Below are 288,358 nucleotides of genomic sequence, written 5' to 3'. Positions count from 1 at the left end.
CACATTGGATCCAAAATTGGCTTAGTGGCAGGAGGTAGAGGGTGATGGTTGAAGGTTGTTTTTGTGACTGGAAGCCTGTGTCCAGTGGTGTACTGCAGGGACCGGTGCTGGGTCCCTTGCTGTTTGTAGTGTACATTAATAATTTAGATATGAATGTAGGAGGTATGATCAGTAAGTTCGCAGATGACACGAAAATTGGTGGAGTGGTAAATAGTGAGGAGGGAAGCCTCAGGCTACAGGACAATATAGACGGGTTGGTCAGATGGGCAGAACAGTGGCAAATGGAATTTAACCCTGAAAAGTGTGAGGTGATGCATTTTGGGAGGACTAACAAGGCAAGGGAATACACAATGAATGGTAGGACCCTAGGTAGGACAGAGGATCAGAGGGACCTTGGTGTGCATGTACATAGATCCCTGAAGGTAGCAGGACAGATAGATAAGGTTGTTAAAAAGGCATATGGGATACTTGCCTTCATTAGCCGAGGCATAGAATATAAGAGCAGGGAGGTTATGATGGAGCTGTACAAAACGCTAGTTAGGCCACAACTGGAATACTGTGTGCAGTTCTCGTCGCCACACTATAGGAAGAATGTGATAGCATTGGAGAGGGTGCAGAGGAGATTCACCAGGATGTTATCTGGGCTGGAGCGCTTCAGTTATGAAAAGAAACTGGACAGGCTGGGGTTGTTTTACTTAGAGCAGAGAAGGCTGAAGGGGGACCTGAGCTTTTTGAGCTAGCATGTAGAATGTCCGACAAGAGAGGGGGCGGTTCTGGACCTAATTCTCGGGAATGTAGCCGGGCAAGTGGTAGAAGTGTCAGTAGGAGAGCATTTTGGTGACAGTGACCATAATTTGGTGAGATTTAAGGTAGGCATGGAAAAGGACAAAGATGGACCAGAAATAAAGGTTCTAAATTGGGGGAAGGCCGATTTTAATATGATAAGGCAGGATCTAGCCAAAGTGCACTGGGATCAGCTACTTGTAGGAAAATCCTCATCAGAGCAGTGGGAGTCATTCAAAAAGGAAATAGAGAGAGTACAGCGCCAACATGTTTCCGTAAAGGTCAAGGGTGGGACCAACAAGTCCAAGGAACACTGGATGTCAAGGGATATACAAGAATGGATTAGGAATAAAGGGAGGCTCTTGGCAGATACAAAGGACTAAAAACAGTGGAAGCCCTAGAGGAGTACAGAAAGTGCAGGGGGGTACTTAAAAAAGAAATTAGGAGAGCGAAGAGGGGGCATGGAAAAACATTGGCGGGCAAAATAAAGGAAAATCCCAAGGTGTTTTATAAGTGTATTAAGGGCAAGAGGATAACCAGGGAAAGAGTAGGGCCCATTAGGGACCAAAGTGGCAATCTGTGTGTAGAGCCGGAAGATGTAGGTGAGATTTTAAATGAATATTTTGCATCTGTGTTCACTATGGAGAAGGACGATGTAGGCATAGAAATCAGGCAGGGGGATTGTGATATACTTGAACAAATTAGCATTGAGAGGGAGGCAGTACTAGCGGTTTTAGCGGGCTTAAAAGTGGATAAATCCCCCAACCCAGACGAGATGTATCCCAGGCTGCTGTGTGAGGCAAGGGAGGAGATTGCAGGGGCTCTGACATAAATTTTCTCTGGCCACAGGTGTAAAGTCTGTGAGTTGTTTAGTTAATTAATACACAGACTACCAGAGTAACTTAAAACAGGACTTTACTATTCGAAGGTCAGGGCGAATCTGCCAAATAAATCCTGACACAGCACTTATATACCGGTGTGGTCACCGTCGGTATTACAGTATACAGAAGCCAACAAAGTAGTGCCACACCTAAAATAGTTCTCTTAAAGGTGAACGGTTACATACAATGGTTTTCTTAAAGGTAGACGGATACATACACTACAATCCTCCCTTTTTAGCTTACAACATACTTAGTCCCCCATTAAACATAACATATATTCAACTTCATGTAAAACAATTCACAGGTATAATCTATGCGGGAAACAGTTTACAGATTCAGTCTCTGCGGGAACAGTTCACAGATTCAGTCACTGGTCTTGACTCGGTCCGAACAACATCTCTGTGGTGTAGCCGGTTCACATTGCTAGCGTGACTCATCCAATAGTCTTTCCCTTGACTTAACAGCTTGAACTTCCGTCCTGCTGAACCAGCAGTGCTGACTTTTACAAACAGCTGGACTGCCTTGGTAATTTTTCCTACTTGCCAACTGATTTGGCTCCCTTCGTAGGGCCCACGTACATGATCTGGTAGAAGTGATAATGATTTAGATGGTTATCACCTTCTGCTTCGTCTTTTTCTTTTCTGCTTCTTGGAGACTCTCGGGGCTCCCTTATCAGCTGCCAGCTGTAGCGCCACCATCTCCCTATGTTCCTTAGACTTTAAGTGCTTCATCCTGATTTCTGCACTTTGGGAGTTTTCATCACAAGCTGGGCAGACCACGTCCTCGTAATATTCCGTGTCACGCAGCAGGTCATGGTAATATTCGGTGTCGTCCTGAACTAGTCTAGCGAGAGGGCCTGCTACTTCTTCCTTACCCAACTGGACGTTAGCCGACTGTTGTTCCCTCCCTAGACATCTTTCCTGAAGAGACTTCTTCATGCGTTCATATTCATCCCGCTCTTCCTGGGTTTCCTGCAGATCCTTCACTAATGACCTCAGTTGTGATTTCAATACTTCCCCTTCCATCGGGGATTGATTGATCGGGCTATTCAATCCTTCTACTGGAGCAGCTGTTTCAACATTCTGTTGTTCACATAGATGTGATTCAGCGTACTTTTGGCATCCCAGTAAAATCTGTGTTGCAACCTCAGCTATTTCCATAACTTTTGAGAGCTCCGAACTCCTTCCCTTTGAAGATTGAAGCTCGTGTTCAGATTGTTCCCATTGCAGAGTCTTGTCCCTCAGCATATGAAGGAGTTGGCTGACCGTTAACTCTTCCACGGGAACACTGTGGATCATCCACCTTTTCCTCCAATGCTTTCACCTTCTTTTCCTCTTGTACTTTGGCTTTCAGCGCTCGGAGAAGTTGCGCCTTGATGCTCTCTAGCTCATGTTCAGGGGCCATTCTTACAGTCTCTGTGTTTCTTACAGTTTCCTTTTCTTCCACTGAAAGGATTCCCAGTTGAATCTGTTCTTCAAGTTGTTGAACCTCGGTCATTGCCGCCTCATATTTGTCTTGGGTTTCCTTCAATATTTTTATGAGTTCTTGGACATCTTGTCTTTCATGTTCTGCCATGTCTTTCACCTCTAATTTCTCATCTATGGATGGAACTTCTACCGATGAGTCTGTCTTGGCCTTGAGCTCATCAAGAATTTCCTGCAGCCTTTGGACTTCTTGCTCATGTTCAACCTTTAGTTGCTCATATGCTTGTACTGAAACTAGGTTTTCGGAGGTTGCTGAGTTAATCCCCTCCAGGATTGTAGCCTGGGCCTGTTCATACTGTTCCTTCAACTTCTCAAACTCTGCTTGTAAGGAGTCGTAGAGAAGAACGGGAATAAAATCCTGGCTTCCTGAAGATTCCTCTTCATTTGCTCCTTCCTGCAAATATTCTAACTCCTGAACAGCATAAGGGAGATGTGATCGGTAATTGGTCACAATGGCTCTATGATCGCTCTCTGCTTGAGCTAGCTGCTTCTGTTGTCTTTCCAGATTCTCCCATTCGGTGTCATAGAACTTTTTCATTGTTTTCATCTCTTGTTCGAGACGGTAACTCACTTGTTCTACTTGCTGTCGTAATTTGAAATAAAGTTGAGTCCGAGCTCGGTGTTCGTCAGTCATGGATATGTCCGTAAACTGAACAGACTCAGAATTCTCTGTCAAACTATGTTGTCGTTGTTCGGTGGAGTTCTGTTCTGAAACTTTGTTCTTCTCTGGAGCATAAGCCTTTATGCATGCCTTCGTTCTTCCAACCTTAGTCGGCAAGTCCATTTTAGCCTTGTCTTTCATATTTGGGTTGGTCTTATCGTCATCCGTTTCAGAATCTGAGCTGATTGTCTGCACCGAGTCCTCACTCGCTATGGCTTTTAGATAGTGCCATTCCATGTCTATTTTCTTGATCCACTCCCGTCCCAGAAGTGGTGGTCCTCCCTCAGGTAGTACGTATAAGTTCATTCTTGGGTGTTCTTTACCCCCATCTCTCACCTTGACTCTTATCTTCCCCATGGGGTATACTTTATGCCCCGTGTATGTCTGCAATACGAACTTGGTATCTCTTAAGGGTATATGTGAGAATAGCCGGTGGTAATCCCTTCGATTTATGACTGATAGAGCTGATCCAGTGTCCAACTCCATTTTCACTTGGACTCCAGCTATTTTTAGCATGACCCAGATAGTTTGTAGGTCAGCTTCCTTACTCGCATTGTGAATTCTCAGACTGCCCAGCTCCTGGCCGTTTGGGTCTGAGTCCGAATTCTGTTCGTCTGAACTCTTCTCAGCCACCTTGTGTACCTTGTTGTACTTTTCCTGTGATGGCTTCCTTTGGTTGTTGGTCTTCTTCCCTGACCGGCATACCTTAGCTATGTGACCCAGTTTGCCACATTTCCTACATTCCTGGTTCTTAAACCAGCATTGGTTCTGGTCGTGTGTTGTCTTCCCACAATGATAGCATTTTGTTGTACTCGAGGTAATTTGATCCACACTGAGTGCCACTGCCTTTAGCTGCATTTCCGCAGTTCCCTTCGCTGCGGCTTCGTGCGATGCTGCAATAAGGACAGCCCTGTCAAGTGTAAGGTCGTTCTCTTCGAGTAGTCGCTTTTGCATTCCTTCCTTTGACAACCCGCACACGAACTTGTCTCGCAATGCCTCTGTCAGATTCCCTCCAAACTGGCAGTGTTTCGCTAGTCTACGCAGTTCGACCAAGTATTCTGCGTTGCTTTCGTCTTTCCTTTGCGTTCTCGCATAGAATTTGAATCGTTCCGCCAACATCAACGGTGTGGGGTTCAAGTGATCCTTCAGAATAGTCACAATATCATCGAAAGTCTGATCCGCCGGTTTAGCTGGTGCTAGTAGATGCTTCAAGAGCCCGTATGTCTTCGCGCCCATCGAGTTTAGCAAGGTTATAGCTTTGTCATCTTCTTCTATTTTATTGGCCTCACAATAGATCTCAATGCGTTCCACATACGTGGCCCAGTCTTCTACCTCGGAATTAAAATAGTTGATGTTACCATGCTTAGGCATCTTCCTCTCTTCCTGATAACACCACGAATTATTTCTTTAAATTTTCTTTTATTTTTTTATTTTTAATTTTTTTTCCCAAGATGGCGGTTCCTGCGAAAATGGCGGTTTCCCGCGCTTATCTTCTTCCCCGCCTAATGGTGGCTTCCCGCGTTTCTTCCCTAGCGGGAGGGGTACACTTTCCCCACGGGCGACGGCCGCTGGCTTTCAGGTTCACAGCCTGCGCGTCGGCTTCAGGGCTTTCCCTTTTCTCGGCAGGGCAACCGGCGCTGGGTACACCCTGTTGATGGCGAACAGTTTCAGCCGCTGGGCTGGCTCTCGCTCGGTTCCCCTTGCTCGGGCTCTGTCTCTCTCCCGTTCGCTCGGCTCTACCGGCGCTGGGTACACCCCGTTGACGGAGAACAGTTTCAGCCGCTGGACTGGCTCTCGCTCAGTTCCCCCTTGGTCGGCTCTGCCTCTCCCGCTCACCTGGCTCCCAATCGCGCCTCCCAGCCCTCTCGCAGTCCGGTGTTTCCCTCCCCGGCTGCGGCTGAGTTTATCTCTTCCCGCGCCTACGCTCCCGGTCGCAGCGCTTCGTGGCTTCGGTCGCTGCCCGGCCTTTTTCGCTGGTCGCGGTCTAGCTGTCTCACGACGCCGTTGCGTCCCCCAGCCTGTCTGTACCGCGGCTTCCTTGCTCCACGCTGCCCCAGTCTCAGCGCCTCTGGACCCGACTTCTGTCCGGCTCCTTTCCCCCTCGACCGTGGTCGAGTGCACCGTCCTTATCCTCCGGTTATTCTTTTTACTTTCCCTTACTCACAGTCACCGTGGCCGCCTTGCTTCTCGTGCTGATCGGCTCACTCCTCACCGTGGCAGAAGGGACAGTCAGTGCCTGTTGCTGATGGAAGTCTTTGTCTCTAACTTCTTCTTCCTTTCTAGTTCTGCAGCCTCGAGTTTTCTCCCAGCAGAACGACGAGGGCGGTTGCCTCTTCTCGACGCTCGTTAACTGCTTCGGAAGTATTGTTGCCGCAGGGTACGATCGGACTCGTCGCCACTGTAAAGTCTGTGAGTTGTTTAGTTAATTAATACACAGACTACCAGAGTAACTTAAAACAGGACTTTACTATTCGAAGATCAGGGCGAATCTGCCAAATAAATCCTGACACAGCACTTATATACCGGTGTGGTCACCGTCGGTATTACAGTATACAGAAGCCAACAAAGTAGTGCCACACCTAAAATAGTTCTCTTAAAGGTGAACGGTTACATACAATGGTTTTCTTAAAGGTAGACGGATACATACACTACAACAGGGGAGATGCCAGAGGACTGGAGGACAGCTAATGTAGTACCATTATTCAAGAAGGGTAGTAGGGATAAACCAGGGAATTACAGGCCAGTGAGCCTAACAGGGAAATTATTGGAAAAATTCTGAGGGACAGAATTAGTCTCCAGTTGGAGAAGCAAGGATTAATCAAGGCTAGACAGCATGGCTTTGTCAGGGGGAGATCATGTCTAACCAGTTTGATTGAATTTTTCGAGGGGGTGACTAGGTGCGTGGGTGAGGGTAGTGCAGTTGATGTAGTCTACATGGACTTCAGTAAGGCTTTTGACAAAGTCCTGCTTGTGAGACTGATCAAGAAGGTAAGAGCCCATGGGATCCAGGGCAATTTGGCACATTGGATCCAAAATTGGCAGTGGCAGGAGGCAGAGGGTGATGGTCGAAGGTTGTTTTTGTGCCTGGAAGCCTGTGTCCAGTGGGGTACTGCAGGGATCGGTGCTGGGTCCCTTGCTGTTTGTAGTGTACATTAATGATTTAGATATGAATGTAGGAGGTATGATCAGTAAGTTCGCAGATGACACGAAAATTGGTGGAGTGGTAAATAGCGAGGAGCGAAGCCTCAGGCTACAGGACGATATAGATGGGCAAGACAGTAGCAAATGGAATTTAACCCTGAAATGTGTGAGATGATGCATTTCGGGATGTCTAATAAGGCAACGGAATACACAGTGAATGGTAGGACCCTAGGAAGGACAGAGGATCAGAGGGACCTTGGTGTGCATGTACATAGATCCCTAAAGGCAGCAGGACAGGTAGATAAGGTGGTTAAAAAGGCATATGGGATACTTGCCTTCATTAGCTGAGGCATAGAATATAAGAGCAGGGAGGTTATGATGGAGCTGTACAAAACGCTAGTTAGGCCACAGCTGGAATTGTGTGTGCAGTTCTGGTCGCCACACTATAGGAAGGATGTAATTGCATTGGAGAGGGTGCAGAGGAGATTCACCAGGATGTTACCTGGGCTGGAGCGCTTCAGTTATGAAGAGAGACTGGACAGGCTGGGGTTGTTTTCCTTGGAGCAGAGAAGGCTGAGGGGGTACCTGATTGAGGTGTACAAAATTATGAGGGGCACAGATAGGGTAGATAGAAAGGAACTTTTCCCCTTAGTAGAGGGGTCAATAACCAGGGGGCATAGTTTCAAAGTAAGGGGCAGGAGGTTTAGAGGGGATTTGAGGAAAATCTTTTTCACCCAGAGGTTGGTTGGAATCTGAAACTCAGCTGCCTGAAAGGGTGGTAGAGGCAGGAACCCTCACAACATTCAAGAAGCATTTAGATGAGCCCTTGAGAGCCATAGCATACAAGGCTACGGGCCAAGTGCTGGAAAATGGGATTAGAATAGACAGGGCTTGATGGCCGGCGCTGACACGATGGGCTGAAGGGCCTCTTTCTGTGCTGTATAACTCTATGACTCAACAACCTTCCACCAGCCATGCTGTAGCCACTGGGGTAGCACTGTGTAGGAGCACTAGAGTAGGAAAAGGAACACAAAAGACAGACAATAAGGGAATACACAATGGTGATTAGATGACATTGTTGTTTTGAATTGGAATTGATAAATTTACAAATTATGTTTGGACTGTATGTTTTGTGGTGGCTGTCATTTCAGCTTTTCCCAGAAAGATGCTGTGATATTCCATGACAGAGGGATGGTAAGGTGGGGAAGTGGTGAGCAATGGGGATCTGGGTTTTATTCATTGGAACCGAAGTCTGATGAGGCGCTCACGGACAGTCCATCCGGTATGGGGATCTGCTGCCTGCCTCCTCCCTTCCTCTGCCTCTTCCTCCTGAGGTGGTCCCAGAACCTATAGTGGCAAGGGCTGAGCTCTCATGATGGCCAATTTGAGGAGCACACAGCAGACCACCACGAAATGGGACACCCGCTCCAGTGTGTACTGGAGGGCTCCTCCCGAGCGGTCAAGGCAACCAAATTGTTGCTTTAGCACCCCGATGGTCTGCTCAGTGAGGTTTCTCATGGCAGCATGACACTCATTATATGAGTGCTTGCCACGAGTGGTGGGGTTGCGGAGGGGAGTCATCAGTCAGGTGAAGAGCGGCTAGCCCTTGTCTCAGATTAGCTGCCCTCGGGTTTGATGGGTGAGTGGAAGATTGCTGGCACATCAGACTGGAGCAGGATGAAGGCATCATGACTGCTGCCAGGATACCAGGCATTCACCACCATGATGTGCTGGGGGTGGTCACACACCAACTGCACATTAAGTAAGTGGTAGCCTTTGCGGTTGCGGAACATCTCAGGATTGATGTGCGGCGCCCGCAAAGCCACGTGTATGCAGGTGATGGTGCCCGGCACCATGGGGAAGCCCGATATCCTGGCAAAAGCCACATGCGTGCTCCTCCTGCTTCTCTCTGTTCAGAGAGAAGACAATGAAGTCCCTTCTCCTGGAGTACAGAGCCTCTGTGACCTCCCAGATGCAGCGATGGACAGTTAATTGGGAGATGTTTGCTATGGCTTCTGCTCCAGACTGGAAGGATCCGGTGGCGAAAACATTGAGGGTCCCGGTCTCCTAGAGGACCACTTGCAACCCTGTCGTTGCGCTGCTCTGAGGCTGCAGGTCTGGTTCCAGGAGGTGGCAGAGTTCTGTGACCACCTCCTTGGTGAAGCAGAGCCTCCTAATACACTGCTCCTGGTTTAGGTGCAGGTAGGAAAAGTGCTCTCAGAAGACCCTCGGTGGGTAAGGCCCCCTGCTGAGAGCCCTCCTGCTGAGAGCCTCCTCCTCCCTCCGTGAGCAGCTTGTCCTCTTTGCTGCCTCTGCTCCATCTCTCTGTCATACTCAAGCATGAGAGGGACTGCAAGTAGTGACCCCATGACTGGGAGCAAGTGGTGGGAGCAGAAGCTTTTAAATCAGAAGCAAGGCGTTCTCCACTTGCAGCACCACTCCCTGTCACGTCACCAACTTTAAATAACTGTAGAAAGCTCCAAACAGTTGCACAAACTTACACAGAGCCAGTAGAAATCAAAAAGCCAGTCAGCTCCAAGTTGTTGCTGATCCCTTTAAATAGCGCTGGTGGGAGGCCCTTCCTGCTGCTGAACGCACGTTCAGCTGTTCGTGATTTGGTGAGGGCGTTGAATGGAGCGGTGACGTAAAAAATGGCAGATCGTGCATCAAATCAGCATTGCACACTGATTGATGTCACGATCTGCCTCATTTTCATTTCTGCAGTGAGCACAGGCAACAGCAGCGCTGCCAACCTGCCCAAAATGGCAACCGTCGTGGGACCTGCCAGAAGTGGGCAGACGCGAGGCGGCCGCCATTTTTCTATCCAAACCGGCCTTAACGGCTGACGCTAAGGCACTGAATTTCACGGCCTCTATCTCATACCTCCCAACCAATTACCTACCCGTGTCACAAGGAGTGCTATGTGTTCTGTAGATTGCTGTTGTTCAAAAGTGCAGTTGATATTTGATGATGTCATGAAAGTACTGGAGTGCATTCTTTTTCACAGATGAAGCAAGACCACTCCAGCACCAATCTATAGAACACGTACCACTGGTATACCATTGTTAAAGACAGCAGCATAGATGCAACTGCAAAAACATTTCATAATGATGCATTGCACTGAACCTGCTACTGGTATACAGAAGACAGCACTATCACTGATAGTAGGCAAAATCAATAGACCAATGCACAATAAAAGGATAGAGGCATTAACAGAGGAACAGGTGACTATGGAGGCCTGTGAGCTGTTTTTACAAGTAAGAGTGTTTGGGGGAGAAATTTGATATCGCCCCGTTTGGGGCGCAATTATCGGCCGGGCGCAAAGTTTAGCGCCTAGCACTAATTATCGCCTCCAACTGAAAACTTGGCTTCTATCGCCCCTGGAGGTGATTGGAGCGATATATCAGGCGCTACACACCTCTCTTAAGGCGCTAACACCGAGGAGCGAGGCGCTACCTCAGAGCGATGGCGAAGCTCATGGGATGTCAGTCGGCAATGGAACACAGACACACTGGTGCCGGCCAGTTCTTAAAGGGGAGGGTCGATCTTGCTCTCCATCCACACCCTGCTCATTGCAGCCTTGAATCTGGGCCTGGAGAGACCTGTACATCAAATCTGCTGCAAAGAACAATGGAGAGACCCAGGGAAAGAGCTCAGAATGCAGCCCCCATGGTCTTTTCTAAATCGATGCAAGGGAGATCAAATCAAATTGAACATGCAGGGTGCTGCTCAATATCCAAACCTCCTTCACACAGCGTTGAATCTCTTCAGAAGTCTCTCTCTTAGAATGCGTGGTGCAAAAATATCGCCGACAAAAAAAGGCAGGCAGCGGTCGCCTTTAAATAGCACTCCCCCAGTTCCTTCCTGACTGCAAAACGCTCCCTTCAACCTGTCGTTACTAGCGGCAGTCAGTAAGACAGAGGGCGCCACTCAATATCCGGTCCGGGGTGCTACCGGGGTGTTGCACGCTCGACTGATGTCACGGTCTGTGGGCGCAAGGGATCGTGGCAGTAGTATTTAGCACCGCCACAAAATGTCTGGTCAATTTCGCGAGCTCCGCAAACATCGCCGCGCCCGGGTGCTAGTTGCTTTGCGCCCCATTATCGCCCTCTTGAGGTGCAAAGCAACCAAATTTTTCTCCCTTTGTGCATTATTGGGACAAGGAGAATGTTTTTGATCAACTGCACAACGTGAGTAATGAGAGACTGTCCTTTGTTATGTCATTATTCTATTAAGCGAATTCATGTCTTCCCATTCTGGAATGTCCCTGTTTACATTGCTTTCCTCATTTGTGGTGGAAATAATTCCTGCTGTCAGAAAAAGAGACATGATTACTGCCTTCAGTCTGGTACCTTTTACACCACCAGTCTACAGCTTTGTCCTTGTCCCGATGTGCTTTCTTGCTTCAGCTTTGTATACCACATAAATAATCTTTAAAGATAATACACAATCCCCCACCCCACCTCTTCAAATGTCCAAAACTGGGGGAAGTGGGTTCTACATAGATTCTAAAATGAAAATCATTTGCAAGAGACTCGGGGACAGTTAAACCAATCTTTAATAAATTACTTGAAGGGAAACACACGAATTAACTGGCATCACGACAACAGGAAATACAGCAGTTACACCAAAAGCTACATTTTTGGAAATGCTCAAGTTCAAAATCATCATCAGATGTGTTGAGCAGATCAGCATCATATAAGTTGTGATCAGAGTCCACTTAATAACTGTCATCTTACACACAGTCAGACAGAGTTTTGTCTCCTTCCCACAGAATATAATCTTCAATGGCGTGCTAAATATGGAGTATTTCTGCCATTCACAATAATTTGTGCAGCCAATGCTGGCCACGTATTCACCATCTATAGACAGTCTCCTCCAGAGTCAGGCTTTGACCTCCAGCAGTGAAAGTGTGTGCTCTATTGATTCAACAATTCCACTTCAACCACAACATAGCCTTCATCAATTTGTTCACTGCTATATCCAGTAGCTGCAACTTGACGAGATTCTTCTGAGTATCATTGGTAGATAGTTCTTTTATGTAACTCTTTTATCTGAGATAGCATTCATTTGATCAGAATGAAACTCTTTTATCAGACCGAGATGTAAAAGCTTGCAATGTCCTAATCATATCTAGCATTACGGTTTTATCCATGTTGTGTATGTAACCTGTTCCACCTTAAGAGAGCTTAAGCCTGTTCCACCTTAAGAGATGTACTACTTTCTCAGGCTGCTGTAGACGTAATACCGGGGGTGAACACACCAGTATATAAGCACTGTGCAGTAATCTTGTATTCAGTATAGTCCCTACCTCCAACCAGTAAAGACCTGTTTTTATTGTTACTCATTAGTCTGTGTCTTAATTAACTAAATAATTCACAGACTTAACACTGGCGACGAGTCAGATTCTTACCCTGCGGCAGTTATTCCACGGCGGCTTCGTCCACAGACAGGACGTTGAAGAGAGGTTTCAAACCGCACCACCCCACTGGAAGCGACAGGCATTAGGACCCTGAAGCCTCCATCAGCGACTGAAAACTGGAGGACAGAAGACATCCTGCAGCTTCTTTTTCAACCTCGGTGGTGGGTGAGCCGAGCAGCGTTGGCTGCAAAGACAGGGCTGGGGGAAGTCAGAGGTACAAGGGCGATCGCGATCGGGAGATAAGGGCCATCGATCGCAATCCCTGATAAGGGCCGCACTCGGGCTGAAAGGCGCAGCGTCGGCAGACACTGAAGGCGCGAGAGCCGCGGTGAAAAGCGCGGGCCATCGATCGCGGCGGAGATAAGGGCCGCACTCGGGGCTGAAGGGAGACGGCGTCGGGGGACGGGTGAAGACCGCCAAGCGCGGGAAAACCGCCATTTTGTGGGCGGAGGACGACGGCAAGAGCGGGAAGCCGCCATCTTTGATAACAAGTAAAGAAAATAAAATCTGAGAAATTGCAAATCTACAATGCCTAAACACGGGAATATTAGCACCTTTGATAGTGACCTCGAAGATTGGGCCATATATGTTGAAAGAGTAAAAAATTATTGTAAGGCCAATAAAATTCGTGACCAAGATAAAGCTCTAACATTATTAAATTTAATGGGTGCGAAGACATACGGGCAATTGAAACACCTGTTATCACCAGATGAACCGGCGGATAAGACGTTCGATGAGATTGTTACTGCCCTGAAAGATCATCTAAACCCCACGCCGCTGATGCTAGCGGAACGATTTAAATTTTACGACAGAAGGCAGCTACAGCATGAAAGCAATGCTGAATATTTGCTGGAATTGCGTAAATTAGCGAAATATTGCCAGTTTGGAACGGGACTGACAGATGCACTACGAGACAAATTTGTGTGTGGTTTATTTAAACAGGATACACAAAAGCGACTGCTCGAGGAGAATGAGCTGACGCTTGAGAAGGCGGTCACTATGGCAGCAGCACACGAAGCCGCAGCGAGAGGCACGGCAGTAATGCAGCTACGGTCACCGGAGCTCAGTGCACACAAATTGGGTGTGAGTTCTGGCAAATGTTATCGTTGTGGAAAGACAACGCATGATCAGAACCAGTGTTGGTTTAAAAACCAAGAATGTAGAACTTGTGGTAGGCTTGGACATATAGCTAGAGTATGCAGGTCAGGGAAGAAGACCAGCAACAAGAAGTCACCGCAAGGAAAATACGCAAAAGTACACAAGGTGGCCGAACAGGAGTCCGATTCAGATGCTAGCAGTAATGAACTGGCTGGCTTAAGCAGTATTGAACTGGCTAGCTTAAGGGTACTCAACGTTGGTAAGGGTGCAGACCTCCAGACAATTTGGGTTACTCTTCAGATAGAAGGAGTCCAAGTAAAAATGGAATTGGACACTGGATCGGCATTGTCGGTCATGAATAAGAAAGATTACAGAAGGTTATTCCAACATATTCCCCTACAGGATACGGAGATTATATTGACAACCTACACGGGGCAGAGAGTGTACCCCATCGGGACAATAAAGGTTGCAGTGGCCAACAAGGGCGAAGGAAGTCAAATAATGGACTTATATGTGCTACCGGAGGGAGGTCCACCACTACTAGGCCGGGAGTGGTTTAGAAACATAAATATGGACTGGCATTCGCTAAAAGCCATAAAGAGTGAGAACTCGGTGCAGATAATCAGCCCAGACTCTAGAACTGATGATGGTAAGACCAACCCATGTGCAAAAGACAAAGTTTCAGCACAGAATTCCACTGAGCAACAACAACATAGTTTAACAGAGAATTCTGAGTCTGTCAAGTCTACTGATATGCACATTTTTGAGGGACACTGGGCTCGAACTCAACTCCATTTCAAACTACAACAGCAATTAGAACAAATGATTCGCCGTTTTGAGCAAGAGATGAATGAAATAAAAAAGTTCTTTGTTACAGAGTGGGAGAATCTGGAAAGGCAACAGAAGCAACTGATGGAGAAAATGGAGCAGGAGCACACCAACCATCTGCGCGAGGAGGCCGAACGAATCAAAGCTGATTCAGGTTCTGAAGGTGCGTGCCATAATCTGGTGTCAGAAGAGTTAACGGTCAGCCAACTCCTTCATATGCTGAGGGACAAGACTCTGAAATGGGAAAAACTTGAACACGAGCTGCGATCTTCAAAGGAAAAGGGTTCGGAGCTCTCAAAAGTCATTGAGATGGCTGATGTGACGACACAGACTGAAACGACTGCAACAGAGCAGCCATTGGATGCCAAAAGTACGCTGACTCACGTCAATGTAGAACAACAGACCGCTGAAACAGCTGCTCCGGTAGAGGGATTGCATAGTCCGATCAATCAATCTCCAAAGGAAGTTGAAGTATTAAAATCACAAATGAGGTCACTAGTAAACGACTTGCTGAAAGCCCAGAAAAAGCTGGATGCAGAGGTACACATGAAGAAGTCTCTTCAGGAAAGATGTCTGGATTTGGAACAAGAGCTGGCTAACGTCCAGCTGGGTATGGAGGAAATAGACGACCCTCTCGCTGACCTGTCGGACGACTCCGAATATTACTATGTCCTGTCCTGCCCAACTTGTAACTTCGACTCCCACCATACAGAAATCATGGAGGAGCACCGAAAGTCTACGGAACATCGGGAGAAGGTGGCTCTACTACAAAAAAAGGAGGAAGAGAAGGAGGAACTGCGCATGCAGCTGGCAGCTGTGGCAGCTGACAATGGAGCCCAGAGAGTCTCCAAGAAGCAGAAAAGGAAAAGTAAAAACAGAAGATGACCCATCTGAACCATTATCACCTCTACCAGATCACACACGTGGTCCCTCCGAACGGAGCCAAATCAGTTCGGAAGTTCAAGCTGTTAAATCCATGAAAGGACTATTGAATGAGTAACGTGAACCGACTACACCACAGAGATTGAATCTGTGAACTGTTTTCCGCAGAGACTGAATCTGTGATATGTTACGTTAAACATGAAGTTATATATGTATATATGTTATTACGTTATGTTAAATGGGGGGGGATGACTATAAAGCTAAGAAGGGAGGAGTGTTGTGTATGTAACCTGTTCCACCTTAAGAGAGCTTAAGCCTGTTCCACCTTAAGAGATGTACTACTTTCTCAGGCTGCTGTAGACGTAATACCGGGGGTGAACACACCGGTATATAAGCACTGTGCAGTAATCTTGTATTCAGTATAGTCCCTACCTCCAACCAGTAAAGACCTGTTTTTATTGTTACTCATTAGTCTGTGTCTTAATTAACTAAATAATTCACAGACTTAACAATCCATCCATCCATCCCTCATTGCAATGGACCATGACTTTTCAGGGGATCTAGTAGGGATGTAAACTGATTTGGTACATTTTGTGCAAACTGTACATTTTTGCAACGTATTAAACGTTGATTTTGATCAGTGTTTCAAAGTGTAGAATTGTTCAAAATTGTGTTTTCTGCTTTGCTCTAATATGAATCACTGAAACTGGACAAGTTTCTCTTTGAAGTCTGTGTAATAGAAAGTTTGTTACACCACAGGAATCGTTCCACCAGCCCTTAGATGTCTATCTTTGGACAAAGACAATTCGGGTAAATTTCCTGATCCCATGCTGCCAATGGGAACTGGGCTCGAAGGGAATCAGAGAATCGGCACTATTGTGCTGTAGCCCTGTCTCTGGCGTGCACTCCCTTAAGAGCATGGCTCCATGCTGGGAGCGCATGATCAATAAATTTACCCAATAACTTTAACTCTGAGTTTGGTCAGCCTGATATCAACTCCTTTTTGCCATCTTTCATTGATCTGTACCAGCAAGCTGTTCTCTAACTTTGAAAAAACTCATCTAGACATTTATTTGTGGCATGTTCTCCAGTATTTTTTAGAACCTTTCCAAAGGCACACTTTAACTTTAATCACCAAGAACTCACACTCATTGGCTCCATTGCTAAATATAGCAGTGTGCTCAACAACCATAACCTTCTCTGCTGCAGCTGTTGCAGGGAAACATGACTGAATACATTATGCTAATAGTTCTAAAGCTGAAAGTGGTGGTGTTGGGGGGGGTGGGGGTTGTTAGGGGCTTTAATTTTTCTTTATGGGAGTGATGCGCACCAGTATATTACAACGGAAGAATAATGGAAATTAATTTATCGCAAACTGCAGCATGTCAAAGATTAAGTGACCCCCCCCCCAATAACCAATTAAGTTACTGCTTTTCACTGGGAATGTGAAAGATTTACAGCACTTTTCAACCTATGTCAGAAATTACAGAATTGTATGAATTAATGCCAAATTTACAGCATGGCAGAAAGTCAATGTCAAATAGTTTTAAAGTCAAATCAAACAAATGCTCGACAAAGGCTTTTGCACGTATGAAATATCATTGATGTTCTTTTGTTACCTTATGCAGAGAACTTCAGAACTCACATCTGCCTATGGTAATCCAGTTCAGTCTCTCTCTTACCGTGCAATGCTGTGTACCATTTGAATAAAAATAGACGTTTTATCATTGCAACTGAAGGCAAGGCCACCAATGGTGGAGTGATGAAAATTGGGGATGCGCAAGAGGCTAGAATTGGAGGGATACAGAGATAGGGAGGGGTGAGGGATGAGAATTTTAAAATTGAGGGGTTGCCGGACCTGGAGCCAATGTAGGTCAGCGAGCATAGGGGTGATGGGTAAACGGAACTTGGTGCGAGTTAGGATACGGGCAGCAGAGTTTTAGATAAGCTCAAGTTTGCAGAGGGCACAAGGTGGGAGGCTGGCCAGGAGAACATTGGAATAGTTGAGTCTAGAGGTAACATAGGCATGGATGAGGGTTTCAGCAGTAGAGGAGCTGAGGCAGGGGCAGAGCCGGGCAATGTTACAGAGGTGGAAGGAAGGGTCGGAGGCTCAGCTCAGGGTCAAATAGGATACCAAGGTTTCGAATGGTCTGGTTCAGCCTCAGATAGTGGCTAGGGAGAGGGACAGAGTCGATGGCTAAGAAACCGAGTTTGTGGTGGAGAGCGAAGACAATGGATTCGGTTTTCCCTATATTTAATTGGAGAAAATTTCTGCTCATACAATACTGGATGTCGGACAAGTAGTGTGCAAATCACAGGCAGTGGAGGGGTTGAGGGAGATGGTGGTGAGGTAGAATTGGCTGTCATCAGCGTACATGTGGAACATGATGTTGTGTTTTCAGATCATGTTGCCAAGGGACACCATGTAGATGAGAAATGTACACAAAAGTTTTTTTCTGTAAAGGCATTAATCCACTCCTGTTTCCCAGACACCCCACCTGCTTACTCAAGTAAGGTAAATGCGTTGGCAACCAAGAGTGTGTCATCTGTATGACAGAATTGGGATAATACCATATCTTGGCCATTGACAGTACCATAAATAATGTATCAATCACCACAAAGACACATACTCCTCCATATTCCATTGCACTAAACTTCTAAAAATCCAATGCATTTTTATCTATTACAAGATCACATTCTCCTAATCTCCAGTACACTACCAGAGATTACACAAATAAAACTGGCATCTACTGTGATTACCTTAATGGAGGAGAGACTTGGTTATATTAATCACCCACCATCGTTTCTGGAGATAAATATCTGCAAAGATGGTTGGAGTGTCCAAATTTTGCCTTTTCCATGTTTATACAACCTATCTTCATATTTTAACCCTTTAAGCCCTGGTATAATTCTTTTGAATCTGCTCTGCAAAGCCTCCAAGGTCGATATACCCTTCCTGAGATACGGTGCCCAGAACTGAAAGCAATACTCCAGATGGGGTCTGATCAAGGCTCTATACAACTGCAGCATTATTTCATCCCCATTGTATTCAGTACTCTTGACATAAAGGTATGTATATATGTTCAGTTGCCTAACATTGTTGTTGAGGATCTCAAATCTCTCCAATCAATATTAACATTGAGAAGCTTATCTTATACTGCCCATGCTCTTAGGAACAATAATAAAATCTACAGAAAGCCAACAGTATGGCCTAGAATAGGAACTGGGCACAGGGAACAATCCATGTGCCAGAACAGGTAGGCCCAAGGCTCACCCAATATTGGGCCTCAGGACTCAATTACATGAGACCGGTGAGCTGCAGACGACTGCTGGGCATTCCCAGGCAGCTCACTGGCAAAGAGAATTACAATTTCAGGCCACTGTGGCAGCTGCCCTTAGGTAGGTCCTGGGTGGATGGGGGGGGCGTGGGGGTGGAAGGGGAAGAAATCTGGAATGAGAGGAACGATCAGGAGATGGGGGGAAATAGATCTGGAAAGGGAGGACAGCGATTGAGAAGGAGCCGAGCAGGAACCAGCAACAGTCTTTGCTACTGCAGTGGAGCCAGGAGGAGCACTCCTGCACCTCCCGACTCCACGTTCAGGTAAATATATTTTTTTAAACTTACCTTGTTGCTGGTGGCCTCCATTGGTCCCTTTAAGGATCATTGATTAGGCCACGTGTAGATCTGGTTTTCCTAAACGCAGCCGGCCCGGCACCGGTTACATTTAAGACAGTCCAAATTTACAAAGAGGACCTCAAACAGGCATATGCCCCCTATTTGCATATGCAAAGAACCTAATGCCTGCTCCAGATGCGGGGTCTGGACGACTGTTTTTCTGCCTTTACCAATATGACGGGCAGTGCACTTCTGGTGCGCAATGAGTTTATCCACCATATTAGATGCTTAGGCGCTCGTTTCGCGCCTGAAAAACAGGCACAGTACCATCAAATTTCTAGGCCTATATCTTTCTTTTGTCCTATGTTATTCAACTGGTCTTATCAAATTTCAGAAGGATCTTTGCTGATTGATGATTCTTACAGTTCTTTGTTTGGTTGTTCAATTCCTAGTTCCAACTATTTATATCCCTTTATGATTCCTTACAAGTTTAAAATTATTCTACCTTCCACACGAGATTGATACAATGTCTTTGATGACTATCTTAGCTTTAATTCTCTGAAAGAAAATCAGAATGGATTATTTCCCTTAACCTCCAGACAGGAAAAGTAATAAATGAATTTTATTACAGAATCCAAAAAGAGCTTATTCAATTAAATCAGGTCTTAAACTGCAGGTTCCAGATTTATTAGTCATTAAATAAGTTCATTCTTCTATTAAATATTAAATAGTATTCAATTTTGGGAAAATTGAAGCCACTGTCTTCAACCCCCACCATAAACTCAGTTCCCAAACCACCGATTCCATCCTCTCCCTGGCCACTGTCTGATGCTGAAACAGACTGTTTGCAACCTTGACCTCCTATTTGACCCTGAGCTGACCTTACGACCCCATATCCTCTCCATCACCAAGACTGCCTACTTCCACCTTTTTTTAAATTCGTTTTTATGAGATGTGGGTGTCACTGGCAAGGCCAGCATTTATTGCCCATCCCTAATTGCCCTTAAGAAGGTGGTGGTGAGCCGCCTTCTTGAACCGCTGTAGTCCGTGTGGTGAAGGTACTCCCACAGTGCGGTTAGGTAGGGAGTTCCAGGATTTTGACCCAGCGACGATGAAGGATTGGCAATATACTTCTAAGTCAGGATGATGTGTGACTTGGAGGGGAACTTGGAGGTGGTGATGTTCCCGTGCATATGCTGCCCTTGTCCTTCTAGGTGGAAAAAGTCGCGGGTTTGGGAGGTGCTGCCGAAAAAGCCTTGGCGAGTTGCTGCAGTGCATCTTGTAGATGGTACACACTGCAGCCATGGTGGAGGGAGTGAATGTTTAAGGTGGTGGATGGGGTGCCAATCAAGCGGGCTGCTTTGTCCTGGATGGAGTCGAGCTTCTTGAGTGTTGTTGGAGCTGCACTCATCCAGGCAAGTGGAGAGTATTCCATCACACTCCTTACTTGTGCCTTGTAGATGGTAGAAATGCTTTGGGGAGTCAGGAGGTGAGACACTTGCCGCAGAATACCTAGCCTCTGACCTGTTCTTGTAGCCACAATATTTATGTGGCTGGTCCAGTTAGGTTTCTGGTCAATGGTGACCCCCAGGATGTTGATGGTGGGGGATTTGGTGATGGTAATGCCATTGAATGTCAAGGGGCAGTGTTTAGACTCTCGCTTGTTGGAAATAGTCATTGCCTGGCACTTCTGTGGCGCGAATGTTACCTGCCACTTATCAGCCCAAGCCTGAGTGTCGTCCAGGTCTTGTTGTATGCGGGCATGGACTGCTTCATTATCTGAGGAGTTGTGAATGGCACTGAACACACCGCAGTCATCAGCGAACATCCCCATTTCTGACCTTATGTTGGAGGGCAGGTCATTGATGAAGCAGCTGAAGATGGTTGGGCCTAGGACACTGCCCTGAGGAACTCCTGCAGCGATGTCCTGGGGCTGTGATGATTGACCTTCAATCACCATAACCATCTTCCTTTGTGCTAGGTATGACTCCAGCCAGTGGAGAGTTCCCCCCCGATTCCCATTTACTTCAGTTTTAATGGGGTTCCTTCATGCTACACTCTGTCAAATGCTGCCTTGATGTTAAGGGTCACTCTCACCTCACCTCTGCAATTCAGCTTCTTTGTCCATGCTTGGACCAAAGCTGTAATGAGGTCGGGAGCCAAGTGGTCTTGGCAGAACCCAAACTGTGCATTGGTGAGCAGGTTATTGGTGAGTAAGTGCCGCTTGATAGCACTGTCAATGACACCTTCCATCATTTTGCTGATGATTGAGAGTAGACTGATGGGGCGGTAATTGGCCGGGTTGGATTTGTCCTGCTTTTTGTGGACAGGACATAACTGAGCAGTTTTCCACATTGTTGGATAGATGCCAGTGTTATAGCTGTACTAGAATAGCTTGGCTAGAGGCGCGGCTAGTTCTGGAGCACAAGTCTTCAGCACGATAGCTGGGATGTTGTCAGGGCCCATAGCCTTTGCTGTAACCAGTGCGCTCAGCCGTTTCTTGATATCACGTGGAGTGAATCGAATTGGCTGAAGACTGGCTTCTGTGATGGTGGGCTGCAGGAGGAGGCCGATATGGATCATCCTCTCGGCACTTCTGGCCGAAGATGGTTGCAAACACTTCAGCCTTGTCTTTTGCACTCACGTGCTGGGCTCCACCATCATTGAGGATGGGGATATTCATGGAGCCTCCTCCTCCCGTTAGTTGTTTAATGGTCCAACACCATTCATGACTGGATGTGGCAGGACTGCAGAGCTTTGATCTGATCCGTTGATTGTGGGATCGTTTAGCCCTGTCTATAGCATGCTGCTTCTGCTTTTTAACATGCATGTAGTCCTGTGTTGCAGCTTCCCCAGGTTGGCGCCTCATTTTTAGGTACGCCTGGTGCTGCTCCTGGCATGCTCTTCTACACTCGCTGTTGAACCAGGGTTGGTCCCCTGGCTTGATGGTAATGGTCGAGTGAGTGATATGCTGGACCATGAGGTTACAGATTGTGGTGGAATACAATTCTGCTGCTGCTGATGGCCCACAGCGCCTCATGGATGCCCAGTTTTGAGCTGCTAGATCTGTTCTGAATCCATCCCATTTAGCACGGTGGTAGTGCCACACAACACAATGGAGGGTGTCCTCAGTGTGAAGACAGGACTTCGTCTCCACAATGACTGTGCGGTGGTCACTGCTATCAATACTGTCATGGACAGATGCATCTGCGACAGGTAGATTGGTGAGGACGAGGTCAAGTAGGTTTTTCCCTCGCGTTTGTTCTCTCACCACCTGCCGCAGGCCCAGACTGGCAACTATGTTCTTCAGGACTCGGCCAGTAGTGGTGCTACCGAGCCACTCTTGGTGATGGACATTGACGTTCCCCCACCCAGAGTACATTCTGTGCCCTTGCTACTCTCAGTGCTTCTTCTAAGTGGTGTTCAACATGGCGGAGTGCTGATTCATTAACTATGTCAGGCTGGTGCTTGACTAGTCTGTGGGACAGCTCTCCCAATTTTGGCACAAGCTCCCAGATGTTGGTGAGGAGGACTTTGCAGGGTTGACTGTGCTGGGTGTGCCGTTGCCATGTCCGTAGCCGGTGCTGAGGTCGATGCTGGGTGGTTCATCCGGTTTCATTTTTATTATTTTGTTTCGCTACGTGGTAATCAGCAGGAGGTTTCCTTGCCCATGCTTGACCTGAAGTCATGAGACTTCATGGGGTCCGGAGTCAATGTTGAGGACTCCCAGGACCACTCCTTCCCGACTGTATACCACTGTGCCACCACCCCTGGTGGGTCTGTCCTGCTGTTGGGACAGGACGTACCCAGGGATGGTGATGGAGGAGTTTGGGACATTGGCTGAAAGGTGTGATTCTGTGAGTATGACTACGTCAGGCTGTTGTTTGACTAGTTTGTGGGACAGCTCTCCCAATTTTGGCACAAGCTCCCAGATGTTGGTGAGGAGGACTTTGCAGGGTTGACTGGGCTGGGTGTGCCGTTGCCATGTCCGTAGCCGGTGCCAAGGTCGATGCCGGGTGGTCCATCCGGTTTCATTTTGATTATTTTGTTTCGTAGCGTTTGTTACAACTGAGTGGCTGGCTAGGCTATTCCAGAGGGCAATTAAGAGTCAACTACATTGTTGTGGGTCTGGTGTTTTGATGGATTTTTACGACAATCCTTTAGTTTCATGGTTACCATTACTGATACTAGCTTTTTATTCCAGATTTATTTAATTAACTGAATTTAAATTCCCCAGCTGCCATGGTGGGATTTGAACTCACGTCTCTGGATCAATAGTCCAGGCCTCTGGATCATTAGTCCAGGCCTCTGGGTTACTAGCCCAGTGACATTACCACTGCGCTACCATTCCCTCCGTAATATTGCCTGCCTCCGTCACTGCCTCAGCTCAACTGCCACTGAATCCCTCATTCATGCTTTTGTTACCTCCAGACTCGACTATTCCAACGCTCTCCTGGCCGGCCTCCCATCTTCCACCCTCCATAAACTTGAGCTCATCCAAAACTCTACTGCCCGTGTCCTGCCTCGCACCAAGTCCAGTTCACCCATCACCCTGTGCTCCTTTACCTACATTGGCTCCCAGTCCACAAACAGCTCCATTTAAAAATTCTCATCCTCATGTTCAAATTCCTCCGTGGCCTTGCCCCTCCCTAACTCTATAACCACCTCTAGCTGTAAAATCATAGGGGGAGAAATTGGGTGAGTAGCGCCACCTGTTAGCGCCTAAAGAGGCAGTCAGTGGCTGTAGCGCCACTGGCTGCGTCTCCCGCGATATTCAGTAGGGGCGCTAATGGTGGCGTTAGGCTTTTGCGCTGCGCCACCACAGATGACGTCATCGGTGTGCGCAGCACCCCATTCGTGCCCCGTTCGCGATATTTGGTAGCGACCGCCGCAGTTGCGCCGCTCGCTACCCGCGCCCGGTTCACGGGGCCTTACTGTGCCGGCAGCGGCGCAAGTTAAGGTGGAGGTGCGGGGCGGCCGCTTTTTTGGCGGCCGCCTGCCAGCACCTCCGTCCCCGGCCTCCTAACCCCCCCCACCGCGGCATTGCCGGCTGTTTCCCGAGAGCCCGGCGCTTCTCCTTGGTGCCGGGCTCATTTGCCGGCACTCGCGAGCGGGGATCGCGCTGTTGCAGGCACCTCCCCCTTAACAGTGGGAGGAAGGCCTGCAGTACCACAGCGTGCCATGCCGCAGCGTGTGGCGCTGTGGCACGTTGCGCTGCGATAATCAGTTTCAGTGCCCTACGAGGGACGTGGAGCGCCTCGAGCCTCGCCCTGTGTCCCTCGAGCGGCACTGAAACTGAATTTCTGGCGATCGGTATTACTCCGATCGCTGCGCTAAATCCTGCGCTCAGGCGACTTTTGCGCCACTTTGGCGCCCCAACCCAATTTCTAGGCCTTAGAGTCATAGAGTTATACAGCACGGAAAGAGGCCCTTCGGCCCATCATGTCCGCGCCAGCCATCAAGCCCTATCTATTCTAATCCCATTTTCCTGCACTTGATCCGTAGCCTTGTATGCTATGGCATTTCAAGTGCTCATCTAAATGCTTCTTGAATGTTGTGAGGGTTCCTGCCTCTACCACCCTTTCAGGCAGTGAGTTCCAGATTCCAACCACCCTCTGGGTAAAAAAGTTTTCCCTCAAATCCCCTCTAAACCTCTTGCCCCTTACCTTGAAACTATGCCCCCTGGTTATTGACCCCTCTACTAAGGGGAAAAGTTCCTTTCTACCTACCCTATCTATGCCTCTCATAATTTTGTACACCTCAAGCAGGTCCCCCCTCAGCCTTCTCTGCTCTAAGGAAAACAACCCCAGTCTGTCCAGTCTCTCTTCATAGCTGAAACGCTCCAGCCCAGGTAACATCCCTCTGCACCCTCTCCAATGCAATCACATCCCTCCTATTGTGTGGTGACCAGAACTGCACACAGTATTCCAGCTGTGGCCTAACTAGCGTTTGTACAGCTCCATCATAACCTCCCTGCTCTTATATTCTATGCCTCGGCTAATGAAGGCAAGTATCCCATGTGCCTTTTTAACCACCTTATCTACCTGTCCTGCTGCCTTTAGGGATCTATGTACATGCACACCAAGGTCCCTCTGATCCTCTGTCCTTCCTAGGGTCCTACCATTCATTATGTATTCCCTTGCCTTGTTAGTCCTCCCAAAGTCCTCACACTTTTCAGGGTTAAATTCAAGATTAGTCAAGCATGATTTACCTTTTATAAATCCATGTTAACTTTGTCTGATCCTGTCACTGTTTTCCAAGTGCTCTGCTATTACATCTTTTATAATGGACTCTAACATTTTCCCCACTGCCGACGTCAAGTTTACCAGTCCATAAGTCCCCGTTTTTTCTTCACCACCCTTTTTAAATAGTGTAGTTACATTAGCTATCCTCCAATCCATGGGAACTTTTCCAGAGTCTATAGAATTTTGGAAGATGGCCATCAATGCATCTACTATTTCTAGGGCAGATGAGAGGTGTTGGAAGAGGATGGTGTGGTCAACCTTATTATAGGCTGCAGACAGGTCAAGAGGAATGCAGACCATGGTCACAGGTCACAGAGGATTTCATTTGTGAGTTTGATTAGGGCCATTTTATTGCTATGGCAAGGGTGCAAATCTTAATTGGGGAGGTTCAAACATGGAGTTGTGGGAAAGATGGGTACGGATTTGGGAGGTGACAACACGTTCAAGGATTTGGAGAGGAAAGGGAGGTTTGAGATGGGACAGTAAGGTCAGAGGGGTCAAGGGTGGGTTTTTTGAGGAGGCCACCCCACCCCCCGACCACCATTTTAACTACTCTCCCACCCGGTTCATGCCAGGCAGGCAGGGATAAAATCGGGGCTGAAATATTTGAAACATGATTATAACAGCAGACTAGACTAGTGGAAGGACTGTGACAAATGACTCATCTGCTGCTGATGGTACAGAAATTTCAGGCAGTTCTTAAACAATGGGATTTTGGATGAATTTTGGTATGCCATGGAGCCATACAGACCAGAAGGATCCCATGTTCAGTCCCTAACCTGTGCTAAGTACCTGATCTCAGATGAAATGAAATAGGGGTGGCACAATTTGCCACAGTACCGCTGGGGCAGAGGTTTGGGGCTGGGCAGCACTTAAAGAAGGGGGAAAAAAATCAGCTATCAGTTATGTTCCTGAATGCTGGGAAGTGCACATGTGGGCATTGGGTGAGAGTAGACTTTGGTCCAACTGTGATGCCTCCAGCTGCTGGAATTATCTGCCAACATAATGGTGGTGGACCATTAAAAAACTAACGGGAGGAGGAGGCTCCATGAATATCCCCATCCTCAATGATAGTGGAGCCCAGCACATGAGTGCAAAAGACAAGGCTAAAGCATTTGCAACCATCTTCAGCCAGAAGTGCCAAGAGGATGATCCATCTCGGCCTCCTCCTGAGGTCACCATCATCACAGAAACCAGTCTTCAGCCAATTCGATTCACTCCACGTGATATCAAGAAACGGTTAAGCGCACTGGATACATCCCGGCTGTCGTGCTGAAGACTTGTGCTCCAGAACGAACCGTGCCTCGAGCCAAGCTGTTCCAGTACAGCAATAACACTGGCATCTCTCCGACAATGTGGAAAACTGTCCAGGTATGTCCTGTCCACAAAAAGCAGGACAAATCCAATCCGACCAATTATTGCCCCATCAGTCTACTCTCAATCATCAGCAAAGTGATGGAAGGTGCCATCGACAGTGCTATCAAGTGGCACTTACTCACCAATAACCTGCTCACTGATGCCCAGTTTAAGTTCCGCCAGGACCACTCGTGCAACGCTCGCTGGGTGCCCGATCTGCAAACTTCAGTAGCGCCCCCTGCCTTACCGCCTCGTGCCAACAGCGCCAGGGAGCGGAGGCGTGAACCAGCTGGCTGGCACCTGGTGGGGCGCTACTTAAAGGGATGTGCCCCAGCTGTCAAGGAACTTCCGTTCCAAAGGTCAGTTATGAGTGGCAGAGAGTGCAGGATGTATCTGCAGCCAAACAAAGGCAGCTTAGTCCCCAAAATGTTGTGGGCGGTCAAAGGACTTTGCATTTTATCCCATTCTGCACTCCCCGAATCATTGGGGGCTGATATGCGGACTCCAGTGACCCTCCCCTTTAATGGCTGGAAGGCGCTTTGGCCAATGCTCACTCCCGATTACACATCTCATATCTGTTATCGCTTGGAGCCTAATGCCACTCACCTACGCCATAAGAGCCCGATTTAGCGCTCCCCTGCATTCTTTGAACGCTGAGACTAAATTTATCGGGCAGCGAGATTGATTAGCGCCTGCCGCTAAATTCCAACTTCTCAAAAGTTAACGCCCAGGCTGAATTTATCTTCTGGCCGGAGTCCTGACTATTGCCACCTGATGGCAGCACCAACTCCATTTAAACATCAGCAGCCCTCTGCAAATTCTCGCAGTCTGAAGGTTTCTGAATATTCACACCACAGAATGCTCCATAAGACGAATCCCGTCCATTGCAGAATGAAGCCTTGTTTGTACACGTTGAGCATTTTGCCAAAAGTTGCAAGTTACAGCCGTCAACGTATTATTGAGATCACAAATGTAACATCTTGTTTCATGCATCTTTCTATATGGATGCGTTTCTGGACAGCCACGTGCTAAATGAATGACATTATATAAGATTTGCGCCATTTAAGCATTTCCAGCCCAGAGCCCCTTTGGGTTTCGAAGGACAATTATTGATGGATGAACGGCAAAATCTCAGACTTCGATTATTTAATCTGGCGTTTATACCGCTCTCCAAATGAATTTCTAATGAGGACAAAACGCGAAATAATTAGCGATAAAATAATTGAAACGATATTCAACTCAAGTAATTGAGTCTGTCTGGAAATAATTGCTAACTTTGGGGCACGCAGTTCTTCAATGAATCATGCAAGAAAGGTTCAGCTATGCAATTAAATGTCAGTAATTGTGCTTTCGTATTGTTACTTGACAACCGCCATTAATAATTTAAAACATCAGACAGAACATGTAGACGGGCAATGACGACTTGCAATATTACACACACGTACACTTGCATGTTTAATATGCTGCCAGCGTTGGCGCGTTTGCACAAATAAAAAGCTGGGCGATATTAAACTGTTACCTCTGCCTTTAAAACAAATCTAAGATGTAAAAGAAGATATGACTGCTCATCTTGAAGAAGAATTACATATAAGCGCTGTATCTGGTTAATCTATCCATTAGAGCAAGAATTCTGCAGTACGGAGAGATTAGGTTCAAAATCTTTTTCAGTAAAGTGGCAAATTAACATTTAAAGCCACAACGGTTAAATGTCAGAAAGAAAAACTGCTTCGCGTAAGCTGATTTTTAAAAAATTAATTTGAAATCGACAAGAAATCCAATCTGAAATTGATTGTTCTATCAGTTTCGATGCACATTTCGTAACGTTACAAGCTGTAGGCCTGATACCAAACACTGCACACATTGGAATAAGCAAAAGGAGCTGACAATGCAATCCTTTTAATATCGAAACACAGCAGTCCTCAAATGAATTTCTTACTTCTTCTTAGGCAGTCCCTCGGGAACTGAGGATGACTTGCTTCCACATTAAAAATGAGGTCTCAGGTGACTGATGAGTCCAATGTGGGACCTACAGTCTCTGTCACAGGTGGGGCAGACGGTGGTTGAAGGGGCGGGTGGGTGGGGTGCTTGGGTTGACGTGCGCTCCTTGCGCTTGGCTTCTGCTTGCTCCCGGCGAAGAGACTTGAATTTACCGCATCAATATAAAGGTAGTCACAAAAATACAAAGTACTCCGTTATTGTTCTAATTTCAGCATCATGTAGTCAAATATAATTGTTTAAAAAGTTTCCGTTTTGAGTGCAATTGGGCAGCGTCTTGGAATGTAACTTTTTTTTCAAAATTTTGCTTTAAAATTATTCCGTGATATATTTAAGAGTGGTAACCTGGTGCAGTTTGATTAATACAGCTGAAAATGGGATTATCACAAAAAAACAAGCATTTTTAACCAGTGTCTAGTCCAGCACCTGTGAGTAACCAGATTTTAAATCACTGAAAATGACTTTAAAAACTATACAGAGCCATTTACTAGTTACACTGGTGTACAGCAGTCAGTTTCTTAGTGAATTAAAAAAATATATATTCAAATGCTTTTAAAACCTATTATTGCCATTGCACCTAAAAATAAGTTTAATTTAAAGAGCCTCCTCGAAGGCCCGTGAACAGGCACAATTAACGGAGGCTCAGCATGGTGATTAATTCCATCTGGGGGCATGGCCAGTTTTGTGGGCGGGGCCAGCTTCCAGAGCAATGTTTTTTTAAACTAACGCAAAGAACTCCATTTGTGCGGGACGTAAATTCCACGATCTTTTGCGCTGGTTTGGCCAATTTCAGGCAAATTACACTGAAAAAAACAGCGTAACCTAAGGTAACTCCAGGCCCTGGTATGGTAATTGTATGCGAATTGACATAATTCCTGGGCTCTACATTATCTGATGCTGATGTGTGACACCCTATTCGTATAGTGGTTAGTGCTCTGCGCTGTGGTCACAGCAACCTCGATTCGTATCCAAGTCATGGCACAGCTTGCTTTAACTTTCAAAAGGAAATTGGATATATACATGAAGAGGGAAAAAATTGCAGGTCTATGGGGAAAGAGCAGGGGAGTAGGACTAATTGGATAGCTCTTTCAAAGAGCTGGCACAGGAACAATGGGCCAAATGGCTGTAAGGTTTTATGATTCTATCTCGGAATATGTTACTTTACACAACATCCTGGGTGGAATCAGAGAGCAAGGCATCCTACAAAGCTTTGCAGGGCAGCCGTTGAGGATATTTACCAGAGCTGATGACCAAATTGCCCAAACATTGGAATACAGCTGAATCACATTAAAGACTTGAGTTTGCCAATGAGCCCCAGTATATTTATGTTCCAATTATTTAGTTTAAATTACAATATTCTATTATTTAAGGTGTTTTTTTATAAGTTGTTAGTGTGCCAAAGGTGACTGCACGTGTTGGCATAGCATTATTCAACATGAGAACACATGTTATGCTTGGATCCACATTTTACACTCAACTGCTATGTCTGGAACAGGGATTCTGGATGATGCTGGGACGTGATTGGATACACTAGAATTCTGGGTTCTGAATGTCTGTTTTCTTTACTGCAGTCAGCTGCAGCAGAGTACCAACCAGTGACATCTTCGGTGACTGACAGTCTTGGGGAATTCCCCGTTGTGTTTGCCCATAGATATATATTGGAATCAATTAATAATTAAATACAATAAAAATGCATTGCTCGTATTAATGTTTTGCCCAACGCATTGCTACAGTATTTGAAAAAGTGATAACAATAGACAGTGCAAACCAATCCCCAACACCTTTGTAATTCGAAGCAGTGTCAAGATACGACGGTATAACGCATTGAGTAATATTGGAAAAAACATTCCAAAATGACGATCAGCCGATTTTACAAACGTTTCTTCAACGACCAGAAGGTGGCGCAAGGCCACCGTGTAAAGTTTCCTCACACCACACGTGTACACACACCGACACGCACACAAAACCTCTCAGTCATCATTCTAATAAAGGGTGCATTATTAATTTACTGGATTCCCTCACACTTTACGTACAATATTTTGTTTAGCTAGCTGTCTCCCCATCTCTTTAAATTGACCAAAATGAAGGACTGTGTAAATAACTTCGCCAAATTAACAGTTTGTCATTTCAGGCTTGTAGTGAAATGATACGGACTGGTTGGAAATAAACCCGCGTGAACGCCCATCATTTGCACTTGCGGAAGGACATTTCGTTAAATGTTTGGTCAAGGAAGAATCGAGACTTGGAGTTACACTAATGTGCTAGAAGGGTCAACATTTACTACAAACGCCTCCATTAACTCTGTTAATTATCTCTCTCCACACCCATTTAAAAATAAACCCATCGTTGGGATTTTGATTGAGGAGATAAGTGGGATCTGGAAAATTCAGTTTATGCTCGAAACTTGAAGATTTTTCCCCCCTAGCAGACAAACTCCAAAGTTTCAGAGCGCTTGGCTGCTGAATCTGATGTGACAGAGACAACAAATATTCAGCTCTCCTTGAGGAGCCTCATTGCACGCCACATATAATCAAGCAACACCAGTAAACTTGCACCTAGCATCCTTTCCCAAAATTGCCGTCGGAAGGACGGACTTTTAAACAGTAACGCTTTAAATTTAGAACACGTTGATCAAAAAAATTGGCTATTTTTTAATTTGGAAAAGCCGACAAATATGGACAGGACTGCTTTAAGCGAGGAATTCAATAACGAAATCCACATGGCGCAAGTATTCTGTTATGCAGCTAATCACGCCATTACCTCTACCTTCCCCACAAATACTTCATAGCTGTTGTTAGCCGAGAATGTGCGCTGCCGTTTTCTAGCATTAACTTGCACACGCGATCTCGGTCTGATGTTCGACCTGAACAGAATGAAGATTGCATCACGTGTATGAACACTGAGGAAACAAACGCGCCGGACAGCAGAAGACACGAGCATTTCGCGCTGAGCATCTATTTCCAGTCACCTTGTAACCCGATACAGAGGGCGAGCAGTTAGCTCTTCAATGCAGGAAATAAACCACTCTTGGGGAAAAAATATTTCATTTACTTTAAAATTCTTAATTAACTCGCTTGAATTATTATCACTGGTCTAAAGTGAGAGGCGAGACTGTGTGTGGCGTTAGCACAGCCATCTGGATCAGCCGAGAGTTGTCATTCAGTATCGCAGTGCACTGTAACTCAAGAACCGGGCAATATCACTTCTACTCTCACTATACTCCACAGAATATCATCCCTATTTTTACCTTCAGACTGTTTCTACTGCAAACCGTTCACACTACACGTTGATCACACTTACTTGACAGCTATCGCGGAGTCTCAAGTCCTGTCAAAAGTTAAAAAAAACACTTTTCGGAGTTGCTGCCAAACTTTCTGTGTCGCCTCGTCTGTTTCAGTCTGTCTCTGATTCCCAATTGAGTGGAGATGCAGACTGGACTGAGCTCACCTTGCTGGGCTCTGTGTGACTGCTGAATGTCCGTTTGTTGCTCTGGGTGTTGGCGATTTTGGTCCATAGAGGAAGAAGACACTTTTCCCACCAAGAGGAAATAGCCACGACGTCATAAACTAGTTACGCACGCCTGTCAGACCCAGAAATAATCAGTAAACTAACGAATAAAGTTTAGAAGTGCGAGAAACTATTGGCGGGAATTGTGGTGCGATATCTGATTTTCATCCAAGTCCTGACTTGTAAAATCAAGGAAGTGAATAGGTTTCTTTTCAATGTATAAATGATAGGTAAGTTCAAAAAAAGGACTTAAGTGATAGCCAGAGACAGATACACAAACGAACACAGGGGTATTTTATCAGCTCAAACGTGGTTTTGAAATGACTTCTCTTCCCCCCGCCTGTTTATTCTGAGTTGGTTCCATACACTGACAACGGGCGGGGTTGTGTGGGTCCGATGAGTAACGCAGGATACCCTGGCTGTCACAGTGTGTGGGCTGTCAGTTTTTATTCCTTATTTACCCAGGGATGTAACTGGGCTCCTATGTTTAAGAGCATGGCCGTTTAATGTAATGTTTCTACCCAAAAAAAAATTCGCCAAACATATTTCAAAAGTCAGCGCTAATAATAAGTGAGGTTTAAGGTTCAGTCAGTCTGCCCAGTAAGAGGAAATCGCTTCATATTTCAGCACAGTGCACCCTTTGAGAGAAGACTGCGACGCCTCTTACAAACGCACTTTTCATAAAATTCCCCTTTTAAGGTTTGCAATATTCTCCTATTGAGAAATAACTTGTCAAATAAGCATCCGTGCAGTAACTTCTCTCTCTACCATACGACTTTCTCAAGAAAATGAAATGAAAAATCGTCCCCCTTGGTTTATTCCCTTCCGCAACACAATGTAAGGATTTCTGCTGAACTATTTTGTGTGCCCAGCCAAATCCACGGATCCCGATTGCTGTTAATCATTCCCTGCCTGTTCCCGAGTTCCAGTGGACTGCTTGTTTTACGGAGAGCTGTCACGGTTGTGATTGCGACAAGCGGCGCTATTGTCTCAAAATAACGTGGCACCATCCCGCCAAAGCAACTTGGGCAGATTCCGTGCAGCCAATTCCAGAAAGGTCGGAGGTGTGTTATGTTTTGGTTTTAAGGACACAAACTCGCCCCAATTCATCTTTGGGAGAGGCGGCGTTCAAATATAACCCCGCCGATTCAGCTGCTCCAATATGTTTTATGTTGGCAGTGCTGGGCGTTCCCTTGCTTTCCCGATTCCAGCTGATCGAATGCTGAGCATTGGTCAACAGGAAACAGAAGGGTTGAAGTCTCGGCAGATCAGAAAGACCAAGCGCAATAACATGCTTTCACCTTAGTTTTTTCTATGATACCGTTCTGAATATTTGTAATGAAGTGATGAGTTTTTTTCTCCAGTGTTTTTTGGCGTATTTTGTAGTTTGGGGTTGGGGAGCTTTATTGGCAGAGACATCACGGTGCAGAGTGACTTAACGTTACCACTCCCCTCTCTCACAATTGTAGCCCAAATGCATCCGTCCAAATTTTTTTTTGGGGGTGCAAGATATATTTTGATCCCTTTTTAAAATATAATTTTATCTAATTTACCCCATTGGTTTAGCCCGCCTGAACTCACACCTCTTCTGCTAAGAGGCTGAGCAGACACCCCGAAATTTTCTCTGGCTGGAGAATATGAGGTGGGAGGTGCCACCCAGGGAAGACATCACTGATTATTTTCCCTCCCCACAGGAGAGGCCAGAGCCTCGGCCCGGCCGCTCTCCTTACAGGTTTGAACCTCTGTCCTCCCCTCTCACAGTGCTGAACCGGTGCTCTAAGAATCGACCCCACTAACCTGGGCGTGTCACTGCCATGTTGTTTCAGTGTGGGTGGGGGCAGTGATGTGATTAATAACTGGGCTTTGGTGTGCTAGTCGGTCGTGTAACCTCACATCCAATCCAATTATATCATTTATAATTAGGCACAACTTTTCTATGTGCAGATTTGAATACAGGACTGTTAATTAGGAAAACATGCTTAAATTGTATTTTCTTACTTTGAGCCCCTAGGGTTATAGTGATGTCTTGTGATAGTAATATTAATGATATAAATGGAACATATCATTTTCATGATATAAATGGAAGGTCCTACTTCTCCTGATGCTGTATGCAATTTATCCAACACTAGGATTTAAATCATAACTCACGAGTGACCTCATCGTGTAATGATCGGTTAACTAATCATCAAATATTTGACAAATGTCATGTTACACTTCAGGCTGCTTTCTGTAAACCAAGGGTTTCGTTTTGTTTTTAGATGCTAACTTTCATTTATTCCGCAATGCACAGAGGGTTTCCTCCAGTGGAAAGACTGATGAACAATTGGGAGAGGATTCACATGCTGTTCCTGTGCTGTTAGCACTTACAGGTGAGATCTGCAAGATGTGTCGCAATTGGAAATCACTCGTTGTATAAACGCTCATGTTACAGGAGAATAAGCTGTTGCAGAAAAACATCATGGCATTTTTGTCAAAAAAATACTGTTTTAAATTGCCTTGTATAATATTTAAAAAAACTTCTTGTGAAGCAATGACATGCAATTAAAAATGATTTGCTTCCAGAAATGTACAATATGTTACTAATGCTAATATTCTGTGTACAATCAGTGCACTGTGTATGGGATAATGTAATATGTTACAAGGCAATAATAATACAGGAGGTTTAGATGCATCATAAACCATGAAACACAAGGTAATGACAACAGAAAATGTTGGAAAAACTCAGCAGGCCAGGCAACATCCGTGGAGAGAGAAATAGAGTCAACATTTCGGGTCGAAACCCTTCCACAGAACTGAGAGAAAAGTCAGGAAATGAAACAAAAGGCGGTTTGGGGGCTGGGGAATGGGGGAGGGGATGAAAGAAGAGACATTAAAAGATATTCAAGGTGAGATGAGATAGTAATAGGATAGGTAAAGAAACAGACAATGGCTCTAGATGAAGTGTGAAATGTGCTGACAGAGTGAGAGACAGTTGTCATGTGGGAGAGAGAGAAAAAAAAGGAAAAGTCACAAACCAAAAGTGTGGATGAAAAATATAAAAATATAATAGGGGCCGAGGTTATGATCTGAAGTTGTTGAACTCAGTATTGAGTCCGGAAGACTGTAAAGTGCCTAATCGGAAGATGAGGTGCTGTTCCTCGAGTTTACGGTGAGCTTCCGTGGAAGAGGCCGCAGACGGTGAGGTCTGAGTGGGAATGGAATGGTGAATTGAAATGACCGGAAGCTCGGGGTCACCCTTACGGACTGAACGGAGGTCACCCAATCTGCATTTGGTCTCCCCAATTTAGAGGAGATCACATTGTGAGCAGCGAATACAGTATACTAGATTGCAAGAAGTACAAGTAAATTGCTGTTTCACCTGGAAGGGGTGTTTGGGGCCCTGGACAGTGGGAAGGGGGGAGGTATATGGACAGGTGTTGCATCTCCTGCACTTGCATGGGAAGGTGCCGGGCAAAGGGGAAGGGGTGCTGGGGGTGATAGAGGAGTGGACTAGGGTGTCTCGGAGGGAGCGGTCCCTATGGAATGCTGAAAGGGGAAGGGAGGGGAAGATGCGTTTGTGGTGGGATCACGTTGGAGGTGGCAGAAATGGCAGAGGATGATCTGTTGAATGTGGAGGCTGGTGGGGTGAAAGTTGAGGACAAGGGGAACCCTATTGTGGTTCCGGGAGGGAGGGGCAGGGGTGAGGGCTGAAGTGTGGGAGATAGAACGGACCCAGTCAAGGGCCGTGTCAACCACGGTAGAGGGGAATCCTCGGTTGAGGAAAAAGGAAGACATGTCGGAAGCACTGGTGTAGAAGGTGGCATCGTCGGAGCAGATGCGGCAGAGATGGAGAAACTGGGAGAATAATAGAGTCCTTACAGGAGGTGGGGTGGGAGGAAGTGTAGTCCAGGTAGCTGTGGGAGTCAGTCGGCTTGTAGTGAATGTTGGTCAATAACCTATCCCCAGAGATGGAGATGGAGAAGTCGAGGAAGGGAAGGGAAGAGTCAGAGATGGATCATGTGAAGGTGAGGGAAGGGTGGAAATTGGAGACAAAGTGAATGAAATTGTCTAGTTCAGGGCGAGAGCAGGAAATGGCACCGATACATTCATCAATGTACCGGAAAAAGAGGTGAGGGAGGGGACCCGAGTAGGACTGGAACAAAGAGTGTTCCACATATCCCACAAAAAGGCAGGCATAGCTAGGACCCATGCAGGTACCCATAGCAACACCTTTACTTTGGAGGAAATGAGTGGAGTCAAAGGAGAAGTTGTTCAATGTGAGAACAAGTTCAGCCAGACGGAGGAGGATGGTGGTGGATGGGGACTGGTTGGGCCTCTGTTCAAGGAAGAAGTGGAGCGCCCTCAGGCCATCCTGGTGGGGGATGGAGGTGTAGAGGGATTGTACGTCGATAGTGAAAAGGAGGCGGTTGGAGCCAGGAAAGTGGAAACTGTTAAAAGTGGCGGAGGGCATCAGAAGAGTTGCGGATGTAGGTGGGAAGAGACTGGACAAGGATAGCAAAGATAGAGTTGAGATAGGAAGAGATAAGTTCCATGGGGCAAGAACAGGCTGAAATGATGGGTCTACCAGGGCAGTCCTGTTTGTGGATCTTGGGAAGGAGGTAGAAGTGGGCTGTGCGGGGCTGGGGGACTATGAGGTTAGTGGCCATGGGGGGAAGATCTCCAGAGGAGATGAGGTCAGTGACAGTCTTGGAAACGGTGGCTTGATGTTCGGTAGTGGGGTCAAGGTCCAGGTGGAGGTAGGAGGAGGTGTCGGAGAGTTGGCGTTCTGTTCCGCTAGGTAGAGGTCGGTTCGCCAAACAACAACAGCACCACCTTTATCAGCAGGTTTAATGACAATGTCGGGGTTGGATCTGAGAGAATGGAGTGCTGCAAGTTCAGAAGGAGGTAGGTTGGAGTGAGTGAGGGGAGCAGAGAAATGGAGACGGCTGATGTCGCGGCGGCAGTTAGCAATGAAAAGATCTAGAGAGGGTAAGAGGCCAGAGGGAGGGGTCCAAGTAGAACGAGAATTTTGAAAGCGGGAGAAAGGGTCAGCCGTGCGAGAGGAAGTCTCCTGGCCCAAGAAGTGGGCATGGAGACGAAGGCGGCGGAAAAAGAGCTCAGCATCGTGCCGAGCTCGAAATTTATTGAGACACAAGGTCTTGGGATTCATAAATAGAGGCATTGAGTACAAAAATAGAGAAGTTATGCTGAGCCTTTATAAAATGCTGGTTAGGCCACAACTGGAGTATTGCGTCCAGTTTTGGTCACCACACTTTAGGAAGGATGAGCAGGCACTTGAGAGGGTGCAGAGGCGATTTACCAGAATGGTTCCAGGTGTTAGATCTGTGATTCTGAGAGTATGATGTTTTTCAATAACCACACGGAGGCTGTAACTTAACAATCAACAGGTATTTACTGGAGTAGGGTAGTCTCAAGACTGGGGGTACAGAGGCATGCTCACGGCTTATATACAGGTGTGGTCACTGCCGGTACTACAGTATACAGGAGCTGTAAAAGTAGTCCTCTCTTAAAGGTACATACACTACAATTCCTCCCCTTTTAGATTAGCAGTACCCATAATATTCAAATAACAATTAACACTTTAACATGTGCATTAAACAACAATAGTCCATTTATAGATTCTGTCTTTGGGGCGGCTTCCTGATCCTTTCGGGATAGCGCCTTTCCTGAGGTTCTTGTTCTTGGTGCGGAGGCGATTCTGGCCCCTTTTTGTCGGTTAGTTCATCGGTTTCCACTGCTACTGGTTCGGAGGTAGATGCTACCGGTATGTCGGGTTCATACCCAGGTACGCGAGACATGGGGTTGACTCGTTCCTGTGACGCTAAGATCTGATCGACGTGGCATCTCACAATGTTCTCCCCGACATCCACTGTGTACATTAATGGCCCCTGCCTTGTGCATATCGTTCTGGGTTGCCATTTCTCTGTTCGGTAGTCACGGGCCAAGACTGGTTGTCCTACGTTGAAGCTCCTTGTCGGCTTCTCATTGATGTGCTGGAATTGTTTATCCTCAACATTTCTTCGCACATTTGGTCTGAGCAAGTCCAGACGAGATCTCAACCTTCGGTTAAAGAACATCATGGCCTTTATCGCCTTCTTAAAGGTTTGTACGAACCTCTCAGCCAATCCATTTGTGGCTGGATGATACGGGGCGGATGTGTAATGCCTTACCCCATTCCTTCTCATAAATTTTCAAAACTCTTTGGACACAAACTGTGGTCCATTATCAGAGCAAATCTGCTCTGGCAAGCCGTTCCTGGCAAATATGGTCCGTAGGACTGCAATCGTTTTCTCTGTAGTGGTTGAGGACATTTTTATCACCTCAGGCCATTTCGAATGAGCATCCACTGCTATAAAGAACATTGAGTCCATGAATGGACCAGCGAAATCAATATGCACCCATTGCCATGGAGAGGAGGGCCACTCACATGGGTGTAGAGGGGCATGTGGTGGTGCATTTTGGACCTTCTGGCATCCTGAGCAGCTCTTGGTTAGGTGTTCGATTTGTTGATCGATTCCCGGCCACCACACATAAGCCCTAGCAAGGCTTTTCATTTTCACTCCCCTCAGATGACCTTCATGAAGCTCATTTAGCACTCTCTCCCTTAACTTGGGTGGAATCACCACTCTGGATCCACACATCACCGTCCCCTGGCATACTGACAGCTGTTCTCTTCTGGATGAGAATGCTGGCAACAGTGAGTCGCCATGTGTTGGCCATCCCCTCACCGTCAAATCATATATCCGAGACAGCGTCGGATCATTGCGGGTCTCCTCTATATTCGCGTTCGTTACTGGCAATCGTTCAATTATTGACGAATAAAATATCTCGATAGGGTCCACTGCTGGTGCTTCCTCCACAGTAGGCAGTGGCAGGCGTGATAGCCCATCAGCATTTCCATGCTGTTTCTGGGTTCCTTCACTTTGAAGCCCACACACAAACTTGTCCCTTAACGCATCTGCTAGTCCCACTCCAAACTGGCAGTGTTTCGATAGCTTGCGCAGTTCCGTTAAGTACTCAGCATTGCTTTCGTCTTTGTGTTGGTTCCTTTTCTGGAACTTAAATCGTTCTGCTATCAGCAGCGGTGTGGGGTTTAAGTGGTCCTGTAGGATTTCTACTATGCTTTCGAAATTCTTATTCACAGGCTTCTCTGGTGTTATTAGGTTTCGCAGTAACCCATAAGTTTTTGCACCCATGGAATTTAACAAAACCAGTGCTTTCCTAGCATCTGGCACTTCATTCGCCCTGCAGTACACCTCAATACGTTCCACATATGTCGCCCAATCTTCGACTTCATTGTCGAACGTAGAGATACTGCCACTCTTCGGCATCCCTGGGTGTGATTTAACTGTCAAAAATGGCGTCTCCCGCGCTTTCCCTTCTTCTCCGCAGGCACAAAATGGCGTCTCCCGCGCTTTCCTTTCTTCCCCCACTCGCCCTTCTTTTCCGCTGCGGCTTCTAAAAATGGTGTCTCCCGCGCTCTTCCTTCTTCTCTGCAGCTCAATGGCGTCTCCCGTGCTCTCCCTTCTTCTCCCCACGGACACTGTTCAGCCCTTGAGCCCTGGCTGTGCTCTGCGCGTTTTTTTTTGTGCGCCTTTCCCGTTTCCGCCGCTCGGTCCTGAACCCGGCTGCTGCTTTACCCTCTCTCCGTTTTGTTTTTCCTCGACACCGCTCGGTTTTCAACCCCCGGCTGTGCCCTGTGCGCTTCACCCTCTATCTTACCCCGTCGACGCTGCTCGGCTTTTTCTCTGCCGTCAGTCGACTCCAGCCGCCGCTGTCTGGGAAGGGTCTGCGCTGTACCTGTCGTCAGTCTGTTGCTGATCATCGTGGCTGGGGAACCAAGCCCGGCTCTCAACAGCCTCCCCTGCGATGTTCACTCTCTGCCGGACGACTGGGCGGTTGCTCATGGTCGACGCCCATGTTTCTGGCCTCGACTTTCTTCCACTGCCCTCCCGGAGCGAATCCTCGAAGGGAAATGCAGAGTTGCAGGTAGATTCGAATCGACACTCGTCGCCACTGTTAGATCCGTGATTCTGAGAGTATGATGTTTTTCAATAACCACACGGATGCTGTAACTTAACAATCAACAGGTATTTACTGGAGTAGGGTAGTCTCAAGACTGGGGGTACAGAGGCATGCTCACGGCTTATATACAGGTGTGGTCACTGCCGGTACTACAGTATACAGGAGCTGTAAAAGTAGTCCTCTCTTAAAGGTACATACACTACACCAGGGATGAGGGATCTCAGCTACAAGGACAGGTTGGAGGAGCTCGATTTGCTTTTGTAAAGTCTGTGGGTTATATGGTGAATTAATACACAGACTACAAGAGTAACTTTAACAGGACTTTACTATTCGAAGGTCAGGGCGAATCTGCCCAATAAATCCTTACACAGCACTTATATACCGGTGTGGTCACCACCGGTATTACAGTATACAGCAGCCAAGATAAAGTAGTGCAACACCTAAAATAGTTCTCTTAAAGGTAGAACGGTTACATACACTACAATCCTCCCTTTTTAGCTTACAACATACTTATTCCCCATTAAACATAACATCATAACATCTATCCAACTTCATTTAAAAACAGTTCACAGATGTAGTCTCTGCGGAAAACAGTTCACAGATGTAGTCTCTGCGGAAAACAGTTCACAGATTCAGTCTCTGCGGAAAACAGTTCACAGATTCAGTCTCTGTGGAGGCGCTTCCTGTGCTTCTTGCCTCGGTCCGGACAACGCCCCGGTGGTGTAGCAGTTTCCTGTGGTGTAGTCGGTTCACGTTGCTGGAGTGACTCATCCAATAGTCCTTCACTGGACTTAACAGCTTGAACTTCCGTCACTTCTGAATCAGCATTGTTGACTTCTAAAAGCTTGAGTACCTTGGGAAGTTTTTCTACTTCCAAACTGATTTGGCTCCATTCGGAGGGACCACGTGCGTGATCTGGTAGAGGTGATAATGGTTCAGATGGGACATCTTCTTCTGTTTCGTCTTTTCCTTTCCTGCTTCTTGGAGACTTTCTGTGCTCCGCTGCCAGCCGCATGCACAGTTCCTCCTCCTCTTTCTCCTGTTGCCTTAGCAGCGCCACCATCTCCCGGTGTTTCTTAGACTTTTTGTGATTCTTCAGGGTTTGTGCACTTCGGAAGATTTCCCCACAAGCTGGGCAGAACAGGTCATCGTTATATTCGGTGTCGTTCAACAGGACATGGTAATAATCGGTGTCGTCCTGAGCTAGGCCAGCGAGAGGGTCTTTTATTTCCTCCATGCCCAGCTGGACGTTAGCCAGCTTTTGTTCCAAGTCCCGACATCTCTCCCGAAGAGACTTCTTCATGTGTTCAGCTTCCTCCAGCTTTTTCTGGGCTTCCTGCAAGTCTTTTATTAATGACCTCATTCGTGATTTCAATGCTTCAACTTCCTTCGGAGATTGATTGATCGTACTATTCAATCCCTCTACTGGAGCAGCTGTTTCAGCATTTTGTTGTTTGACATTGACGTGAGTCAGCGTACTTTTGGCATCCAAGGGTTGCTCTGCTGCCATCTTCTCAGTCTGTGTTGCAACCTCAGATATTTCAATAACTTTTGAGAGCTCCGAACCCCTTTCCTTTGAAGATTGAAGCTCGTGTTCAAATTGTTCCCATTTCAGAGTCTTGTCCCTCAGCATATGAAGGAGTTGGCTGACCGTTAACTCTTCTGACCTCATCCATTTCCCAGTAGCTGCAGGGCTGTTTATAACCTTGCCCTGGGGCTCCTTTGCTGTTTCTACTTCGCCATCATCCGCAGCCTCCCCCATTCGAATTTCCACAAATGAATCATCCGGTGATGCTGCACCCAACTTCAGTAGGAGCTCGGAATTCATGGCGACCAACTCAGCCTTTTCTGCCTGCAATCTGCTAACAAGCGCCTTCAGTTGCTGAACATCCTGCTCCACCAGATTAGAGCACGCACCTTCAGAAACCGAATCAGCTTTGATTCGTTTGGCCTCCTTGCGCAGACGGTTTGTGTGCTCCTGCTCCCTTTTCTCCCTCAGCTGTTTCTGTTGTCTTTCCAGATTCTCCCACTCTGTGTCAAAGAACGTTTTCATTGCTTTTATCTCTTGCTCGAGACGGCAACTCAATTGTTCTAATTGCTGTTGTAATTTGAAATGGAGTTGAGTTCGAGCCCGGTGTTCCTCAGACTTGTGCATGTCTGTAAACTGGACAGACTCAGAATTCTCTGCCAAACTATGTTGTTGTTGTTCAGTGGAATTCTGTTCTGAAACTTTGTTCTCCTTTGAAGCATCAGTATTTATGCACTCCTTTGTTTTTCCAACCTTAGTCAGCAAGTCCATTTTAGACTTGTCTTTCGCACCTGGGCTGGTCTTGTCGTCATCCGTTTCAGAGTCTGAGCTGATTGTCTTCACCGAGTTCTCACTCGTTATTGCTTTTAGGTAGTGCCATTCCATGTTTATTTCCCTGATCCACTCCCGTCCCAGAAGTGGTGGACCTCCCTCAGGTAGTACATATAAGTCCATTCCTTGGTGTTCTTTGCCCCTGTCTCTCACCTGGACTTGTATCTTTTCCATGGGGTATACTTTATGCCCCGTGTATGTCTGCAATACGATCTTGGTATCTCTCAAGCGTATATGTGAGAATAGCCGGTTGTAATCCCTTCGATTTATGACTGATAGGGCTGATCCTGTGTCCAATTCCATTTTCACTTGGACTCCGGCTACTTTTAGTGTGACCCAGATAGTTTGTAGGTCAGCTTCCTTACTCACATTGTGAATTCTCAGACTACCCAGTTCCTGGCCGTTCGGGTCTGAATCCGAATTCTGTTCATCTGAACTCTTCTCAGCCACCTTGTGTACCTTGCTGTACTTTCCCTGCGGTGACTTTTTTCTGTTGTTGGTCTTCTTTCCTGACCGGCATACTTTAGCTATGTGACCAAGCTTGCCACATTTTCTACATTCCTGGTTTTTAAACCAGCATTGGTTCTGGTCGTGTGTTGTCTTCCCACAACGATAACATTTTGTTGTACCCGAAGTCATTTGATCCACGCTGAGTACCGCTGCCTTCAGCTGCATTTCCGCAGTGCCTCTCGCGGCTGCTTCGTGTGATGCTGCAATAAGGACAGCCTTGTCAAGTGTAAGATCGTTCTCTTTGAGCAGTCGCTTTTGTGTTCCTTCCTTCGACAACCCACACACGAACTTATCTCTCAATGCCTCTGTCAGATTTTCCCCAAACTGGCAGTATTTCGCTAGTCTACGCAGTTCGACCAAGTATTCCGCGTTGCTTTCCTCTTTCCGTTGCGTTCTCGCATAAAATTTGAATCGTTCTGCCAACATCAGCGGTGTGGGGTTCAAATGATCCTTCAGGACAGCAACAATATCAGCGAAAGTCTGATCCGCCGGTTTAGCTGGTGATAGAAGATGCTTCAATAGCCCGTATGTCTTCGCCCCCATTGCGTTTAATAAGGTGAGAGCTTTATCATCATCTGCTATTTTATTGGCCTCACAATATATCTCGATGCGTTCTACGTACGTGGCCCAATCTTCCACCTCAGAATCGAAGTTGTTGATGTTACCATGCTTAGGCATCTTCACTATCTTTTTGAGAACCCACAACGAATTTGTTCGTTACTTTTTTTTTCCAAAAATGGCGGTTTCCCGCGCTTGTCTTCTTCCCCGCCCACTTTCAAAATGGCGGTTTCCCGCTTCTGTCTTCTTCCCCGCCTACTGGCGGCTTCCCGCGTTTCTTCCCCTGGCGGGAGAGGTAAGCTTTCCTTCGGGCGACGACCGCTGGCTTTCGGAGTTCGCAGCCTGCGCGCCGGCTTCAGTGCGTTCCTTGTTCCCTTTTCTCGGCCGGCAACCGGCGCTGGGGACAACCCGTTGGCGGCGAACAGTTCCAGCCGCTGGGCGGAATCTCGCTCGGTCTCCCTCGCTCGGTCCCGTTCCCCCTTCACTCGGGCTCTGTCTCTCCCTCAGCGGCTTCCAATCGCGCCTCCCAGCCCTCTCGCAGCCCGGTCCTTTCCTCCCCCGGCTGCGGCTGAGTTCTCTGCGGTTTTATTTATTTTTATATCTTCCCGCGCCTTACGATCCCGGTCGCAGCGCCTCATGGCCTCGGTAGCTGCCCGGCCTTTTTCGCCAGTCGCGGTCTAGCTGTCTCATGACGCTGTTGCGTCTCCCAGCCCGCTTGTAGCCCGGTCTCTCACACCGGCTGCGTTCCCACTTGTAGCCCGGTCTCTCACACCGGCTGCGTTCCCGCTTGTACCGTGGCTTCCGTGCCCTACGCTGCCCCAGTCTCAGCGCCTCTGGGCCCGACTTCTGTCCGGCTCCTTTCCCCCGACCGTGGTCGAGTTCACCGCCCTTATCCTCCGTTTCCTTTTATTTTCCCCCTACTCACAGTCAACGTGGCCGACTTGCTTCTCTTGGCTGATCGGCTCACTGACCGCCGTGGCAGAAGGGACAATAACAGCCTGTTGCTGATGGAAGGCTTCGTGTCTGAATCCTTCCTTCTTCCTTGCTCTGCAGACTCGAGTCTTCTCTCAGCAGAACGACGAGGGCGGGTGCCTCTTCTCGACGCTCGTTAACTGCTTCGGGTGTGTCGCTGCCGCAGGGTAAGATCGAACCCGTCGCCACTGTAAAGTCTGTGGGTTATATGGTGAATTAATACACAGACTACAAGAGTAACTTTAACAGGACTTTACTATTCGAAGGTCAGGGCGAATCTGCCCAATAAATCCTTACACAGCACTTATATACCGGTGTGGTCACCACCGGTATTACAGTATACAGCAGCCAAGATAAAGTAGTGCAACACCTAAAATAGTTCTCTTAAAGGTAGAACGGTTACATACACTACAGCTTTCATTAGAGCAAAGGAGGTTGAGGGGTGATTTGATAGAGGTGTACAAGATTATGACAGGTTTGGATAGGCTAGACGGGGAAAGGCTGTTCCCACTAATTGATGGTACAAGGACTAGGGATACAGATTTAAGGTTTTGGGCAAGAGATACAGGGGGGATGTTAAGAAATGCTTTTTTACACAGCGAGTGGTGAGGACCTGAAACTCGCTGCCGACGGAATGGTGTAAGCGGACACACTCAATGTTTTCAAGGGGAGACTGGATAGGCACTTGAGGGAAATAAACTTGCAGGGCTACGGGGATAGAGCGGGGGAATGGGACTGACTGGATTGCTCTACAGAGAGCCGGCACGGACTCGATGGGCTGAATGGCCTCCTTCTGGGCCGTTATGACTCTATGTTATGACTCTATGTGGTAGATTAGTGTCATCTGAGCCCCAAAGAATTTTACTTCCTTTAAAGAGGAATTAAGGCTAGGGGAAATAATCTCTACACAAAATAACCCCTCGGTTTTGTCTTAAAATGAACAAAAATCAGCTCAATATCTCCTACCTAGTCAGAGATAGCCTCATTTGATAGGATGCCTTCAGCCTCACAGACATTTGCCATTTTGGGTTTCCACACTCTTTCTAAATTAACATAGAGTATGGGAACAGTCCATGTACAATACATTGATTCCATTGATTTCAATGGGAGCCAGTGCTTTCAAATATTATGCAGGCTAAAGTGAGGGCACCTAAACCCATAAAAGTCACAACTAGAGAGAGTAGGAAGAGCAATACTTAGCACAGGAAACCTTTCATTGTCCTTTAAAGCATGCTTCGACCCATATTTTGCTGGTGGTGAGTGTGCAGTTGGCAAACTACCACAATCAAACAATGTGATTTAAATGAAATTTGAAGACAAATAACAAAATGTATGGGAAAGAGCAGAAAAATGGGATCGAATAGTACTGGTGTGGAGCTAACAGTAGCACAGACTTAATGGGGTAAAATGGTTTATTCTGTACTTGAATTTATATATATGTCAGTGTTTACCTTGAAGAAAGGCTGATATAACAAGGTTTCAAATTATTAAAAGTTGAATTTCTGTCAATGGCAACATATTTTAGCCAAAATCAGATGATTCCAGACATACTTAAAGCACATCAATGGAACTTACCTAGAACGTTTAATAAAGTGGTAATTCATAGGCTTCGTCCAGCCCTAAATGATCTAATTATGCACTTTGTTGATCAGGCAACAAGGAATAGGGATGTTGATGTTTCTAAACATTGCAGAATAGATAAATCGTGCATTTCACGATAAAAATGATAAAAGATTATATAAAAATGGAAATTTAGAAAATAAATAAGTTAATACCATAAAACCTGTATCAGATACATAAACTTAATATGAATTTCAGAAATAAAGTTCCTACAGTATTTACATTTTTGAATCTACATACCAGTGTATCTTGCCCCTTTTGTTAAAATGAATTAACAAAATTAACAGGCTGGAATGAATACATTTATAGAACCTTGTGCAATGAATACAGTAATAATATCATTTATATATAGTGCAGTTATCTGCAAAATTCCCTGTAGTGCTGTGGAACAACACTTTGTAAAAATATAATCCAATATTCAAATGGAATTCTTCAAGAAGTCTGAGACCATGTAAATGTTATTTCAGATAGTTTTGAAGTGCAGTCTCCAGGAACCAGTGTAAAAGAGATAACATTCTGTTTTTGCCATTCAATTATAGGTTCTCAGTCAGAATTCTATTAACTTTAGGAAATCATTATTGTTGGAGTTGTGAACACGAGTATTATCCAAACTGCTGTGAATTAAAGTAAAGGACTTGCATTTGTGTAAAGCCTTTCATGACCGCAGGACATCCCAAAGCACTTTACAGACAAATAAGTTATTTTTGAAGTGGAGTCACTGATGTAATATTGGGAAATAAGGCAGCCAACTTGCACACAGTAAGATCCCACAAACAGCAATGAGATACATTACCAGACAATGGCCTAGAAATTGAGTTGCCTTAGCGCCGCTTTTGAGGCGCTAGAGGGACTAGCGCCAGAGTTATGGCCAGTTCAAAAATTCCCTGGGGCCCTAAAGCGGTGTTGCACCGGTAGCGCTGCGCGGCACCGATGACGTCATCGGTGTGCGCAGCGTCCCGGTTGCCATGCCGACGGGCCCCAGCGCCGAAATTCAGTTGCGGCCGCCTCGCCCGTGGCAGCCGCAACTAAGACTCTGGCAACAGAGTCCTACATGTCTTTGCGCCGGCGCATTAAAGGCCCCGCGGCGGCCGGCCGCTTTCCCGCCGGCCGCCTGGCCGCAGCTCCCTCCCCGGACTTCCCCCCCCCGCCCCCCGGAACAGAAGCAAGCCCGGCACTTGTCCGAGGTACCGGGCTCATTTTTAAAAAGATTTTCGCGGGCCGCGGCCGGGTGCAGGCAGCTCTTCCTTAAGGGAAGGAGGAGGCCTGCACTTCCCGAGCCTGCCGCACCGCATCGGGTGCCGCAGCGCCGGAATTGCGGCGCGAAACGGCAGTTAGCGCCGATTTACCGCCGCAAAGACCCTTCAGTAGCGCCGGCAGCCGTTTGGGCGCGGCCCTGCTGAATTTTTGGCGCGCGCAGGGGGACTTAGCGCCGGCACTAACTTCCGGCGCTAAAGCCCTGGCTAAGCCAAAACCCAATTTCTAGGCCAATCTGTTTTAGTGATGTTGGTTGAGGGATAAATATTGGCCAGGACACCAGGGAGAATTCACCTGATCTTCTTCGAATAGTGCCGTAGAATTTTTATGTCCACTTGAGAGGGAAAATGGGGCCTCGGTTAAATGTCACACCATAAAGACCTCTGACAGTGCAGCATTCCTTCAGTACTGCACTGAAGCGTCAGCCTGGATTATGTGCTTAAGTCTCCGGAGTGGGGCTTGAACCCACAACCTTCTGACTCAGCGGTGAGAGTGCTACCACAGAGCCAAGGCTTACAAGCAAAAACATGAACAACTATTAATGTTGAAATAATTGACAATTGATACAGTGTGTAGGAATATTTTTGAAGCTCTGTCCTTTCAGACAGGGGATTGGATTGGAAACAGGTCACAGAAGTAACATTAAGATAACTCTTTGTCAAACAGTAACAATAACAAGTAGAACTGACTCTGACAGCCTCACTCCAGTTTAAAATGCTGCAACTCCAGCAAAATACTTCCATAAATTTGACGTTTAACTCATCAGTTAAAAATGGATCTTGAAGCTTGAGTGTATAAAATGGGAACGTTGTGCTGTGTGTAAGGAATGTCTTCTACAGATGTGATTGAAGTCCTTTGTTGTGGCAACAAGATGTGAATATGTAGAAATGGTTCCTGCCATAGTGTTCTTAAGTGCTGTAACTTGGTGATAATGTTTATAATGGCTATTCCAGAAAATGGCATAGAATCATACAGTACAGAAGAAGGCCATTCAGCCCATCGTGCCTATGCCGGTTCTCTGAAAGTGTTACCAACTGCTCTTTCCCCATAGCCCTGCAAATTTTTCCTTTCAAGTATACATCTAATTCCCTTTTGAAAGTTACTATTGAATGGGCTAGAAATTCATTATAGCCCAGGAATAGGCAGTATCATTAGAAAAGTTGGAGAATTAGCACCAGGCGCTAATGCTTTAGACTGCACGCAAAATTCATGCTCAGTGCTCAAAAAAATGATTGGAGCACTAATTCAAGTCTTGAAGCCCAAGCTCATCAGCATTACACTCAAAGGGTGGACCAATATTGCATGCAGTCTAATTGCAAGTCATTATTGGCACAGGCTTTTCCCAGTTCTTAAAGGGGAGGTTCATTGATGCTGCAGAACCTCATTCTCAGCATTGCTGGCTGTGCAGCTGCCTCAGCAAGTAGCAGCAGATAAAGGAGAAGGAGCTGGACGACTGAAACAGCTGTACTCATGGCAGCCCCACGCTCCAGGGAGAGAGCCCGCAAGATTCAGTGATCAAGCATTGGGGGCATTGGTATTCGCTGTGGAGAGACGGAGGGCGGTACTCGACATAGCGAGTGGCAGGAGGCCCTCGCCACAAGTCTTCTGCGCCATGTGGAGGGAGGTAGCATAGCATGTCTTGGGCAGCACTCTGGGGGGTGATTTTGCCAATGGGGACGTGATGGAGGTGGGACTGCTGCTTGTTGGATTTTAGTCCCGCCTCCATCGACGTCCAGCCAATCCACGCTATTTTCCCTTGATTGACCTTATTAAGCCCATCCAGCGGGCTTAGCAGGCCAATTAAGTGAAAGCCAGTTACTGGTGACATCAGCGAGTGACATTTCATCTGTCAAGAGCTTTTGACAGATGAATTGTCATCGTTTGACAGCACTGTGAAGCTGTCAAACACTGACAGTCTCTCTTCTAAGTTGAGTCTTTACTCAACACTCAATTCGAAAGTCTTCCTGAGCAGAAAGCAGAAGGCTGATGCATTTGAGAATGCAGCAGCCATTCTGCTTTCTCTGCCGGTGAGATGAGGGACTCCTGAGACCTGAAGGGATGAAGCCTGGAGGAAGAAGCAAAGGTAAGTAAAGCTTTTAACACACTCAACACTCACCTCACACACTTACCTCTGCACACATGCACCCATCACTCACTTGCACACCAGCATCTCGGCCCCTCTGACCCTCGCAGACCCACGGCTCGCCTTGCTGACCATGGCGAGGTTCAGAGCCATTGGGAAGCCCACACTTTAGGTGGCAAAATAGGAACTATCAAAAAAAGGCAGTAAATTGGCACTAATCCCCTTCCCGCCTCGAGGAAGCGGCTCCCAGCGCGGGTTGGGTACCCGCCTCCTGGGAAGATGGCACGGAGGCAGGTTGGGGGTGGGATGGGTGCCCACCCCAAGATTCTGCCATTTTCCCGGCAGTCCCGCCTCCATACCCACCTCCCCAGGGCTGGCAAAATCACCCCCCTGGTCCCGGAGACCCACACACAGTGCTGGGAGAAATTTAATGACCTCACTCGGGTGGTCAGGATGAGTAAATGCTTCAACAAATGCTACATACCACCGCCTGAACCACAGTCTTCACACACTGACCACAGACCCAGCACTCACCCACCAACAATGGCTACCTAACAAGACTCACACCCACATCTCACACCTTGCACACAATGACAGCTATTCAGCAATGGCAGGCACATCACCCAAACACATTGCTCCACACTCACTCACACACTTTCCTTTCTCTTGCAGGCCAAGGTGGCTCACAACAGGAGGGAGCAGGAGCGCACAGGTGTGGGACAAGCCAACACCCAACCACTGTCTGAGCTTGAGAATAGAGTGCAGCAGATTATTGGGTGCCAGGTGGTGGTCGCCGGGGTCACTGGTGACGTTGCCCCCCTTGGGGACAAAAACGATATGTTCATCCCTACTCCTTCTTCTCAGATCCTACTTCCCCCTCACACCACAAGCGTTCCACACTCTCCAGCTAATCATGCTGTATGCATGCATTTCTTCCTTCCTGCCCCCTCCCCTCACCTTAACCCAGCTCTTGTGCCTTTATGCTTTCAGATAATGAGCAAGCATCTGAGCAGCCTGTCCCTGAGGGCACTGCAGAGAACGAGGGGGGAGAAGAGGAAGAGGAGGAGGAAGAACACACCACGTCACTGCATGTCTCACCCGCAGGCACCAGCTCAGATACTGGCATTACGCGTTCTTTAGAGACTAGTGTAGTAGCGGGATCTGCAATGGGTGATGCACTGGGAATGAGCGGGCTGCAGCAAGGCCAGGGGGAAAGGGTAGCTCGGGGGCCAGCTCCCCGGAGGGCGAGTTCTGCTACACAGGACTCAAATGAGGACCTCGATGGGGAGACCTTTAGAAGAAGGGTGATGGGCATGCACACGGAGATGATAGGTGCAATGACGAGGGTGCCAGCGAGCCTCTCAGTAATGATAAGGAGCATGGAGGATTCTGCCTCCAACATTGCACAAGGCTCTGCAGACACCATGGAGCCCATCATCTCCAGTCTGCAAAGGATGGTGGACTCTCAGAGAAATCGTGGCGACCCAGACCTGATGCCGTGTGTGATGGGCGATCTTCCATTGTAGCACAGATGGAAGCAACACAATGTCTTAGTGCTGTAATGCAGTCAATGCTTGGAGGCATTCAAGCTCAGACTGCTCTCAAGCAGTCTCAGCTTGATGCAACGCAAGACCTGACTGCTGCCATCGTGGCTGGGTCTACCACCGTCGACCGGGGCTTTCATGGTGTCGCAGCAGGCCAGCAATCTGTGCTCCAACAGATTGGCAGTGATGCTGAGGTGCTGCCCCCGGGGGAGTGGCAGTGGGTCAGTGGAGCAGGAACCTGCTGTCCTCTCTCAGGATGACAGCATTCCTGCTCCCACCGCTGCCACTCTGCCATTGCCCTTGTCGCTGCCTGTTATCAAGCCAGCCCAGACTGCTGCGCCCATGCTGAGGTGGTACAGCCTACAGCCGGGCCTTCCAGGCCCAGAGCTGGTCAAGGGCATCCTGCAAGGCCATCTGAAGTCTCCCGCACGGACACTCAGGAGCCTTCCACCAGCCGTGCTGCAGCCACTGGGCCAACACTTCGTAGGAGCACTAGAGTAGGCAAAGGCACAGTAACAACAGGCACTAAGGGATTGCACAAAGGGTGAATAGTTAATATTTTGGTGTAAATATGTGTTCACTGATTATTGATAAATTTATTAATTCAGTTTGGATTCTTTTGTGGTGTGTCTCATTTCAGCTTTACACTGTGATATGGCCTGCAACAGGAATGGAATGATGATGATGTGGTGAGCAACGTGGATCTGGGATTTAATTCATTCGAACCACAGTCTGATGAGGCGATCATGGACCGCCCTTCCGGAAAGCCAATTGAGTGGTTGCCTCTTCCCTCAATCCTGTTCCTCCTCCTCGTCCTCCTCGTTGTCCTTCTCATCTTCCTCTTCCTACTCATCCTCCTCCTCCTCTTCCTCTTCCTCCTCCCCCTCCTGAGGTTGTTCCGCAATCTCTGGTGGCAAGGGCTGGGCCCTCATTATGGCCAAGTTGTACAGCAGACCACCACAAAATGGGAGGCCCGCTTAGCCGAGTACTGGAGGGCTCCTCCCGAGCAGTCAAGGCAGCAAAACCATTGCTTGAGGAGGCCGATGGTCTGCTCAATGAGTTCCTGGTGGCAGCATGGCTGTCATTATATGAGTGCTGGGCAGGAATGTTGGGGTTGCGGAGGGGAGTCATGAGCCAGGTGGCGAGCGGATAGCCCTTGTCTCCGAGCAGCCACCCTCGAGCTTGACATGGTGGCTGGAAAAGTGCTGGCACACCGGTCTGACACAGGATGAAGGCATCGTGGCTGCTGCCTGTGGTCGCACACCGACTGCACATTAAGTGAGTGGTAGCCTTTGCGGTTACAGAAGATCTCAGGATTGTTATGCGGTGCCCGCAAAGCCATGTGGGTGCAGTCAATGGCACCCTGCACCATGGGGAACTTCGCTCTCCTGGCAAAGCCACATGCACACTCGTCCTGCTTCTCTCTGGTGATGGGGAAGGAAATGTAGTCCCTTCTCCTACTGTAGAGAGCCTCTGTAACCTCCCGGATGCAGTGATGGATGGCGAACTGCGAGATGTTAGCTATGTCTCCTGTTGCAGACTGGAAGGATCCGCTGGCGAAAAAATTGAGGGTGACCTTGACTGCCACTGAGAGAGCCATCGTCGCCCTAATCTGAGGCTGGAGGTCTGGTTGCAGGAGTTGGCAGAGTTCTGTGACCACCTCCTTGGTGAAATGGAGCCTTCTAATACACTGCTCCTTGCTTAATTGGAGGTAGGAGAAGTGCTCTTGGAATACCCTCGGAGGGTAAGGACTCCTGTTGAGAGCCCTGATGGCCCTCCTCCTCCCTGTGGCCACATGTTCCACTCTTTCTCCTGCCTCCGCTCCCTCTCCCCGGAGATCCTGGAGGGTGAGGTCGACTACCAGTACAGCCCCCATTAATGTAAGCCAAGTGTAGTGGTTTGATTCTTTTAAGAATAAATGTAGCTACTTTTTAGTTTTCACAACACTCCTGATACAAAATAACCTTTAAATTACTGAATTAAACTCTTGCACTGAAACTCCACTAACCTGACAGCTGCGACTCGTTACTCATGATGCCTTTAAATAACATCCCTGGAGCCGCCTTCCGGCTGCTTCATGCCAGCTCTCCCTGTTGCTGTTTGGTCGAGGTGCTAAGGTAGGTGGCAACAATCAGTTTCACAGATCGCGCAGCCAGTGCATGTTGCACACTCACTGACGTCATGATCTGCCTGGCTTTGAAGTCCCCGACGGTACCTCGCACTAGCGGCACAATGGGGTGGGGGGGGAGCTGGATTTGCTGTGCGGCGCTGGATTTGCCTTGCCCCAGCGCTACTGCATCAGTGCCCCATTACTGCCATCTGCTGGCGCTAACAGGGGGTGCTAAGGTACTGAATTTTTCTCCCAATATGTTTCCACCACCCTTTCTGGCAATGCATTCCAGACCATTACAACTTCCTGAGTAAAAAAAAAAATGTCCTCATCTCCTTCCTTGCTTTCTTGCCAATCACCTTAAATCTGTGTCCTCTGGTTACTGACCCTCTTGACAGTGGAAACAGTTTCTCCCTATTTACTCCATCAAAACTCCTCATAATTTTGAACATACAGTAGATTGACTTTCTCTTTTATAGGGTAAAGATACACTGCGCATTTTGTGTCACTGCAAACCATAGACTTCTTTACTGTGATGCAAAATATGCAGCATAATTGAAGCCAAACCAGCCTCAGTTCAATTTTGACCACTGGACATGAGACCACAATTTGGGCTTCACACGAGCAGCAGTCTAACCACTACCAGTGGAAAGGGAACACCTAAAATTACAATTTTAAAGTTTAAAAAGTTCTTGTATGGTCTGCTTTGATTGTAACAGACTAAAGAGCTGACAGAACAGTCAGCTCTTCACTAACATTAATCATTTCACTGATAGTCAAGCTGTGGTGAGTGGAGCCTTTCACACATATTTAAGTATGCATGCAAAATATTCTGCCTTCCCACAATTCAAGAGTGCTGTGCAGTTGGCAGTACTCCTGGCTCACATTGCTTCAGAGGAGGTACCAGTGTCAAACCAGTACCAAAGGTATAATGGGGTCATTAGATGCAGTATATAATTTTAGTTACTTTATTGTACATTTTCTGAGACTTTCTGATTTAGCAGTTCCTTGTGTAATAGGATAAGATGCAGAAAATCTTGACATACATCAGTTACATTTGTCAGATCACCTCCTGTAAAATGTAGCCAATGCCTGAATACAATTTCAAAAGCTAATACAATTATTAATAGAATGCTGTGCTTTATCTGTTTTAATGTTTCAATCCAGCTAGAGGGTATCTATCTATCTATGTATCTATGTATCTATCTATCTATCTATCTAGCTATCTGTCTGTCTGTCTGTCTGTCTGTCTGTCTGTCTGTCTGTCTACTCCATAGGGTCGATTCTTGGCAGCAGACAGTAAGTGGGTGGGAATACAAAATCCATCCACATTGTAATTTGGTGCAATTGTGAAGTGAGCATGGCCCTGTTTCAAACTGAGTTAAAATTGAAGGTCTCACAATACTGGTAACTGTACTCAATAACATCAAACAAGGAATTCTCCAGTTCTGACGAAGGATCATCGACCTGAAACGTTAACTCTGTTTCTCTTTCCACTGATGCTGCCTGACCTGCTGAGTATTTCTAGCATTTTCTGTTTTTATTTCAAACAAGGAATACTGTTCATTTAAAAGAGTGTAAGGAAAATTATTTTTGCTGTGAGTATAAGTTAATCCAAATACTTCATACAGCAAATCAGCTGAGCACCGTGAGCATGTGTGCCACAAAATTTGGAAAAGTTGTCAGGATCTACAGGAGTGTGTATATTTATGTTACCCATTAAAAGGCACTAGGTAGATATATGAGGTTAGATTTGATGAATTTGCACTCCCAGTATGCAGCTTCTAAGTACTGGCCTCTGTGCTTGAATTCCCAACATGCAGTCCAGGGTCGAAAGCTCCTTGCCAGGAGCACAAATTCATAAAATCTATTTTATGGTCTGTTTGCAAATTGACTGCTGATTTTGTCTAACATTGGCTGTACTTCAAAAGTACTGCCACTGGAAGCTGATTGTTTACTGGCATAAAGTCAGACCAAATATATCCCTCAACATCCTTTGAAGATATACTGAAACAAAAAGATGCATTTCCTTTATCCATATTAAATGTATAGCCAGTCTTTGACAATAGCATATGATCCTTGCCATGCAATGTGAAAGTTGCAGTCTTTTAATCCAATTGGCACCTTAGACCTCCTATTGTGCATTCCCTAACACAATATTGCCAACCCCACCACCTCAAAAATCAGGAGACAAACTCTTAAAAATCTTGAGATTTGGTATAGAAGTCATGAGTTGCTATTTTTTCCCGACCCGACCCCTCGCTGATCTTTGCTCCCGGACAGGAAGCACATTCGGCCAAAAAAACATAAGAATTAGGAGCAGGAGTAGGCCATTCAGCCCCTCGAGCCTGCTCCGCCATTCAATAAGATCATGACTGATCTTCGACCTCAACTCCACTTTCCCGCCTGATCCTCATATCTTACAGCAGTGTATCTGCATGTTTTTGCACTGATATATAAACATTTAAAAAAAAGTCAGGACAGACTTCATTACAAACTGTTAGTAAATGACTGGGGGGAAAGGATCGCATTTAATAATGAAAACAAAAAAAAACAAGCCCTGCTAAATCATAGCACTGCCTCGGTACATTGAATGACAAGGGGGTCCAATAAAGCCCTGCTTCTTGCTATTAGCTACATCCCAAATGAGCAAGTTTAAAAAAAAATTAAATTTCAACATTAATCTTTACATGCAGAAGCTGTGTGCCCTTGGCTCGAGCCTGAAAATATGCTCGCTGTGCATATAAAGTTCTGAGAACAATACCTTTCACAAGTCTACATTCCAATTTTCTGCAACAATCGATTTTCCCACGCATGCTTCCGAGGTAACTTTTTTTCTCACTCATTATTGCCAACAAGAATTGGTCACCTTGTTGACGTTAAATGCCATAAGGGGGATAAATAGAGTCACATATCTGTGAGATTTTACAAGAACCATCTTGATGTGGCTGTAAGGAGAGATAACCCCAGCCTAAGCTAGAATAGGAGCTAAAACTGATTTTAAATTTTCCAAAGGGAGCTCTGGTTATTTTTCTTTCATTTTTAACAAATCTTAGAATCAGTGACCAGGGAGATTTCAGCACCTTCTTCAGCTCTTCTCTGAATTTCAACTGGGTAGCTGCATAAATACACGTGTTTGGACAGGAACTCAAAAGCTTCAACATAGCTCCAGTTTTGGTGGCGATATATCCAGGATTTGTGCGGTCACCTCGGTAATAATTGGTGTTTGAAAGCCCAGTACTTGCAAAATTAATGACAGCTGTCAGCCACAACAGTATAAAACTGCCCGATATAGTGAAGAGTAAAATGATGGATTTCCTTTGGTTCTCCATCTTTGGATCACACTGATTCTTACTTGTGTGACCCCAGAGTCCCATGTGGGCTCTGCTGGTCACTAAAATACATCTGATTGTCAAATAATTAAATAAGGCAACTAAAGTAAAAGGAAGCCAAAGGCCCCAGGCAATGTGAAACCAGAGGTACGCTGCACCTGGAGGTGATGAAAAAAATAGCTACACTTGACAGGCAGCCCCACTATTGCGATAAATTACTGGATCGCGACACAAAAGGCCCAAGTTTAGAAATAATGGCAGACTAAACCTCAGGCAGCAGAGGGAGGCGGACCTGCGAAGGAGCAGCGGCTGTGGGTGAAAATAAAGGTCGGTGATTTTCAGGCCCAGTCGAGCAGCGGGAGCAGCGGACCTGCGAGGGAGCAGCGGCTGTGGGTGAAAATAAAGGTTGGTGATTTTCAGGCCCAGTTGAGCAGTGGCAGCAGCGGGAGTGGCGGACCTGCGAGGGAGCAGTGGCTGTGGGTGAAAATAAAGGTCAGTGATTTTCAGGCCCAGTCGAGCAGCGGCAGCAGTGGGAGTGGCGGCAGAATTTGAGAGTGATGTCACCGTACAGAAAGTGATGCCGGTGCAGGGGAAGCAGCTGATTGGGTGAGTACGGCCAGGTGAGTATTTATACTACTCTATAATTTGACAGTTAAGGTTAATAGTTTATAAAGTTTAAAAGGTCTTAATTTTGTGGTTTATAGTTGCTAAGGTCTCTGTTGTGTAGCGGGGAGTGCTAGGAAACAAGGGCCCTTGAGTATATCATTTAATTGTAGTGTAATTAGTGGTATTGATTTGATTTAATTTAATTTGAATTATTTAAAGGGTAAGTCATGGCAGGACAGCTCAACCCTGTGGCATGCTCCTCCTGCACTATGTGGGAAATCAGGGACACTTCATGTGTCCCTGACGACCATGTGTGCAATAAGTGTATCCAGCTGCAGCGACTGGCAGACCACATTGCGGCGCTGGAGCTGCGAATGGATACATACTGGAGCATTCGCGATGCTGAGGACGTCGTGGAAATCACGTTTAATCAGTTGGTCACACTGCAGGTAAAGGCTGCACAGGCAGGAAGGGAATGGGTGACCACCAGGCAGAGTAGTAGGTGCAGGCAGGTAGTGCAGGGGACCCCTGTGGCCATCCCCCTCTCAAACAGATATACTGCTTTGGATATTGTTGAGGGAGATGGCTTATCGGGGGAAGGCAGCAGCAGCCAAATTCCTGGCACCGTGGGTGGTTCTGCTGCACAGGACGGGAGGAAAAAGAATTGGAGAGCTATAGTAATAGGGGATTCTATTGTAAGGGGAATAGATAGGCGTTTCTGCGGCCGCAAACGAGACTCCAGGATGGTATGTTGCCTCCCTGGTGCAAGGGTCAAGGATGTCTTGGAGCGGCTGCGGGGCATTCTGGAGGGGGAGGGTGAACAGCCAGTTGTCATGGTGCATATAGGTACCAACGATATAGGTGAAAACTGGGATGAGGTCCTAAAAGCTGAATATAGGGAGTTAGGAGGTAAATTAAAAAATAGGACCTCAAAGGTAGTAATCTCAGGATTGCTACCAGTGTCATGTGCTAGTCAGAGTAGAAATATAAGGATATTTCAGATGAATATGTTGCTAGAGGAATGGTGCAAGGGGGAGCGATTTAAATTCCTGGGACATTGGAACCGGTTCTGGGGGAGGTGGGACCAGTACAAACTGGACGGTTTGCACCTGGGCAGGACTGGGACCGATGTCCTGGGGGAGTGTTTGCTAGTGCTGTTGGGGAGGGTTTAAACTAAAATGGCAGGGGGTTGGGAACCTGTGCAGGGAGACAGAGGAAAGGGAAACAAGGATAGAAGCAAAAGACAGGAAGGAGAAAAGCAAAGGTGGCAGTCAGAGAAATCAAGGGTTTAAATCAAACATGGCCACAATAAATAATAATTCTAAAAGTCTAAGAGTGTTAAAAAAACAAGCCTGAAGGCTTTGGGGGAAAAATTTGGTCTCGCCCCATATGGGGTGCCATTATTGGCGGTGCTCAAAGTTTAGCGCCTGGCGCTAATTATCGCCTCCGACAGCAAACTTGGCTTTTATCGCCCCTGGAGGTGATTGGAGCGCTAAATCAGGTGCTACACACCTCTCTTAAGGCGCTAAGGCCGAGGAGCGAGGCACTACTTCAGAGAGCGTGCGCAGCACAGGTGCTGTCAGTTATCGATTGAACACAGACACACTGGCGCCGGTCAGTTCTTAAAGGGGAGCCACACCCTGCTCATTGGAGCCTTGAATCTCAACCTGGGCAGACCTGTGGCTAAATCTAGCAGCCAAACACTATGGAGAGGGCCAGGGAGCGGGCACAGCGCTTCTGCGAGCGGGCCTTGGAGGCTCTGGTTGGCGCGGTGGAGCGCAGAAGATCCATTCTGTACCCAGAGAGTGGCAGGAGGCCTTTGCCACGCGAGTACAGAAGAGTGTGCAGGGAGGTAGCTCAGAGAGTCTCCTCAAACAGCATGGTGCCGAGGACCCATATCCAATGTAGGAAAAAGTTCAACGACCTCACTCGGGTCGTCAGGGTGAGTGCCTTTTTTTCAAAACCTCTCCATCCCTCCATCTCAACCTCACTTTATGGCCAGAGGTTCTTAAAAGCACCAATGCCCAACACTCATCCAACACCTATGGTGCTTTCATCAAACACACACGCACATTCCACACAGTAAGGGCTATTCAACTATGGGAGGCATTTCAGACAAGACCATGGCTGCATACAGTAAGGGCTATTCAACTATGGCAGGCATTTCAGGCAAGACCATGGCTGCAGACAGTAAGGGCTAATCAACTATGGGAGGCATTTCAGGCAAGACCATGGCTGCATACAGTAAGGGCTATTCAACCATGGGAGGCATTTCAGGCAAGACCATGGCTGCATGTTTACTCAGTAGCCATCCTTTTTCTTGCAGGCCAAGCTGTCTCATAATAGGAGACAGCAGCAACGGACCAGTGGAGGGCGGCCTCAGCTGCAACCCCTCAGCGATCTTGAGGAGCGCATCCACAGGATTGTGGCAAGCCGGGTGATTGGTCCCGTCGCCACTGGAGACGCCGACCCCGTTCTGGACAGCAATGGTAAGGTCATCACCTTTTTGTCCTCTCTCCTTCCACTTGTTCCTCACAACAGCAGCCTTTGACACTTTCAATCCAAATCACTAAATCGCTGCACTCATGCCTCCCTTGCTGCCACCCTGTCCTCACGCTAAAGCCACTCTTGTACCTCCCTGCTTTCAGATGGTGATTCACCAGGTGAGGGGACGGGCCCTCAAGCTGCCAGTGAGAGTGAAGCTGAAGGCGAGGAGGAAGAGGAAGCCAGAGCATCAGCGCCACCCTCTACCAAGGCAGCCCATGCCCACACTGGGAACACGCCTTCCCTGGAGGGGAGCAGGGGGGAATGGTCTGATGAGGGTGAAGCTTCAGAACCCAGCAGGCTGCAGCAACGCGATGGGGGTAGGAAAGCTCGGGGGCCTTCTCCTCGGAAGGAGAGTATGGCTTCGAGTCCTGCTGCACTGGATGCAGAGGAGGAGCGGGTCCTCGCTGAAATGAACGCCCAGGTGGAGCACAGGCACACTGAGCTCATGGCTGCAGTGGCAAGGGTGCCCAAATCCATTGAATCACTGGCAAGGAGTGTGGAGCACTTTGGTGTAGCACAGGCGGCTGCCACGCAAATGCTTAGTGCTGCAATGCAGTCAGTGGCTGGTCTCATGCAGACGCAGATTGAGGCCACACGAGCACTGACTGCTGCCATCCTTGCTGGTTCAGACACATTTTCCCGGGGCTCTCACCACGCTGCAGCAGGCCAGCAATCTGTGCTCCATCAGATTGCTCTGGATGCTGAAGTGCTGCCCCGTGGGAGTACCAGTGTGTCGGTCGAGCAGGGACTTGCTGTCCTCTCTCAATATGACAGCATTCCTGCTGCCACCACTGGCACTTCTCCACTGCAGTTGACACCACCTGTAGGACAGACTGCTGCTGCCCATGCAGAGTTGGTGCAGTCAGCAGCCGGGCCCTCCAGGCCCAGAGCTGGTCCAGGCCGTCCCTCAAGGGCATCTGCAGTCTCAGTTTGTGACAATCAGCAGCCTTCCCCCAGCCTTGCTCCAGCCACTGGGGTCCCATTACGGAGGAGCTGCAGGGTGGGAAGGGGGGAATTTCGCAAGGGAAGGAGATCACCCTCGAAGCGCAAAAAGTAGGAGGTGTGACAAAATGTTGTTCATTGTTTTATTGAAGGCCGAGGTTCGTGGTCAAATTTTTAAAACTGTTTTGCACATTGTCTCCAGGTTGTGAGAGCCAGTTATGTTAATGACTGCTTTTTTTTTGTTTCTTTCTATTAGTTTGTCATGCGGAAATGAGACACACAGGCCTAGAAATTCATTGTAGCCACTTTTGGGGCGTTAAAGTCGGGCGGCCGCTAAAGTTTGCGCCCGCCGCCAAATCGAGGCCACTTCTGCGATATTCATTAGCTTCGCCTTAAGAGTTTGCTCGAGCGCTAAAACTGGTGCTGGACGCCTCTCTTTAGGCGCTAAGCCGGAGGTGCTGAGCGAGAGCGCCCAGGCCGGGCGCAGCGCAGGTGCGGCCATCTCGTGATTGACAGCAGACACCCTGGCGCCGGCCAGCTCTTAAGGGGGAAGGGTCGACTTTGTCTGCTGCCACGCCCTGGATAGTGGAGCCCTCCAGCTAGGCCTGAACACTGCTGCTGGACCCAAATAGCGCCTGAAGCCATGCAGAGGGCCCGTGAACGAGCGCAGCACTTCTCAGAGCGTGATCTGAGTGTGCTGGTTGGTGGTGTGGAGAAGAGGCGCCATATTTTGTACCCGGACAATGGCAGGAAGGCGCCGCTCCGCGCCTACCGGAGAGCCTGGAGGCATGTCGCCAGCAAGGTGTCAGCCAACAGCGAGGTCCCCAGGAGCGGTGTCCAATGCCGCAAAAAGTTTAATGACCTCACGCGGATTGTCAGGGTGAGTACCCTTTCCAGTGACCTCCTCATCCTTGCATGTGCACCTCACATTATGGGCAAAGGGACCTGAAAGCCCTAATGGCCAGCCCTCATCCAGCAGCTATGGAACAGGCATGAACATCAATTGCACATTCTGCACTTAACACACTGGCCAAGCTATTCCACCATGGGAGGCAGTGCACACAAGATCAGGGTGACACACTGGCCAGGCTCTTCCACCATGGGAGGCAGTGCACACAAGATCAGGGCGACACACTGGCCAGGCTATTCCACCATGGGAGGCAGTGCACACAAGATCAGGGCGACACACTGTACTTAGAGGCCGTCCTTTCTCTTGCAGGCCAAGCTGGCCAATAACAAGAAGAGCCGCACTGCGACCGGGGGAGGCCGACCCCAGATCCAGCCACTCACTGAGCTGCAACATCGCGTGGAGCGCATCATGGGTGCCCGGGTGATTGGCCCCGTTGCATGTGGAGATGCCGACCCTGTTCTGGGCACCAATGGTAAGGACATCAACGTTTGGACCTCTCTCGTCCCACTTGCGCATCAGATCTACATCCTTTGCCACTGTCCGACCAATGCGCTGAATGCCACCACTCATGCATCCCTCGCTGACGCCCTCTCCTCACTCTAAAGCTACTCTTGTGCCTTCCTGCTTTCAGATGGTGAGGAGGAGGTCCCTGAACTTGCCAGTGACAGCCCCTCAGAGGAGGAGGAGGAGGAGGAGCAAGAGGAAGGCGGCCCATCAGGGGAACCCTCAGCCATGGCAACCCATGCCAATGTAGGGGACACGTCTTCCCTGGAGGGGAGCGTCGCGGAAGTGTCGGAGGGGAGGGGAGCTCATGGGACCTGCGGCCTGCAGAAACGCGGGAGGGGGGTGCCAGCTCGGCGGCCTTCTCCCCAGAGGGGGGAAGGGTCGGAGGGGAGTCCAATTGCTGGGCCCAGCGGCCTCCAGCAACGCATGAAGGGTCGGCCAGCTCGGCGGCCTTCTCCCCAGAGGGAGAGTCCGGCCTCCAGTCCGGAGATGGTCTTCGCCGAGGAGATGGAACGCCTCGAGGACTTGTCCGCGGACTCGGAGCGCCGGCACACGGAGCTCATGGGGGTAGTGGCACGGTTGCCTGAGGCCATCGAGTCCCTCTCTCGGAGTGTCACCGATGTCGGAGCCTCACAGGCCATCAGTTTGGCGGAATTCGGGGCAGAGCAGGCAGCGAGTCGGGCGGCATTCGGGGCAGATCAGGCAGCGAGTCGCGCGGCATTCGGGGCAGCTCAGGCAGCGAGTGGGCAGCTGATCAGTGGTGCCGTGCAGTCACTGGGTGCTCTGATGAGGTCACTGAACAGGTCAACACGGGCACTCACTGCTGCCACACTTGCTGTGTCAGCCAGGCATCGCCAGGGCACCCGGCGCGCTGCAGCAGCACAGCGGTCTGTCCCTCGGCAGATTGGTGCGCATGCTGCAGTGCTGGCCCGGGCGAGTGCCAGTGTCTCAGGTGACCAGCGAGCGCCTGCCATCCGCCAGCTTGCCCCCATTCCTCCAGCCGCCACTGCCACTCCCCCAGTGGAGCTGCCAGGAGCTGCTGCAGCGACTGATGCTGGCCAGCCACAGCTGCAGCATTCAACAGCCGCCCGCTCGACGGCCAGACCTTGACTAGGCCGACCCCCAAGGGCATCTGCCGTCACGACATGTGCCCCTCTGGAGCCTGCCCTCAGCCTTGCAGCAGCCAATGGCCTTACTTTGAGGAGGAGCAGCAGGGCGGGCAGGGGCCACACAAAGATGGCCAAGGCATCGACCTAGCGGGCCAAAAAGTTGAATGTGTGGCCAGTTGTGTTTGTTTTTTTGAGGCCGAGAATTGGATGTTTGTTTTTTGAAGGCCGAGGATGTGATGTTTGTTTTTTACGAAGGCCGAGGATGACGGCCATTTTAGTTGCACTGTTTTGTTAATCCTCTCCAGGTTGTGGGAGCGAGTAATGTGTTTGAGTGTTTTTTGGGGGTTTCGTCTGTTTTTGGTTTTCATGTGGGAGGGGCCCTGAGTTTGTACAATAAAGCATTTTATTGATTAATATTGTCCATGTTTGATCTTTGAAGTGTTTGTTGCCTTTAACCGGCTGAGGGCTTGCGGAGCGGCTGCAATCATGTTCTTTCATTGGCACAAGCCATTCCCTGACAGGGGGCCTAGAAGTGACGTTCAATAAGCCGCCGACGGGCGGCCCTTGGACCTTGTGCCTCCCTCCTGGGCTGGTACTCCTCGTCCTCCTCCTCCTCATGCTCCTCCTGCTCCTCCTCCTGAGGTGGGGGTCCAACGTGAGGTGGCAGTGCCTGAGTCCTGCGGATAGCCAGGTTGTGCAGCATGCAGCAAACGACGACGAATTGGGAGACTCGGTCCTGCGAATACTGGAGGGCTCCCCCGGAGCGATCGAGACAGCGGAACCGTTGCTTGAGGACGCTGATTGTTTGTTCTATGATGTTCCTAGTCGCTTGATGGCTCTCGTTGTATGCCTCTTCAGCAGGGGTCGTGGGCGCGTAGAGTGGGGTCATGAGCCAGGTACACAAAGGATAGCCTTTGTCCCCGATAAGCCATCCTCTTGGGGGAGGCTGTGCCTGGAACATGTCAGCCACAGTTGTCTGTCGCAGGATAAAGGCATCGTGGCTGCTGCCTGGAAAGCGGGCATTGACAGCTAGGATGCGCTGCCTGTGGTCACACACCAGCTGTACGTTGAGGGAATGGTAGCCCTTCCGGTTGCGGTAATCCTCGGCATGCTCCAGAGGTGCCCGCAAAGCCACATGCGTGCAGTCAATGGCGCCCTGCACCATGGGGAAGCCCGCTATTCTTGCAAATCCCACTGCACGCTGCTGCTGCTTGTCCAGGGTCATGGGGAAGGAGATGAATTGATGTCTCCTTGTGAAAAGGGCTTCGGTCACCTGGCGGATGCAGCAATGCACGGCGAACTGGGAGATGTTAGCGATGTCCCCAGCAGCGAATTGGAAGGAGCCGGTGGCATAGAAGTTGAGAGCCACCGTTACCTTCACTGCCACCGACAGAGACGTCCTGCGCATCAGCTGTGGCTGCAGATCTCCCTGAAGCAGCTGGCAGATGTCTGCAACCACCTCCCTTCTGAATCGCAGCCTCCTTACACACATCGCGGCAGACATGGTCAGATAGGAGGACTGCTGGCGGTATACCCTGGGTGGGTAAGGCCTCAGTTGGCAACGCCTGTTGCCCCCTCTGTGTCTAGCCAGGGCTGCCACTCTCTCACGGCGTCTGTAAGCCCTTCTGGCCTAAGGCTGAAAGTCAGCGTTGGCACCCAATGCAGCCCCCATTATATGCTGGGAAACAATGAGCTCTCAATGAAGGCAAAGATAATTGCTAAGCTCTGGCCTGAGCCAAAAATGCCTGTCCTAGTGTTGGTCCAAACCAGTAAGCTCTCCTCCTTGGTCTCTCTCCAAAAAACCGTTGCACAAGAGTGAATGCTGCAAAATGGCTGCCCTTTATAGTGCAGGGTAAGTGCCCTTTAATTAGCGCTCCCCACGGCCTGCCTCGGCTGTGTACCGTTCCACTTCACAGTCGTTCGGGCCGCCCGGCGCACAATGGGGCGGCGCGAGTGAAGTTCCGGTTCGGGGCGCACAAAGGGCGTTGCACTAGTAAATGATGTCATGATCTGCGCGCGCAGCAGGGCGCGCGCTAAGACTTTGCGCCGGCGCTAAATGTGTACTGAAGTTGGGGCGAGGCGCAGATCGCGCTGCGCCCGGGCGCTAAGCGCCTAGCGCTCGAGATCTACTCCTCCTAAGGCGCTAACGGCTGGCGCGCCCAACTGAATTTCTAGGCCACAGAGTTTGTCAAATAAAGAAGTGTAATGATTCAAAATGTACATGTTTGGTCTTTGCAATCATTGTTGCCTTGACCGGCTTAGAGGTTGCGGGATGGTTTTATTCAGGTTGTTTGAATGGCGGAAGCCATTTCCTCAGAGGGGGTCTAGAAGCGACTTGCTATGAGCCTTTGACGGACGGCCCTTCCACTTCGTACATTGTGTGCCTCCCTCCCGCCTTGGTGCTGCTGACGATCATCCTCCTCATCTTCCTCCTCCTTTTCCTCCTCCTCCTCTGCTGGTGCTCCAATGCCTGGTGGCATTGGCTGGGTCCTGAGGATTGCAAGGTTATGCAGCATGCAGCATGTGGTGTATGTAACCTGTTCCACCTTAAGAGAACTTAAGCCTGTTCCACCTTAAGAGATGTACTACTTTCTCTGGCTGCTGTATACGTAATACCGGTGGTGACCACCGGTATATAAGCACTGTGTAGTAAGATGTATTTCAGATAGTCCTGACCTCCAACCAGTAAAGACCTGTTGAACTTTAATCTTGTAGCCTGTGTGTTATTAATTACAACTAGAACACACAGACTTTACACAGCACACTACAACAAAGTGGGAGACTCGCTCAGGCGAGTACTGAAGGGTTCCTCCAGAATGGTCCAGACAGTGGAACCGTTGCTTGAGCACACCGATTGTGTGCTCAACAATGTTCCTGGTAGCTTGATGGCTCTCGTTGTATCGCAGCTCAGCAGAGGTGCTGGGCGTATGGAGTGGTGTCATCAGCCAGGTGGGCATTGACAGCGAGTGTCAGCTGTCTGTGGTCACAGACCAACTGGACATTTAAGGAATGGAAGCCTTTTCAGTTGTGGAAATCCTCGGCATTCTCTTGCGGTGCACGCAAAGCCACATGCGTGCAGTCAATGGCACCCTGCACCATGGGGAAGCCCACTATCATCGAAAAGCCTGTTGTGCATTCTTGCTGCTTGTCCAGGGTCATGGGGAAACAGATGTACTCTTGTCTCCTTTTAAAGAAGGCATTTGTTACCTGACGGATGCAGCAATGCACCGCGAACTGGGAGATATTGGCGATGTCCCCAGTAGCTGATTGAAATGAGCCGGTGGCATAAAAGTTGAGAGCCACTGTTATCTTCGCTGCCACTGACAGAGACATCCTGCTCCTCAGTTGAGGCTGCAGATCTGGCTGAAGCAGGTGGCAGAGCTCAGTGACCACCTCCTTGCTGAAGTGCAGCCTTCGCAAACACTGCTCCTCAGGCATATTAATGTAGGAGAACTGTTGGCGAAAAACCCTGGGAGGGTAAGGTCTCCTGTACAGAGGCCTGTTGGCCCTCCTCTGGCCATTATTGCCACTCTCTTTCTGCGTCTCTGCACCCTCTGAATGTGATGGAGAAGGACGACGTTCCCACCCATTGCAGCCCCCATAGTATCTAGGCAATCAAAGTTATGAAGGTCAAAAAGCAAAGTACCTGCAAAGTTATGGTCAGAAGCCAAAACTACCTCAGACAGCGTTGACTCAATGCAGAAGTATCTCTTTCTCTCTTTGTCTCTCTCAAAATCGCGCTCTCAGAATGAGTGGTGCAAAAATGGTTACCACACAAAAGCCAGGAAGAGGCCCCTTTAAATAGCGCCCCCCCAGCCCCACAGCGACTGGGAAGCAATCCAGTCAATCTGTTGTTGGTTGCGCCAGATGGAAAGGAGGGGGGTGCCACTCAATTTCCGGTCTGGGGCGTCACAAGGGCACTGCACTCTTGAATGATGTCAAGATCTGCGTGAGCAGGAGATCGGGCGGTATTGTTTAGCGATGCCGCAAAATGTCCGGTCCATTTCGCAAGAGGCGCAGATATCACCACGCCCGGGCACTAGTTGCTTTGCGCCCCACTTAGCGCCCTCTTAAGGCACTAACGGGTGGCGCTACCAACTGAATTTTTCCCCCTTTGTGTCTTAATGCGAGGAACATTCGTAATAAAGTGGATGAATTATCTGCACAAATAGATGTAAACGGATATGATATGATTGCGATTACGGAAACATGGCTCCAGGGTGACCAAGGCTGGGAACTCAACATCGAGAGGACAAATCCGACCCGGCCAATTACCATCCCATCAGTCTACTCTCAATCATCAGCAAAGTGATGGAAGGTGTTGTCGACAGTGTTATCAAACGGCACTTACTCAGCAATAACCTGCTAACTGACGCCCAGTTTGGGTTCCGCCAGGGCCACTCAGCTCCTGACCTCATTACAGCCTTGGTCCAAACATGGACAAAAGAGCTGAACTCAAGAGGTGAGGTGAGAGTGACTGCCCTTGACATCAAGGCAGCATTTGATCGAGTGTGGCATCAAGGAGCCCTAGCAAAACTGAAGTCAATGGGAATCAAGGGGAAAACTCTCCATTGGTTGGAATCATACCTAGCACAAAGGAAGTTGGCTGTGGTTGTTGGAGGTCATTCATCTCAATCACATGACATCACTGCAGGAGTTCCTCAGGGCAGTGTCCTAGGCCCAACCATCTTCAGCTGTTTCATCAATGACCTTCCCTCCATCATAAGGTCAGAAGTGGGGATGTTCGCTGATGATTGCACACTGTTCAGCACCATTCGAGACTCGTCAGATACTGACGCAGTCCGTGTCCATATGCAGCAAGACCTGGACAACATTCAGACTTGGGCTGACAAGTGGCAAGTAACATTCGCACCACACAAGTGCCAGGCAATGACCATCTCTAACAAGCGGGACTCTAACCATCTCCCCTTGACATTCAATGGCATTACCATCGCTGAATCCCCCACTATCAACATCCTGGGGGTTACCATTGATCAGAAACTGAACTGGACCAGCCATATAAATACTGTGGCTACAAGAGCAGGCCAGAGGCTGGGAATTCTGCAGCGAGTGTCTCACCTCCTGACTCCCCAAAGCCTTTCCACCATCTACAAGGCACAAGTCAGGAGCGTGATGGAATACTCTCCGCTTGCCTGGATGAGTGCAGCTCCAACAACACTCAAGAAGCTCGACACCATTCAGGATAAAGCAGCCCGCTTGATTGGCACTCCATCCACCTTCAACATTCACTCCCTCCACCACCGGCGCACTGTGGCTGCAGTGTGTACCATCTACAAGATGCACTGCAGCAACTCGCCAAAGCTCCTTCAACAGCACCTTCCAAACCCACGACCTCTACCACTTAGAAGGACAAGGGCAGCAGATGCATGGGAACATCACCACCTACAAGTTCCCCTCCAAGCCACACACCATCCTGACTTGGATCTGTATCGCCTTCCTTCACTGTCGCTGGGCCAAAATCCTGGAACTCCCTTCCTAACAGCATTGTGGGTGTACCTACACCATATGGACTGCAGCGGTTCAAGAAGCAATTAGGGATGGGCACTAAATGCAGGCCTAGCCAGCCAGTGACACCACATCCCATCAAATAAAAAAAAAATTCAATATTCAGGAAAGACAGGCAAAAAGGAAAAGGAGGTGGGGTAGCATTGCTGGTTAAAGAGATTAACACAATAGTAAGAAAGGATATTAGCTCTGATGATGATTAATCTGTATGGTGTAAGGCTCGCAAAATTACACAATTTCCCTCAAAGTAAGAAAGAAGAGATATTGGACTGTTTGAATTAACATTGGGCCAAAGGGATTTAAAAATCAAGACCCCAGGAAGATTTAGCTGGTTTAAAAGGCATGTTCAGGCTTGTGGAAAAATGTGACAAAGGGGAGGTGGGATGGGCCTCCGAAACACAGACAGTTTGACTATTGGGCCATCTGGGAATGTTCTGGGCCACCCCAGCCTTTACATAAAGACAATAAAAACTGTTCCCGCTGAAACTCACAGAGCCACCAAGAACATGAATAAAACAGTACATGCCAACAGTCAACAAAAGAAAGAACATGGCCCCAGCAAGAAAAAACAATCAAACAGCAGTTTAAAACCAATCAGAAAGATTTCCAAAAACGTTTTACACATTTTAAACTGGTTTCAAGGCAATCCCGAAACCAGTTACAAGCCACTTAAAAATAGATGGACCATCCCCGAAGCGCGTTAAAGATTTAAAACATATTAAAAATAACGAGCCTGCCAAAATTAACAAAGGAACCAGCGATTTGGCGGCCAGATAAGCCAGGCCTCAAACCAGTATAATTGAGGCCTGCTTGTTTCAGTCAGTACGTTCAGCAACAGTTCGACAAAGGCAAGACAGCACGGTAACATCCAGGAGAGATCAACATCATCGTTGCGTTCGAAAGACAGTGCAGGAGAATTGGAGACTTGAAGAAACAGAAGAAAAGGAAAGTCGTGGCAACCAAAGGCTTCAAGAAACCAACAACTACCAATGTTACCACCAACCAGGTAATATTGGGCCACCGCGACCAACAAGAAACCAACCACCGAAAATTCAAAAATCAAAAACTTGTTTCCACTCTACAGGCTAGTCTGACTTACCCCTGGGTAAAATTTGACACAAAAGACCCTAAAAACTTCACCTAACCAAAGAAAATTGGGTACTTACCCGATACATCCAACTACGCAGCTAACTGCATCAGCGGACAAACCCAAACTGAAGACCCAACGCAGGTGCAGTCTTCTACCACAGCAGGCCCCAACCACCACAACTAAGGAGAACCCCGAAATCACGAACCTCTACAATCTGTCAAGAAAGTCGTTTGGTGAGCATTTCCTGGTCCTCTGGATTTCAACCTAGTTAGGATAGTGGGGTTGGGAGGGTAAGGGATTTTTGTCTATTGTAATTCTCCCTCGCATATTCTGAGTGTTCCCCACCCTTTTAGAGTGTAAGATTTATTGTATTGTATATTTTCCTGTCTCAAAATAAAGATCTCAGCTCTTTTGACCAACCCAGGTGTCTGTTGCAATTTCATTACGACCCCCAAATAAGTCCAAAGTCTGGAACCAAATGAGTGGGAGTGATTCAAACTGCTCAGGGAGTCAGAGGTAAAGCTGACCACACACACCACCCCTTACAGAATGGCAACCGCGGCAGGACTTTGGCAAAAGGGAACTAATGCAATAGACCCTGTGTTTGATGAAAGAACGAAGATGGAAGAGAGGATTTCCTCTTACGTTTTTGAGAAGGTGAATATCACCTAGAAATGGGTTGCGTGCTGGGCATCCCATGGACGCTGCAGCCAAATGGACTGAGAGCAAGGATCATAAGAAGTCGGTAGAGAAGGCCATCTGGTTGGTCTGCGCCCTACGACAGATCCAGCTTTTGGATCAGCATGTTAAAGCGTTGACAGCAGAGCTGCACGAGGCAGCCAAACTGTCTCAGGCAAGAGCGATGGCAGGAGAAGAACTATTGCAAGAATTACAAGCCCAAAATCAAGAGAAATTACAGCTAGTAGAGAAACACAGGAACAGGCATGAGTATTTTCGGTGTCAAGTCACCGAAGCAAAAAGCAATGAGCTAGTACTGAAAGAGGAGAACGCTTGCCTAACCAGACAGTTAAAAGAACAGGAGGAGAAGCACAGAGATGTGAAGGCAGCTTATAAGGTAGCAACCACGAGGGATTTTGAAGCGGGAGATCATGGCCCCTGTCAAAAGCAGATAGACAGTTTAAAACTTGCTCTGTCCAGGGCAAAGGGCATGGTATGCCTAGTGAGCCCGGGTGTGGCCCGAGTAGACCTGGAAGTAGAAGTAGAAACTGTTCAGACGTCACCTGTGGCGCCGGGGAACAACTTGGTTGGGCAGCAGGAGGGACAAGCAATCTGTAGGGAGGACAGGGAGGAGTGCACACTACCGCCACCTGTGGCGCCGGGTTTTGACTTGGTTTGGCAACAGGCAGAAGTGGGCAAACAAATGCAGGAAAGATCGGAGCCGGGGCCGATGTGCCCGGCTCGGCAGCAAAAGTTTGGCCCACCCGTGGTTGGTGGGGGCCAGGGGCCCCTTGAAAGCCAATTCTTGATTCCCCGTGGGACCCAACAGCTTAGGGCTATGGTAAGCCACCTGAGCAAGCTCACCCACAAGGGAGACCCCTCAGTCCACTTCATTGAAGTGGAACAAGCAGCAGGCATCAATGAGTGTGATGACTCAGAAATGGCCAAGATGCTTCTGTTCACCCTGGATGGCAAGCTGTACCAGTCCCTCTCTGCTGAGTGCAAGAAGGAACAGGGAGGGTACACTGCCATCCGGGATCAAGTTCTGGAGGCGATGGGGATGAATGATGGTAGTCCGTTCTCCCGGCTGGAGAAGACTACACAGTTAGCAGGGGAGACCCCACAGGCTTTCGCAGACAGGCTGTGGCCGGTGTACAGGAGTGCCTATAATGGGGATCTCGACCGGGCTAACTTGAACCAGGATGAGCTGGCCCACTGGCTCCGAAGTCTGGTGGCAAACAGCTTGCCACAGATCAGAGCCAAGGCCGAGCTGTGGTTCGACCCAAAGGGCCCCCAAGTCACCGAGGAGGCAGTGGTCAGACAACTGACCCTGGCTTACCGCAACGGTAGGTGGGCAGAAGAACCACAAGCTAAAGGGAAAGTTCATGAGTTAAAACCCAGCCAGGGTAAGAAGGAATGGCACCAGGAAGGGGGTAACCCTTCCGATACGAGGTGTAACTGCTTCGGGTGCGGGAAGAGTGGGCATTGGAGAAGGGACTGTAGAAATCCTTGGAAGGATAGTGCAGGAAAGAATGCCCCAGCTCCTACCCCAAAGGCAGAAACACCGACCTCTCCCCCCACAGTTGATTCGTTAGTAGCTGCACTTCGAGTTTTGTTGGCTGGCCCAGGGAGGGTAGCCACAGCCACGGGTGCTTTAACTCCATCTGCCCCACCTAACACAGACTTATGACTGGAGCCAGCGCAGCCTGTCTATCTATGTCCCCTTGAGTACGATGTATGGAGAAGACTGCTTGTTAAGATGGAAGTGGAAAAGGTAAAAGGGACCCGGGACACGGGAGCTTCGAGCACCATAGTCTACTCAGATAACCCCGCTACCTCACCTCTGTCTAACGGGGTCCCGTACAGCTTAGTGGGGTTCACAGGTAATGAGCAGGTTGGCTCGTTCTCCATCCCGCTTTCCATTCATTTAGGAGCACTCCACACCAAGTGGACTTGTGTTTTAATGAAGTGGGAGCAGGAAGGGAAAGGGATCCTGGGGGCTGATTATATCATAGGCCACAGGATCCTAGTGGATCTTAGGAACCACTGTCTGTGGGGAGCATGCACTGGCAAAGGGGGTGAAGTGGCAGTTATCCCAGGAAAACAGGGAAAGGGGACTTTGTGTACCCTAAAACCCAAGGAGGGTTACGACCTCGAACAAATGGTCATTAACACTCCAGTGGAGTACCAGGCATTTGTGCGAGCACACCTCGGCGCATTTGCCACTCACAAGCATGATTGTGGGAGGGTGAACGGGGTCGAAGTGAGTGTAGATGGGGACCCCATGACCCGACCACAAAAGCAGTATAATTTCCCCAAATAGGCGGAAAAAGACATGGAAACGGCCACGACCTCTCTGGTTAAACAGAGGGTATTGAGAGCAATAGCCACCCGTGTAAACTCTCCACTGTGGCCAGTTAGGAAACCGGACAACTCCTGGAGAGTCACGGTGGACTATCAGGTACGCAATAGGAACATCCCCGCCTGTGCACCCACGGTCACAGCTGTCGCCGACCTCATTGGAAGTATTCCAGCCTCCGCGACCACCTTCACGGTGCTGGATATGTCCAACGGGTTTTGGTCCATCCCTCTGCGGAGAGAGGACCAGTACAAGTTCGCATTTACGTTTAAGGGCCAACAGTGCACCTGGAACTGCCTACCACAGGGGTTCCACAATAGCCCCAGTATCTTCCACCAGTGTATGGCAGATTGCTTAAAAGGCTTCAGCCGACCCCGACAGTTAGTCCAGTATGTGGATGACCTGCTCCTATTCACTGATGAAGGAGAGGAACACGGTCCACTACTGGCTGAACTGCTGGAGTTGCTCAAGCAGGAAGGTTTTAAGATAAACCCCAAGAAGGTACAGATCGGCCAAAAGGAAGTTAAGTTCCTAGGGCTGGCTGTACGAGCAGGGGAAAGGGCCATAGATAAAGCCAGAAGGAAAGCAGTGCAGGAGTTACCAGCCCCCAATGCGGTGACAGGAGTGAGATCTTTTCTAGGGCTGACAGGATACTGCAGGGATTTTATTGAGGATTACGCAGCCACAGCAGCCCCTCTGCTCCGACTCCTACACAAGGGAGTGGAGTGGGTTTGGGATGAGGGTTGCGAGGCAGCATTTGTAAGCCTCAAGCAAAATCTGCAGACTGCACCAGCTCTAGGGGCCATTGATGGGGAGAAAGAGTTTTTCTTGGAGGTAGCAGCCAGCGGGGACAGTCTGAGTGCAGTGCTGCTCCAGGAGCGGCACAGTCAGCTGAGACTGGTGGTTTACTCCTCCAGGATACTCACGGATGTGGAAAAGGGCTATTCCAACTTTGAGAGGCACCTCCTCACCACTCACTGGGCTGTGAAAAGATCATTGATCTTCACAGGCACCTCGCCCATCACCCTCTTCACTCATCACACGCCCACCCAGATGCTCCTAGATGGGAGAATAAAAGATGGGACAGTGAGCAGTGCCCGCATTGCTCGCTGGACCCTGCTTCTCTCCCAGATGGACCTAAGGGTGAAAGGTCTCTGCGAGCCAAAGCTCGCAGCCAACATGATTTATCCAGGGACGGCCCACCGGTGTTCCATTGAAGGAGTATGGGAAGTTAGCATAGGTTTTTGGGCCGGGATACACCCCACAGGCCGCGAAATCTATGTGGATGGTTCCAGCACAGTATCTGCTGGGAAACGACTCACAGGGTGTGGAGTTTATGACCCAGGGGCAGACATTGCCCTGGCAATTAAACTCCCCAGTTCTATGAGCGCCCAGCAGGCTGAACTGTCCGCAGTAGTGTACGTGGTTACACACCCAGAGACATTCCCTACCCCATACACGATTTGCTCGGACAGCATGTTCACGTGCAATTCGTGTACAGAATACCTGGCCATCTGGTCCCGTCGGGGATACACCTCTGCCGACGGGAGACCCCTGGCAATTAAGCCTCTGCTGGAGAAAATCATGGCAGCCATAGGAAAAGAAGGGAATGTCTATATCCATAAGGTCAAGGCCTATTCGAAGACAGAACCCATGAGGGAGGGAAATCAAAGGGCAGATGAATTGGCCAAGCAGGGAGCTAGGGAAGGAGAGTTTTGGGACCCCTACCAGACAGGTTCGGTAGCCGCAATCCGGGACAAGGGAGGCATACAAGGGGTAGCCTTGGTCCCGGACCTAAAGCAGGCCCAGGTACAGGATCCCATCCGCAGAGCTGTCCTGAATGTGCTCACAAAAGGGGAGAAAGTAGAGGGCCCATACGGTACAGCAGCCATCACCGTCAAGGAAGGCATGCTGTTCAAGGCAATCCTGAAACCAGTTACAAGTGAATTAAAAATAGATGGACCATCCCCGAAGCTCGTTAAAGATTTAAAACATATTAAAAATAACGAGCCCACCAAAATTAACAAAGGAATCAGAGATTTGGTGGTCAGATAAGCCAGGCCTCAAACCAGTATAATTGAGGCCTGCTAGTTTCAGTCAGTACATTCAGCAACAGTTCAACAAAGGCAAGACAGCATGGTAACATCATCGTTGCGTTCGAAAGACAGTGAAGGAGAATCGGAGACTTGAAGAAAGAAGAAGAAACAGAAGAAAAGGAAAGTCGCGGCAACCAAAGGCTTCAGGAAACCAACAACTACCAATATTATCACCAACCAGGTAATATTGTGCCACCGCGACCAATAAGAAACCAACCACCGAAAATTCGAAAATCAAAAACTTGTTTCCACTTTACAGGCTAGTCTGACTTACCCCTGGGTAAGATTTGACACAAAAGACCCTAAAATCTTCACCTAACCAAAGAAAATTGGGTACTTACCCGATACATCCAACTGCGCAGCTAACCGCATCAGCGGACAAACCCAAACTGAAGACCCAACGCAGGTGCAGTTTTCTACCATGTCTGGGGTATGGCAGGCCCCAACCGCCACAACTAAGGAGAACCCCGAAATCGCAAACCTCTACAATCTGTCAAGAAAGTCATTTGGTGAGCATTTCCTGGTCCTCTGGATTTCAACCTAGTTAGGATAGTGAGGTTGGGAGGGTAAGGGATTTTTGTCTATTGTAATTCTCCCTCGCATATTCCGAGTGTTCCCCACCCTTTTAGAGTATAAGATTTATTGTATTGTATATTTTCCTGTCTCAAAATAAAGATCTCAGCTCTTTTGACCAACCCAGGTGTCTGTTGCAATTTCATTATGACCCCCAAATAAGTCAAAAGTCTGGAACCAAAGGAGTGGGAGTGATTCGAACCGCTCAGGGAGTCAGAGGTAAAGCTGACCACACACACCACCCCTTACAATGGGTAGAGCTGAGAAATACCAAGGGGCAGAAAATGTTAGTGGGAGTTGCATACAGACCCCCAAACAGTAATGCTAAGTTTGGGGATGGCATTAAACGAGAAATTAGAGATGCATGCAATAAGGGCACAGCAGTTATCATGGGTGAATTTAATCTACATATAGATTGGGCTAACCAAATTAGTAACAATACTGTGGAGGAGGAATTCCTGGAGTGTATACAGGATGGTTTCCTGGACCAATATGTTAAGGATCCAACTAGAGATCAGGCCATCTTAGACTGGGTATTATTTAATGAGAAAGGATTAATTAGCAATCTTGTTGTGCGAGGCCCCTTGGGTCGGAGCGATCATAATATTATAGAATTCTTCATTAAGATGGAGAGTGAAGTATTTGCCTCAGAGACTAGGGTCCTGAATTTAAATAAAGGAAACTACGATGGTATGAGGCGCGAGTTGGGTAGGATGGATTGGGGAATGTTACTTAAAGGGTTGACGGTGGATAGGCAATGGCAAACATTTAAAGATCGCATGGATGTACTACAGAATTTGTTCATCGCTGCTTGGCATAAAAATAAAACAGAAAAGGTGACTCAACTGTGGCTAACAAGGGAAATTAGAGATAGCATAAGATCCAAGGAGAGGACATATAAATTGGCCAGAAAATGCAGCAAACCTGAGGATTGGGAACAGTTTAGGATTCAGCAAACGAGGACAAAGGGATTAATTAAGAGGGGGAAAATAGAGTATGAGAGTAAGCATGCAGGGAACATAAAAACTTACTGTAAAAGCTTCTATAGATATGTGAAGAGAAAAAGATTGGTGAAGTCAAGCGTAGGTCCCTTGCAGGCAGAATCAGGGGAATTTATAATGGGGAACAAAGAAATGGCTGACCAATTAAATACATACTTTGGTTCTGTCTTCACAAAGGAGGACACAAATAACCTCACAGAGATGTCGGGGGACATAGGGTCTAATGAGAGGGAGGAACTGAATGAAATCAGTATTTGTAGGGAAATGGTGTTAGGGAAATTGACGGATTGAAGGCCGATAAATCCCCAGGGCCTGATAATCTACATCCTAGGTACTTAAGGAAGTGTCCCTAGAAATAGTAGATGCATTACTGGTCATCTTTCAAAATTCTATAGACTCTGGAACAGTCCCCATGGATTGGAGGGTAGCTAATGTTACCCCACTATTCAAAAAAGGTGGTAGAGAGAAAACGGGAAATTATAGACCGGTAAGCCTGACATCAGTAGTGGGGAAAATGCTAGAGTCCATTATAAAAGATGTAATAGCAGAGCACTTGGAAAACAGTGACAGGATCGGACAAAGTCAACATGGATTTACAAAAGGTAAATCGTGCTTGACTAATCTACTGGAATTTTTTGAGGATGTAACTGGTAGAATAGATAAGGGAGAACCAGTGGATGTGGTGTATTTGGACTTTCAGAAGGCTTTCGATAAGGTCCCGCATAAGAGATTAGCATGTAAAGTTAAAGCACAAAGGATTGGGGGCAAAGTATTGATTAGATAGAGAACTGGTTGGCAGACAGAAAGCAAAGAGTTGGAATAAATGGGACTTTTTCTGAGTGGCAGGCAGTGACTAGTGGGGTACCACAGGGATCAGTGCTAGGACCCCAGCTATTCACAATATATATTAATGATCTAGACGAGGGAACTAGATGTAATATCTCCAAGTTTGCAGACGACACAAAGCTGGGTGGGCATGTGTGCTGTGAGGATGATGCCGATAAACTCCAGTATGATTCGGACAGGCTGGATGACAGATGCAGTATAATGTGGATAAATGCGAGGTTATCCACTTTGGTGGCAAAAACAGGAAGGCAGATTATTATCTGAACAGCAATAGATTGGGAGAAGGGGAAGTGCAACGAGACCTGTGTGTCCTTGTGCACCAGTCGCTGAAAGTAAGCATGCAGGTGCAGCAGGCGGTTAAGAAGGCAAATGGTATGTTTGCCTTTGTAGCAAGAGGATTTGAGTACAGGAACAAGGATATCTTGCTGCAGTTGTACAGGGCCTTGGTGAGACTACACCTTGAGTATTGTGTGCAGTTTTTGTTACCTTATCTGAGGAAGGATGTTCTTGCCATGGAGGGAGTGCAGCGAAGATTCACCAGACTGATACCTGGGATGGCAGTAATGACGTATGAGGAGAGATTGGGTCAAGTGGGCTTATATTCGCTGGAGTTTAGAAGACTGAGAGGGGATCTCATTGAAACTTATAAAATTCTAACAGGACTAGACAGACTAGATGCAGGAAGGATGTTCCCAATAGCGGGGGAGTCCCGAACCAGGGGTCACAGTCTAAGGATAAGGGGTAAGCCATTTAGGACAGAGATGAGGAGGAATTTCTTCAGCCAGAGAGTGGTGTACCTGTGGAATTCTCTACCACAGAAGGCATTTGAGGCCAATTCATTAAATATATTCAAGAAGGTGTTAGATATATTTCTTAAGGCTAAAGGGATCAAGGGATATGGGGAGAAGGCAGGGACAGGGTACTGAATTTGGATGATCAGCCATGATCTCATTGAACGGTGGAGCAGGCTCGAGGGGCTGAATGGCCTACTTCTGCTCCTATCTTCTGTGTTTCTATGTTTCTATGCAACATGAGTCACTTACCGAGATCAGATAAATCATGAAGAAGCCAGTGACTCAAACGCTACAGTTCAACTCCACTTCCCTGACCACGTTGCAATAGTCTCCAATGTATGCATGCACAGTATTTTGCATCTCAGACAATTCCAAGCACACAGGGGAGCAGGGGGGAGACCCCTGATAGAAAACCAATTGGAGACTGTAGCTATATGGCAAACCAACTCGGGGACGCCCTGAAATCTTCTCAGGGACCAATAGGGAACCGCGGACCCCCCACCCATTGCGAATCCCTGACCCAATCCCACGTGTCTCCAGCAGCCAATCACAGGAGGTGGTGCTGAACAAGACAAAAGTTAAGACTTTTCCGAGTGGAATCGTGAGTTGAGGTGAGTTTTTGTGAGAAATCGTGTGTCTCGTGAACATTACTGCTAACAGTTTTCACCTTGTGAAGCTCACCACAGCTAGCTTGTCTGGGATTGTGGGATTTTAGCTTTTCAAAAGCTATTTCTAACAATAAAGAATAAAACTTAAAAATTTAACAGAGACAAAATCCTTTTTTTTGCCACACGCCAATGTTTCTCAACATAAGAGTATAACAATTTTTCAAAGCAGGGGCAATGACCGGGTGGGAGAGAGTAAGGGTTTTACTGGGGACAAGCGAATCAAAGGTAGAGGTAAGGGTGTGATTGAGCAGATCTGTAGCTGCAGAAGTAACATGGTGAATGGAAGGCAAAGGTTAGATAGTTGGGAGTTTGAAAGCGCTATTGTAAATAACTTGGGGGGAAGGGATGGTGCAGAAGGAAGTGGATTATGAACGGGGAAGGTGGATGTGAGTGGTGACAGATACAAATAAGTAATCAGAGATGGCTTCTGTGATTGAGGGGTGGAACAAGGTGAGGTGCTCAAAGGAAGAGAAGGTGCCAAAGGAGTAGGGGGACAGAACAAAGTGAGATTTGATGAACAGGGCCACATCGTCACTGTGATGAAATATGCCTTCATCAGCCCATGTGTTTTACCTGCTTGTATTTTACCTGCTTGTATTTTACCTGCTTGTATTGTGTGAACCGCCCCCTTTTGTTCCTATTGTGTGTATTGGCTACGCCCCTGTCTTTTGCCATATAAAGGTCTCAGGAGCTGTATGAGTCATTTACTACCAGACGAACCCGATGTGGGAAGACCTGCTATGCTGCTATGTTCTTAGTGATTAAAAGCCTTCAGTTGAATCCTTGTCTTTGAGTCATTGATGGCATATCAATTTTAATCACTAAAACACCAAGATGGATCGACTCCTGAAACCAGAGCGCTTGGATCTGGACCCCCATGCCTCAGACGCAGCCACACAGTTTGGACACTGGTTCCAATGCTTCGAATTTTTCATTGCAAACTCATCCACTGCCATAGCCGCAGCCGAAACCGCTACCGGAGACATGAAACTGGGAATCCTGTGAAACTGGGTGAGCCATCGGGTCTCCCCTCTCATCCAAGATGCCACCAGCTACGAGGAGGCCTGCACCATCCTGAAGGCCCACTACGCGCGGCCAATAAACGTGGTGTACGCCAGGCATCTTCTGACTACTCGCACGCAGCGGCATGGTGAGTCACTAGAGGACTTTATACTAAACCTAAAAGTACTGGGCAGAGACTGTAACTGTAAGGCCGTGTCTGCCATCGTGTACACGGAGGAGCTGATTCGAGACTCCCTTATTGCGGGCCTCCGTTCAAATTATATTCGGCAGAAACTGTTCGAAAAGGAGGGACTGGACTTAAAACAGGCTATAGATATAGCGCGATCGCTGGATATGGCCCAGAAGAACTCTGAATCCTGTTCTCCAGGCCACGCGGCCCACTCCACCTCGTACGCGCCGTGGGGGCCGCCATCTTGGAAGCCATCTTCACCTCCCAGGTCTCAGGCCAGCCCAGCACCATCGGAGCCCCAGCCTCCACCCAGGAGCCCCACTACTGCCGCGATGCATCGGAGCCCGAAATGCTACTTCTGTGGCCAGGACAAAGACTCCAGGCATCTGTGCCCAGCGAAGGGCACCACTTGTTTTAAATGCGGGAAGAAAGGACATTTCAGCAAAGTCTGCAGCGGGAACCCCGCCTCCAACTCCACCACCGCTGCGTGCGCGCCATGGGAGTGGCCATCTTGGAAGCCATCTTGTCCACCCTCATGGAGTCCACCATCTTGCCCCGACTACACGGACCTCCAGGACCCACTGGTGGCCTCGATCACAGTGGATCAATCCAGGCCACATCCGTTGTCTAAATCGATGATGGACATAGAGGTAAACGGGAACAAGGTTAAATTCTTGATTGACTGCGGGAGCACCGAAAGCTTTATTCACCCTAGCCTGGTAAAACGGCTTTCTCTAACGATAGTCCCCACACAGGGCAAAATCGCCATGGCCGATAAGACCCATACCTCAAAAATTACAGGTTTCTGCGCGGTTATGTTGTCGGTAAAAGGCAATGATTACAGAGATTTTAAACTATTGATAATGCCAGATCTCTGTGTGAGCGTGATCTTGGGTCTGGACTTCCAGTGCCACCACCAAAGTATCACGCTTACCTACGGTGGGTCCCAGCCGCCCCTCACAGTGTGCGGTCTGGCTACGCTGAAGGTCAAGCCGCCCTCTCTGTTCGCCAACCTCGCACCCAACTGTCGACCCATAGCGACCAAGAGTAGGCGGTACAGCTGGGAGGATAGACAGTTCATTGCATCGGAAGTAGAAAGACTCAAGCGGGAGGGTATCATCGAATGCAGTACCAGCCCGTGGCGCGCCCAGGTAGTAGTAGTTAAGGGTAGCGAAAAGAAGCGGATGGTGATAGATTATAGCCAGACGGTTAATCTATACACCCAGCTAGACGCCTACCCTCTGCCCCGCATAGCGGATATGGTTAACCAAATCGCGCAATACCGGGTGTTTTCCACCATCAACCTAAAATCGGCATACCACCAGCTCCCCATTAGGCCGGAGGACCGTCCATACACCGCCTTCGAGGCGAACGGACGTCTCTACCACTTCCTCAGAGTCCCCTTTGGGGTAACGAACGGGGTCTCGGTCTTCCAGCGGGAGATGGACCGCATGGTCGATGAGAACCAGTTAACAGCCACCTACCCATACCTAGACAACGTCACCATCTGCGGCCACGACCAGCAAGACCACGACTCGAACCTCGCGAGATTTCTGAAAACCGCCCTCAGATTCAATCTCACCTACAATGAGGATAAGTGTGTCTTTAGCACCACGCGCCTCTGTATCCTGGGCTGCGTGGTGGAAAACGGGGAAATTGGTCCGGACCCCGACCGATTGCGCCCCCTACGGGAGCTACCCCTACCAAACACTCCCAAGGCCCTGAAAAGGTGCCTGGGGTTCTTCTCCTATTACGCCCAATGGGTCCCCAATTATTCCGACAAGGCCCGTCCCCTCCTGAAATCAACGTCCTTCCCGCTCACGGCCGAGGCCCACGCCGCCTTCAACAGCATTAAACATGACATTGAGAAGGCCGCGCTGCGGGCAGTGGACGAAAACATCCCTTTCCAGGTCGAAAGCGACGCGTCCGACTTCGCTTTAGCAGCCACCCTCAACCAGGATGGGTGGCCCGTAGCTTTTTTCTCAAGAACCCTCCAAGGGCCCGAGATCAGGCACTCCTCGGTAGAGAAGGAGGCCCAGGTCATAGTGGAGGCAGTGCGGCACTGGAGGCACTACCTAGCCGGCAAACGCTTCACCCTGCTTACCGACCAGCGGTCGGTAGCCTTCATGTTTAACAACAAACAGAGGGGGAAGATCAAGAACGACAAAATTCTCAGGTGGCGGATCGAACTCTCCACGTTTGAGTACGACATAATATATAGGCCGGGGGCCCTCAACGAATCCCCCGACGCCCTATCACGAGGGATGTGTGCCAGCATCCAGGGGGACAGGCTACAGGGCCTCCACAATGGCCTCTGCCACCCGGGGGTCACCCGGCTATTCCACTTTATAAAATCCTGTAACCTGCCCTATTCCATCAAGGAGGTCCGGTCTATGACCAGGGACTGCCGCACCTGTGCTGAATGCAAGCCCCGTTTTTTCAGACCCGACCGAGCCCACCTGATCAAAGCTACACAGCCATTCGAGCGCCTGAGCTTAGATTTCAAGGGACCACTCCCCTCCACCGACCGCAATGTGTACTTTCTCAACATTGTGGACGAGTACTCCCGCTTCCCATTCGCCTACCCCTGCCCAGATATGACCAGTGCCACGGTCATCAAGTGCCTCGGCAACCTGTTTTGCACGTTCGGCATGCCTAACTACATCCACACTGACAGGGGGGCGCCGTTCATGAGCGATGAACTGCACCAATACCTGCTGTCGAAGGGGATAGCCACGAGTCGGACCACTAGTTATAACCCCCGGGGTAATGGGCAAGTGGAGAGGGAGAACGCGACAGTGTGGAAGGCGGTCACCTTAGCACTAAGGTCTAAAGGCCTCCCCACCTCCCGCTGGCAGGAGGTCCTCCCAGACGTACTCCACTCGATAAGGTCGCTACTGTGTACTGCTACTAACGCCACTCCCCACGAGAAGATGTTTGTTTTCCCCTGCAAATCAACCTCAGGAGTATCCCTACCCTCGTGGCTCTCCACCCCAGGGACAGTCCTGTTACGGAAGCATGTGAGGGGCCACAAAATGGATCCCCTCGTGGAGGCAGTACACCTACTCCACGCAAACCCACAGTACGCGTACGTCAAGCACGCCGACGGGCGCGAAGACACCGTGTCCATAAAGGACCTCGCCTCGGCAGGAAGCGATGACGACGACCCATCACCACCACCCCCAGAAGAACCTCCACCATCCCCAGAGGTATCCTCACCACCCCCAGAAGTACCTGCAACACCTCCAGCACATGGGTATGCCCAGGAGGGCACCACGGACTCCCGGTCGGAACCCGAGGTACTGTTGCGACGTTCAGGAAGGACTATCACACCCCCGGACAGACTAAATCTGTAGAAGGGGTGAATGTGATGAAATATGCCTTCATCAGCCCATGTGTTTTACCTGCTTGTATTTTACCTGCTTGTATTTTACCTGCTTGTATTTTACCTGCTTGTATTGTGTGAACCGCCCCCTTTTGTTCCTATTGTGTGTATTGGCTACGCCCCTGTCTTTTGCCATATAAAGGTCTCAGGAGCTGTATGAGTCATTTACTACCAGACGAACCTGATGTGGGAAGACCTGCTATGCTGCTATGTTCTTAGTGATTAAAAGCCTTCAGTTGAATCCTTGTCTTTGAGTCATTGATGGCATACTGGGGACAAGCGAATCAAAGGTAGAGGTAAGGGTGTGATTGAGCAGATCTGTCGCTGCAGAAGTAACATGGTGAATGGAAGGCAAAGGTTAGATAGTTGGGAGTTTGAAAGTGCCATTATGAATAACTTGGGGGGAAGGGATGGTGCAGAAGGAAGTGGATTATGAACGGGGAAGGTGGATGTGAGTGGTGACAGATACAAATAAGTAATCAGAGATGGCTTCTGTGATTGAGGGGTGGAACAAGGTGAGGTGCTCAAAGGAAGAGAAGGTGCCAAAGGAGTAGGGGGACAGAACAAAGTGAGATTTGATGAACAGGGCCACATCGTCACCACGGTGATTTGGGTAAACCACGTTGCGGAAGGTAAAGCCAGGCGAGGAGGCTTCAGTAAGGTGCAAGATGTCATCGCCCTAAGCCTAGGCCATGATGTCAATGCAATCCTCCACAATAAGGGTATGGTTGGCAAGGGCCTTGTTTGCAAGTGAACAGACATTCTGGAGGGAGAGGGGCAGTCATAGAGTCATAGGGCTCGATTTTCCAAGCCCCGAGGAGGCGGGTTTGGAGGCAGGAGTGGTGGGAAAATTGTAGAATCGGGGGGCAGGAACCCATCCCGCCCCCAACCCGCCTCCATGCCAATGTCCCAAGAGGCGGGTAGCCGACCTGTCCTGGGAGCCGCCTCCCTAAGGCAGGAAGGGAATTAGTGCCAATTAACTGCCTCAAGCAGGTACCCCCTCAGCCTTCTCTGCTCTAAGGAAAACAACCCCAGTCTGTCCAGTCTCTCTTCATAGCTGAAATGCTCCAGCCCAGGTAACATCCTGGTGAATCTCCTCTGCACCCTCTCCAATGCAATCACATCCTTCCTATAGTGTGGCGACCAGAACTGTACACAGTATTCCAGCTGTGGCCTAACTAGCATTTTGTACAGCTTCATCATAACCTCCCTGCTCTTATATTCTATGCCTTGGCTAATGAAGGGAATTATCCCATATGCCTTTTTAACCACCTTATCTACCTGTCCTGCTGCCTTCAGGGATCTATGTACATGCACACCAAGGTCCCTCTGATCCTCTGTCCTTCCTAGGGTCCTACCATTCATTGTGTATTCCCTTGCCTTGTTAGTCCTCCCAAAATGCATCATCTCACACTTTTCAGGATTAAATTCCATTTGCCACTGTTCTGCCCATCTGACCAACCCGTCTATATCCTCCTGTAGCCTGAGGCTTCCCTCCTTGTTATTTACCACTCCACCAATTTTTGTGTCATCTGCGAACTTACTGATCATAAGGTGATTGTTGTTTCACTGACAGAGTTCACGGGGTCAATGGTAGGAGGGGTGAGCGGGAAGGGAACAAGGTTAGCAAGATTAGCCTTCAGTGGGCACTGTGGCTGAGAATGCCAGCGATAGAGGAGGATGGGACAATTGGGGTTGCCACTCCTAAGGAGGCAGTGACGAGTGCCTCAATGGGCCCTTCAGAGAATGCAAAAAGATGTACAGAGGGAAGCTGCTGGCTTATCCAGGAGTGAATCAAGCCTGGTCAGCAGCAGATGAATAGGAAGGTAGAGGAATAATGAAGGGTTGGGGTAGGCATTCAGAGGGCAAAGTACCCAAGAGGGGAGAAATGGCTGGGTAACTGGAAGGGCACATTGATGATTATATTGGTGCCGTTTCCTGCTCTTGCCTCGAACTGGAAAATTTCATCAGCTTTGCTTACAATTTCCACCCTTCCCTTGCCTTCACATGGTCCATCTCTGTCTCTTCCCTTCCCTTCCTCGACTTCTCTATCTCTATTTCTGGGGATAGGCTATTGACCAATATCCACGAGAGACCCACTGACTCCCATAGCTACCTTGACTACACATCCTCCCACCCCGCTTCCTGTAAACACTCTATTCCATTCCACCAGTTTCTCCGTCTCCGTCACATCTGTTCTGACAATGCCACCTTCCATGCCAATGCTTTCGATACGTCTTCCTTTTACCTCAACCAAGGATTCCCCTCCACCTTGGCTGACAGATCCCTTGACCATGTCCATTCTATTTCCCGCACTTCTGCTCTCACCCCTTCAGTGGCACAAACCTTTCAATGATCTCAGTAGATCATGAAACTTTAGTGCAAATCCACACTCAACCTCATCCTGCTGTGCCACTCATCACATCTCCATCACTCTGCCTTCCCTACCCTACTCCTGCATATCCTACTTACACCAACTTACCATGCACCTCCACCCATCCCTCTCTATCTATATTATCACATCCCCATCTCACTAGCCACCCCTCACACTTGCCCTCATCCTAGTCCAAGGGTAGGACTTGGGTGTGTTCATGTGTAGTTTCTTTTAATGTGGTGTCAAACATTGAAATCTTTATTTTCAACACTTTGCGTTCTTGGATAGATTTGTGTGCACCTTTGGAAGTGACTTAGTGAGACATAACGGTACCTCCCGCAATGGCGATGAGTGTGAAAGGAATGGCTTGGGCATTATAGGGATGCTTTATGGTGTTGGTGTGGGGTGGTGCCAACCTGGCGCATCATATGGCAGCCAGGATGTACAGCATCAAGTGATGTAAATCTGGCCATGGGGAGGCCATCCCTTGCCTCCCGGGCAGCAATGTGGTGCTGATGCCCTGTGTTCTGTGCAACACCAGCTGATTGTGGAGAAGGTTGGTATTGTTGTTGGTGCTGCTGGTGTGCCTGGTGCTGGTGCTGCTGGTGTTGGGGCTGATCGTGGTGGGATTCTGAGGACCAAGGTGAGATTTTTTCAAGGGCACCGATACTGATGTAGTAGATGGCAGGTGAAGTTGAGATGACAGAAGCGATCTGTCAGTGGTGAGGGAGGTTGTTCCAATGAGGTGATACTGAATAGAGAGTTTGCTCCAAACACTTGCAACCTACATAAAGCTCAATCTGTCTTCCAAATGCAGTAAGCAACAGCTTCTAACCTTGGAAAGTGAAGACCTATGAAATGGGAGCTTTTATAGACCATTTGCAGCTGTCAAGTAAAGAAATCATCCCATGCTGACACAACTCCCGACCTCCTTACCTAACGTGACCCCGAGCAGCAGGGAAACCATTGGCGAGCTCTAAAAATCAGCTTAAAATAGTTTTTAAGTGCCTGTTAACAAGCTCTTAATAATCTAAATTGAGTCCTGGAGCTGTTTGAGGGGCAGAGTATTAAATGGCCTCCCCCGCCGCTTGCTGTTCAGCGATGACAGACCCGATATCTGGGAGACTAGCGTGGAGGCGGGCTGACAGCAGGTTCGCTACCCGCTATCAAAACATTTTCTTTCCAGCCAACCCACCACCAAACGCTGACCCCAGAAAAATTCCCCCCATCAACTTTGTTTCTCTCGCCACAGATGCTGCCTGACCTGCTGAGTATTTCCAGCATTTTCAGTTTTTATTTCAGATTTACAGCATCTGCAGTATTTTGCTTTTGTATTAGGATAGCTATGTCTTGATATTAAGTGGAGAATAGGGAGAAGACAATAAGAGAGAGTGCAGAGTTAAAGTCAGAGGTCCCGTGAGGGGATGATGTTGACTTGTTGATAGAGTGGGGTCAGCTTGGAGCACCAATGAACTTATGTTCAGGCTCAGATACAGGTGTGGAGGGCAAGTGAGTCCTGGAGCTGTTTGAGGGGCAGTGTATTAATGGACAGACTGTTTGAGGTTCTACCATGGCAAATGGAGAGCCAAGGAGGCGTGGAAAGCTAACCTTGAGCCAGCATAAGGTTCAGAACAATGGCCCAGTAATTCCGGTCCCAACGCGTGAGTACGGACGGGGTACTCACGCGTGGGCCCTTTGGAAGTGCCGGATTTCAGCATGCACAGCGCATGCGCGGAAAACCGGCATTTCCTCTCCTCTGAACCAAGGGGTTAAGAGGCGGTTCCCTAGCGACGTTTGAGGCAGCGCGTACGCGTTGAACTTCGTTTTTTTGACAGGTTTGTCTGTGCGTGAAGGCCTCCACTTTTTACGAATGTAAAAAGCAGACGTAAGGACTTAGGCCTAGAAATTCAGTATAGCCACTTTTGGGGCGGCAAAGTCAGGCGGCCGCTAAAGTTTGCGCCCGCCGGAAAGTGGAGGCCACTTCGTCGATATTCAGTAGCTTTGGCCAAGGAGTTTGCTCGAGCGCTAAAACTGGCGTTGCACCCCTATCTTTAGGCGCTAAGCCGGCGGTGCAGAGTGATACCGCCGAGGCCGGGCGCAGTGCAGGTGCGGTCATTTCTTGATTGACAGCAGACACCCTGGCGCCGGCCAGCTCTTAAAGGGGGAAGGGTCGACTTGGTCTGCTGCCACGCCCTGGATACTGCAGCCCTCCAGCTAGGCCTAAACACTGCTGCTGGAGAGAAATAGCGCCAGGAAGGATGCAGAGGGCCCGTGAGCGAGCGCAGCGCTTCTCTGCCCATGATTTAAAGGTGCTGGTTAGGGCTTTGGAGAAGAGAAGCCATATCTTGTTCCCGGACAGTGGCAAGAAGGCTCCCAAGAGGCTGTACAGGAGAGCCTGGAGGGATATCACCCAGAGGGTCACAGCCACCTGCGATGTCCCCAGGACTGGTGTCCAATGCCGGAAAAAGTTTAACGACCTCACTCGGATTGTCAGGGTGAGTACCCTTTCCAGTGTCCTCCTCATCCTTGCATGTGCACCTCACATTATGGGCAAAGGGACCTCAAAGGCCTAATGGCCAGCCCTCATCCAGCAGCTATGGCACTGGCATGAACATCAATTGCACTTTCTGCACTTTACACACTGGCCAAGCTATTCGACCATTGGAGGCAGTGCACACAACAACAGGGCACCACACTGGCCAAGCTATTCGACCATGGGAGGCAGTGCACACAACAACAGGGCACCACACTGTACTTAGAGGCCGTCCTTTCTCTTGCAGGCCAAGCTGGCCCAGAATCTGAAGAGCCGGACTGTCACCGGGGGAGGCCGTGCCCAGTTCCAGCAGCTCAGTGACCTGGAGGAGCGCGTGGGTCGACTCATGGGTGCCCGGGTGATTGGCCCCGTTGCAATTGGAGATGCCGACCCTGTGCTGGGCCCCAATGGTAAGGACATGACCGTTTGGACCTCTCTCGTTCCCCTTGCGCTTCAGATCTACATCCTTTGCCACTGTCCGACCAATGCGCAGAATGCCACCACTCATGCCTCCCTCGCTGATGCCCTGTCCTCACTCTAAAGCTACTCTTGTGCCTTCCTGCTTTCAGCTGGTGAGGAGGAGGTCCCTGAAGCTGCGAGTGTCAGTCCCTCGGAAGAGGAGGACGAGGAGGAGCAAGAGGAAGGTGGCACATCGGGGGAACCCTCATCTGCGCCAGGGGATGGCAATGGAGGGGACACGTCTTCCCTGGAGGAGAGCCAGGGGGAAGTGTTGCAGGGGGGTGTAGCTCCTGTGCCCAGTGGCGTCCAGCCACGCGGGAAGGGTCGGGCAGCATGGCTGCCTTCTCCCCAGAGGGGGGAAGTGTTGCAGGGGAGTGTAGCTCCTGGGCCCAGTGGCGTCCAGCCACGCGGGAAGGGTCGGGCAGCTCGGCTGCCTTCTCCCCAGAGGGGGGAAGTGTTGCAGGGGAGTGTAGTTGCTGGGCCCAGTGGCGTCCAGCCACGCGGGACGGGTCGGCCAGCTCGGCGGCCTTCTCCCCAGAGGGAGAGTCCGGCCTCCAGTCCGGAGACGGTCCTCGCCCAGGAGGTGCGCCTCCTTGATCAAATGTCCGCGGACTCGGATCGTCGGCACACCGAGTTCATGGGGGTTGTGGCACGGTTGCCTGAGGCCATCGAGTCCCTGGCTCATAGTGTGTCCGATTTCGGGGCCTCACAGGCCAGGGGTTTCGAACAACTCGCGGCAGCACAGGCCAGGGGTCTCGAACAATTCGGGGCATCACAGGACGCGAGTCGGGCCGAATTCGGGGCATCACAGGACGCGAGTCGGGCCGAATTGAGGGCAGCACAGGTCGCGAGGCGGGACGAATTCAGGGCAGCACAGGACGCGAGTCGGGACGAATTCAGGGCAGCACAGGCAGCGAGTGGACAGTTGATCAGTGGTGCCGTGCAGTCATTGGCTGGTCTGATGCGGGCACAGACCAGGGCAGTACGGGCACTCACTGCTGCCACACTCGCTGTGTCAGGCAGGCATCGCCAGGGCACCCGCCGCGCTGCAGCAGCACAGCGCTCTGGCCTTCACCAGATTGCTGCGCTTGCTGCAGTGCCAGCCCGTTCGAGTTCCAGTGTCTCAGGCGAGCAGCGAGCGCCTGGCATCAGCCAGCTTGCCCCCATTGCTGCAGCCGCCACTGCCACTCCCCCAGCAAAGCTGCGACGAGCTGCTGGAGGGACTGATGCTGCCCAGCCACAGCTGCAGCAGTCAGCAGCCGGCCCCTCGAGGGCCAGAGCTCGTCTAGGCCGACCCCCAAGGGCATCTGCCGTCACGCAATGTGCCCCTCAGGAGCCTTCCCCCAGCCTTGCAGCACCCACAGGGCCCAGGTTGAGGTGGAGCAGCAGGTCGTCCAGGGGCCGGAAAAGCCTGGACAAGGACTCGCCCTCTCGGCACACAAAGTAGAGTGTGTTGGCAAATGTTTTTTTATATGGGGGTGGTTGTCTTGTCTATGGGGGGGGTTCTTTTGGTAAGGCCGAGGATGAAGGCCATTTGGATGGACAAGTTTTGTTATTCCTCCCCAGGTTGTGGGAGTGAGATATGTATTTGAGTGTTTTTTGGGGGTGTTGTCTGTTTTTCGGTTTCATGTGGGAAGGGCCCTGAGTTTGTTCAATAAAGCTTTTTCTTTATTCAGCTTGTCCATGTGTGATGTTTCAAGTGGTTGTTGCGTTAACCGGCTGAGGGCTTGCGGAGCGGCTGCATTCATGTGCGTTCATTGCCGCAAGCCATTCCCTGACAGGGGGCCTAGAAGTGTCGTTCAATAAGCCGCCGACGGACGGCCCTTGGACCTTGTGGCTCCCTCCTGGGCTGGTACTCCTCCTCCTCCTCCTCCTCCTCCTCATGGTCCTCCTGCTCATCCTCCTGAGGTGGTGGTCCAACGTGAGGTGGCAGTGCCTGAGTCCTGCGGATAGCCAGGTTGTGCAGCATGCAGCAAACGACGACGAACTGGGAGACTCTATCCGGTGAATACTGCAGAGATCCGCCGGAGCGATCCAGGCAGCGGAACCGTTGCTTGAGGACGCCAATTGTTTGCTCTATGATGTTCCTTGTGGCTTGATGGCTTTCGTTGTATGCCTCCTCAGCAGGGGTCCTGGGCGCGCGGAGCGGGGTCATGAGCCATGTACACAAAGGATAGCCTTTGTCCCCGATAAGCCATCCTCTTGGGGGAGGCTGTGCCTGGAACATGTCAGCCACAGTAGTCTGGCGCAGGATAAATGCATCGTGGCTGCTGCCTGGAAAGCGGGCATTGACAGCTAGGATGCGCTGCCTGTGGTCACACACCAGCTGTACATTGAGGGAATGGTAGCCCTTCCGGTTGCGGTAATCCTCGGCATTGTCGATAGGTGCCCGCAAAGCCACATGCGTGCAGTCAATGGCGCCCTGCACCATGGGGAAGTCGGCGATCCTCGCAAATCCGACAGCACGCTGCTCCTGCCTCTCTAGGGTCATGGGGAAGGAGATGAATTGGTGTCTCCTTGTGAAAAGGGCATCGGTGACCTGCCGGATGCAGCGATGCACGGCGAACTGGGAGATGTTAGCTATGTCCCCAGCAGCGGCTTGGAAGGAGCCGCTTGCATAAAAGTTCAGAGCCACCGTGACCTTCACTTCCGCCGACAGAGACGTCCTGCACATCAGCTGTGGACGCAGATCTCTGTGAAGCAGCTGGCAGATATCTGCAACCACCTCCCTTCTGAAGGGCAGCCTCTTAACACACTGCGCGGCAGTCATGGTGAGATAGGACACCTGCTGGCGGTATTCCCTGAGTGGGTAAGGCCTACGTTGCCGACGCCTGATGCCCCCTCTGCGTCTAGGCATGGCTGCCCCTCTCACACAGCGTCTGCGAGCCCTTCGCACATAATGCTGGAACTGAGGGTTGGAACCCCATGCAGCCCCCATAATATACTTGCAAACAGTGAAATCACAATGAGTCAAATTTCCAAGCTCTGGCCAGAAGCCAAAAATACCTCTCCTATGTTGGGCCAAATCAGTAAGGTGTCTTCCTTGGTCTCTGTCCAGAAATCCGTTGCACTAAAGTCATTGCAGCAAAATGGCTGGCCTTTATAGTTCAGTCTAAGTGCCCTTTAATTAGCGCTCCCCGAGGCCCGCAGGGCCTCTGCTGCGTTCCACTTCACAGTTCTTAACACTGCCACGCCCACATTGGGTGGGTGCGACTGAAGTTCCGGTTTGGGGCGCACAAAGGGCGTTGCACGACGAAATGACATCATAAGTTGCGCGCGCAGCTGAGCGCGCGCAAACACTTTGCGCCGGCGCTAAATGTCTACTGAAGTTGGGCGTAGGCGCAAATCGTTCTGCGCCCGGCCGCTAAGTGCCTAGCGCTCGAGATCTACTCCTCCTAAGGCGCTAACGGCTGGCGAACGCAACTGAATTTCTAGGCCTTAGTTTTATAAGGTAAGTGGTCTAATAATTAAAGTTAGAAATTTTTTCCCACAGGTTTATTATTTTTAAAGAATTTACAGTAAGTTAAGTTAATTTTTGGACCCGATTTCTTGAAAAAAAAATTTTGGCAGAAATTTGAATAATTGTTTAAATTATTTTTTTAAAGTTATTAATAGTTAATTTAATTATTGGAATGTTTTTTTAACTTTTATTTAAACTTTAAGTAGCGTTTTGGCGCCCGTACTTTTCATGAGTTTGACAGGTCTTATGTCTAACTCATGAATGGACTTTTGTAAACTCCCATTGGTTGCCCAGTGCTCACGTGATCCCAGCCGGCTCATCGCACTAAGTATGCTGCTGGATCACGCACGCACAGCACGCCGGGAGCTGAACCGGGCTGCAGACCGGAAATCCAAGCAGGCCCAGTCTTCAAATGTCAGCGCGATATGTAAGTGTAGGTCGGGGGCTTGCACCCGCGGGAAGCCCCCGACCCGAATTTCTGGGCCAATGTAGCTCTCATCAAAATAATAAAGCATAGACAATATTTCTATTACAAGAAGATTTCTGAATTTTCAACTTGTGACCCCCTAGTATGTGAACCCTTTGTCATAATAAACAATTTTGTGAGTTTTCTTTATAATTGTGTAATTTTAATTAAGCTCTCCCTAAATTTTCTTCTTTTCCAAAGAAAACAGGCCCAACTTCTTTTACATTTCCTCAGCACCTCAGTCCCTGATATCTTTGTTGTTAGTCTCTGTACCCGCTGAAACACATTTCAGTTGTACGATACTACATCAGTTTCTTTGCCTATCTGCTGTCTTGGGTTCGCGTAACAATTTTTTTCCAGCTGGCAAAGCCTATGAAACATATATTTCAATATAATGCAATATAAATGCAAAGGAAGGTTGAACACGACAATTCTATGATTCAGGTTTAAAGGAGAAAAAACCCTCAGAATAATGGAACAGCCTGGCAAGGAAATCATTCAATAGCCTTTTAATATAAATATAAAGATGTTTCTAATATAGGAATCCAAACAAGGACAGCAATAAAGCAAAGAAAATCCTTAACAAAGGATTTCCAGTTGATAATATTACATTTTTAATAAGCCTGTCACTGCAAAAAGTGTCTCTATTGAGTCCAATACAGATATAATAACACCAGAGCTTTGTAAAATCGAATCCCTCTGCAACTGCTTTCTTTATTAACTAGGATACAAAGAACAGAGCACTTCTGGATGAAATCTCGGGAGTGCTACTCATGCGATTCACTCGATGGTTACTTCTAATAATATTGTCAGATCTGCTGATGACACCAAGCTATGTGGTCAGAAAACCAATACAAGGGAGAGTGGCAGCATCCAAAATGACCTGGTTAAATTAAGCAAGTGGGCTGAGAAATGGCAGAGGGCACTTAGTGTGGATATAAAAGTAAGCACATCTTGTTACAGGAAATATGAAGCATATGTACGTATTAGGTGTGTGTATGTTAAGGTGGAAAAGGAAAATAAGAATTGGGTCTGATTATTGATCATTTGCTAAAGTTATTCAGTGAATGCAGGGATGTTGTTAACAAGACTAATTAAATCCTAGGATTTATCTCAAGAGTATTTCATTACATATTGAGAGATGTCATTGTAACCCTGTATGACTCAGATAAGGCTTAATTTGCAATTGGTCATTTTGCCTTCAACAGGCCATTGATATATTATGAAGAAGAAGACATTCAGAAAAGAGCAACAAGGATGATTTCAGAATTCAAAATGCTAAATTATGAGGATAGGCTGATCTTTGGCTTGTTCTCAACAGAGAAAAGAAGATTGGGAATAAATCCAATTCAAGCCTCTAAAACACTGAAAGACAGGAATAATATGGATGCTTGACATAAACTGTGATTGCAGAACTCGAGAACGTGAATGCAAAATTAATAAGCCCAAATTTTTCCTTCACCTCAGAAAAGATCGGAGGGAAAAATTCGGTATCAGCCTTTTTGGGGCGCTTACATCAACTGGCTACAAAATTTAGCACCCGGCGCAAATTATCACCGGCGACCATGAAATTCATCTCCAGTGCCCCTGGAGGTGATTGAAGCGCTAAATCAAGTGCTACATACCTCTCTTAGGGTGCTAACATCGGGGAATGGGGCGCTACATCAGAGCGCTAGTCAAGCTCAGGCGCTGTTAATTACCTTGTACTCAGACAGACTGGCGCCTTCCAGTTCTTAAAGGGGAGGGTCAATCATGCTGCACAGTCTCACCCTAATCATTGCTGCTTGTGAACTGGGCCTGCAAGGAGGTGGAAACCTTCAATCAGGAATCGCATGGCTGTTTGGAGGCCCAGGGGAGAGCTCACCAGTTCAGCAACCAGGCATTGGAGGCTCTGGTTGCGGCTGTGGAACGCCGACGGGCAGTGCTGTTTCCAGACACTGGCAGGAGGCCATTGCCCCGGGAGTTCACAAGGGTGTGGAGGGAGGTGGCCCATTACGTCTTGTCCAGAAGCGTGGTCCATAGGACTCACACCCAGTGCCGCAAGAAGTTCAATGTCCTCACTCGGGTGGTCAGGATGAGTAGATGCTTAAAATACCTGTACATCCCACCATCTTAACCTCACTCTGTGCACAAAATGGTATAAACCGCAAATCTCCAACACTCACCCAACAACTATGCCCATCTACTTAAAAGTCACATCCACATCTCACACCTTGCCGACATTAATGACTATTCAACTATGGTAGGCACAAGTGCCAAACACATGGCTGCACACTCACTCACACGCTGTCCTTTTTCTTGCAGGCCAAGCTTTCTCATAACAGGAGGGTGCAACAACACATGGGAGGAGGTCAGGTGGAGCTGCACCCCCTCACACAGCTGGAGGAGCACATGCACAGAATAATCGCGAGCCATGTCGTGGGTGCTGTGGCAGTCGGAGAGGTCGACCCCCTTGGGGACAGCAACACCATGTTCATCAACTCTTCCTCTTCTCTCATACCACTACCCCCTCACAACACAAGCCCTTCCCACTTTCCATCGAGGTATACTGTCTCCATTCCTTGCTCCCTTCCTGCCCCCCTCCCCTGACATTAAACCCAATCTTGTGCCTTCCTGCTTTCAGATAGTGAGCCACCATCTGAACAGCCTATCCCTCAGCCTCCCAGTGGCAGTGACGCGGGACAGGATCAGGAAGACCAAGTCGGAGCCTCACTGCCTGCGTCTCCCAAGGGTGACACATTGGATTCTGGGGCCACGTGGTCGCTGGAGGGGAGCAGAGCTCTGATGTGGGTGAAGCTCCGGGACCCAGCGGGCTGCAGCAACACCATGAGGAAAGGAAAGCTCAGGGGCCATCTCCCCGGAGGGTGAGTGCGCGCACGAGTTCTGCTGCACAGGACCCTGATGAGGACCTCGATATCGCGGTGATGAACACACAGGCAATGAGCATGCATACTGAGCTCATGGGTGCAATGGCAAGGGTGCTCGAGAGCATGGATGCACTGGCTAGGAGCGTGGAGGAGTCTGCTGCCCGCACAGTGGTCATCTATGCACAAACCCTCGATCCCATCCTTACCTCATTGCAGAGGATAGTTGACTTGCAGAGAGACTGTGAGGACCCAGACCCCATGCTGCGTGTAATGGGTGAGGTGGCAGCATCTATTGCAGCACCGGCCAAGGCAACGCAACAGCTTAGTGCTGGAATCGAGTCATTTGTTGGTGCCATCCAATCTCAGACTGCTTTGATGCAGTCTCAGATTGATGCCATGCAAGCGCTGACTGCTGCCATTGTAGCTGGGTCGACCACTGTCCACCGGGGATCTCACGGTGCCGCAGCAGGCCAGCAATCTGTGCTCCAGCAGATTGCTCCGGATGCTGAGGTTCTGCCCGGGGGAGTGGCAGTGTGTCGGTCGAGCAGGAAGGTGTTGTCCTCTCTCAGGATGACAGCATTCCTGCTCCCACCACTGCCACTTCCCCATTGCACTTGCCACAGCCTGTAACCCAGCCAGCCCAGACTGCTGCCACCCATGCAGAGTTGGTTCAGTCTGCAGCCGGGCCCTCCAGGCCCAGTGCTGGTCGAGGGCATCTTTCAAGGCCATCTGCAGTTTCTGGATCTGACATTCAGCAGCCTTCCACCAGCCTTGCTGCAGCCACTGGGGCCCCATTACGGAGGAGCAGTAGGGTTGGGAGGGGGGAGGGGCGAAGGGGAGGGAGATCTTTGAAGAAGGCCGACTAACTAAAATTTTTTGACCAAATGGGGGGAGTATTTGTGCCAAAGTTGGATGTGTTTGTAAATATATTGTTCATAGAAACATAGAAACATAGAAAATAGGAGCAGGAGTAGGCCATTCGGCCCCTCGAGCCTGCTCCGCCATTCAATGCGATCATGGCTGATCATCCAAGTTCAGTACCCGGTCCCTGTTTTCTCCCCATACCCCTTGATCCCTTTAGCCTTAAGAAATATATCCAACCCCTTCTTGAATATATTTAATGAATTGGCCTCTACTGCCTTCTGTGGTAGAGAATTCCACAGGTTCACCACTCTCTGGGTGAAGAAATTCCTCCTCATTTCTGTCCTAAAAGGCTAACCCCTTATCCTTAGACTGTGACCCCTGGTTCTGGACTCCCCGACAATCAGGAACATCCTCCCTGCATCTAGTCTGTCCAGTCCTGCCAGAATTTTATAAGTTTCAATGAGATCCCCTCTCATTCTTCTAAACTCCAGCGAGTACAAACCCAATCGACCCAATCTCTCCTCATACGTCATTCCTGCCATCCCAGGTATCAGCCTGGTGAATCTTCGCTGAACTCCTTCCATGGCAAGAATATCCTTCCTCAGATAAGGCGACCAAAACTGCACACAATGCTCAAGATGTGGTCTCACCAAGGCCCTGTACAACTGCAGCAAGACATCCTTGTTCCTGTACTCAAACCCTCTTGCTATGAAGGCCAACATACCATTTGCCTTCTTAACCGCCTGCTGCACCTGCATGCCTACCTTCAGCAACTGGTGCACAAGGACACCCAGGTCTCATTGCACTTCCCCTTCTCCCAATCTATTGCCATTCAGATAATAATCTGCATTCCTGTTTTTGACACCAAAGTGGATAACCTCACATTTATCCACGTTATATTGCATCTGCCATGCTTCTGCCCAATCACCCAACCTGTCCAAATCATCCTGTAGTTTCTCGGTATCCTCCTCACAGCACACACGCTCACCCAGCTTTGTGTCGTCTGCAAATTTGGAGATATTACATCTAGTTCTCTTGTCTAGATCATTAATATATATTGTGACTAGCTGGGGTCCAAGGACTGATCCCTGCGGTACCCCACTAGTCACTGCCTGCCACTCGGAAAAAGTTTGTTAAGAATTATTTCGATTTGCTAAGAACCAGTTGTGTTTGTTAATAAATTGCTGTGTTTGTTTGTTATTGGTTGTGCTTAATAAGACACAGTTGTTCAGAATAATAATATTTTTTATTTAAATGTTACAAATTTTCTCATGTTTCTCGTTAGAACTTTGGCCAGTAATAGGGGCTGTAGTGATGTGGTTGTTGATCCCAAATGCCATCTTCTCTCTCATTCATCAGAAGCGCTGTGTAATGTGATCACGAATGGTCCTTGCAGAAGCAACATTGAGCGTCTCCCTCCCACGTTGTTGCTGTTCCTCCTCCTCTTCATCCTCCTCTTCCACCTGCTCCTCCTTCTCTCCCTCTTCCTCCTCCTGAAGTGGTCCACCAATCCCTGGTGGCAATGGCTGGGTCCTCAGAATGGTGAGGTTGTGAAGCATGCAGCACACAACTATGAAAAACGATACTCGATCAGGGGAGTACTGCTGGGCTCCTCCAGAGTAGTCAAGACACTGGAACCATTACTTCAGCATGCTGATCGTCTATCCAATGAGGTTCCTAGTGGCGCTATGGCTCTCATTGTATGTGAACTCAGCGGGAGTGTTGGGGTTATGGAATGGTGTCATCAGCCAGGTGCAGAGTGGATAACCCTTGTCCCTGAGGTGCCAGATTGATGTGGTGGTTGGAACAGTTCTGACACACCAGTCTGGCGCAGGATGAATGAATCGTGGCTGCTGCCAGGATAGCGGGCATTGATGGCAAAGATGCGCTGTCTGTGGTCGCACACCAACTGCACGTTCAGAGAGTGGTAGCCTTTGCGGTTGCGGAAAACTTAAGCATTTTCATGAGGTGCCCACAATGCCATGTGCGTGCAGTCAATGGCGCCCTGAACCATGGGGAAGCCCACTATCCTAGCGAAGCCACATGTGCGTTCATGCTGTTTGTCTTGGGTCATGGGGAATGAGGTGTACTCCCTTCTCCTTTTGTAGAGAGCATTTGTGACCTCCTGGATGCAGCAATGAACAGCGAACTGGGAGATGTTCGCAATATCCCCTGTTGAAGCCTGGAAGGAGCCACTGGTGTAGAAATTGAAAGCCACTGTTACCTTCACTGCCACCGACAGAGACGTCCTGATCCTGAGCTGAGGCTCGAGGTCTGGTTGCAGGAGCTCTGTGACCACCTCCTTGCTGAAGCGGAGCCTTCTAAAACACTGCTCCTCGGACAGATGGATATATGAGAATTGCTCCCGGAATACCCTGGGAGGGAAAGGTCTCCTGTGCAGAGCCCTGTTGGCCCTCCTCCCTCTGGCCACATTTTTCACTCCCTCTCTCTGCCTCCGCTGCCTCCGACGGTGATGCTGGAGGATGAGGCCCTGTGCCAGTACAGCCCCCATTAACTCTTCTAAATGTGTTAGTACTAAAGTTACAGAAATGGGAACCTGAAAAGTCTTGCTGACGACCAAAACTCCTTCAAGTAGGAAACAGTTAAATGTCTCCAGATGCCTCTCTCCCTCTCTCAACCTGCGTATGCAGAATCGATTGCTGACGGGAAAAAACAGGAAGTGCACGCCTTTAAATAGCTCCCCCAGCTCCCAGCCAACTGCAAACCGACCCCTCTACCTGTCATTCCTAGCGGCAGGCGCTGAGGCGGGGGCGAGAATCAATTTCTGTTCCGGGGCACTACCAGGGCGATGCGCGATTGGTTGACATCACGATCTCCGGGTGCAGGAGGTCATGGTGGTAGTGTTTAGCGCCACTGCAAATCGCCAATTCAGTTTTGCGGGCGGCACTAAAATCACCGCGCATGGCCGGTAAGTCGTTAGTGCCCCGGAGGTGCTAATGGGTGACGCGAACCAACCGTATTTTTCCCTCCAGGGATTTATCATATGAAGGATTGTAGGTGTGAGCCCAAGTCCTACCACCATGTGGCACAAAATACCAGTACACTAGTACCAAGCTGGCCAAAACAAATCGTGGCCCACCAGACAGACATCACTCACCTCTGGGAGGCATAGGCTTCTTATATGTGCAAAGGGAAGGTCTAAAGACTGAACAAAGAGCTTGAGTTTCAGATTTTAAGTTTGATAAAATCTTTGTGCAGTCACATGACACATCCAATATTATTATTGCATCTGTGTAAGCTTGGTTCAGTTGGTAGCACTGTTGCTTCTGGGTTAGAATGTTGTGGGTAATAAATTTGAGCTTATAATCTGGTCTGAAATTCCAATGGGGTGATACTGGAGGACTGGCTAGGACACTGGGGGAACTCCCTGCTCTTCTTTGAATAGTGGCATCCATAAGAGCTAATTTTCCAATGGCACACTCCTGGTAAGGAGACTCAGACCTAAATTAAGGTACAGAAAATATGGGCAGCGTGCCCTGATTTCCCAATTTGTACTCCTGGCAGGAGAGGTTCCACACACATTTGGACAATTAACCCCTGACAGTTCACTTAGATTAGTGGAACAGGCAAACAGGATCTTGGATTGACATTTCAACTGAAGAATGGCATTTATGACAATGCAACTTCATGGTGCTGCTCAGTGTTGTCAGAGGTGCTGTCTTTTGGAAAACCTCTAAACCTAGATCCTGCTTCAATTGATCAGGTGGACATTAATGAAGACAGTATCCTGGCCAATCCTCCTCTCTCAACCAACACCAACAAACTGGCCATTCATCTCATTGTCTATTTGCGAGATAATGGTGATACAAATGGCCCTTTACAACTTCACCATGACTCTAGGTATGACAATTTTGATTCTCTTGTATTATGCTTTGGAAATCTGTTTTTGTTTCTGGTTTCTCAAATAATTATTTGTTTTTATATTTGTAGGGTGATTAAAATCTCATGCAGTGAATCAAATGGAACAGCTTTTTTTTTAATTGCCTTGTGTTTGCGAGTACTGATGTATCAATGATGGGGTAGAAAAAGTGATCTTTGTGCCTGTAATGCTGCTGCAAGTTGGGCATCCACACTCCAGATCATGGAGCACCGAGGCCTACTGTTCACCCAGTGTGCAGCATAATGTGCCCTGCAGGTGCTTCCATTGCTGAGAGTCTGTTCACATGTTGGTGATAATTATGACTTTATGCGATAGTGTAAAATTGCAGCCCATTTTACATCTGTCCCAATTTTTATTCCCAAAAATGGGTGATAGCAAATCGGCGGCCCATTTTACATCTCTCCTGATTTTTATTTCCATTGGCTTAAACAGAAATAAAAATCGGGAAAGGTGTAAAACGGGCTGCCAACTCACTATCTCGCATTTTCCACTATCGCACAAAGTCAAAATCACACCCGTTGTGTGCTAGGCAAATTAGGGGAGCTGTAAGGGAGGTTTGTGCCATCAGTTTGGGTCTTTGCTCTTTGGACTTACTGCTAGTACCTGCTGTGTTTTTTTCCCACCTAGCTTCATTGCTATTCAACTATCTTGTTGCTTTGTTGTTTGGCTCAATTGCCACAGAAGCTGTCAGCTTCTTAAAACTGCATTTCATCTGTTAGTCCTGCTTGTTTCCTCAGGGATATTTCATTCTGTGCTGCCAATTATATAATCTATATTCCTCTGGGCATCCCTTTACATTTGCAGATTGAGGAGGAGGAGGATTAGAAGAGGTGTGCTAGACAGGTGCATTTGCACCTTAGGCAATCAATTAGGGCCTGCCCTTTTGTGGCCGCCTATGTTTACAGGGCCACACAAATGGCCAAATAAACTGGAGACTATGGCCTTGAAGTATTCATGTGGCCGTAAAGATCCTTACCACCCCACTGTGGCAGCATTAGCGGCGGAAGCAGGGACTTCAGACGGGCTCCCATATCTGCCTTCCCACCGTCATTTACATGCAGCGGGGTTGTCGAGGGCTGCTGGCCACCTTCCCTGCTGAGGCAGGGGGTGGAACATCCATGGCAGCACTGGAAGGTGGCGAGGAAGCGGCAGTCGGCCACCCCAGCTGATTTCTTTCCTCTACACCATCTCATTTTGGGCAGTATAAAGGGGGAACATCCAGCCTTGGTATTCACGAAGGACATGATACTGAAATAACTGATGGATTTAGGGTGCCTTATTCATTCTGTGAGGCCATTTGCTTTGAGAAAGTGAATCGGATCTACTGACATACAAAAACATTGTTACTGGAGTCAGTGATATTGACTGAACTGACTCACCCCTGGTTCAAAAAAAAACTCTATTAAAAAGACTGAGGGTGGCAAATCTTACACCCCTGTTCAAGAAAGGGAATAAGGCCGGACATTATAAGCCAGTCAGTCTTACCTCAATTGTGGTTGAACATCAAGAGTCCCTAATACACAGAATGATATTAGTGAGCACATAAGGGCGAATTTCCTTGCAGAGTCTCCCGCTCCGCTGCTGTAACTTTGGTGGAAGTTTGACGGAAACTCTTCATGTGTGTAAAAGAGGTTTCCAATTAACTTCTGCCAAATTTATGGTGGCGCGTGAGGGAAGTCATGAGGAAATTAACCTCCATAGAAAGGCAAGGGCTAATCAGGGACATCAGACATAGATTTGTAAAGGGCAGGCTGTACTAAAGCAAATTAACTGAATAATAGAGCGAATTAAGAGCAAATAGATAAAGATAATGGAGTGGAAGCTATATATATGGATTTTCACAAGACTTTTGATCAGTGTGATATAAGGCACTTGTTACAAAAATTAAAGCACATGGTACTAAAGGGAATGTAGCTGCATGGATGCAGAGAATGCTGGGGACAAGCAAGGAGTAGATGAAATTGGGAGCGGTCAATTTCCCTGGCCCCTCATGCCTCGGGCACTGTAGAGTGCAGCACACTCAAAGTGTGCTTCGCATGTCCAGCTCGTTGTGTGCCTTAATTTGGCAGGTTGGATCATTAGAATGGTCATTAACATGTTGTACTCCTGGCACAGGGCTGCTGTGACAAGGCTTTGAAATTGGGGTAGAAACTGATTATCCTTGGGATCTTCTTGCTGCTGTTAAAGAACAACGATCAGAAGGTCTTCCGGCCCAAAGGTCAAAGCATCACTGCAGCAAAAATAGAACCATTTTCACCTTTTGAGCCTTCTTCACCTTTCTGTCTTGCCCATTGAGATTGAGACCCTCTGATCTGAGGGGTTCCAGGCATAAGGCTCACTGCATCTTTTTTTAAAATTATTTTTTATTCATTGATGGGATGTGGGCGTCGCTGGCTAGGCCTGCATTTAGTGCCCATCCCTAATTGCCCTTGAGAAGATGGTGGTGAGCCGTCTTCTTGAACCGCTGCAGTCCATATGGTGAAGGTACACCCACAATGCTGTTAGGAAGGGAGTTCCAGGATTTTGGCCCAGCGACAGTGAAGGAACGGCGATACAGGTCCAAGTCAGGATGGTGTGTGGCTTGGAGGGGAACTTGTAGGTGGTGATGTTCCCATTCGTCTGCTGCCCTTGTCCTTCTAAGTGGTAGAGGTCGCGGGTTTGGAAGGTACTGTTGAAGGAGCTTTGGCGAGTTGCTGCAGTGCATCTTGTAGATGGTACACACTGCAGCCACAGTGCGCCGGTGGTGGAGGGAGTGAATGTTGAAGGTGGTGGATGGAGTGCCAATCAAGCGGGCTGCTTTATCCTGAATGGTGTTGAGCTTCTTGAGTGTTGTTGGAGCTGCACTCATCCAGGCAAGTGGAGAGTATTCCATCACACTCCTGACTTGTGCCTTGTAGATGGTGGAAAGGCTTTGGGGAGTCAGGAGGTGAGACACTCGCCGCAGAATTCCCAGCCTCTGGCCTGCTCTTGTAGCCACAGTATTTATATGGCTGGTCCAGTTCAGTTTCTGATCAATGGTAACCCCCAGGATGTTGATAGTGGGGGATTCAGCGATGGTAATGCCATTGAATGTCAAGGGGAGATGGTTAGAGTCTCGCTTGTTGGAGATGGACATTGCGTGGCACTTGTGTGGTGCGAATGTTACTTGCCACTTGTCAGCCCAAGTCTGAATGTTGTCCAGGTCTTGCTGCATAAGGACACGGACTGCGTCAGTATCTGACGAGTCTCGAATGGTGCTGAACAGTGTGCAATCATCAGCGAACATCCCCACTTCTGACCTTATGATGGACGGAAGGTCATTGATGAAACCGCTGAAGATGGTTGGGCCTAGGACACTGCCCTGAGGAACTCCTGCAGTGATGTCATGTGATTGAGATGAATGACCTCCAACAACCACAGCCAACTTCCTTTGTGCTAGGTATGATTCCAACCAATGGAGAGTTTTCCCCTTGATTCCCATTGACTTCAGTTTTGCTAGGGCTCCTTGATGCCACACTTGATCAAATGCTGCCTTGATGTCAAGGGCAGCCACTCTCACCTCACCTCTTGAGTTCAGCTCTTTTGTCCATGTTTGGACCAAGGCTGTAATGAGGTCAGTAGCTGAGTGGCCCTGGCGGAACCCAAACTGGGCGTCAGTTAGCAGGTTATTGCTGAGTAAGTGCCACTTGATAGCACTGTCGACAACACCTTCCATCACTTTGCTGATGATTGAGAGTAGACTGATGGTACGGTAATTGGCTGGGTCGGATTTATCCTGCTTTTTGTAGACAGGACATACTTGGGCAATTTTCCACATTGCCGGGTAAATGCCAGTGTTGTAGCTGTACTGGAACAGCTTGGCTAGGGGCGCAGCTAGTTCTGGAGCACAAGTCTTCAGTACTATTGCTGGAATGTTGTCAGGGCCCATAGACTTTGCAGTATCCAGTGTCTTCAGTCGTTTCATGACATCACGTGGAGTGAATTGAATGGGCTGAAGACTGGCATCTGTGATGCTGGGGACCTCAGGAGGAGGCCGAGATGGATCATCCGCTCGGCACTTCTGGCTACCCTTCTTGGGTAATCACATTTGTCCCAACTCCATATTACTCTATGAATACTTTTCCATTTCCCCCTTCCAACTCTCAACTAGCTCATCTCCATGGGACCCATTTCCTGCTCCCTCAGCCTTCCATTCCACCCAAGTCCCGAATACTTAGCTACCTCTCCTTGTCCCAATGCTTTCTTTGCTCAGACTTCCTATAAAAAAATACCTTTGACTCCTCTATTCTTTTCAAATACCATCCCATATCTAACCTGCCTTTCTTCTGCAAGGTTCTTGAACATGTCCCTGGCACCCAGGTCTGCAACTACAGCTACCAAAATTTCTCTTTGATTCCCTAAAATCTGGTGCCCAGTCTGGCCACAGCATTGAGACAGCCTTAATCAAAGTCACTAACAATATCCTCTATGACGACAGATTGTGGTTTACAATCTCTCCTTGTTCTCTTTGACCTTAAAGTCTTCTCAGTGTTGAGTAAGGTCAGTTCCTATAGTCTCCTTCATAGTTTCTTTTATATATCTGTTGTCCTCTTTCAAAGGGTTACCTTTGACTGGGTCCACTCCTACTTGCCCCAGTGGAGCCCGCATATCTCCAACAATAACGTATCCTTCTCCCCTTGCAGTTACCTCTTTGGTACCCCAATGTTCCATCATTGGCTCCTCTTTTTCCTCATTTCCGTACTGCTGCTTGGAAATATTTTCCACAGTCAGTTTCCATATGAATGTTGTTCACATGAAACTTTACCGCCCCATTACCACCATCGATTCCACACTCACTGCTGTGTTATCAGAGTGCTAATTTGACATCAAGACATGGTTGAGCCAGAGCCAGAACTTCCTCCAGTCAAATATTGGAAAAATAGAAGTTATCTTGACTCCCACCAAAATTTGCATACCCTTACTCCCAAATCTATACTCCTCCCCAAAAATTAACTCAGGTTGATGTGTAATTGGCCCTATTTAGAAACATAGAAACATAGAAGATAGGAGCAGGAGTAGGCCATTCGGCCCTTCGAGCCTGCTCCGCCATTCAATGAGATCATGGCTGATCATCCAAATTCAGTACCCGGTCCCTGCCTTCTCCCCATATCCCTTGATCCCTTCAGCCTTAAGAAATATATCCAACTCTTTCTTGAATATATTTAATGAACTGGCCTCCACTGCCCTCTGTGGCAGAGAATTCCATAGGTTCACCACTCTCTGGGTGAAGAAATTCCTCCTAATTTCAGTCCTAAATGGCTTACCCCTTATCCTTAGACTATGACCCCTGGTTCTGGACTCCCCGGCCATCAGAAACATCCTTCCTGCATCTAGTCTGTCCAGGCCTGACAGAATTTTATAGGTTTCGATGAGATCCCCTCTCAATCTTCTAAACTCCAGTGAGTATAAGCCCAATCGACACAATCTCTCCTCATACGTCATTCCTGCCATCCCAGGTATCAGCCTGGTGAATCTTCGCTGCACTCCTTCCATGGCAAGAACGTCCTTCCTCAGCTAAGATGACCAAAACTGCACACAATACTCAAGGTGCGGTCTCACCAAGGCCCTGTATAACTGTAGCAAGACATCCTTGTTCCTGTACTCGAACCCTCTTGCTACGAAGGCCAACATACTATTTGCCTTCTTAACCGCCTGCTGCACCTGCATGCTTACCTTCAGCGACTTGTGCACAAGAACACCCAGGTCTCTTTGCACTTCCCCTTCTCCCAATCTATTGCCATTCAAATAATGATCTGCCTTCCTGTTTTTGCCACCAAAGTGGATAACCTCACATTTATCCACATTATAGTGCATTTCCCATGTTTCTGCCCAATCACCCAACCTGTCCCTGAACTGAGCTTCAAGCTCCATATCCTATCCATCGCCAAGAATATATGCTTCCATCTCTGCAACATCACCCACCTTCACCCCATCATTTCTCCCCCACACCACTGAAATGCTTATCCAGCCTCTCATTACCTCAAGACACAACTTCAAGAAACAGTAGGCTTATGTGCAGACTCTGAGATCAATCTCCAAGGAAGTCTGCCACTGACAGGTGTGACTCTAAAGCCTATGGCCCACATCTGCAGCCAACATCAGTGAAGTGTTTTCTTCATTGCAGGCATCAATGGAGTTTCCTCAGAAGAGGACCATCTCAGTCCCATGAGGCTTTGGTAGCACAGGAGTAGCTAACCACCTCTCACGATACTGGCCCTCAGGTTGCACCTAAGAGAAACACTTGAATAGAAAAAAGAAAGGTACCTTTACCCAGAGAAGCACAATGTTAGGAAAGAGTAGGTTGTCTTGTGTTCACTTTGCAGTTTGTTATATCAAAAGAAAATGTGCAATTATGTCATGCTCTGTTATTCATGGAGATTAGAGTCATACAGAAAAGGGTGCTCTTATTTCATGCAGAGTTATTCACTCAGGTGCTTATAATTGGCATAGAAGAAAGATAATGCAGTACTTTTGAGGTGCAGTCATTGTTGTACTGTAAGGAAACATGGCAGCCAATATTTGCACAGCAAGATCCCAGAAAAAGCAATGAGATAAATGACCAGTCAATGGGGGTAATTTTAACCTAACTCACCAGATGGGAGCTGACATGATCAAGTCAACCATCTGTTTTACACACCACCCAATTTTACATTGCACTGACTTAAAACAAATTTCCAAATTCAATCTGACTCTTTCCGTTATCCACCCAGCAAATACCCATGGAACTATTGCCACATATTATAATGGGGGCCAGTGATACTGTCGTTTTTTGTACTTATGTTCTCAATGCACTAGGGAAATTCCTCAATGTGTTAGTGTTAATGACTAAGCAAATTGAACATAATGCTGAGTAATTTTTTTCCATATGACTTAACAGTTACAGCATTTCTCAGAAAATTGCTCCATGGGGTTTCTGCCTGCTATGCAAATTAACACATTTTCTTATATATAAGTTGGATTTAGCTTGTTAATTCCTTGTCAGAAGGTGATTAAAGGTACCTCATGCAGAACTGTGCAGCCATTCATATCCTTGCTTTGAGCATATATTACAAATGATGGAGCAGTGGAGAGAGTGGGCAGTGTGAGGAGAGATAAGAGAGGCAGTACTAAAAGGAGGGAAAAGGGAGTTTTTTTGGGTACTGCATGCAGTGCCACTTTGATGCAGGACTGGAAGGAGAAACAACAACAATAGGAGAGGAAAAAGGTGGTGAGGGAGAGGTCCTTGCACTTTGAAGGTGCACCACCGGAACCAAGGGTATCCTAGTCACCAATTGCACTACAAGAAAGTAAGCAACCTGCATCTCATAGGGGAGCTTTGTTCAAGAAATTATGGTTCACTAAGCATGCTCTGGATGAGATACGCAGGCTCATTGGTTCAGACTAAGAGACATGGTCAAACATCCAAGAGACTTGTGTGGGATCAGCACGTTGCAACAAATAGGTGACTGGTGTCCAATTTGAACACATGGGTTCAGTAACATAGTGTTTATAGAACTGGAGTAGCAACCTAGAGCTCGTGAGTATAAATCCCACAATGGTAAATTCAATGAATTTGGTAATTTGTGGATTTGCCTTAGAAAGCTGTCAGATAGTTGTAAACACCCAACAGGGAAGGGAACCAAATAAGGCCTGACCCAGGGAAATGGTAAAAGGTTGGAATGCATTTGGAAGGTGGGCAGAAGACCGGCCCTACCAGAATTTTGGCACAAAGCTAAGTGCAGCAACTGTGAATCATGACACCAATAAGTCATCATTCCCTCTCCCCGTACGCCAGCCAAATACTGCTAAAAAGATACAATGAGCAAACCAGGGCACAGATTGAGAAAGTATTTCTCCTGATCAAGCAGCAATTCAGAGGCAGTGGCATTGAGACAAAAATCCATGCCAGGTGGTCCTTTTAGTGCATCGGCAGGAATTTCAGCGGCAGCAGCGGGGCTATAAAAGGCTCCAGAGACCCAGGTAGGCCTTACAGCGTTGGCGGGAATTTCAGCGGCAGCAGCGGGGCTATAAAAGGCTCCAGAGACCCAGGTAGGCCTCAGTGCATCGGGGGGAATTTCAGCAGCAGCAGCGGGACTATAAAAGGCTCCAGAGACCCAGGTAGGCCTCAGTGCATCGGCGGGAATTTCAGCGACAGCAGCGGGGCTATAAAAGGCTCCAGAGACCCAGGTAGGTTTCAGTGCGTCGGCGGGAATTTCAGCGGCAGCAGCGGGGCTATAAAAGGCTCCAGAGACCCAGGTAGGCCTCAGTGCGTCGGCAGGAATTTCAGCGGCAGCAGTGGGGCTATAAAAGGCTCTAGAGACCCAGGTAGGCCTCAGTGCATCGGCGGGAATTTCAGCGGCAGCAGCGGGGCTATAAAAGGCTCCAGAGACCCAGGTAGGCCTCAGTGCGTCGGCGGGAATTTCAGCGGCAGCAGTGGGGCTATGAAAGGCTCCAGAGACCCAGGTAGGCCTTACAGCATCGGCGGGAATTTCAGCGGCAGCAGCGGGACTATAAAAGGCTCCAGAGACCCAGGTAGGCCTCAGTGCATTGGCGGGAAATTCAGTGGCAGCAGCGGGGCTATAAAAGGCTCCAGAGACCCAGGTAGGCCTTACCAGTCTCCGAACTCGGAACTCAGAGGGTAGGAGAGAAGTAAAAAGTAATCGAGGTGTGACGTCACCAGAAAGCAGGTAAGTGATTGGTTGGTGAGTATTTCTCTCTTTTTAAATTTTAACTCTGTGGTTTATAGTTTCTAAATTCTCTGTGGTGTAGCGGGGACTGTTCATAAGCCAGGGCCCTTAAACATACAATTTAACTGTAGTGTCATTGGTGGGATTGATTTGATTTAATTTAATTTGTTGGTAAATTTTATAAGTTGGTAAGTTCAATTAAATAGAGGTGTGATATTCATCATCTAGAATCGGGGCAGAGGGTATTTAAAAATAATATTAATAAATTTAATTAATTACATAGAATGGGACAGCAGGTGATGTGTTACTGCTGCAATATGTGGGAGCTGGTGGACACCATTGATGCTCATGGTGATCACATTTGTAGTAAGTGCTGGCTGCTCGTGGAACTCCGGCTCTGTGTTGAAGAGCTGGAGTCCGAGCTTCAAACACTGCGACACATCAGGGAGGGGGAGAGTTACCTGGACTCTGTGTTCCAGGAAGTAGTCACACCAATTAGATTAACTAATTCAGATGTATTCTGTGGTCAGGGACAGGAGGGTGTGACCATGAGTGAGGCAGGTATGGGGATCCAGGAGGTAATGTTGGAGGAGCTGCAGCCCTTGCCCTTGTCCAACAGGTTCGAGGCTCTTACTCCCTGTGAGGATGCGAACGGGGACTGCAGGGAGGATGAGCAACCTGGCCACAGCACCATGGAATGAGGGGCCATTCAAGTGGGGGGAGTAAAAAGAAATGTTGTAGTGGTAGGGGATAGTATCATAAGGGGGATAGATAGGGTTCTTTGCAGCCGAGAGCGAGAGTCCCGAAGGTTGTGTTGCCTGCCCAGTGCCAGGGTTAAGGACATCTCCTCTGGGCTGGAGAGAAACTTGGAGTGGGAGGGGAAGGTTCCAGTTGTCATGGTCCATGTTGGTACCAACGACATAGATAGGACAAGGAAAGAGGTTCTGCTGAGGGAGTTTGAGCAGCTAGGGGCCAAATTAAAAAGCAGAACCACAAGGGTAATAATCTCTGGATTACTACCTGAGCCACGAGCAAATTTGGCTAGGGAAAATAAAATCTGAGAGTTAAATGTGTGGCTCAAAGACTGGTGTGGGAGAAATGGGTTTTGCTTCTTGGGACACTGGCACCAGTACTGGGACAGGAGAGAGCTGTTCTGTTGGGACGGACTTCACTTGGCCAGTGCTGGGACTAGAATCCTGGCAAATCGAATAACCAGGGCTGTAGAGAGGGCTTTAAACTAATTAGTGGGGGGGAGGTTTCAAGAGAGCGAAAAATAAAAATGTCAGCGGAGAAGGCAATAGAGCAAAGTAGCAGTGGGGAAATTAAAAACCAGAGCGTGTCAGGAAGGGGCAGAATATATAAAGATAAAGGTAAAGTAGTAAAGGGGGTAAAAGCAGGAATTAATTGTCACAAAACAAATTTAAAAGCTCTTTATTTGAATGCACGCAGCATTCGTAACAAAATAGATGCGTTGATGGTACAAATAGCTACACATGGGTATGATCTGGTGGCCATTACAGAAACATGGCTGTGAGGTGACCATGACTGGGAACTAAACATCCAGGGGTATTTGACTATTAGGAAGGACAGACAGGAAGGAAAGGGAGGTGGGGTGGCTATGTTAATAAAGGATGGAATCACTGCAATAGTGAGAAATGATATTGGGTCAAAGGATCAGGATAGTGAAACAGTTTGGGTGGAGATCAGGAATAATAAGGGGAAAAAGTTACCAGTGGGCGTAGTCTATAGGCCTCCTAACAGTTGCAACTCTATTGGTCGGAGTATAAATCAGGAAATAGTTGGGGCTTGTAATAAGGGAACAGCTATAATCATGGGAGATTTTAACTTTCATATTGACTGGACAAATCAAATTGGGCAGGGCAGCCTTGAGGAAGAGTTCATAGAGTGCATTAAGGGATGGGTTCCTTGAGCAGTATGTTACTGAACCAACCAGGGGGCAGGCAATCTTAGATCTGGTCCTGTGTAATGAGACAGGATTAATAAAAAATGTCTGAGTAAAGGATCCCCTTGGAATGAGTTGGAGGGTGAGAGAGTTGGATCTCAAACCAGCGTACTAAGCTTAAATAAAGGAGCCTATGAAGGTATGAGAGCAGAGTTGACTAAAGTGGACTGGGAAAATAGATTAAGGTGTAAGACGGTACATGAGCAGTGGTGTACATTCAAGGAGATATTTCACAACTTTCAAGAAAAATATATTCCACTGAAGAAAAAGGGGCGTAAAAGAAAAGACAGCCATCCGTGGCTAAATAAAGTAATAAAGGACAGTATCCGACTGAAAACAAGGGCATATAAAGTAGCCAACTCTAGTGGGAGGATAGAAGATTGGGAAGCATTTAAAAGCCAGCAAACAATAACTAAAAGATTAATTAAGAAAGGGAAGATAGATTATGAAAGTAAACTAGCAAAAAATATAAAAACAGATAGCAAGAGTTTCTACAGTTATATAAAAAGAAAAAGGGTGGCTAAAGTGAATGTTGGTCCCTTAGAGGATGAGACCGGGAAATTAGTAGTGGGGAACATGGAGATGGCAAATATGCTGAACAAATATTTTGTATCAGTCTTTACAGTAGAGGACAATTAAAATATCCCAACACTGGACAAACAGGGGGCAATGGGGGGGGGGGAGGAGCTAAACACGATTAAAATCACTAAGGAGATGGTACTCGGTAAGATAATGGGACTTAAGGCAGATAAATCCCCTGGACCTGATGGCTTACATCCTAGGGTCTTGAGAGAAGTAGCGGTAGGGATTGCGGATGCATTGGTGGTAATTTTCCAAAACTCCCTGGATTCAGGAAAGGTCCCAGCAGATTGGAAAACTGCTAATGTAACACCCTTATTTAAAAAGGGAGGTAGACAAAAGGCTGGAAACTATAGACCAGTTAGCCTAACATCTGTGGTTGGTAAAATGTTGGAGTCCATTATTAAGGAAGCAGTAACAGGACATTTGGGTAAGCATAATTTAATTGGACAGAGTCAGCATGGTTTTATGAAGGGGAAGTCATGTTTGACAAATTTGCTCGAATTCTTTGAGGACGTAACAAACAGGGTGGATAAAGGGGAACCAGTGGATGTGGTGTATTTGGACTTCCAAAAGGCATTTGACAAGGTGCCACACAAAAGATTACTGCACAAGATAAAAAATCACGGGATTGGGGGTAATATACTGGCATGGGTGGAAGATTGGCTATCTAACAGAAAATGGTTCATTCTCGGGTTGGCAATCAGTAACTAATGGTGTTCCGCAGGGGTCCGTGCTGGGACCCCAACTCTTTACAATCTATATTAATGATTTGGAGGAGGGGACCAAGTGCAACGTATCCAAGTTTGCCGACGGTACAAAGATGGGAAGGAAAGCAGTGAGTGAGGAGGACATAAAAAACCTGCAAAAGGACATAGACAGGCTAAGTGAGTGGGCAGAAATTTGGCAGATGGAATATAATGTTGGAAAGTGTGAGGTTATGCACTTTGGCAGAAAAAATCAAAGAGCAAGTTATTATCTAAATGGAAAGAAACTGCAAAGTGCTACAGTACAAAGGGATCTGGGGGTCCTGTTGCATGAAACACAGAAGGTTAGTATGCAGGTACAGCAGGTGATCAGGAAGGCCAATTGTTGTGTATGTGCCTTTAAGAGAAGAACTGATTCTATACTGCAGTACCGGCAGTGACCACCCCTGTATATAAAGCCATAGCAGGCTTCTGTATTTCAGTCTTGAATTACTCTCTGTTCAGTAAACACCTGTTTTATTGTTCTCCTGCAGTCTGAGTATTATTGATCCTCGGACACTACACTGGTGACGGGCAGGTTTGAACTCACCTGCAGTACTGCATCACCTCACGGGGATGTTTTCCCTGAAGAGAAGCTTCTTGGAGGTCGAAGTCAGAACGGCAGGCGTCGACCGCGGGCAACCGCCCAGGGATCCATCGGAGAGTTGCAGGGGAGGCTGTGGAGAGCTGGGCCTGGCTCCCCAGTCGAGGTGTTCCAGCAAATCGTGCTGGTAGCAGGTAGTCCGCTGACCCTTCTGGACTGCGGCGGGCTCGGGCTCGATCGAGCGGCTCTGCAAAGGGGCTGTGCAGCGTCGTCGGGAGGAAGAGAGAGAGAGAGGGTGGAGCGCACAGGGCGCGGTCGGTGATCAAGAACAGGGCAGCGTGGAGAGGATAGAATGCGGGGAAGGAAAAGTGAGACGTGCCGAAGCCGCGGGTCACCGCCATTACCTTGTAGAATGCTAGGAGCAGCGTGGCAGCAAGGGGAAGAAGGAAAAGCGCGGGAGTCGCCATTTTATTCCATTGGGGAAGAAGAAAAAGCGCGGGAGGCGCCATTTTAAATCACCCAAGATGCCGAAGAGTGGCAGTATCACTGCTTTCGACAACGAGGTAGAAGACTGGACCACGTATGTGGAAAGAATTGAAGTGTACTACAATGCCAATGAGGTGGCCAATGGAAAGAAGGCGTCGGTATTATTAAATTTTATGGACGCGAGAACGTACGGCCTATTGCGGAATTTAATTACCCCAGCTAAACCAATGGAGAAAGGTTTTGAAGAGATTGTTAATATCTTACAGGAACACCTAAACCCTACACTGCTGCTGATAGCAGAAAGATTCAAGTTCCAAAAAAGAAACCAGCACAAAGATGAGAACAATGCTGACTATCTTACGGAACTACGCAAGTTATCGAAGCACTGCCAGTTCGGAGCAGGACTGGCAGACACCTTACGGGATAAGTTTGTCTGCAGGCTCCAGAGTGAAGGAACCCAGAAACGACTACTTTCGGAAAAGGACCTGATGCTAGAACAGGCTTTCAGTGTGGCAGTATCCTACGAAGCAGCAGCACGGGGAGCTGCGGAAATACAACAGAAACCACAGGAATACAGCGCTAACGAAATGGCGTATGGAGCAGAAAAGTGCTATCGCTGCGGCAGAACAACCCATGATCAGAAGGACTGCTGGGTTAAGGACAAAGTATGCAGGCAATGTGGGAAAATGGGACACATAGCAAGAGTCTGCAGGTCGGGAAAGAAAACCAACACTACAAGAACTACAAAGGAAAAGTACAAGAAAGTAAAGAAATTGACAGACAGTAGTTCGGAAGATCAGGAGAGTGATAAGGACTCCGGGAGCAGGAGACTAAGTTGTCTAAAGTTACACAACGTGATCGCAAAGGAGGATCACCGAACCATTTGGGTCACCCTCATGACAGCAGGGTCCCCAGTAAAGATGGAATTGGACACAGGATCAGCCCTAACTGTCATGAATCGACGAGACTATGAGCGGCTATTCTCACATATACCCTTGAAGGACACGTCCATTGTATTGAAGACATACACGGGGCAAAAAAGTCTACCCCAGAGGAAAAATAAGTGTGCCAGTTGAATACAACGGCAAGGAAACACAGAAACGGTATCTATATATACTACCAGATGGAGGACCACCATTATTGGGACGTGAATGGATCCGAAAAATACAATTGGATTGGCATTCCATTCAGGCGCTAACTATGACTGATAAAAAGGCTGATGACGTCACACCTGGACGACTGTCAAAAATTCTAACTGACGCGAAAGAGGTGTTCCAACAAGGACTTGGGACTCTAAAAGGAGTAACGGCAACGATAAAAATCGAAGATAACGCAAACCCAAAATTTTTTAAGGCCAGACCGGTACCTTACGCGATCCGCCCAGCCGTTGAAGCAGAGCTGGAGAGTCTGGAGCGTTCGGGTGTGCTGTCCAAGGTGGACTGGAGCGAGTGGGCCACACCCATCGTTCCTGTAATGAAAAAATCATTGAGCAGCATGCCTGGGGAACCGAAGAAGGTTCGCATCTGCGGGGACTTCAAGGTAACTGTGAACCCAGTCCTGCACACAGTACAATATCCACTTCCACGGATAGAAGATATTTCGCCTCACTATCTGGAGGGAAACGCTTTACGAAGATTGATCTGGCCCAAGCGTATCTACAAATGGAGGTGGAAGAAGCATCTAGGAAATACCTCACGATAAACACTCACAAAGGCCTTTACCAGTAAAATCAACTGGTATTTGGGGTAAAATCAGCCCCGGCTATTTGGCAGAGGGTGATGGAACAAGTCCTGCAAGGGATCCCGGGGACCCAGTGTTATTTGGACGACATCCTGGATACGGGCGAAAATGACAGTGAACACCTTGCCAACCTGGAGCAGGTGCTCACGAGATTACAGAAATATGGGCTACGAGCCAACCGCCCCAAATGCGAGTTCTTCAGGAGACAAATCTTGTATTGTGGCCACATGATTGATGAGGAAGGGTTGCATAAGTCGCCGGACAAGATTGAGGCTGTAGTCAAGGCTCCAGCACCGGAAAATGTGTCGCAACTGAGGTCGTTCCTAGGGTTGGTGAACTACTACCATAAGTTCTTGCCGAATTTATCTACAATTCTGCACCCACTGAACGCCCTACTGCAAACTGGAGTAACATGGAAATGGAGTGATGAGTGTAAGCGTGCCTTTCAGAAATGTAAATGCCTAATCACTTCAAAAGATATATTGGCCCACTACAATCCAACACTACCAATTCAGTTAGCATGTGATGCGTCTCCCTACGGCATCGGAGCGGTGCTGTCACACAAATTCCCTGACGGTTCAGAGAGGCCAATAGCCTTTGCGTTGCGCTCGTTAACCTCAGCCGAGCGTAACTACGCCCAGATTGACAGGGAGGCCCTCAGCCTGGTGTGGGGGGTGAAGAAGTTCAATCACTATCTGCACGGGCAGAAATTCACCCTACTGACTGGTCATCAGCCCCGGTCTCCATTTTTAACCCAAAGAAAGGCGTTCCGGTGATGATGGCGCAACGGCTGCAAAGATGGTCACTTTTTCTACGGGGCACATCAGTACGACATAGAGTACAAGGGTACGAAACAGCATGGAAATGCTGATGGGCTGTCGCGCCTACCGTTGCCTACAGTAGAGGAAGCACCTGCAGTAGACCCTGTTGAGATATTCCATGCGACCATAGTCGAATGTCTACCTGTTACAAACTCAAGTATAGAGAAGGAAACCCGAAATGACCCAACACTCTCTCGGGTCTATGATTTGACGGTGAAGGGATGGCCAGCACATGGCGACTCACTGTTGCCAGCATTCTCGCCAAGGAGAGAACAGCTGTCAGTGTGCCGGGGGACCTTGATGTGTGGATCCCGAGTGGTAATTCCACCCAAGTTGAGAGATAGAGTGCTCAATGAGCTTCATGAGGGTCATCTGGGAGGGGTAAAAATGAAGAGCCTAGCCAGGGCGTTTGTGTGGTGGCCGGGAATCGATGAAGAAATCGAGGATATGACCAAGAGATGCACAGGATGCCAGAAGGTCCAAAACGCTCCACCACAGGCCCCGCTACATCCATGGGAGTGGCCCTCATCTCCATGGCAACGGGTACACATTGATTTTGCTGGTCCATATATGGACTCAATGTTTCTAATCGCTGTGGACGCCCATTCGAAATGGCCAGAGGTCATCAAAATGTCCTCCAACACCACAGAGAAAACTATTGCAGTCCTACGGACCATCTTCACCAGGAATGGCTTGCCAGAACAGATTTGCTCCGACAATGGGCCACAGTTTGTGTCAGAGGATTTCCGTAGGTTTCTGAGGAATAATGGGGTGAAGCATTACACATCTGCCCCATATCATCCAGCCACAAATGGATTGGCTGAGAGGTTTGTTCAGACCTTTAAAAAGGCCATAAAGGCAATGTATAATGACGACATACCACTACAACACAAGGTGGATAATTTCTTGTTTGCTTACCGGAATGCGACACATGCAGTCACCAACCAAGCTCCAGCCATAATGTTCTTCAACCGAAGGCTAAGATGTTGCCTGGATTTGCTCAAACCAAACATAAGACGAGATGTTGAGGATAAGCAATTCCAGCACATAAATGAGAAGCCAACCAGTAGCTTCAAGATAGGGCATCTTGGCCCGCGACTACCGAATATAAAAATGGCAGCCAGGAACGATATGCACACAGCAGGGACCACTAATGTACACAGTGGACGTTGGAGAGAGCATCGTGAGATGCCATGCTGACCAGATTGTAGAGTCACAAGAACAAGCCAAACCCATACCACGAGCAGGTGCACCTGGTAATCAACCCGAAGTACAGATTGCGTCTACCTCAGAAGCAGTGGTATTGGAAGCTGACGAACCAACCAATGACAATGAGGCAGAATCAACTCTGCCGCAAGAACAGGATACTCGAGAAAGGTGCTATCCAGTCAGGATCAGGAAGCCTCCTCAAAGACTGAACTTATAAATGATTATTTCAGTTGATGTATATAGTACAGAGAAAATTGTAATTGTAATTAGTTATTATTTAGTTGTTAAATGAATGTTATGTACTGTTTATCTAAAAGGGGAGGAATTGTTGTGTATGTGCCTTTAAGAGAAGAACTGATTCTATACTGCAGTACCGGCAGTGACCACCCCTGTATATAAAGCCATAGCAGGCTTCTGTATTTCAGTCTTGAATTACTCTCTGTTCAGTAAATACCTGTTTTATTGTTCTCCTGCAGTCTGAGTATTATTGATCCTCAGACACTACACCAATGGAATCTTGGCTTTTATTGCAAGGGGAATGGAGTATAAAAGCAGGGAAGACTTGCTTCAGTTATATAGGGTACTGGTGAGGCCACACCTGGAATACTGCGTACAGCTTTGGTTTCCATATTTAAGAAAAGATATACTTGCTCTCGAGGCAGTTCAGAAAAGTTTCACTCAGTTGATTCTGGAGATGAGGCGGTTGACTTATGAGGAAAGGTTGAGTAGGTTGGGCCTCTACTCATTGAAATTCAGAAGAATGAGAGGCGATTTTATCGAAACATATAAGATTGTGAGGGGGCTTGATCGGGTGGACGCGGGGAGGATGTTTCCACTGATGGGTGAGACTAGAACTAGGGGGCATAATCTTAGAATAAGGGGCTGCCATTTCAAAATTGAGATGAGGAGAAACTTCTTCACTCAGAGGGTGATGAATCTATGGAATTTGCTATCTCAGAGAGCTGTGGAAACTGCGACATTAAATAAATTTAAAACGGAGATAGACAGTTTCCTAGCTGATAAGGGAATTAGGGGTTATGGGGAGCGGGCAGGGAAGTGGACGTGAGTCTAGGGTCGGATCAGCCATGATCCTATTGAATGGCGGAGCAGGCCCGAGGGCCCGTATTGCCTACTCCTGCTCCTACTTCTTATGTTCTTATGTTATGTTGGCGGCGCCGCGCCCGGGCGCTAGTTGCTTTGCGCCCCATTAGCACCCTCTTAGGGCACTAAGCAACCTAATTTTTCCCCCTAGTTACCTTACTGACATCGACACAAGTGCAATTAGCATGTGGCATTGCGTTGATGCCCTGTGCTCGTTGGAATGTCCTTACTCCATAAAGAGACCAGCTCATTCTTCCCTCACTCCACTTACAAGAACCTGGATTGTACTGCTGTTGAATTACCGTTCCAATAGTATATTATTTTTGCTCAGTTGTACAAAGCTTTCCTTACTGCACAAAATGTGTATCTTCTACAGTTTGACAGGCTTGTTAACGCATTAATATGTGAGCCAGCAGCAGATTGTAGGTGTGCCCTAATTGCTTCATTTGATGTGCGTGTTCTACTGGCATAGAAATTTGATTGTGCTGAGCCTGTTTTACAGGCGTAAAACCGCTGTCTAAGGGTCCAATATATTGGGCAACGTACTTCCAGCACAGTCCACCCTATTGAATAGGATAGCTCAGTAGGCGTCCAAGGCGCACACCATCATTATTAAAAGTCTCATTACAATATTAAAATAAGGGACCTACGCGTGTTGTAGGGCCCTTTTGGGAAATTAGTCTGCTGCAGCGCTTGACCCGCCAAGTGAGAAACCTGCCTAACAAATCATGGCGCTAACAGGTCCCGTAGGATTGCTGTTTAAAGGGACGATCTATTCCATACAGGTTAGTTGCAGGGTTGTACGCTTAGGCTGCTGGTTAACTTCTGAGCCTTTTTTTTTGCTATTTGTCTGTTCCACAAGTGAATTCTGACTTCTGGGAACAGCTATGTGCTGGTGCTGGACTGCTTTTGTCTACTTTGGAAAGAGTTTATTCCAATTATAATAGTCTGGTAGATCTGTCCTTTGGGTCTGGAGGACAAGGGGAGTAGCAAAGAAGACAGAAGAGAGCAGGAGCAGTTAAAGAAGAGAGGAGAGGAGAAGGGCACTACACAGGAAGCCATATCCGCAGCAGGTCTTCAAGGAGCAATTCTCATACCTCAGTTTCACCGAGGAGCAACGAGTGAGGCACCTGTGCTTCACCAAGGAGGCTGTCACCAAGCTATGTCACAGTTGGAGCCCCAAACCAGGGCCTGGACAGCTCTGCCTGTGGTTGCCAAGGTCACCGTGGCCCTTAGTTTTTACACCACGGGCTTGTCCCATGTTGCAGCAGGAGACATTAGTGATATCTCCCAGCTTGTTGTGCACTGCTGTATCAGGGAGGTGACTGGGGCTCTTTGCGCCAGCAGGAACACATACGTCACATTCCACATGGACAGAGAGAATCAGGATGAAGGAACACTAGGCTTTGCCTGCAACACAGGCTTCCCCAGAGACCAAGGTGCCATAGACTGCGCCCACGTTGCCTTTTGTGCTCCCCATCACCAGCTTGGTATCTTTCTCAATTGAAAGCAATATAACTCCCTGTATGTGCAGCTTGTTTGAAACCACAGGAGGTGCATCATGCAGGTCTATGCTTGGTTTCCTGGTAGCAGTCATGATTCATTCATTCTGTGCCAGTTCTCTATGCTGCCTTTATTCCAACCAGGCTGCCAAGTCATAGGCTGGCTACTTAGCTTTCCCTCCGGACATGGCTCATGACTCCTGTCAGGAACCGTGGCACAGCTGTAAAGCATGTCTACAACGAGAGTCATACCGCTACCAGAAATATATTTGAGTTTACTTTTAACACCTATAAGCTCATCTTCTGTAGAGATACATGATAGTTTCCCATTTTAGAGAGGAGAGGTATTGTGAATTGTATTGGGAGTAATAGTTGTTTCGGTTTAAAAAAAATTGGCTACTTCAATAGCAGAATATTGTTAATAGGAGCCATGAGTTTCCATTTTTGGATGTAACCTAAGTAACTCATTAGTACATTAATTACATCAGTGACCTGTTCCCAATTTTAAATCTTTTACTGGGAAGTTCCGATAATGCAGAATCTTACTGTACGATACGAAGTTCTGTTTGTTGTGAAGTTATCCACCAATAATGCTGTTACTTGTTAATTACTTGTAATTAATTTTCTCATTTTGCTAAAACCCATTTTTGAATTCCATTGATTTAATTTACAAAATTCCGCGTGGTTCTGAAATGCTACTGTTCATGCAATAAAATGTAGGTGGCAAAGCACATCGGCACATCAGATATTGCTGTATTGAGCACAGTTCATTCAAACCTTAGATATATTTGTACTCATGTGATAGGGTTGCATTGTCTCATCTGCAATTGTTACATGCAAATAAAACATTTAACAGTATCAGAATTGCTCTGCAGTTCACCCTTAGGTATAGAAGCATATCTTTCCGATAATTATATCTTTGAAACTGATTTTTGGAGTTTGCAAGAGGCCCCTAAGGGGTGGTTTGGCAAAAGTTCAAGGTAACACTCCCACTCTGGAGAAGCCAAATCATTCAACCACACAATAAAATACTGAACTGTGGAGATTGGGATCAGAATGGAATTATAGTAATCCCAGGTTTATTTGAGATTCAGAACCTTATTGAATTTAATGGCATGCACCACAAGTTTATCATATTAAATGACTGTTTTTTTTATATAAATCTATTTACAATTTAAGATGACCTTTAAGAACATACTGAAAGAGGCATACAACCCCTGAGGAAATGCAAGCCAGAACTATTTATGGAGAACAATAAAAATAAAACACTTACATTTCAAAGGCTTACAAACTCCTTTCTGGTTGAGATACCCATCTAGTGAAATGCTCTGTGATATATGACAGTCAAAACCCTTGATGCTGATATCATCCAGGGAGCTTAGGAAAGTGAGCTCTATGTAATGCACAATGCTGATCTTTTATGTATGGTAACATTCTAAACAAGCAAATGCAATGAATTAGATGGAATTCAAATTGGGTTGCTAACCTTCCAGAATTATCCTGGAGCCTCCACAAATTAAAAATTATTCTCCTGGAAACTACCGCGAACAACCCGGGAGAAAAATCATAGCGGCCTTAAATCAATGTGAGGGTTTTTTTCATTTTCTTTTATTAGTTATAAAATTACAGAGTCACCACCACTCAAAGCAACTGGCTGGTAAGTGAGCCACCTTCTTTTCCTTGAAAGTCCCAACAATCCATTATTGCATTGTTTTTCCCACCCACCGGGCACCGCCCTTTCCACCATTTTCAGAGCGCGGAGTTTCTACTATCCAGGAGGTTTGTGCTGCCCGGGACATCATTACCGCTTTCAGGTAAGGACAGGTGAGTATTACAAAGCTGGTAGGGATACAATTGTGTGACTGCTTTCCACTAGGTAGCTGTTCAATTTCTGGGAATATGGCAGGACAGCTGGGACCTGTTGAATGTGCATCCTGTGCCGTGTGGGAACGCCAGGACGCTTTGTGTGTCTTGGACAAGCATGTGCACAGGAAATGCCTCCGGCTGGTCAAGCTCAGGGTTTCTGAGCTTGAGGAGCAGTGGGTATTAATACAGTGCATATGGGAGGCTGGATGTTTCGTGGGCCGTACGTTCCAGGAGGTGGTCACCCCACAGCCACAGAGAGACCAGGAGGAGACCCATAATCTTAATCTCAAGATTGGTTCATGGAAAATTATTCTATCCCTCGTTGGTCTACAGCTCCCAGATGCTCAAACAAATGATGTAATACAGTAATAAATAAAGAAAGGAAAAAACTTAGCACCTTTCAATACCTCAGGACATTGCAAAATGCTTCACAACCAATGAATTACTCTTGAAGTGTAGTCACAATGTAGGGAAATGCGGCAGTTAAAATTGTACTCAGCAAAGTACCACAAGTAGCAGCGAGTTAAATGACCAGATAATCTGTTTTGGTGATATTAGTTGAAGGGTAAATGTTGGCCAGGGCACTAAGAGAACTCCCCTGCTTTTCATCAAATAGTGCTATCCGATCTTTTATATCCACCTCGGAAGGCAGAAAAGGCCTCAATTTAACGTCTCATCCAAATGACTGCACCTCTGACAGTGCAACTCTCCCTCAGTACTACACTGAAGTATCAGCCTAGATTATGTGCTCAGGTCTGTGGACCTTAAACCTATAACCGTAAACAAAAAATTAAAGCATTTTTCTTGTGTATGTACCTTTAAGGGAATAACTGGTCTTAGACTGCAGTACCGGCAGTGACCACCCCTCTTTAAAAGGCCCTAGCAGGCTTCTGTAGTTTCAGTTTCAAGCTGCCTCTTGTTAAGTAAAGTACCTGTTAAACTGTTCTCCTGAAGTCCGTGTATTATTGAGGCGCGGACTTTACAGTGGCGACGAGTAAGTTCGAACTCACCTGCAGTGTGGCATCATCTCACGGGGATCTCGCCTGAAAGGGAGGTCCTGGAAGGTCATAGTCTGAGCAACGGGCGTCGACCGAGGGCAACCGCCCAAAGAATCCATCGGTGTTTGGAGAATTGCGGGAGAGACTGTGGTGCCAGCGAATCGTGCTGGTAGCAGGTAGCGCGCTGACCCTTCCGGACTGCAGCGGGCTCAAGCTCGATCGAGCGGCTCTACAAATCGGGCCGCACAGCGTCGCCAGGAAAAGAAAACAAGAGAGAGAGGGTGGAGCGCACAGGGCGCGGTCGGTGCTCGAGAACAGGACAGCGGAGAGAAGCTAAATGGGGGGGGAAGGAAAGCGAGACGCGCCGAAGCTGCGGGTCGCTGCCATTACCCCGTAGAATGCTAGGAGTAGCGTAGCAGTAAGGGGAAGAAGCAAAAGTGCGGGAGGCGCCATTTTATCCCATTGGGGAAGGAGCAAAAGCGCGGGAGGCGCCATTTTAAATCGCCCAAGATGCCGAAAAGTGGCAGTATCACTGCTTTCGACAACGAGGTAGAAGACTGGACCACGTATGTGGAAAGAATTGAAGTGTACTGCAAGGCAAATGAGGTGGCTGATGGAAAGAGGGCGTCGGTATTATTAAATCTGATGGGTGCGAGTACGTACGGTCTTTTGCGGAATTTAATTACTCCAGCTAAACCAATGGAGAAAAGTTTTGAGGAGATTGTTCATATCTTACAGGAACATCTAAGCCCTACACCACTGCTGATAGCAGAAAGATTCAAGTTCCATAAAAGAAACCAGCACAAAGATGAGAGCAATGCTGACTATCTTACGGAACTACGCAAGTTATCGAAGCACTGCCAGTTCGGAGCAGGACTGGCAGACACCTTACGGGATAAGTTTGCCTGCGGGCTCCAGGGTGAAGGAACCCAGAAACGACTACTTTCAAAAAAGGACCTGACGCTAGATCAGGCTTTCAGCGTGGCAGTATCCTACGAAGCAGCAGCACGGGGAGCTGCGGAAATACAACAGAAACCACAAGAATACAGCGCTAACGAAATGGCGTATGGAGCCGAAAAGTGCTATCGCTGCAGCAGAACAACCCATGAGCAGAAGGACTGCTGGTTTAAAGACAAAATATGCAGGCAATGCGGGAAAATGGGACATATAGCAAGAGTCTACAGGTCAGGAAAGAAGACCAACACGACAAGAACTACTAAGGAACAGTACAGGAAAGTAAAGAAACTGACAGATAGTAGTTCAGAAGATCAGGAGAGTGATAAGGACTCCGGGAGCAGGTGACTAAGTTGTTTAAAGTTACACAACGTGATCGCAAAAGAAGATCACCGAACCATTTGGGTCACCCTCATGATAGCAGGGTCCCCAGTGAAGATGGAATTGGACACAGGATCAGCCCTAACTGTCATGAATCGATGAGACTATGAGTGGCTATTCTCACACATACCCTTAAAGGACACGTCCATTGTATTGAAGACATACACGAGGCAAAATTCAACCCCAGAGGAAAAATAAGGGTGCCAGTTGAATATAACGGAAAGGAAACACAGAAACTATAAATGTATATACTACGAGATGGAGGACCACCATTATTGGGATGTGAATGGATCCAAAGACTACAATTGGATTGGCATTCCATTCTGGCACTAACTGTGACTGACAAAAAAGATGATGACGTCGCACCTGGACGTCTGTCACAAATTCTATCTGACGCGGAAGAGGTATTCCAACAAGGACTTGGGACTGTAAAAGGAGTAAAGGCAACCATAAAGATTGAGGTTAACGCAACCCCAAAATGTTTCAAGGCCAGGCCGGTGCCATACGCGATACGCCCAGCTGTGGAAGCTGAACTGGAGAGTCTGGAGCGTTCGGGGGTGCTGTCTAAGGTGGACTGGAGCGAGTGGGCCACACCCATCATTCCTGTAATGAAGAAAGCATTGAGCAGCACGCCTGGGGAGCCAAGGAAGGTTCGCATCTGTGGGGACTTCAAGGTGACTGTGAACCCAGTCCTGCACACAGTACAGTATCCGCTTCTGCGGATAGAAGATATTTTCGCCTCACTACCTGGAGGGAAATGTTTTACAAAGATTGACCTGGCTCAAGCGTATCTACAAATGGAGGTGGAAGAAGCGTCTAGGAAATACCTCACGATAAACACTCACAAAGGCCTTTACCAGTACAATCGACTGGTATTTGGGGTAGCATTGGCCCCGGCTATGTGGCAGAGGGCAATGGAACAAGTCCTGCAAGGGATCCCGGGGACCCAGTGTTATTTGGATGACATCCTGGTTACGGGCGAAAATGACAATGAACACCTTGCCAACCTGGAACAGGTGCTCACGAGATTGCAGGAATATGGGCTACGAGCCAACCGCCCCAAATGCGAGTTCTTCAGGAGACAAATCTCGTATTGTGGCCACATGATTGATGAGGAAGGGTTGCATAAGTCGCCGGACAAGATTGAGGCTGTAGTCAAGGCTCCAGCACCAGAAAATGTGTCGCAACTGAGGTCGTTCCTCGGGTTGGTGAACTACTACCATAAGTTCTTGCCGAATTTATCTACAATTCTGCACCAACTGAACGCCCTGCTTCAAACTGGTGTAACATGGAAATGGAGTGATGAGTGTAAGCATGCCTTTCAGGAATGTAAATGCCAAATCACTTTGTGGTGTATGTAACCGTTCCACCTTTAAGAGAACTATTTTAAGAGATGCACTACTTTATCTTGGCTGCTGTATACTGTAATACCGGTGGTGACCACACCGGTATATAAGTGCTGTGTAATGATTTATTGGGTAGTTCAGCCCTGACCTTCGACTAGTAAAGACCTGTTAAAATTTACTCTTGTGGTCTGTGTAGTAATTCTCACTATAACACACAGACTTAATAGTGGCGACGAGTACGATCTTACCCTGCGGCAGAGATACATCCAAGGAAGTTTGACGGGCGTTGAGAGGAGGCATCCGCCCTCATCATCCTGCTGAGGAAAGACGCGGGTCTGAAGAGCAAAGGAAGAATCCTGACACGAAGCCTTCCATCAGCAACAGGCAGTGATCATCCCTTCTATCACGGTGGTGGGTAAGCTGATCAGCGACGAGCAGCAAGTCGGCCACGTTGGCTGTGAAGTAGGGGTGGGAAAAACGGAGGATATAAGGGCGGAGAACTCGACCACGGCCGGGGAAAAGAGCCGGTCAGAAGTCGGGGCCAGAGGCGCTGAGACTGGGGCAGCGTAAGGCACGGGAGCCGCGGTGAATGCAAACGCAGCCGGTTAGAAAGACCGGGCTGCAAGCGGGCTGGGAGACGCAACAGCGTCGAGAGAGAGCTCGACTGCGACCGGTGAAAAAGGCCGGGCAGCTACCGAGGCCGCGAGGCGCAGCAACCGGGACAGTGTAAGGCGCGGGAGAAAATAAAAAAAAAAACCGCGGAGAACTCAGCTGCAGCCGGGGGAAAGGACCGGACTGCAAGAGGGACTGGGAGGCACGATTTGAGAACCGCTGGGGAGGGCGAACGCAGCAATACGGCAATCGCCATTACAGCCAGCGGGGGAGAAAGGCAAACGCGGGAAGCCGCCATTTTCGTCGGCGGGGGAAGAAGACAAGCGCGGGAAACCGCCATTTTGAAAAAAAAATAAAAGAAAAATTTCTTTTTGTTTCTCAAGAGTGGTTCGCCATGTGCTGGCCATCCCTTCACCATTAAATCGTAGACTCGTGAGAGAGTCGGGTCATTTCTCGTTTCCTTTTCAATGGTAGAATTTGTTACTGGTAGACATTCCACTATGGTTGAGTGGAACATCTCCACTGGGTCCACTGTAGGCGCCTCTTCTACCGTTGGCAACGGTAGGCACGATAAACCGTCAGCATTCCCATGCTGTTTTGATCCTTTGTATTCTATGTCATATTGGTGTGCCCCTAGGAAAAGGGACCACCTCTGTAGCCTTTGCGCTGTCATAATGGAAACGCCCTTTTTAGGGTTGAATATGGATACCAACGGCTGGTGGTCTGTCAGCAGTGTAAACTTCTTGCCCTGCAGGTAATGATTAAACTTCTTTACTCCCCACACAAGGCTGAGAGCTTCCCTATCTATCTGAGCATAGTTGCGCTCAGCGGAGGTCAATGATCTGGATGCAAATGCGACTGGCCTTTCCGAGCCATTTGGCAACTTGTGTGAGAGTACTGCTCCAATACCATAAGGAGAAGCATCACAAGCTAAACGAATAGGTAGCGTTGGGTTGAAGTGAGCCAACACTTCTGTAAAGTCTGTGGGTTGTTTAGTTAATTAATACACAGACTCCAAGAGTAACTTAAAACAGGACTTTACTATTCGAAGGTCAGGGCGAATCTGCCCAATAACTCCTGACACAGCACTTATATACCGGTGTGGTCACCATCGGTATTACAGTATACAGAAGCCAACAAAGTAGTGCAACACCTAAAGTAGTTCTCTTAAAGGTGGACGGTTACATACAATAGTTCTCTTAAAGGTAGACGGGTACATACACTACAATCCTCCCTTTTTAGCTTACAACATACTGATTCCCCATTAAACATACATTATAACATATATACAACTTGATGCAAGACAGTTCACAGATTCAGTCTCTCTGGAGGTTTCCGGACTCTGTCCGGATAACGCCTCGGTGGTGTCGTAACTCCCGGCGGGGTAGCAGGTGCTTCTGGCAAGGTCGATTTGGCTTGAAGGACAGTGTCAGGTTCATCTGATTCCAGTATTACCAGATCGGAGGTAGGTGTTCTGGGTATCTCTGTCTCAACATTAACCGTGTAAGGTGGTGGAGTAGATTGGCCATTTGTGGCTGACCCTAAGATCTAGTTGGCCTTTCATTCATGCCCTGGAATTGCCGGTTCTCTACGTCCCTTCTGACGTTTGGCTTAAGCAAATCCAGCCGGCATCTTAGTCGTCTATTAAAAAACATCATGGCGGGAGTTTGATTTGTGACCGCATGTGTTGCATTCCTGTACGCCAACAAGAAGCTATCCACCTTATGTTGTAAGTTAATGGCTTCATTACCCATGGCCTTTATGGCCTTCTTGAAGGTCTGGACAAACCTTTCAGCCAATCCATTGGAGGCGGGATGGTATGGGGCTGACGTGTAGTGCTTAACCCCATTGCTCTTTAAGAATTTCTTGAATTCTTCGGACACAAATTGCGGTCCATTATCAGAACAGATCTGTTCCGGCAGCCCATTCCGAGCAAACATGGTCCTTAACACTGTGATGGTTTTTTCCGTGGTGGTGGTGGACATCTTTATTACCTCCGGCCACTTGGAGTGTGCATCCACCGCTATTAGAAACATTGAGTCCATAAATGGACCAGCAAAGTCGATGTGTACCCTTTGCCAAGGAGATGAGGGCCACTCCCATGGATGCAGAGGAGCCTGTGGTGGCGCGTTTTGGACCTTCTGGCATCCTAGACAGCTCTTAGTGATTTCTTCGATGTCCCCATCAATGCCTGGCCACCACACAAACGCTCTTGCTAGGTTCTTCATTTTCACTCCACCCAGATGTCCCTCGTGCAGCTCCTTTAACACCTTCTGTTGAAGTTTGGGTGGAATCACCACTCTAGATCCACACATCAGGGTTCCTCGACACACTGACAGCTGTTCTTTTCTCTGCGAAAATGCTGGCAGTGTTGATTCGCCCTGTGCTGGCCATCCCTCCACCGTTAAATCATAGACTCGTGAGAGAGTCGGGTCATTTCTTGTTTCGTTTTCGATCATCGAATTTGTTACTGGTAGACATTCCACTATGGATGAGTGGAACATCTCTACCGGGTCCACTGTAGTCGCTTCTTCTATTATCGGCAATGGCAAGCGCGATAACCCATCAGCATTTCCATGCTGTTTGGACCTTTTGTATTCGATGTCATATTGGTGTGCCCCAAGTAACACGGACCACCTCTGTAACCTTTGCGCTGTCATGGTGGAAACGGCCTTGTTAGGGTTGAATATGGACACCAACGGCTGGTGGTCTGTCAGTAATGTGAACTTCTTGCCCTGCAGGTAATGATTGAATTTCTTTACATCCCCACACAAGGCTGAGGGCCTCCCTATCTATTTGAGCATAATTTCGCTCCGCGGAGGTCAATGATCGGGACGCGAATGCCACTGGCCTTTCCGAGCCATTTGGTAACTTGTGTGAAAGTACTGCTCCAATTCCATAGGGGGAAGCACCACAAGCTAGACGAAGAGGTAGCGTTGGGTTGAAATGAGCCAACACTTCTTCAGAGGTAATCAACGCCTTGCTTCTGCGAAAGGCCTTTTTACATTCCTCACTCCACTTCCATGGTACTTCTTTCCGCAACAGAGCATTCAGCGGATGCAGCACCGTGGATAGATTCGGCAGAAACTTGTGATAATAATTAATCAACCCCAAGAATGATCTTAACTGTGATACGTTTTCCGGAGCGGGGGCCTTCACGACAGCTTCTATCTTGTCAGGTGACTTGTGCAGCCCCTCTCGGTCAATGACATGACCGCAGTACGAGATCCGTTTTTGGAAGAACTCACATTTCTTGCGATTAACTCGAAGGCCATATTCCTTCAACCTAGTGAGCACCAGTTTCAAATTTGTGAGGTGTTCTTCCTCGTCTTCTCCCGTAATCAGGATATCGTCTAAGTAACACTGCGTGCTTGGAATTCCTTGTAATACCTGCTCCATGGCCCTCTGCCAAATTGCTGGAGCCGAAGCTACCCCAAAAACCAATCTATTATAACGATACAAGCCTCTGTGTGTGTTGATGGTGAGGTACTGACGCAACTCTTCCTCGACTTCCATTTGTAAGTATGCCTGTGCCAGGTCTATCTTGGTGAAGTGTTTCCCTCCAGCCAACGAAGCAAAGATATCTTCAATCCGCGGAAGCGGGTATTGTACCGTGTGAAGCACCGGATTCACTGTGATCTTGAAGTCTCCGCAGATGCGGACCTTCCCCGGTCCCCCTGGCTTGTCACTTGGTGAAGACTTCATGACGGGAACAATGGGCGTGGCCCACTCACTCCAGTCCACTTTTGACAGTACCCCTGATCGTTCAAGTTCTTCCAGTTCTGCCTCCACAGCAGGTCATATCGCGTAAGGTACCGATCTGGCTTTGAAAAATTTTGGGCTTGCATGTTCTGCAATCTTAACCTTTGCTTTAATTCCTCGCAGTGTTCCCAGTCCTTGCTGGAATACCTCTTTAGCTTCGTCTAATATTCTGGACAACCGTTCAGGTTTGACATCTTCCTTTCCGGAATCTACCGTCATGGTGTTTAGTGAATGCCAGTCTATCTTTATTTTCCTGATCCACTCCCATCCCAGAAGTGGTGGACCTCCCTCAGGCAACACATACAGGTCCATCCTTTGGTGCTCTTTGTCCTTGTATCTCACCTTGACTTCTATCTTTCCGATGGGGTATACTTTGTGCCCCGTGTATGTCTTCAATACTAGTTCCGTATCCCGTAGGGGAATATGCTTGAATAACTTTTTATAATCATGCTTATTCATGACCGTCAACGCCGATCCGGTGTCCACTTCCATTTTCACTTGGACTTTTGCAATCTGTAGTGTGATCCAGATAGCTTGTCGGTCAGCTTCATTACTCACATTGTGAATTCTCAGGCTATCCAGTTCCTTGCAGTTGGAGTGTGAGTCCGAATTCTGTTCTTCTGGACTCCTCCTAGTCACCTCATGTACCTTTCTGTACCTCTTTTGTGGTGATTCATTATTGTTGGTCTTCTTTCCTGACTGGCATACCTTAGCTATGTGACCGAGCTTGCCACATTTCCTACATTCCTGGTTTTTAAACCAGCATTGGTTCCGGTCGTGTGTTGTCTTCCCACAACGATAGCATTTCGTTGTACCCGAAGTAATTTGCTGCACCCTGAGTGCCGCTGCCTTTAGCTGCATTTCCGCCGTTCCTTTCGCTGCGGCTTCGTTCGATGCAGCAATAAGGACAGCCTTCTCAAGTGTAAGATCGTTCTCTTCGAGTAGTCGCTTTTGCGTTCCTTCCTTTGACAACCCGCACACGAACTTGTCTAGCAATGCCTCTGTCAGATTCCCTCCAAACTGGCAGTGTTTCGCTAGTCTACGCAGTTCGACCAAGTATTCTGCGTTGCCTTCGTCTTTCCTTTGCGTTCTCGCATAGAATTTGGATCGTTCCACTAACATCAGTGGTGCGGGGTTAAAATGATCCTTCAGGACAGCAACAATATCATCGAAAGTCTGATCCGCCGGTTTAGCTGGTGCTAGTAGATGCTTCAAGAGCCCGTATGTCTTCGCGCCCATCGAGTTTAGCAAGGTTATAGCTTTGTCATCTTCTTCTATTTTATTGGCCTCACCATAGATCTCATTGCGTTCCACATACGTGGCCCAGTCTTCTAACCCGGAGTTAAAATCGTTGATGTTACCACGCTTAGGCATCTTCCTCTCTTCCTGATAACACCACGGATTATTTCTTTAAATTTTCTTTTTTTTTCAAGATGGCGGTTCCCGCGAAAATGGCGGTTTCCCGCGCTTATCTTCTCTCCCCGCCCACTTCAATGGCGGTTCCCCGCTTCTGTCTTCTTCTCCACCTAATGGCGGTTTCCCGCGTTTCTTCCCCTGGCGGGAGGGGTACACTTTCCCCACGGGCGACGGCCGCTGGCTTTCAGGTTCACAGCCTGCGCGTCGGCTTCAGTGCTTTCCCTTTTCTCGGCAGGGCAACCGGCGCTGGGTACACCCCGTTGACGGCGAACAGTTTCAGCCGCTGGGCTGGCTCTCGCTCAGTTCCCCTTGCTCGGGCTCTGTCTCTCTCCCGCTCGCTCGGCTCTACCGGCGCTGGGTACACCCCGTTGACGGAGAACAGTTTCAGCCGCTGGACTGGCTCTCGCTCAGTCTCCCTTGGTCGGCTCTGCCTCTCCCGCTCGCTCGGCTCCCAATCGCGCCTCCCAGCCCTCTCGCAGTCCGGTGCTTCCCTCCCCGGCTGCGGCTGAGTTTATCTCTTCCCGCGCCTACGTTCCCGGTCGCAGCGCTTCGTGGCTTCGGTCGCTGCCCGGCCTTTTTTGCCGGTCGCGGTCTAGCTGTCTCACGACGCCGTTGCGTCCCCCAGCCTGTCTGTACTGCGGCTTCCTTGCTCCACGCTGCCCCAGTCTCAGCGCCTCTGGGCCCAACTTCTGTCCAGCTCCTTTCCCCCTCGACCGTGGTCGAGTGCACTGCCCTTATCCTCCGGTTATTCTTTTTACTTTCCCTTACTCACAGTCACCGCGGGCGCCTTGCTTCTCGTGCTGATCGGCTCACTCCTCACCGTGGCAGAAGGGACAGTCAGTGCCTGTTGCTGATGGAAGTCTTTGTCTCTAAATTCTTCCTCCTTTCTAGTTCTGCAGCCTCGAGATTTTTCCCAGCAGAACGACGAGGGCGGTTGCCTCTTCTCGACGCTCGTTAACTGCTTCGGATGTATTGTTGCCGCAGGGTACGATCGGACTCGTCGCCACTGTAAAGTCTGTGGGTTGTTTAGTTAATTAATACACAGACTCCAAGAGTAACTTAAAACAGGACTTTACTATTCGAAGGTCAGGGCGAATCTGCCCAATAACTCCTGACACAGCACTTATATACCGGTGTGGTCACCGTCGGTATTACAGTATACAGAAACCAACAAAGTAGTGCAACACCTAAAGTAGTTCTCTTAAAGGTGGACGGTTACATACAATAGTTCTCTTAAAGGTAGACGGGCACATACACTACAACTTCCTCTGAGGTGATCAATGCCTTGCTTTTGCGAAAGGCCTTCTTACAGTCCTCGCTCCACTTCCATGGTACTTCTTTCTGCAAAAGAGCATTCAGCGGGTGCAGCACCGTGGATAGATTTGGCAGAAACTTATGGTAATAGTTAATCAACCCTAGGAACGACCTCAACTGGGATACATTTTCCGGAGCGGGAGCCTTCACAACAGCTTTGATCTTGTCAGGTGACTTGTGCAGCCCCTCCTGGTCAATGACATGACCACAGTACGAGATCCGTTTCTGAAAGAACTCACATTTCTGGCGATTAACTCGAAGGCCATATTCCTTCAACCTGGTGAGCACCAGTTTCAAATTTGCAAGGTGTTCCTCATCGTCATCTCCTGTAATCAGGATATCGTCCAAGTAACATTGAGTGCTTGGAATTCCCTGTAATACCTGCTCCATGGCCCTCTGCCAAATTGCTGGAGCCGAAGCCACTCCAAAAACCAGTCTATTATATCGATACAAGCCTCTGTGCGTGTTGATTGTGAGATACTGGCGCGACTCTTCCTCAACTTCCATCTGTAAGTACGCTTGCGCCAGGTCTATCTTGGTGAAGTGTTTCCCACCAGACAATGAAGCAAAGATATCCTCAATCCGCGGAAGCGGATATTGCACCGTGTGAAGCACCGGATTAACTGTGATCTTGAAGTCTCCACAGATGCGGACCTTCCCCGGTTCCCCTGGCTTGTTACTCGATGAACGCTTCATGACGGGAACAATGGGCGTGGCCCACTCACTCCAGTCCACCTTAGACAGTACTCCTGAACGTTCAAGCCCTTCCAGCTCAGCTTCCACAGCAGGTCGTATCGCATAAGGTCTGGCTTTGAAAAATTTTGGGTTTGCATGTTCTGCAATCTTGATTTTTGCCTTAATTCCTCTCAGTGTTCCCAGTCCCTGTTGGAACACCTCTTTAGCCTCATCCAATATTCTGGACAATCGTTCAGGTTTGACATCTTTTTTTCCGGAATCTACCGTTATTGCTTTTAGGGAGTGCCAGTCCATATTTATTTTCCTGATCCACTCCCGTCCCAGAAGTGGTGGACCTCCCTCAGGTAGTACATATAAGTCCATTCCTTGGTGTTCTTTGCCCTTGTGTATCACCTTGACTTTTATCTTTCCGCTGGGGTATACTCTTTGCCCCGTGTATGTCTGCAATACTATCTCCATATCCCGTAGGGGAATATGTGTGAATAACCTTTTGTAATCTTGCTTATTCATGACCGTCAACGCCGATCCGGTGTCCAATTCCATCTTCACTTGGACTCCTGCTATCTGCAGTGTGACCCAGATAGTTTGTAGGTCAGTTTCCTTACTCACATTGTGAATTCTCAGACTACCCAGTTCCTTGCTGTTGGAGTCTGAATCCGAATTCTGTTCATCCGAACTCTTCTCAGCCACCTTATGTACCTTTCTGCACTTTTCCTGCGGTGACTTTTTGTTGCTGGTCTTCTTTCCTGACCGGCATACTTTAGCTATGTGACCAAGCTTGCCACATTTTCTACATTCCTGGTTTTTAAACCAGCATTGGTTCTGATCGTGTGTTGTCTTTCCACAACGATATCATTTCGTTGCACCCAAAGCCATTTGATCTACGCTGAGTACCGCTGCCTTCAGCTGCATTTCCGCAGTGCCACTCGCTGCGGCTTCGTGCGATGCTGCAATAGTGACAGCCTTATCAAGTGTAAGATCATTCTCTTCAAGCAGCCGCTTTTGTGTTCCTTCTTTCGACAATCCACACACGAATTTGTCTCTCAGTGCCTCTGTCAGTCCTTCCCCAAACTGACAGTATTTCGCTAGCTTACGCAGTTCAATTAAATACTCCGTGTTGCTTTCCTCTTTCAGTTGCGTTCTCGCATAAAATTTAAATCGTTCCGCTAACATCAGCGGTGTGGGGTTCAAATGATTTCTCAGGACAGCAGCAATCTTAGCGAAAGCCTGATCCGCCGGTTTAGCTGGTGATAGAAGATGCTTCAATAGCCCATATGTCTTCGCACCCATTGAGTTTAGTAAGGTTAGTGCTTTATCTTCATCTGATATTTTATTTGCCTTACAATAAATCTCTATGCGTTCTACATACGTGGCCCAATCTTCAACATTGGGATCGAAATCGTTGTTCCACCTTTAAGAGAACTATTTTAAGAGATGCACTACTTTATCTTGGCTGCTGTATACTGTAATACCGGTGGTGACCACACCGGTATATAAGTGCTGTGTAATGATTTATTGGGTAGTTCAGCCCTGACCTTCGACTAGTAAAGACCTGTTAAAATTTACTCTTGTGGTCTGTGTAGTAATTCTCACTATAACACACAGACTTAACAACTTCAAAAGAAGTATTGGCCCACTACAACCCAACACTACCGATTTGGTTGGCATGTGATGCGTCACCTTACGGCATTGGAGCGGTGCTGTCACACAAATTCCGTGATGGTTCAGAGAGGCCAATAGCCTTTGCATCGCGCTCGCTAACCTCAGCCGAGCGTAACTACGCCCAGATTGACAGGGAGTCCCTCAGCCTGGTGTGGGGGGTGAAGAAGTTCAATCACTATCTGCACGGGCAGAAATTCACCCTACTGACTGGTCATCAACCCCTGGTCTCAATTTTTAACCCAAAGAAGGGCGTTCCGGTGATGACGGCGCAACGGCTGCAGAGATGGTCACTTTTTCTAGGGGCACATCAGTATGACATAGAGTGCAAAGGTACGAAACAACATGGAAACGCTAATGGGCTGTCGTGCCTACCATTGCCTACGGCGGAAGAAGCACCTGCAGTGGACCCGGTGGAGATATTCCATGCGACCATAGTCGAATGTTTGCCTGTTACAAACGCAAATATTGAGAAGGAAACCCGAAATGACCCGACACTCTCTCGGGTCTATGATTTGACGGTGAAGGGATGGCCAGCATATGGCAACTCACTGTTGCCAGCATTCTCGCCAAGGAGGGAACAGCTGTCAGTGTGCCGGGGAACCTTGATGTGTGGATCCCGAGTGGTAATTCCACCCAAGTTGAGAGATAGAGTACTCAATGAGCTTCACGAGGGTCATCTGGGAGGGGTAAAAATGAAGAGCCTAGCCAGGGCGTTTGTGTGGTGGCCGGGAATCGATAAAGAAATCGAGGATATGACCAAGAGATGCACAGGATGCCAGAAGGTCCAAAACGCTCCACCACAGGCCCCGCTACATCCATGGGAGTGGCCCTCATCTCCATGGCAACGGGTACACATTGATTTCGCTTGTCCATTTATGGACTCAATGTTTCTAATCGCTGTGGACGCCCATTCGAAATGGCCAGAGGTCATTAAAATGTCCTCCACCACCACAGAGAAAACTATTGCAGTCCTAAGGACCATCTTCACCAGGAATGGGTTGCCAGAACAGATCTGTTCCGACAATGGCCCACAGTTTGTGTCTGAAGATTTCCGGAGGTTCCTGAAGAATAATGGGGTGAAACATTACACATCTGCCCCATATCATCCAGCCACAAATGGATTGGCTGAGAGGTTTGTTCAGACCTTTAAAAAGGCCATAAAGGCAATGTATAATGACGACATACCACTGCAACACAAGGTGGATAACTTCCTGTTTGCTTACCGGAATGCGACACATGCAGTAACCAACCAAACTCCAGCCGTACTGTTTTTCAACCGGAGACTAAAATGTCGCTTGGATTTGCTCAAACCAAACATAAGACGAGATGTTGAGGATAAGCAGTTCCAGCACATAAATGAGAAGCCAACCAGGAGCTTCAAGATAGGGCAACCAGTCCTGGCCCACGACTACCGAACAGAAAAATGGCAGCCAGGCACGATATGCACACAGCAGGGACCACTAATGTACACAGTGGACGTTGGAGAGAGCATCGTGAGACGCCATGCTGACCAGATTCTAGAGTCACAGGAACAAGCCAAACCTGTACCACAAGCATGTGCACCTGCTAATGAGCCCGAAGTACAGATTGCGTCTACCTCAGAAGCAGGGGTATTGGAAGCTGACGAACCAACCAATGACAATGAGCCAGAATTGACTCCACCGCCAGAACAGGATACTCGAGAAAGGCGCTATCCAGTCCGGATCAGGAAGCCTCCTCAAAGACTGAACTTATAAATGACTATTTCAGTTGATGTATATATTACTGAGAAAATTGTAATTGTAATTAGTTATTATTTAGTTGTTAAATGAATGTTATGTACTGTTTATCTAAAAGGGGAGGAATTGTTGTGTATGTACCTTTAAGGGAATAACTGGTCTTAGACTGCAGTACCGGCAGTGACCACCCCTATATAAAAGGCCCTAGCAGGCTTCTGCAGTTTCAGTTTCAAGCTGCCTCTTGTTCAGTAAAGTACCTGTTAAACTGTTCTCCCGAAGTCCGTGTATTATTGAGGCGTGCACTTTACAATTCTAATTTAACTTTACCTTCCTTATAGAACCATAGACCTATACAGTACAAAAGGAGGCCATTCAGAAAGAAAGACAGACTTGCATTTATATAGCACCGTTTGTGACCACCGGACTTCCCAAAGTGCTTCACGGCCAATGAAGTACTTTTGAATGTAGGGCGGAATTTTCTGGGGTCCGTGCGGGTGAGATTGGAGGCAGGTCAGGTGGGAAATTTGAAAAAAGTGGGAGCAGGTTCGGAACCCGCCATCATCCTGCCCCCATTTGCCGAGTAGTATTCGACTAAAAACAAGGGCACATAAGGTAGCCAAATCTAGTGGGAGGATAGAGAATTGGGAAAACTTTAAAAGACAGCAAAAAATAACAAAAAGATTGATTAAGAAAGGGAAGATAGATTATGAAAGTAAATTAGCAAAAAATATAAAAACAGATAGTAAGAGTTTTTACAGTCATATAAAAAGAAAAAGGGTGGCTAAAGTAAATGTTGGTCCCTTAGAGGATGAGACCAGGAAATTAATGGTGGGAAATATGGAGATGGCAAAAACACTGAATGAATATTTTATATCAGTCTTTACAGTAGAAGACACTAAGAATATCCCAACACTGGACAAACAGGGGGCTAAAGGGGGGGAGGAGCTAAACACGATCAAAATCACTAAGGAAGTGGTACTCGGTAAAATAATGGGACTCAAGGCGGATAAATCACCTGGACCTGATGGCTTACATCCTAGGGTCTTGAGGGAAGTGGCGGTAGGGATTGTGGATGCATTGGTAATAATTTTCCAAAACTCCCTGGACTCGGCAAAGGTCCCGGCAGACTGGAAAACTGCTAATGTAACACCCTTATTTAAAAGGGGCAGTAGACAGAAGGCTGGAAACTATAGACCGGTTAGCCTAACATCTGTGGTAGGTAAAATTTTGGAGTCCATTATTAAGGAGACAGTAACAGGACATTTGGATAATCATAATTTAATAGGACAAAGTCAGCATGGTTTTATGAAGGGGAAGTCATGTTTGACAAATTTGCTGGAGTTCTTTGAGGAAGTAACATATAGGGTGGATAAAGGGGAACCAGTGGACGTAGTGTATTTAGACTTCCAAAAGGCATTTGACAAGGTGCCACACAAAAGATTATTGCTTAAGATAAAAAATCACGGGATTGGGGGTAATATTCTGGCATGGATAGAGGATTGGCTATCTAACAGAAGGCAGAGAGTTGGGATAAATGGTTCATTCTCAGACTGGCAATCAGTAACTAGTGGTGTTCCGCAGGGGTCAGTGCTGGGTCCCCAACTCTTTACAATCTATATGACCGATTTGGAGGAGGGGACCGAGTGTAACATATCAAAGTTTGCAGATGATACTAAGATGGGAGGGAAAGTTATTAAATCCATGTGTTAATGGAGACACGGAATGCAGGAGTTGGTTTAACAAGTCTTTACTGAATGGAGACAATCTGGAAACTGAAACTACAGAAGCCTGCCAGGGCCTTTTATACAGGGATGGTCACTGCCGGTACTGCAGTCTGAGACCAGTTATTCCCTTAAAGGGACATACACAACAATTCCTCCCCTTTTAGATAAACAGTACATAACATTCATTTAACAACTAAATAATAACTAATTACAATTACAATTACGGTTGCTAGATACATTAGTTGAAGTTAAGCAATTATAAGTTCAGTCTTTGAGGAGGCTTCCTGATTCTGTCTGGATAACGCCTCTTTGGGATATCAGGCTCTTCTGGCAAGGTTGAGTCGGGATCAATGTCGTTGTTTGGTTCGTCTACTTCCAATATCACCGATCCTGCGGTGGATGCAATTGGTACTTCGGTTTCATCGCCAGGTGTATCAGATCGTGGTGTGGCGTTGAGGTTTTCCAGTGACTCTAGAATCTGGTCAGCATGGCGTCTTACAATGCTTTCTCCAACGTCCACGGTATACATTAGAGGTCCTTGCCGTGTACAGATCGTTCCTGGCTGCCATTTCTCTGTGCAGTAGTCCCGGGCCAAAACTGGTTGACCTATCTTAAAACTCCTGGTCGGCCTTTCATTCATATTCTGAAACTGCCTGTTCTCCACATTTCTTCTGACGTTTGGCTTAACCAACTCCAAGCGGCATCATAGTCTTTGATTGAAGGACATCATGGCTGGAGTTTGGTTGGTAACCGCATGTGCCGCATTCCGGTAGGCAGACAAGAAGTTATCCACCTTGTGATGTAGGGGTATATCTTCATTACACATTGCCTTGATAGCCTTCTTGAATGTTTGAACAAACCTCTCGGCCAAGCCATTAGTGGCTGGATGATATGGGGCGGATGTGTAATGCTTAACACCATTGTTCTTTAAGAACCTCCGGAACTCTTCAGACACTAACTGTGGTCCATTGTCAGAGCAAATCTGTTCAGGCAGCCTATTCCTGGCGAATATGGTTCGTAAGACTGTGATAGTTTTTTCTGTGGTGGTTGAGGACATTTTTATTACCTCTGGCCACTTTGAATGTGCATCCACCGCAATTAAAAACATCGAGTCCATAAAGGGACCAGCAAAATCAATGTGCACCCTTTGCCATGGAGATGAGGGCCACTCCCATGGATGTAGAGGGGCTTGTGGTGGGGCGTTTTGGATCTTCTGGCATCCTGTACAGCTCTTGGTCATCTCTTCGATTTCTCTATCGATTCCCGGCCACCACACAAACGCTCTGGCTAAGTTCTTCATTTTTACCCCTCCCAGATGACCCTCATGAAGCTCATTGAGCACTCTATCCTTCAATTTGGGTGGAATTACTACTCTGGATCCACACATCAAGGTTCCTCTGCACACTGACAGCTATTCTCTTCTCGGCGAGAATGCTGGCAACAGTGAGTCGCCATGTGCTGGCCATCCCTTCACCATTAAATCATAGACCCAGGAGAGTGTCGGGCCATTTCGTGTTTCCTTTTCTATGTTTGCATTCGTCACCGGGAGACATTCGACAATAGTCGAGTGGAATAACTCCACTGGATCCACTGCCAGTTCTTCTTCCACTGTCGGCAACGGTAGGCGCGACTATCCATCAGCATTCCCATGCTGTTTAGTTCCTTTGTACTCGATGTCATATTGGTGTGCCCCTAGGAAAAGGGACCACCTCTGTAGCCGTTGTGCCATCATTATTGGTACGCCCTTCTGAGGGTTGAAAATGGAGACGAGAGGTTGATGATCAGTTAGCAGAGTAAATTTCTGACCGTGCAGGTAGTGATTGAACTTCTTCACCCCCCACACCAGGCTGAGGGCCTCTCTGTCAATCTGGGTGTAGTTATGCTCGGCTGAAGTTAACGAGCGTGACGCAAAAGCTATTGGCCTCTCAGAACCATCAAGGAATTTATGTGACAGTACCGCCCCAATGCCGTAGAGAGACGCATCACACGCCAGTCTTATCGGTAGTGATGGGTTGTAGTGAGCCACTTCTCTTGAAGTGATTAGGTCCTTACTCTTCTGAAAGGCCCGCTTACATTCATTGCTCCATTTCCATGCTACTCCCATTCGTAGTAGGGCGCTCAGTGGATGCAGAATTGTGGACAAATTCGGCAAAAACTTATGGTAGTAATTCACCAATCCGAGGAATGACCTCAGTTGTGACACATTTTCAGGCGCTGGAGCCTTAACTACCGCTTCAATTTTGTCAGGGGACTTATGCAACCCCTCTTCATCAATCACGTGGCCACAATACGATATCTGTTTCTTAAAAAACTCGCACTTGGGGCGATTGGCTCGTAGCCCATGTTCACGTAGTCTAGTGAGCACCTGCTCTAGGTTGGCAAGGTGTTCACTGTCATCTTCACCTGTCACTAGGATGTCGTCCAAGTAACACTGAGTCCTCGGAATCCCTTGCAGGACTTGTTCCATTGCTCTTTGCCATATCGCCGGAGCTGATGCTACTCCGAATACCAGTCGATTATACTTGTAAAGACCTTTGTGAGTGTTTATCGTGAGATACTTCCTAGAGGATTCTCCAACCTGCATCTGCAAATATGCTTGCGCTAGGTCAATTTTTGTAAAACGCTTCCCTCCGGATAGTGAGGCGAAGATGTCTTCTATCCTTGGAAGAGGATATTGTACTGTGTGAAGGACTGGGTTCACTGTCACCTTGAAGTCCCCACAGATGCGAACATTACTTGGCTCCTCAGACTTATTGTTTAACGTTTTCTTCATGACAGGAACGATGGGTGTCGCCCACTCGCTTCAGTCTAACTTAGATAACACGCCTGCATTCTCCAGATTCTCCAGCTCTGCCTCGACGGCTGGGCGAATAGCATATGGTACCTGTCTTGCTTTGAAAAACTTGGGAATTGCATTCTCCTCTATTTTTATCGAGGTGGTTACGCCTTGAAGAGTGCCCAGTTCTTGTTGAAATACCTCTTTGGCGTCAGCTAAGATTGTTGACAATCGTCCAGGAGTGACGTCGTCATCCTTTTTACCAGCCACCGTCAGTGCCTGAATGGAGTGCCAGTCTAAACTTATCTTTCTGATCCATTCACGTCCCAATAACGGTGGTCCACCATCTTGCAGAATGTAGAGATACAATTTCCATATTTTCTTGCTGTTGTATTCGACAGGCACCCTTATTTTTCCTCTGGGGTATACTTTTTGCCCCGTATACATCCTCAAGACAATGGATGTCTCTCTCAAGGGTATGTGTGAGAATAACCGCTCGTAGTCTCGTCGATTCATGACGGTTAGAGCTCATCCTGTATCCAATTCCATTTTGACTTGAGACCCTGCTATCGTGAGGGTGACCCAAATGGTTCGGTGATCCTCTTTTGCGATTACGTTGTGAAGTTTGAGACAGATTAGTTTCTTGTTCCCGGATTCACTATCGCTCATCTGGTCTTCGGAACTACTGTCCGTCACCTTTTGTACTTTCCTGTACTGTTCCTTAGTAGCCTTTTTGTTGTTGTTAGTCTTCTTCCCAGACCTGCAAACTCATGCAATGTGTCCCATCTTTCCACATTGCCTGCATATTTTGTCTTTGGACCAGCAGTCCTTCTGGTCATGGTTTGTTCTGCCGCAGCGATAACATTTTGCAAATCCCTGTGTCATTTCGTGGGTGCCGTATTCCTGTGGCTTTTGTTGTATTTCCGCAGCTCCCCTTGCTGCTGCTTCGTACGATACTGCCACGCTGAAAGCCTTATCTAGCGTCAGTTCTTTCTCTGAGAGTAACCTCTTCTGGGTTCCTTCACTCTGGAGTCCACAGACAAATTTGTCCCGTAAGGTATCTGCCAGTCCTGCTCCGAACTGGCAGTGCTTTGATAGGTTGCGTAGTTCCGTAAGGTAATCAGCATTGCTCTCATTTTTATGCTGATTTCTCCTGTGGAATTTAAATCTTTCTGCTATCAGCAGCGGTGTAGGATTTAGGTGTTCCTGTAGGATAGCAACAATTTCGTTAAAACTCTTCGCCTTCGGTTTGGCTGGAGTAATCAGGCCCCGCAATACGCCGTACGTTCTTGCGCCCGTTAAATTTAGCAATACCGATGCCTTTTTCCCCTCGGCTATTTCGTTTGCCTCGCAATATACCTCGACTCTTTCCACATACGTGGCCCAGTCTTCTATTGCATTATCGAAGGCAGTGATATCGCCAGTCTTTGGCATCTTGAAAATCTAAGATGGCATCTCCCGTGCTTTTCCTTCGTCCCCGATGGATCAAAATGGCGCCTCCCGCGCTTTTCCTTCTTCCCCGCCGAGTTAAGATGGCGCCTCCCGCGCTTTCCCGCCGCTGCCGCTGCTGTCAACGCCGCTCTCCGCTGTATTTTTATTTTTAACCATTCCCGTCGTGGAGCGGACCCTCTGGGACACTTCCCTCCCTCTTCTTAGGTCCGAACGCTGCCCGGCTGCGAAGCACCGGCCGCGCCCTGTGTGCTCCACCCTCTCTGTCTCTCTGCTTCCCGACTCGCTGCCTGGCCCCGTTGCAGAGCCACCCGATTTAGCTCTAGCCCGCCGCAGCCCAGGAAGGATCAGTGCACTACCTGCCACCAGCCCGATTAGCTGGGAAACCACAGACTTTGGAACCAAGCCTGGCTCTTGACAGTCTCCCCTGCAAGTTTTCAATCCGATGATTTGGAGGACGGTTGCCCACGGTCGACGCCCGTTTCTCGAGTTTCTTTGGATTATTATTTTTTTTTCTTTTCTGGCTTCGACCTTCAATAACGTTGTCTGAGGTGCTGCCGAGTTGCAGGTAAGTTCGTTTCTTACTCGTCGCCAGTATTAAATCCGTGTGTTAATGGAGACACGGAATGCAGGAGTTGGTTTAACAAGTCTTTACTGAATGGAGACAATCTGGAAACTGAAACTACAGAAGCCTGCCAGGGCCTTTTATACAGGGATGGTCACTGCCGGTACTGCAGTCTGAGACCAGTTATTCCCTTAAAGGGACATACACAACAAAAGTAGTGAGTGAGGAGGACATAAAAAACCTGCAAGGGGACATAGACAGGCAAAGTAAGTGGGCAGAGATTTGGCAGATGGAATACAATACTGGAAAGTGTGAGGTTATGCACTTTGGCAGGAAAAATCGTAGAGCAAGTTATTATCTTAATGGCAAGAAACTTGAAAGTACTGAAGTACAAAGGGATCTGGGGGTCCTGGTGCACGAAACTCATAAAGTTAGTATGCAGGTGCAGCAAGTGATTAAGAAAGCCAATGGAATGTTGGCTTTCATTGCTAGGGGGATAGAATATAAAAATAGGGAGGTATTGCTTCAGTTGTACAAGGTATTGGTGAGACCGCACCTGGAATACTGTGTACAGTTTTGGTGTCCATACTTAAGAAAGGACATACTTGCTCTTGAGTCAGTACAAAGAAGGTTCACTCGGTTAATCCCGGGGATGAGGGGATGGACATATGAGGAGAGGTTGAGTAGATTGGGACTCTACTCATTGGAGTTCAGAGGAATGAGAGGCGATCTTATTGAAACATATAAGATTGTGAAGGGGTTGGATCGGGTGGATGCGGGGAGGATGTTCCCGATGATGGGTGAAACTAGAACTAGGGGGCATAGTCTTAGAATAAGGGGCTGCTCTTTCAAAACTGAGATGAGGAGGAACTACTTCACTCAGAGGGTGGTAGGTCCATGGAATATGCTGCCCCAAAAAGCTGTAGAAGCTACATCATTACATAAATTTAAAACAGAAATAGACAGTTTCCTAGAAGTAAAGGGAATTAAGGGTTACGGGGAGCGGGCAGGAATTTGGACATGAGTCTAGGTTCGGATCGGTCATGGCCCTGTGGGTAGCGGAGCGGGCCCAGGGGCCGTGTAGCCTGATCCTGCTCCTATTTCGTGTGTCTAATTCTGTTAGATTCAGGAGATGGTTCTGTGATAGTGGATTGGCGGTTAGGATCAGATCAGCCATGATCTTATTGAATGGCGGAGCAGGCTCGAGGGGCCGATTGGCCTACTCCTACTCCTATTTCTTATGTTCTTATCTCTCGGGCGCATGTGCCGGTGCACCAGTGACTCCAACGACAGAGGCGACGACCTAATTGAAATCATTATCAGCTTGTTTACAAACACTTAAGAGCCTTTCTCCCCCAACATTTTAAATTTACCTGGATGGCCATGGGAACCACGCTGCTCGGGAAGCACGGCTGTCAACCTGAGGTGGGAGTACAGTGACCATTGCTCCAGCTGATTAGTTGACAGCATGAAATGTTCAGAGAAAGTTCCACCCTGTAAGCTGATCACTTTTCTCAGGCAGAAGCTGTTGCTCACTGCATTCCCAGCACAGATTCTGCAGGCTGCAAGTCTTTCCAATAAAGTCTCCATCCAGTCTCACCTCATAAAAACATAAGAATATAAGAAACAGGAGCAGGAGTAGGCCAATCGGCCCCTCGAGCCTGCTCCGCCATTCAATAAGATCATGGCTGATCCAATATTGGCCTCAACACTCTCCCGCTCTCTCCCCATACCCCTTGACTCCCTTGTAGTTCAAATGTCTGTCAATCTCCGCCTTGAATATATTCAATGACTCCGCCTCCACAGCTCTCTGGGGTAGAGAATTCCAAAGATTCACGATCCCCTGAGAGAAGAAATTCCTCCTCATCTCCGTCTTAAGTGGGCGACCCCTTATTCTGAAACTATGCTCCCTACTTCTAGATACCCCCACTAGGGGCAACATCCTCTCAGCATCCACCCTGTCAATCCCCTTCAGAATCTTATGGCCTAGAAATTGAGTTGAGGTGCCAAACTGGCACCAAGTTCGCCTGGGCACTGGCTTTTGCGCAGCGTTCGAATCTGTAGCGATCGTCAGAAATTCAGTTGAAGTGCCCCTAGAGGGAGACGGGGGGAGGCTCGAGGCGCTCCGCGTCCCTCTTAGGGTGCTGAAACTGAATATCGCAGCGCAACATGCCGCAGCGCCACACGCTGCGGCACGGCACGCTGCGGTACTGCAGGCCTTCCTCCCACTGTTAAGGGGGAGGGGCCTGCAACAGTGCGAACCCCGATCGCGGGTGCCGGCAAAAGAGCCCGGCACCAAGGAGAAGTGCCGGGCTCTCGGGAAACAGCCGGCAATGCCGCGGGGGAGGGGGCGAGGAGGCCGGGGATGGAGGTGCTGGCAGGCGGCCGCCGAAAAAGTGTCCGCCCCGCACCTCCACCTTAACTTGCGCCTCTGCCGGCGCAGTAAGGCCCCGTGAACCGGGCGTGGGTAGCGAACGGCGCTACAGCGGCGTTCGCTACCAAATATCGCGTTCGGGACGCGAATGGGGTGCTGTGCACACCGATGATGTCATCGGTGGCGGCGCAGCGCAAATGGCTAACGCCACCATTAGCGCCCCTGCTGAATATTGCGGGAGGTGCAGCCAGTGGCGCTACAGCCACTGACTGCCTCTTTAGGCGCTAACAGGTGGCGCTACTCACCCAATTTTTCCCCCTATATGTTTCAATAGGATCACCTCTCATTCTTCTAAACTCCAATGAGTATAGGCCCAACCTGTTCAACCTTTCATCATACGTCAACCCCTTCATCCCAGGAATCAACCTAGTGAACCTCCTCTGCACTGCCTCCAATGCAAGTATACCCTTCCTTAAATAGGGAGACCAAAATGGCATGTAGATTTCCAGGTGTGGTCTCACCTGCACCCTGTAAAGTTGCATCAAAACTTCCCTACTTTTATCCTCCATACCCCTTGCAATAAAGGCCAACATTCCATTAGCCTTCCTAATTACTTGCTGTAACTACATGCTAACTTTTTGTGTTTCATGTACTAGGACCCCCAGTTCCCTTTGTACCGCAGCATTTTGTGGTCTCACTCCATTTAAATAATAATTTGTTTTTCATTCTTCCTTCCAAAGTGGATAACCTCACATTTTCCCACATTATAGTCCATTGCCAAATGTTTGCCCACTCACTTAACCTATCTATATCCCTTTGCAGACTCTTTGTGCTCTCCTCACAACTTGCTAACCCACCTATCTTTGTATCATCAGCAAATTTGGCTACAGTATACTCGGTCCCTTCATCCAAATCATTAATATAGATTGTAAATATTTGAGGCCCCAGCACTGATCCCTGTGGCACCCCAATAGTTTCTGATTGCTAACCGGAAAATTACCTATTTATCCCGACTCTCTGTTTTCTGTTAGTTAGCCAATCCCCTATCCATGCCAAAATATTACCCCCAACCCCGTGCGCTTTTATCTTGTGCAGTAACCTTTTATATATCACCTTATCGAATGCCTTCTGGAAATCCAAATACACTAGCCCAGAAATTCGGGTCCCAACGCGTGAGTACGGACGGAGTACTCACGCGTGGACCCGATGGAAGTGCCGGTTTCTTGCATGCACTACGCATGCGCGGGAAACCGGCATTTCTGATCCTCTGAACCAAGGGGTTCAGAGGTCGAACACGTGCATGCAGGAGTCTGCACATACGCGTTGAACTTCCTTTTTTTTTACAGGTTTGCCCGTGCGTGAAGGCCTCTACTTTTTGCACATCTTAAAACCAGGCGTAAGGACTTCATTTTAAAAGGTAAGTGGTCAATTAATTAAAATTAGAACATTTTTTCCACAGGTTTATTATTTTTAAATACTTTACAGTAAGATAAGTGTATTTTTAGCCCTGATTTTTTATAAAATTATTTTTTTCAGAAGTTTAAATTATTGTTTAAAATAGTTATTTAATGTTATTTATAGTTGATTTAAATAGTGTGATGTTTTTTTCAAATTTATTTTAAGGTTAAGTACTGTTTTGGGCGCCCAGAGTTTTCATGAGTTTGACAGTTCTTTCTGTCAAACTCATGAATGGACTTTTCCCTCCTCCGATTGGTTGCCCAGTGCTCACGTGATCCCAGCCAACGCATCGCACTAAGTACTCCGCTCGGTCACGCAAGCACAGCGCGCCGGGAGCTGGACCGGGCCACAGACAGGAAATCCACGCAGGCCCAGGCCTCAACTGTCGGCGCGCTAGGTAAGTGTAGGTCGGGGGCTTGCACCCGCGGGAAGCCCCCGACATGAATTTCTGGGCCAATATATCTACTGGTTCCCCTTTATCCACCCTGTTTGTTACATCCTCAAAGAACTCTAGCAAATTTGTCAAACACGATTTCCCTTTCATAAAACCATGTTGACTCTGCTTGATTGTCTTATGATTTTCTAAATGCCCTGCTATTACCTCATCAATAATGGATTCCAGCATTTTCCCAATGACAGATATTAGACTAACTGGCCTATAGTTTCCTGCTTTCTGTCTCCCTCCTTTCTTGAATAGTGGTGTTACATTTGCGGTTTTCCAATCCACTAGGACCTCTCCAGAACCCAGGGAATTTTGGTAGATTACAACCAACGCATCCAGTATCTCTGCAGCCACTTCTTTTAAGACCCTAGGATGCAGGCCATCAGGTCCAGGGGACTTGTCGGCCTTTCGCCCCATTAGTTTGACTATTACTTTTTTTCTAGTGATAGAGATTGTTTTAAGTTCCTCCCTCCCTGTAGCCCCTTGATTATCTATTATTATTAGGATGTTTTTAGTGTCTTCTACCGTGAAGACCGATCCAAAATAATTGCTTAGAGTCTCTACCATTTCTCTATTTCCCATTATTAATTCCCCAGTCTCATCTTCTAAGGGACCAACGTTTACGTTAGCTACTCTCTTCCTTTTTATATACCTGTAGAAGATCTCACTGTCTGTTTTTATATTATTTGCTAGTTTACTCTCATACTCTATCTTCTCCCTCTTTATCATTTTTTTAGTCATCCTTTGCTGGTTTCTAAAAATTTCCCAATCTTCTGGCCAACCACTAATCATTGCAACATTGTATGCCTTTTCTTTCAATTTGATACCATCCTTAACTTCCTTAGTTAGCCATGGATGGTTCATCCTTCTCGTAGAGCCTTTCTTTCTCAATGGAATATGTCTCACTAGAAGAACCTCTCTCGCCATTGACAGATTGCTTCTGTCATCTCTACTTCACCTGCCATCTATTCCATCAACTTGGGTGCCTTTTATTCTGTCTCACCATCCATGGAGGAGCCTACAGTCGCCATCGCCAACGACACAGTGATGCTCATGTTGGAAATAAACTCCTCTATTCTCTGAACATTTGCAGACATCACGGTCGTAAAACCAGTCAAAGGCTCCTGCACATCTTGCTGCACCTCCAGGATTGTCCTCTATCTGGATGGCCCCCGAGGCTCAGCGTCTCCATGCAGCTGAGCAGAGCTGGGAGCGTCCTGCGCCCTCCGGCGAGGAGTCTCCACTGCTGTCCCTCTCTCCACTATCTGCTCTTCCTCGCCTGTGACTTGTGAAGCACCAAGTGACAACACTAGCTCACGTGGGACCCAGGCAGGTGTGCGTATCTGCGCTGGTGCTGGGTGCGCTTATGTCTGGTGATGGTGCACCCTCAGAGGCTGGAGGCTGCTCTGAGGAGTTGTCTTCCTCTTCCTCCTGGACAGTGGGTGGGGGAGGGGGCCTCTTGATGGACCTGTGGGAGAGTAAAGAGATGAGATAGATATGTCGTATGAAGAATGGGTGCACATACCATTATCCACATGATGACCATTAAGTGGCTGCTGACATCAGTCAGCTGATGTATGTCATGTAGGTGTATGATATGTAATTCTGTCACCAGGTTGCTGAGATGTCCCCCTCTCTCCATCTCCCACCTCCAGTTGCTCGGTGACTCCAGATATTTCTAAAGCAGCCTCATCTGCTGTTGTAAGGCTTGCAAATGATGAAGGGCCACCACCGGTTCTCCCCCTCTCCCTCTTATTTTGGGCTCTCTTTTCCTGCAAGAAGGGAAAGAAGAGAAGTTTGAATGAGAGTGATGGAATGAGTGTAAGGAATGGATGGGCAACATCTGTAGAAGGTGACTATGAGGGAGTGGTGTGCCAAAGCCAAGGAGGCCACTTGGTATGATTGCACTAGGATGAGGCTGAGTGTGAGGGATGGCTTGTGAGATGGGATGTGATAATGTAGATAGAGAGAGAGGGATGGGTGGACATGTAAGGTATGTTGGTGTGAGTAAGGATGTGCAGGAGTAGGGTTGGGAAGGCAGAGTGATGGGGATGTGATGAGAGGCACAGCAGGATGAAGTTGAATGTGGCCTTGTACTCACGTTTCCTAATCTAATTAGATCATTGAAATGCTTGTGGCACTGCACCCAGGTCCTCCTAACCACATCCCTGCTGTTTACCTCCTCTGCAATCTCCAACCAGACTGTTTTGGTCTCCTGGGGCAGTCTCTTCCGCCCATTGGAAGGGAAGAGGACCTCCCTGCTTGCTCTGACTCCCTGCATAAGCATATGGAGGGAGTCATCGGAGAACCTGGGTGCAGCCCTCTGCCACTGTGCAGTCATTGTCAAAGTGTTTGCAGCATCCAACGCTGTATTGCACTGACAGCACTATGTTACATTAACCTTCAAATGTAATGGGGCCATGGCCCCTTTAAAGATCTCAGCTGAAAACGCGTCATGAATGAATTCACCAGACCAGCACCATTTAATTGGGCCTGGTAACGTGCAGGGCTGGCTTAAAACGTTCTAGTAACGTAAAGTCGTTCTGTGGAGTGGGTTCGAGCCAGCAACGGGGTCATGACCTACCATGACCACCACCCGCACCGGACCCGCCCAGGTAGGGAGAATTCCAGCTGTAGTCTCTGTTGTAATGTAGGAAATGTGGCAGCCAATTTGTGCACAGCAAGCTCCCACAAGCAGCAATATGATAATGACCAGATAATCTGTTTTTGTTATGTTGATTGAGGGATAAATATTGGCCAGGACACCGGGGATAACTCCCCTGCTCTTCTTCAAAATAGTGCCATGGGATCGTTACGTCCACCTGAGAGAGCAGACGGGGCCTCGGTTTAATGTCTCATCTGAAAGAAAGCACCTCCGACAATGCAGCACTCCCTCAGCACTGCACTGTGCTCAAGTCTCTGGCATGGGACTTGAACCTACAACCTTCTGACTCATAGGGGGTGATTTTAGCTCAGGTGCGGGCTGTTGTCGTGTTATCCGAATTTCGTGTTTCCCACACGAATCTAAATGGATGTGGGAGATTGATGCAATTTTAACTCAATTGGCCAATTGATTTCCAACATGTGGGAAGCCTTTGCAAGGGGGTTTTTCATGACTAAAAGTCCCCTCCGATGACGTCATCATTGCTGCTGCATTTAAGGTCCACAGCAAGCCTTGCTTCTTCTGCAGGCTTCCAAGCTTCCTCCAATTGGTGTCAGAGGGACTTGCAGGAGAGATGACAAGCGGCAGGGCAAGAGCAGCTCCTCGCTTTGACAAGGCAGCACTTCAGGCATTGGTGGATGGGGCTAGGGCCAACAGGGAGGTCTTGTTCCCTTCATCATGCCATAGTGAACGTGAGCAGAGCCTTTGTGGAGTCATTGGTGCATGAACGCATCAACACGGAAAGGATGGCTACCTCCGTGTTAAGGCTGGCTACCATGCAGGAGAGGATGGCTACGGTAGAGGAGAGGAGGGCTATGGCCATGGAGGAGCTTAGTCGCCAGGGTATGGAAAACACGGTCATTGTTCAGAATAGAATGACATCTCTTGAGGAGCGATGGGCATCTATTGAACAGAGAAACCAGACCTTCATGGAAGTCCTTCTGAGTAGGACTGCCTTTGCAGATACGGGTCCCCATGCCATGATGTGCAGCAAGGTGCTCTCCAGCCACTTGCAGGCGCTGAGGGGGACCTGACCCATGAGAGGGAGGTTGGTGGCAGACCTCAAGGAAGTGGGGGCTCCTCTCCAAGCGCTCACACTTCCATGCCACTGCAGAGCCCTCGGTCAGAGCCCTACCGGAGTCCACACCTAAGTGAGATAGGCGTCTCAACCCGTGCACAGCCGCAGGAGCAGCAGAATGTTGACAAGCCCTCACAGGCTCGCAACCCCAGAAGACGCCCGCCAAAGGTGTTGTGGTAAACCACTGTTTGTATCCCACTGTGTACATGCCTGGACATGCCTCGGCTGACTCCTCCCACAAGTCCTAGTATAAAGGTGACTGCTCCCCAGCCCTTTGTATTTCTGGACCGGTCGACCACTCGAGGCAGACCTTCATTCTTTTGTTAATAAAAGCCTTTAGTTACTCTCTTAACTCTCAGTCTTTTATGAGTAATTGATAGCGCATCAGGTGTTGAGACAGGAGCAGCAGGAAAGTGAGCAAGGGGCCTCCACATCTGCTGAAGCCACAGGGAAAGCACTACGTAGGAGCACGCGTAAGAGGAAAATTCTGCACAAGTAGTCACAAGGGTAGTCACTTGGGTGAAATGTTGTGTTTATTGTAAAAATGCCATCAGTTGGTTCTTGTACATAAAAATTCTGATGGCAACTGTTGCAGTTGTGGCGTGTGTCATTTTGCGAATGGGACTTTCACATTGAGGGCTTAGGATTACTTGCACTTGTCAGTATGCTGTTCAAATAGCTAGGAAGCCGCAGGGTCTTGGCCATTGTCGATGCTCAGGTAAGAAGCTGCGAAGCAAAAGTGTTTGATTGACGAGGCTAAGCAAATCTGGCTAGGATCAGTGCATTCCTTGCATCCCGGGCAGCAATGTTCTCGCGTAATGCTGCCGCTGGTTGATGGGCCTCTGCAGGATCTTCATTTTCGCCCTCCTCCTCCTCCTCCTCTGAGGAGGAGGATATGTGAGGAGCCACTTGGTCCTCAGGAATCTGCAAGCCACGACGCTGTGCCATGTTGTGACGTGCACAGCAAACCACAACGATTCTGGAGACCCTGGCTGCTGAGTACTGTAGGGCTCCACCTGATCTATCCAGGCATCTGAAGCGCATCTTCAGCAAACTGATGGTTTGCTCGATAATGGATCTGGTGGAAATGTGGCTGGAGTTGTAGCGCTCCTCAGCTTCGTTGGCTGGCCTCCTCAATGGCGTCATTAGTCACGTCCTCAGGGGATAGCCCTTGTCTCCAAGTAGCCATCCGTTAAGTTGGTCTGGTGGACTGAATAGCGGAGGCACATTAGACTGGCGCAGTATGAAGGAGTCATGGCAACTACCAGGGTACATGGCACAAACATGCAAAATTTCCTTCTGTGGTCAGACACCAGCTGAACGTTGAGGGAGTGGAAGCCCTTGCGGTTGACAAAAATACCTGGATTTCGATGGGGTGCCCTAAGGGCCACATGTGTGCAGTCAACGATGCCCTGCACCCTTGGAAAGCCTGCCAGATGAGCTAATCCAACCGCTTGCACCGTGACACTTGCTCGATCCTTGGTGAAATGGATGTGATTGTGCGCGAGGGCAAAGAGGGCATCGGTTACCTGCGTGATGCAAGTGTGTGCAGCCGCCTGGGAGATGCTGCTGATGTCTGCTGCTGATCCCTGGAATGAGCCTGAGGCAAAAAAGTTGAGTGCGGTGGTGACTTTGATGGTCACTGGTAAGGGTTGTCCACCTGGTCCTCTGGGCAGCAGGTCTTGCTGTAGCATTGCGCAGATGTCAGTCACTACCTGTCGCGAAAGTCGGAGCCGCCTTTGGCATTGCTGCTCAGACACGTTGAGGTAGCTGACCCTGCATCTGTAGACCCTGTTTGGGGGTATCTCCTGCACCGTCGGGCTTCCAGGCGCTGGCCCCTTCTGGGCTGTGCAGCTTCAGGTGGGTGAGCAGCAGCCTGGCGCTCCTGCTTCTGCTGCTGTTGCTGGTGCTGCTGTTGTTCCTGGTTCTGCTGCTGCCACAGCTGGTGCTCGAGCTCCTCTAATGCCCAGATGGGAAGGAAATAAATGGCTCCCATGCTTCTGGTATATGCCTCCATTGAGGAAGCACTGAGTGAATGTGGCGAGAGGGGTTTCCCAGGAGGTCACAATGGAGATGGGTGTGAGGTTCCAACCTTCCACAGGTGTGGTTAAGCCTTATAAAAGTTGCCCCAGACCTGAGACCACGAAGTCCTGCCACCTGCAAATGATGGCTAATCAAATCTCAACTTTAATGGTGGACCTGCAGTTGAAAGTCACCAATGCAATAGTGCTCCCGCCAGGTTTCACATTCGTGATTCCCACCAGGCGTGTTTTACGTGGGGAAAGGGTTAAATTTGCAAGGGCCTGTTAAAATAGGATTATAGAGGCCATTTAGTGGTCATTAAGAGCCTTAAAGACCAGTCCTGCGTGTTGGATGCGGGACGGAGTCGGGACCATCCGACACGTCTGAGTTAAAATTGCTCGGAGTCGGGAACCAGGCGGGGAGGGTTCCGCCTGCCATTTTTTGCAATTTTAACACCCCGCCCGCCTAAAAGCCTGCCTCATGGCCCAATGAAAATCGAGGCCTAGAATCATTGAATCATAGAATGGTTACAGCACGGAAGAAGGCCGTTTGGCCCTTCAAGCTCGTGCCAGCTCTCTGCAAGAGCACCTCAGCTAGTCCCACTCCCCCACCCTTTCCCCATAGCCCTGAAAATGTTTTTCTTTCAGGTACTTATCCAACTCCCTTTTGAAAGCTGTGATTGAGTCTGCCTCCACCATCCTTTTAGGCAGTGCATTCCAGATCCTAAGCACTTGTTGAGTTAAAACATTTTTTCTTATGTTGTAGGAATTGACGAACTCCTAACTATTAACTGAGGTCGACTCAGGAGATCAATCAAACAGGTCTTTAATGTAAGACTAAACGAGTTCAAACAGTTTGTTGAGATCGATACAGGAGAACCACGAAAACAGGTCTTAACAAGATGGAGATTCCACGAGGACTGCTTGGGCAGTCACGTGGTTTGCGACGTGATGTCATCGCGTTTACCCGCGTTTTCCCGCGCTCTTAAAGGGGCCACGCCCCGTACATACAAAACACTATGGGCTAGATTTTCAGTATAGACAGTTTTGGGGCGCTAACCTTAGCGCCCGCCCGAAGTTAGCGCCCGCCCCAAAGTAGCGCCCCGTTGCTGGAAATTCAGTGGCTTCACCCTAAGAGGTTGGTGGAGCGCTAAAAGAGGCGTTCCACTACTATCTTTAGGCGCTAAGCCGGCGGTGCAGAGCGCAGCGCCCGAGCTCGGGCGCAGCGCACGGCAGACACTCTGGTGCCAGTGAGCTCTTAAAGGGGAAGGGTGCATGTGTTTTTTTAGGAGGAGGAGGATGATGATGATGATGATGATGATGATGATGATGATGAGGAGGAGGAGGAGGAGGAGGAGGAGGAGGAAGCCCGAAACATAAATACACCGTTCACAACAACACACTGGATCCTTCCACACAACACATGCAGACTGCCGTTTATAGTGCAGGAGGAGTGCCCTTTAATTTGCGCTCCCCAGGGTGTGTTGCGTTCCATTTTACAAACGCTCTGGACGCCAGCCGCAGAATGGGGCGATCCGACTGAAGTTTGGATTCGGGGCGGCCAAAGGGCGTTGCATGAGGATGTGACATCATTTTCTGCGCGCGCATCCGGGCGGGCGCTAAACTTTGCGCCGGCGCTAACGGGCAACTTAATTTTGGGCGGGGCGCAAACTGCGCTGCGCCCGGGCGCTACACGAATAGCGCCCGAAAATCACTTCTCTTAAGGCGCTAACTGCTGGCGCAAGCAACTGAAAATCTAGCCCTATATACAATACAAAGTAATGTCAAACACCATGGTACAGGCTTAGGCTGGTGTTAGAACATCATTAAAGGGAATTATATACAGTTGCTCAGAGTCATTCAGTGGCTCCGCCACATGCACCCCCCCAGAATTCGCTTTAACGGACAAAGTCAAACGGTGAGAGGGTCTGATGAGCCTGTCGGAATGACTCCTGTACTCCTGAGGCAGAGGCTGTTGGGCAGCTGGCGGTCTGGCGGGCGGTTGCACTTGGTCTGCCGTAACGGCGATGGGTGGCCGACCTCGTCTCAGCGGTTGTGCTGTCTCGACGGGGCGGTCGAGGTCCAGATGTGCTGGCTTTAAGCGATCGACTGAAATGTGATCTGGTTTACCACCGACATCGACAGTGAAGGTTTTGTCCCCTGCCTCCAACACGCGGAAGGGACCAGTGTATGGGGCCTTGAGTGGATCCCTATGTGCATCGTGGTGAATAAAGACGTATTCCGCCTTGTGAAGCTCCGTGGGAATGCGCGAACTCTGCAGCCCGTGGTGCGAAGTGGGCACCGGCGCGAAACATCTGGCCACCTCCTGGTGACTAGTAAGCTGGTCAGACGCGGACCAAGGCTTCGTCGATGCTGGTAGGAAATCCCCTGGGACTCGCAGCGATTGACCGTACACCAGCTCCGCTGATGAAGAGTGAAGGTCTTCTTTGGGGGCCGTGTGAAGGCCCAACAGGACCCACAGTAGCTTGTCTGCCCATCCAGCGTCCTGGAGGCTGGCCCTCAGGGCGGCTTTCAGTGACCGGTGGAAACGTTCACAGAGACCATTCGCCTGTGGGTAGTAGGCTGTGGTGCGGTGTAATTTGACACCGAGTCCTTGGGCCACTGCATTCCAGAGTTCGGAGGAAAACTGCGGTCCCCTGTCTGAAGAAATATCTGCGGGCACTCCGAAACGGGCGACCCAGGTGGAAATGAACGCCCTGGCCACGTCCGCCGAAGTAGTGGATGATAGGGGAACCGCCTCCGGCCATCTGGTGGTGCGGTCAACCATAGTCAGGATGTGTGAAAAACCATGGGAGGGTGGGAGTGGACCCACCAGGTCCACATTGACATGGTCAAAACGTCGCTCCGGAACTGTGAAGGTGGCCAACGGAGCTTTGATGTAGCGCTGTACTTTGGCCTTTTGGCAGACCACGCAGGTGTTGGTCCAGTCGCGGACATCCTTGTGCATGCCGTGCCATACGAATTTCGCTGACATCAGCTTCTGAGAGGCCTTCATTCTTGGGTGTGACAACCCATGTACGGCGTCGAACACTTTGCGGCGCCAGATGACCGGTATGACAGGGCGAGGGTCCCGTACGGAGACGTCACACAAGAGCATAGTACCTGCCAAATGGAACTTGATGTCGGCCAACTGGAGGCAAGTGACAGTCGTTCTGTAGGCTTGGACTTCTGGGTCGGAGGCTTGATCCGCTGCCATGAGGGTGTAATCGATGCCTAATTGAACCGTATTGACGGTCGCGCGGGAGAGGCAGTCGGCCACCAGGTTGTCCTTACCGGCCACGTGCTGTATATCCGTGGTGAATTCGGATATGTAGGTCAGTTGACGTTGCTGTCTGGATGACCACGGTTCGGCGGTCTTGGCCATGGCGAAGGTGAGCGGCTTATGGTCCACAAAAGCGGTGAAGGGACGTCCTTCCAGGAGGAAGCGAAAATGGCGGATGGTCAGAAAAAGGGCGAGCAACACCCAGCCGAACATGCTATATGCTCTCGCGTTCCGCCGTAGTTGACGGCTGAAGAATGCCAATGGCTGCCACGTACAGTTCACCCACTGCTCTTGCACGGCGCCGATTGCGTAGTCTGACGCGTCAGTGGTGAGGGCGATGGTGGCTCCTGGCAGCGGGTGCGCCAGCATAGTCGCGTTGGCCAAGGCACTTTTGGTGTCGGCGAACGCCCGGGCCATGTCATCCGTCCAGTCTACCGTATTCTTGCCAGTCTTGCCCTTGAGGGCCTCGCACAGGGGTTGCATGAGTAGTGCTGCCTTAGGCACGAAACGGTGGTAAAAGTTTACCATGCCTAGGAATTCCTGCAGGGCCTTAATGTTTTGCAGGCGTGGAAAGGATGTCACCGCCTCTACCTTTGCTTGTAAAGGAACCGCTCCCTCTGAAGTGATGCGATGCCCCAGGAAATCAATTTGGTGCAGGCCAAACTGACACTTGGCCGGGTTGATAATCAGGCCGTGTTGGCTGAGACGTCAAAAAAGGGTGCGTAGGTGACAGATATGTTCTTCTTTAGTGGGACTGGCAATGAGAATATCGTCCAGGTAGACGAAGAGGAACTCGAGGTCCCGCAGCACGGAGTCCATCAGGCGTTGGAAAGCCTGGGCGGCGTTCTTTAACCCAAACGGCATTCGCAAAAACTCGAAAAGGCCGAATGGGGTGATGACTGCGGTCTTCTGGACGTCTTGGGGATGAACTGGGACCTGGTGGTAGCCCCGGACGAGGTCGACTTTCGAGAAGACAGTGTTCCCTGCGAAATGGGCAGAGAATTCCTGGATGTGGGGGATTGGGTACCGATCAGGGGTGGTTACGTCGTTTAGGCGTCGATAGTCGCCGCATGGCCGCCATCCGCCGCCAGGCTTCGGGATGATGTGGAGGGGTGAAGACAAGGGACTATTCGACCGGCGAATAATCTCTAACCATTCCATGGTTGCGAACTCTGCTTTAACGACCGCCAGCTTGCCAGGTTTCAGGCGCCAGGCCCGCGCGTAGACCGGGGGGCCGTTGGTGGTGATGTGGTGTTCCACACCATGTTTCGTGGCCGTGGAAGAGAATGTGGGTCTTGTCAGGTCAGGGAATTCGCCGAGCAGGCGAGCGAACTCATCCGGAGTCGGAAAAGCACAGGCGACGGTGTGCGACGTAGTGTTACTGCGGTAACAAGGGATAGAATGAAAAGTTGCCACGTTGATCAACTGTCGGCTCCACACGTCGACCAGGAGGCTGTTGGCGCACAGGAAATCCGCGCCGAGAATGGGTTGCGAAACCTTAGCCGTAACAAGCTCCCAGTGAAAACGTTGGCCCCCGAAACACACCTGCACTCGCCGTCTGCCGAAGGTCTGAATTGCTCCGCCATTGGCCGCTTCAAGGGCGAGGCCGTGAATCCCGGTCTGCACATCGAGGGTGGACGTGGGTAAAATGCTGCACTGCACTCCGGTGTCGCACAGAAAACGACGACCGGAGAGAGTATCGGTGATAAACAGCAACTTGCCCGCGTTGTTGATCGCCATCGCGGCCACGGGGCGCCTGTTAGACCCGTTCCTCGGTGGTCGTAGTTGTTTTTTTGGGGGGGGAAAGCTGTAGGGAGGGCGGCAATGTCTCGCTTTCGCGCCGAACTGCGCGTGGTAGAAATACAGCCCAGCAGGCTGACGAGCTGGTGCGACGTCTGTGGGGGATGGGTGCCTCGTGGTGGCGCAGTGTTGCTGTGTAACCGCGAAAATTTTGTCCGCCTCTGCCGCGAGTGCTGCGCAGTCCTCAACTTCGGATCTGGCCAGGGCAGCTTGCACCTGTTCCGGCAGCTGGCTGAGGAATAGTTCACGGAATAGGAAGCATTCCGGTTCTGAGCCAAGGAGTGTGCGCATTTGGCTCATTAACTCTGAAGGCTTGGAGTCCCCGAGCCCAAGCATAGCGAGCAATCGACGGGCGCGCTCTGATTTAGTGAGCCCGAAAACTTGCAGCAACCGCGCCTTGAGGGTTTCATACTTGCGCTCCGTTGGAGGGTTCTCGAGGAGGCTGATGATCCACGAGGCGGTAGAGCTGTCGAGTGCGGAGACCACATAGAGATATTTGGTCTGATCCGCAACGATGTCCCTCAGGGCGAACTGGGCCTCGACCTGAATGAACCACGAGGTCGCTTGCTGCTCCCAGAACTGCGGTAGCTTCAGCGAAATGGCGTTGGCCTCAATGTTGTCCTTTTTGCGAAAAACGTTCACAAAAAAATGGGGTCACCAATGTAGGAATTGACGAATTCCTAACTAATAACTGAGGTCGACTCAGGAGATCAATCAAACAGATCTTTAATGTAAGACTAAACGAGTTCAAACAGTTTGTTGAGATCGATACAGGAGATCCACGAAAACAGGTCTTAACAAGATGGAGATTCCACAAGGACTGCTTGAGCAATCACGTGGTTTGCGACGTGATGTCATCGCGTCTACCCGCGTTTTCCCGCGCTCTTAAAGGGGCCACACCCCGTACACACAAAACACTATATACAAAACAAAGTAATGTCTAACACAATGGTACAGGCTTAGGCTGGTGTTAGAACATCGTTAAAGGGAATTATATACAGTTGCCCAGAGTCATTCAGTGGCTCCGCCACAATGTCGCCTTTAGTTCTTTTGCCAAGCACCCAGCTTCTCCGGTCTATCCACGCAACTGAAGTCCCTCATCCCTGGAATCATTCTCGTAAATCTTTTCTGCACCTTCTCGAAGGCCGTCACATCCTTCCTAAGGTGTGGTGCCCAGAATTGGACACAATACTCTAGTTGAGGCCGAACCAGTGTTTTATAAAGGTTCAACATAACTTCCTTGCTTTTGTACTCTATGGGCAGGATTTTCATTCAGGAGTCGGGTTGGAGGCGGGACTACAACTTTCGGGGTTGTAGTCCCGCCTCCATCAAGATGCGGCCAATCCACGCGATTTTAACTTGATTGACCTTGTTGAGCCCGCCCAGCGGGCTCAGCAGGCCAGTTAAGGGCCACCCGGCGACAGGTGATGTCACAGACTGAAATTTCATCTGTCAAGAAGTTTTGACAGATGAACTATCAGCGTTTCACAGCTGTTTGAAGCTGTCAAACACTGACAGTCTTACTTCTAACATGAGTCCTTCTTCACAGACTCAGTTAGAAATCTCTCCTGCACAGAAAGCTGCAGGCTGTCACTTTTGACAGTTCGCAGCCATTCTGCTTTCTGTGCTGGTGAGATGAGGGACTCCCGAGACCTAAAGGAAGGAAGGCTGAAAAGGTAAGAAAATGTATGTAAAACTTATTTAATCACTTTAGACACACCAAACACACTTACCTTTGCACTCATGCACACATCACTCACCTGAACACCGACATCTCGACCCCTCCAAGTCCTTCAACCCGACGGCCTGCCTCCTCTAACTTGGCGTGGTTTGGACCATCGGGAATCCCACACTTCAAGCTTTAAAATAGGGATTAGGCTAAAAACTGCCTGCTAACTATCTGTTAATAGGCAGTTAATTGGCACAAATCCCTTCCCGCCTTGGGTAGGCGGGTCCCAGTGCGGGGCGGGTACCCACCTCCTTTGAAACTGGCATGGAGGTGGGTTTGGATGTGGGATGGGGTCGGGACCCCTGATTTCAAGATTTTAACTCCCCGCATGCCTCCAATCCTGACTCCATGGCCCAATGAAAATCCTGCCCTATACCTCTATTCATGAAGCCCAGGATCCCCTATGCTTTTTTAACTGCTTTCTCAACCTGCCCTGCCACCTTCAACAATTTGTGCACATATACCCCAGGTCTCTGTTCATGCACCCCCTTTAGGATTGTACCATTTAGTTTATATTTCCTCTCCTCATTCTTTCTACCAAAATGTATCATTTCACACTTTTCTGCATTAAATTTCATCTGCCACGTGTCCGCCCATTTCACCAGCCTGTCTATGTCCTCTCAGAGGCAAAAGTGCTACCCACTGAGCCACACCTGACACTTTAGTTCCTTTTGTCTGTGCATCTTTCTTTGCTTCAAATATTTATCCAGTTTTCTCTTAAAAGATGCAATGGTCTCTGCCTCAAAAATTCCCTGTACTCCAACAACCCTCTGTGTAAAGAAATTTCTCCATACCTCTCTCCCCAATCTCAGTGTGAATTTTAAATTAATAACCTCTCGTCACTATCTTCCCAACCAGAGGAAATAAACTTCTCTATTCACCCTATAAAAACCCTTCATGTTAAAAACACATCAATTCAAACTTCTCTTCCTCGGTAGAAATAGTCCCAGTATCTCAAAACTCTATTCATAACTATAATTTCCCATCCCTGGCATCGTCCTGATGAATCTACATTGTGCACGCTCTATGGCTTCAATGTCTTTTCTATAATGGGACTCCTATAACTGCATGCAGTATCCTAACTGAGGCCTAACCAATGTTTTATACAAATATATAATTTATTGCTCTTGTACTTCATGCCTGATTTATAAAATCTTAAATAAACCTTAAGACATTTTACTTGCCCGTTTTCTTCTTCCAGTTGGCTCCCACTATCCATTTTGGAGATGCAATAAGTCTGAAGGGTGCTTACCAGCTGATTGAAAGCCTTGATTCTTCAAATTAAAATGGACCTGTCATGTATTTCCCTAGTGTGTTAAATACTAACCCAGCTGAAACATCAACAAGAGAATTGGATCACTTCCTGGTTTAGCAAAACAAAGTCAGATCGGCTTGGGACAGGAACGTAGGGCTAGATTTTCAGTATAGACAGTTTTGGGGCGCTAACCTTAGCGCCCGCCCGAAGTTAGCGCCCGCCCCAAAGTAGCGCCCCGTTGCCAGAAATTCAGTGGCTTCGCCCTAAGAGGTTGGTGGAGCGCTAAAAGATGCGTTCCACTACTATCTTTAGGCGCTAAGCCGACGGTGCAGAGCGCAGCGCCCGAGCTCGGGCGTAGCGCACGGCAGACACTCTGGTGCCAGTGAGCTCTTAAAGGGGAAGGGTGCAGGAGGAGGAGGAGGAGGAGGAGGAGGAGGAGGAGGAGGAGGAGGAGATGAATACACCGTTCAGAACAACACACTGGATCCTTCCACACAACACATGCAGACTGCCGTTTATAGTGCAGGAGGAGGAGTGCCCTTTAATTTGCGCTCCCCAGGGTGTGTTGCGTTCCATTTTACAAACGCTCTGGACGCCAGCCGCAGAGTGGGGCGGTCCGACTGAAGTTTGGATTCGGGGCGGCCAAAGGGCGTTGCACGAGGATGTGACGTCATTTTCTGTGCGCGCATCCGGGTGGCCGCTAAACTTTGCGCCGGCGCTAACGGGCAACTTAATTTGGGGCGGGGCGCAAACTGCGCTGCGCCCGGGCGCTACACGAATAGCGCCCGAAAATCACTTCTCTTAAGGCGCTAACTGCTGGCGCAAGCAACTGAAAATCTAGCCCGTAATTTCCAAGATGTTCAATCAGGCTCCTAAAAATATTTGGAAGGCAGAGTGATCTGGGTTGGTTGATTGGCCTTTTCTTGTTACTGCTTTCATATGTCCTCATTTTAAGTGCAAAAAAATTAAAAGTTAAATGTTACTGATGAAATATTTCGTAAAAACTACACGACCAAGCAGGTTTTGAAAAGTTTGGCAATCTGCTCTCCAGAGAGCTTGTTATAATTTTGACACTTTATTGGCATTTGTGGTAAACCACTTTTATCGTTACACTATAGTTATCACTGTTGTATTGTTATCACCGTTATCACTGTTGTATCACGATACGAGGTCGCCTCTTGTCGCGCTGTTATACCTGGGCTGACCACCTCCGACTCCGCCCATGGCTCCACCTACCTGCCCAGGTATAAAGGTAGTCGACTGGCTGGTATTCCTCCTTGTTGGACCCGATCACCCACGAGGGTGGGCTCTGTTATTTAGTCAATAAAAACCTTTAGTTACGTTCCTAACACGTCGCTTTTTATTGGACGAATTGATAGGTGTATCAATTTTATTGACTAAATTTTAAAGATGTCTACTACTGGCCAGCCAGAAGCCCTCCCAGAAGCACAGCCACAGCAGCTTTCAGACACCGGGCTACACCAGCCACACCAGCCGGCTTGGCTGCAAGCCCTCAAACCACCGTACCTGGATCTAAACCCACAGGCAGCAAACTCAGCCCTCAACTTCAAACACTGGCTGGACTGCTTCGAATCCTACCTGGAAGAATCCGGCGCCCCGCAGAGATCCAAACTAAGACTTCTGAACGCCCAAGCGAGCCCGAGAGTATACGCACTCATCCAGGATACGACTACATACGAGGCCGCTATCAACCTACTGAAACAGCAGTACCGCAGCCCGGTAAATTACATGTACACCAGGCACCTCCTAAGATCCCGCCCGCAACAGCCAGGAGAGTCTGTAGCTGAATTTTTACGGGCGCTAAGAGCACTCGGCAGGAACTGTGACTTTAAAGCGGTGACGGCTATTGAAAATACGGAAGATAATATCCGCGATGCCTTTGTGAAAGGCCTACGGTCCGACTACTCACGGCAAAGACTGCTTGAAGCTAAAGACCTCGACCTGGACAAAGCTGAAGCCCTCGCTCTCTCCCTGGAGGTGGCCCATCAGGACCAGGAGGCGTTTTCCAGGTACTGCTCGCGACCCTGGGACTCGGGCCCGACCCCTACCGCAATACCCTTCGCAGCGCCGCCCCCGGGACCTACCTCAGCGTCGGCGTCCCGGACCCGACCGGGCCCGCCACCCCCGGTACCGGCTCCGACATCGGGCACCCGCGATCGGGCCGCCGGCTGCTTCTTTTGCGGCCAGGAGAAGCACCCGAGGTCGCGCTGCCCAGCCAGGAACTCTACCTGTGCAACCTGCAGGAAGAAAGGCCACTTCTCTAAGGCCTGCAGGAGCGGATCTTCAGAGGCCAGCAGTGCCTCATGCGAGCTGTGGGGGCGGCCATCTTCTTTCACGGCAACTGAGGCCAGTATCCCCACACGTGAGTCATGGGGGCGGCCATCTTTGATCAAGGCAACCGACCCCAATAGTGCCTCATGTGAGTTATGGGGGCAGCCATCTTCTCCGCCATTTTGTCCTACCTCGTGGGAGACGCCATTTTACCCACCACGCCCGACTGCCACCGGGCCCCCGGACCCGACGACCGCCTCGCCCGCAGACGACAACGACTCGCTTACCTACACACTAGCCTCCGTCACTCTGGATCAAGCCCGCCCACACCACCTGTCCAAGTCGATGATGGACATCAAAGTAAACGGCCACGCCACGACCTGCCTGTTCGACAGCGGAAGCACGGAGAGCTTCATCCACCCAGACACGGTGAGCCACTACTCCCTCCCTGTCCTGCCAACGCGCAACCGAATCTCGATGGCATCGAGGTCCCACGCCACGGACATTAGCGGCTACTGTGCTGTGACCTTGTCGGTTAAGGGTACAGAGTATAAAAACTTTAAACTCCTCGTCCTCCCCCAGCTCTGCGCTGCCGTCCTACTAGGGCTGGACTTCCAATCCCACCTCCAAAGTGTAACCCTAGCATACGGTGGACCCCTCCCCCCACTCACAGTCGACAACCAGCGAAGGTTAAACCGCCCACCGCGTAACACCTGCAGCCTATCCACCCTCAAGGTGCCGCCACCTTCCCTGTTCGCTAACCTCACCCCCGACTGCAAACCCGTCGCTACCAAGAGCAGGCGGTACAGCGCCGGGGACAGAGCTTTCATTAGCTCTGAGGTGCAGCGTCTCCTGAAGGAGGGCATCATCGAGGGGAGCAACAGCCCCTGGCGTGCCCAGGTCGTGGTCGTTAAGACCGGCGATAAAAATCGCCTGGTCATCGACTACAGCCAGACCATAAACAGATACACCCAGCTGGACGCATACCCCCTTCCCCGCATATCTGACATGGTCAATCAGATTGCACAATACCACGTATTCTCGACCATCGACCTTAAGTCGGCCTACCACCAACTCCCTATCCACCCCGAGGACCGCCAGTACACCGCCTTCGAGGCGAATGGGCGCCTATACCACTTCCTTAGGGTCCCCTTCGGTGTCACCAACGGGGTCTCGGTCTTCCAAAGGGAGATGGACCGGATGGTTGACCAGAACGGACTGCAGGCCACATTCCCCTACCTAGATAACGTCACCATCTGCGGCCGCGACCGGCAGGACCACGACGTGAATCTGGAGAAATTCCTCCGTACAGCCCAACGGCTGAACCTCACCTACAATAAGGAGAAATGTGTGTTTAACACCTCGCGCCTTGCCATCCTTGGCTGTGTAGTAGAGAACGGATTCATCGGCCCCGACCCCGAAAGAATGCGCCCCCTCATGGAGCTACCCCTCCCCCACTGCCCTAAGGCACTTAAGAGAACCCTGGGGCTCTTCGCCTACTATGCCCAATGGGTGCCCAATTATGCGGACAAAGCCAGACCCCTCATGAAGTCCACATCCTTCCCCCTTACGGAGGAAGCGTGCGCAGCCTTCTCCCTCATTAAGGGAGACATTGCCAAGGCCACTATGCACGCAGTGGATGAGTCCATCCCCTTCCAAGTCGAGAGCGATGCATCCGACTTCGCCCTAGCCGCCACCCTTAACCAGGAGGGGAGACCGGTGGCCTTCTTCTCAAGGACCCTACAGGGCCCTGAGATCCGACACTCGTCGGTCGAGAAGGAGGCCCAGGCGATTGTGGAGGCGGTACGACGCTGGAGGCACTACCTGGCAGGCAAACGATTTACCCTCCTTACCGACCAACGTTCGGTCGCTTTTATGTTTAATAACAAGCTGAGGGGCAAAATCAAGAATGACAAGATCTTGAGGTGGAGAATCGAGCTCTCCACCTACGATTATGATATCTTGTACCGGCCAGGTAAGCTGAACGAACCCCCCGATGCTCTGTCACGAATTACATGCGCCAGCGCGCAAAGTGATAGACTTCAGACCCTCCACAACGACCTCTGCCACCCCGGGGTCACCAGACTTTACCACTTCATTAAGGCCCGCAACCTGCCCTACTCCATCGAGGAGGTCAGGACCATAACCAGGAACTGCCAGACCTGTGCCGAGTGCAAACCGCACTTCTTTAGGCCGGACAGAGCAAGCCTGATCAAGGCCACCCGCCCCTTCGAGCGCCTGAGCATCGACTTTAAGGGGCCCCTCCCGTCCTCTGACCGTAATGTGTACTTCCTCAACATTGTTGATGAGTACTCCCGTTTCCCCTTTGCCTTCCCCTGCCCAGACATGACCAGTACCACGGTCATTAAATGCCTGAACGACCTCTTCGCCTTGTTCGGGTTCCCAAACTATATACATAGTGACCGGGGCTCCTCTTTCATGAGCGAGGAACTCCGTCAGTTCCTACTAGCGAGAGGTATTGCAGCAAGTAGGACCACCAGCTACAACCCCCGAGGGAACGGCCAGGTGGAAAGAGAGAACGCGACGGTATGGAAGGCCGTCCTCTTAGCCTTAAAGTCTAAGGGCCTCCCAACCTCCCGCTGGCAGGAAGTCCTCCCGATAGCGCTGCACTCCATCCGGTCACTACTTTGCACTGCCGTTAACGCCACCCCCCATGAACGAATGTTTGTTTTCCCCAGGAAGTCGACTACGGGAACCACTCTACCAACCTGGCTGACCTCTCCGGGGCCCGTCTTGCTGCGAAAGCACGTGAGGGCCCATAAAACAGACCACCTGGTCGAGAGGGTGAACCTCCTGCACGCCAACCCCCAGTACGCCTACGTGGCTTACCCAGACGGGCGGGAGGACACTGTCTCCTTACGAGACCTCGCACCCCCGGGCACTCCGGAGACACCACCTTTACCCCCCCCCACCACCCCCCCAATTCCAGCCCAGGTAGACGGCATGCCGGAACCCCACGAGCCTTCGCCGACCACGCAGACACCAGCACTAACACCGGATAATGCAGCACCGCCGCTGCGACGATCGGAGAGGCTTACGAGGCCTCCGGACAGACTGACATACCAGAACTGGTAGTACACTTCACCCCGCCGGACTCAAATCTAAACAAGGGGTGAATGTGGTAAACCACTTTTATCGTTACACTATAGTTATCACTGTTGTATTGTTATCACCGTTATCACTGTTGTATCACGATACGAGGTCGCCTCTTGTCGCGCTGTTATACCTGGGCTGACCACCTCCGACTCCGCCCATGGCTCCACCTACCTGCCCAGGTATAAAGGTAGTCGACTGGCTGGTATTCCTCCTTGTTGGACCCGATCACCCACGAGGGTGGGCTCTGTTATTTAGTCAATAAAAACCTTTAGTTACGTTCCTAACACGTCGCTTTTTATTGGACGAATTGATAGGTGTATCAGCATTGAAATCTGAAAATGTATCAACTGCTATCATGGACAACACTGGTTAATAAATCTAACAGAAACTTAGGATATATAACTAACTAAGATTGTTTTTACCCAATTGTTGCTCACAGTTAGAAAATTCATATTCAAATATATAAATGTAATTTGGGTTTACAGTTGTCTTTGGAATATTCCAGTCTTAATATGGACATAAACATAACATGCTTTTAAGACTGTTTAGTTTATACATGATCATTTGATTTAGATTGCTTCAGATCAAATACCCTTCAACTGACATTGGGCCAGATTTTGCTGTCAAAATAATGGTGAGGCTAATGGCGTTCCCACTATTTATGAGTAAATGGCACAGCAACTTCAGGCGAGAGGCAGTTGCGCGGTTAAACGTGAAGATCCAAAAGTTGCTGTCCAAGTTGCGCCGTTAGCTTCACGAAAATGGCATCTCGTTGTTTGCCTTACTATTGACATACATTGAATGTCGTGAAGTTGCTGTATTTGCTTGGTTGATACAAACTAAACCTGCCGCAGATATTTAGGGCTAGTAATTACAAATGTAAGTACCCTTTTAATGATGTGATAAGTGTTAATGACTGCCAATCAACCTCTCTGGCACTGAAAATGAACTATTACTTCAGTTTGTGAACTGTTTTAGGAGATTTTAAAAATATCCAATTTAAAATCAATTTTTTTCTTACTTTTCCTTTCTGCCTCTTTTCTCTCTCTCTTAATCCAATCATTCTTTCCCTCTCTTTATTTCGCTTTCTGTACCTGATTTGACATTGAATTCACTCCTTTTAATTCACCCTCCTTCCCAGTCCTTCCACTGTTTATTTCCTAATCCTTAAATCTCATTGGTTAAGGAGATACCCTGTTGGTTGTTTTGTTCACTCAGGTCCCTGAGGCCCTGTTTTCCTCGCTGCACTGTTATCAGCTTGCACTTTCAGCAACTTAGTGGGCAAAAATTCTTTGAGTCGATGGGTGCAGAGGCAAATCTAATGGCAAACACCATTCCATGCTCTGCTGCAGCAAAACCTGGTCCATTATGTTGTCTGTATAAAAGGCACCCATCCATAATGGATTGTCATTGTGTCTGTACTTTCCCTGCTGATAAACTACTTAAGAAATTAAAATGGAAATACTGTAAGTCAAACGCCTCCATAAAGATGACTTCTACCTCCATAGTGTATTTCAAGTGCTATTTATCAGGTTCAGAATATAAGAAGCAGTTAATTAAAGCTGGTGTAAATGCCAGTTGTAAAACTTACTGCTGAATGTAGGCCAACCTCTGCACTGTGTATGTTTGAATAAATCTACTTAGATACTGCAGCTCAGGCACTGCAAAGGCATTTTGAAAAGACCTTAGAAGGTAGTTGAAAATTTAATGAGAAATAAGTACCCACAAATATGCAAATATTGCAGCGAACTAAAAGAGATTAAATTTTTTCCAAAGTGTTCTTTTAAAACTAGCATTTTAGCGTGTTTTATCTGCTTTCTTTATACAAGCATTGCATACAAGGATTAAGTCTATACTCAATATTTCATTAATATATAAATGCTTATTACAAAATAATAACATTTTAAAATTAACAGTACATTTTTGGCCAATCCAAATTGCAAACTTATCACCTTACACAAATACGATAGCAAAATACTGCAGATGCTGGAAATCTGAAATAACAAAAGAAAACGCTGGAAAAACTCAGCAGGCCAGGGCAGCATCTATGGAGAGAGAAACAGAGTTAACGTTTCAGGTGGAGAACCTTTCGTCAGAACTGGAAAAAAGCAGGAAAAGGAATAGATTTTAAAGCAAGTTAGGGGCTGGGAAAAGGGGGAGGGGATGAAAGAACAAAAGGGAAGATCAGTGACAGGATAGAAAGCAGGAGAGATTAAGAGACATTGAGAGACATTAAGAGATATTCAAGGCAAGAGGAGGTGGTAACAGGACAGGTTAAGGAATAAAGGATGGCTCTAGATGAAGTGTGAATTGCTCTGGCAGAATGAAGGACAGCTGCCATGTGGGAGGGAAGAAAAAAGACCAAGATCCCATATGCTTTGCTAACCACTCTCAATATGTCCCGCCACCTTCAGGGACCTATGCACATTAACTCCCAGGTCCCTCTGTCCCTGCACACTCTTTAAAACTGTGCCATTAAGTGTATATTGCCTCTCCCTGTTCCTTCTGCCAAAATGCATCACCTTACAATTCTCTGTATTAAATTCCATCTGCTACTTGTCTGCCCATTCTGCTAGCTTTTCTATATTCTGTTGCAGTTGATTGGTATCATCATCACTGTTTGCCAAACCCCCAAGTTTTGTGTCATCGGCAAATTTAGAAATTCTACTCTGTACTCCAATATTCAGGTCATTAATATATATCAAAAAAGCAGTGGCCCAGCACTGAGCCTTGGGGAACACCGCTGTCTACCATCCTCCAGTCTGATAAACAACCATTTACCACAACTTGCTGTTTTCTGTCCTTAAGCCAATTCCTTCTCCGAGCTGCCACTGACCCACGTATTCCATAAGCCTCAATTTTGTTAACCAGCCTTCTATGTGGTACTTTGTCAAACGCCTTCTGAAAATCTATGTAGACAACATCCATTGCATTCCCTTCATCAATCCTCTCTGTTACTTCATCAAAAAACAAGGCTGGACCTCGCAGAATAGATAAATGAACCAGTGCATGTGGTGTATTTGGATTTTGAGAAGGCATTCGATAAGGTGCCACACAGGAAGTGTAGGGTTCTCAAAATTCCCACATTCCCCAAAAGTTATGGATAAAGGGACCCTGTATGGACAAGTTATTAAAAAGGGTACCCAAAATGGCTTTTGCAACCTCGTGACCAAAAGTACAGGATTTTAAAAGCAAGGCTCTGCAAAAAGGCAGGCACTTTTCAAAACCTGAAACGAAACCCAAAATGCATGAATCTGTGAAAGACTTTGTGAAGCCAGTTAGGGAAACACAGAATATGCATTCATTCACCTTGTAACAGATCAAGTCAGAATGGGCCTAATCGAGGCCATTAAGTTTCTGCATACATAATCGGTAACAGCTCACAGTAGCCATCAAGCCAGGATAAGGACAATTAAATTTCATGAATAACAAACAGCCAGGATATCGGAGCCATTAAACCAGGAGACAACCACCCCAAAAGCCGTTAAAGTAAATGGCTGTAATCATTTTGGATGAGCCCGCCAAAAGTTAGACAAAGGACTGACCTGATTTGGCGCGCAGATAAGGGATGAAGAACCGGGTATAATTGTAGGCCTACCAGTAGCCAAGCTCTCTCTCTTGCCTCTCTGGCTTGCTTCTCGGCTCTCGTGCCCTGGCCGCGTGGCGGGCTCTCTTCTCGCTCCCCGCGCTGCTCAACACCAAGGACGCCCAGTACTACACCGAGGGCCGAACGCGGGAGGAGAACAAGACCCGATTCGAAAAGACACAGGACATACGGGGCCACAAACGGGCAGACGAGATGAGACGAGATGAAGAAAACGGTAAACCGGTAAAGGCAGAGAAGGGCAGCGGAAAGACGTGTTGGGGGACAAACGGCCTAGTTATAAGCTGGCGTTTGATGAATAAGTTGCCGTTTGAAGCATGGATAGCTGCGTCCATGAAGAATAAGTTGGTGTTCAAAGCATAGGTAGTAAAAGCATATTGACAATATAAACCGGCAACCGAGCACCAACTGTTATAAAACCCGTCAGCGACCAAACCGCCCGAGGAAGAAGAAGACCCATCGCGACTCGATGAAGACGTTAACTGAGGAAAAGGAGGGTGCTTCGCACAAACAACTCCATCGCCGCGCCCTGTGACCACGTGGCGACAACATACCCCAAAGGACAGCAAGAGCAGACACCAAAACTCACAACCGTTAAAAGGGCAACAGGTTTTGAATTGGTGAGCATAAATCCCTGGCCTCTCATAGCTTAATCTAGTTAGGTATAGGGGGTGGGATAAGGATAAGAGGATTTTAATGTGTTTGTTCTCTCGATGTGCCGTGTGTTCCCCATTCCCAAATAAGTGTATTATTTTCATATGCCTGCAATCATCTTAGTAATTTTCAGTATTGTGATCTTGTTTTGCCTTGAATAAAAATTACGGTTTTCTTGCACCGAACCACTCGTCTACTCATTTTTCTGTATCGCCGCCTGTACCTAAGTCCGGTGTCTAGAACCCAGGGGGTGTGGGAGCGATTCAAACCGCTCAGAGACAGTTAGGGGCAGAGCTGACTGGGCACACGCCAAACCACCTACAGAAGTTATTAAACAAACTTAGGGCTCATGGGATTGGGGGTAATATACTAGCATGGATTGAGGATTGGTTAATGGACAGAAACCAGAGAGTAGGAATAAACGGGTCATTTTTGGGTTGGCAGGCTGTAACTAGTGGGGTACCACAAGGGTCAGTGCTTGGGCCTTAGCTAACCACAATCTATATCAATAATTTGGATGAGGGGGCCAAATGTAAAATATCCAAATTTGCTGATGATACAAAGCTGGGTGGGAATGTAAGTTGTGAGGAGGATGCAAGAAGGCTTCAAGGGGATATAGACAGGCTAAGTAAGTGGGCAAGAATATGGCAAATGGAATATAATGTGGAGAAATGTGAAGTTATCCACTTTGGTAGGAAAAATAGAAAAGCAGAGTATTTTTTAAATGGTGAGAGATTGGGTTCAGACGGACCTGGGTGTCCTTGTACAAGAATCACTGAAAGTTAACATACAGCTACAGCAAGAAATTAGGAAAGCAAATGGTATGTTGGCCTTTATTACAAGAGGATTTGAGTATAAGAGTAAAGACATCTTACTGCAACTATATAGGGCCCTGGTGAGACCACACCTGGAGTATTGTGTATATTTTGGTCTCCTTACCGAAGGAAGAATATACTTGCCTTAGAGGGTGTTGCGTCCGTGTATAATAAGGCACAGACTGCAGAGAACGGTACAAAAGGTGTTTGCTCAATGTGGCTCACACTGCAACTGCCTGTACAGATTACTACTCAGTGCTATATACAGGTGTGGTCACTGCCGGTACTACAGTATACATGAGCTGTAAAAAGTAGTTCCCCCCTTAAAGGTATATACATTACAATTCCTCCCCTTTTAGATTAACAGTACCATAACACTCATTTAACAATTAAATATCAAACTAATTACAATTAACACTTTTAACATGCAACATTAACTGAAAATAGTCTATTTATATATTCAGTCTTTGGGGAGGCCTCCTGATCCTTTCTGGATAGCGCCTTTCCCAAGTGTCTTGCTCTTGGTGCGGAGGCGATTCTGGCCCCCTGTCGTCGGTTGGTTCATCAGCTTCCGATGCTACTGTTTCTGGAGTAGATGCGACCTGTACGTCGGGTTCATCACCAGGTACGTATGGGCGAGGCATGGGGTTGATTTGTTCCTGTGACTCTAGGATCTGGTCAGCATGGCGTCTCACGATGCTCTCCCCAACGTCCACTGTGTACATTAGTGGCCCCTGCCGTGTGCATATCATCCCTGGCTGCCATTTTTCTGTTTGGTAGTCGTGGGCCAAGACTGGTTGCCCTACATTGAAGCTCCTTGTTGGCTTCTCATGGATGTGCTGGAATTGCTTACTCTCAACATCCCTTCGTACGTTTGGTCTGAGCAAATCCAGGCGAGATCTTAACCTTTGGTAAAAGAACATCATGGCTGGGGCCTGGTTGGTGACTGCATGTGTCGCATTCCGGTAGGCGAACAGGAAATTGTCCACCTTGTGCTGCAGCGGAATGTTGTCATTGTACATAGCCTTTATTGCCTTCTTAAAGGTATGTACGAACCTCTCAGCCAATCCATTTGTGGCTGGATGATATGGGGCGGATGTGTAATGCCTTACCCCATTCTTTTTCACGAACCTCCGGAACTCTTCGGACACAAACTGTGGTCCGTTGTCGGAGCAAATCTGTTCTGGCAAGTCATTCCTGGCAAAAATGGTCCGTAGGACTGCAATAGTTTTCTCCGTGGTGGTGGAGGACATTTTCATGACCTCAGGCCATTTCGAGTGCGTATCCACGGCTATTAAAGACATTGGCCTAGAAATTCACTGGCCTTAGCGCCACTTTTGAGGTGCTAGAGGGCCTAGCGCCGAAGTTATGGCCAGTTTAGAAATTGACAGGGGCCCTAAATCGGCGTTAGGCCGGTAGCGCTGCGCCGGCACCGATGACGTCATCGGTGTGCGCAGCGTCCCGGTTGCCATGGTAACCCGCCCGAACTCGGAAATTGAGTTGCGGCCGCCTCGCCCGTGGCAGCCGCAAGCAACGTTCTGGCAGAGGTGCCTTCCAGAACTTTGCGCCGGCGCATTAAAGGCCCCGCGGCGGCCGGCCGCTTTCCCGCCGGCCGCCTGGCCGCAGCTACCTCCCCGGACTTCCCCCCCCCCCCCCCCGGAACAGAAGCAAGCCCGGCACTTGTCCGAGGTGCCGGGCTCATTTTTAAAAAGATTATCGCGGGCCGCGGCCGGGTGCAGGCAGCTCCTCCCTGACGGAAGGAGGAGGCCTGCACTTCCCGAGCCTGCCGCACCGCAGCGGGCGCTGCAGTGCCGGAATAGCGCCGCAATGCGGCGCATGGCGCCAGTTTTGAGGCGCTGAGACCCCTCAGAAGCGCCAGCAGCCGTTTGGGCGCGGCGCTACTGAATTTTTGGCGCGCGCAGGGGGACTTAGCGCCGGCACTAACTTCCGGCGCTAAAGCCCTCGCTGCGCCAAAACCGAATTTCTAGGCCACTGAGTCCATGAATGGACCAGCAAAATCAATATGCACCCATTGCCATGGAGATGAGGGCCACTCCCATGGTGTAGAGGGGCCTGTGGTGGTGCATTTTGGACTTTCTGGCATCCTGAGCAGCTCTTGGTCAGGTCCTCGATTTGTTTATCGATTCCCAGTCACCACACATAAGCCCTGGCTAGGCTTTTCATTTTTACCCTCCCAGATGACCCTCATGAAGCTCATTGAGCACTCTATCCCTTAACTTGGGTGGAATTACCACTCGGGATCCACACATCAAGGTCCCCCGGCACACTGACAGCTGTTCTCTCCTTGTCGAGAATGCTGGCAACAGTGAGTCGCCATGTGCTGGCCATCCCTTCACCGTCAAATCATATACCCGAGACAGTGTCGGGTCATTTCGGGTTTCCTTTTCGATACAAGCGTTAGTTACCGGTAGGTATTCAACTATAGTCGAATGGAATATTTCGACAGGATCCACTGCTGGTGCTTCCTCCGCAGTAGGCAGTGGCAGGCGTTATAGCCCATCAGCATTTCCATGCTGTTTCGTGCCCTTATATTCAATCTCATAGTGGTGCGCCCCTAGAAAAAGTGACCATCTTTGTAGTCGTTGCGCAGTCATCACCGGAACGCCCTTCTTCGGATTAAAAATGGAGACAAGAGGCTGGTGATCAGTCAGCAAGGTGAATTTCTGCCCGTGCAGATAGTGATTGAACTTTTTCACTCCCCACACTAGGCTGAGGGTCTCCCTGTCAATCTGGGCGTAGTTACGCTCGGCTGAGGTTAGTGATCGTGATGCAAAGGCTATTGGCCTCTCTGAGCCGTCCGAGAATTTGTGCGACAGCACCGCTCCAATGCCGTAGGGTGGCGCATCACATGCCAACCGAATTGGTAATGCCGGGTTGTAATGGGCCAATACCCCTTTCGATGTGATTAGTGTTTTGCTCTTCTGGAAAGCTCGTCTACATTCATCACTCCACTTCCATGGCACCCCAGTTTGCAGTAGGGTGTTAAGTGGGTGTAGTACCGTAGACAAATTTGGCAAGAACTTATGGTAGTAGTTTACCAGCCCGAGGAACGACCTCAGTTGTGACACATTTTCCGGTGCTGGAGCGTTGACTACTGCCTCAAACTTCTCTGGGGACTTATGTAACCCCTCTTTATTGATAACGTGGCCACAATACGAGATCTGTTTTCTAAAAAACTCGCATTTGGGGCGGTTAGCTGGGGTTGGCAAGGTGATCACTGTCATTTTCGTCCGTGACCAGGATGTCGTCCAAATAACACTGGGTCCCTGGGATCCCTTGCAGGACTTGTTCCATTGCCCTCTGCCAAATAGCCGGAGCTGATGCTACCCCGAATACCAGCCGGTTGTATTGGTAGAGACCTTTATGGGTGTTGATTGTGAGGTATTTTTTTGATGCTTCTTCTACCTCCATTTGCAGATACGCCTGCGCCAGATCAATCTTAGTGAAGCGTTTCCCTCCAGATAGCGAGGCGAAAATATCCTCAATCTGCGGAAGTGGATATTGTACGGTGTGAAGGACCGGGTTCACTGTTACCTTAAAGTCCCAACAGATGCGAACCTTCCTTGGTTCCCCAGGCGTGCTGCTCAACGACTTTTTCATCACAGGGACGATGGGTGTAGCCCACTCGCTCCAGTCTACCTTGGACAGTACACCTGAATGTTCCAGACTCTCCAGCTCTGCTTCGACGGCTGGGCGGATCGCATCTGGCCTTAAAACATCTTGGGCTTGCATTTTCTTCAATTTTAATCGTCGCTGTCATGCCTTTGAGTGTTCCGAGTCCTTGCTGGAACACTTCTTTCGCGTCAGTTAGGATCTTTGACTGTCACCCAGGTGTGACGTCATCATCCTTTTTGTCAGCCACAGTCAGTGCCTGTATGGAATGCCAATCCAGTTGTATTTTCCGGATCCATTCACGTCCCAGTAATGGTGGTCCTCCATCTTGCAATACATACAGGTCTAGTTTTGGTGTTTCCTTACCGTTATATATAACAGTCACCCTTATTTTTCCTTTGGGGTAGACTTTTTGCCCCGTGTACATCTTCAAAATAATTTTTGTGTCCCTCAAGGGTATGTGTGAGAATAGCCGCTCGTCGTCCCGTCGGTTTATGGCTGTTAGGGCTGATCCTGTGTCCAATTCCATCTTTACCTGGACTCCTGCTAACTTGAGAGTGACCCAAATGGTTCGGTGATCCTCCGTTGTGATCACATTATTTAGTTTCAGACAACTCAGTTCCTTGCTTTCGGAGTCGTATCAATCTTTTGTTCGTCTGAACTATTCTCCGTCATCTTATGTACCTTCTTGTACTTTCCTTTGGTAGGTTTCTTATTGCTGGTTTTCTTTCCCGACCTGCAGACTCGTGCTATGTGTCCTACTTTTCCACACTGTCTGCACACTTTGTCTTTGAACCAGCAATCATTCTGGTCGTGTGTTGTTCTGCCGCAGCGATAGCACTTCTCTGTTCCATATGACATTTCGTTTGTGCCATATTCTTGTGGTCTCTGTTGTATCTCTGCAGCGCCCCGTGCTGCTGCTTCATATGATACCGCAATTCTGAAAGCCTTTTCCAGCATAAGGTCCTTTTCAGATAAAAGCCGTTTCTGGGTTCCTTCACTTTGAAGCCCACACACAAACTTGTCCCTTAAGGTATCTGCCAGTCCCGCTCCAAACTGGCAGTGTTTCGATAGTTTGCACAGTTCTGCTAAATAATCAGCATTGCTTTCATCCTTATGCTGGTTCTGTTTGTGAAACTTGAATCTTTCTGCTATCAGCAGCGGTGTAGGGTTTAAATGTTCCTGTAGCATCGTTACTATGTCTTCAAAACTCTTTTCCATTGGCTTCGTTGGGGTTACTAGATTTCGTAATAAACCATACGTCTTTGCACCCATTAAATTTAACAATACCGACGCTTTCTTGTCATCTGACACCTCATTTGCCTTGCAGTACACCTCTGTTCGTTTGACATATGTAGTCCAATCTTCGACTTCATTGTCAAATGCGGTGATACTGCCACTCTTTGGCATTTTGGGTGTGGTTTAAAATGGCGTCTCCCAATGGCTTAAAATGGCGTCTCCCGCGCTTTCCGTCCTCCCCCACTGCTGCCAACGCCGCTCCCGGTGGTTCTCGTGGCAATGGCGGCGCCCTGTAGGTTTCGCGCGCTTCTCCTGCGCTGCTGCCAACGCTGCTCTCGGCGGTCCTCGTGGCAATGGCGGCGTCTCGCGGGTTTCTGCGCATCTCTCTCTCCCTCTCTCTGACGCTGCTCGGCCCCTGAACACCGGCTGCGCCCTGTGTGCTCTGCCCTCTCTCTCTCTCCCCCGTCGACGCTGCTCGGCCCTTTGCTGTGCCGCTCGGTCGGGCTCTAGCCCGCCGCTGTCCGGGAAGGGTCTACGCACTACCTGTTGCCAGCCCGTTTCGCTGGACCACCTCGACTGGAAAGCCAAGCCTGGGTCTCGACAGCCTCCCCCGCAATTCTCGAGTCTCTGCTGGATGACTGGGCGGTTGCCCGTGGTCGACGCCCGAGTCTCTGGCCTTGACCTCCAATCCACCGATCTCCAGGAATGAATCCCCGGGAGGTAATGCAGAGTTGCAGGTAGGTTCGAACCTGCCTCGTCGCCAATGTTGCGTCCGTGTATAATAAGACACAGACTGCGGAGAACAGTACAACAGGTGTTTACTCAACGTGGCTCACACTGCAACTGCCTGTACAGATTACTACTCAGTGCTATATACAGGTGTGGTCACTGCCGGTACTACAGTATACATGAGCTGTAAAAAGTAGTTCCCCCCTTAAAGGTATATACATTACAGAGGGAGTGCAATAAAGGTTGACCAGACTGGTTTTAGGAGAATGGTTTTATTCCTGTTCCTGGCTGGGGTGGAGATCGCCTTTACAGAAGGTAAGTACTGTAGAAAATATAGGGACAGAGTGATCTCCTGGAAGAGTTTTGATCGCCTAGATGGGTCGGAGAAGAATTTCCCAGATTTTTTCTCCCAAATTGGCCATTGGGTTTTTTACCTGGTTTTTCGCCTCTCCCGGGAGATCACATGGGTTTGGGTGGGATAGAGAGTGATAGAAGATTTGAGGTTAGGATCAGATCAGCCATGATCTTATTGAATGGTGGAGCAGGCTCGAGGGGCCGATTGGCCTACTCCTGCTCCTATTTCTTATGTTCTTATGTTCTTATGGTTCCTGTGATGAGGGGATTATCCTATGAGGACAGATTGAGTAGACTCGACCTATATTCTCTAGTGTTTGGGAGAATGAGAGGTGATCTCATTGTAACATACAAAAGTCTTACAGGGCTTGACAGGGTAGATGCAGGGAGGATGTTCCCCCTGGCTGGAGAGTCGAGAGCCAGGGGTCACAGTCTCAGAATAAGGGGTCGGCCATGTAGGACTGAGATGAGGAGAATTTTGTTCACTCAGAGGGTGGTGAATCTTTGGAATTCTCTACCCCAGAGGGCTCTGGAGGCTCAGTCGTTGAATATATTCAAGACAGAGATCAATAGATTTTTTAATATTAAGGGAATCAAAGGATATGGGGATAGTGCAGGAAAGTGGAGATGAGGTAGAAGATCAGCCATGATCTTATTGAATGATGGAGCAGGCTCAAAGGGCCAAATGGCCTACTCCTGCTCCTATTTCTTATGTTCTTATAAAGCTTTTGTAAAGGAAAGAGAGGTAATCCAGGAATAAAGCAAGAAACACATGACCACAACAACCTCTAAGTCATTTTGTATCATCAGAAACCAATTAGACTAAAACAGATATTACACTGGGAACACAACTCTGGAATTCACTGCCGATGGAAGTGGTGGAAGCGGACACACTCAATGTTTTCAAGGGGAGACTGGATAGGCACTTGAGGGAAATAAACTTGCAGGGCTATGGGGATAGAACGGGGGAATGGGACTGACTGGATTGCTCTACAGAGAGCCGGCACGGACTCGATAGGCCAAATGGCCTCCTGTGCCGTTATGACTCTATGGGCTGGATTTTCATTGAGGAGTCGGGTAGGAGGCGGGACTACAACTTTCGGGGTTGTAGTCCCGCCTCCATCGAGTTCTAGCCAACCCACACGATTTTGACTTGATTGACCTCGTTGAGCCCACCCAGCGGGCTCAGCAGGCCAATTAAGGGCCACCCGGCAACAGGTGATGTCACAGATTGATATTTCATCTGTCAAGACCTTTTGACAGGTGAAATATCAGCGTTTCACAGCTGTTTGAAGCTGTCAAACACTGACAATCTGTATTTTAAGTTAATTCCTTCCTCTCAGGATGATTTAGAGATCTCCCCGGAACAGAAAGCTAAATGCTGCAATTTTTGACAGATCGCTGCCATTCTGCTTGCTGTGCCAGTGAGATGAGGGACTCCCGAGACCTGAAAGAAGGAAGGCTGTAAAGGTAAGTAAAGGTATGTAAAACTTGTTTGAACACTTTACACACACCAAACACACTTACCTTTGCACTCATGCACCCATCACTCACCTGAACACTGGACATCTCGACCCCTCCAAGCCCTTCATCCTGACGGTCCTCCTCCTCTAACCTGGTGTGGCTTGGAGCCGTCGGGAATCTCACACTTCAACATTAAAAATAGGGATTAGGCTAAAAACTGCCTTTTAACTACCTGTTAACAGGCAGTTAATTGGCACTAGTCCCCTTCCCACCTCGGGGAGGCGGGTCCCAGTGCGGGCGGATACCCGCCTCCTTTGAAACTGGCATGGAGGCGGGTTGGGGGCGGGATGGGGTCGGGACCCCCGATTTTAGGATTTTAAACCCCCACACGCCTTCAATCCCGCTTCCATGGCCCAATGAAAATCCTGCCCTATGACTCTATTGGGGAGAAATTCGGTATTGCCCCATTTGGGGCGCAATTATCGGCCAGGCACAAAGTTTAGCGCCTGGCGCTAATTATCGCCTCTGACTGCAAACTTGGCTTCTATCGCCCCTGGAGGTGATTGGAGCACAAAATCAGGTGCTACACACCTCTCTTAAGGCGCTAACGCCGAGGAGCGAGGCACTACATCAGAGCGCTGGCAAAGCTCATGTGATGTCAGTCAGCAATGGAACACAGACACACTGGCGCCGGCCAGTTCTTAAAGGGGAGGGTCGATCTTGCTCTCCATCCACACCCTGCTCATTGCAGCCATGAATCTCGGCCTGGAGAGACCTGTACATCAATTCTGCTGGAAGTAACAATGGAGAAGCCCAAGGAAAGAGCTCAGAGTGCAGCCCCTATAGTCTCTTCTAAATCGATGCAAGGAAGGTCAAATTAAAATGAACCTGCAAAGTGCTGCTCAGTACCCAAAACTCCTTCACACAGCGTTGAATCTCCCTCGCTCCCAGAATGCATGGTGCAAAAATGTCACCAGGAAAAAAAAGCAGGAAGCGGTCGCCTTTAAATAGCGCCCTCCCAGTCCCTTCCCGACTGCAAAATGCTCCTCTCAACCTGTCATTGCTAGCGGCAGGCGGTAAGGCAGGGGGCGCCACTCAATATCCGGTCCGGGGCGCTACCGGGGCATAGCATGCTTGACTGACGTCACAATCTGCGGGTGCAGGAGATGGTGGGGGTAGTATTTAGTGCCGCCGCAAAATGTCTGGTCAATTTCGCGAGCGGCGCAAACATCGCCACGCCCGGACGCTAGTTGCTTTGCGCCCCATTAGCACCCTCTTGGGTCACTAACGGGAGGCGTAAAGCAACTGAATTTTTCTCCCAAAGCATTTGTTTAATTTCTCTGCCATTTCCTTATTTCCCATTATAATTTCCCTGTGTATTGTTAATTGTTGGCGTTGCATAAGAGTGTGAGTGGTGCATAGTAAAATGGTGACATGATTCTGTACAGAGAAAGAGAGGGATGGGTGAGGGTGCAAGGGATGTTAGAGTGAGTTCGGTTGTGCAGGGGAAGGTTGCCATTGCAGAGTGATGGGGATGAGAAGAGATGGGAGGCAGATTGAAGGTAAGTGTGATGTAATACTCACTTTTGCTGATCGCAACAGATCATTAAACCTCTTGCGACACTGCACCCAGGTGCGTCTGCAGACCGACCTCGAACTGACCTCCTCCGCAATTTGCAGCCAAGCTGCCTTGGTTTGCTGAGGAGGCCTCCTCCTTCCGTCTCCAGGGAAGAGGACCTCCTTACGTCCTCTTACTCCCTCCACAAGAGCATGGAGGGAGTCCACATTGAAGCAGGGAGCAGCCTTAGGTTTTGCACTGCCATACCTGCAGAAGCCAACACTTCAGGGAACAAAATGGAAATGAATCTGCAGAGGGGACATGGCCCCTTTAAATAATCACTCCAACATCGCGTCATCAGACGCGAGCAGCTGAACCGCACCAGCAATTGCCCTGGAGAACACACATCAGCCTTAACGAGGCCAATCAATGCAAAATTTCAACTGCAAGGTGGCAGGAACCGGGAGCGGGTCCGGAACCCGCCGAACAGCGGACCTGCTACCATCCTGCCTCCAGGCACAAAATCGCGGTCTACTGCTTGATTTTTGGAGCTAAGATCCTTTCTCTCTACTGTCTTTATTTCATCCTTTATTATCAGGGCTACCCTGCCTCCTTTTCCATTTTGCCTATTTCTTCCAAAAGTAAATATCCTGGAATATTTAGATCCCAACCTTGGCTACTTTGCAACCACGCCTCCGTAATGGCTATTAGATCAAACCTGTTAATTTCTATCTGTGCTATTCATCTATTTTGTTGCGAATGCTTCGCACATTCAGATATAATGGGCTAGATTTTCAGTTGATAGTGCCAGCAGTTAGCGCCTTAAGAGAAGTGATTTTCGGGCGCTATGCGTGTAGCGCCCGTGCGCAGCGCAGTTTGCGCCCTGCCCCAAATTAAGTTGCCCGTTAGCGCCGGCGCAAAGTTTAGCGCCCGCCCGGATGCGCGCGCAGAAAATGACGTCACATCCTCGTGCAACGCCCTTTGTGCGCCCCGATTCCAAACTTCAGTCGGACCGCCCCATTGTGCGGCTGGCGGCCGGAGCGTTTGGAAAAAGGAACGCAACACAACCAGCGCGGGCCCCGGGGGGCGCAAATTAAAGGGGACGTGCTCTCCAGTATAAAGGCCAGCCTTTTTTCAGAAAACACTCTTGTGCAACGCATTTCTGGAGACACAACAAGGAGGATAGCTAACTGGTTTCAAGCAGCAAGAGCTCAGGTATTTTTGGACTCAGGCCAGAGCGCTGCAAGTGGCCTTTTGGAAATTTGAGTGTTTGCCAGGATTTGATGGGGGTTGCATGGGGTGCCAACGCGGAGCTGCAGCTCCATGTCCGTAGGGCTCGCAGACGCATTGTGAGAGGGGCAGCCCTGGCTAGAGGCAGAGGGGGCTACAGGCGTTGGCCACGTAGGCCTTACCCAGTCAGGCTATACCGCCAGCAGCGCTCCTACCTAAACATGAGTGCCGCGCGATGTGTTAAAAGGCTCCGATTCCGAAAGGAGGTGATTGCAGAGATCTGCCACCTGCTTCGCCGAGATCTGCGGCCAAAGCTCAGGTGCAGGACGTCTCTGTCGGTGGAAGTGAAGGTGACGGTGGCATTGAACTTCTATGCCACCGGCTCCTTCCAATACGCTGCTGGGGACATAGCAAACATCTCCCAGTACGGCGCGCATCGCTGCATCCGCCAGGTGACCGAAGCACTGTTCAGAAGGAGAAGCCAATTCATCTCCTTCCCCATGGCCCTGGAGAGCCAGCATCAGCGCGCATTGGGATTTTCCAGACTCGGGGAATTCCCCTTGGTGCAGGGCGCCATTGACTGTACGCATGTGGCTTTGCGGGCCCCTCTGGAGCATGGCGAGCAGTATCGCAACAGGAAGGGCTACCATTCTCTGAATGTGCAGCTGGTCTGTGACCACAAGCAGCGCATCATGGCAGTCAATGCCAGCTTCCCAGGCAGCAGCCATGATGCCTTTATCCTGCGGCAGAGTACTGTGCATGACATGTTCCAGGCACAGCCTCCCCCAAGAGGATGGCTACTCGGGGACAAAGGCTATCCTTTGTGCACCTGGCTCATGACCCCGCTCCGCGCGCCCAGGACTGCTGCTGAAGAGGCCTACAACGAGAGCCATCAAACCACCTGCAACATCATCGAGCTAACTATTGGGGTCCTCAAGCAGCGGTTCTGCTGCCTTGATCGCCCCGGAGGAGCTCTCCAGTATTCGCCGGACCGGGTCTCCCAATTTGTGGTGGTTTGCTGCATGCTACACAACCTGGCTATCCGCAGGACTCAGGCACTGCCACCTGACGTTCGACCAGCACCTCAGGAGGAGGAGCAGGAGGAGCATGAGGAGGAGGAGGAGGAGGAGCAGGAGTACGTTCCCAGGAGGGAGCGACCAGGGCCAAGGGCCGCACGACGCCACCTTATTACACGGTACTTCTAAGCCCCCTGTCAGGGAATGGCCAGGGGCCATGAGGGAAGATGAATGCAGCCGCTCCGCAAGCCCTCAGCCGGCGAAGCCAACAAACACTAAGAAGAACAACCATGGAGACTGCATGAATAAAGATAATTTTTTATTACACAAAAATGAAAAGCCCTTCCCACATGAATCCCCAAAAACAATAAACGGGCCCCACAAAAAGCCCAACAAACGACTCACTCCCACAAACTGGGGAGGAGTCACTCCACCTTTCTTCAAACCGGGCCTCAATGTCGGCCTAATGCAAAAAATAAGCCCTCCAACAACACAACCATGGGCAAAATAAAGATGGCCACCGCCATATAAAAGGAAAGCTGGCCACACCCTCTACTGAGTGGCCCGCGAGGGCGAGACCTTGCCCAGCCTTTTGCCTCCCCTGCCCGGCCTGCTGCTCCTTCGCAAGCTCTGCCCAGTGGCTGCTGCGAGGCTGGGGGAAGGTGCCTGAGGCTCTGATGCCCTTCCGCCAGATGCCGCTGGGGGGCGGCCTACACGGCGTTTGGGCCTCGAGGGGCCGTCTGCTGAGTGGCGCACCTGAGCCTGGCCACCATCAGCTGCAGCCACTTGCCCTTGACGCCCCAGTGGGGGAATGGCGGCGACGGATGGCGCAATGTGGGCCAGCTGGCGTCTGGGATGTGCTGGCTGGTGCTGTGGCGCGGTGGCACTCGGCCGGGCCCGCACTGCAGGATCCGCAACAATCAGCCGAGGGGCGGCTTGCTGGGATGGTCCAGCGCGGCGGCTGCCCTGGCGATGCCTGCCTGAGACAGCGCGTGTGGCAGCAGTGAGTGCCCCTGTTGTCCTGGTGTGCGCGCGCATCACATCCGCCAGGGTCTTGACGGCATCAGTCAGCATGCGGCCACTCGCGGCAGTTGCTGCCCCGAACTCGCGCACACTGGTCACCAGCGACTCGATGGCCTCAGGCATGCGCCCCACCACGCTCATGAGCTCCGTGTGGCGCCGGTCCGAATCCTCGGCCATCTTATCCAGCTTCCGCACCTCCTCCGAGGTGAAGGTGTCCGGACTGGAGTCGCGACTCTCCCGCTGGGGAGGAGGGGGCCGAACTAAGGGACCCTTGCCACGTTGGTGGCGGCGAGTGTGCCGATCAGCAGCACTCCCCTCTGATCCTTCCCCCCTTTGGGGGGAAGGCCGCGGGCCACGCGCACGGCTCCTGGGTGGCTGGACGCCACTGGTCCCAGAAGCTGCATTGCCCTGCGACAGTTCCTCCAGGCACTCGTCCAGTGAGGAGGTGTCAAGCATTTCCTCCTCTCCTGCGGGACGTGACTGTTCCCCCGATGGTCCGGCTTGCTCCTCCTCCTCCTCCTGCTCGGAGGTGCTGTCACTGGCAGCTTCAGGGTCCTGGTCGTCACCAGCTGAAAGCAGGAATGCACAAGAGTAGCTTCAGAGTGAGGAGACGGCGTCAGCGAGGGAGTTAGGACTGGTGGCATTCAGCGCATTGGTGGGACAGTGGCAAAGGAGGTAGCTCGGATGGGCCAGTGCGACGCGAGAGGGCCAAAAGGCGAGGTCCTTACCATTGCCGGGCAGTGGAGGGTCGGATACTCCGCACGCTGTGGGGACGATCACACGGGCTCCCATGAGCACACACACGCGCTCCTCCAGCCGAGTGAGCTTCTGCAGCTTGGCGCGGCCACCCCTGGCACGGGCCTGGCGATTAAAGGCTACTTTAGCCTGCAAGAGAAAGGACGGGCTGTAAGTGCGCAGTGTAGCCCTGATGTAGTGTGCACTGCCTCCCATGGTGGAATAGCTTGGCCAGAGTGAAGCCCTGATGTAGTGTGCACTGCCTCCCATGGTGGAATAACTTGGCCAAAGTGTAGAGTGCCGAATGGCCATTTGATGCTCATGACTGTCCCAATGCTGCTGGCTGAGGGCTGGCCAATAGAACTTTCAGCTCCCTTTGCCCATCATGTCAGGTGTACATGCAAGAATGAGGAGGAGACTGGAAAGGCTACTCACCTTGACAATCCTGGTCAGGTCGTTGTATTTTTTACGACATTGTTTGTGGGTCCTGGGGGCATCGCTGGTGAACGTCACCCTCTGGGCGATCTGCTTCCAGGCTTTGGTGTAGTCGTGGTGGGTTGGATTCCTCCCACTCTCTGGGAACAAGATCTTGCGCCTCACCTCCAGAGCTGTGACCATTATGTCCAGATCACCCTCTGAGAAGCGCAGGGCACGCTGACGGGCCTTCTCTGGCGTTGCCATGACTCCCTGGGGCTGAGCAGCAGTGTTGAGGCCTCTTTGCAAGGCTGCAGTGTGCAGGGCGTGGCAGCAGACCAATTCGTCCCTTCCCCCTTTAAGAGCTGGTCGGCGCCACGGGGTCTGCTGTCAGTCCAAAAATGACCGCACCCGCGCTGCGCCCCGCCTGGGCGCTATCCCTCTGGACCGCCGGCTTAGCGCCTAAAGAGAGTAGTGGAACGCCTCTTTTAGCGCTCCACCAACCTCTTAGGGCGAAGCCACTGAATTCCCGGCAACGGGGCGATACTTTGGGGCGGGCGCTAACTTCGGGCGGGCGCTAAGGTTAGCGCCCCAAAACTGCCTATACTGAAAATCTAGCCCAATGTCTTTAGCTTTGACTTATTTTTATTTTTCCCTGATGTCAACTTAGTCACTGTTACCTTATTACCTTTGTTACTCTCTCTGTCCCTTCCTGACCCACTCTGCTTATTTTTACCCAAAACTACTCTGCTCTAGAGCCTTGACATTTCTCTCACTGCTTTTAAATTTACTCTTTCCTGAATCCTCCCCCCACCCCCATCATTAGTTTAAAGCCCTGTCTACTGCCCTAGTTATTTGGTTCGCCAGGACACTGGTCCCAACCCGGTTTAAGTGGAGCCCGTCCCAACGAAACAGCTCCATCTTTTCCCAGTACTGGTGCCAGTGCCCCATGAACTGAAACCCCTTCCTCCCACAGCACTCTTTGAGCCATGCATTTAAACCTCTGATCTGTTTGTCCCTATGCCAATTTGTGCGTGGCTCAGGTAACAATCCAGAGATTATTACCTTTGAGGTTCTGCTTTTAAATTTGGATCCAAGCTCCTCAAACTCCCTCAGCAGAACCTCATTCCTAGTTCTACCTATGTCGTTGATTCCTACGTGAACCACGACAACTGGATCCTCGCCCTCCAAGTTCTTCTCCAGCCATGAGGAGATGTCTTTAACCCTGGCACCGGGCAGGCAACACAACCTTCGGAACTCTCAGTCGCGCTGCAGAGAACAGTATCTATCCCCCTGACTATACTGTCCCCTACCACAACTACATTCCCTTTCACTCACCTCACTTGAATGGCCTCCTGCACCATGGTGCCATGGTCAGCTTGCTCATCTATCCTGCAGGCATTTCCCTCATCCACACAGGCAGCAAGAACCTCATACCTGTTGGACAAGGGCAAAGGCTGAGGCTCCACCAGCACTACACCTGGGGTCCCCTTACCTGCCTGAGTTGCAGTCACACCCTCCTGTCCCTGACCACTAACCAGACCTGTACCACTACCTAACCTAAGGGGTTTATGTGGGTTCGATCATCTACCAGCCAAATTGGCGAGCTCTGCACTCCATAGCATAATTGGATCACCTTACAATCAAAAAATGTCACTGAGCTTGACTGTTGATGATCTTAGATTATAAAGGGGAAGATGGAAACAATGGAGCTCAACTATTTGAAGGAGCTCTACCGTATAGGCTAGCTACATATATAATGTATAAACTGCTCCTGCTTTGCTTCAATGCAAAATCTGTAGCATAACTTAGGCATGAGGTTCTGAATTGGTATTATTGCATCTAAGCAAAAACAAGTAAGACAACGTAAGATACCTTAACATTAAAATATGGTAAGCTTTTCAAGTCCAGAAAGCAGAGGTTTACTTTTTCTGACTGAATAGTGATGTGGATCCAGCAGTATGAGTTAGGTCTGCCAGGTCCTCAATACTCCAAATAGGTACCAGTGTCAAACTAGGTATCAATAGTACAAATGCATAATGAATACATTAATAAGTATAAGCTGCTACTAACACCATAGAATTTGGGTACCAAGGATGAGTAATACAAAAAAAAGCCAGTTGTAATATTTTAGTCATTAAATGTCCCTTTTCAGACTTCCCGGGGGTGATTTTCATTCAGAAGTTGGGAAGGAGGCGGGACTACAACTTTCAGGATTGTAGTCCCGCCTCCATCGAGATGCGGCCAATCCACGCGATCTTAACTTGATTGACCTTGTTGAGCCCGCCCAGCGGGCTCAGCAGGCCAATTAAGGGCCACCCGGCAACAGGTGACGTCACAGACTGAAATTTCATCTGTCAAGACGTTTTGACAGATGAAATATCAGTGTTTGACAGCTGTTTGCAGCTGTCAAACACTGACAGTCTTACTTCTAACCTGAGTCCTTCTACACAGACTCAGTTAGAAATCTCACCGGCACAGGAAGCTGCAGGCTGTCACTTTTGACAGATCGCAGCCGTTCTGCTTTCTGTGCTGGTTAGATGATGGACTCCCAAAACCTAGAGGAAGGAAGGCTGTAAAGGTAAGTCCAGGTAATTTAAACTTCTTTACACACTTTAGACACACCAAACACACTTACCTTTGCACTCATGCACCCATCACTCACCCGAACACCGACATCTCGACCCCTCCAAGTCTTTCAACCCGACGGCCTGACTCCTCTAACTTGGCGTGGTTTGGAGCCGTCGGGAATCCCACACTTCAACATTAAAAATAGGGATTAGGCTAAAAACTACCTTTTAACTACCTGTTAACAGGCAGTTAATTGGCACTAATCCCTTCTGCCTCGGGTAGGCGGGTCCTGTAAGGGGGGTGGCGGGTGTGGTGCGTGTGCCCAGTTAGTTATGCCCCTGGCTGTTTTGTGAGTGGTTCGAATCGCTCCCATGCCCCTTGGGTTCTAGACACCGGACTTCGGTACAGGCGGCGATACAGAAAGACTCGAGTAGACAGGTGGTTTGGATGTAAGAAAACCAAGATTTTATTAAAACAGAGAATAACACAGTCTTATGAGAAATTACTAGCATAAAATACAGGCAAATACAAAATAACTATACTTATACAGGGAATGGGGAACACACGGCACATCGAGGGAAAACAAACTATATTAACAATCCCCTTATCCTTATCCCACCCACTATACCTAACTAGGTTAAGCTATGAGGGGCCAGAATTCATGCTCACCAATCCAAAACAAGGCCAACTGTTAATGAAATGCAGATTTTGAGGTTTGGTTCTCTGTCCTCTTAGGTACCCCATCGCCACGTGGTCTTCATGGGCGCGGTGCTGGAGCTGCTACTGCGACGCACCTTCTTCTCCTCCGGTACCATCGTCGTCTCGTCCCGATGGGTTCTCCTCTTCTCGGGCGGTCGTTGGCGGTAACGTTACATTTATCGGACAGTTAACAATCTTTGCCATTTAGATTTCGTTACCCATGCGTCAAACATCAGTATATTCGTGGTGGCGTAGGCACCTGCGTTACAGTGTTCAACAAAATGTTCGTCTTCCCAAGCGCCAGCTTATAACTCGGCGCTTGGTCTTTATTGATACGTTTTTCGCTGCCCTGCTCTGCCCTTATCGAGTTTCATCATCTTCTTCGTCTCTATTCGTCTTGTCTCGGGCTACCTGCTCAAATTCCATCTCACCCCTTTTTGCGGCCTGGGTGTCTCAGATGATGAGGGACTCGGGTCTCGTTCCCCTCCCCGGCTGTTGGTATGGTGTCCTTTACTGCTGACAACTCACCGTGGGGAGCGAGGAGAGACCCGCCACGAGGCCAGGGCACGAGTGGGCCAGGAACCAAGAGTGAGGGCCAAGTGCAAGAGAGAGCAGAGAGAGAGATTGCTACCCGGGGCCTGCAGTTATACCCGTTGTTTCATCCCCTATCTGCGTGCCAAATCAGGTTAGTTCATTGTTCCAATTTTGGTGGGCTGTTTTAAATAATTACAGCAATCTAAACTAATTGTTTTTTAGATGGCCATTTATCGCACCTAATGGCCTGCTGTCCGAGCTGTATTGTTATTAATGCATTCTAATCGGCCTGTCCAGCCTCGATGGCTTCCTTAAGCTGTTTCCGATTATTTATGCAGACAACTTGATGGCCTCAAGTATAGGCCTAACTAGTTCTGATCTTTCTACGATCTGGCTTAATGCATATTCAATGTTTGCTGTCTGCTTTTCCAAAACACAAAGTCCTTTTCACAGAAACTGCATTTTAGGTTTCGATTTCCCCACAAGCTGCTTGTGCTGCCACAGAGTCCAAGCTTTAAAAATCTTGCAGGCTTTTGGCCACGAGGTGCGGATGCCATCTTTTGGGTACCCTTTTTTTAAAATGTCCATAGGGTCCTTTTTATTAATTACCTTGGGCAAATGTGGAAATTTTGCGAATCCTACAGTCCCAGTGTGGGGCGGGTACTTGCCTCCTTTGAAACTTACACGGAGGCGGGTTGGGGGCGGGATGGTGTCGGGACCCCTTGAATTAGAGACTTTAACCCCCCGCATGCCTCCAATCCCGACTCCACGGGCCAATGAAAATCGACCCCCTCAAGTCTGAAGAGAGCAATATCCAGCATCCCCTTATAGTGCTGCAGATTGTAGCTAGGTTGCTTATCATGGAATATCTTATGGAGCTATGATATACTGAAAGCACATTGCCAATATAACCCTGGTCTTGGTTTTACTTCTGTATCTTTAGGATTTTTGCACTGGAGCACCTTAAGGACAGGAATGGGTTACTACTAGGCTAAAATAACAATGATCAGAAAGTCCAAACTTGTGTGCCTGCGGAGATTCGAAAGCTCACAAACACTCTTGGCAATGACCTTTAGTTTGTCAATGTTGGTAGACATTCATCAGAGATGATCTTTTATTAGCAAAGATGTTATAAACAATCATTCTTAACAGGGTAATTGCTGTTGGCTTTAATGGATGATTTCTCAGACACTGCCTTGTTCTGAAGTTATCGAATGTATAGGGTTGGAATCGAGTGGGTAGGGTGCGAGGTGGGAAGGAAACCCCATGGAGAGTTCTGCGGGAGGCCTGAGCCATTTTAACTTCCAGGCTTCATCATTTCAATAAAGCAGCACTTTCTCCCACCCGAAACCGTCAGGAATGATGTCAAGGGCACCAGGCGGGAGCAGAAATTAGGTTAGGAATGCGAGGACTCCAAGGGTGCAAGGGAACGGGCCCCAGCATGAAAGAGCTTGAATGAAGATGTTGGCACTGGGAGGGAGAAGCAAGACTGGGGCTGTGGAGGCCCAAGGACTCCTTCCAAGGCCTAAGGGGAAGCATTCCTGCTCCTCCTGGTCGACAAGGATTCCATATAAAAGTAAAATTCAAATACTCATGTTTGACTCTTTTGGCTACTGCGCTGTCTCCCACCAGGTCATACTGTCGAGTTTGGCACTGTGCAGGTCTCATGCGATTTTAAGTTAAAATGGTGTTGTGGTCCCGATAACATCATTGGCCTAGGACTTTTCCATATAAGGTAGGCTTCAACCTGCTTTGAGCGAGCAGCCCTCCCGTGCTCGATCTGAAGTCAATTAATTTGGTTTGGGCGGGAACCCGGACCCCATTCCCCCCCAACCATCTTAACTGCGCCCCCCCCCCCGCCACCCCAACCCCGCCCCGTGTCTGCCAGGCGGGAAGGGTTAAAATCGATCCTCATATGTTGAGCAGTCAGTATGGTCCAAATCTCAGATAAAGTGGCTGACAGGATAGGTGTCTAATTTAAGAAAAAGAACTAATTATTCAATGCATTCCTATACTCTAATTAACAAAATAACCCCGTGGCATTTCACAAAGTTGTAAAGCTGCTTAAGGACTTTCATAACATGTGTGTGTGTTTGGCAGTGAGGGTAGATGAATTAATTTGATTTTTAATCAGCTCTAAAATTAGAACTTCATTAGCATCGTGTTATTTTGAAAGAACGGTAACATTGACAACTTGACTACCAAGGCAAGTGAACCTTATTTTTGGAAATTACCTCAAATCACATTTGAGTGATCTGAAAATAAATGTAAATTGCCTAAAACAAGTACTTTTGGGAAAACAGTTTTCTGCAAGTGCTTTGGAATGTGAAAACAATAGCCTTAACAAAAATGAAAAGTATTCAGATGTGTGTGAAAATATCCTTGCAAAACCCATGTAGGGCTGATCGCAGGCAGAACTGGCACGTGATACCATGCACTGTTCTCTAATTAGAATGGATTTATTCAATAAAAGTGGCAAGGGGACTACAAGATATGACTTGGTCCTTTGAGGAATGAAGTAATGTCATAACAGAAGAAGAATTAATGTTTAAAGGCATGTTACTTCTCCATCTTCGTTACTTTATTTGAATTTCCTTTTTTTAATGTACATCTTGTTATTGTCAATTTGCGTTTCACCCAGGAATTAATAAACCCCTGGGGCCTGTAATCCATTTAACCATTGCCAATAGGCCAGTTCAACACGCCTTAACTCAGGTTTCATTTTGTAAAAATATTTTGATGAGGTAACACATCCAGTTGAGTCTGGGAATTTGCATGGATATATCCATGATTTCTCCATGTGCACCCACATTTCTAGCCCTGAATTCAGCTTCATATCGCCAATAATACTTGATTTTCAGATCCATGATGTGCCCATATAAACAGGCACATTCCTGTATCCAAGACCTCACCATTAATTATGGGGATCAAGGTGCACAGTGTAAACCTGGAGAAATGGAAGAAACATAGACATTTTAGTGCAGGCAGAGGTCATTCAGCTACTTGGTTACACAGTTCAATTTTCCTGCTTTATTCCCACATCCTTTCTATATTTTCTTACTTAAGTCATTTTTGGCCCCAAAGTTCCTCGGCCCAGTGGGCATAAAACCAGAGAGAAGGGAGCCAGGAATTTGAGGTGGAACACAGTGTTTCTGTGGGATTCGGCCCCATTTACATTTTAAATTCCAGTGGCAGAAGCCATGGCTCTTCCGCACAGATCCCAACGACAACAGGACATGTTGGGGCAGTTTCTGGTCTTCCGGGGAATTCCATCTATTGCACCTTGAGTACGCCTTAGTAGAACTTATGCCAGCTGACTTTAACGGCAGGGCCTGATTTGCATGCGAGGCCTACGTTTCCTACCCGCAGCCAGCCAGGTTGAGAGGTGGGTAGGCTTGCGGCACTAAGCCGCACAGAGGAGGGAGGGAAGGTTCGCATGGGGGTCGGGCCGTTAAGGGGATCAGGGATAGGGGAGAGAGAATCAGGGCTGGATGTTCGGTTGGGAGGGGGGGTGGTTGGGGGGGGGAGGGAACTCGGGGGGGCGGGGAGTTCGTCAGGAGCTCGGTGGGTAGTGTCAGGAACTCGGGGAGGGAAGGTCAGGGACTTGTTAGCGGGGGGAGCACGGTGAGAACATTGGGGAGGGCGGGGGGAAGAACGTGATCCCGGTCTAAAGCGGGGGGGGGGGCGGGTGGTGGTGGTGGTGGTGAGAGCAAGAACATGGTCCAGATGGGTAGATCATGTTCTCCAGCCCTCTGTTAGGCCTGGATCATGTTCTTCCACCCACCCCCTTTACACCTGCACCACATTTTCCATCTCCTCCCCCCACCCCACGAGACCGCAGCGGTTCAAGAAGGCAGCTCACTACCAGCCTCTCAAGAGCAACTAGGGATGGGCAATAAATAAATACATTTTAGAAAATGAGAGCGTATCCTGTGTTGGTCCTACAACAGGCATAACATTACATTTATGTGTTATTTGCCGGACTCGACTATCCCAATGTTCTCCTGGCCAGCCTCCCATCTCCACCCTCACTGAACTTGAGCTCATCCAAAGCTCTGCTGCACATATCCTAATATGCAGCAAGTCCCATTCACCCATTACCCCTGTGCAGCTGTCTGGCGGTCCCATGCAGCCCGTCAAAAAAAAATTAGAGGAAACATTGTCCACCAACACCTTGATTTTAAAATTCTCATCCTCATGTTAAAATCCCTCCATGGCTTCACCCCTTCCTATCTGAACTCAGCAGTGTGAGCGCTCCTAACCCAGGAGGGTGAGCCCTGTCTGTTTTCTGAAAGCAGTAGTGTGAGCAGTAGTGTAATGGATCAATTTACACATTGCAAAGATCTTGATTACTCAGGCAGGCAGGATCTAATTATACATTCCAGACAAACTGCTGGGTGTGTCTTGTCCTTCAAAGGGACCAATCAGAACTTTGGTGTTAGAATAGTTATAGCTGATAAAAAATAGACAGAGTTCTAGCATGACTCCCTTGTTTTAAAATTGGTACTAAATAGGTTGGCATCAGTCAATGTTGACAAGTCACCTGGTCCAGATGGGATGCATCCTAGGTTGCTGAAGGAAGCTAGCAGAAGCTCTGACCACAATCTTTCAATCCTCCTTAGATATGGGAGTGGTGCCAGAGGACTTAAGGATTGCAAATGTTACACCCCTGTTCAAAAAAAGGAGGGAAGGGGATAAACCTGGTAATTACAGGCCAATCAGTCTAACGTCAGTGGTGGGAAAACTACTGGAGACCATTTTCAAGGACAAAATTAATTCTCACTTGGAGAAGCATGGGTTAATAAGGGACAGCCAGCAAAGATTTGGTAAAGGCAAATCATGCCTGAGTAACCTGATTGAGTTCTTTGATGAAGTAACAGGGAGGGTTGATGAAGGTAGTGCAGTAGATGTATATATGGACTTTCAAAAGACATTTGTTTAAGTACCATATAACATATATATTCAGAAAATGGAAGCACATGGTATTACAGGGACGGTGGTAACTTGGGTACGAAATTGACTGAGGGATAGGAAGCAGAGAGTAGTGGTGAATGGATGTTTTTCTGACTGGAGAGTAGTATGCAGTGGGGTCCCCCAGGGATCAATATTAGGACCATTGCTTTTCTTGTTATATATAAATGACCTGCACTTGGGTATAGGGAGGGCAATTTCAAAGTTTGTGGATGATACAAAACTTGGCAACATAGCAAGATAGTAGCAGACTTCGGGAGAACATAGACAGACTGGTGAAATGGGCAGACACATGGCAGATACAAATTAATGTGGATAAGTGTGACTTGATGCACTTTGGAAGGAGCAGTAGGGGGAGGCAGTATAATCTAAATGGCACAATTTGAGGGGTGTGCAAGAGCATTGGAACCTGGGAGTGCATATTCAAAAATCTTGAAAAGTGGCAAAGCAAGTTGATAAGGCAGTTAACAAAGCATATGGGATACTTGGCACTGCAAATAAGGGCATTGAATACAAAAACAAGGGAGTCATGCTAGAACTTTATAAATCACTGTTTAGGCCTCAGCTGGAGTTTTGTGGACAATTCTGGACACCACACTTCAGAAAAGATATAAAGGCTTTAGAAAGGGTACAGAGGAGATTTACCAGGATGTTCCCAGGGATGAGCGACTATAGCTTTGAGGAGAGGTTGGAAAAGTTAGGACTGTTATCCTTGGAACAGAGAAGGCTAAGAGATGACCTAATAGAGGTTATCAAGATGATGAGAAGTTTTGATAGAGTAAATAGGGAAAAAATACTCCCTCTGGTGAGTGGGTCAATAACTAAAGGTCATAGATTCAAAATCATTAGAAAAAGACCTAGATGGGAGATGAGGAGAAATTTTTTCACTCAGAGAGTTGTTGAGATTTGGAACGCTCTACCTGAAAAGGTGGTAAAAGCAGATTCGATAATATTTTTAAAAGGGCGTTGGACAGGTACTCGAGGGTAAGAAACTTACAGGGTTACGGACAAAAAACGGGGGTGTGGAACTAAGTACGACTGCTCTTTCAAAGAGCCAGCACAGGCACAAGGGCAGAATGGCCTCCTTCTATGCTGTAAGATTCCATAATTCTAACTCCCAAATGTTCGCAGCTGGTCAGAAAAGAAAGAACTTTCAATTATATCACTCCTTTCACAATCGCAACACATCCCAAAGCGCTTCACAGTCACTGAAATATTTTGAAGTGTAGTTACTGTTGTAATGTAGGGAAACGTGACAGACAAGTTGTGCACAGTATGGTCCCACAAATGGTGTTGGTTGAAAGATAAATCTAGGTCAAGAGACCAGAAGAACTCACCGGTTCTTCTTCGAATAGTTCCAAGGGTTCTTTTATGTCCACAAGACAAACAAAATTCAGCACCTTAGCGCCGGCTGTTAAGGCCAGTTTCAGGAAAAAAATGGTGGCCACCTCGCTTCCACCCACATCCGACGCAGCCCATGCTGGTCGCCACCTTGATGAGGGTGATAGCGAGGGCGGGACGTGCGTGCGCCGGCAGTATGCAGCGTAGGCAAATCGTGATGTCAGTCAGTGTGCAATGCTGATTTGACATACGACCTGCCATTTTGGATGTCGCTTTTCCAAACAACGCCCTCTCCTAAACACGCACACTCCGCACCAGCGCTATTTAAAGCGCTATCCAAGTTGCAGGTAAGTTGCAGGTAAGTTGATTATTTTTCTTGTACTGGCTGTTGCAGAGTTTATATCAATACTGGGTTGCTGGAAGACATTTATAAAGTTGTTAAAGTGTGCAGGGAGTGCTGCTGGACATTGGGAAGGCATTGGCTGCTACTGGAAGGCTTCTGCTCACACCACTTGCTCCCAGTCATGGGGGCTCTAGTTGCAATCCCCCTCGCGCTCGAGTATGACAGGGAGATGGAGCAGAGGCAGCAAAGAAGGCAAGCTGCTCACAGAGGGAGGAGGAGGCTCTCAGCAGGAGGGCTCTCAGCAGGGGGCCTTACCCACCTAATTGTTAGATCCGTGATTCGGAGAGTATGATGTTTTTCAATAACCACACGGATGCTGTAACTTAACAATCAACAGGTATTTACTGGAGTAGGGTAGTCTCAAGACTGGGGGTACAGAGGCATGCTCAAGGCTTATATACAGGTGTGGTCACTGCCGGTACTACAGTATACAGGAGCTGTAAAAGTAGTTCCCTCTTAAAGGTACATACACTACAATTCCTCCCCTTTTAGATTAGCAGTACCCATAATATTCAAATAACAATTAACACTTTAACATGTACATTAAACAACAATAGTCCATTTATAGATTCAGTCTTTGGGGCGGCTTCCTGATCCTTTCGGGATAGCGCCTTTCCTGAGGTTCTTGTTCTTGGTGCGGAGGCGATTCTTGCCCCTTTTCATCGGTTAGTTCATCGATTTCCACTGCTACTGGTTCAGAGGTAGATGCTACCGGTATTTCGGCTTCATCCCCAGGTACGCGAGTCATGGGGTTGACTCGTTCCTGTGACGCTAAGATCTGATCGATGTGGCGTCTCACAATGTTCTCCCCGACATCCACTGTGTACATTAATGGCCCCTGCCTTGTGCATATCGTTCCGGGTTGCCATTTCTCTGTTCGGTAGTCACGGGCCAAGAATGGTTGTCCTACGTTGAAGCTCCTTGTCGGCTTCTCATTGATGTGCTGGAATTGTCTATCCTCAACATTTCTTCGCACATTTGGTCTGAGCAAGTCCAGACGAGATCTCAACCTTCGGTTAAAGAACATCATGGCCGGGGTCTGGTTGGTAACTGCATGTGACGCATTTCGGTAGGCTAATAAGAAATTGTCCACCTTATGCTGTAGTGGAATTTCATCATCGCCCATGACCTTTATCGCCTTCTTAAAGGTTTGTACGAACCTCTCAGCCAATCCATTTGTGGCTGGATGATACGGGGCGGATGTGTAATGCCTTACCCCATTCCTTCTCATAAATTTTCGAAACTCTTTGGACACAAACTGTGGTCCATTATCAGAGCAAATCTGCTCTGGCAAGCCGTTCCTGGCAAATATGGTCCGTAGGACTGCAATCGTTTTCTCTGCAGTGGTTGAGGACATTTTTATCACCTCAGGCCATTTCAAATGAGCATCCACTGCTATTAAGAACATTGAGTCCATGAATGGACCAGCGAAATCAATATGCACCCGTTGCCATGGAGAGGAGGGCCACTCCCATGGGTGTAGAGGGGCATGTGGTGGTGCATTTTGGACCTTCTGGCATCCTGAGCAGCTCTTGGTTAGGTCTTCGATTTGTTGATCGATTCCCGGACACCACACATAAGCCCTAGCAAGGCTTTTCATTTTCACTCCCCCCAGATGACCTTCATGAAACTCATTTAGCACTCTCTCCCTTAACTTGGGTGGAATCACCACTCTGGATCCACACATCACTGTCCCCTGGCATACTGACAGCTGTTCTCTTCTGGATGAGAATGCTGGCAACAGTGAGTCGCCATGTGTTGGCCATCCCCTCACTGTCAAATCATATACCCGAGACAGCGTCGGATCATTGTGGGTCTCCTTCTCTATATCCGTGTTCGTTACTGGCAATCGTTCAATTATTGACGAATAAAACATCTCGATAGGGTCCACTGCTGGTGCTTCCTCCACAGTAGGCAGTGGCAGGCGTGATAGCCCATCAGCGTTTCCATGCTGTTTCGTGCCTTTATATTCTATTTCATATTGATTCGCCCCTAGAAACAGGGACCATCTTTGTAACCGTTGTGCAGTCATCACTGGAACGCCCTTCTTAGGATTAAAGATGGAGACAAGTGGTTGGTGGTCAGTCAGCAAGGTGAACTTCTGCCCATGCAGATAGTGGTTGAATTTTTTTACTCCCCATACTAGGCTGAGGGCCTCCCTGTCAATCTGGGATAGTTGCGCTCGGCTGAGGTTAGTGACCGAGACGCAAAGGCTACTGGCCTCTCCAACCCGTCTGGGAATTTGTGCGACAGCACCGCTCCAATACCATAGGGTGATGCATCACATACCAAACGAATTGGTAGTGCTGGGTTGAAATGGGCCAACACCTCTTTTGATGTGATCAATTCTTTACACTTCTGGAAAGCTCGTCTATGTAGTGTATGAGCCTTTAAGTCAGAACTACTTTTACAGCTCCTGTATACTGTAGTACCGGCAGTGACCACACCTGTATATAAGCTTTGCGCATGCCTCTGTACCCCCAGTCTTGAGACCACCCTCCTCCAGTAAAGACCTGTTTATTGTTAATGTACAGCATCCGTGTGATTATTTAATAACAGCACATCCACTGAACCACGGATCCAACAGTGGCGACGAGTGTCAATTCGAATCTACCTGCAACATAAAAATAAAAAAAATAGTCGAGGCCAGGAACACGGGCGTCGACCACGAGCAACCGCCCAGCAGTCAGGCAGAGATTGAACTTCACAGGGGAGGCTGTGGAGAGCCGGGCTTGGTTCCCCAGCCACGACGAGCAGCAAGAGACTGACGACAGGTCCAGCGCAGACCCTTCCCGAGCAGCGGCAGCTGGAGCCGACCGACGGCGGAGAGAAAGCCGAGCAGCGTCGACGGGGTAAGACAGAGGGTGAAGAGCGCAGGGCGCAGCCGGGGGTTGAACACCGAGCGGCGTCGAGAAAAAGAAAACAAACCGGAGAGAGAGAGGGTAGAGAAACAGCCGGGTTCTAGACTGAGCGGCGTCGAAAAATATAAAAAGAACAGCGCAGAGCACAGCCAGGGCTCACGGGTTGAACAGGGTCCGTGGGGCAAAGAAAGGGGAGCGCGGGAGACGCCATTGAGCCACGGAGAAGAAGAAAGAGTGCGGGAGACGCCATTTTTAGAAGCCGCAGCAGAGAAGAAGGGCGAGCGCGGGAAGGAAGGAAAGCGCGGGAGACTCCATTTTGTGCCAGCGGAGAAGAAGGGGAAGCGCGGGAGACGCCATTTTTGACAGTTAACTCACACCCAAGGATGCCGAAGAGTGGCAGTATCTCTACGTTCGACAATGAAGTCGAAGATTGGGCGACATATGTGGAACGTATTGAGGTGTACTGCAGGGCGAATGAATCACAGAATCACAGAATCACAGAAACCCCACAGTGCAGATAGAGGCCATTTCGGCCCATCGAGCCTGCACCGACACATATCCCACCCGATCCCCGTAACCCCACGTATTTAATCCCCCTAACACTAAGGGTCAATTTATCATAGCCAATCAACCTAACCCGCACATCTTTGGACTGTGGGAGGAAACCGGAGCACCCGGAGGAAACCCACGCAAACACGGGGAGAATGTGCAAACTCCACACAGACAGTCACCCGAGGCCGGATTCGAACCCGGGTCCCTGGCGCTGTGAGGCAACAGTGCTAACCACTATGCCACCGTGCTGCCCAAGTGCCAGATGCTAATAAAGCACTGGTTCTGTTAAATTCCATGGGTGCAAAAACTTATGGGTTACTGCAAAATCTAATAACCCCAGAGAAGCCGGTAAACAAGAATTTTGAAAGCATAGTAGAAATCCTACAGGACCACTTAAACCCCACACCGCTGCTGATAGCAGAACGATTTAAGTTCCATAAAAGGAACCAACACAAAGATGAAAGCAATGCTGAGTACCTAACGGAACTGCGCAAGCTATCGAAACACTGCCAGTTTGGAGCGGGACTAGCAGATACGTTAAGGGACAAGTTTGTGTGTGGGCTACAAAGTGAAGGAACCCAGAAATGGCTTCTATCAGAAAAGGACCTTACGCTGGACAAAGCTTTCAGGATGGCAGTATCACACGAAGCAGCCGCAAGGGGCGCTGCAGAGATACAACGGAGACCGCAGGAATATGGCACCAATGAAATGTCCTATGGAACAGGGAAGTGCTATCGCTGCGGCAGAACAACACATGACCAGAAAGATTGTTGGTTCAAGGACCAAGTGTGCAGACAGTGTGGGAAAGCAGGACACATAGCAAGAGTTTGCAGGTCTGGGAAGAAAACCAACAGCAAGAAATCTCCACAGGAGAAGTACAAAAAGGTACACCAGGTGATGGACAGTGGTTCAGACGAACAGAAAAGTGACACAGACTCCGGAATCAAGGAGCTGGGTTGTCTGAAACTACATAAGGTAACAGAAATGGAGGATCACCAGACTATCTGGGTTACACTCAAGATAGACGGAGTCCAAGTGAAAATGGAATTGGACACAGGGTCAGCGCTAACAGTCATAAATCAAAGAGACTACAAGCGGCTATTTTCACACATACCCTTGAAAGCTACAGAGATTGCCTTGAAGACGTATACGGTGCAAAAAGTCTACCCCAAAGGAAAAATAAGGGTGAAAGTGACATATAAAGGCCTGGAAATTCCTAAAATGGATATATATGTATTGCCAGATGGAGGACCACCACTGCTAGGACGTGAATGGATCCGGAAGATACAATTAGATTGGCATTCCATACAGGCACTGAAGGTTGAGGCCAAAAAGGATGACGACGTCACACCTGGATGACTGTCAAAAATGCTAACTGATGCAAAAGAAGTGTTCCAGGAGGGACTAGGAACACTAAAAGGAATAACACCAACGATTAAAATAGAGGAAAATGCAAGCCCAAAATTTCTGAAGGCCAGACCAGTGCCTTATGCAATCAGACCAGCTGTTGAAGCAGAGCTGGAAGGGTTGGAACGTTCAGGAGTACTGTCCAAAGTGGACTGGAGCGAGTGGGCTACACCCATCGTTCCTGTAATGAAGAGGTCATTGAGTAACACGCCTGGGGGACCAAAGAAGGTCCGCATCTGTGGGGATTTTAAGGTGACAGTGAACCCAGTCCTTCACACGGTACAATATCCGCTTCCACGAATTGAGGATATTTTCGCCTCACTATCTGGAGGTAAACACTTCACGAAAATTGATCTAGCCCAGGCGTACTTGCAAATGGAGGTAGAAGAAGCTTCGAAACAATACCTTACTATCAGCACTCATAAAGGTCTCTATCAATACAACCGGCTGGTGTTTGGAGTAGCCTCGGCTCCGGCTATCTGGCAAAGGGCGATGGATCAGGTCCTGCAAGGGATTCCAGGGACCCAGTGTTATTTGGATGACATCTTGGTCACGGGCGAAAATGACGGTGATCACCTCGCCAACTTGGAGAAGGTGCTCACCAGATTAAAGGAGTATGGGCTACGAGCTAATCGCCACAAGTACGAGTTTTTCCAGAAACAGATCTCGTATTGTGGCCACGTCATCGATGAAGAGGGGTTACATAAGTCCCCTGACAAGATTGAGGCAGTAGTCAAGGCTCCAGCACCGGAAAATGTATCACAACTGAGGTCGTTCCTCGGGCTGGTAAACTACTACCACAAGTTCTGACCAAATTTGTCTACGGTATTGCACCCACTGAACACCCTACTGCAAACAGGGGTACCATGGAAGTGGGATGACGAACGTAGACGAGCTTTTCAGAAGTGTAAAGAATTGATCACATCAAAAGAGGTGTTGGCCCATTTCAACACAGCACTACCAATTCATTTGGCCTGAATATGCGGAATCGGGTACCGATCAGGAGTGGTGGCGTCGTTCAGGCATTGGTAGTCACCGCATGGCCGCCAGCCGCCGCCCGGTTTTGGAACAATGTGGAGAGGCGACGACCAGGGTCTATTGGATCGGCGAATGATCCCGAGCCACTCCATCGTGTCGAACTCCGCTTTTGCAGCCGCGAGCTTGCCGGGTTCAAGCCTTCTAGCCCGCGCATAAACCGGGGAGCCAGTAGTGGTGATATGATGTTCAACACCATGCTTCGTGGCCGAGGAGGAGAAAGTGGGCCTTGTCAGCTCCGGAAACTCTCCGAGGAACCGAGTGAAGTCATCCGGAGGAGGGAAAGCACAGGCAATAGAGCGTGCCACGGTGGTACCGTGGTAGCACGGAATCGAGTGGAAGGTGGCCGTGTTGATCAACCGGTGGTGCTGGACATCGACGAGGAGGCTGTTGGCACACAGAAAATCTGCCCCATGGTTGGCCTGTGAGACTGTGGCCGTGATGAATTCCCAACAGAAGCGCTGACCGCCGAAACAGACTTGGACCCGCCGCTTTCGGAAAGTTCGAATTGCTGCGCCATTAGCCGCTACGAGGGAAAAACCGTGGTTCCCAGCCTGCATATCGAGTTTCGACGCAGTTAGAATGCTACACTGTGCCCCAGTGTCACAAAGGAAACGTCGACCCGATAGGGAATCGGTAATATAAAGAATTTCCCCCGTAGATCCGACCGTCATCGCAACCGCGGAGCGCCTGTTAGACCCGGTGAACGCTGCAGGAGCTTTGTTGTTTTTTTTTGGGATGAAAAACTGCAGGGGGAATGGCAGCATTGTGCTTTCGCGCCAAAACGGGCATGGTAGGATCACCAGCCCGCTGCAGGAGAAGCTGGAACCGCGTCTGTGGGGGATGGGCGCCTTGTGGCCGCGCAGCACTGCTGGGTTACAGTGAATATCATATCGGCTTCGGCAGCCAGCTCGGCGTAGTCTGTAATGTCGGATCTAGCTAGGGCAGCCTGTACCTGCTCCGGCATTTGGTAGAGGAAAAGCTCCCGAAAGAGGAAGCATTCTGGTTCGGCACCCAAGAGCGTGAGCATTTGGCTCATGAGCTCAGACGGTTTGGAGTCCCCGAGGCCAGGCATCGTGATGAGCCGGCGAGCGCGCTCTGACTTCGAGAGCCTGAAGACCTGTAGCAACCGTGCCTTTATCGTATCATACTTGCTGTCAGTAGGAGGACTACCGAGGAGGCTGATGATCCGTGAGGCAGTTGCGCTGTCAAGGGCGGAGACCACGTAATAATAACGGGTCTGATCCACGACAATGTTCCTGATGGCGAACTGGGCTTCAGCCTGGATAAACCAGGCGTCTGGTTGTTGCTCCCAGAACTGTGGCAGTTTCAGAGTCACGGCGTTCGTGTCCATGCTGGAGATCTTCCGCGAAAACTGTCCACGAAAGTCGGGGTCACCAATGTAGGAACGGAGGTTCCTAACGAAAAGACTGAGTTCGACTCAGGCAATCAAAATAACGAACTTTAATGGAACAAAACAGGTTTTAACTGGAAACTGCTGGAATACATCGAATACAGGTCTGCTCTCATTGAAGGCTCCACGAGGACTGATCCTTTGGTCTGAAAGCTGACATCATGACGTCATCACGTTCTTCCCGCCATTGGGGAATCACGTGACTAACGGCATGATGTCATCACGTTGAAACCGCGCTGTAAAGGTAACTAGACATAGTACAGTTAAACAGTGTAATTAAAGGTACAGACACAGGCAGTAACTACATTGCTGTTAAAGGAATTATGTACAACCGCTCTGAGTCCTTTGGTGGCTCCGCCACAACCTCCCTATTTTTCTTATCAAGATGTAATACCTCAAATTTATCTCTGTTGAATTTCATTTGCCAATTATATGCCCATTCTTCAGGTTTATTAATGTCTTCTTGTAATTTGTTGTAGTCCTCCTCAGTATTGAATATCCCCCACAATTTGGTGTCATCTGCAAATTTAGAAATTGTGTTTTTGATTCCAAAGTCTAAATAGTTAATATAAATTGTGAACAACAGTGGTCCCAGCACTAATTCTTGTGGAACACTATTTCTCACCCTCTGCCACAGGCCATTGTCGGGAGCGGTGAGAGCGGAGGTTCAAGGCTTACCAATCTCGCAGACCAGCGGCGGTGTTCCAGAGCCATGTCACGATTCAAAACGTGACATGGGCAGGAGGAAGCAGCTGATTGGGTGAGTACTTATACTACTCTATAGTTTGACAGTTAAGGTTCATAGTTTATAAAGTTTAGAAGGTCTTAATTTTGTGGTTATAGTTTCTAAGGTCTCTATTGTGTAGCGGGGAGTGCTAGGAAACAAGGGCCCTTGAGTACATCATTTAATTGTAGTATAATTGGTGGTATTGATTTAATTTAAAGGTAAGTCATGGCAGCAAAGCTCGGCCCCATGGCATGCTCCTCCTGCACTATGTGGGAAATCAGGGACACTTCCTGTGTCCCTGACGACCATGTGTTTGGGAAGTGTATCCAGCTGCAGCTACTGGCAGACCGCATTGTGGCACTGGAGCTGTGAATGGAAACATACTGGAGCATTCGTGATGCTGAGGACATCGTGGATATCACGTTTAATCAGTTGGTCACACCGCAGGTAAAGGCTGCACAGGCAGGAAGGGAATGGGTGACTGCCAGGCAGAGTAGTAGGTGCAGGCAGGTAGTGCAGGGGACCCCTGTGGCCATCCCCCTCTCAAACAGATATACCGCTTTGGACATTGTTGGGGAGGATGGCTTATCGGGGGAAGGCAGCAGCAACCAACTTCCTGGCATCATGGGTGCTTCTGCTGCACGGGACGGGAGGACAAAGAGCAGGAGAGCTATAGTGATAGAGGATTCTATTGTAAGGGGAATAGAGAGGCATTTCTGCGGCCGCAAATGAGACTCCAGGATGGTATGTTGCCTCCCTGGTGCAAAGGTCAAGGATGTCTCGGAGTGGCTGCAGGGCATTCTAGAGGGGGAGGGTGAACAGCCAGTTGTCGTGGTGCATATAGGTACCAACGATATAGGTAAAAAACGGGATGAGGTCCTAAAAGCTGAATATAGGGAGTTAGGAGGTAAATTAAAAAATAGGACCTTGTTGGGATCAATAGAAAACAACAGGCAGAGACTTTTGTTTAAGCCAAGGCAAAACGTGTCTTACTTTAATCACTCTCCATAAGGTCTGAAGGCCCAGCCCCATGCAGGGGCTATGACGTCATCACGCAACCGACGTCATGCCATCATCACGCTACCAACGCTCTTAAAGGGACCCTGCACCGATAACCCAACCCAGAACGTACATATCACAACATTGCTATACATAGTGAATTGTGTTTAGGTATATATAACAGCATTGGCTATACATTGTGCTATTGTCCCTATGTGGTCTCCGCCACATACGTCCCCCCAGAATTCACTAGCACTGGCAATGTCAGTCGTTGGGGTGGCTGGATAACATGGCCGGAACGGCTCCTCAATTCCAGGGCGGTGTTCGTCGGAGGGACCTCGGGCACTCGGTGGTGGACTGAGGGTGCGGAAACCGGAGGTCGGCCCCGCCTCGGGGGCTGTGCCAACTCAACGGGTCGGTCCAGATCCAGGTGGGCCGGCTTAAGACGGTCCACGGAAATGCAGTCCGGCTTACCGCTGACATCCACTACGAAGGTCTTGTCCCCGGTTTCCAGGACGCGGAATGGTCCCTCGTAGGGTGGCTGAAGAGGTCTTCGGTGGGCGTCGTGGCGGACAGAAACGTACTATGCCTCACGAAGGTCGAGCGGAACGTGGGACTGCGAGAGGCCGTGCTGCGACGTGGACACCGGCGTGAAAACCTTGGCGTTGTCCAGAAGGTCTGACCGCTGACGGGCTGCGGACCAAGGTTCCGTTGCGTTTGGGACGAAATCCCCAGGAACCCACAGCGGCTGTCCGTAGATGAGCTCGGCGGACGAGGACTGGAGGTCCTCCTTGGGAGCGGTCCTGAGTCCCAGTATGACCCACGGGAGTCTGTCGATCCAGCTGTCGTCCCGGAGGCTGGCCCGGATCGCGGCCTTCATGGAGCGATGAAACCGTTCGCACAGCCCGTTAGCCTGAGGGTGGTATGCTGTGGTGCGGTGGAATCTCAACCTGAGGCCTCGGGCGACAGTGTTCCAGAGCTCTGACATGAGCTGGGGCCCCCGGTCGGAGGAAATGTCAGCTGGGGCGCCGAACCGGGCGACCCAAGTGCTGATGAACGCCCGAGCCACATCGGCAGCCGTTGTTGAAGACATTGTGAGGAGGTGGGTGAACCCACGGGAGGGCGGCAGGGGCCCCACCGGGTCCACGTTAACGTGGTTGAACCGCCTCTTGGGCACCGCGAAAGGCGCCAACGGGGCTTTAGTATGGCGATGCACTTTCGAGCATTGGCACACCACGCAGGTGCTGGCCCAGTCGCGAACGTCTTTCCTGAGCCCATGCCAGATGAACTTAGCCGCCACCAGCTTCTGTGACGGCTTCCTGCCCGGGTGGGAAAGATTATGGACGGCATTGAAAACTTGCCGTCTCCACCCTTCGGGCACGACGGGACGTGGCTGCCCAACGGAGACGTTGCACAGGAGTGTGGTGCCAGCAGCGTCGAACGCGACGTCCGCTAGTTGAAGGCCCATGACCACCGTCCTGTAGGCCTGGACATCCGGCTCGGAGGCCTGGTCGGCTGCCATGTGGATGTAGTCGATGCTGAGGTGCACGGCGCTGGCGACGGCTCGGGAGAGACAGTCGGCGATGGGGTTGTCTTTCCCAGCCACATGCTGGATGTCCATTGTAAACTCCGAGGTGAAGGCCAATTGGCGTTGTTGACGGGCCGACCACGGCTCAGAGGCTTTGGCCATGGCAAAGGTCAACAGCTTGTGGTCCACGAACGCCGTGAACGGGCGGGCCTCCAGCAGGAAACGGAAGTGTTCGATGGCGAGGTAGAGGCCGAGAAGCTCGCAATCAAAGGTGCTGTACTTCCGCTCGTTGGGGCGGAGCTGCCGGCTGAAGAAGGCGAGCGGCTGCCAGGCGCCGTTGACCCACTGTTCGTGGAAGGCGCCGACCGCATAATCCGAGGCATCAGTGCTGAGAGCGATCGGCGCATCAGGTAACGGATGCGCCGGCATGGTAGCTTTAGCCAGGGCCCTTTTCGTGTCCGCGAAAGAATTGGCCATCTCATCGGACCAGTCGACGGCGAGTTTGTCGGACTTGCCTTTGAGGGCCTCATAAAGGGGTCGCATAAGCTGGGCTGCTCAGGGGATAAAACGATGCCCAAAAAATCCTGCAGGGCCTTCATGGTGAGGGGTCATGGGAAGTCCATCACGGCCTCCACTTTCGATGGCAGTGGCATCGCCCCGTCCTTCGTGATGCGGTGCCCGAGAAAGTCGATTGAGGACAGCCCGAACTGGCACTTGGCCGGGTTGATGGTTAGGCCGTGTTGGCTGAGTCGTTCGAAGAGAGTCCGGAGGTGGGACACATGCTCCGTCCTGGAGGCACTGGTGATGAGGATGTCATCCAGGTATACGAACAGGAATGTCAGGTCCCGTAACACGGTGTCCATTAGGCGTTGAAAAGCCTGTGCAGAGTTTTTGAGGCCGAATGGCATGCGGAGAAATTCGAATAGCCCGAACGGGGTGATCACCGCGGTTTTCGGGACGTCCTGCGGCCGGGCAGGGATCTGGTGGTAACCCCGGACGAGGTCCACTTTCGAGGATACCACTTTCCCGGCCAGGCGGGCAGAAAAGTCCTGGATGTGTGGAATCGGATAGTGGTCGGGGGTCGTCGCGTAGTTGAGGCGCCGGTAATCTCCGCACGGGCGCCACCCGCCGTTTGGTTTTGGGGCAATGTGGAGGGGCGAAGCCCACGGACTGTTCGACCGGCTCCATGGTGTCGAACTCGGCTTTGGCGATGGCGAGCTTCCCCGGTTCGAGGCGCCGAGCGCGGGCGTAGATGGGCGGACCGGTGGTCGAGATGTGGTGTTCTACCCCGTGTTTGGTGGCGGCAGACGAGAATGTGGGCTTCGTGAGGTCTGGGAACTGGGCGAGGAGGCGGGAAAACTCGTCGGAGGCCAAGAGTGCACTGGACAACTTCGTCATGCTGGACCCGCTGAGGGCACATGGGAGCGAGCCGAAGGTTTCCGCATTGATGAGACGCCAGTTCTTGACGTCCTCCAAAAGGCCATTGGCACAGAGGAAGTCAGCGCCGAGAAGGGGGGTGGACACTTTTGCTGTGACAAAGTCCCAGGTGAACCGCTGCCCGCCAAAACAAAGCGCCATGTTCCGTTTCCCGAAGGTGCGGATGGAACTGCCGTTGGCGGCTTCGAGGACGGGGCCGTGGTTCCCCCCTTGAATGTCTATGGTTGACACGGGCAGGACGCTCACCTGGGCACCTGTGTCACAAAGGAAACGACGTCTGGAGTCGGTGTGTGTAATAAACAACAAACTGCCTGAACGGCCGACAGCCATAGCAGCCGATGAGTGGTCTTTAGTTTGTTTCGACACGGGAAAACTGCCTGGCTTTGGGGCCAAACTGCGCATGGTAGAAGCAGAGGCTTGAGGGTTGCCGCCGTTGGGCTGTATCAGTGGGGGCAGGGCTCCGCATGGCTGCGCAGTACTGTTGTCTGGCAGAGAAAAATTTGTCGCCCTCCTTGGCCAGGTCGCGGAAATCGGTAGTGGAAGAGTTGGCTAAAGCTGACTGTACCTGACCTGGCAGCTGTTGAAGGGACAGTTCCTTGAAGAGGAAGCACGGCGTGTGTGTGCCCAGGAGGGCCAGCATGTGGTCCATTGGCTCCGAGGGCTTGGAGTCGCCAAGCCCGGGTAAAGAGAGAAGCCGGCGTGTGCGCTCGGCCTCGGTGAGTCCGAAAGTTTGTAAGAGGAGCGCATCGTATTTGTTGAGCTCTGGCGGTTCTCGAGCAGGCTCATGACCCTGGGTGGAGCTGCCGAGAGCAGAGATGACGTAGTAGTACCTTGTGTCGTCTGTGGTGATGTCCCGGAGTGCAAATTGAGCCTCGGCCTGGGCGAACCAAGCGGCAGCCTGTTGTTCCCAAAACTCGGGTAATTTGATGGAAACGGCGTTCGTCACCATTTCAGATGAGGTCTTTGGAATCATCCAAAAGAGCAGTGGGGTCACCAATGTTGGGATCGATAGAAAACAACAGGCAGAGACTTTTGTTTAAGCCAAGGCAAAACGTGTCTTACTTTAATCACTCTCCACGAGGTCTGAAGGCCCAGCCCCGTGCAGGGGCTATGACGTCATTACGCAACCGACGTCATGACGTCATCACGCTACCGACGCTCATAAATGGACCCTGCACCGATAACCCAACCCAGAACGTACATATCACAACATTACTCTATATAGTGAATTGTGTTTAGGTACATATAACAGCATTGGCTATACATTGTGTTATTGTCCCTATGTGGTCTCCGCCACAACCTCAAAGGTAGAAATCTCAGGATTGCTACCAGTGCCACGTGCTAGTCAGAGTAGAAATAGAAGGATATTTCAGATGAATACATGGCTAGAAGAATGGTGCAAGGGGGAGGGATTCAAATTCCTGGGACATTGGAACCGGTTCTGGGGGAGGTGGGACCAGTACAAACTGGATGGTTTGCACCTAGAGTCTTTGGGCTAGATTTTCAGTATAGGCAGTTTTGGGGCGCTAACCTTAGCGCCCGCCCGAAGTTAGCGCCCGCCCCAAAGTAGCGCCCCGTTGCCGGGAATTCAGTGGCTTCGCCCTAAGAGGTTGGTGGAGCGCTAAAAGAGGCGTTCCACTACTCTCTTTAGGCGCTAAGCCGGCGGTCCAGAGGGATAGCGCCCAGGCGGGGCGCAGCACGGGTGCGGTCATTTTTGCACTGACAGCAGACCCCGTGGTGCCGACCAGCTCTTAAAGGGGGAAGGGACGAATTGGTCTGCTGCCACGCCCTGCACACTGCAGCCTTGCAAAGAGGCCTCAACACTACTGCTCAGCCCCAGGGAGTCATGGCAACGCCAGAGAAGGCCCGTCAGCGTGCCCTGCGCTTCTCAGAGGGTGATCTGGACATCATGCTCACAGCTCTGGAGGTGAGGCGCAAGATCTTGTTTCCAGAGAGTGGGAGGAATCCAACCCACCACGACTACACCAAAGCCTGGAAGCAGATCGCCCAGAGGGTGACGTTCACCGGCGAGGCCCCCAGGACCCACACACAATGCCGTAAGAAATACAACGATCTGACCAGGATTGTGAGGGTGAGTAGCCTTTCCAGTCTCCTCCTCATTCTTGCATGTACACCTGACATGATGGGCAAAGGGACCTGAAAGTCCTTTTGGCCAGCCCTCAGCCAGCAGCATTGGGACAGTCATGAGCATCAAATGGCCATTCGGCACTCTACACTTTGGCCCAGCTATTCCACCATGGGAGGCAGTGGACAGTACATCAGGGCTTCACTCTGTCCAAGCTATTCCACCATGGGAGGCAGTGCACACTACATCAGGGCTTCACTGCGCACTTACAGCCCGTCCTTTCTCTTGCAGGCTAAAGTAGCGTTTAATCGCCAGGCCCGTGCCAGGGGTGGCCGCGCCAAGCTGCAGAAGCTCACTCGGCTGGAGGAGCGCGTGTGTGTGCTCATGGGAGCCCGTGTGATTGTCCCCACAGCGTGCGGTGTATCCGACCCTCCACTGCCCGGCAATGGTAAGGACCTCGCCTTTTGGCCCTCTCGCGTCGCACTGGCCCATCCGAGCTACCTCCTTTGCCACTGTCCCACCAATGCGCTGAATCCCACCAGTCCTAACTCCCTCGCTGACGCCGTCTCCTCACTCTGAAGCTACTCTTGTGCATTCCTGCTTTCAGCTGGTGACGACCAGGACCCTAAGGCTGCCAGTGACAGCACCTCCAACCAGGAGGAGGAGGAGGAGCAAGCCGGACCTTCGGGGGAACAGTCACGTCCCGCAGGAGAGGAGGAAATGCTCGACACCTCCTCACTGGACGAGTGCCTGGAGGAACTGTCGCAGGGCAATGCAGCTTCTGGGACCAGTGGCGTCCAGCCACCCAGCAGCCGTGCGCGTGGCCCGCGGCCTTCCCCCCAAAGGGGGGAAGGATCAGAGGGGAGTGCTGCTGCTCGGCACACTCGCCGTCACCAACGCGGCAAGGGTCCCCTAGTTCGGCCCCCTCCTCCCCAGCGGGAGAGTCGCGACTCCAGTCCGGACACCTTCACTTCGGAGGAGGTGCGGAAGCTCGATCAGATGGCCGACGACTCGGACCGGCGCCACACGGAGCTCATGAGCGTGGTGGGGCGCATGCCTGAGGCCATCGAGTCGCTGGCGACCAGTGTGCGCGAGTTCGGGGCAGCAACTGCCGCGACTGGCCGCATGCTAACTGATGCCGTCAAGACCCTGGCGGATGTGATGCGCGCGCACACCAGGACCACAGGGCCACTCACTGCTGCCACACGCGCTGTCTCAGGCAGGCATCGCCAGGGCAGGCGCCGCGCTGGACCATCCCAGCAAGCCGGCCGTCGGCTGATTGCTGCGGATCCTGCAGTGCGGGCCCGGCCGAGTGCCACCGCGCCACAGCACCAGCCAGCGCATCCCAGACGCCAGCTGGCCCACATTGCGCCATCCGTCGCCGCCATTCCCCCTCTGGGGCGTCAAGGGCAAGCGGCTGCAGCTGATGGTGGCCAGGCTCAGGTGCGCCACTCAGGAGACGGCCCCTCGAGGCCCAAACGCCGTGTAGGCCGCCCCCCAGTGGCATCTGGCGGAAGGGCATCTGAGCCTCAGGCGCCTTCCCCCAGCCTCGCAGCAGCCACTGGGCAGAGCTTGCGAAGGAGCAGCAGGCAGGGCAGGGGAGGCAAAATGCTGGCCAAGGTCTCGCCCTCGCGGGCCACTCAGTAGAGGGTGTGGCCAGCTTTCCTTTAATATGGCGGTGGCCATCTTTATTTTGCCCATGGTTGTGCTTTTGGAGGGCTTTTTTTTTGCGTTAGGCCGACGTTGAGGCCCGGTTTCAATAAAGGTGGAGTGGCTCCTCCCCAGTTTGTGGGAGTGAGTCGTTTGTTGGGCTTTTTGTGGGGCCCGTTTATTGTTTTTGGGGATTCATGTGGGAAGGGCTTTTCATTTTTGTGTAATAAAAAATTATCTTTATTCATGCAGTCTCCATGGTTGTTCTTCTTAGTGTTTGTTGGCTTCGCCGGCTGAGGGCTTGCGGAGCGGCTGCATTCATCTTCCCTCATGGCCCCTGGCCATTCCCTGACAGGGGGCTTAGAAGTACCGTGTAATAAGGTGGCGTCGTGCGGCCCTTGGCCCTGGTCGCTCCCTCCTGGGAACGTACTCCTGCTCCTCCTCCTCCTCCTCCTCCTCCTCCTCATGCTCCTCCTGCTCCTCCTCCTGAGGTGCTGGTCCAACGTCAGGTGGCAGTGCCTGAGTCCTGCGGATAGCCAGGTTGTGTAGCATGCAGCAAACCACCACAAATTGGGAGACCCGGTCCGGCGAATACTGGAGAGCTCCTCCGGAGCGATCAAGGCAGCGGAACCGCTGCTTGAGGACCCCAATAGTTAGCTCGATGATGTTGCGGGTGGTTTGATGGCTCTCGTTGTAGGCCTCTTCAGCAGCGGTCCTGGGCGCGCGGAGCGGGGTCATGAGCCAGGTGCACAAAGGATAGCCTTTGTCCTCGAGTAGCCATCCTCTTGGGGGAGGCTGTGCCTGGAACATGTCATGCACAGTACTCTGCCGCAGGATAAAGGCATCGTGGCTGCTGCCTGGGAAGCTGGCATTGACTGCCATGATGCGCTGCTTGTGGTCACAGACCAGCTGCACATTCAGAGAATGGTAGCCCTTCCTGTTGCGATACTGCTCGCCATGCTCCAGAGGGGCCCGCAAAGCCACATGCGTACAGTCAATGGCGCCCTGCACCAAGGGGAATTCCCCGAGTCTGGAAAATCCCAATGCGCGCTGATGCTGGCTCTCCAGGGCCATGGGGAAGGAGATGAATTGGCTTCTCCTTCTGAACAGTGCTTCGGTCACCTGGCGGATGCAGCGATGCGCGCCGTACTGGGAGATGTTTGCTATGTCCCCAGCAGCGTATTGGAAGGAGCCGGTGGCATAGAAGTTCAATGCCACCGTCACCTTCACTTCCACCGACAGAGACGTCCTGCACCTGAGCTTTGGCCGCAGATCTCGGCGAAGCAGGTGGCAGATCTCTGCAATCACCCCCTTTCGGAATCGGAGCCTTTTAACACATCGCGCGGCACTCATGTTTAGGTAGGAGCGCTGCTGGCAGTATAGCCTGACTGGGTAAGGCCTACGTGGCCGACGCCTGTAGCCCCCTCTGCCTCTAGCCAGGGCTGCCCCTCTCACAATGCGTCTGCGAGCCCTACGGACATGGAGCTGCAGCTCCGCGTTGGCACCCCATGCAACCCCCATCAAATCCTGGAAAACACTCTAATTTCCAAATGGCCACTTGCAGCGCTGTTGCCTGAGTCCAAAAATACCTGGCTCTTGCTGCTTGAAACCAGTTAGCTATCCTCCTTGTTGTGTCTCCAGAAATGCGTTGCACAAGACTGTTTTCTGAAAAAAGGATGGCCTTTATACTGGAGAGGACGTTCCCTTTAATTAGCGCCCCCCGGGGCCCGCGCTGGTTGTGTTGCGTTCCTTTTTCCAAACGCTCCGGCCGCCCGCCGCACAATGGGGCGGTCCGACTGAAGTTTGCAATCGGGGCGGCCAAAGGGCGTTGCACGAGGATGTGACGTCATTTTCTGCGCGCGCATCCGGGCGGGCGCTAAACTTTGCGCCGGCGCTAACGGGCAACTTAATTTGGGGCGGGGCGCAAACTGCGCTGCGCCCGGGCGCTACACGCATAGCGCCCGGAAATCACTTCTCTTAAGGCGCTAACTGCTGGCGCAAGCAACTGAAAATCTAGCCCATAGAGTCATAGAGTTATACAGCACGGATAGAGGCCCTTCGGCCCATCGTGTCCGCGCCGGCCATCACGCCCTGTCTAATCTAATCCCATATTCCAGCATTTGGTCCGTAGCCTTGTATGCTATGGCATTTCAAGTGCTCATCCAAATGCTTCTTGAATGTTGTGAGGGTTCCAGCCTCCACAACCCCTTCGGGCAGTGAGTTCCAGACTCCAACCACCCTCTGGGTGAAAAAGTTCTTTCTCAAATCCCCTCTAAACCTCCCGCCCTTTACCTTGAATCTATGCCCCCTAGTTATTGACCCTTCTACTAAGGGAAAAAGCTCCTTAGTATCCATCCTATCTATGCCCCTCATAATTTTGTACACCTCAATCATGTCCTCTCTCAGCCTCCTCTGCTCCAAGGAAAACAAACCCAATCTGCCCAGTCTCTCTTCATAGCTGAAGCGTTCCAGCCCTGGTAGCATCCTGGTGAATCTCCTCTGCACCCTCTCCAAAGCTATCACATCCTTCCTGTAGTTTGGCGGCCAGAACTGCACACAGTATTCCAGCTGTGGCCTAACCAGTGTTTTATACAGCTCCATCATAACCTCCTTGCTCTTATATTCTATGCCTCGGCTAATGAAGGCAAGTATCCCATATGCCTTTTATACCACCTTATCCACCTGTTCCGCCGCCTTCAGGGATCTGTGTACTTGCACACCCAGATCCCTCTGACCCTCCGTCTTGCCTAGGGTCTTACCATTCATTGTGTATTCCCTTGCCTTGTTAGTCCCCCCAAAGTGCATCACCTCGCACTTTTCCGGGTTAAATTCCATTTGCCACTGTTCCGCCCATCTGACCAACCCATCGATATCGTCCTGCAGACTGAGACTACCCTCCTCGTTATTTACCACCCTACCAATTTTTGTATCATCCGCGAACTTACTGATCATACCTTTTACATTCATATCCAAGTCATTAATATAGACCACAAACAGCAAGGGACCCAGCACCGATCCCTATGGTACCCCACTGGCCACAGGCTTCCAGTCACAAAAACAACCTTCGACCATCACCCTCTGCCTTCTGACACTAAGCCAATTTTTTATCCAACGTGCTAAGGCACCCTGGATTCCATGGGCTCTTACCTTCTTGACCAGTCTCCTGTGTGGGACTTTATCGAAAGCCTTACTGAAATCCATGTATACCACATCCACTGCGTTGCCCTCATCCACACACCTAGTCACCTCCTCAAAAAATTCAATCAAATTAGTCAGACATGATCTTCCCTTGACAAAGCCATGTTGACTATCCCTGATTAATCCTTGCCTCTCCAAGTGGAGACTGATTTTGTCCCTCAGAATTTTTTCCAATAATTTTCCCACTACTGATGTTAGGCTCACTGGCCTGTAGTTCCCCGGTTTTTCCCTACTCCCCTTCTTGAATAATGGAACTACATTAGCGGTTCTCCAGTCCTCTGGCACATCCCCTGTGGCCAGAGAGGTTCTGAATATGTGTGTTAGAGCCCCCGCATTCTCTTCCTTTGCCTCACACAGCAGCCTGGGATACATTTCGTCCGGGCCTGGGGATTTATCCATTTTTAGGCCTGCTAAAACCGCCAATACCTCCTCCCTCTCGATGTTAATGTGTTTGAGCATATCACAGTCCCCCCGCCCTATTTCTATGTCTACATCGTCCCTCTCCATAGTGAAAACAGATGCAAAAAATTCATTTATAACCCCTCCTACATCTTCCGGCTCCACACACAGATTGCCACTTTTGTCCCTAATGGGCCCTATTTTTTCCCTAGTTATCCTCTTACCCTTAATATACTTATAAAACATCTTAGGATTTTCCTTTATTTTGCTCGCCAGTGTTATTTCATGGCCCCTCCTTGATCTCCTCATTTCTTTTTTAAGTATCCCCCTGCACTTTTTGTACTCCTCTAGGGCTTCCTCCGTCTTTAGCCTTTTGTATCTGCCAAAAGCCCTCCTTTTTTTTCTAATCCATTCTCGTATATCCCCTGACATCCAAGGTTCCCTGTGGTTTTTGGAACCACCCTTGACCTTTACGGGAACATGTTGCCATTGTATGATCTCAATCTCCCTTCTGAAAGCCTCCCATTGCTCCGATGCGGATTTTCCTACAAGTAGCTGATCCCAGTCCATTTTGGCCAGATCCTGCCTTATCCTATTAAAATCGGCCTTCCCCCAATTTAGAACCTTTATTTCCGGCCCATCCCTGTCCTTTTCCATGACCACCTTAAATCTCACCATATTATGGTCACTGTCACCAAAGTGCTCACCTACTAACACTTCTTCCACTTGGCCGGCCACATTCCCTAGAATTAGGTCCAGTACCGCAGGACCAGGACTGATGTCCTAGGGGGAGTGTTTGCTAGTGCTGTTGGGGAGGGTTTAAACTGAAATGGCAGGGGGTTGGGAACCTGTGCAGGGAGACAGAGGTAAGGAAAGCAAGGATAGAAGGAAAAGACAGGAAGGAGAAAAGCAAAAGCGGAAGTCAGAGAAATCAAGGGTGTAAATCAAACATGGCCACAGTAAACAATAAATCTAAAAGGTCTGAGAGTGTTAAAAAAACAAGCCTGAAGGCTTTGTGTCTTAATGCAAGGAGCATTCATAATACGGTGGATGAATTAGCTGCGTAAATAGATGTAAACGGATATGATATAATTTGGATTACAGAGACATGGCTCCAGGGTGGCCAAGGCTGGGAATTCAACATCCAGGGGTTTTCAATATTCAGGAAGGACAGGCAAAAAGGAAAAGGCGGTGGGGTAGCATTGCTAGTTAAAGAGGAGATTAACACAATAGTAAGGAAGGATATTAGATCTGATGATGTGGAACCTGTATGGGTAGAGCTGAGAAATACCAAGGGGCAGAAAATGTTAGTGGAAGTTGTATACAGACCCCCAAACAGCAATGCTGTTGGGGATGGCATTAAATGGAAGTTAGAGATGCATGCAATAAGGGCACAGCAGTTATCATGGGTGAATTTAATCTACATATAGATTGGGCTAACCAAATTAGTAACAATACTGTGGAAGAGGAATTCCTAGAGTGTATACGGGATGGTTTCCTGGCCAATATGTCGAGGAACCAACTAGAGATCAGGCCATCTTAGATTGGGTATTATTTAATGAGAAAGGATTAATTAGCAATCTTGTTGTGCGAGGCCCCTTGGGGAGGAGCGATCATAATATGATAGAATTCTTCATTAAGATGGAGAGTGAAGTAGTTGATTCAGAGACTTAGGTGCTGAATTTAAATAAAGGAAACTATGATGGTATGAGGCGCGAGTTGGCTAGGATGGATTGGGGAATGTTACTTAAAAGGTTGACGGTGAATAGGCAACGGCAAACATTTAAAGATCGCATGGATGAACTACAGAATTTGTTCATCCCTGTTTGGCATAAAAATAAAACAAAAAAGTTTTCTCAACCGTGGCTAACAAGGGAAATTAGAGATAGCATAAGATCCAAGGAGAGGACATATAAATTGGCCAGAGAAAGCAGCAAACCTGAGGATTGGGAGCAGTTTAGGATTCAGCAAAGGAGGACAAAGGGATTAATTAAGAGGGGGCAAATAGAGTATGAGAGTAAGCTTGCAGGGAACATAAAAACTGACTGTAAAAGCTTCTATAGATATGTGAAGAGAAAAAGATAGGTAAAGTCAAGCATAGGTCCCTTACAGTCAGAATCAGGGGAATTTATAATGGGGAACAAAGAAATGGCTGACCAATTAAATACATACTTTGGTTCTGTCTTCACAAAGGAGGACACAAATAAACTCGCAGAGATGTCGGGGGACATAGGGTCTAATGAGAGGGAGGAACTGAATGAAATCAGTATTTGTAGGGAAATGGTGTTAGGGAAATTGATGGGATTGAAGGCCGATAAATCCCCAGGGCCTGATAATCTACATCCTAGGGTACTTAGGGAAGTGGCCCTAGAAATAGTAGATGCATTGCTCATCATCTTCCAAAATTCTATAGGCTCTGGAACAGTTCCCATGGATTGAAGGGCAGCCAATGTTACCCCACTATTTAAAAAAGGTGGTAGAGAAACAATGGGGAATTATAGACCGGTAAGCCTGACATCAGTAGTGGGGAAAATGACCGAGTCCATTATAAAAGATGTAATAGCAGAGCACTTGGAAAACAGTGACAGGATCGGACAAAGTCAACATGGATTTACAAATGGTAAATCATGCTTGACTACTCTACTGGAAGTTTTTGAGGATGTAACTGGTAGAATAGATAAGGGAGAATCAGTGGATGTGGTGTATTTGGACTTTCAGAAGGCTTTCGATAATGTCTCGCATAAGGGACTAGCGCACAAATTTAAAGCACATGGCATTGGGGGTAAGGTACTGGCTTGGATAGAAAACTGGTTGGCAGACAGGAAGCAAAGAGTTGGAATAAACGGGTCTTTTTCCGAGTGGAAGGCAGTGACGAGTGGGGTACCGCAGGGATCAGTGCTAGGACCCCAGTTATTCACAATATATATATTAATGATCTAGACAAGGGAACTAGAGGTAATATCTCCAAGTTTGCAGATGACACAAAGCTGGGTGGGCATGTGTGCTGTGAGCAGGATGCAGAGGAACTCCAGTATGATTTGGACAGGTTGGGCGATTGGGCAGATGCATGGCAGACGCAGTATAATGTGGATAAATGTGAGGTTATCCACTTTGGTGGCAAAAGCAGGAAGGCAGAATATTATCTGAACGGCAATAGATTGGGAAAAGGGGAAATGCAACAAGACCTGGGTGTCCTTGTGCACCAGTCACTGAAGGTAAGCATGCAGGTGCAGCAGGCAGTTAAGAAGGCAAATGGTATGCTAGCCTTCATAGTGAGAGGATTCGAGTACAGGAGCATGGATGTCTTGCTGCAGTTGTACAGGGCCTTGGTGAGACCACACCTTGAGTATTGTGTGCAGTTTTGGTTGCCTTATCTGAGGAAGGATGTTCTTGCCATGGAGGGAGTGCAGTGAAGATTCACCAGACTGATACCTGGGATGGCAGGAATGATGTATGAATAGAGATTGGGTCGATTAGACTTATATTCGCTAGAGTTTAGAAGAATGAGAGGGGATCTCATTGAAACTTATACAATTCTAACAGGACTAGACAGACGAGATGCAGGAAGGCTGTTCCCAATGGCGGGGGGGGGGGGGTCCAGAACCTGGGATCACAGTCTAAGGATAATGGGTAAGCCATTTAGGACTGAGATGAGAAGGAATTTCTTCACCCAGAGAGTGGTGAACCTATGGAATTCTCTACCACAGAAGACAGTTGAGGCCAATTCATTAAATATATCCAAGATGGTGTTAGATATATTTCTTAAGGCTAAGGGGATCAAGGGATATGGGGAGAAATCAGGGACAGGGTACTGAATTTGGATGATCAGCCATGATCGCATTGAATGCCGGAGCAGGCTTGAGGGGCCGAATGGCCTACTCCTGCTCCTATCTTCTATGTTTCTATGTTTCTAATAGCTACCCTTTACCCCACTCTCTGTTTTCTACCCTGAGGCAAGGTGGTTATCCATTCTGCTACTTGTCCCCTGACTCCGCATGCTCTGACCTTATTCCTTAGTCTATTATGTGGTACCTTATCGAAGGCCTTTTGAAAATCTAGATAAATTACATCTACTACACTACTCTTGTCTACTAGTATTCACTAGAGTTTAGAAGAATGAGAGGGGATCTCATTGAAACGTATAAAATTCTGACAGGGCTAGACAGGCTGGATGCAGGGAGGATGTTTCCCCTGGCTTGGGGCTCTAGAACAAGGGGTCACAGTCTCAGGATATGGGGTAGGACATTTAGGACTGAGATGAGGGAAAATTTCTTCAGTCAGAGGGTGGTGAACCTATGGAATTCTCTACCACAGAAGGCTGTGGAGGCCAAGTCACTGAATATATTTAAGAAGGAGATAGATAGATTTATAGATGCAAAAGGCGTCAAGGGGTATGGGGAGAGAGCAGGAATATGGTATTGAGATAGAGAATCAGCCATGATCATATTGAATGGCAGAACAGGCTCGAAGGGCCGAATGGCCTACTCCTGCTCCTATTTTTCTATGTTTCTATGTTTCTACTCTCTCTGTTAGCTCTTCAAAAATTTCAATAAGGTTGGTCAAGCAAGATTTTCCCTTTTGAAATCCATGCTGACTATTCATTATTATATTTTTGGTTTCTTTTTTCTCCTTTAGTAGGGATTCCATTAATTTTCCTACCATGTTGCGGCCCGATTATATCATTGAGACCCAACTGTAATTTTAACTCAGGTCTGAGTGTGGAATCCACCTAAATATGGAGCCAGGACAAAGCAGCCCGCTTGATTGGCACCCCATCCACCACCTTAAACATTCACTCCCTCCACCACCGGCGTACCATGGCTGCAGTGTGTACCATCTACAAGATGCGCTGCAGCAACTCGCCAAGGTTTCTTCGGCAGCACCTCCCAAACCTCCCAAGCCCGCGACCTCTTCCACCTCTTCCACCTAGAAGGGCAAGGGCAGCAGGCGCATGGGAACACCACCACCTCCAAGTTCCCCTCCAAGTCACACACCATCCTGACTTAGAAGTATATCGCCGATCCTTCATTGATTACACGCTAAGTCCCTAACTAGCCATGAGAATTGTCACAAGATATCTACTGGTTAATTAAAATATTTCAAATGTATCACCAGTCATGCACAGTATGAAAAATTGGGTTGCTGTGTACTGTGCTGTGTACATGCAGGGTCCATGTGGCTGCTCATGTCCTGAATCAGCATCTGCATCAATGGTGTAAAAACAAATCACACCTTAAATATATGTGATGAAGGAAAATCTGTTTTAAATATCCCGAACAAGAAGAACTTTAATCCAAAAGAGAACTTTAATGATGGCTAAACCACATTAAAATGCAAGTTGTGAAACAGGAACATGGAGGAACATTTTTAACAGACATCACGCAGACAAGAAGCAGTTGTAACCAAGGACAAATCTGGAGTTGCCATGGGACCAGCAGAACCGACCAGGTGTGAAAGTCATAAATAATCTTTACATTGAGACTCGATAATGGATGAAACAACCAGTGAATTGTTCCAAAAAGTGCAATCATACTGCACAGTTTCCAAGAAACATTGCAATACAGAAACCACCAGCAGAGTATAGAACATACTTGGGGCGAAATTGGGCTAAGTAGCACCCGGTTTTTAGCCACCGTGTGGCCTCCTAATGGTGGAAAATGACGTCCGAGAGGTGGGCGCATAGTTCCGATGGGAAGTGCGCAGACTCCACCTTGGTAAAGGGGTTTGCACGCGGGTGCCTAACGACCACCGGCAGCATGCGGAGCAGGCAGATTATGATGTCAATGCTGATTTGATGCCACGCTGCCATTTTCGAACGCCACACTCCAGCCTACACCCTGTCTTAACCTCGCACAGCTGAACATGATGTTAAATGGCATGAAGGACCCCCCAACAGCACTATTAAAAGAGATCATGAACTACTTACAGGTCAGTTGCTGAATTATTTCTTTTGGCTGCTGGTGCAATTGCACACATTTTTGGAGCTTTCCTATACTTGTCTAAAGTTTCAATAGTCTACAGGGAGTGGTGTGGCTGGTGCTGAAGTACTTTTTTGTTGCTTTACAATCTTGTGCTGAAACAAGTTGCTTCCAGACATGGATGGCCTGGTAGGGCTTCCTCTAGGAATTAAGCATGACTGGGAGAATGAAGAGAGGCCAAGCAGAGCAGGACAAGCTGCTAGAAGAGGGTGGAGGAGGAGGGAGAGGAGGGCTCTCGGCAGGAGGCCATATCTGCTAAGCGTCTTTAGGGAGCAATTATCTCACCTGAAATTCAGTGAGGACTAATGCGTGAGACGTTTTCGCTTCACTAAAGAGTTTGTGACTGAAATCTTCCAATTGCTGAAGCCACAACTGCAGCCTCAAAACAGGGCAAGGACAGCATTGCCTGTGGCTGTCAAGGTGACAGTGGCTCTTAACTTTTATGCATCTGGCTCCTTCCAGGCTGCTGCTGGAGAAATAAAGAACAACTCGCAGTTTACAGTAGACTAATGCATAAGGGAGGTCGCTGAAGCTCTCTATATACAGAGAGATAACACTATCTCATTCCCTCTTGCCAAAGAACAGCAGACTGAGCGAGATGAGGGTTTGAATGGATTACAGGCTTCCCCATGGTGTAGGGTCTCATTGACTGCACGCACATTGTTTTGCATGTGCCTCATGTGAACTCGGCTATTTTCATGAACCAAAAGCGATAGTACTCCCTCAATGTGCAGCTGACGTGCTACCACAGGCCGCTCATCATGCAGGTGAATGCCGTTATCCTGTGTAGGGGTTGCAAAATCCCCTCAGCCCCCGAAGATCGGGAAATATTAATCCACATCGTGGATGAAGACCTGTGTGATTTAAACTGTCTCTGGGTTGGACAATGTTTTAAAACATACCCAGAACCGCAAAAGGCTGCGTTAAAAAGCTCATAAGCTGGGCAGCACTTGGACACTGGAATCAAAGAACTTTGTGAAAATCGCACACTTTAAGATTGTACATTTTATTAAAAGATGTACTCTTGAGTTTTGGACTGTTAAAAATGGCTGAACAGATCTCATGGAAACAGAATTTAAAAGGACAGACAGGCTGTTAGCATATGAAACAGAAAGGCTGTTAGCATATGAAAAAGCTCAGCGCTGCCCTGTAGTGGGTTTGAATGGAGCCTGAGCTGTCAGTCACCCTGTGGTATTGGGCGGGTCCGGTAACCTACAAGCTGTTTGTTTACACTGGGGAGTAGCCCGTTTGAATCAGCCAATCATCGGACAGCAAGCACACTGGGTTGTTTACACACATCCATTCACTGAAATTGACTCTAAGATCAAGTGCTTGAAACTGCCAGCATGAACAAAGGGACTTTGTTTGCTAAGCACTCAAGACTGTCAACCAATTGCGGTTCCAGATGACCACAGGGCAATGCTTTGTTTACAAAGCAATTGAATGCTATTAGCATTTGTTTGCATATCAAGTGTGTTGAATCCGTGATTCTTAAAGTATGATGTTTTCCAATAACTAGACGGAGGCTGTAACTTAACAATCAACAGGTGTTTACTGGAGGAGGGTAGTCTAAAGACTAAAAGTACAGAGGCATGCTCAAGGCCTATATACAGGTGTGGTCACTGCCGGTACTACAGTATACAGGAGCTGTAAAAGTAGTTCTCTCTTAAAGGTACATACACTACAATTCCTCCCCTTTTAGATTAACAGTACTCATAACATTCAAATAACAGTTAACACTTTAACATGCACATTAAACTGAAATAGTCCATTTTTTGATTCAGTCTTTGGAGCGGCTTCCTGATCCTTTCTGGATAGCGCCTTTCCTGAGGTTCTTGTTCTTGGTGCGGAGGCGATTCTGGCCCCCTTTCGTCGGTTACTTCATCAGTTTCCGCTGCTAATGTTTCTGAGGTAGATGCTACCGGTATGTCGGGTTCATCCCCAGGAACGCGAGACATGGGGTTGATTCGTTCCTGTGACGCTAGGATCTGGTCGACGTGGCGTCTCACAATGTTCTCCCCGACATCCACTGTGTACATTAATGGCCCCTGCCGTGTGCATATCGTTCCGGGTTGCCATTTCTCTGTTCGGTAGTCACGGGCCAAGACTGGTTGTCCTATATTGAAGCTCCTTGTCGGCTTCTAATTGATGTGCTGGAATTGCTTATCCTCAACATTTCTTCGCACATTTGGTCTGAGCAAATCCAGACGAGATCTCAACCTTCGGTTAAAGAACATCATGGCCGGGGTCTGCTTGGTAACTGCATGTGTCGCATTTCTGTAGGCTAACAGGAAATTGTCCACCTTATGCTGTAGTGGAATTTCATCATCGCACATGGCCCTTATCGCCTTTTTAAAGGTTTTAACGAACCTCTCCGCCAATCCATTTGTGGTTGGATGATACGGGACGGATGTGTAATGCCTTACCCCATTCCTTCTCATAAATTTCCGAAACTCTTCGGACACAAACTGTGGTCCGTTATCAGAGCAAATCTGCTCTGGCAAGCCGTTCCTGGCAAATATGGTCCGTAGGACTGCAATCGTTTTCTCTGTAGTGGTTGAGGACATTTTGATCACCTCAGGCCATTTCGAGTGCGCATCCACTGCTATTAAGAACATTGAGTCCATGAATGGACCAGCAAAATCAATATGCACCCGTTGCCATGGAGAGCAGGGCCACTCCCATGGGTGTAGAGGGGCATGTGGTGGTGCATTTTGGACCTTCTGGCATCCTGAGCAGCTCTTTGTTAGCTCCTCGATTTGTTGATCGATCCCCGGCCACCACACATAAGCCCTAGCAAGGCTTTTCATTTTCACCCCTCCCAGATGACCTTCGTGAAGCTCATTGAGCACTCTCTCCCTTAACTTGGGTGGAATTACCACTCGAGATCCACACATCACTGTCCCCTGGCATACTGACAGCTGTTCTCTTCTGGATGAGAATGCTGGCAACAGTGAGTCGCCATGTGTTGGCCATCCCTTCACTGTCAAATCATATACCCGAGACAGTGTCGGATCATTGCAGGTCTCCTTCTCTATATCCGCGTTAGTTACTGGCAATCATTCAATTATCGACGAATAAAATATTTCGATAGGGTCCACTGCTGGTGCTTCCTCCACCGTAGGCAGTGGCAGGCGTGATAGCCCATCAGCATTTCCATGCTGTTTTGTGCCCTTATACTCTATTTCATATTGGTTCGCCCCTAGAAAAAGGGACCATCTTTGTAGCCATTGTGCAGTCATCACCGGAACACCCTTCTTTGGAATAAAGATGGAGACAAGTGGTTGGTGGTCAGTCAGCAAGGTGAACTTCTGCCCATGCAGATAGTGGTTGAATTTTTTTACTCCCCATACTAGGCTGAGGGCCTCCCTGTTGATCTGGGCGTAGTTGCGCTCGGCTGAGGTTAGTGACTGAGACGCAAAGGCTACTGGCCTCTCCAACCCATCTGGGAATTTGTGCGACAGCACCGCTCCAATGCCATAGGGTGATGCATCACATGCCAAACGAATTGGTAGTGCTGGGTTGAAATGGGCCAACACCTCTTTTGATGTGATCAATTCTTTGCACTTCTGGAAAGCTCGTTTACATTCGTCATTCCACTTCCATGGTACCCCGTCTGCAGCAGGGTGTTCAGTGAGTGTAATACTGTAGACAAATTTGGTAAGAACTTACGGTAGTAGCTCACCAGCCCAAGGAATGACCTCAGTTGTGACACATTTTCCGGTGCTGGAGCCTTGACCACTGCCTCAATCTTTTCAGGGGACTTATGTAACCCCTCTTCATCAATAACGTGGCCACAATATGAAATCTGCTTCTGGAAAAACTCGCACTTGTGGCGATTAGCTCGTAGCCCATATTCCTTTAATCTAGTGAGCACTTTCTCCAGGTTGGCGAGGTGATCAGTGTCATTTTCGCCCGTGACCAGGATGTCGTCCAAATATCACTGGGTCCCTGGAATCCCTTGCAGGACTTGATCCATTGCCCTTTGCCAAATAGCCGGAGCCGATGCTACCCCGAACACCAGCCAGTTGTATTGGTAGAGACCTTTATGAGTGTTGATCATGAGGTATTGTTTCGAGGCTTCTTCTACCTCCATTTGCAAGTACGCCTGGGCCAGATCAATTTTGGTGAAGCGTTTACCTCCAGATAGTGAGAGGAAAATATCCTCAATCCGTGGAAGCGGATATTGTACCATGTGAAGGACTGGGTTCACTGTCACCTTAAAGTCCCCACAGATGCGGACCTTCTTTGGTTCCCCAGGCGTATTACTCAACGACCTCTTCATTACAGGAACAATGGGTGTAGCCCACTCGCTCCAGTCTACTTTGGACAGTACTCCTGAACGTTCCAACCATTCCAGCTCTGCTTCGACGGCTGGTCGGATCGCATAAGGCACCGGTCTGGCTTTAAAAAACTTTGGGCTTGCATTTTCCTCTATTTTAATCGTCGCTGTTATGCCTTTTAGTGTTCCGAGTCCCTCCTGGAACACTTCTTGTGCGTCAGTTAGCATTTTTGACAGTCGTCCAGGTGTGACGTCGTCATCCTTTTTGGCCTCAACCTTCAGTGCCTGTATCGAATGCCAATCTAATTGTATCTTCCGGATCCATTCCCGTCCTAGTAGTGGTGGTCCTCCATCTGGTAACACATATAGGTCCATTTTAGGTATTTCCTGGCCTTTGTATATCACTTTCACCCTTATTTTTCCTTTGGGGTAGACTTTTTGCCCCGTGTATGTCTTCAAGACAATCTCTGTAGCTTTCAAGGGTATATGTGAAAATCGCCGCTTGTAGTCCCTTTGGTTTATGACTGTTAGGGCTGATCCTGTGTCCAATTCCATTTCACTTGGACTCCGTCTATCTTGAGCGTGACCCAGATAGTCTGGTGATCCTCCATTTTGATTACCTTATGTAGTTTCAGACAACCCAGCTCCTTGCTTCTGGAGTCTGTATCACTTTTCTGTTCGTCTGAACTACTGTCCATCACCTTGTGTACCTTTTTGTACTTCTCCTGTGGAGATTTCTTGCTGTTGGTTTTCTTCCCTGACCTGCAGACTCTTGCTATGTGTCCTGCTTTTCCACACTGTCTGCACACTTGGTCCTTGAACCAACAATCGTTCTGGTCGTGTGTTGTTCTGCCGCAGCGATAACACTTCCCTGCTCCATATGACATTTCATTGGTGCCATATTCTTGCGGTCTCCGTTGTATCTCTGCAGCGCCCCGTGCGGCTGCTTCATGTGATACTGCCATGCTGAAAGCCTTGTCCAGTGTAAGATCCTTTTCTGGTAGAAGCCGTTCCTGGGTTCCTTCAATTTGAAGCCCACACACAAACTTGTCCCTTAACGTATCTGCTAGTCCCAATCCAAACTGGCAGTGTTTCGATTGCTTGCGCAGTTCCATTAAGTACTCAGCATTACTTTCGTCTTTATGCTGGTTCCTTTTGTGTAACTTAAATCTTTCTGCTATCAGCAGCGGTGTGGGGTTTAAGTGGTCCTGTAGGATTTCCACTATGCTTTCGAAATTCTTATCCACTGGCTTCTCTGGGGTTATTAGGTTTTGCAGTAAGCCATAAGTTTTTGCACCCATGGAATTCAACAAAACCAGTGCTTTCCTAGCGTCTGGCACTTCATTCGCCCTGCAGTACACCTCAATGCGTTCCACATATATCGCCCAATATTCGACTTCATTGTCGAACGCAGTGATACTGCCACTCTTCGGCATCCCTGGGTGTGATTAAACTGTCTGAAATGGCATCTCCCGTGCTCTCCCTTCTTCTTCGCTGGCACAAAATGGCGTCTCCCGCGCTTTCCTTCCTTCCCGCGCTTGCCCTTCTTCTCCGCTGCGGCTTCTAAAATGGCGTCTCCCGCGCTCTCCCTTCTTCTCCGCGGCTCAATGGCGTCTCCCGCGCTTCCTTTCTTTGCCCCGCAGATGCTGTTCAGCCCTTGAGCCCTGGCTGTGCTCTGCGTGTTCTCCTGTGCGCCTCTCCTTTTGCCGCCGCTCGGTCCTGAACCCGGCTGCTGCTTTACCCTCTCTCTCTTTTTTTTGGTTTTCCTCGACGCCGCTCGGTTTTCAAGCCCCGGCTGTGCCTTGTGCGCTTCACCCTCTCTCTTACCCCATCGACGCTGCTCGGCCTTTTCTGTGCCGTCGGTCGGCTCCAGCCGCCGCTGTGCGGGAAGGGTCTGCGCTGTACCTGTTGCCAGTCTGTTGCTAGATCGTCGTGGCTGGGGAACGAAGCCCAGCTCTCAACAGCCTCCCCTGCGATGTTCACTCTCTGCCGGATGACTGGGCGGTTGCTCGTGGTCGACGCCCGTGCTTCTGGCCTTGACTTTCTTCCACCGCCCTCCCGGAGCGAATCGTTGAAAGTAAATGCAGAGTTGCAGGTAGATTCGAATCGACCTCGTCGCCACTGTTGAATCCGCGATTCTTAAAGTATGATGTTTTCCAATAACTAGACGGAGGCTGTAACTTAACAATCAGCAGGTGTTTACTGGAGGAGGGTAGTCTAAAGACTAACAGTACAGAGGCATGCTCAAGGCTTACATACAGGTGCGGTCACTGCCGGTACTAAAGTATACAGGAGCTGTAAAAGTAGTTCTCTCTTAAAGGTACATACACTACAAAGTGGACACATCCAAACTGAGGAGGAACCGTTTAAATGAATGGGAGAACACATTCAAACCACTGCAGCTTTATTCAAAAGCCATCACAGACAATGGACACATTTAACCTGCAACTTTATCCAAACCCATCCCAGACAAGTGGACAGTTTGGATCTCTTTTGTTTTAGCCCAGAAACATCAGATCTGGGTGGGCCCCAAAAAAAGGGGTATAAAAGATAGCTTCCCAGAAGCATCTCTCTCTTCTCTTTTACTCTTTGGACTGCAGGTGAGCAAGGCTTCTGACCCACTAGCAAGACAATCTAGTGAGAAGTAAAGGGGTGGTAATTTAAGGGAACTGTTGCTAAGATTGTAATATTAACATTGTAGCCATTTATCCCTCATTTTTGCCATCTGCCTTCCCCTATTAAGCAATTACTTTGATCGTGTGGTGTAGTTTCTTTAGTTTTAATAAAATTTGGCTTTCTTGCATCCAGACCATTTGTCTGTTTTTAATATATCATTAATTATAAGTTCCTCCAGTCAGAACTGGAAGGAGGGTTTAGCGATTCGAAACCGCTGATTGGAATTGGTCACAGTGCAGTGGCAAGGCTGCCTGACCATGTAAATTACCGTAAACCAGGTAAAGAATGCCCCCCTACACCTGGCAGTAGTCACGATTCCTTCATTCTGCGGCAGTCCTCTGTGGCACCTGTATTTGACCCACCACAGCAAGTCAAAGGTTGGCTACTGGGCAACAAGGGTTATACAATCATGGCATGGCTCATGACTCTGGTCTGGAACTCATGCACATGTACACAGCAGGTCTATAATGTGAGCCATGCTGCCACAAAGAACATTACAGAGCACACTATCGGTGTCCTCAAGCAATGCTTCCGCTGTCTGGACAGCTCTGGAGGAGCCCTGCAGTATTCTGAGTGGGTATCAAGATTTGTGGCAGTATGCTGCATGCTGCACAACCTCAGATGTTGCTTCATGGTGGGTTCCATGGGTGTGCTGATGGAGGTGACCACCTATTCCATGTTAGAAAGGATGGGCTCCAAGGTCTGCACAAAGTCCTGTGCCAAGTTGGTGCTCGACTCCTCTGTGCTCCTTAACATTGAGTGCAGGCTTTCTAGCAGGCTTTCCAGTGCACCAAGAATTTGGTTATGTACACCCATCAGCCATCTTCTGTAGCCTGGCCCATCAAAGTCCTCATCTGACTCCTCTGCAGCAGAACTAGTGTATGACATCGCTCTCCGGTGAGCTAGCACCTGTGCTAACCTTTCCTCTGCCCTGGTTCTTGCGCACCTGTGCCTGGTGTCTCACCATATACAGATGCCGCCTCTATCCTAGCCTCTAAATTACGCACATTGTCAGTATCTGAACTGATGGCTGCAACTGTGAAATCGAGTGATGGTTGTAACATTTGCATATTGATTTATCATTGGCCCGCAGGCATCTGTAAGGAATACCTATTACATTCACATGTGATCACATGCTGAGTTGTCATTGGCCTGCAGGCATATGTAAGGACTGCTATTGTTTAGAAGACCCAGGGGGTCCTGACTCCATCTTGTCCACACGGTGCTGTATGAGTAAGCACAGACCTGATGCTTCATTAAAAGAGTTTAAACTGTAATACTCTTGTCCTACAATTTATTATTTTTGTACAAAGTGTGCAAAACAAGACATGGTGTCAGAACAGGGATTTGAAATGGACATCGTTGGAGCTCCCTTACCCCGAATGAATTGGGAATCTTTGAATTTACCTAGAGAATGGAGCAAGTTCAAGCAACACGTGGAGTTGATGTTTTCGGGTCCACTGAAAAGAAAAGGAGAGGAAGAAAAATGCAGCTACCTACTCCTGTGGATCGAAGAAAAAGGGAGGGACATTTTTAACACATGGTCTCTCACCGCAGATGAAGCAAAGGTACTGAAAAATTATTTTGACCGTTTTGAAGCATATGTGATGCCCAAGACAAATACGATATTCGCTAGGTACAAGTTTCAGGAGAAAGTACAAGGAGCTAGTGTGTCGTTTGAACAGTTTGTGACTGAGTTAAAACTGCTGGTAAAAGACTGTGGCCTAGAAATTCAGTTGCGTTCGCCAGCCGTTAGCGCCATAAGAGGGGTAGATTTTGAGCGCTAGGCACTTAGCGCCCGGGTGCAGACCGATCTGCGCCTACGCCCAACTTCAGTTGACATTTAGCACCGGCGCAAAGTGTTTGCGCGCGCTCAGCTGCGCGCGCAGCTTATGACGTCATTTCGTCGTGCAACGCCGTTTGTGCGCCCCAAACCGGAACTTCAGTGGCGCCCGCCCAATGTGGGCGTGGCGCTGTTAAGAACTGTGAAGTGGAACGCAGCAGAGGCCCTGCGGGCCTCGGGGAGCGCTAATTAAAGGGTACTTAGACTGAACTATAAAGGCCAGCCATTTTGCTGCAATGACTTTAGTGCTACGGATTTCTGGACAGAGACCAAGGAAGAGACCTTACTGAATTGGGCCAACATAGGAGAGGTATTTTTGGCTTCTGGCCAGAGCTTGCAAATTTGTCTCATTGTGATTTCACTGTTTGCAAGTATATTATGGGGGCTGCATGGGGTTCCAACCCTCAGTTCCAGCATTATGTGCGAAGGGCTCGCAGACGCTGTGTGAGAGGGGCAGCCATGCCTAGACGCAGAGGGGCCATCAGGCGTCGGCAACGTAGGCCTTACCCACTCAGGGAATACCGCCAGCAGGTGTCCTATCTCACCATGACTGCCGCGCAGTGTGTTAAGAGGCTGCGCTTCAGAAGGGAGGTGGTTGCAGAGATCTGCCAGCTGCTTCACAGAGATCTGCGTCCACAGCTGATGTGCAGGACGTCTCTGTCGGTGGAAGTGAAGGTCACGGTGGCTCTGAACTTTTATGCAAGCGGCTCCTTCCAAGCCGCTGCTGGGGACATAGCGAACATCTCCCAGTTCGCCGTGCATCACTGCATCCGGCAGGTCACCGATGCCCTTTTCGCAAGGAGACACCAATTCATCTCCTTCCCCATGACCCTAGAGAGGCAGGAGCAGCGTGCAGTCGGATTTGCGAGGATCGCCGACTTCCCCATGGTGCAGGGCGCCATTGACTGCACGCATGTGGCTATGCGGGCACCTATCGACAATGCCGAGGATTACCGCAACCGGAAGGGCTACCATTCCCTCAATGTACAGCTGGTGTGTGACCACAGGCAGCGCATCCTAGCTGTCAATGCCCGCTTTCCAGGGAGCAGCCACGATGCATTTATCCTGTGCCAGACTACTGTGGCTGACATGTTCCAGGCACAGCCTCCCCCAAGAGGATGGCTTATCGGGGACAACGGCTATCCTTTGTGTACATGGCTCATGACCCCGCTCCGCGCGCCCAGGATCCCTGCTGAGGAGGCATACAACGAAAGCCATCAAGCCACAAGGAACATCATAGAGCAAACGATTGGCGTCCTCAAGCAACGGTTCCGCTGCCTGGATCGTTCCGGCGGATCTCTACAGTATTCGCCGGATAGAGTCTCCCAGTTCATCGTCGTTTGCTGCATGCTGCACAACCTGGCTATCCGCAGGACTCAGGCACTGCCACCTCACGTTGGACCACCACCTCAGGAGGACGAGCAGGAGGACCATGAGGAGGAGGAGGAGGAGGAGTACCAGCCCAGGAGGGAGCCACAAGGTCCAAGGGCCGTCCGTCGGCGGCTTATTGAACGACACTTTTGGCCCCGTCAGGGAATGGCTTGTGGCAATGAACGCACCTGAATGCAGCCGCTCCGCAAGCCCTCAGCCGGTTAACGCAACAACCACTTGAAACATCACACATGGACAAGCTGAATAAATAAAAAGCTTTATTGAACAAACTCAGGGCCCTTCCCACATGAAACCCAAAAACAGACAAGACCCCCAAAAAACAGTCAAAAACATATCTCATTCCCACAACCTGGGGAGGAATAACAAAACTTGTCCATCCAAATGGCCTTCATCCTCGGCCTTACCAAGACAAACCCCCCCATAGAGAACACAAACACCCCCATATAAAAAAACATTTGCCTTCATCTTCGGCCTTACCAAAATAAACCCCCCCATAGAGAACACAAACACCCCCATATAAAAAAACATTTGCCTTCATCTTCGGCCTTACCAAAATAAACCCCCCCCATAGAGAACACAAACACCCCCATATAAAAAAACATTTGCCTTCATCTTCGGCCTTACCAAAATAAACCCCCCCATAGAGAACACAAACACCCCCATATAAAAAAACATTTGGCAACACACTCTACTTTGTGTGCCGAGAGGGCGAGTCCTTGTCCAGGCTTTTCCGACCCCTGGCCGACCTGCTGCTCCGCCTCAACCTGGGCCCTGTGGGTGTTGCAAGGCTGGGGGAAGGCTCCTGAGGGGCACAATGCGTGATGGCAGATGCCCTTGGGGGTCGGCCTAGACGAACTCCGGCCCTGGAGGGGCCGGCTGCTGACTGCTGCAGCTGTGGCTGGGCAGCATCAGTCTCTCCAGCAGCTCGTCGCAGCTTTGCTGGGGGAGTGGCAGTGGCGGCTGCAGCAATGGGGGCAAGCTGGCTGATGCCAGGCGCTCGCTGGTCGCCAGAGACACTGGCAGTCGGCCGGGCTGGCACTGCAGCAAGCGCAGCAATCTGGTGAAGCCCAGACCGCTGTGCTGCAGCAGCGCGGCGGGTGCCCTGGCGATGCGTGCGTGACACAGCGAGTGTGGCAGCAGTGAGTGCCCGTACTGCCCTGGTCTGTGCCCGCATCAGACCAGCCAGTGACTGCACGGCACCACTCATCAACTCTGCACTCGCTGCCTGTGCTGCCCTGAAATCGGCCCGACTCGCGTCCTGTGATGCCCCGAATTGTTCGTGACCCCTGGCCTGTGCTGCCGCGAGTTCTTCTAAACCCCTGGCCTGTGAGGCCCCGAAATCGGCCACACAATGAGCCAGGGACTCAATGGCCTCAGGCAACCGTCCCACAACCCCCATGAACTCGGTGTGCCGACGATCCGAGTCCGCGGACATTTGATCAAGGAGGCGCACCTCCTGGGCGAGGACCGTCTCCGGACTGGAGGCCGGACTCTCCCTCTGGGGAGAAGGCCGCCGAGCTGCCCAACCCTTCCCGCGTGGCTGGACGCCACTGGGCCCAGCAACTGCACTCCCCTGCAACACTTCCCCCCTCTGGGGAGAAGGCCGCCGAGCTGGCCGACTCTTCCCGTGTGGCAGGATGCCACTGGGCACAGGAGCTACACTCCCCTGCAACACTCCCCCCCTCTGGGGAGAAGGCAGCCGTGCTGCCCGACCCTTCCCGCGTGGCTGGACGCCACTGGGCACAGGAGCTACACCCCCCTGCAACACTTCCCCCTGGCTCTCCTCCAGGCAAGACGTGTCCCCTCCATTGCCATCCCCTGGCGCGGATGAGGGTTCCCCCGATGTGCCGCCTTCCTCTTGCTCCTCGTCGTCCTCCTCTTCCGAGGGTCTGACACTCGCAGCCTCAGGGACCTCCTCCTCACCAGCTGAAAGCAGGAAGGCACAAGAGTAGCTTTAGAGTGAGGACAGGGCATCAGCGAGGGAGGCATGAGTGGTGGCATTATGCGCATTGGTCGGACAGTGGCAAAGGATGTAGATCTGAAGCGCAAAGGGAACGAGAGAGGTCCAAACGCTCATGTCCTTACCATTAGGGCCCAGCACAGGGTCGGCATCTCCAATTGCAACGGGGCCAATCACCCGGGCACCCATGAGTCGACCCACGCGCTCCTCCAGGTCACTGAGCTCCTGGAACTGGGCACGGCCTCCCCCGGTGACAGTCCGGCTCTTCAGATTCTGGGCCAGCTTGGCCTGCAAGAGACAGGACGGCCTCTAAGTACAGTGTGGTGCCCTGTTGTTGTGTGCACTGCCTCCCATGGTCGAATAGCTTGGCCAGTGTGGTGCCCTGTTGTTGTGTGCACTGCCTCCCATGGTCGAATAGCTTGGCCAGTGTGTAAAGTGCAGAAAGTGCTATTGATGTTCATGCCAGTGCCATAGCTGCTGGAGGAGGGCTGGCCATTAGGCCTTTGAGGTCCCTTTGCCCATAATGTGAGGTGCACATGCAAGGATGAGGAGGACAATGGAAAGGGTACTCACCCTGACCAACCGAGTGAGGTCGTTAAACTTTTTCCGGCATTGGTCACCAGTCCTGGGGACATCGCTGTTGGCTGTGACCCTCTGGGCGATTTCCCTCCAGGCTCTCCTGTACAGCCTCTTGGGAGCCTTCTTGCCACTGTCCGGGCACAAGATATCTCTTCTCTTCTCCAAACCCCTAAGCAGCACCTTCAAATCATGGGCAGAGAAGCGCTGCGCTCGCTCACGGGCCCTCTGCATCGTTGCTGGCGCTATTTCTCTCCAGCAGCAGTGTTTAGGCCTAGCTGGAGGGCTGCAGTATCCAGGGCGTGGCAGCAGACCAAGTCGACCCTTCCCCCTTTAAGAGCTGGCCGGCGCCAGGGTGTCTGCTGTCAATCAAAACATGACCGCACCTGCGCTGCGCCCGGCCTCGGCGGTATCAGTCTGCACCGCCGGCTTAGCGCCTAAAGATAGGGGTGCAACGCCAGTTTTAGCGCTCGAGCAAACTCCTTGGCCAAAGCTACTGAATATCGACGAAGTGGCCTCCACTTTCCGGCGGGCGCAAACTTTAGCGGCCGCCTGACTTTACCGCCCCAAAAGTGGCTATACTGAATTTCTAGGCCTGTGTATATGCAGATAAAGATGAGATGGTCAGAGACCGCATCATGTTTGGAATACATTCAGCTAAAGTGAGAGAGAAACTTTTGAATGTTGGGTCCGGGCTAACGCTGGACAAAGCTATGGACATAGCCAGATCGCACGAGATAGCCCAAGCACAGTTGAAAACCATAACCGGTGCCACGAGCAGCTCGCGTGAACAGACAGTGCACGCAGTTAGTAGACACACACCAAAGAACACTGCCCAGAGAGCATGTTTCAGAACAGAAAGAACAGCGAGGGTTCTAAAAATGGGTGACAGACATAAAACGCTTCAAAAACTGTGGATATTGTGGAAACAACTGGCATGGAAAAAAGGAGTACTGCCCTGCCAAAGGAAGGCAATGTACTAAATGTGGTAAACGGAACCACTTTGCTAAAGTTTGCAAGACTGTTTTTGGAAAAACAGTACACACAGTGAGTGACAGACAAATGCCAGATAGAGAGCCAAATGCAGAGGAACTTTTTATTGATTCTGTGTCACAGAAAAAACAGATTTCAGAGACTGAGCAAGCATTTGCAGATATTGAGATAGGAAAACAGGGCCCAGAGCTTAGGTTTAAACTAGACACTGGAGCTCAGGTTAATGTAATTCCTCTGAGTGAGTATCACAGCTTGAAGGATGAGTGTGAGCTACAGCCCACCTCCCGCAGACTGACCAGCTATGGGGGTGAGCAGCTCATTGTAAAAGGCACATGCGTGATGAAATGCAAGTACAAAGAAAGCGACGTGATGTTGGATTTTTACTTTGTTGACACTCGAGCACCACCAGTGCTAGGTCTAAAGGCATGTTTAGACATGGACCTCGTCAAGCTAGTGCTATCATTGACAGCACCAGTTGAGAAGCAGACAGTCATGGAGGAGTTTGCTGACGTTTTCAAAGGATTCGGACTATTCTCAGGTGAATGCACTATTCACCTTGACCCAGCAGCAACCCCTGTGGTTTGCCCACCGAGAAGGATACCCCTTGCTCTACGTAGTCGCCTGAAGGAGGAGCTGCAGAGCATGGAGAATACAGAAATCATCGTCCGGGAAACAGAACCGACAGAGTGGGTCAACGCGTTAGTAGTGGTTGAGAAACCACGCACAGGCAAGCTCAGAGTCTCTCTCGACCCCAGAGATTTGAACAAGGCTATCAAATGCCCTCGCTACCCTCTACCAACGCTAGATGACATCACACCCAAGCTAGTGGGAGCACGTTACTTCAGTGTAATGGACGCATGATCAGGGTACTGGACTATCAAGCTCACGGAAGAATCATCTAAGCTAACAATGTTCAACACACCATTTGGATGCTACCGATTTCTGCGTTTACCATTTGGTCTTATCTCAGCTCAGAATGAATTCCAGCGGAAGATCGACGAAACCTATGAAGGCCTCGATGGAGTAGTCGCAATCGTAGATGACATCCTCATCTATGGCAGGAATAGAGAGGAACATGACAGGAACCTCCGTGCGATGCTGCAAAGATCATGGGAGAAAGGTATCCGGCTCAACCCCGAGAAAAGCATAATCGGATCCACTGAGATCAGTTATTTTGGGCATCGCCTCTCAACTGATGGCATTAAGCCGGATCCAGAGAAAATCTCCGCCATCAAGAAGATGGAGCTGCCGAAGAACCACGCAGAGCTAGAGATAGTACTAGGCATGGTTAACTACTTAGCCAAGTTTGCCCCGAGCCTCTCTGAAACCAATGCACCCATGCGTCAGTTGCTCAAACAATCCAATGAGTTCTTGTGGGACAAACACCATGACACAGCATTTCAGAAAATGAAAGACCAAATCACCAGAGAACCAGGACCAGTTCTTGCCTACTTCGACCCCAACAAAGAGCTCAGTCTACAAGTGGATGCGTCAAAGTACGGACTAGGTGCAGTATCACTGCAAGAAGGAAAGCCCATCGGCTACGCTTCCAGATCTCTCACAGACAGTGAAATCAACTATGCTCAAATCGAGAAAGAGCTACATGCAATTCTGTTTGAATGTAAGCGTTTCCACCAGTACGTCTATGGCTGACAAGTCATTGTGGAATCCGACCACAAGCCCCTCGAGTCAATCATGAGGAAACCACTAGCCGCAGCCCCACCAAGGCTACAGAGAATGATCCTTCAGCTACAGAAGTATGGCGGTAGGGATTGTGGATGCATTGGTAATAATTTTCCAAAACTCCCTGGACTCGGCAAAGGTCCCGGCAGACTGGAAAACTGCTAATGTAACACCCTTATTTAAAAAGGGCAGTAGACAGAAGGCTGGAAACTATAGACCGGTTAGCCTAACATCTGTGGTAGGTAAAATTTTGGAGTCCATTATTAAGGAGACAGTAACAGGACATTTGGATAATCATAATTTAATAGGTCAAAGTCAGTATCGTTTTATGAAGGGGAAGTCATGTTTGACAAATTTGCTAGAGTTCTTTGAGGAAGTAACATATAGGGTGGATAAAGGGGAACCAGTGGACGTAGTGTATTTAGACTTCCAAAAGGCATTTGACAAGGTGCCACACAAAAGATTATTGCTTAAGATAAAAAATCACAGGATTGGGGGTAATATTCTGGCATGGATAGAGGATTGGCTATCTAACAGAAGGCAGAGAGTTGGGATAAATGGTTCATTCTCAGACTGGCAATCAGTAACTAGTGGTGTTCCGCAGGGGTCAGTGCTGGGTCCCCAACTCTTTACAATCTATATTAACGATTTGGAGGAGGGGACCGAGTGTAACATATCAAAGTTTGCAGATTATACTAAAATGGGAGGTAAAGTAGTGAGTGAGGAGGACATAAAAAACCTGCAAGGGGACATAGACAGGCTAAGTAAGTGGGCAGAGATTTGGCAGATGAAATACAATACTGGAAAGTGTGAGGTTATGCACTTTGGCAGGAAAAATCGTAGAGCAAGTTATTATCTTAATGGCAAGAAACTGGAAAGTTCTGAAGTACAAAGGGATCTGGGGGTCCTGGTGCACGAAACTCAAAAGGTTAGTATGCAGGTGCAGCAAGTGATTAAGAAGGCCAATGGAATGTTGGCTTTCATTGCTAGGGGGATAGAATATAAAAATAGGGAGGTATTGCTTCAGTTGTACAAGGTATTGGTGAGACCGCACCTGGAATACTGCGTACAGTTTTGGTGTCCATACTTAAGAAAGGACATACTTGCTCTCGAGTCAGTACAAAGAAGGTTCACTCGGTTAATCCCGGGGATGAGGGGATGGACATATGAGGAGAGGTTGAGTAGATTGGGACTCTACTCATTGGAGTTCAGAAGAATGAGAGGCGATCTTATTGAAACATATAAGATTGTGAAGGGGTTGGATCGGGTGGATGCGGGGAGGATGTTCCCGATGATGGGTGAAACTAGAACTAGGGGGCATAGTCTTAGAATAAGGGGCTGCTCTTTCAAAACTGAGATGAGGAGGAACTACTTCACTCAGAGGGTGGTAGGTCCATGGAATATGCTGCCCCAAAAAGCTGTAGAAGCTACATCATTACATAAATTTAAAACAGAAATAGACAGTTTCCTAGAAGTAAAGGGAATTAAGGGTTACGGGGAGCGGGCAGGAATTTGGACATGAGTCTAGGTTCGGATCGGTCATGGCCCTGTGGGTAGCGGAGTGGGCCCAGGGGCCGTGTAGCCTGATCCTGCTCCTATTTCGTGTATCTAATTCTGTTAGATTCAGGAGATGGTTCTGTGATAGTGGATTGGCGGTTAGGATCAGATCAGCCATGATCTTATTGAATGGCGGAGCAGGCTCGAGGGGCCGATTGGCCTACTCCTGCTCCTATTTCTTATGTTCTTATGTTCTTATGTCTTCACAATCATTCACCGTCCAGGCAAAGACATTCCTGTTGCAGACACGCTCTCCAGAAAGTCCCTTAGCAACCAGGACAGCAGCCTCAGTGAAGGCATGGATGTGCAGGTGCACATGGTGTACAACAGCTTACCTGTGAGTGACTCAAAACTGAAGGAGATCCGAGCAGGAACAGAGAAAGATGCACAACTCACACTGCTGAGCAAAGTCATACATGAAGTATGGCCTGAGGAAAGGGGGAAATGCCCTCAGAGCATATCTGAATTCTGGAACCACAGAGACGAACTGTCACAAATCAACAGAATCGTCTTCAAAGGGGAGAAAATCATCACTCCTAGCAGTCTCAGAGAAGAGATGTTGATAAAAATTCATGCTGGACATATGGGCATGGAAAAATGCAAACAAAGAGCACGTGACATTATGTTTTGGCCCGGAATGTGCAAACACATTGAGGACATTGTCGGAAAATGTTCCATTTGTCTAGAACGCCGCCCATTAAATGTCAAAGAGCCGATGATACCTCACCGTATCCCAGACAGGCCCTGGTAGGTCGCGGCAACGGATCTGTTCACATGGAACAACGAGGACTACATAGTGACTGTTGATTACAACAGCAGACTTTTTGAATTGGACAAGCTTCACAGCACCACATCTGCAGCTGTGATCCACAAGCTAAAGGCAGCCTTTGCCAGGCATGGCATGGTAGAGACATTAGTCTCAGACAATGGCCCCCAATACAAATCGAAAGAGTTCGAGTCATTTGCCAAGGCATGGGATTTCACACATGTCACATCAAGCCCACATTACCCTCAAATAATGGCCTTGCTGAAAAAACTGTCCAGATTGCAAAGGCACTCATGGACAAAGCCAAAGCGGACAAAAGAGACCCCTACATCAGTCTCCTTGAGTACCGCAACACTCCGGTTGACAACTTCAAGTCACCAGCACAGCTGTTGATGAGCCACAGACTTCACTCAATCCTTCCAAGCACCAACCAGCAACTGCAGCCAGAGGTTGTCAGCTGCAAGCAAGTGCATGCAAAACGTGTACAGAGACAGCAACAGCAAAAGAGATACTATGACACTTCAGCTAGACTACTGCCGCCGCTGCACAATGGAGAATCCGTCAGAATCCAGGAGCATGACTACTGGAAGCCAGCAGTCGTCATCCAACCAGCTGACACTGAGCGATCGTATCACGTTCGCACCCCAGAAGGACAGGTGTACCGCCGCAATCGCAGGCACCTCCTGAACGCCAAGGAACAACACTGTCATTCCGACGAGAGGATCAGTGCAACAGAGCAATACACAAAACACATCATACTTACCTGAACCTGATTTATTGACTGATTCAGGAGCATGCTCAGTTCCATACCACACAAGGTCGGGACGAGAGGTCAAGCCTAGAGTTATCCTTGACCTGTGAACTGTCAAAGGGTGTAGGCAGATCGCTGCCCTAGAAAAAACTGTACATCGTTATTGAAACGTTGAGCTGTTTTCAGTGCTAGTTAAATGTTGAGTTTACTTATATGTTGCTGCTACTGAGAACATTATGTAGAAGAAAGGTTCAAAAGTAATGCATAACATTTTTCTTTTAAAAGAAAGGGGATGTAACATTTGCATATTGATTTATCATTGGCCCACAGGCATCTGTAAGGAATACCTATTATATTCACATGTGATCACATGCTGAGTTGTCATTGGCCTGCAGGTATCTGTAAGGACTGCTATTGTTTAGAAGACCCAGGGGGTCCTGACTCCATCTTGTCCACACGGTGCTGTACTGATACGAGTAAGCACAGACCTGATGCTTCATTAAAAGAGTTTAAACTGTAATACTCTGTTGTCCTGTAATTTATTATTTTTGTACAAAGTGTGCAAAACAAGACAATGGTGTCTCTTCTTCTTCACTGTCTTCTTCCTCTTTCTCCGCTGACTGGGAAACATCCAGTTCTTGGGTATCTGAAATGAAACAGGGACATGGATTTGGTGGTGATGAGGGGAGAGGAGAAAGTAAGAAGTGCATGCTTACAACACCTGCAGCTTCTAAGTCAGAAGAGATTGCGGGATGAAGGAGAATTGGGATGAGAAAAGGAGGTTTAGGTATGCATATACACTCATCATCAATTGCATCAGCCCCACCAGCAGCCACAGCCTCAGTGATGCCCCTCTAGCCATCACTGTCTCCTCCATGGGGGTTAAAACATGCAGGCGCATTTGTCCTCCTCCAGTTCTTTGCTGCTGCCTGCTGTTATGTTCCACATTTTCCTGCAAGAAAGAGAGAAGTGTGTCAGTGAGTGTTCTGCAATATTTTTGGGTGATGTGGATGTCATGTTGGAATAGCTGCCAGTGTGTGTGAGCTGTGAGCTGTGGGTGCAAAGCTTGCAACAGTGCTAAGTGTGTGAGGATGAGGTAAAACATGTTGGTAGGTGATGGGGGTGTAGTGAATTGAGCAGTGGATGAGACTAGTGGTGCAATTGGTAGGATATGCCATTTGAAGATGAACTCCTTCACCTTGCCAACTCATGTGAGATTGTTAAACTTCTTCCTGCGCTGCATCTATTTTCTTGGAGCAACACTCCTGGCATTGATTTCCATGACTAATTGTTCCCACTGCTTCCTGACCATCTGTCTGGAGGGTCTCCAGCTCCCCTGTGGATACAGGACATCTCTCCTTCTTTCCACCTCTTCCACCAAGAGTGGAGTGTCTGAAAACCTTGGTGCACGCTCCCTCACATGTTCAGCCACTTCACCACTTTTTGCAGCCACAATGCACCTCCCATTTAAGAGGTGCAGGTTGCCTTTAAGTAGTGCTAGCCACTCCCAATATCGGACTCTCGACTGAGGCGTGCAGCCAATGAGCAGCGTGGGGAGTGCTGGCTGCATGCAGAAATCATGTAAAGCAGCAGGCAGTACAAATTCAACCTGCAACGCAATGAAGGGGTGCGGGTTAATCACATACCGCAATCCCCACGCCTGTTTTCGGGTTCTAGCCAATTTCTCTCCCTATAAATCTAGCAGAGTTGATAATAACATTATTTTTTCAGCCATTATGATCATTATCAACCCATAGGGTCTCATTACCAGCCCAAGAAATGACCAACACAGGGCTAGTGTTGACCATAATGCCCTCCAAAATGATGATGTTGCTCTAATTTTACATAATACGAATTTTAAAGTAGATGATGGGTTGGAAATTATGCTCAAATATTGTGAGCTGTGGTGAAAATGTGTTTCAAAGAGTGAATGAACATTACTTTTCTATCATCTCCTTAATTTTATGCATTGGTATTTTTGCATCTTCCATATAAGCAGATTAATATTTTCACAAACAAAGTAATCCAATTTAATGAAGTGGATAGTGGGTGGGAATCAAAGAAATGAAAATGCGTTAAAAGTTTGAACTTCGAAGTAAATGGTCACTTCAGCTCTGAAAATGTTATTGGCAATTACTGTCAGAGGTAATAGTGTCACAGATGTGACTTGGTGCAGTAATGAGGCTTCAATAGAATAACACGCAGCTTTTGTATAACAGAGCATCTGAGCTACTTCACAGAAACCCGAATGCCTCTGAAACACATACATTATTAAAATGTCGTGCTACTGCATTGTTAGTAATGTATGTATTTAAGTGCATGCATTCCTAAGTGTAGTTTGTGGCAGATGGTATAAAATATTTTTATGAATGTATGTAAAACATTGCATTTGAGCCACACAGTTTAAAATTTTTGTCAAGAAAGGCTGCAGCCAGGGATAACTGCAACAAGGGCAGATGTTTGATAAAGTTGACCTTGGTGATTGCTGAGAACACAAAGGGGACAATTTTGAAATTCCCCTGCCTGGCATAAATGGGACGTTATTGGCCTGATGATGGCATTGGGTCACTTAACACCTATGCCAGGGAGTCTGCCTGGAGCAGAGATGGACTTTGACTGCCTGTGTGCTACTTTGTAAAGCAGCTAAAAAGGTTTCAAAATTGTCCTATACACTGGTGCAATCAATTGTTCTGCAGCCAATGACATAGGCTTTATTATTATTTAAATTTTAAAGACCCTCTCAGCTGCCCAGGGGTGAACAGAGGTCCTTTGTGCTCAAAATGGCCCTTTCTCTAGGGTTTTCGCTGAAGTTATGGCAGAATATTGGGAGAACTCTATGGAAATTCTACCAGATGGTGTAAAATTGGCTAGAGGAAAGGCTGAAAGAATACCAGGCATGATACTCGACTCAGAATTTGAGGTAAGCAATCAACAAAGCAAACAGAATTTATATTGCCAAATCAGTAGAATATGGGGTAGATTTTACAAATGAGCACTCCCAGTGCAGAGCTTCAAGCAACAGGAGGACACATTGAAAATTCAGGCATGGAAGTCAGTGGGTCCAAAGTGATTTTCTGTCCATTAAACATAATGGATGGAAAATTGTGTGGGGCCTGCTTACTTCCACACCCAAACCCTTGGTATGTGAGTGAAGCTCTGCACCGTGATTGCTAATGTGTAAAATCTACCTCTGAGAGCATCATGCTGAAGGTGCTGTAATCAGGTTGCACTTTGAATACTGCGTTCACTTTACATCCCCAAGTAACAAAGGAAATATCAACGTCTTGGAAGGATGCACGAGGCTGATCCCAACTGTCAGAGGACTTCATTATGAGGAAAGAAGATTTCTCATACTTCAAGGAAGAAAATGTGAGAGTAGCTTATGGAGATGTAGATTTTCTCTCTTCCTGCCAGAGTACAGTTGAGGCAAGACTCACCGCCCCCTACTGTACCGTGACCCCAATCCATTTTCCTGGGTTGGGGCTCATTGGTCATGCAGGGCGGGTTCCTGGTGGGATCCCTGCCAGTAAGAGGAAGGCTGCCACTATTCGCAAGGAACTTTCTGACGATGCTGCAGCATTACTGCAGAAGAGGAAGAATCATTTACCAGGGGTGGAAGGGCTCTGAAGATCCATGAGGGACTTGCAGTTTTTAGGTCTTGGATTGGGCTGAGGCCTAAAATGGTAAAAGTCTGAGGCCCACTACGGGGCCCTCTCCTTCAAAAAAAGGTATCAGTTGACCTTCTGCCACTGCCCCAGGGACTACCACTGCCTCTCTCTCTGGGTTGGCAGAATTTGCTGCAGAACACAAGGAAAGAGCGCCACCCGTCAGGCTGCCCAAATTAGGTAAGATAGCGAAGGAAAATGCAGCTCACTAAGTGGAATAGAAAAGGTTCATCTGGAGCATCATTTCAAATTGAACACAGCTGTAAGTTAGAAACTAATATTACAAAGTATTTACAGCACAGGAACAGGCCATTCAGCCCAACAGGTCCATGCCAGTGTTTATGCTCCACATGAGCCTCCTCCCACTCATCTTCATCTAAGCCCATCAACATACCTTTCTATTCCTTTCTCCCTCATGTGCATAACTGGCTTCCCCTTAAATCCATAGTATAAGACACATTCAGGTCAGGAATCTTTTGTAAAAATAATTATTCTTTGGAATAGTGTTCTAGGTAGGATAATGGAGGCAAATATTCTGGAATCATTTAGGAGGCATTAAAATATTGTGATGGAGAGAATGTAGACTTCTATGGAAGTTTGAGCTAATTGACCCCACTCATCTGTATTAGTCTTTGTGAGAAGCGGGCTAAAAAAAACAAATGAATAGTTTTATGGTTTCTCTCTTCTCTTTAGGTCTATGGACCATATTCCTGCAGACTGGCCAGCAACTGGCTCTCATTCCAACCATTTGCCAAACTGCAAGGAGGTGTGTGAGCACAGCCAAGGATAAGCTGCTGTCCAATTTCTCCCTCTCCCCTTGGAGGGACACACTTGCTGCTGCCCTGATAGTGATCAAGAATTCTGCATGTGGTGAAATCATGGGACTGAACCCATGGGCTACTGTTCCATGGCATGGCTGACACTAAACTTCCACCAAGCCTGTTTACTTGATGCTGACAACAAATTGCTGCTTACTGTGTGAATTTCTGTGCTTATCATGGCATATTTCAGCTATTTTTTTCACCCATAAGGATAAATTTAGTGTTAGTTTCTTTCTTTATTAAATGTCAAAGAGACACCAGAAAAGAAAGAGACATTTATTGAAGACTTAGCGAGAGGAATACGAGAGCCTGAATTTTTTGGTGCCGTTTGGCCTGAAAAAGATTGAGAACCATTGAATCAGATAATCTTGTTCAATTTTATAGTGAAGAATGACAATTGGCTTGAGTAAGCTTTGAGTGGAGGCATCTGAGTGGAACATTGTGAGGATGGGACATCGTGTGTGTGAGGTGTTATCTGGAAGGGACATCATGTGTGTGAGGCATTGTCTAGGAGGAGCATTGTGTGGGTGGGGCATTGTGTGTGTGAGGCATCATGTACAAGGGGCATTGTGTGGAAGGGCCATTGTGTGGGAGGGGCAAGTTGTGCGTGAGGCATTGTCTGGGAGGGGCATCGTGTGGATGGGCCATTGTCTGGGAGAGGCATCGTGTGTGTGAGGCATTGTCTAGGAGGAGCATTGTGTGGGTGGGGCATCATGTGCGTGAGGCAGCATGTATGAGGGGCATCGTGTGGGTGGGCAATTGTTTGGGAGGGGCATCGTGTGGATGGGCCATTGTGTGGGAGGTGCAAGTTGTGCATGAGGCATTGTCTGGGAAGGGCTTTGTGTGGGTGGGGCATTGTCTTGGAGGGGCATCATGCGTGTGAGGCATTGTCTGGGAGGGGCATTGTGTGGGTGGGGCATTGTCTGGGAGGGGCATCATGTGCGTGAGGCATTGTCTGGGAGGGGCATTGTGTGGAAGGGCCATTATGTGGGAGGGGCATCGTGTGCGTGAGGCATTGTTTGGGAGGGGCACTGTGTGGGTGGGCAATTGTCTGGGAGGGGCACTGTGCGGGTGGGCACTGTGTGGGCAGGGCGCTGTGTGGGCGGAGCACTATGTGGGTGGGGCATTGTGTGGGCGGAGCACTATGTGGGTGGGGCATTGTCTGGGTGGGGCACTATGGGTGGGGCATTGTGTGGGCGGGGCACTGTGTGGGCGTAGCACTATGTGGGTGGGGCATTGTGTGGGCGGGGCACCGTGTGGCTCGGACATGTGGATACAAGGACCATCAATGCCTCTACCATTATTTTGGTGGCTGTACCTATACTTTGATGAAGAAATATGTTCTAATTTGCCTCATCGATCTCATAGGGTTATGTGAACTGGTAATGATTTGGGTTTTCAACTGATTTGGACCCAAGCTGAACTCCAGTCCATTAGAGCTACTTTTGCTGAGACCACTGAAATCATGACACTAAAGTCAGAAAAAATCCAAACCCTATCGACAACCTGGGCTGTTGCCAGTCTCTAATAGGACCTGTAAATTTGCTAATTGGTCTATATCAGAGTCACAATAGGTTATCCTTGTTGCTAAACTAAGATTGTCTTTGCAACTCATTCCCTTTTACTTAGTCAGTGATATAATGGAGGTTAATTCCTTTTATGAAATCATAAGACATACTTCCTGCTGATAAACTGATGTTATGAAAATATATCACTTTCTGTTATTAACATAAATGCCTTTTCCTTAAAACTTGCAATGGCAATTCTATCTCAGAGTTTAATTTGCATTGTGTGTTTAAGGCGTGTTCATTTTCTGCAACATTGTTTATTGAAGTGGGTGCAAACTTTCATCCAAACACTTAAAACTGATCTTGCATGTAAACAAGTTTACTGCATGTTAACATACCGAACCTGCATTAATGATGTTTTTGCTCATGAAGGAGCAATTAGAGAGTCTATGCCTAAATTCTTAATGCTTGACTTTTTACAGAAAAATTATTAATGCCAATTAGAGCTAGCATTACAGCAGCAGAAAGATGGAATGGTGCATACATTGATCTGACACAGGCAAAAGCAGCACATGGGAGAGTGAAGAAGCTTCAAAAGCTGACAGCTTAAAAAAAGCTGATAAACAATTTCAATAAAAGGCCCAAATAAGCTGACAACTCAAAAAAACAACATGCAATTGAAAAACAGGCTTTGAATAAAACCAAGGCCGCCGCTTCAAAGTAACTGAATTAGTTTATAAACATTTTTATTACATTGGATTTCTATGTATCCTAAAAATTTCATGCATATGCAGAATGGACAAAATCTCACTCTGAGCATCATTATGTATCATATTTAAGTCTTGACTACAAGCAATGTAATAATTTTTGGCCAATGTTGTTATATGCAAACAAAAACATTATGGGCGCGATCTTGCCAGTCCTGGGGAGGCGGGTATGCAGGCAGGACTGCCGGGAAAATGGCAGAATTTGGGGGCAGGTGCCCAACCCGCCTCCCACTGTACAGATAACTGTAGCTGTAGTAAAGACAGCTGTTTGACGGTAGCTGTAGTAAAGACAGCTGCTTGACGGCAGTCGGATAAATAGGAAGCCATCTTGGCCATGCGGCAGTACTACATGAGCTGGTACTGACTCAAGACCTAATAAAGAGTACTCAACGATATCTACTCGTAAGCCTCTTAATACTACGATATAAGATAACATTACATGGTACCAGGATTTATAGAACGCACGATACGGGCATACCACAACAATGGAAGGGACAAAACCACCGACTAGCCTGCAACTTGAAGGAAATCTGGACGAAAATTGGCACGAATTCAAACAACGCTTTCTTCTCTACCTCACAGCGATCGACGCCATGACTAGCTCTGGAACATGTAAGGTAGCTTTGTTGCTAACAGTGGCTGGCTCGCAGGCAATCGAGCTGTCTAATACATTTACGTTCGCAGCTGAAGGAGACAAAAATGATCTGGACAAGGTGATAGATTTATTCGATAAATACTGCACACCTAAAAAGAATGAAACGGTCGAGAGATTTGTTTTTCACTCCCGCGGGCAAAAGCAAGGAGAATCCTTTGATGTTTTTCTGATGGACTTAAAAACAAAAGCACAAACATGTAACTTTGGAGACTTGAAGGAATCGATGATACGCGATCAGGTCATTTTCGGAATACTTGACAAGAAGGTGAGGGAGAGAATGCTTAGGGACAATGACTTAACTTTGGATGCTGCAGTAAAAATAGGTCATGCGAGTGAACTCTCAGCCATGCACACGCAAAAATTCGATGGGAGAACTACAGCAACGGGCGTGAGAGCGCTGGGACTGGACAACCTACCAGTAGATGTAGTACACAGAAGGGACACAAGAGGGCGCACAGAGTTCAGGACTATGACGCCTTATGATTGCAGATGGTGCGGCAATAGACACGTGGCAAGACAGTGTCCGGCTTATGGGAAGAACTGCGCAAAATGTAAAGGCAGGAATCACTTTGCTAAAATGTGCTTTTGGGAAGAGAAAACCGAAGGTAAAAAGACAGTGCATGCTATTGAGACTGAAGACACGGAATCAGAGGCTTTGGCCTAGAAATTCAGTTGCCTTAGCGCCGCTTTTGAGGCGCTAGAGGGACTAGCGCCAGAGTTATGGCCAGTTTAAAAATTCCCTGGGGCCCTAAATCGGCGTTGCACCGGTAGCGCTGCGCCGGCACCGATGACGTCATCGGTGTGCGCAGCGTCCCGGTTGCCATGCCGACGGGCCCTAGCGCCGAAATTCAGTTGCGGCCGCCTCGCCCGTGGCAGCCGCAACTAAGACTCTGGCAACAGAGTCTTGCATGAGTTTGCGCCGGCGCATTAAAGGCCCCGCGGCGGCCGGCCGCTTTCCCGCCGGCCGCCTGCCCGCAGCTCCCTCCCCGGACTTCTCCCCCCCACCCCCCGGAACAGATGCAAGCCCGGCACTTGTCCGAGGTGCCGGGCTCATTTTTAGACAGATTTGCGCGGGCCGCGGCCGGGTGCAGGCAGCTCCTCCTTAACAGAAGGAGGAGGCCTGCACTTCCCGAGCCTGCCGCACCGCATCGGGTGCCGCAGCGCCGGAATTGCGGCGCGAAACGGCAGTTAGCGCCGATTTACCGCCGCAAAGACCCTTCAGTAGCGCCGGCAGCCGTTTGGGCGCGGCCCTGCTGAATTTTTGGCACGCGCAGGGGGACTTAGCGCCGGCACTAACTTCCGGCGCTAAAGCCCTGGCTAAGCCAAAACCCAATTTCTAGGCCTTTGTATGTTGGAATGGTGCAAAATGACTTAAAACAGGGTAAAGATATGGAAAAGGAAGTATATTCCGTAGGACTAAAGACTGAAGTTTGGATAGCCCCCTTGCTGGTAAATGGCACCATTGTTCCCTTCAAGCTAGATACAGGTGCTAAGGCAAACCTCATAAGCTGAAGTGATGCACGGAATCTCAAAGTGAGACCAAAAATACTGAACAAGACAATGGCTTTGAAGTCGTACAATGGACAAAGTATTGAAACAAAAGGAACGTGTAGGCTGAATGTTAAGGTAAAAAATCGCATTCACCCATTGACGTTTGTTATAGTGCCTGAAGGACATGAGTCACTGTTGGGGGATAAGGCATGTGTGGATTTAGGCTTGGTAAAATGAGTCTATACTATTAATGAACTGAACTGTGTGCAGAGTGCCCCCCAAGACAGTACAAATATAAAGCATGATGCTATAACACACAAGTACGCGGACGTATTTCAGGGTTTCGGAGCACTGCCCTTTACATACGCCATCAAACTGAGAGATGACGCACAACCTGTGATTCACGCACCCAGGAGAGTTCCGGTGGCCCTCCGTGAGAAACTGCGGAAAGAGCTAGACCGCATGGAGGGACTAGGTGTCATAAAGAAGACTGAGGAACCGGCTGACTGGGTAAATTCCATGGTTTGCGTCAATTCAAAAAAGACTGATAAATTGCGTGTCTGCATGGGTCCCAAGGACCTTAACGCTAATATAAAAAGAGAGCACTATCAAATCCCAAAGAGAGAGGAAATAGTCAGCGAAATGACAGGAGCAAAATTCTTCTCCAAGATGGACGCCTTGCATGGATTCTGGCAGCTGAAACTTGATGAAGAGAGTACTAAGCTGTGCACCTTTAACACCCCGTTTGGTCGATACTCTTACCAGCGCCTGCCCTTCGGCATTAGCTCTGCCCCAGAAATCTTCCACAGAGCAATGGAGCAAATCATCGAGGGCCTGGATGGTGTGCGGGTGTACGTGGATGATCTGGTAGTATGGGGCTCCACTCAGGGAGAGCACGACACCAGACTGGAAAAAACACTTCAGAGGATACGGCAGTATGGACTCAAACTAAATAAAGACAAATGTCAGTTCAGCGTCAATGAAATCACATTCCTCGGGGACAAGATTTCTGTAGAAGGGATTCAGCCAGACAAGTCAAAGGTAAAGGCCATACATGACATGGAAAAACCGAAGGACAAGAAAGGGGTTCAGCGGGCCCTTGGCATGGTTAATTACCTAGGGAAATTCATTCCAAATCTGGCAGTGAACACCGCTCACTTGAGAAAACTGCTGCACCAAGAGACAGAGTTCCAATGGGGACATGAATATGAGAATGAATGGAAGGGGCTGCTACACATTCTAGCAAGTGAACCCCTACTGAAGTTCTTCTGCCCTGAAAAGAGGACAAAAGTGTCCACAGATGCCTCTAAGGATGGATTAGGGGCTGTCCTTCTACAGGAAGATGAAGGAGAATGGTGACCAGTGGCATATGCGTCATGCTCCATGACGGCTACAGAGTGCCGGTATGCGCAAATAGAGAAGGAGTGCCTGGGCTTGGCATTTGGATGTGAAAAATTTCATACCTACATCTATGGACTTCCCAAGGTTATCCTAGAAACTGACCATAAGTCACTGCTAGGGATCACAAAAAAAGAATCTGTGTGACATGTCATCACGGATACAGCGCCTAATGATGAGACTACAACTTTATGATTTTGAGTTCACATATGTGCCAGGGACACAAATGTTCATTGCAGATACACTATCCAGGGCTGCGCCTCATGCCACACAAAACAGTGAAACAGAAGAGGATGTGGACCTTCATGTGGATATGGTCGATGCAGCATTGCCCGCCTCACAGGAACAGCTATCAAAGATAGCCACAGAGACGTCAAAGGACCCTGTTCTGAGGAAAGTGATGAGAAATCTTCAAGAAGGTTGGAAGAAAGGGTCATGTAAACAATATCATCATATTCAGTCTGAGCTTTCTGTGGTCAATGGACTACTGCTTAAGTGTGACAGGATTGTAGTGCCCATCTCTATGCGACGAGAAATGCTTAACAGGATACATGAAGGGCACCTGGGTGTGGAAAAGTCAAAAAGGAGAGCACGTGAGGCACTCTACTGGCCAAACATGAACTCTGATATTGACCAGATGATCAGTGAGTGTGTTACATGTCAGGAGTATCAATACAAGCAAACAAAAGAGCCCCTCGTTACCACAGAGCTCCCATCACAACCTTGGGAAAAGGTAGGAACTGATATTTTTCACTACGAAGGAAAAGACTATTTGTTAGTTTTTGATTATTACTCTAATTATCCTGAGATTGCTCTCCTACCCAGCGCCACGTCAAGAGCTGTGATAACTCACCTGAAGTCAATCTTTTCCAGGCAGGGCATCCCTCTAACCCTGGTCTCTGATAATGGCTCTCCCTATGCCAGTCATGAGTTTCAGTCGTTTGCTACAGAGTATGAGTTTAAGCATGTAACCTCCAGCCCGCTCTACCCTCAAGCCAATGGAAAAGCGGAGAAGGGGGTGCAGATTGTAAAAAGACTATTAAAGAAAGCAGCACACAGCAACACTGACCCATATCTGGCCATGATGTCGTACAGGGCGGCCCCGCTGGAAAGTGGCAAGTATCCAGCTGAGCTCTTACTGGGTCACAAAATCCGTACTCGACTTCCCAGGCATGTCACACCTGATCACAGAGATGAGGTATGGGCAGACAAGGCCCGGAAACTTCAGCGGAAACAAAAAACGCTCCATGACCGCACAGCCACTGCACTAGTGCCTCTACAGGAGAAGGATGTAGTTCGCATTGAAGGGCCTGGGTCATGGAATCAAAGAGCCACCGTTCTACAACAGGTTGCCCCCAGGTCATACAGTGTCATGACAGAAAGTGGCAATGTGTATTGCAGAAACAGGAGGCACCTACTGAAAACCACCGAGACCTATCAGCCGCAGGAGGACAGAGAGGATGAGCTGATGATGGAAATCCGACAGAGTGACGAGGAGACGAGGGCAATGCCACAAAGTGATGAAGTACACAGGGGTGACAATGAGACAAGGGATCCGTGTGGTACAGACATGAACTTAATGGACACAACTGGGTTGGCCCAGCAAATACCCGCTCAGCTACGCAGGTCACAGCGCACCAGAAAGCCTGTCGTTAGACTCGACCTGTAGACAAGGGAAAGACTGTAAACCGCTAATGGACTTCTGGGTGTGGGTAGTGTTTATATGTACCGGCAGTTATTGCAAGGTATAGTTACACTGACAGTTTTTACATGTTGTTAATATGTGTTCTATGTGTTATGTTATGTTATGGTGTTTACTGTTTATGTCATCGTTGAGGGGGAAAGAGGTACAGATAACTGTAGCTGTAGTAAAGACAGCTGCTTGACGGTAGCTGCAGTAAAGACAGCTGCTTGACGGCAGTCGGATAAATAGGAAGCCATCTTGGCCATGCGGCAGTATTACACGAGCTGGCACTGACTCAAGACCTAATAAAGAGTACTCAACGATATCTACTCGTAAGCCTCTTAATACTACGATATAAGATAACATTACACCCACCCGCCTCCCTGCCATCTTGCCAGGAGGCAGTAGCCGTCCCGCGCCGGGTCCTGTCTCCTTGGAGGCGGGAAGGGGATTAGTGCCACTTATCTGCCTGTTAACAGGTAGCTAACAGGCAGATAAGAGGATTATCCCCATTTTACCCACAAAAGTGTGGGCTTCCCGAAGGCTCCGAACCCCGTCAGGGTCACTGAGGCGAGTAGCGGGTCTGCGGGGGTCGGAGGGGTCCAAAAGTGTGCTGTGGAGGTGAGTGATGGGTGCAAGTGTGGAGAGGTGAGTGTCTGAGGTAAGTGGAGAGTGTTAGAAAAAGTGTACTTACCTTTGTTTCTTCCTGCAGGCCTCAGTCGCTGGGTATGCGGAGGGTCTCGCGCCTTCTCGGTCGAGATGACAGATGGCCGTTGCATTCTGTAATGCAACAACCATCTAATTTCTGTAAAAGAAAGAGGTTTGATGAGGTCTTGAATTCAAGAACTCACCAAACTACAGAGAATGTCAGTGTTTGATAGCTTCACAGAGCTGTCAAATGATGACAATTCATCTGTCAAATATTTTTGACAGATGAAACGTCACACGATGACGTTCTCTGTAACCGGCTTTCTCTTAATTGGCCTGCTAAACCCGCTGGGCGGGCTTAACAAGGTCAATCAAGGGAAAATAGCGTGGGTTGGCCACATCTGGTAGACAAATTCACATTTCCAGGCATGATCCATTGCGCTGCTTCCTAATCCAACACGACCAGCAAGAGATTTTAACTCCTGGGGCTTATCTGCACTGTCCACATCAATCTCCTGCCTGATGCTGGTGGGATGTGCTAGCTGACTATGAGCAACTGTCCTTACAGGCATTAGGTAAGCAAAAATACAGTTGCAGAGCTTCAACAACAACTGCAGCTGAGATGCATTATAAGTACACCATTGCAGGTGGCAGCCCCTCAAATATTATGCCTCCAGCTCCTTTCAGGTTAGCATATGGATCACTTGCAGTATCAGCCGATACCCTGGTCATGTAACATATTAGTAGCTGACGCATTACACAGAAAGGCGAGCACTTTTATCTCTTGTTCCACTGATTACAACAGGAACATGGCATGGCTACCCAATTTCACTGTCCCAGAATTTCTCAAAGCACAGGGGTCATTCCTTGATGGCAGCCATGTGGCCAACCAGGCAGTAGGTTCCTGCTCCTTCCTTGGCGCCACCGTTTCCTTCTCCTCATCTCTGCACCATCACTCACCTGGTTCCACCTCCTCACACAAAGAAACAATTACAACCAATGTTCCCTCTAAACTGCGCATGTGTGCGGCCGCGCAGTGATCTGCAAGGTACTGCGTAGACCGCTCACAATTTTCCAGTGGAAATACCGCGCATGCGCCGAAATTTAAAGGGACCATGCACTGAAATAAACAGACCGCGCACAACAAAGTGCAGCTTAGAAGGAACCTTGATTACAACTCCTTTGTATAGTAGCAACTGGACTTCAGTTATCTAGACAGGCACTTCTATTGACTGGCGTAACTCCAGGAGTTCTCACACTCACTAACTGCATTCTTCAGAATGTGAGTAGTTCTGCTTCTGCTGGCAAACGTTGGTAAGAGAGACACAGGATGCTTCCAAGCCAATGTCTATAAGTTTTAAAGCCATCAATGCTCAGACAGATTCCACATGGCAAATCTGACTATATTACAAGGATCAATCAATCAATCAGAGAGAATATAGATTCATACAAATACATCCATTGCACTCCTGTGTTTGAGTTTGAATAAACAGGTATCAAAAGCTCAGCTGTTTATGTAACGGTTTTGGGTGTTCTCATTTAACAATCTTCCTGTTAAAGCATGAATAATTTGGACATTTGAACTATAAATAATGGTAAATGTATACCATGAAGATATACTACTATAAATATATTAAATACTCATTATGGTAAAATAAACAGACTTTCTACATCATCCCAAAGAATTCACAAAAGAGGGACTAGGAGGAAGTGTATGAAATATTAGAAGGGATAAACATAGTGAGAGAGGAAATATTAAGGGGTTTAGCATCTTTGAAAGTAGATAAATCACCAGGTCCGGATGAAATGTATCCCAGGTTGTTAAGAGAAACAAGGGAGGAAATAACGGAGGCTCTGACCATCATTTTCCAATCCTCTCTGGCTACAAGTGTGGTGCCGGAGGACTGGAGGACTGCTAATGTACTGTTGTTTAAAAAGGGAGAAAGGGATAGACCGAGTAATTATAGACCAGTCAGCCTAACCTCGGTGGTAGGAAAATTATTGGAAAAAATTCTGAGGGACAGTATTAATCCTTATTTTAGAAAGGCATGGATTAATCAAGGAAAGTCAGTATGGATTTGTTAAGGGAATATTGTGCCTGACTAACTTGATTGAATTTTTTGAGGAGGTAACTAGGAGGGTCGCACGTTTGATGTAGTCTACATGGATTTTAGCAAAGCTTTTGACAAAGTCCCACAAAAGGACATAAGAACATAAGAAGTAGGAGCAGGAGTAATTATACGGCCCTTTGAGCCTGCTCCACCATTCAATAAGATCATGGCTGATCTTCGACCTCAACTCCATTTTCCCGTCTGATCCCCATATCTCTTGATTCCCCATAAGACAAAAAGCGATCTATCTCAGCCTTGAATACATGGCAGAATGGTCAGAAAAGTAAAAGCCCATGGAACCAAGGGCAAGTGGCAAGTTGGATCCAAAATTGGCTCAGTGGCAGGAATCAAAGGGTAATAGTCAATGGGTGTTTTTGTGACTGGAAGGTTGTTTCCAGTGGGGTTCTGCAAGGCTCAGTACTCGGTCCCTTGCTTTTTGTGGTATATATCAATGATTTAGACTTCAATGTAGGGGGCATGATTAAGAAGTTTGCAGATGCTACAAAAAATGGCCGTGTGGTTGATAGTGAGGAAGAAAGCTGTAGACTGCAGGAAGATATCAATGAACTGGTCAGGTGGGTAGAAAAGTGCCAAATGGAATTCAATCTGGAGAAGTGTGAGGTAATGTATTTGGAAGGGCTAACAAGGCAAGGGAATACACTATAAATGGTAGGATACTTAGAAGTGTAGAGTAACAGAGGGACCTTGGAGTGCATGTCCACAGATCCCTGAAGGTAGCAGGATAGGTAAACAAGGTGGTTAAGAAGGCATACGGGATACTTTCCTTTATTAGCCGAGGCACAGAATATAAGAGCAGGGAGGTTATTCTTGAATTGTATAAAACACTAGTTAGGCCGCAGCTAGAGTACGGCGTACAGTTCTGGTCACCACATTATAGAAAAGATGTGATTGCACTAGAGAGGGTACAGAGGAGATTTACAAGGATGTAGCTAGGACTGGAGAATTTTAGCTATGAGGAAAGATTGGATAGGCTGGGGTTGTTTTCTTTGGAACAGAGGAGGTTGAGGGGAGACTTAATTGAGGGGTATAAAATTATGAAGGGCCTAGATAGAGTGGATAGGAAGGACCTATTTCCCTTAGCAGAGAGGTCAATAACCAGGGGGCATAGATTGAAAGTAATTGGTAGAAGGATTAGAGGGGAATTGAGGAGAACTCTTTTCACGCAGAAGGTGGTGGGAGTTTGGAACTCACTGCTTGAAGGGGTGGAAGAGGCAGAAAACCTCATTGCATTTAAAAGTATTTGGATATGCACTTCAAGTGCCGTAACCTACAAGGCTACGGACCAAGAGCTGGAAAGTGGGATTAGGCTGGATAGCTCTTTTTCAACCGGCACAGACACGATGGGCTGAATGGCCTCCTTCCGTGCTGTAAATTTTTATGATTCTATGATTTAAGTTTGCTAATCTGTACTTTTAACTATACAAAGTCACTTCATAATGTAATCATCCCAGCATTGGAATTATTTAGAATATTTTGCACTTGTTCATTTTCCTAGATCTAGTTTTGAAACCTTGGTTATTTTGAATGTGTCACTTTTGCCGGAGTTTCATCTCCTCAATATAGAGTGTTGCACTGTGAAAACTCTCACTTGCTTTCCTCAGGCCTTCCAGGGGTTTAGGTTTCACCTGATGGGTACAGTAGTGTAGTGGTTATGTTACTAGACATACAGAGACAAAAGCAAAATACTACAGATGCTGGAAATCTGAAATAAAAACAAAATGCTAGAAATACTCAGCAGGTCAGGCAACATCTGAGGAGAGAGAAACAGAGTTAATGGGCTCGAATTTCCAAGCCCTGTGGAGGCGGGTTTGTCGGCGGGAGTGGGGGGAAAATTGCAGAATTGGGGGGCACAAACACTTCCCGCCCCCAACCCACCTCCATGCCCGTTTCCCAGGAGCTGGGTACCCGACCTGTGCTGGGAGCCACCTCCCCGAGGAGGGAAGGGGATTAGTGCCAATTAACTGCCTGTTAATAGGTAGTTAACAGCCAGTTTTTAGCCTAATCCCTATTTTTAGCCCTGAAGTGTGGGTTGCCCGACGGCTCCAAACCACGCCAAGTTAGCGAGATGTCCAGTGTTCAGGTGAGTGATGGGTGCATGAGTGCAGAGGTAAGTGTGTTTGGTGTGTGTAAAGTGTTTAAATAAGTTTTACTTACCTTTACTTACTAATGCAGGCTTCCTTCCTTCAGGTCTCGAGAGTCCCTCATCTCACTGGCACAGAAAGCAGAATGGCCGCGAGCTGTCAAAAGTTACAGCCTTCTGCTTTCTGTTCTGGAGAGATTTCTAACTGAGTCTGTGGAGAAGGACTCAAGTTAGAAGTCAGATTGTCAGTGTTTGACAGCTTCACAGAGCTGTCAAACACTGATATTTCATCTGTCAAAAGCACTTGACAGATGAAATGTCAATTCCTGACGTCACCTGTAACCGGGTGTCCCTTAATTGGCCTGCTGAGCCCGCTGGGCGAGCGCAACAAGGTCAATCAAGGGAAAATCGCGTGGGTTGGCCACAAATCGATGGAGGCGGGACTACAACCCAAAAAGTGGGAGTCCCGCCTCCATCACGTCCCCATTAACAAAATCCAGCCCCATGTCTGTGATAGGATGGAAGGCAAGAGAGATTAAATGACAAAAGGGATCATGGTGCAATGCAAAATGGGATGGTTATCCTGTCACAGATCTTCCCTTTTGTTCATTCCTCCCCTCCCCCTTTCCCTCCTCTGTACTTGCTTAAAACCTGTTACATCTTTAACTTTTTCCAGTTCTGATGAAAGGTCATCGACCTGAAACATTAACTTTGTTTCTCTCTCCGCAGAGGTTGCTTGACCTGCTGAGTATATCCAGCATTTTCTGTTTTTATTTTAGTAATCCAGAGACCTGGATTAATATTCCCACCATGGGAGTTTGAGAGTAAACAAAAAATCTGGAAATCAAAAGCTGGTGTCAGGGAAAGTAACCATAAAGCTGTTGGATTGTTGTAAAAACCCACTTGTTCACTAATGTCCTTTAGGGAGGAAACCTGCCATCCTTGTCCAGTCTGGCCTTGACTCTTAACTTCCCTTTGAAGTGGCCTAGCAAGCCACTCAGTTGTATTCAAGAAGAAGGCTCACTACCACCTCTTTAGGGCAAATAGTGATGGGCAATAAATGCCAGCCTTGCCAGTGATGCCCACATCCCAAGAATGGAATAAATAAAAGATAGCCTTGGTAGAGATATTCCAGCAGGTGTGCTTCAATCCTGGATGATCAAATTAGATTTGTGGAGAAATTTTCAGTTACAATGATACATTGGTTGATCATCAGGTCTGATGTAATAAGATTTTGGCCTATAAGTATCCACAGCCCATTTCTCTGAATTCTTAGGCAGCAATTTTGCCAGCACTCAGAGGGCGGGTTTGGAGGCGGGTCAGTAATAAAAATCTAAATGATTGACGACGGGTTGCGATCCCGCCGCCATCCCGCCTCCATGCAACTTTACAAAGTGTCGGGTCTGCGAGTCCCGATCAGACCCGTCACCAAGCGGCGGGAGAGGCACTTAAGGCAGTTAACAGCTTGTTAACTACCTACATAATTCCATTTTAACAGGCTCTTCCCAATTTACTACATTTTCAGCGTGTTGCCCGTCGTGCGCCAAACACGGCAGCTGATTGTGCCGGGTTCAGCAACTCGCTGATTTGTTGACAGCTGCTCCTGCAGCATAAAAGCGGACCTGTAACATGGCTGACTTTCGGATGGCAGAACTTTGTGTTTTGAGGTTTTGGAACACTTTTTGCAGGTTTATTGAGCTTGTAAGTGTTTAGCTGAGATCCATATGCACTGTGACCTCCTTGGAAAGCCCTCTCCCACATTGACTGAGCACTTATAACATCTATTCCTCAACTGAGATATATACCAGCGGAATAGGAACCATTTATATCCTCTCATCCTGGTCCTCAGAATCAGAGGAAGACCAGCCGCGGTAGCAGCAGAACCAGGCACAACAGCAGCAGCAACAACAGGAGTGCCAACCTTCTCCTCACCCACCTGATGCTGCACAGGGCAGAGGGCGTCAGCGCAGGGCTGCACAGCGTCACAGGAGATACCCCCAACACAGGGATTACAGGCCAAGGATGAGCTTCCTCAACATGAGTAAGCAGCAGTGTCAAAGGAGGCTCAGGCTTCTGCGAGGGGTAGTTGCTGACATAGAAGCATAGAAGATAGGAGCAGGAGTAGGCCATTCGGCCCCTCGAGCCTGTTCTGCCATTTAATGAAATCATGGCTGATCATTCAAATTCAGTACCCTGTCCCTGCTTTCTCCCCATATCCCTTGATCCCTTTAGCCTTAAGAAATATATCTAACTCCTTCTTGAATATATTTAATAAGTTGGCCTCAACTGCCTTCTGTGGTAGAGAATTCCACAGGTTCACCACTCTCTGGGTGAAGAAATTCCTCTTCATCTCAGTCCTAAATGGTTTACCCCTTATCCTTAGACTGTGATCCCTGGTTCTGGACTCCCCTGCCATTGGGAACATCCTTCCTGCATCTAGTCTGTCTAGTCCTGATAGAATTTTATAAGTTTCAATGAGACCCCCTCTCATTCTTCTAAACTCTAGCGAGTAGAAGCCTAATCGACCCAATCTCTCCTCATACGTCATGCCTGCCATTCCAGGTATCAGCCTGGTGAATCTTCGTTGCACTCCCTCCATGGCAAGAACATCCTTCCTCAGATAAGGCGACCAAAACTGCACACAATACTCAAGGTGTGGTCTCACCAAGGCCCTGTACAACTGTAGCAAGACATCCTTGCTCCTGTGCTCGAATCTTCTCGCTATGAAGGCCAACATACCATTTGCCTTCTCAACCGCCTGCTGCACCTGCATTCTTACCTTCAGCGACTGGTGCACAAGGACACCCAGGTCTCGTTGCACTTCCCCTTTTCCCAATCTATTGCCGTTCAGATAATAATCTGTCTTCCTGTTTTTGCCACCAAAGTGGATAACCTCGCATTTATCCACATTATACTGCATCTGCCATGCATCTGCCCAATCACCTAACCTGTCCATATCATACTGGAGTTTCTCTGCATCCTCCTCACAGCACACGCGCCCACCCAGCTTTGTGTCATCAGCAAACTTGGAGATATTACATCTAGTTCCCTCATCTAGATCATTAATATATATTGTGACTAGCTGGGGTCCTAGGACCGATCCCTGCGGTACCCCACTAGTCACTGCCTGCCACTCGGAAAAAGACCCATTTATTCCAACATCTGCGCAATGCTGCATCAACACCTGGATCCCAGAGGAGCGGGTGAACACTCCTTACCAGTGGCTGTCAAAGTCACCACCACGTTCAACTTCTTTGCTTCAGGCTCCTTCCAGGGATCAGCAGCAGACATCAGCGGCATCTCCCAGTCAGCCGCACACACCTGCATCACACAGGTTGGCTTTGCAAATATGACAGACTTCCCAAGGGAGCAGGGCACCATAGACTGCACATATGTGGCCATTAGGGCACCACATCACAACCCAGCTGCATTTGTGAACTGCAGGGGCTTCCGCTCCCTTAACATACAGCTGATGTGTAACCACAGGAAGAATATTATGCAATAAAAACAAAAAATGTTGGAAATCCTCGGCAGGTCAGGCAGCATCTGTGGAGAGAGAAACAGAGTTAACGTTTCAGGTCGATGACCCTTTGTCAGAACTGGTTCTGTACTGACCTGTCTCTGTACTGACAGTCCTCATAGCAGGGACGTCCATGTACCTCTGGTTCTTCTCCTCAATAGATGCCCATCTATCCTCCATAGCAGACCATCTATTTAGAAGAGTCACCATGTTCATTTGCATCTGGCGATTTATGTCCTCCATGGAGGTTGCCATCCTTTCCGTGGTGGCACCTACATTCACCATTGAGTGCACCACGGCATTGCTCATGTTTGAGATGGACTGCTCCATTCTCTGCACACTCACAGTTACAGTAGTTTTAAACCCTGTCAGAGACTCCTGTACTCATTCCTGAAGTTCCAGCACCGCTCTCTTTCTGGATGGACCCGGAGGCACAGGGTCGACATGCAGCTGAGCAGTACTAGGAGCATCCCACGCCCTCTGACGAGGACTCTCCACTGCTTTCCCTGTCTCCACCATCTGCTGATGCTCACTTGTGAGCTGTGATACACCAGGTGACAACACTACTCTAACTCGCGAATGACCCACCGAGGTGCGTGTCCCTGCGCTGGTGCTGGGTGTACTCAATTCTGGTGACACTGCACCCTCAGAGGTTGCAGCTTCCTCTGAGGAGTCTTCCGGCTCTTCCTCCTGGACAGTGGGGAGGGGGGCTCTCAGTGATCCTGTGGAGGAGTAAAGGCATGAGTTAGACATGTGATATTAACGTAGCAGACACATCCCACTGTGCAGATGATCAGAAATTAATCTGTATGAACATCAGATGCCATATCAGTCACTCATGCAATCTAAATGAGAGGGCTACAAATCTATTCTGTCACCAGCTTGCTCTACTGCGCCCGTCTCGCCTTCCCCCACTTCCAGCTCCTCAGCACCTCCAACAATGTCGAGAGCAGCCTCCTCAGCGGTGGTCAAGTACGCCATGGAAGGTGGCCCTCCTCCTGTCCACCCCCTCTCCCTCTTATTATGGGCTCTCTTTTCCTGCAATGAGGGACACAAGTGGAGTTTGAGTGAGAATGTTGGAGTGAGTGTAGAGAATCCATAGCATAGATGCTTAGAGGGAGACAAAGATGGAGTGAGGTGCCAATACCAAGGCCCTCTCTGTGCGTTGTTAGTTGTTGTCATTGCATAACAGTGATAGCGAGTGTGAGGGGTGCATAGTAGAATGGTGGAGTGATTCTGTACATAGAGTGAGAGGGATGGTTATGTAAGGAATTAGCACACGCTAGCGGGGTTGGGGTTATTTGTCTCTGGCCAGTTAGAAGCCTCTGAGCTGCTCCAGGGACCCCCTTGCGGTTTTGAAACGCTCCCCTATTCCTGAGTTCTGACCGCCGGACTTATTCGGTAGCGATGTAGGCAGAAAACAACGTGACTCGTGGTTTGGGTGCAAAACAGACCAGTATTTATTGAAAACAAAAGAAAGAAACAACTTAGAAAAATTGATATAGCTCTTATGCCTGGTACAACACTTTTGCTTAACGCAATACCCTCAGTGTCCACTAGAGCGCTCCCTGCTCAGTGCAACACTACTTTATTTTAAATCCAGCACCTTTTGCTTAAAAACCCTTTGCTCACTACAGCACCTTAGCTTAGTGGCTTTTACTTAAAAACAGCACTTTAATACAGCTGTAAAGTGTTCACTGAAGCACTTCTCTGCTTAGCGCAACACTCCTTTTAACAGCACTTTTAATATAGAAACACTTTGCTCACTACAGCACCTTAGCTTAGTGGCTTTTACTTAAAAACAGCACTTTAAATACAGTTACTTTAAAAAACAGCTAACAGCATTCACCACAGCACTTCTTTGCTTGGTGCAACACTCCTTTTAATACAGTTTTAAATACAATACTTTGAAACAGCTACTCCTTTTTAATACAGTTTTAAATACCGAATTCAGTGTTCACTATAGCACTTCTCTGCTAGGTGCAACACTGTCTTACTTAAATAGGGGAGGAGAAACGGACACAACGAGGGAAGATCGACTAAAATCACAGTTCTTAACAAAATTCCCTTTAATTCCCAACCTTATACCTATCCAAAGTTGCCTTGTGGAAGGCCAGAAAAATATATGCTCACCACTGGAAATGCCTGCTCCATACCCTGCGAACTTAGATCTTCATTGCCCCGAAGTAAGAAACACCCCAGTGTTTTAAAAGTAGACTGCTGGTGTTCCACCTCCTCAGGCAGGCTCCCACGCTGTAGAGGCACACGGAGGCGAGGCCAGAGAGAGAGCGAAGCTTCTGGGAAGCTATCTTTTATATCCCCATTTGGGGCCCGCCCAGATCCGGATGTTTCTGGGCTAAAACAAAAGGGATCCAACTGCCCCATTGTCCAGTAATGGGTTTGAATGTGTTCTCCCATTCATTTAAACGGTTTCTCCTCAGTTTGGATGTGTCCACTTGATATACAAACAAATGCTAATAGCATTCAATTTCTTTGTAAGCAAAGCATTGTCCTGTGGTCATCTGGAACTGCAATTGATTGACAGTCTTGAGTGCTTAGCAAACAAAGTTCCTTCGTTCATGCTGGCAATTTCAAGCACTTGATCTTAGAGTCAACATTGTATAATGTTCTGTAAACAGGCATCAATTGTCCTGCTGCAGGGTGGGGGGAAACTCTCCTTTGATTGACAGATTTGACTGCCATTGAACCTTTCTTCACAGACACAGAAAGTTGTTTTCCAAGTCCTTTGTCTTCGGCCATGCGGTCTGATGGCCATTTTTGATCCCTGAAATTTTTAAAGGTGTATCACCCAGGGATTCTTTAATCAAAAATTAATCTTTGGAGCTGTAAATTATTGCAAAATCTTACAGTTAAGGGTGCAAGGGATGTAAGGGTGTTGAGATTAGGAGAATTAGTAGCTTATCTCTAGTCTTTCAAACAATCAGGATTGACTGCAAACTAATATGGCAGGTATATGGTGTTTAATCAGAGTTTAAGATGGAATATAACATGCTAGTTGTACAGCAAAAACATATGACCATGACAAGCAGCTGGTACCGGTCCCGATCGGACAGATGGCTGGCATGGGTGAACAGTTCTCTGGCTTCCGGCCTCTCTCTCTCTCTCGGGCCTTCGAGTTGGTGAGCATGGGATCACTCTCAAAAGAGTTCGACCAGCCCAACTTCTGTCTGGCTCTCCCCTCCACCATCTGTGTGGACAAGCACTCAGGGTGTCACTTTTATTCTCTTTTTAGGGGTGGGCCTGAGGTCAAGTTATTGACAAGACCATTTAACCTATAGATGTTCCTCTAAACCCTCATTAACCAATGACAGCGCAAGTTCTTTGTCTTGGTTCTTGGATGAAAGCCCTCCCCAAGAGGGGGTCGCATTACCTCATTCAATTTGTCTTATTCTTTAATCTTTCTGAAGGTTCTTCTTTTGGAATTTGTGTCTTATCTCTCTTGTCCCTAGTTTGGAGCTGGACATGCCATTCTCGGCCATCAGATGTTCATAACTACTTGTTATCAGTTATTTAGGTTCATGCTGTTCATACAGTTTTAGCTATGCAAAACTAACTATTTCCTTATCAGACTATTGTACCATGGAATGAAACATTAAATTACCAAAGATATCGTCTATTCTATTCTTTTCTTCTTAGGCAGTCCCTAGGAACCGAGGATGACTTGGTTCCACACTAAAAATGAGTTCTCAGGTGACTGATGAGTCCAATGCAGGGCCTACAGTCTCTGTCACAGGTGGGGCAGACGGTGGTTGAAGGGGCGGGTGGGTGGGGTGCTTGGGTTGACGTGCGCTCCTTCTGCTGTTTGCGCTTGGCTTCTGCTTGCACCCGGCGTAGAGACTCGAGGTGTTCGGTGCCTTCCTGGATGCTTCTCCGCTTTGTGTGTTCTTGGACCAGGGATTCCCAGGTGTTGGTGGGGATGTTGCACTTCTTCAAGGAGGCTTTGAGGGTGTCCTTGAAGCATTTCCTCTGCCCACCTGGCGCTCTCTTGCCATGTCAAAGCTCCGAGTAGAGCGCTTGTTTTGGGTGTCTCGTGTCGGGCATGCAGACGATGTGGCCCATCCATCGGAGCTGATCGGGCATGGTCAAAGCTTCGATGCTGGGGATGTTGGCCTGAGCGAGAACACTGACATTGGTGCGCCTATCCTACCAATGGATTTGCAGGATCTTGCAGAGGCAGCATTGGTGGTACCTCTCCAGTGCTTTGAGGTGCCTGCTGTACATGGTCCATGTCTTTGAGGCATACAGGAGGGCGAATATCACTACAGCTCTGTAGACCATGAGCTTGGTGCTGGGTTTGAGGTCCTGGTCTTCAAACACTCTCTTCCTCAGGCAACCGAAGGCTGCACTGGCACACTGAAGGCGGTGTTGGACTTTGTCATCGATATCTGCCCTTGTTGACGGTAGGCTCCCGAGGTATGGAAGGTGGTCCACATTGTCCAAGGCCTCGACATGGATTTTGATAATCAGGGAGCAGTACTATGTGACAGGGACAGGTTGGTAGAGGACCTTTGTCTTACGAATGTTTAGTGTAAGGCCCATGCTCTCGTACGCTTCGGTGAAGGTGTTGACGATGGTTTGGAGTTTGACCTCAGAGTGTACACAGATGCAAGCGTTGTCTGCATACTGTAATTCAATGACAGAGGATGGGATGACATTGGATCTGGACTGGAGGCAATGGAGGTTGAACAGTTTCCTGTTTGTTCTGTAGATTAGCTCTACTTCAGCGGGGAGCTTACTGAGGGTGAGATGGAGCATTGCAGCCAGGAAGATCAAGAAGAGCGTTGGTACGATGAGACAGCCTTGCTTGACCCCGGTCCGTACATGAATTGGGTCTGTGGCGGTTCCATTGGTCAGGATCACGGCTTGCATATTATCATGAAGCAGGCGGAGGATGGTGACAAACTTTTGAGGGCAGCCGAATTTGAGAAGGACACTGCATAATCTCTCACGGTTGATGGTGTCGAAGGCCTTTGTGAGGTCAACAAAGGCCATGTACAGCGGTTGGTGCTGTTCCCTGCATTTCTCTTGCAGTTGAGGCGCGGTGAAGATCATGTCCATTGTATCCCTTAGTGGGCGGAATCCGCATTGTGACTCTGGGAGGAGCTCTTCAGCCACTGGGTGAAGGCAACTCAGGAGGATTCTTGCGATGACTTTCCCTGTGGCAGACAGCAGGGAGACTCCTCTGTAATTACCGCAATCGGACTTGTCACCTTTCTTAAAGATGGTCACGATTATGGCATCTCTGAGATCCCCTGGCACGCTCTCCTCCCTCCAAATAAGAGAAATGAGTTAATGTATTCGTGCCAATAGCGCTTCTCCGCCATGTTTTAGCGCCTCGGCGGGGATTCCATTTGCTCCTGAGGCCTTGTTGTTCTTCAGTTGTTGGATGGCCTTTTTCTATTCTCATTCACTGGTTAACTTATGTCTTTTAAAGCAGTTTTGTTGAACAAAGTCAAAATCCTAACTTAGCATTATAATATGGTTATTAGCAGTAATGAAAGAAATATAACGTTGGGCCTTGGTTGGTCAAATTAAAGAAATATAAACAAGGTTGAAATCCTAACTTGAAAACAAGATTATTTATGACCGTCACACTGCAGAATGCTATAACATCCGCAGGGAACCAAAACACAGGCAGATTCTACGCATCCATCTAATTATTCTAATACTAGCCTGAGAGACTTTCTGTCTCTAGTTCTAATACAATCATGTAAATACAGCATTACTCGCGTCAGTTTTATCCGCAAAACCATATACATTTTTTTAACACCCCTGATTTCTAACGAGAGTAAGTTGGGATAGAAACATAGAACATAGAAAAATAGGAGCAGGAGGAGGCCATTCGGCCCTTCGAGCCTGCTGCACCATTCAATATGATCATGGCTGATTCTCTATCTCAATACTATATTCCCGCTCTCTCCCCATACCCCTTGATGCCTTTTGTGTCTAGAAATCTATCTATCTCCTTCTGAAAAGAATTCCACAGGTTCACACCCCGAGTGAAGAAATTTCTCCTCATCGCAGCCCTAAATGTCCTACCCCGTATCCTGAGACTGTGACCCCTCATTCTAGACTGCCCAGCCAGGAGAAACATCCTCCCTGCATCTAGTCTGTCTAGCCCTGTCAGAATTTTATATGTTTCAATGAGATCCCCTCTCATTCTTCTAAACTCTGGTGAATACAGACCCAATCGACCCAATCTCTCCTCATAAGACAATCCTGCCATCCCAGGAATCAGTCTGGTGAACCTTCGCTGCACTCCCTCTATGGCAAGTATATCCTTTCTTAGGTAAGGAGACCAAAACTACACACGGTACTCCAGGTGTGGTCTCACCAAGGCCCTGTACAACTATAGTAAGACATCCTTGCTCCTGTACTCAAATCCTCTTGCAATGAAGGCCAACATACTATTTGCCTTCCTAACTGCTTGCTGCACCTGCATGTTTGCCTTCAGTGACTGGTGTACAAGAACACCTAGGTCCCTTTGTACATCAGCATTTCCCAATCTATCACCGTTTTTCCTACCGAAGTGGATACCCTCACATTTATCCATGTTATACTGCATCTGCCATGTATTTGCCCACTCATTCAACTTGTCTAAATCGCCTTGAAGCCTCTTTGCATCCTCCTCACAACTCACAATTCCATCTAGTTTCATGTCGTCAGTAAACTTGGAAATATTACATTTGATTCCCTCATCCAAATCATTGATATATATTGTGAATAGCCGGAGCCCAAGCACTGATCCCTGCGGTACCCCACTAGTCACCGCCTGCCACCCCGAAAAAGACCCATTTATTCCTACTCTCTGTTTCCTGTCTGTTAACCAATTTTCAGTCCATGCCAGTATATTACCCCCAATCCCATGTGCTTAAATTTTGCACACTAACCTCTTATGTGGGACTTTATCAAAGGCCTTCTGAAAATCCAAATACACCACTTGTCTAATCCCATTGATATTTTCTAAGTATTCTGTTATCACATCCTTTATAATAGACTCTAGCATTTACCCTACTACTGATGTTAGGCTAACCGGTCTGTAGTTCCCTATTTTCTCTCTCCCTCCTTTTTTAAATAGTGGGGTTACATGTGCCACCCTCCAATGTGCAGGAACTGTTCCATAATCTATAGAATTTTGGAAGATAACAACCAATGCATCCACTATTTCCATGGCTAACTCTTTTAGTGCTCTGGGATGCAGATTATCAGGCCCTGGGTATTTATCAGCTTTCAGTCCCATTAATTTCTCCAGCTCTATTTTTTGACTAATATTAATTTCCTTTAATTCCTCCTTCTCACTAGACCCTTGGTCCCCTAGCATTTCTGGGAAGTTATTTGTGTCCTCTTCCGTGAAGACAGAATCAAAGTATTTGTTTAATTGCTCGGCCATTTCCTTGTTCCCCATTATAAATTCTCCCGTTTCTGACTGTAAGGGACCTATATTTGTCTTCACTAATCTTTTTCTTTTTACATACTTGTAGAAGCTTTTACAATCCGCCTTTATGTTCCTTGCAAGTTTACTCTCATACTCAATTTTTCCCCTCTTAATCAATCTCTTGGTCCCTTTTTGCTGAACTCTAAACTGCTCCCAATCCTCAGGCTTGCTACTTTTTCTGGCAACTTTATATGACTCCTCTTTGGATCTAATACTATCCTTAATTTCTTTTGTTAGCCATGGTTGAGCCGCTTTTCCTTTTGTGTTTTTGCGCCAGAAAGGAATGTATAACTGTTGCAATTCATGCATTCATTCTTTAAATGTTAGCCATTGCCTATCCACCATCATGCCTTTTAATGAAGCTCCCCAATCTATCATAGCCAAGTCACTCCTCATATCATCGTAGTTTCCTTTGTTTAGATTTAGGACCCTAGTTTCGGATTGGACCTCTTCATTTTCCATTTTAATGAAGAATTCTACATGTTATGGTCACTCTTCCCTAAAGGACACCGCACAACAAGATTATTAATTAACCCCTTCTCATTGCACAATGCCCAATCTAGGATAGCCTGTTCCCTAGTTGGCTCCTCAACATACTGGTCTAAAAAACCATCTCGTACACACTCCTTAATTCATCCTCCACAGTATTATTGCTAATTTGGTTAGGCCAGTCTATATGTAGATTAAAGTCACCCATGATTACATGTAGTTACCCTTGTTACATGCATCTCTAATTTCCTGTTTGATGCCATCCCCTACATCACCACTACTGTTTGGAGGCCTATAGACAACTCCCACCAATGTTTTCTGCCCCTTGGTGCTTCTTAGCTCCACCCAGACTGATTCTACATCTTGATTTTCTGAGCCAATATCCTTTCTCACGATTGCTCTGATTTCATCCTTTACTAACAAGGCCATCCCACCTCCTTTTCCTTTTCACCTGTCCTTCCTAAATATCGAATATCCTTGGATATTCAGCTCCCAGCCTTAGTCGCCCTGCAGCCATGTCTCCGTAATCGCAATTATATCATATCCGTTTACATCTATTTGTGCTGTTAATTCATCTACCTTATTACGAATGCTTCGTGCATTCAGATATAGTGCTTTTAGATTTGTCTTTTTAACATTTTTAGACATCTTAACATTTTTTGTACTATGGCCCTATTTGTCTCATTACCATTTGTTCTTACCCGGACCCTATTTGTTCGTGCACTCCTTTGTTTGTACGCTCTGTCCCTTCCTGATACAATCTGGTTATCCTTACCCCGAACACTTTCTTGCACTGATTCCTTGTCTTTTCTCTTTAGCATTCTAGATTTCTCTCCACCGGGACACCCCCCCCCCCCCTTATTTAGATTAAAACCCTATCTGCCTCCCTAGTTATTCGATTCACTAGAACTCTGATCCCAGCATGGTTCAGGTGCAGTCCGTCCCAACGGAACAGCTCTCTCTTTACCCAGTACAGGTGTCAGTGCCCCACAAATTGAAATCCACTTCTCCCACACCAATCTTTGAGCCATGCATTCATCTCCCTGATCCTATTGACCCTATGCCAATTTGCTCGTGGCTCCGTTAAAAGTCCAGAGATTATGACCTTTGTGGTTCTGCTTTTTAAATTAGTCCCTAGCTGCTCATACGCTCTCAGCAGAACCTCTTTCTTTGTCCTACCTATGTCATTGGTACCTACGTGGACCACAACAACTGGATCTTCCCCATCCCACTCCAAGTTCTTCTCCAGCCTGGAGGAGATGTCCTTTACCCTGGCACCAGGAAGGCAACATAGCCTTCGGGACTCATGCTCCTGGCTGCAGAGAACAGTGTCTATCCCCCTAACTATACTGTCACCTACTACAACCACCTTCCTTTTGACTCCCCCCCCACTTGAACATCTTCCTGTACCACGGTGCCATGGTCAGTTTGCTCGTCCTCCCCGCAGTCCCCGCACTGGTCCACAAGGGTTGCAAGAACCTCGAATCTATTGGACAAGTGCAGGGACTGAGGCTCCTGCAATACTACCTTCTGGATCCCTGTACCTGCCTCACTCGCAGTCACACCATCCTGTCCCTGACCATGTGTCAACTCCAAAGTATTTAATCTAAGGGGTGTGGCTGCCTCCTGGAGCAAAAGGTCCAGGTAACTTTCTCACTCCCTGATGTCTCGCAATGTCTGCAGCGCGGACTCCAGCTCCTCAACTCGGAGCCGAAGTTCCTCGGGCCGCAGACACTGTGCAGGAGTAGGTTGATAAAACAGAGTGCTGGTGATGAGAGGAGATGGGGAGCAGATTGAAGGTAAGTGTGATGTGATACTCACTTTTGCTTTGTGTAGCAGGTTATTGAAGCTTTTACGGCACTGAACCCAGGTGCGTGCACACAAAGGCCTGGCGCTCACCTCCTCAGCAGTTTGCAGCCAGGTTGCCTTGGTTTGCTGAGGAGGCTTCCTCCATCCATTTGAGGGGAACAGTACCTCTTTGCACCCTCTCACTCCCTCCGCAAGAGCATGGAGGGAGTCATCATCAAATCTTGGAGAGGCCTTTGATCTTGAATCACTCACCTCTCTATCTGCCACACTGAGAATCATCAGAAAATGAATGAAAAACCACAAATCTGCATGGGCCCTTTAAATGCGGCTGAACGGAAGATGTCAGCAGAGATGAGCAGCAGAGCCGAACCCACTGATTGGGCCAGGCAACGCGCATGATGGGCTTAATAAGCCCAGTTAAGGGAAAATAGTTAATGCAGAGAGGATTAAACTGGCAACGGGACCGGAGCCCGCTGGCCAGCCAACCCGACTCCAACCCGCCGCCGATGGTAAAATCGCGGCCTTATTGTGCCATCTTCTCTTATAGACTTTGGCGCTCAATCAGGGTAGTATTTCTGTATGAGTTGCTTCTTTTGGAGACACTTGTGTACAGCTTGAGGATCTCTTACTTTAGGCTGGAGTTTCTTTAGGATCGGTTAGAATGACTGATTTTATACATCAGCCCATAGCTGGACTGGGTAGATTTTCACTTGTGTTAATTTGTACATTGACAGACCGAGGTAAAAATCCGGCCAAAGCTCCTGTTTCTTTTTATAATGGCCCATATTTTCTGATCAGAGGCTTCCTGCGTGTAGGGGGTTTTGCACAGGCGTGTTCGGGTCAGTCAGCTTTACCTCTGACTACCTTCCTTGAGCGGTTCGAATCTCTCACCCCCTGGGCTCTGGACACCGGACTTAGATACAGGCAGCGATACAGAGAAGGCTCGAGTAGACAGGTGGTTGGATGCAAACAAAACCAAGATTTTATTGAAGAGGAAAACTCGATACAATCTTATGGAAAATCACTAGTGTACACTTCTACAGGCAAAAATTACAAGAGAGTCATAATAATACTATACTTATACAGGGAATGGGGAACACACGGCACATCGAGGGAAAACAACTATCTTAACAATCCCCTTTTCCTTATCCCACCCCCTATACCTAACTAGGTTAATCTATGAGGGGACAGAATTCGTGCTCACCAATCAAAAGGGTTTGTTATACTCAAAACAACGGTTGGGTTCGGGGTTCGCTCTTGGTGCTCTCTGGAGCCTGCCGCCATCACGTGGGCTCCGGGTGCTGCAAGGGCGTTGTCCAGGTTCGAGTACCCCAAAGTTACAGTCTCTGCTTGGGTACTTTACCTTGCAGGGATGGTCCTTCGTCGGCAGCTTGAGTTTGCATGAAGGTAGTCGCAGGTCAGCTGGGGCTGAAGGCCCAATGATTCGAAGCCTACCCTCAGTTGGCCTTCCCTCCGGTGGTCTTCCCTCCTCCTCCCCTCGTCGCGTCCCGCCTCGCCTGGCCTGAATTGCCCGTGTTCGCCTGACCTGGTGCCGGGGCGAGTCCAGATAGAGTGGGAGAGGGCCCGGGCAAAGGCCAGGGGGTAAGCGCAGGACAGGGGAAGAGCGGCAGCCACGAGGGTGAGGGGCCGAAGAGCCGGGGAGTGGCAGCACCAGCACCAGCACCAGCACAGCAGCGGAACAGCAGGAAAGCAGAGCAGGAGTTCACCGATTGCTACCTGGGGGCCTTCAATTATACCTTCATCGAAAAACCCTTATCTGCGCGCCTAATCAGGTTAGTTCTTTGTTTTAATTTTGGTGGGCTAGTTAAAATAATGGTAGCAATCTATACTGACGGTTTTTAGATGGCTGGTAATTGCATTTACCGGACCTGATAATTGACTCGTATTGTCCTGAAAGTCCTTGATGGGCTTGTCCAGCCTCGATGGATGTGCTTAATCTGTTTCCGATTATGTATGCAGACTGCTTGATGGCTTTAACTGTAGGCCTCATTGAATTTAGATCTGTCTCCAATTCGGTCTAATACATAATTCACAGTTCTGTCTGGGTCCCAAAACACAAAGTTCTTTTCACAGGAAACCTGCAGCCTTAGTTTCAATTTCCCCCAAGCTGTCTGTGCTGCAGAATCCATTTTGGAGACCCGTAGGCTTTCTGCCACGAGGCACGGATGCCTTCTTGGGTACCCTTTTTAATTCAAAAATGTCCACGCAGGGCCCCTTTTATCGATAATAACCTTCGGGGAGATGCACAAATTTTGCAAATCTTACAGCTTGCGAAGGCCTCCGATCTGGAAAAATCTGCAAACTTACCTGAGGGCTCCCGAGGTGCGTATACTTCCATTCCTGGGCCTCTCCAAACTCGAAATGTGCAGGGCCCACATATCCCAGAGGCGCATGCAGTTCGCAAGTGTCACTGGGATCACATGGCCCATGGGGAGCCAATAGGAGAAGGGAATTTCTCTTCATACCCTTGACAGATAGACCTGTCAAATATATGAATGGAGATCACCCCAAAAACACAGTAAAACATTAAATAAATTTTTAAAAAACATCACTTTTTTAAAATGAGTTCAAATTACAATAAATTAAGGGTGAAAAATTCAGTTGGTTTGCACCTCCCGTTAGCGCCTTAAGAGGGCGCTAATGAGGCGCAAAGCAACTAGCGCCTGTGCGCGGCGATGTTTGCGCCGCTCACAAAATTAACTAGACATTTTGCGGTGGCGCTAAACACTACCGCCACGATCTCCTGCAGATCATGACGTCAGTCGAGTGTGCAACGCCCCGGTAGCGCCCCGGACCGGATATTGAGTGGCGCCCCCTGCCTTACCGCCTGCCGCTAGCAACGACAGGTTGAGGGGAGCGTTTTGCAGTCAGGAAGCGACTGGGGGAGCGCTATTTAAAGGCGACCGCTTCCTGCCTTTTTTTGTTGGTGACATTTTTGCACCATGCATTCTGAGAGAGAGAGAGAGAGATTTCTGGAGAGATTCAATGCTGTGTGAAGGAGTTTTGGGTACTGAGCAGCACTTTGCAGGTTCATTTTGATTTGCCCTTCCTTGTATCGATTTAGAAGAGACTGTGGGGGCTACACTCTGAGCTCTTTCCCTGGGCCTTTCCATTGTTCTTTCCAGCAGATTTGATGTACAGGTTTCTCCAGGCCAAGATTCAAGGCTGCAATGAGCAGGATGTGGATGGAGAGCAAGATGAACCCACCCCTTTAAGAACTGGCCGGCGCCATTGTGTCTGTGTTCCATTGCTGACTGACATTATATGAGCTTCGCCAGCACTCTGAGGTAGCGCCTCGCTCCTCGGCCTTTGCGCCTTAAGACAGGTGTGAAGCGCCTGATTTAGTGCTCCAATCACCTCCAGGGGTGATTAAAGCTAAGTTTGCAGTCGGAGGCGCTAATTAGCGCCAGACGCTAATCTTTGCGCTCTGCCGATAATTGCACCCCAAATGGGGCGATACTGAATTTCTCCCCCAAAATATTTTAAACAAAAATTTAATTTTTTGAAAAAAAATAATTGAAGTTTTTTACGGGGTTAAAAATAAACTTACCTTTTTAAAAAGTATTTTTAAATGTTAAATGCTGGTAAAAGCAGGCCTTACGCTTGCTTTTACCAGGCGTAAGATTTCTAAGGATTTTCTGTGGGCGGAGGTTCTCCAGAAAGCGGAACTATCCGCCCGCAGAGGCCCTTCTCTAGGGCAGGCGTCCAATCTGTCAAGAGCATTCTTGACAGATCGGAAATGCCGGTTTTCAGCGCAGCGCTTCGCATGCCTGAAACCAGCATTTCCGATGTCCCTACAGTGTGTACACAGTTCGTATACACACATAGGCATCGGAAAATACGGCCCAATTCTTTTTTGCCATCTACAGACTGCAAATCTGTTAGCCTATGCATGATATGGAATGTTGAAAATGTGTTTTTGAGTTGCCACTGTTCTGCAAAGTCTTCTAACTAAGGGCATTGTGGTTCATTGTCTGTGTTCACTCAGTCACACACATCATGCCTTGCTAGGATTGACTTAATTGCATGAATGACTGTTTGCTTTTATATCTGCCAAAGGTGTCACTATAAGTAACACTTATAGTTGCCTGCTACTAACAGAAAGGTATTACTATTTCACATGAGCAGGTCTATAACAAACATTTTCCATGCTCTGTTTGTTTTTCTCTGCAGCTTCTTTGGTTATTTTGTTTCAGATTTCTGATTGGGTCGACACATTGTGTATGACTGTACAAGCTCCTGAATGTTTCTGGTAATGCGAGACCAGTAGGTTTTGAACAGATGATGCGGTCGGTGTTCAGTGTCCATAATGCTGCATTATGGGTGGTAACAGCTTGGGGCCAGATGAGCACCCAGTGTGCAGAGCATGCCATGATGCAGTCCTGAAGAGCCTGTGCCATTGAGAACCCGCGCAACTGTTATGCACTAGACTCATTAAGCCTTTGAAATTATTTAAATGGGATTATGGCCCCATAATGCAGATGGAGCACCTGAGCAGCACACCAGCTGATATAAAAAGGGGCTATAATATAGGCTTCTCACGTACTGGGACCTTCACCTTACAGAAGATCCATTTGTTTAGGCTTTATTGCGAGTAGATACTATTTCTTTTCATCTATTTCTTTGATTCTTTGCTGTTTAGCTATTTTACCAGAAAGTAACATATTGAGAGCTTCTTAAAGCTGGATCCTATCTGTTATGTGTGCTGGTTTCATTTGTGAGCTGTCTATCAATGAACTATCCCTCTGGTGCATCCCTTTACATGTATGGGTTATGGAGGAGGAGAAGGAGGAGGGTGAGAGTCTGCCCTTAAACTGCAATCAGTGTTTACAAGACAATACAATCTGGGAATGTGCAAAGAAGCCTGCATGTGGAGATTACTATTCGTGAAGGAGCATGTCATGGAACTGTGCACATTCCTGCAGCCAAACCTGGAAACTGATGCTAGAACAAGGGTGGCTGGCAGAGAAGCAGCTGCCTTGAACTTTTACACTCTTCCAAGAAACAGCAGGAGATAGGCGGCCAAATCTCCAACCAGCATTGCACAATTGCATTATGCAGGTCACAGATGCTTGGGGTTCGATTTTAATAATGGATGTGGGTTGAAGGCGGGCCTGCTGCTCGGCAGCTTTCGGACCCGCACCCGGCTGCCGCCTCCCAGCACTTCCGATTTTGGCTTCATTAGCCTCGTTACGGCCGACGTGCGGGTCCCTCCAGACAATTGCTTGGAGGATGTCAGTTTCTTGCGTCTGATGACACGTTGTTTGTTTGAAAATTTAAAAGGGCCATGTCCCCTCTGCATACAAATGTCATTGGGATGGCTTGGTGCTTTATTATCTAGAAAGGGGAGTTGACAGCATCTGTTCTGAGCAAAATTTAATGAATGATATTGCTGGTCATATTATTCCAGAAAGAGATTCATGATTTTTTGATATATGACTTTATTATCTGACTATGAAATGAAAAATATGCCAGATGTATTCCAAATATTTGCTTAGTAATATTAATGCTTTTTTCTCTTAAAGGTGCTGGGAGCTACAGGAATGGCAGCCCCAAAAACTAAGGCTGCAGCCAGATTCAATGAGGGCTCTCTCCATGCTCTTGTTGAGGGATATAGAGGACGTCAGGAGCTCCTCTTCCCTGGAAATGGAAGGAGGAGGCCTTCTCAGCAAACCAAGGCAGCTTGGCTGCAAATTGCTGAGGAGGTGAGCTCGAGGTCTGTGTGCAGACGCACATGGGTTCAGTGTCGAAAAAGGTTTAATGATCTGCTGAGATCACCTCAAGTGTGACCTCTGTGTTCTGGGAAATGGAAGTTCAATGGTGAGGGTTCAAGGTGATTTCCATATACAATGATGGTGGTGACACTGAGCGCAAACCACCGTTTATTGGACAGATGATGCCTGGGGTTTGAGACTGTCGGACTTATATTCTTCTCCATGTGCCAGCCACCTGTGGTTGAAGCGTTAGCTTATGCGAATCTGGCATGGATGAGTGCTTCGATTGCTTGACGGCCATCAATGTGGTTGCCTGCTGGTGGATTGGCCACATCCGGCCCCGCAAGGAGTCACTCCCTGTCCTCATCCTCATCCTCCTCTTCGTCCACTTCATCTTCCTCCAAGGAGGCTGTGTGCTGAGCCACTTGTTCATCCGGCAGCACTAAGCCGCGCTGCTCTTCCTCCGAATCTGACAACCAGGATGAGAGGATGTAAATGGTTCCCATCCCGTTGTTATAGATTTCAGTTGAGGCAAGAAGCTTGCAAGTACACACTCTAAGTGGCCTGAAGTTATTCCAATCAGTTCACACAGCAGATGGGTGTCAGCTTGACCAGTCACAAGGTCAGTAGATTTGCAAAATCTTATCCTAAACCTCCAACAACAAAGTTGTTGCATTTGAATGCCAGCCATGTTACAGGAGCGCTTTTAAAGTTCTGCACCAATAATGACGACAGATCATGTCCTCCACCAACTCGTCTCCTTGCAGTTGGACTGTTTCTGACAAGACGGGAAACAGGAGCCAGAGGCACGAAAATGGGAAACCTCCATCAAAATAGGATTATCAAGGCAATTAACAGGCTCTTAACTGCCTTAACTACCTGTCCCACCGGTTGGAGTTGGGTTAGTTTGGGAGCAGCTGAACAGACACTCATGAAAATCAGGTGGGAGCGGAATGGAGGCAGGTTGGGTGTCTGAAGCCATTTTTTCCCGATTTTTGCTGCTGACACGCCTCCAAACCCACCTCCTCAGTGCTATTAAAATCGAGCCCTTGGTGTTCGCCCGTGCCAGTGATTTAACTACTTTCTCATGGTAAACACACAACAACAGGAACACTTTTACTGTCTGTATAGATTCTCTTCAGCCACCTTGGCCCCACATTCCCTGCCTAGGTCCCTCTGCCATTCCACCTTCCTCTCTTCCTTTAAGATGTTCATTATAACACACCTCTTTCCCTTCATAGCAGCCACTTCTTTGGCTTGGCATCCATTTATTTCTGATTATGCCTTGGTGAAGTACCTTGGGACATTTTGCTACAATGAAGGTGCTATATGAGTGCAAGTTGCTTTTGTTGTTGTTCTGTTTAGGACTTCATGGACATTTTGCTGGGACTGATGAAATTTCAGCGGACATGTGTGTGAATCTGCATGGTCCAAACAGGATATTTAATGTAATTAGCTTACTCCTCAAAAGCTATTTGCCTGACCTTGCATCAAGGATTGAAAAGACTCGTACATTGACACTTGTTGGCAATGGGTAATGTTCCCTTCACGGCTACTTTTTAAAGTCGTTAGGATTAATGTTTTTTTTAAATTGATCACTACTGCATTATGTCAGGTCTATTACCTTTTTGATTACACCCATGTTCTCCATGAGTTCCAGTCTATCCTCACCTTACCATATAACACCAAAAGCACTCTCCCAGGTGCACGGACCACTTTTGGATTTAGCTTCATTTTTTAGTCTCTTGGCATGCAACTAAAATAATCGGTCACTTTAGGCCTAGTTCTACACTTGATTCTAGTTTTCAACCAAGATTTGCTTTAATGTCACAGTTCAACACTTAGAATTTCAAAATATACACATTTCCCCAGAGATGACAGTTTCTTGTCTGTCTGCCCTTACTTTGTGTTTGTCCATTGACCTGGTATCATTCACCAATCATCTTAACAGTTTGTCCTTGAACTGATTTTGGTGTATTGCTTCAAGTTATTACATCGGTCAGTACACCAGTGTCCAACTTGAAGTTGATTTTAGTATTTCTAATTATGTCTTCAATCCAATCAGCATTAACTTCCACTGTTCTTATTTCCAACTGTGAGCTAAAATAAATTTAATTTAGAGATACTTCCTCTTGATCATAATCACTTTGTAGGTCATGCATCATTTTCTTTCAGTGTTTCTATATTTTGGTTGAAAGACATATATTTGTGAAATATCCATTTTTTTTCTACACTTCTGGCACTTTGCATTTACAGCTGAGCAGCTCTCCCTGCTGTGAGCATGTAATACACTTGCCAGACTTATTATAATTCTTCCTATGCTTGAAATTGTATAGTTTTCTGTGTGTGTGTGCTTGATTGCATCTACGGATTCTGTGGCTTGTGGTGCTCACAGTGGATCACATTCTTTAAGCAATGACAATTTCTTTTTAGTAAAATGCCCATCGAACCTTCCCATCACTGTGCTATGCCTCTTACTTTCATAATCTTGTCAGGTTGAATGATATAAGAATATCCACAGCTTTATCATCCATGCATTAAATCAGTAAATTTAACTGTCTAAGAACATAAGAAATAGTAGCAGGAGTAGGCTATTCGAGCCTGCTCTGCCATTCAATAAGATCATGGCTGATCTTCTACCTCATCTCCACTTTCCTGCACTATCCCCATATCCCTTGATTCTCTTAATATCCAAAAATCTATCGATTTCTATCTTAAATATACTCAACGACTGAGCCTCCGCAGCCCTCTGGGGTAGAGAATTCTAAAGATTCACCACCCTCTGTGTGAAGAAATTTCTCCTCATCTCAGTCCTAAATGGCCGACTCCTTATTCTGAGACTGTGACCCTTAGTTCTGGACTCCCCAGCCAGGGGAAACATCCTCCCTGCATCTACCTTGTCAAGCCCTGAAAGAATTTTATATGTTTCAATGAGATCACCTCTCAATCTTCTAAATTCGAGGAAATATAGGCCCAATCTCCTCAATCTCTCGTCATAGGATAATCCCCTATCCCAGGAATCAGTCTGCAACCTTTGTTGCACTCCCTCTAAGGCAGTTTAGGATTCAACAAAGGAGGACAAAGGGATTAATTAAGAAAGGGAAAATAGAATATGAGAGTGAGCTAACAGAGAACATAAAAACTGACTGTAAAAGCTTTTATAGATATGTGAAGAGAAAAAGATTGGTGAAGTCAAGCGTAGGTCCCTTGCAGTCAGAATCAGGGGAATTTATAATGGGAAACAAAGAAATGGCAGACCAACTAAATTCATACTTTGGTTCTGTCTTCACAAAGGAGGACACAAATAAACTCCCAGAGATGCCGGGGAACATAGGGTCTGATGAAAGGGTGGAACTGAAAGAAATCAGTATTTGTAGGGAAATGGTGTTAGGAAAATTGATGGGACTGAAGGCCGATAAATCCCCAGGGCCTGATAATCTACATCCCAGGGTAATTAAGGAAGTGGCCCTAGAAATAGTAGATGCATTGCTGGTCATCTTCCAGAACTCGATAGGCTCTGGAACAGTACCCATGGATTGGAGGGTAGCTAATGTTACCCCACTATTCAAAAAAGGTGGTAGAGAAAAAGCGGGGAATTATAGACCGGTAAGCCTGACATCGGTAGTGGGGAAAATACTAGAATCCATTATAAAAGATGTAATAGCAGAGCACTTGGAAAGCAGTGACAGGATCGGACAAAGTCAACATGGATTTACAAAAGGTAAATCATGCCTGACTAATCTACTGGAATTTTTTGAGGATGTAACTGGTAAAATAGATAAGGGAGAACCAATGGATGTGGTGTATTTGGACTTTCAGAAGGCTTTCGATAAGGTCCCACATAAGAGATTAGCGTGCAAAATTAAGGCACATGGGATTGGGGGCAAGGTATTGACTTGGATAGAGAACTGGTTGGCGGACAGAAAGCAAAGAATTGGAATAAACGGGTCGTTTTCTGAGTGGCAGGTAGTGACTAGTGGGGTACTGCAAGGATCGGTCCTAGGACCCCAGCTGTTCACAATATATATTAATGATCTGGACGAGGGAATTGGATGTAATATCTCCAAATTTGCAGATGTCACAAAGCTGGGTGGGAGGGTAAGCTGTGAGGAGGATACGTGAAACTCCAGTATGATTTGGACAAGTTGGGTGATTGGGCAGAAACATGGCAAATGCACTATAATGTGGATAAATGTGAGGTTATCCACTTTGGTGGCAAAAACAGGAAGGCAGATTATTATTTGAATGGCAATAGATTGGGAGAAGGGGAAGTGCAAAGAGACCTGGGTGTTCTTGTGCACCAGTCGCTGAAGGTAAGCATGCAGGTGCAGCAGGTGGTTAAGAAGGCAAATGGTATGTTGGCCTTTGTAGCAAGAGGGTTCGAGTACAGGAACAAGGATGTCTTGCTACAGTTGTACAGGGCCTTGGTGAGACCATACCTTGAGTATTGTGTGCAGTTTTGGTCGCCTTACCTGAGGAAGGATGTTCTTGCCATGGAGGGAGTGCAGCGAAGATTCACCAGGCTGATACCTGGGATGGCAGGAATGACGTATGAGGAGAGATTGTGTCGATTGGGCTTATACTCACTGGAGTTTAGAAGATTGAGAGGGGATCTCATCGAAACCTATAAAATTCTGTCAGGCCTGGACAGACTAGATGCAGGAAGGATGTTTCTGATGGCCGGGGAGTCCAGAACCAGGGGTCATAGTCTAAGGATAAGGGGTAAGCTATTTAGGACTGAAATTAGGAGGAATTTCTTCACCCAGAGAGTGGTGAACCTGTGGAATTCTCTGCCACAGAGGGCGGTGGAGGCCAGTTCATTAAATATATTCAAGAAAGAGTTGGATATATTTCTTAAGGCTAAATGGATCAAGGGATATGGGGAGAAGGCAGGGACAGGGTACTGAATTTGGATGATCAGCTATGATCTCATTGAAGGCTCGAAGGCCCGAATGGCCTACTCCTGCTCCTATCTTCTATGTTTCTATGTTTCTATATTCTTCCTTCGGTAAGGAGACCAAAACTGTACACTGTACTCAAGGTGTGGTTTCATCAAGGCCCTATCTAATTTCCAATCTATCTGTTAGTCCTGGTGTGATGCGAGTGCATACCTGATGCTTTTTCTAGCACAACCATTCCTCACTCTTGGAAAAATATCATTTCAGTGGAAGGGCTATAGTAGAAGAACTTGCATTTGTGTAGACCTTTCACAACTTCAGGACGTCCCAAAGTGCTTTATAGTCAATGAAGTATTTTTAAACTGTAGTCACTGTTGTAATGTAGGGAAACACAACAGCCAATTTGAGCACAGCAAGCTCCCACATACAGTAAGGAGATAAATGACCAGATAATCTGTTTCATTTTAAACTGGAAAATTAAAACAATCTTAAAGAACTGCTTTTGAAATATAGGCTATAGATAGTCACACAATAGTTATGGTAAATTTACATGCTTAAGTTTTAAGAGTACTTGCTCAGGTTCATAAACAAAAACTAGTCTGGGAAAGGTCTCATATCGACCATATGAGATCTTTCCTGGACTAGTTTCTGTTAATGAAATTAATATTTAATAAGAAGAAGTAGGTATATGTATTACTGAGCAGGCAGCTTTAAATTATACTTAATATACTGGAAGATAATCTGTTTTACTGATGTTGGTTAAGGGATAAATGTTGGCCAGGATACTGGGAAAGCTTCCCTGCTCTTCTTCAAAGAGTGCCATGGGATCATTTACAGTCACCTGAGAGGACAAGACAAGACCTCGGTTAATTGTCTCACCCAAAAGGCGGCACCTCCAACAGTGCAGCACTCCCTCAGTACTGCATTGAAAGGTAAACCTGGATTATGGATTCAGGTCTCTGGAGTGGGGCTTGAACTCACAGCCTTCTGACTCAAAAAGTGAAAGAGCTACCACTGAACCAAGGCTGACATCTTGGATAATAGTAATATTACCTTTGGTCATACTTAGTTTTGCTTGAAAATAGAAGCAGCGGCAGTTAATGACAATTGAGTTGACGATATCAGAACATCTAAATGTTTCATCCACAGTGCATGAGGCTGGCTTTCCTGCTCTATCATAGAAACTTACAGCACAGAAGGACACCATTCAGGCCCGGTCCACTCACAGATTCCACATGTCAAGCGATAGGAGGCCATCAAATGGAAGTAACCTGGTTTTATTACAAGGTTAACCAATAGAATAGAGGGACCGGCAAATTAGTGGACCACAGAGAATACAGCGAGCTCAACTGCATTGGCAGGCTGTTCTACCAGGCCTGCAATGACAGAAAAGGAATAAATGTTAAAATGCTGCCTCCAAGCCATACCTTAAAATAGAGCTTGCATTGCAACATGCAATGTGTCGTTGTGTAGATTTTTTCAATGATTTGTTCTCAGAATTTGAGCAGTGCTGACAAGACCATATTTATTGCACCCCATAGTGTTTGCATATGTGACTGAGTGAGAAAGGGAATAAGACATCAGGATAGTGCCTGTAGTGTCTGAGTATAAATAATACACGGACTGCAGGAGAACAATAATAACAGGTATTTACTGAACAGAGGGTACTCTTTTATTTGGACCCAAAAAAAAAAACCCAATTCAACTGTAAATAAACAAAAGTTCAACTAAAGCTTAACAAATCAAATTAAAATTTGGTTTTCTGTGTTGATGATGCACTCCAGTCCCCGCGGCGCCCATCGGTCGCGGAAATACTCAAGCGCACCGGCGGACACCGCGTGTTCCATCTCCAGGGCCACCCGGGAGCGAACATGGCCGCGGAAGAGATGCAGGCAATCCGGCTGGACGACCCCCTCGACCGCCCGCTGCCTGGACCAATTGATGGCTCTTTTAGCCAGGCCCAGGAGCAGGCCCACAAGGAGGTCCTCCAACCTGTCCGCTCCCCTCCGCACCGGGTGACCGTAGATCAAGAGCGTGGGACTGAAGTGCAACCAAAAATTGAGGAGCAGCCCCTTCAAGTAGTGAAAGAGGGGCTGCAACCTCTCACAATCCATATAAACGTGAAACACGGACTCCTCCAGGCCGCAAAAAATGCAGGCGGCCTGGGAGTCCGTGAACCTACTTAAAACCTTATTGCACGGGACCGCTCCGTGCAACACCCTCCAGGCCAAGTCCCCGATGGAACAAGGGAGGACTCCCGCATAGAGAGCCCTCCATTGGGGACCTCCGCTACCGCCGGTCGGCAAAACGCCACGCCAAGGCGTGTCCGGACGGTAGACGAAGATGGCAAAGTGGAGAGTGTGCAGGAGCAGCCCGTACAGGAAACCCCTCCGCGCGGAATGAAAAGGCACGGAGGGTATTTCCTCGAGACGGCTCAAGTTGTGAGGCGCCAGTTCCCGAGGGGAGTTTCGGGGCCGGGCGCCGATGAGGAATTCCCTCCGAACGGGGGTAAGCTCGGACGGGATCGCCCCACGTGCTTGAGCCGCCTCGATACACCTAGTGGAGTCGGGGCCCAGTGCCGCTTTTACCGATTCAATGGTTTCGACCGCGAGCCGGACGTTGGCCCAGGACAGGCGCCGCGCCAGCTCCTCCGGCGCCATCCAGCCCGCTCCTCCGCCATCGAGCAGGTCCCCGACTCTGGTCACCTTGCCAGCCACAGCCCTACCCTCCGCCAGCCGCCCGAACCCGTGTTCGTGGAGGTGCGGATTCCTGAGCAGCGGCTCCCGAAGGAGAGCCGCCGCTCCTGACGGGGGAGAGCTCCGCCTTGAAGCGACGTAGTTCCAAACCCATAGTAGTTCCTGGTAGAAGACAGGCAGCTCCCGCAGGCCGGCACGCCTGCTGCCCACTTTCGCAAACAGGAGCTGCGTGTCGTAATTGAGGCCATGCAGCTGGCGGAAGAAAAACGTCGCCAGCGCACACCATCTCGGAGGATTCTCGACGTACAGGTATCTCTGCAGCGTCTGAAGACGGAAAGTCGCAGCCTGGGTGCAAAGGCACACCAGCGCCTGACCGCCCTCCCTAAGCGGGAGACACAGAACCGCGGCAGAGACCCAGTGCTTCCTTTTGTCCCAGAAGAAGTCGATGAGCTTCTTCTGAATCTTGGCGACAAACGCAGGGGGAGGGATCAAAGTGACCAACCGGTACCACAACATGGCGGCCACCAGCTGGTTTATGACCAGCGCTCGACCCCTGTAGGACAACACTCGGAGCAGTCCTGTCCAGCGTCCTAGGCGAGCGGTGACTTTGGCCTCCAGCTCTTGCCAGTTCGCCGGCCAAGCGTCCTCGGCAGGGCTAAGGTAGACCCCCAAATAGAGGAGGTGCGTGGTGCTCCAAGCGAAAGGCCTGAACTCCTCCAGCAGGGAGTCCACCCGCCACTGACCCACCAGGAGTCCGGAACATTTCTCCCAGTTGATCTTGGCGGAGGATGCGTCCGAGTAAATCTGCTGGCATTCCCGCATCCTCCGCAAGTCAGCGGGATCCGTGACCATGAGGAGCACGTCATCGGCGTAAGCCGAGAGGACCACCTCCACGCCCGGCCCTTGCAGAGCCAGTCCCGTCAACCTCTTCCGCAAGAGGCGCAGGAAAGGCTCCACGCAAATGGCATATAACTGACCGGACATGGGGCATCCCTGACGCACCCCCATCCCGAAGCGAAGGGGCACCATCAAGGACCCGTTAACTTTAATCAGACACTCCGCGGCGGCGTACAGAAGTCGGATCCGGGCGACGAAATGCGTCCCGAACCCGAATGCGCGCAGAGTCCCGAAGAGATACTCGTGATCCACCCTGTCGAACGCCTTCTCCTGATCCAGGGAAAGGAAGGCGACCGACAGACCAGCCCTCTGGGAGTGGTGGACCAGGTCCCGGACCAGATGGATGTTATCGTGGATGGTCCGGCCCGGGACCGTGTAGGACTGGTCGGGGTGGATCATGTGGGCCAGCACGGTGCCAAGGCGAGCAGACATGGCCCTGGCAAAGATTTTATAGTCCGTGCTGAGGAGGGAGACCGGGCGCCAGTTCTTAAGGAGGCGGAGATCGCCCTTCTTAGGCAGCAGGACAATGACCGCCCTGCGCCAAGAGAGGGGCATCTCCCCGGTCGCCAAACTTTCCCCCAGGACCCGCGCGTAGTCGCCCCCCAAGACGTCCCAGAACGCCCTGTGGAACTCTACGGTCAGCCCGTCCAGCCCCGGGGACTTTCCCCTAGAGAGCTGGCGGAGGGCGCCGGTCAGCTCCGCCAGACTTAGCGGAGCGTCCAATTTTTCGGCGCCCTCCGGGCCAACCTTCATCAGGTCCTCCCACAAAACTCTGCGCGCATCCTCGCTGGACGGATCCGGAGAGATACAGAGCCCCGTAATAGGCGCGGGTCTCCGCGCTGATTCCCTCCGGATCTGAGACCAGAGATCCGTCGTCGGCCAGCAGCCCCAAGAGCTGCTTACGGACCCCCCGTCTTTTTTCCAGCGAGTAGAAGAAGGGGGAGCCGCGGTCCAGGTCCCGCAGGAGCTGGATCCGCGACCTCACGTACGCGCCTCGGGACCCGATGAGCTGCAGGTCCTTCAGCGCGCCCTTCTTCTCTTCGTACACCTTCCGCAGGGCCGGGTCCTCGACGACCTGACCGAGACGGGACTCCAGGTCGAGCACCTCCTTCTCCAACCGCCCGACCCGGGCCTCCCGCCTCTTGGTCGACCCCTTCGCGTACTCCTGACAGAAGAGACGGATGTGAGCCTTGCCCACATCCCACCATAGCCTCAAGGAGGGGAAGCCCCCCTGCTTCCTTCTCCAGTCGGCCCAGAATCGACGAAACGAATCCCGGAACCGTGCGTCCTCCAGCAGCAGGTTGTTAAAATGCCAGTACACGGACCCCCCCCGCGCGTGCAGCGGAGCGAGCTCCGCCCACACCAGGTGGTGGTCCATGCACGGCACCGGCCGCATGGAAGCTGCCGGAACGCAGGAGACGTACGCCCGGGAAATGTAGAGGCGGTCGATTCTGGACCTTCCTCCCCCAGACCTCACGCTAGTGAAGGCGCTGGAGTCGGGGTGGAGATTTCACCAGACGTCCACCAAGTCGAAGGACCCAACCAGGTCCCTCAACTTCTCCATCGCCGCCGGGCTTCGCGGGGGACCCGAACGGTCCCTCGTCTCGAGGGTGCAGTTAAAATCCCCCCCGAGGATGACGCACTCGCCCACGTCGATGGAGCCCAAGAGAGCGGACACTTCTTCGAAGAAGCGCACTTGCTGCGCACTGGTCTGAGGGGCGTACACGTTCACTAGATGGAGCGGCACGCCCCCCAGGCGAACAGTGACCTGGAGCAAGCGGCCCGGCACGTGCTCCTTGACCCCCCAAGATCTCCGGCTGAAAATGCGGGGCCAGCAAGATAGCCACCCCGCTGGAATTGTTGGAGAGGTGACTCATGCTGACCCCTCCTTGCCACTCCAGGAGCCACGTGGCTTCGTCTCCCGGAACGGTGTGGGTTTCTTGCAGGAAGCACACCGCATACTTCCCGTCCCGAAGGACCGAGAAGTTATTGAATCTGCGGCGCGCCTCCCTGCTGCCGTTGATGTTGAGGCTGGCTATGGTTATCTTCATGTCAGAAGCATAGTGCAACCTCTACCTACACCTAACGGGGGGAGGAAGCGCCGCCGCTGGTCAGCCGCCACTTCCTCAGCAGCCCAGTGAGAAACGTTGTGAGCCGACGCAGCTCGAGCGGGTTCACACCCTCGTCCGCGCCCATGATCTTAACGGCGGCGCGGACGGAATCGATGAGCAGCGCCAGCTCCGACCACCTGTCGAGGGCCGGCCGGACCTTATTGCGCTGACCCAGGCACGTGGCCATAAAATCCCGGAGTTCCCTTACGGAAATGAGGGGAGACTCGGCAAGGGGCACGAGGTCATCCATCGCCACGTCGGCGCTGGAGTCCGAATCGTCCTCCGTGCCCATCACCGAGTCCCCATCCTCCTCCAGGGGGTCGTCACCAGCGGCCGACCCGTCCGCCGCGCAGTGCGAAGCGAACGACTCGGCCGCGCCAGCCAGCCCCGCCTCCGCCCGGATCCCACCCCCAGGATCGGCGGCAGAGGATTTCTCCCTGGGCTCCTCTAGGGATGCCGGGCCAGAAGACGGCGGCGGTTCAGAGCTCCCCTCTGCCTCAGACGCCGGAACGACCGGAGAAACCGGGGAGAGAACAATTTCCAGCTCCTCCAGTACGTCCGGCACCAGAGACGCAGCCAGGGGGCCATCCTCCTCCCCGCCACCAACCTCCGACCCAGCGGACGGGGGGTTTTGAATTAAAAGCTCTACCAGGACGAGCATCCCCTGGGAGACGTCCGGGTCGCATTGGGCGAGCTCATTATCCTCGAGCTCGCCCGACCCAGCCCCCAGGCTGCCCGACCCGGCGAGGGGTAACGACACCGATAAAAGGTCAACTTCAATTACTGCCGCGGGTTGTTCCGCAACCCCCCCCACGGGCAGGGTCTCATCCCCATCCCCGGGAGGCACGTGCTGGACAGACACATCTGCCTCAGCCTCCCGAGGGACAGGCGACCCCTGCCGATCGCTGGTGATGACGACAGCGCTGGGGGGGCGGGGGGGCGCAGTACCCGCGGCGGGCGACGACTCCCCCTGCTCGGAGGGACCTTCCTCCTCCCGGTCCTCCTCCTCATCCAGGGGGTCGCGCCTTCTTTTTAGCACGGAGGGAGCGAGGGAGACCTCCATGTCTGCAAAGGCCTCCTCCTCGACTCCCTCCGGCGGAGCAGGTTTGTCGGGTTCCTCGGGCCCGAGCCCGGCCGCAGGTATTGGCATTACCGCTGCGGCGGTTGCGGCCACAGGCTCGGGCATGGGGCCCCTCCCGCTCACATCTGCCCTGATCAACTCCGCGAGGAGCGCGGGTGTAAGGGGCTCAAGGGGCAAGGGCTCACCATCTACGGGGGGACCTGCCCTAAGGTGCTTCTTTTTTCCCCGCGCCTTCTTTCCGGCGGGACACGCTCCCTCCCCCCCGCCGGAGGCCTTGGTGGCATCGGCCCCCGACGTCAACCGCGCATCAGACGTACTTGACGCGCGGGCAGATCCGGGGAGAAGGGCGGCGGCGGCGGCGCCAGCCTCGGCCGCACGAGATGATCCGGCGGCCTTGGAGGCAGGGCAGTTCCTCCTGATGTGCCCCACCTCCCTGCAGGCATGGCACCTCACACCGTCCGACGCCCAAAAGGCGCGGTAGGCGGTCCCCTCGTGGAGGACGACGAACGCCCCTTCAGTGTCCTCCTCCCGCGCCAGCTGGATAAACAGCTGGCGCCGGAAGGAGAAGACGTGGCGAAGGCTGGCCTCCCGGAAGCCGAGCGGGATGGGCGTGATCCCCGACCTCACCTCCCCAAGTTGTCGCAAATGGGGAAGGAGGAGCTCACCAGGAACATAGGGCGGGACATTGGAAATAATGATCCTCTGCGCGGTGGCCTCGAGAGGATCCACCGGCAGGAAGGTCCCGCCCACGGTGAGCCCCTTGGCGACAGCCAGGGACACCGCCCGCTCCGACCCCAGGAAGAACACAGCCTTCCCATACATTTTCGAGGCCGCGATGATGGCTGAGGGGCCGACAACCCCAGCCATGGCCTTGACGCAGGCCTCGATGGTCATAGTGGGGTGAGTGTAGCTCTTCACCCCAAGCTTTTTTGTTATTAATCGAAAAGGTGACGGGGCAGCAGGAACAGCGGGAGCAGCTGTGGCTGTGGCTACCACTCTTGCATAGGTCCCGGCTGGCCCCGCCACCGGCGAAGATGCAGTCGCCATTCTGGGGTGCTTTTTTTAAGGGCTACACTCACCCCAAGTCACAGGCCTGAAGGTGTTAATGGCCTCGGTGTATATATATATTTTTTTGTCCTCTATTGAGCAGAGGGAGCTGATTAAAATGAGGACACACCTCTCTCCTTATTGATTTAAATTGGGAGAGGAGCCCTCGCCCCTCTGCTCAATTGGCAATTAATAAAATAGATGAAACTAAGGTGCCTTAGAAAGACAGGCAGAGAGAGACAAAGAGAGAGAGAGAGGTGGGGGGGTGGGAAGGAGGGAGGCCGCAAAGGGCAGTGTTGCCACTCAGGATGGTGGGTGGGTGTAGGCAGGGTTGCACTCTCCGATGGAAAAAGTCTTTGGTGATGGTGGTCTTCTGGCAGGGGGAGAAGACGTCTTCACCTGGAAAAGCTGGAGAAGCCCAGGCTTAGTCCTGCAACAGGTCTTAATGATGTAATTAAATTAAATTAAGGACTTCACCTTGGGCAGCTCCAAGCTCTCCCAGGGCAGGCAATAGAAGGGATGCTAATTAGTGGTGTGTGTGGCCTAGCTTTTAACAAGAGCACACACACACACACACTACACCCCTTGATGATCCGGCCTTGCTTCTTCTTTTCTCCCCCCACCTAAAATACAAAGTCTTGGGAGAGTGCCCCAAATAACACCCACCTGTAGATGTTCCGGATGAAGTTTTCTTCCCTCCTTTCAAGCAGTTGGTTTCTCTCCCCTCTCTCCCTCTCCTGAAGTGGAGGCCAAATTGGGGAGGCAGTGATAGAAAGGCCTCTCCCCTGGTTGATGTTGATGTAGGCCTCCTTTCTCCTTCTCCTCCTCTGTCCTCTCTCTCCAGGCACCTCAGTTGATGTAATGATGGTGGAGTTGGTCCAACGTTCTCCTC

Source organism: Somniosus microcephalus, chromosome 1 (assembly GCF_052327205.1).
Source record: "Somniosus microcephalus isolate GS21.2 chromosome 1, FLI_Smic_1.0, whole genome shotgun sequence".
Lineage (NCBI taxonomy): Eukaryota > Metazoa > Chordata > Chondrichthyes > Squaliformes > Somniosidae > Somniosus > Somniosus microcephalus.
The sequence above is the reverse complement of the archived record's forward strand: the minus strand, read 5'-3'. Positions refer to the sequence as shown.